The sequence below is a fragment of the Mus musculus genome, chromosome 16 (genome assembly GCF_000001635.26).
Source record: "Mus musculus strain C57BL/6J chromosome 16, GRCm38.p6 C57BL/6J".
Lineage (NCBI taxonomy): Eukaryota > Metazoa > Chordata > Mammalia > Rodentia > Muridae > Mus > Mus musculus.
Window position 1 is genome coordinate 19,024,255 of NC_000082.6, and position 251,139 is coordinate 19,275,393.

Sequence of the window (251,139 nt, forward strand, 5' to 3'; positions counted from 1 at the left end):
CTAGGCCTCTTCTGCCACAGCCACTGCCCCAGAATTGGTGGCAGACAGTGAGATGCAGCAGGCAGATAGGAGCCAAAGTCAAAGTCAGTGCCACTGAGCAGGAAGTGGCTGTAGTCAAGCACACACATTTGACTTATTGGGTGGGATCGAGGTCCAAAAGCTTCAGGAGAGAAAACTCTTCCATGGAGTGTTATAGCTGGTTAAAACAGGCAATATCTCATGACGTTGTTCCTTGAGGACAAGGAAATAATAAACACTTTGGGGTGGGTTGGGATCTAGGGTATATCCTTCCTATTGGATTGGTTAGGGATGCTCTGTCTGTATGGGGAAAGGACTTCATGTTGTCTCTATGTGACTGATTGTCATGCTCCTTCATGTGGTCACATGCCCCAGGACATTAATCTGGCCGAGAGCTAACTCCAACTCATGAAGTTCTCAGTTATGGGTTTTATTGGGGTTCTGAACTTTACTACAACCTTACCATTCTTCTCTTTGGTGGCATGGTCCACTGCCCCACAAGGTAGCAACAGCAAAGATATGGGGTACTGTGCATTATTTGGCCCTACCAAATTTAAACAACTTTTAATGTACTCTATATCTTAGTTAGGGTTCTATTACTGTGATAAAACACCCAGATCAAAATCAACAGGGGAGAAAAGGGTTTATTTCAGCTTACAACTCTCAGGTTATACTCCATCAGTGAGGCAAGTCAGGGCAGGAACTAAGGCAGAGAACATGGAGGAATACCACTTGCTGTCTTGCTACTCACGACTTGCTCAGCCTGCTTGCTCATATCACTGAGGACTACAGGCTCAAAAGTGGCATGAGCCATAATGATCTTGCCCCTCCCACCCCAAACACCAATCAAGATAATTCACCAAAAGCTCCCACAAAGGACAGTTTATTGGGGGCATTTTCTCAGTTAAAGTTCTCTCTTCCCAAATAACTCTAGTTACTATCAAGCTGACACAACACTAGCCAGCATTTGTGAGAACAACAGAGTTTTTTTTTTTTTTAAAACAAGAGAGAAAATTGTTAATCTCAACATACTGGTTTAAAGACACAACATGCCCAAGTTATTGATATGAGAGTAGGCTGTAGCCTTTTCAACTCTTTGAAATAAAGTATAATTGTTAATTTTGTGAGTTATTAGGACTGTGTGTAAATACATCAGAATGAAAGTATTTCACAATGTCAGAACTGGTCCCTCCTGTGATGTAAAAGTCAAGAACATTTAAAACATTCTTTGTGAAATATACCCAATCATTTTTACATCAGTTAAAACATGATGCTTCCCTGAAAGAACAAAGAGCAAATGAATACAAGCATCATTGTTGTGCTAAGTCAGTTATAAATCTCCTGTTTGTTTGGGTGTCCACTGATGCTGCAATTTTCTTTTGAATCCAGTACAGTGTGTCCAAGCCTTTACTCTTGAAAGATTTACTGCTGTTGGTTTCACAAGAAGCACTCCCTCTGGGCCAGTCATTTTCTCTGTCAGTTAATCTTCCAGGAATTGTGATTTTTTTTTGTGTTATCTGCAAAGCCCTACCACTAGATTTGAATAATTGCATAGGACTGTAAGGTGAACTATTTACTTTTTAACCATTTAGTTTCATTCAACTTCTCTTCCTGCTTTAATTAGTTCTTTGAAAATTCCATACAACATATTTTGATCATATCTGTTTCTAAACTCAGATCTAACATCCTTCCCTATCTACCTTGATTTGTGTCTTTTTTTTTGTTTTTCTAACCTATCAAAGACAGTTGGTACATTCTACATACTCTTGGATACGTAGCTTTCCACAAAATTCATACTTCATGAATTAAAAATGAATATTTGGTCAGAGTTAAAATAGAAAATTCAGATGACCAAATAAAATATTACTGCCCTTCCAGGTATTCATATTGAATATATGCATATAGACAGTAATCATAGATCCAGATACAGACATGAATGCACCCATAGTCACATTTTTATTCATGTGTTTACATATGTGTGTAAGATAAATCTTCTTATGCAGACAAAGCTAATCTTAGAACTTCCATCTCAGATTACCCTACTGCTCCATCCTCCAGTGGTTGTAATTATAATCATCTGCCATCATGCCCTGCTCAAATCTTTGGACCTCTTTGAAGAAATATTCTGTATACCATTTTACAAATGTATTTTAATTTCTTCTCAGAGAGTATTTGTAGAGAATCTTGTTTCTTACATCAGCCCATTCATTTCTTCCTTAGGTAGAAAGCCTGTAGTCATTCACTGACAAATCAGAAAACACGGGAAAGCTCAAAGGCTCATTTCTACTGGGAAGAACTTTGAGAGTACATTTTATGGATCTATTTAGACTATTATCTAGAGGAAATCGTGTCTTTAAACAAAAGTGAGATCTTTTCCTGGGTCTGTAGGACAGTGTTCCCTTCTGTTGATACCCGTCCAGGTCATTCTGCAAGCCACTGAAACCACATGTACCCTAGTCATCCATAACATGTCCCACCAAAACAATGAACTCTCGTCTATGTTTCCACATGCTGGTTCTGTGATTGCTTCATGATTGATTGCCAAAATAAATATTTTTGGATAATAGGAAGGGTGTTTACAACCTTCTAGACATAAGGAACAAAGTCAGTGTGCCTGAAAGGCTAGATAATATACCTCTGAACCACAGATTCTGAAGAAGTGAGACTGGTGCTTGCTTATTCAATCACCTGTTTCTGTTCAGGTGAGAACCTTGTGCTCTACCTAAGTTGCTTACTCCTTTGTGCTCTGATAACCCACATGACCACTACTGTCTGGTCACACAGATCTTTGGGACATGACCTTCCAGGATTCAAGTGTTTAATATTGAGCTTGGTATATGGAGGCAGCCAAGGGTTAGCATCACAAAGAATGTGAATGAAAGTACAGATGAGGTATAAAGGGGGCTCTGTTGTCCCTAACATTTAGATGCACAACCTACACTTTCAAAACTGGCCCCTGACCCTCCAATGACACACCTGCCCCTACTTGCCATGCCTTGCTGCTAATGGACTTGGTTTCAGTTCCTATTATTTCTCTTTTTCTGTGACCATGAGTTTTTGTTTCAGTTATCACAGATTTAATTTTAGCTTGTGGACTCTCAAGGGTGGCAGCTGCAGTCATAGCGAGCTCAGTAAAGCAACTAGGTTCATCTCTCTTTCCCAACCTCCTCCACAGAGCTTGTAATGTCTTCTTACTATTACTATATATCACACTTCAAGCATTGCTGCTTTACCAAGTGTAGAACCGATTTTCCTGGCCAATTCCATCATATAGTAAATCTATTGCTTCCCAATAGTGTACATTTATCGTGTAACTGCTCATTGGTCATAGGAATCTGAAGCTCCAGGGAAGGGAAGTTACCCTTCTATGGCAGGCCTATGTAACATCTCAGGAGATGATAGTGGAAACTAGAGATTAGCGAGGATCTCCACTGACCAGAGACACTCTAAGCATCTCCTCAATTAATCTATGACCCCACACTTTCCTGAACAGATTGATAATCACTCCCTAGTGAAGACAGGGAAACTGAAGTTCACAGAGGGGAAGTTAATTTCTCAGGGTGAAGTTCTGATAAAGAATGAGCAAGTAGCAGCTACCCCTGTATATCACCTTGAGTCTTCTATAAAACACGTATCTAGGCTCTGCTTGATTCTTTGTTGCTGTCTAGCCACACCCTTAGCTTCTTGTAGATGGTTGATCATAGTACCTGTATGTCAGCTTCTCCTCAATGTCAGCTGTCATTGCTGGTTGATTTTTGCTCTGCTCACTTTAGCATGATGAATAAAAATCTCTCTATGTGAGAGTGTCCATTGCCTGGAAGGAGGCAGCACTCCATACTGTGTGAGCACAGGCAGGTGTCTTACTCCAATGAATATGTTTCCTTGGTTCATAATGAAAGGTTCTGGAATAGAATTGAAGATAGATAGGAGTTGGGTGGTGCATCTGGTAGCAGGAGAAGATGACGGTCTCCACAGGAGTTCCTCATAATTTTCGCTTGTTGGAAGAACTTGAAGAAGGACAAAAAGGAGTAGGTGATAGTACTGTTAGCTGGGGCCTTGAAGATGATGGAGACATGACACCTACATGGTGGACAGGCATGATTATTGGGCCACCAAGGACAAACTATGAAAACAGAATATATAGCCTGAAAGTAGAATGTGGATCTAAATACCCAGAAGTTCCTCCATCAGTTAGATTTATAACAAAAATTAATATGAATGGGATCAATAATTCCAGTGGAATGGTGGATGCACAGAGCATACCAGTATTAGCAAAATGGCAAAATTTCTATAGAATTAAAGTCATACCTCAAGAGCTAAGATGTCTTATGAGGTCCAAAGAAAATATGAAGCCACCAGAAGGACAGATGTACAACAACTAATTTTAGTGGATCTCAAACTTGTCTTAAATCTGCAACCTTATACTCATGTTAATGTCTTGATTAAATATCACCATGCACAATAGTCACACAATAAGTAAAAGATTGCAGCTGGTAAACATGACCTGGACAGTTGCAAGAATATATTTAATATATGCACACCTATTATGTTTTCAGGTAACAAGAGACGTGCAGCACAATTTTTCTTTCTCTTCTTTTTTTTAGATTTATTTATTTATTTATTATATATAAGTACACTGTAGCTTTCTTCAGACACTCCAGAAGAGGTAGTCAGATCCCCTATAGATGGTTGTGAGCTACCATATGGTTGCTGGGATTTGAACTCAGGACCTTCAGAAGAAGCGGTCGGGTGCTCTTACCCATTGAGCCATCTCACCAGTCCCTTTCCTTTCTCTTCTTAAATCACTGTCATTTAAACATGAACCTGAAGTACTCAAAATGGAATTCAGGCTTTCAATACAAAAGCATGACAAAAGAGTGTCAGATGGCCATGGAAACATCTGTTTTTCTGGAAAGTAAAGTCTCAAGAAGAACAGAAATGGCATGCTTTATCATATTTAGAGCTGCAGTTGAAATTGTTTAAAATAGAAGATACAATGATTAGTCAACAATTGTGTTAATTCTTGAAGTGGTGTGGGTGCTGACTACTATTAGTCTTAAACATATGTTCAGGATTGTTTTGATACCTGTATTTATAATAAAAGATGTTTGGGGTTTTGAATTTCTGTTAAAAGCTGTTCCTATTTGTAACATTTGTAACAGACATGATAATTTTTTTACAGTCTTTGTTTAGTAAAACATGCTTAGATGTTTTAAGTGGAGTTAACAAAAAGGAAATCAGTGTATGGATATGTGATTTTAATATGAAAGTTAGTCTTAAAATTTAAATAAAATATGGAATGTGTCTTAAAAAAAGATGGATAGGAGCCCATTCTGCCTGATTCTGGAGATTTCACTGCAGTGGAATGAAGGTCCTAGGTATTGGCTTCATAGGATTACTAAATGCCTGTTCTGATTTTGAATGTTCCAAGTTTTGTAAATGGTATAGAAGACAGTAAAGCTCAAGACATTGACACCTTTCAAATTGGTAGATATGGCCAGAATGAAACTTTTATTGCCTCTATTTCAGGCCTTTTGATCTAGGCCCTGGTGTCACAAATATCCTGGGCTGTGAGATTTGTAAATCTCTGGTTCCTGTCCCAAACTAGAAATTACATTCAAGATTTAGTTCCTCATCAGTAGCCAAACCTCTTCCCTGGAGCTGCCTCAAATGAAGAGCTTTTGCTCAGTCTCCCTGTGCAGACTTTAACTGTGTTGAATTACTCTTTCTCCTTGCAATAGGGCTCACATCTCTGCTCTCCTCTCTTTCCTTTCCCACATGTGGCCTAGTTCTTAGCACCACCCAGCCATAGTACTCAGAGTTTAGGGACTTTCTGTGTGGAGAGTAGGGTGGTAGGTCAGGAACAGTGGGACATAAGATTGTGGGATAGAGGTAAAATGATGTTGAATTCACTGCTCAGGCTGCAGAGAGAAAGTCCATAGTACTCACCCTCTATTTCCGTGGCCAGGCCAGTCACCCAAGTTGCCCTTCATACATTTGCCTTGTAGTCTTGGGGTATAACTCCTGGGCTCTGCTCTAGGATCTTGTTATGACCACACATGACCTACAATATACCAATGTCATAGCAGATTTGTTCTGTAGTGTAAGCTCTTGCATCATAGGATCAGCTAGCTTCCAGAATGCAAATTGGAGGAAACACTTTTGAGCACACATTGGAAATATTAGGTGATGTTCATAGTTAAGTAGAGAGCCAAACTTTCGCAGACTCATGGGTGGCCATGTCTGGTGGAAGGTAAAGTGGAAGCACTTCTCATAAAACTAAAGTGATGTCAATGGACTTTCATTTCTTGGAGGAAAGGAAGGGTGGATATTGAAACATGGAGACTTTGCTGTTTACATGTTAGTTGTTAATCTCAGGCTGCCACAACCTCTGCTGCATATGGATCAATCCTTCTGTCCTAGCTTGAGTCCCTGAAGGCCTGATTTCTCATCTCGTGCAGTTGGACTGGTGGAGCTTAAGAATCTCAGAGGTCAAAATTAGTTGAGAAACTTCAGCCAGACCCAGGCCTGGCATCAGGTGCTTTTACCTCTGTGGGTAGATTTAGGGCAAATCCAGCTTGCAGTCTTAGCTTGGAAATGGTTTCAAGACCCTTCACTATGTTGCTATCTGCCCTCAGCACCATTTCTCATTTTGAAGGTAGTCAGAATATTTAGATAATGGTTGATTGATTTTAAGAAGCAGAGTCTCCTGTTTTTGCAGGTCTTGCTCCTTATTTAAGGATCCTGTTGTGAATACTGGGTAGCACAGACACAAAGCCAACATTGGTATCACCAAGATACATAAAACTCATAAAGTACCTGAGTGGTGAGGTTGGCAGAAACTAGATGAAGGGCTTGCTGGATCAAATGAAACACTGTCTGGTGGTTGGACCAACTTCAGGGAAGATGAGAACAATGTAAAACCTTGGAGCTTTGTGTTTTGGATAATGATGAGAATCTCATTGTTCATCTGATTTCCTTTCCTTTCTATGCATAGAACAAAGTGTCTATTATTATCATCCTGCTGCACAGAGAGAAAACTGAGGCTAAACATAGTCAAAAGTAAGTTTCTATTTACTTTTGGCTATTAGAACATTATCTTTGGGAAACCCTAGTTGGTGTTATTACAGCCCCTTCATACTATACATACTTTATTTCTCCACAAAATAATCCCCTCTGTCTTAGGTGATATTGTGCACTTATCTCTTAGACATATTTATCTTTTAGGTTTCTGTATTCTAAGCCTGATAACACTAGATTGTCCCACACTTGCTATACGCTTGTAACTTAACAGGTGCTCTTAATATCTGATTCTATTATGGGATTGCCTCATGTGAATATGTTGTCCACATGCGATTAGTTTCACCTGGCTGAGCCCTTCCACATAATAACTGCTCTTGGATGTCTCAGGGCACACAGGATTTCTGAGATTGTTGGGGATTGTCCTACAATTTTTTTGTTTTTGTTTGCTGCACAGATCAAATCAGGGCATAACTTTGGGGGTTGTGGACAATAGCCTTCCCTTAGTCACTGATCAGTCTTCTTGACCTTTATATTTTCTTCAGTCTTTTAAGGCCAGCACTAAATAGTTGAAAATAGGAGGATTGTCAATTTGAGACATGTCACAGATACATGAGTTCCAAGAACAGGAAGAAGGAGATGGAGCCAATATGGCAGGCATAAAACTGAGAATGTCCCAAAAATAAAGAGTTTTTTTTGGGGGTCATAATGCTTAAAGGACACTAGCCGAGGTTGTTCTTTAGAGGGATTATGTGGACTTCCTAGAAAAATCAATAGGTTTGTAGTCCTCATTGACCTTGTGACTTTTCAGAGAACTCAAACAAGTATGACCTTGATCAGGCTACTGTACACCGTGTTTCTGTACTTGTGTTTCCAAGCCTTGTCTGAAATTCCTCAAGATATCTTCACAGGAGTTTGGTTTCCGTATATCATCTCACTGAGGACCTCATGTGCAATCTTTGAAATATCTGATTCTTAGGGATTTTGTAGAAATGTTGTTGGGAATGATACAGATGCTACCCAGAGGTGCAGATATGGGTCCTTTTTCTCTGCTAATTAAAGAATTAGTTACCAGAAACTTTGTTACTAGAAATATTGAGGAATCCAAGTATGACACTGGGAAATTGAGGTTCCCCTCTTAGGGTCCTTAGTTGTATTACTTAAAAAATTTAAGAACAGGCACAAACAGAAACTTGACAATCTATTTAAGTTTAAAAGGAACCCTACTGTAGAGCATAGAGCCTAAGGTTTGGGTGAAATGTTAAGTACATGGACAACAGTTGGGATGACACTGGACATCAAAGATGCAGCTTTGTATTTCTGGTTGTACACAATGGGTTATTTCCAGAGACCCCTGGTCAGAAATAACTGGGCTCTTGATTCATCAAGCAGAAGAGAAATTAAGGATGAGGCAATATAAAGCCAAATTGTCATTTAGTAAGAAATGAACAGTAGCATATACTCATAGTGTGAGTGTGGAACTCTCAAGACAGACTTACAGCTGGGCATGTCAGTGCTTGTATACACCCCCAGGTACTTTGGAAGCCAAAGCTGAAGCAGAGGGAGTTCATGGCCAGCTTAAGCAATGTATCAAGCATACTGTCTCACAATAAAAGTAAAGCATAGGTCTTGAGATGAAAGTCAGAGATAAACTCTGGCTTACCATATTAAAGTCTCAGGGTCCAACCCCAAATAATGAGAGGGAGTTTGTTTAATGTCTTACTGGTATCTACAAATGTGATTTTTATAGCTTTTGAAATGTTTAAAGTGAAAAGTCTATTCCTACACTTATACAATTACGTTAAAATCTTTTCATATCTTTATTTTCATCCAAAGGGTTTTTGTTTTATAAAGCAGATTATGAGTTGGTTTATGTGATGCACTGTCCAGCTTCACACAGAGTAAAAAAGCAGAAGAAAAGTGTCACAGTAACATTTGTTGTGCTTAGTCACTAAGCAATCATGACATGATTTCATTATAAACATATTTCATAGTATTGTTTATAAGACTGTTTTCTTTCTAAATTATCAACAGCATTTTAATAAAAACTTTATTATAAAGAGCTTACAAATTAAAAACACATCCTGCAGCAAGAGTAGATAGACCAAAGGTGCTGATCCACACACTGGATTTTACACCTACACTATCAAATACATTTTACACACTTGCCAATCTCCAAAAAAATCTAAAAATCAGTTACCGAGCTAAAACCATGAAAAAAGTAGCTTTATATCGTTTCCTGATCATGTTCATAACCTATATTGAGTTCTTCCTCACTGCCTACTATTTAACCTTTCCTGTTCTCCTTTCTAGATATTATAATGTTCCCACATATATACTTGTTTACATATATAATACATAAGTTTTAATATTATAAAGCACTAAAATAATTTGGCATAATCTGGGATTCATATGTAAGAGAGAATGCGAATTCTTTCTTTCTGAGATTGTATAACCTCACTTAGAAAATTGTCCATTTTATGTCTATAAATTTACCTGAAAAGTTCTTATTACATTCCTTTTCAGAGCTGAACTGTATTCTATTTTACATATGTGCCAGGTTTTAATCATCTATTCATCTGTTGATACCCAACTATTTTGGTTTTGTCTTTTCACTATAGTGAATAAAGCATCAATATGTATGAGGGTATAAATTTCCTTACAGTAGGATATTTTCAGGAGTGAAATGATTACACATTATGCCACTTCTATTCTTAATTTTTAAAGATTTTTATAACATACTTTAATTGAAATAGAGTTACATCATCTTACTCCTTTCTTTCCTCACACTTGGTGAAGTGCTGTCTCAAAATAGTTTTTTATTTGTTTTTTTCCCCCAATGTCTAAGGGTATTGAACACTCTGAAAAATAGTTATTGGTGGTTGTGTTTCTCTCTTCAAAAAACATCAAATTCATGAGCTCATTTGCTGGCTGGCTGATTTATTTACTTGATATACAATTTCTGAAATTCTATTAAAATTCTGGATATTAGTTTTTTGTTTCAAAGATTTTTCTCCCTTTATGTAGATTGTTTGCTCTAATGATAGCTTCTCTTGCTTGTAGAAATGTTTTATTTTCTTGTAGTCCCATCTGAGCAGTCTTGAGATTAATGTCTGCCCAATTATTATTCTGTTCCAAAGTACTTGCCTACTCCAAATTTGAGGGGTACCCTCTATGTTTTCTTTTACAAACTTTACCACATTAGGTTTCAAATTAAGTTTATTGATACATTTTAAAATTGATTTTGGTATGAGGTGAAAGATATGAATCTACTTTCATTCTTCTGCAAGTAGATACAGTCTTGACAGCACAATTTGTTAAATTCAGAAACTATGAATAACTTAAATGGACCTTAATGATTCCTTAAATGGAATCAAATCTGTAATCAAAAGACCCCCCCCCCCCCAGAAACAGAGGTTAATGTGGATTCATTGTTAAAATATAACAGGCTATAAAATGATATAATACCAATTCTTTTTAACTTATTCTTTAAAATACAAAGTAACAAATTCTCTACATGTGGTTAATATTATTTTGATTGCCAAATTAGATAAAGATACAACAACAAATAAATAGATCAATTTCTTTGGTGAAGAGAGATTCAAAAATTCTCAACAAAGCATTTGAAAACACAATTAAGAAAAATATGTTAAAATTATACATTATAATCAGGAGTGTTTTTTCTCAGAAAGACAAGATTGATTCAACATATGTAAATCAATAAATGTAATATATCATATAAACAAAGTTAAGGACAGAAACCACATAATCATCTTGATTGATGCTAAAAAATCACTTGACATAGTACAATATGATTTCTTTTCTTTTTTTTGCCATTTTCTTTCTTTTTAAAATTTTTTTACTAGATATTTTTTAAATTTACATTTCAAATGTTATCCCCTTTGCTAGTTTCCTCTCAGAAATTCCTCTATTCCCTCACCCCTGCCCCTGTTTCCCAACCCAACAACTCCTGCTTCCTGGCCATGCATTCCCATATACTGGAGCATAGAACCTTCACAGGACCAGAAGCCTCTCCTCCCACCTTTGCTACATATGCAGCTAGAGACATGAGTGCCACCATGCATTTTCTTTGATTTGTGGTTTGATTTAGTCCAAGGGAGCTCTGGGGGTACTTGTTAGTTCATATTGTTGTTCCTCCTATAGGGCTACAGATCTCTTTAGCTCCTTGGGTACTTTCTCTAGCTCCTTCATTGGGGACCCTGTGTTCCATCCAATAGATGACTGTGAGCATCCACTTTTGTTTTTGCCAGGCACTGGCAGAGCCTCACAGGAGACAGCTATATCAGGCTCCTGTCAGCAAAAACTTTTTGGCATCTGCAATAATGTAGCCTCCCCCAGCCTTGAGGAGGCTGATTCAGACTTGACCTTGCTGCCACTAAGGAGATTACCTCGGGTGGAGCCTTCCAACCTAGATGGCTCTATTGTTCTGTCACCTGCCACTGCTCTCCTCCAAGACACTGCTACCTGCTGAGAGGCCCCTGAGATATTCCAGAGGAACATCCTATCCTGCACGTCGCCTGCAGACTGGCTCCAGACACCAAGAATGGACTGGTGGGAGATGGGCCTTCCCCCTTATAAGCACACTCTCTTAGTAAATTCTTGAGCCTTGAACAGAGAATCATCTTGGCTTCATTATCTCTCTCGCCATCTAAGTCTTTTTCAGCCCCAACCTGCCTCCCAGGTGTACCCAGTTCAAGTAGGCCGCGGGCTGACATACAACAGATTGCTGTCCGAGACAGGGATCTTGGGAACGGTGGGAAAACCCGGAGGGAATCGCATCTTGTATGGAGCTCCAAGGGAATGAAAGAATCAGAGAATCTTATTGGGCTCGGTGAGCAACAGGTATTTATGCGAGCGTTGGCTTTAAACTTCATTTTTTAAAAGTGTTGCTGGAGATGCGGAAGGATATGGGTTAAGTTTGGAACAGTGCTAACCCGGCGCTTTTTCCATTTAGGATTTGACAGCGAAATATGTGTGGGACTAGAAACTGTGAATCAGGCGGTTGTCTGCAGCTTTTAAAAGCTGTTTCAGGCCAGAGGAATAGGGTTTAAAATGATGAAAAAGGGGGTTGTCCACAGTCGAGAAGCGCATCAGGCTAGAGGAATAGGGCTTAAAATGATGGAGTAAAATAAAATAGAGGGAAATGGATTTTGAAACTCTTCCAGAGACAGAGAGAAAATCGGGGGATGCCCTGCCTTTTTCTCTCTGGCCCCTGCAGCAGAAGTTCTCTGCCCTCTTTGTGTTGTCTAATGTCTGTTGCACCAAATCCGTTTACATGTCAATCCATGTGTGTTTTGTCTCGTTGTCTGAATGACTGAATGTTCTGTGTTTCATGTTGGACAATAAAAATGGCTAAGACTTTATCTGCTGATTTAGCAGGGCCGAGAGTGGCCAAGCTTTAGCCAAGGATCAGGCACAGCAGGGTAGCCACTGCTGGATAAGCTTCTTTCAAAGAAAGGGAGTCTGCAGCCTCTTAGTTTTGGGGCAAAAAGCTGATAGATGTTTTTTATGCAATCGTGATTAATATGTTTGGCAAATGATAAAGTGCTTTTTTTATCTTATAATTATAGCTAGAAAAATTAAAATTCATTGATTGGTCTAAATTCATAAGACTCGTGTAGCCACTTTATTTGATTTTTTACTGGTCTTAGAGGTGTAATAGGCTCTGCGTGTCTTCATTGTAGAGTATTAGCTTATAAGTTATTGGGTATGATCAAAAATGTGAAACACTGGTTACTAGAAAGTTCGCTTTAAATCGGTAACTCAGGTTTGGAGTCTTTCCAACACTTGGCATAAAGCAGGCCAAAAAACTAGGCCTCTAAGGGATACTTCTAGTTGAGATAATATGTAATGTGATTCTTATCCTAAAAGGTAGACTTAAAGATAAGATTTAAAATAATGTCTCTTTAATAAAGCATTAAAATTTGCACTGTCATACATTCATAAGTATAAACTGGCAGCCAACTTTTGTAACATGATAGTGATGTTTCTAACATTGATTCTAAGGTGATAAATTGTTTTGAAATTGGGTTTTGCTTTTGCAAGATTGTAGATATTATTCTAATGTTGCAAAAGAAACTTAAAAATCATAGTTAAAACTGCCAGTGTTCCATTGACTGCAGCTTGCAGTTTGATCACAAATTTAAGATTTTCTACTCACTCATATATTGTTAATTAAGGTTATTACAAGAGTGATCATCTTATGAGAGCACTACAAAACTAAGACAGTGTTATCTGAGTTTGTTTTGTACATATATTAGACCCTTAGACAGTAGATTTTGGCTATGGTTGCTGCCTGGCAGGAGACTACAGTACAGGCATTTTTTTTTTTTTTTTACAGCACTAAAGTTATAAAGTAAGTTTTAACTATAAGTTATCTTAAGAAAGACTATCCAAAATTAGAGGAGTGGACAGTTGAATTGTTCCCCCAGAATCTGTCCTCATTGCAGGAGGGCCAAGATGCTCAGATTAAAAAAAAATTATGTTTGAGTCAATGCAAAGTTTGGAGCAGCCTCTGGGAAGCTTGTGCGATGTTTCTTTTGTTTCACAAACCTTGGCTAAGGAAGTTCTTGGGACCTCACCCCTCCCTGCCTCCAGGGAAAATTCCTTTTAGCTAAAAGAACACTATCCAGATGTTGCAGATCTATCCAGATGTTGTTCTAAATAAAGTTCTAATTCAAAGTTTATAAAAGGTCGATCAGACTGTAGAACTTATAAAGGCATTACAATCTGGCTTGCCTACTTCATGAAAAGTTATTATAGGTTTAAAGGTTCGATTTTTCCTTTTGCATGGTAAAGTGTTCGCTTCTAGTGAACTTGTAACCACTGGAAAATTTTGCCTCTAGGTATGGCTAATATAGCTTTATATTATGTAAGAAAAATTTTTATTGTCTCTGCTTCTATACAAGAAGCTAAGAGTTTGACTCTTTCAGTGTATATTATTTCCTAAGTGGAAAGTATTTTATTAGCTAATGTTTCTCAAGGGAAGTTTACTTCAAATCTTTGTTCTCACACAATGAGTTTTAAAGTTCTGGGGAGTAGTTGTTGCTCCAGAAAAGATTCAGAGGCAATATCTTTATAATATTTAGGGTTTTAGTTATGTTATAAAGTTGTGGTACAGAAAATCTAAGAACAAAAACTTGATTTGCTTCAAAAATTTATTTTCAAAAGCTTCCAGGAGAGGTTAATTGGCTAAGGCCTCACCTTAGGGTCTTAAAGTGACTTGAACCTTTGTTGGATGTTGTCTTGAGAGACACAAATTAACTGGCAAAGAACAAAAGGCTTTGCAGAAAATAAAGAAAGCTTTTATAATTGTTATCAATTATGATCAATGGTAATCAAATATTAGCTGCTTATTTTAGTTAGGGTTATTAAATGTGCCCACAGCAATTCTTTGGCAAAAGAAAACATTAATGTAAAATCATCTTTCTTCACCTCAAAGCAAAGTTTTAACATCCTATTAAGGCTGCTGTGGCACTAATAAAGAATTGTAAGATAAATTTGTATATTTTAGAAAACCTATAACAAAAAATTGTGCCTTAAGAACCTGACAAAGTGTCTGTTCCTTATTCCAAACAGCAATTAATTTGGTTATTACAGAATATTGATATTTGTCCTATTGCATACCATCATTTTAAATAAAGTTGATAATTACTATCCTAAAGATAAGTTGAAAATTGTTTTTATGCATGCTTTTGTACCTTCTATAAATTTATTCATGCATACATTCCAATTACTGTGTTTAAAAACAGCCCTTCAATGGGAGAACAGTATATGTGAATTGGATCACACGCTTATTCTTTTGAGTTTCCTCCTGCTTCAGCACAGATAATTAAATTGTGTGCTGTAGATGGTGTTTTAAAATGTTGAATAATCAAGCTTTAATTTGTATATTAATTATCAATATATATCTCAGAGCTTACAATTGCTTAAAATTGATTCATCCCTCAGATACTATAAATTCTCAAATTTGCAATTGTTTATGCATATACAACTCATAAAAAATAATGCTGCTCTTTTAGAGGCCCATTGGACTTGCAAACTTTATATGCCCCAGTACAGGGGAACACCAGGGCCAAAAAGGGGGAGTGGGTGGGCAGGGGAGTGGGGGTGGGTGGATATGGGGGACTTTTGGTATAGCATTGGAAATGTAAATGAGTTAAATACCTAATAAAAAATGGAAAAAAAAATAATGCTGCTCTTTTAAGAAAACTGTTTTTGGACATTTAAAATTTTGTTCTTGACTGCCTGGACAAGACCTCTTAAGGCAATGCCGTGCTAGATTTATATCTCAGGCAGATTACAGGCCTTACATAAGAATAATCTCCTTCTTTCTTTAATCAAAACAGTAATGGCTTACGATAATATTTTGGTATTTTTAGAGAATGTGTATGTCAAATTGAAAAAAAAATTGTTCTTGGTGTCCTCAGATTCTACCTGTTTCCACATAATGGTGTTAATTCTTGAGGGCATATACTTAATCAATTGCTGCAAATGAGTGCTCTTACTTCTGAATAATAAATAAATTATGCACATGTGACTATTAATAACTTTTCAAGCCTTTTAGTTACAACTGCTCTTCAAGAGAAATAACTGAAGGTGTAATTAGTCACTGCCCATGTTATATTAAAACTGACTATAACAGTCAAGTATTTGAGATGTTTTGTCAACAATTTTATAATTCTCAAAGACAAGGTATTAAACTATAGCTTAAAAAACAAAGAAGGGGAGGAATTATATCCCTGTGCATATTATTTAAATCATATTTTTATTTTAAGAATTTTGAAATTTGGATGTCAAAAACTTAATAAATGCCTTATAGTATCTTAAAACTAGACATAATCACATCTAGGTGAGATGAAAAGGATCTACTTATTGGCATATGTCTTGATCCTGAACAGCTACCCTATTGGGGAAAGTGGAAAGCTTAGGTTTCCTCCAGAGAATGCTGCAGAAGTATGACAACTGTCAGAAGGATTCGTGTGACAAGCTGACCTGTGAGTTTGCTGAGCACCCTGACAGTGGTGACAGGAAAGCTGTATTGAGCACTCAGAGGAGGAGGAAATCGGAGAGCAGCCACTTGCAAACAAGATGAAGAAACTTCCTATCTCTGCCATGGGCTTCGTCAAGGAGAGCTGACCTGGTGTCAACTTGGGGACAACTAAAAATGATGACTTGTGAGGCAAAGGGACTGCTACAGAGTTTTGGACAAGATTTCATTATAGAGACACTGTTTTTGGTCATTCAGGCCAACTCCCCTATAGCTGTAAAAAGTTGTGTACCTTACCTGTATGCTATATTGTTAGATAATTTTAAGAGTTAAGATCACAATCTTAGCAAGTCTTTTCATATTCATTGTAATTCTTGTCAAATAAATAATTGTGTAGATCCTAATTTAGATAAGGAATCTGCTGTTATGATTTTGTTAAAGAGATCTGCTTATGTTTTGTTGCCTACTAGAGTTAGGAAATGATCCTTGGTTTAAAATCTGGGAATGCAAACTTTGAAAATGTATCTACCACAGCTTTAGATCAACAGCTGCATACTGCTCATTTTGTTAATGATAAGCATAGGAATATTTCCATAGCCTTGTCAGAGCTGCATATTATAGATAAATATTGGAAGCAAAGGTTAATGTCTTAGAAGTAGTAGTCTTAGCAATAGGGCAGGACATAGCAAATATTAAGGCTAGAAAGGCAGAAAATTCAGATATGAACAGAAGTCACTTGGACACTTGGAACATTGATGAATTGGCCAGAAATTTAAAAAATAACCTAAGTGCATTGAATCCCCTGGATTGGGTTCAATATATAATCCTACTTGCTATTATTATTGGTACTATTTTATTAGTAATCGTGTTTCTACTCATCTTTAGAGCACTCCTGACATCTGTAGCTACGATGAAGCGGGGCATTCTGGCACTTTGGCAGAAATATAAAAAAGAAAGGGGGAGAATGCTACACACACTCTAGTGAAGTTTTCTTGGCAGGCCGAGAGGCCTGGGAGCACTCACGGGGCAAAGAAATTCACGGAAACTCACCTCCTGGAACATGATCATTGACAACGTTTTTCTATGTGGTCTCTGCATCAGTGAAAGTTCTCATCACTCTGACAATCTGCCTGACAAAGGGCAACTTTAAGAGGGGAGGACTTGCTTAGGCTGCAGGTTTGAGTGGAGACAGCCCTCCCTGGTGAAGACAGTGACATGGCAGAGTGTGCAGCGTCTGGCTACAGCACATTGGCAGCTAGGAAGCAGAGAGAGATGAACATTGGTGCCCACTTCCCTTTCTCCACTTTCCTGTTCATTCAGTGCGAGTCCACCTGATGGGATGGTTCCAAATATTCAAGGTGAATCTCCTCTGCTCAGTTAGACCTGCCTGGTCCTCACAAATACACCCAGAGGTGTGTTTCTATGGTGATTCCAAATCTGATCAAGCTGTCAATGAAAATCAATCATCACAGGCTATGTTCCAAAAGGGGCAGAGTGATTTCTGTATAAATTTCATCCTCTTTCCAGACAGAGAGTGCTGAACTCTAGAAAACACCTCCCTGCTTCCAGAACTATCCATTTGGATCCTTGAGCTGATGACCCTGGAATTCTAGACCAAGTTTCTGGTCCCTGAGAGCCATTCCCTAGGGATCAGGAGGACAAAGCTTCAAGGTCTACACATCCCCTCTTTCTGGAATTGTGGAGTCTAGTACTCTACATCTCGCAGAGAATCAGTTGACATTCACAACCACTGAGGGCCAGGGCTCTCAACCTGAGGGGTCTTTCCTGCTTGCAGCCACCTGGATAACAATAGTGCTAAAATCAGGGTGTCCTAAACCCCAGTTTTATCTCCTGGAATCGAGGTCCCTACAGGAGTTGTCCACAGCTACAAAAAGCTTTTACAGGCCCAGTGCACTCAAAGTTGATTCATAGGCACTTGGTGCCCTTATCAGTGAGAACACAGCTGCACTATTTTGTCCAAGAGTCTGGCTGGAAAGAGGCCTTGTACTCAATAATGCATTCCCTAAATAAAGACATTCATTAGGGGGTAGAGACAGTAGAGCCCCCTCCTGGGTCAGGACAGGATGCCACATCTGTTCCAGCCTGAGGCACGGGCTGCCTTTCTGAGCCTGTGGCTTCCCCAGCCCATGGGGCCATTTTGGGAGAGAACAGCTCGCCAGTGTTGACAGGCCTGTTCCTCTGCTTAGCAGACTGAATATTCTATGGGCTTGAATAATGCAGGTTTCTCATTCATCCAAACCAGCCGAGGCTGCGGAAGAATCACAGAGAAAGGGTGGCCAGATCGATGGCTTCACCCACTTTGAGAGAGGATCCGAGTCCATTCCAACTAAGCCAGGGAGATGGCTGGTGGTAGGAGTGGTACTCCATCTAACCTTGGTGACATTGATCCATCAGGTTAGAGAGACGGTGTACTTTTTAGTTTTCATCAACTTGACACAAGGTAGGGCCAGATGGGGGAGGCAAGCTCAGCTGAGAAAAGGCCTCCATCAGATTGGCATGTAGGCAAGTCTGCAGAAAAGGCCTCCATCGGATTGGCGTGTAGGCAATCTGATGTCACAAAGCCTTCAGTCCCAGGCCTGAGGAGCAAAAGGCACTTTCTGGTTTTGTTTTCTGTGCGATTCTCCTGACTGATTTCTTATCCCCACCATGAGGCACCAATGCCAATGGGAATCTGTGCTCCTGTGCTGTGCTGTCCAGCCTCTGACCTCAGCAGTGTCAGACTTGGGATGGGTTGAGGAATGGACCAATTTTGACTCTATCAAAGGATGCTGGGCAGCAAGGGGATGCAGAACTGACCATCCAAACAGCAGGCTCTGGACATCATTGCTCCTTACTTGAAGTTACAACTATTGTGAGGACCAGTTCAGAGGTTTAGTCCATTGTCATCATGGCAGGAAGTATGGTGGCAGGGAGGTAGGCAGACATGGTGCCTGAAGAGGAGCTGAGAGTTCTACATCTCAGCAGGCAGCAGGAAAAGCTATCTATCTTGTTGATTTTCTCAAAGAACCAGCTTCTGGTTTGGTTGATTCTTTGTATAGTCTTTTTTTTTTCTATTTGGTTGATTTCAGCCACGAGTTTAATTATTTCCTGCTGTCTACTCCTCTTGGGTGAATTTGCTTCCTTTTGTTCTAGAGCTTTTAGGTGTGCTGTCAAGCTGCTTGTGTATGCTTTCTTCAGTTTCTCTTTGGAGGCACTCAGAGCTATGAGTTTTCCTCTTAGTACTGCTTTCATTGTGTCCCATAAGTTTGGGTATGTTGTGTCTTCATTTTCATTAAACTCTAAAAATCTTCAATTTCTTTCTTTATTTCTTCCTTGACCAAGTTTTCATTGAGTAGAGTGTCGTTCAACTTCCACGTGAATGTTGGCTTTCTATTATTTATTTTGTTATTGAAGATCAGCCTTAGTCTGTGGTGATCTGAGAGGATGCACAGTATTATTTCTATATTTTTGTATCCGTTGAGGCCTTTTTTGTGACCGATTATATGGTCAGTTTTGGAGAAGGTACCATGAGGTGTTGAGAAGAAGGTATATCCTTTTGTTTTAGGATGAAATATTCTATAGATATCAGTTAAATCCATTTGTTTAATAACTTCTGTTAGTTTTACTGTTTCTCTGTTTAGTTTCTGTATCCAGGATCTGTCCATTGATGAGAGTGGTGTGTTGAAGTCTCCCACTCTTATTGTGTGCAGTCAAAGTATGCTTTGAGTTTGCTAAAGTTTCTTCAATGAATATGGATACTCTTGCATTTGGAGCATAAATGTTTAGAACTGAGAGTTCATTTTGGTAGATTTTACCTTTTATGAGTATGAAGTGCCCCTCGTCTTTTTTGATAACTTTAGGTTGAAAGTCAATTTTATTTGATATTAGAATGGCTACTCCAGCTTTTTTCTTGGCACAATTTGCTTGTAAAATTGTTTTCCAGCCTTTTACTCTGAGTTAGTGTCTGTCTTTGTTCCTGAGGTGGGTTTCCTTTATGCAGCAAAATGCTGGGTCCTGTTACATAGCCAGTCTATAAGTCTTTTTCTTTTTATTGGAGAATTGAGTCCATTAATATTAAGAGATATTAAGGAAAAGTCATTGTTGCTTCCTGTTATTTTTGTTGTTAGAGTTGGGATTCTGTTCTTGTGGCTGTCTTCTTTTAAGTTTGTTGAAGGATTACTTTGTTGCTTTTTCAAGGAGTTTCTCTCCTTGTGTTGGGGTTTTCCCTTTATTATCTTTTGAAGGGCTGGATTCATGGAAAGATATTATTTGAATTTGGTTTTGTCATGGAATACTTTGGTTCTTCATATATGATAATTGAGAGGTTTGCTAGATATAGTAGCCTGGGCTGGCATTTGTGTTCTCTTAGGGTCTCTATAACATCTGTCCAGGATCTTCTTGCTTTCATATTCTCTGGTGAGATGTCTGCTGTAGTTCTAATAGGTCTGCCTTTATATGTTACTTCACTTTTTTCCCTTACTGCTTTTAATAGTCTATGTTTATTTAGTGCATTTAGTGTTTTGATTATTATTTGATGGGAGGAATTTCTTTTCTGGTCCAGTCTATTTGGAGTCCTGTAGGCTTAATGTATGTTCATGGGCATCTCTTTCTTTAGGTTAGGAAAGTTTTCTTCTATAAATTTGTTGAAGATATTTATTGGCCCTTTAAGTTGAAAATCTTCATTCTCATCTATATCTGTTTTCCTCAGGTTTGGTCTTCTCATTGTGTCCTTGATTTCCTTGATGTTTTGAGTTAGGATCTCTTTGGATTTTGCATTTTCTTTGATTGTTGTTTCCATGTTTTCTATGAAATCTCCTGTGCCTGAGATTCTCTCTTCCATCTCTTCTTTTCTGTTGATGATGCTTGCATCTATGTCTCCTGATTTCTTTAATAGGATTTTTATCTCTAAAGTTGTCTGCCTTTTTCTTTTCTTTTTTGTTTCTACTTCCATGTTTAGATACTGGATAATTTTGTTCAATGCCTTCACCTGTTTCGTTGTGTTTTGCTGTAATTCTTTAAGGAATTTTTGTGTTTTCTCTTTAAGGACATCTACCTGTGTAGCTGTGTTGTTCTGTATTTCTTTAATGTAGTTACTAGTATTCTTCTTAAAATTGTCTACCAGAATCATGAGATATGATTTTAAATTTGGGTATCCAGGACTCGCTGTGGTGGGAGTACTGGGTTTTGATGATGCCAAGTAGTCTTGGTTTCTGTTGGTAAGATTATTATGTTTGCCTTTTGCCATCTGGTAATCTTTGATGTTAGATGTTTTACCTGTCTGCAGCTTGAGCTTGTTCCTCCCGTGAGTCTGTTAGCCTGTGTCAAAAGTCTTGGAAGACCAGCTCTCTACTGGCAAGACCAGTGCACAGACATCTGCAGAACAGCCCCAGTTTCTGGCTGCAGATGTAGGCCTGTAGGATCCTGTTGTAGAAGCTCTGTTGTCTGTAATCTCCTGAGTGGACCTGCCTTAGAGAGACACCAGAGAGAAAATTGTGATCTCACCTGAGTCCCACCATCAGCACTCCCTGGAGGCAAGCTCTCCCCTGGCAAGGAAGGTGCTCAGAGGACTGAGGATCAGCCCCACACTCTCGCTGAGGATGAAGGGTCATAGGGACCCTGTCCAAGAAGCTCTGTTGCTTCTGCAGTCTGCACTCTCTGTGGCAGACCTGAATCAGAGAGACATCGGAGAGAAAATGGCGATCTCACCTGAGTCCCAGTGTCAGAGCACTCCACCATGTGCTTTCACATAAACATCCCTGAGACTTTATGAGTAGGTGGTATATACTTTAAAACAATAGAAGTTACATGAACAAAGCTAAGCTAAAATTATATTAAATGGTAATAAACCGAGAGGACTTCTTCTAAATTAGGAAGTGACAGTATGTCTATTCCTGTCTTTTACTTGTGATTATGCAATAATAATTATGCAAGATAGAAACATGAAATGGATGAAGATGAGAAAGGAAGAAGTCAAACTATCTCTATTTGTAGATAATATCATACAAGAAAATTATTCGATTTAAGAAACAGAGGAAAATTGCAAGATTTTCTTGATTCTCTGTCTTAAACAAAACAGACAAAGATGATGGGCTCTTTGACTTTCTTGTGTCACTTTAATTTTCCTTGTCTTTCTAAGGAAAGTTACCTGAGATAGCATAATGAGGGTTGAACATGACTGACACTGATAGAAACCCTGGTGAGGAGGTAGACATGTAAATAACAAGCAGAGCATTTGACCAGCACTGTTTGGTGTCACTAAATCAGTGGGTGCTATAAGTGGTGATGATGTTACCTGTATTCTTGAATGTTTCAATTTATATTTACCTGGAAAACTGGTTCATTTTTGTTAAGGATTCTATGTTGCATTCCCTAAGTGTTGTGAGGTAAATGATGAAAGTTCTTTCAGGTCTGAATGAGGAAGATGTCTTGATGTCTTTTCAAGGCAAGCTCTATAGTGCAGGAGAGATGAGAGTTGTATATTCTCCAACACTATCCTCCATGTTCAGAAACAGCTATCACTTCAAGCCTGGGGTATGGAATTATATGACAGAAGGCCTCTGAAATAATTTCCCTGCTCTACCTTGCAAATTAACCCCATCTCTCTTATCTGTCACTCAATACCTGTATTCCTATCAATTCGTAACAAAACCAAACTGTTGTGTCTGATTTAAATAATATCTATGAAGTTGATATGAGCATGGCATGGCTTCTCTGTCTACTAGGGTATGAAGAAAAATCACCTTTCAAACAGAGAAAAAATACACCGAGTAGCAGCTGTCTGACTCTGGCATTAACTGGTAAATATTTGCAGCATATACTATGGAGCTGTTCAGATTTGATGAGTATGTTATTTGTTGACTCACTCATTCACTGAACAAATCTTCAGTGAGCACAGGTGTAGGCATGGGTTAGGAGCAAAGAGATGAGGCCTACCTACTCTGGAGAAACTTAGGAGTTAGAGATAAATACAATGTAGAATGAATCATTATTCTTATCCAGGAGATCCTCAGGTCATTGCTTGTCTCCGGCATTGGCTATTGTAGCCAAAAATCTCATCAAAAGCCCAGAATGGATCTGAACAACAGAAAATTCCATGAGATGATCTGACTGTATGACCAGAGCCATTGTGGACACAGCACAGTACATTGCTGATTTCTTTTCAACTCTGAGGTATCAGGATTGCTAATGTCCATCATTTATGGGGTATCTACCATTAGATGTACAAAGGACTGACCCTGTTCCACTTATCATATATGACCAATTTATGTCTAGAGAATGAAAGTCAGAAAAAAATTAAACAATACATAAACACAAACCCAACCACAAAACTTGTGATCTACAGACTGTTCTCAATGCAAAATATGCTAGGGCAATGGGGGCACAAATCTTAGAGAAATAATTAAACAACATTTGATTTGACTTAAATCTCATTCCATGACATGGAACTCATGAACACTGTTTGGCAGACCAAGATCTAGAGACTAAATAGACCAATGACCTATGATAAACCAAATACTACTGGCTTAAAACAAAAGTATCACTAACATGACTCCTGATGATATTCTGCTATCTCATAGATTGTGCTTTATTTAGCCATCATCAGGTAGGCTTCCTCATACATCACGGTTAGGGTTAGGCTTAGGGGTTAGGGTTAGCATTAGAGTTAGGTCCCAGAAATATTTGGAGATCTGCAGTCTTTTAAAATATCTTTCATGACAAAAAGGAGCAATCTCTGCCCCAAAGGGAAGGTTTGACTTTCCTGTTGCATGAGTTAACTGGAATATTTGCATCATAAATTTAGTTTGAAACTGTAATATATCTTGTAACATATAAAAATTTCAAGACTACATATGATGGCTTAAAGGCTGGCACTATGGCTTAGCCAGTAAAAGTACTTGGCACAAATTGTGATGACCTGAATTTGATCCCAGAACTTACATCTGACTATTTAACTTGCCTTCTGACAATGTTTCTCCCCCCTCTCTCTGCCATTATGTAACTCTCTCCATCTCTCAATAAATAACATTATTTTAAAATTATTTTTATTTTTAAACTTGAAGTTTAAGAATGAATAACATAATTAAGTCAAACAATGATCCTCAAATGGATAAGATCAAGGAAAGCTATGTCCCAAGACAGCCATGCATGATAGCTGGCTATGTGCATAGATGTCAACATGAGAGTTCATTCATCATGATAAAAAGACATTCAGTTCAAGGTGCCTTTCTGAGATGTAGCCACCTTTCCTGAAAACACCCTGTCCAAAAAGCCACTCTGTGTTTTTCATCTGTTCCACAGGAGAAACACTGTGTAAGAAATATAGAAAGAAAACTCCTCATTAACAGCTCAGGGAGACAGAGGCTGTAGGCTGCATTTTATGGGGGAAAGGTTCCAGCCTGGCAAAGAAAGAGAAGTTTAAAGTTAGGACCTCCAGAGCAATAGCAGGTTGTGAAAACATTCAGGAGTCTTGATTTCAAAGTTCCTTTTGTTTTCCTAGAATCAAGGAAAGCATATCAGTAGCACCACAAATAATCAAAGAACCTCATGCATGACATGTGGGCAGAGCAATTCGACAACAAAAGGAGATCAAGGGGATACAAATTTGAAAGTAAGAAGTCAAAATATCACTTTTTGCAGATAAAATGATAGTATATATAAGTGACCCTAAAAACTCCACAAGAAATCCTAAACCCGATAAATAGGTTCAATGAAGTACCTGGATATAAAATTAACTCAAAAAAGTCAATGGCCTTTCTCTACACAAAGGATAAACAGGCTGAGAAAGAAATTAGGGAAACAACACCCTTCTTAATAGTCACAAATAATATAAAATACCTTTATGTGACCTTAACTAAGGAAATGAAAGATCTGTATGATAAGAACTTCAAGTCTCTGAAAAAAGAATTTAAAGAAGATCTCAGAAGATGGAAAGATTTCCCATGCTCATGTATTGGCAGGATCATTATAGTAAAAATGGCTATCTTGCCAAAAGAAATCTACAGATTCAATGCAATCCCCATCAAAATTCCAACTCAATTCTTCAACGAATTAGAAAGGGCAATCTCCGAATTCATCTGGAATAACAAAAAACCTAGGATAGCAAAAACTCTTCTGAAGGATAAAAGCACCTCAGGTCGAATCACCATGCCTGACCTAAAGCTGTACTACAGAGCAATTGTGATCAAAACTTCATGGTACTGGTATAGCGACAGACAAGTAGATCAATGGAATAGAATTGAAGACCCAGAAATGAATCCACACACCTATGGTCACTTGATCTTTGACAAGGGAGCTAAAACCATCCAGTGGCAAAAAGACAGCATTTTCAACAATGGTGCTGGCACAACTGGCGGTTATCATGTAGAAGAATGCGAATTGATTGACTCCTATCTCCTTGTACTAAGGTCAAATCTAAGTGGATTAAGGAACTCCACATAAAACCAGAGACAGTGAAACTTATAGAGGAGAAAGTGGGGAAAAGCCTCGAAGATATGGGCACAGGGGAAAAATTCCTGAATAGGACAGCAATGGCTTGTGCTGTAAGATGGAGAATTAACAAATGGGACTTCACAAAATTGCAAAGCTTCTGTAAGGCAAAAGACACCGTCAATAAGACAAAAAGGCCATGAACAGATTGGGAAAGGATCTTTACCTAGCTTAAATCAGATAGGGGACTAATATCCAATATATATAAAGAACTCAAGAAGGTGGACTCTAGAAAATCAAATAACCCCATTAAAAAATGGGGCTCAGAGCTAAACAAAGAATTCTCACGTGAGGAATACCGAATGGCTGAGAAGCACCTGAAAAATGTTCAGCATCCTTAATCATCAGGGAAATGCAAATCAAAACAACACTGAGATTCTACCTCACACCAGTCAGAATGGCTAAGATAAAAAATTCAGGTGACAGCAGATGCTGGCGAGGATGTGGAGAAAGAGGAACACTCCTCCATTGTTGGTGGGATTGCAAGCTTGTACAACTACTCTGGAAATCAGACTGGCGGTTCCTCAGAAAATTGGACATAGTACTACCGGAGGATCCAGCAATACCCCTCCTGGGCATATATCCAGAAGATGTTGCAACTGGTAATAAGAACACATGCTCCACTATGTTCATAGCAGCCTTATTTATAATAGCCAGAAGCTGGAAAGAACCCAGATGTCCCTCAAAAGAGGAATGGATACAAAAAATGTGGTACATTTACACAATGGAGTACTACTCAGCTATTAAAAAGAATGAATTTATGAAATTCCTAGGCAAATGGATGGACCTGGAGGGCATCACCCTGAGTGAGGTAATCCAATCACAAAATAACTCACATGATATGTACTCACTGATAATTGGATATTAGCCCAGAAACTTAGAATACCCAAGATATAATATACAATTTGTGAAACACATGAAACTCAAGAGGAATGAAGACCAAAGTGTGGATAATTTGCCCCTTCTTAGAACTGGGAACAACACACCCATGGAAGGAGTTACAGAGACAAAGTTTGGAGCTGAGACAAAAGGATGAACCATCTAGAGACTGCCATATCCAGGGATCCATCCCATAATCAGCCTCCAAACCCTGACACCATTGCATACACTATGAAGATTTTGCTGAAAGGACCCTGATTTAGCTGTCTCTTGTGAGACTGTGCCGGGGCTTAGCAAACACAGAAGTGGATGCTCACAGTCAGCTATTGGATGGATCACAGGGCCCCCCAATGGAGGAGCTACAGAAAGTACCCAAGGATCTGGGGGGACATGCAACCCTATAGGTGGAACAACAATATGAACTAACCAGTACGCCTGGAGCTCGTGTCTCTAGCTGCATACGTATCAGAAGATAGCCTAGTCGCCCATCAGTGGAAAGAGAGGCCCATTTGTCGTGCAAACTTTATATGCCTCAGTACAGGGGAACGCCAGGGCCAAGAAGTGGGAGTGGGTTGGTGGGGGAGTCGGTGGCGGAGGGTGTGGGGGGACTTTTGGATTAGCATTGCAAATGTAAATGAAATAAATACCTAATTTAAAAAAGAAGAAGAAGAAAACACTGAGATAACCAACTATGATAAACTGCAGTTGGAATTTAACGACCCAGTGGATGGGAAACAAAGGGAAGAAATGAGACTTGAAAAAACAAACAAACAGGGAGATCAAGTGAAGGGTGGGCAGACCTCTATTTGACTGATGCTTGCTCCCTTTGAAGGTATGTAGGAAATTTTGTAGTACTGAGACCTGTGCCTCTGAGAATCCCTTGAAACCTGACAGACTCAAGGAAACTAAGAAATAAAATTACAGGTACTATTTTTTAATTCTTAAAAAAAAAGGACATACGTAGAAGAGATTAAGAAACAAAATCCATGTTTTTGATGTATACAGATAAAGAAGCAAGAAGGGATAATGCCAGGATGCAAAAACACTATGGGTTTCTGATATTTATGGATATTACATGTGAACAACATTATTCCTTTTTGATGTAAAAGGACTCCTGAGAAAGGATCCTACCTGGGTTGAACTTGTTCAGTCCCTGTGAATACTAACCCACTCTTCAGAGCTCAACTGTGTACCAGTTTTGTTGTATTTGGAAGACACTGTTTCCTTTGTGCCACCCATTCCCTATAGGTCTACAGTCCTTCTGCCTCCTCTTCTGTATAGTTCCTGGAGCACTGACCAAAGGAATTTGATAAAAGATGAATATTCCAAACTCTTTCACTCTCAGCAAATTGTTTAGTTGTGAGTCTCCATACTAGTTCCCGCCTACTGCAAGAGGAATCTTCTCTTAGGATGGTTGAGTAAGATACTGGCCTATGGGTATAGCAGAATGTCATTAGGAGTCATTTATTTCTGTATTCTTTTAGGAGAACAGTACTATCTAATTTTCCCCTAGGTCCATGGCTTATTTAGTCTCAGATTGTCTCTAATTTCTGTTCAGAGTTGATTTTTGTGGGCATTTTATTTATTATTGAAGTATAACCTTGGTGGAATATATAAAAAGGGACAACCTTTCAAGTTCTGCTTCAGAATATTGCCCAATGAGAGATTTATGCTGTCTAGGTAAGTTGTAATAATTTAATAAATTATGCCAGTGGCTAATTAATGTCAATATGATCATAGTTCTGTTCCTGATGTTAAGCATTCTCATTAATAAAAACATGCAAGAAAAGGATGGTTGTCTCTGGACTGAAGATGGGAATCAGTGGATACTACCCTTGCTGTAATCAGGACTATTGTTGTAATGGCCCTGTTCCAATAGCCTAGAACATGCTGGGATATGATTTGTAATTTCATTTCAATATTTTTCCTACCTGAGTCCATTCCCTCCAACTTTGGGTCACAGAAAGTACTTCTGTGAGCTAGAACTAGACAAATATCGTAAGATGCATGTTTCCAAAAGTTTATTTTATCTTAGAAGTTGATGTTTGGATTATTGTGGCCAGAATCAAGCATTATTTTTCCCTTTCTTGTCACTTGGTCTCATTGTTGAGGATGTATCTTGATTTTCAGACTATGTCATTGAGTTAACTGGTTTTTACCAGGAGCTCTGGTGCAGGCAGCTGCCATATCCCTTGTGAGCAAGAATGTTGTACACTTTGTAGACTAACTGAACTGGCTAAGTCCTGGGCAGATTTGTGATTTACATTAAGGGTCATGCTTAACATGAGTCTGATGTACAAAATGAATGACTTTACACATGAAAGGGCATGGCCAATGAAGAACATGTGGCCCAGCTGAGACTTCCTGAACACCTGGCCTTATTGACAGTTCTCAGACCACACTTAGCCTGCTTTAGCCTTGCATGAGTTGAGTCTAGTCCTGAGTTAAATTCTGAAGCAACTTCTATTAAGAAATCAGAGATCCTGAGTGCTAATCTTAGAGCCATTTCTAACTTGATGTTTTCATTTATATAGGATGAAAATGTACAGTTTGCAATCATTAACAGCTTACTCATGTTCTATTCCTAACCTGATTTAATTTATTTTTTTTTTAGAAAAAATTACAATATATGTTCTGATCATGGTTTCCCATCTTCCATCTCCTTATATATACACTCCCTATCTCCATGCCTATCTGTCTGCAAGCCTTGTCTTTTTGTTTTTGTCTCTCTCTTTCTAGAAAGTAAACAGACAAATAACTAAAAAAATAAGCTTAAAAATTCAATTAAAATACGACACACACTCACAAAATCATAAGAGCCCAAATCACAAACCATAATATATAAGCAAAAGACTTGCAATATAAGAGTTTCCAAAGAAATATGAGACAAAATATATACAAGATTACCACCAATGTGTGTGTGTGTGTGTGTGTGTGTGTGTGTGTGTGTGTGTGTGTGTATCATCCATTTACAGTGCATCATGGGGTCAAGCCTTTTTTTTTTTTTTGTATTCCCCTATTTATCTCTTTTTTTTTCCATTTTTTATTAGGTATTTAGCTCATTTACATTTCCAATGCTATACCAAAAGTCCCCCATATCCACCCACCCCCACTCCCCTGCCCACCCACTCCCCCTTTTTGGCCCTGGTGTTCCCCTGTACTGGGGCATATAAAGTTTGCAAGTCCAATGGGCCTCTCTTTCCAGTGATGGCCGACTAGGCCATCTTTTGATATATATGCAGCTAGAGTCAAGAGCTCCGGGGTACTGGTTAGTTCATAATGTTGTTCCACCTATAGGGTTGCAGATCCCTTTAGCTCCTTGGCTACTTTCTCTAGCTCCTCCATTGGGAGCCCTATGATCCATCCATTAGCTGACTGTGAGCATACACTTCTGTGTTTCCTAGGCCCCGGCATAGTCTCACAAGAGACAGCTACATCTGGGTCCTTTCAATAAAATCTTGCTAGTGTATGCAATGGTGTCAGCGTTTGGATGCTGATTATGGGGTGGATCCCTGGATATGGCAGTCTCTACATGGTCCATCCTTTCATCTCAGCTCCAAACTTTGTCTCTGTAACTCCTTCCATGGGTGTTTTGTTCCCAAATCTAAGGAGGGGCATAGTGTCCACACTTCAGTCTTCATTCTTCTTGAGTTTCATGTGTTTAGCAAATTATATCTTATATCTTGGGTATCCTAGGTTTTGGGCTAATATCCACTTATCAGTGAGTACATATTGTGTGAGTTCCTTTGTGAATGTGTTACCTCACTCAGGATGATGCCCTCCAGGTCCATCCATTTGGCTAGGAATTTCATAAATTCATTCTTTTTAATAGCTGAGTAGTACTCCATTGTGTAGATGTACCACATTTTCTGTATCCATTCCTCTGTTGAGGGGCATCTAGGTTCTTTCCAGTTTCTGGCTATTATAAATAAGGCTGCTATGAACATAGTGGAGCATGTGTCCTTCTTACCAGTTGGGGCATCTTCTGGATATATGCCCAGGAGAGGTATTGCTGGATCCTCCGGTAGTACTATGTCCAGTTTTCTGAGGAACCGCCAGACTGATTTCCAGAGTGGTTGTACAAGCCTGCAATCCCACCAAAAATGGAGGAGTGTTCCTCTTTCTCCACATCCACGCCAGCATCTGCTGTCACCTGAATTTTTGATCTTAGCCATTCTGACTGGTGTGAGGTGGAATCTCAGGGTTGTTTTGATTTGCATTTCCCTGATGATTAAGGATGTTGAACATTTTTTCAGGTGCTTCTCTGCCATTCGGTATTCCTCAGGTGAGAATTCTTTGTTCAGTTCTGAGCCCCATTTTTTAATGGGGTTATTTGATTTTCTGAAGTCCACCTTCTTGAGTTCTTTATATATGTTGGATATTAGTCCCCTATCTGATTTAGGATAGGTAAAGATCCTTTCCCAATCTGTTGGTGGTCTTTTTGTCTTATTGACGGTGTCTTTTGCCTTGCAGAAACTTTGGAGTTTCATTAGGTCCCATTTGTCAATTCTCGATCTTACAGCACAAGCCATTGCTGTTCTGTTCAGGAATTTTTCCCCTGTGCCCATATCTTCAAGGCTTTTCCCCACTTTCTCCTCTATAAGTTTCAGTGTCTCTGGTTTTATGTGAAGTTCCTTGATCCACTTAGATTTGACCTTAGTACAAGGAGATAAGTATGGATCAATTCGCATTCTTCTACACGATAACAACCAGTTGTGCCAGCACCAATTGTTGAAAATGCTGTCTTTCTTCCACTGGATGGTTTTAGCTCCCTTGTCGAAGATCAAGTGACCATAGGTGTGTGGGTTCATTTCTGGGTCTTAAATTCTATTCCATTGGTCTACTTGTCTGTCTCTATACCAGTACCATGCAGTTTTTATCACAATTGCTCTGTAGTAAAGCTTTAGGTCTGGCATGGTGATTCCGCCAGAAGTTCTTTTATCCTTGAGAAGACTTTTTGCTATCCTAGGTTTTTTGTTATTCCAGACAAATTTGCAAATTGCTCCTTCCAATTCGTTGAAGAATTGAGTTGGAATTTTGATGGGGATTGCATTGAATCTGTAGATTGCTTTTGGCAAGATAGCCATTTTTACAATGTTGATCCTGCCAATCCATGAGCATGGGAGATCTTTCTATCTTCTGAGATCTTCTTTAATTTCTTTCTTCAGAGACTTGAAGTTTTTATCATACAGATCTTTCACTTCCTTAGTTAGAGTCACGCCAAGATATTTTATATTATTTGTGACTATTGAGAAGGGTGTTGTTTCCCTAATTTCTTTCTGGGCCTGTTTATTCTTTGTATAGAGAAAGGCCATTGACTTGTTTGAGTTTATTTTATATCCAGCTACTTCACCGAAGCTGTTTATCAGGTTTAGGAGTTCTCTGGTAGAATTTTTAGGGTCACTTATATATACTATCATATCATCTGCAAAAAGTGATATTTTGACTTCCTCTTTTCCAATTTGTATCCCCTTGATCTCCTTTTGTTGTCGAATTGCTCTGGCTAATACTTCAAGTACTGTGTTGAAAAGGTAGGGAGAAAGTGGGCAGCCTTGTCTAGTCCCTGATTTTAGTGGGATTGCTTCCAGCTTCTCTCCATTTACTTTGATGTTGGCTACTGGTTTGCTATAGATTGCTTTTATCATGTTTAGGTATGGGCCTTGAATTCCTGATCTTTCCAAAACTTTTATCATGAATGGGTGTTGGATCTTGTCAAATGCTTTTTCTGCATCTAACGAGATGATCATGTGGTTTTTGTCTTTGAGTTTGTTTATATAATGGATTACATTGATGGATTTTCGTATATTAAACCATCCCTGCATCCCTGGAATAAAACCTACTTGGTCAGGATGGATGATTGCTTTAATGTGTTCTTGGATTCGGTTAGCGAGAATTAGGGGTCAAGCCTTAAATATGGTTTCAATACCCTCATCGAGACTCCATTTGAGAAAATTATATTTTCTTTTGCAAGCAGTTGTCAATTGGAGATAGTTTTTTAATTAGGTATGTTAGATTCCAATTACTTTTTCCTCTCTGTGCTAGGATCTTATCTGATTCAACCTGTTCAGTCATGTGTTCATGCTGCCACATTATGAACACCTCATTTGTGTACCATTCTTGTTGTCTTTGGAAGACCTTGTTTCCTTTGTGTCACCCATCCTTTGTAGCTTTCAATTCTTTTGCTTCCTTTTCTATTTAGCTCCATGAGCAATGAGGAGAGGGATTTGATAAAGATATCCTACTTAGAAAAGAGTATTCCAAAGTCTGTGTCCATTGTTTACCTGTAAATTTCCATACTAGCTCCCATCTACTTCAATAGGAAGCTTCTCTGATAATGGTTGAGTAAGATATTGATGTATGGGTGTAGCAGAATGTCATTAGGCGCCATCATACTGCTGTGTTCTTTTAGGATATCAATACTATTTGGCTTTCCCCTATGTACATGTCCTATTCAGTCTTAGGTTTTTGCCACACAGCAATGTCAGGCATGGGTTATATCTTGTGTGGTGGTCCTTAAACCTAAATAGAGAATGATTAGTTACTCTCACAATGAATGTGCCATTATTGCCCCAATATATCATACAGGCTCTTGTGGACCGCAGGTTTTATAACTGGGTTGGTATTTTCCTTTGTCCTCTAGTAGCATTCAGAGTACCTTCCTGTACTATGAACACTAACTAGTCAGTAGGGATGAAGTTTCTACTTAGCCACAAGCTTAACTTCTCCATGTTCAGTGAGATGTGCAAGCATTGTGTTCATCAATATTGTCTTACCATCCATTTGTGAAGAGCAACCAAAAGCCTTAGGAATAGCCTAAATTGTTTGCAGATTTCCATGGGTCTCCTTTGGCCAAAAATTTCATTATATGAAATCCATCCCTAGCACTGGAAATTTTACTTGTGGGCAAAATGTGTATGGTTGGAGCATTGTTTCTTCTACTATTTGATGACTCCATTTAAATTTCTTCTATGTATGTATATATTTTGAGAGGCTTCTGCAGTAATTGGTTTCTATATAACTTCTCAAATAGACTTTGGTGATAGTTTTCTTTCCCTATATTCTCTCTTTCATCCCCATCTTTACTCCCCATTCCCACTTAATTCTCCTGTTCCAGTCTCCCTGACACCCATTAACTATGAATTCTACTCACCTTTCCTTGAAGTATCATTTTCCCACTTATTTCTTTACTCTATAGCTAAAGCCTGCTATTAAATAGATTGAAGGATACCTATCAAAACCTTAAAAGCCAACATCCCTCAATATAGCAGCTAATACCATAAGACCTTCCAGAGTTTCCTCTAACTATACTGAGAAACCCAAAGAAATTGAAAATTAAATATTAAACAAACAGGCAAAATGGTAAGAGTGATTGATAATAGTATATTTTATTTATCACTGATTGAATCTGTGGAAGGCCATGCAAGAGTAACAACAAATCACTTTAGAACTCATGGAATGCATTCCAGTGGTTACCACAACCCCATAGGTGAGCCTCTGTGTGTCACAACTCTGAGGACCACTTGTCCTGAGGACTTCATGCTGTTATGGAGTTCTGCTTATCTTGCTGCTGTCACAACCCTCTTAATCTAAAAGTTATGTGAAAACTCTAATGAGACTTCCAGTCACTTCCTGGACAGTATTTTTGAGACTCACAACAATAATGCTTGATCTCTTTGAGGCACTGCTGTTGGAGCAGATTAATAATTTAGTTACTGCACTAAGGAAGAACTTAGAGATGTAGATAGTCAGCAATGACCACCACCCTTAGAAAATATTTAGAAAAATAAAGTTGTTAGTGACGCTAGGTTGAAACATATCTTCTACTGTCTCTGATATAGGAAATCTTAGGAAATAATTTGAAGTTCAGAAAAGCACACTCATTAGCTAAACTAGGCACATTTTATGGTCAGGGAGCAAGAACATTCGCAGCACTGGCTACCTTGACTCTCACTGAGGCTAGACTGGTGATGATTGATTTCTTATACCCATTTTTGCCCTCGGCTTCCTGATATAATTTATTAAGACTTACTGATGAATGTAATGCATTCTGAGGGTTTAAGGTAATGTGACTGATTTTTATATAAAAGTTTAGATTTGTGATTTTCTAAAAAGATTCTTACAAGATTAGTTTTAAAAATAAATAATAACATATAATACATAATTGTTGTAGTAAATATTTAAATTCTGACCCAGGGCTTCTACCCTGCTTTATGTTATTGAGTTCCTGGATAAAACACACACACACACACACACACACACACACACACACACACACACACACACACAGCCTTTATATTTATGTAAAGCACTAATCAGCAGAATAGCTGGGCAGTTACCTATCCTCCATTCAGTTAGAATCTACTTTCTTATCGGTAACCCTGAGTTATTACTTGTTATTCATCTGGGCTGCACTTAGCTCCAATTGGGAAGCCCTCAGGGCAATGCTCCCTTGACCCTTATCCCATGGCAGCTTATTTTCTCTCCTCTCCTGCATGTTCTTTTCCTCATTTAAGCCTGTGAGACTTAAATCCCACCCATGTCTTTTCTGCCCAGGTATTGGTTGTAGGCATATTTACTTATCAATTATAATTAACTGGGGGCAGGGATACTTAGCTAGTGTCTATGTGCAGACTCTCTTGCCTCTGGGGCAACCAGTTTTGGGGGCTCAAATTAGAACTAGAATACAAGCACCATCAGGCCAACACACTACATTTCTCCTTTTTGGTCCAATTTAAATGGCTCTTTCACTTATAGTAACAAACAATATAGTAGGAACTATTTTGAAACATTATGAAAATTATTAAGTATGAATTACATTTAAAAGTCCACTCTGTATTTTATTCCTTAAATGTACTTAGTCACCTATCCTTTTTAAATAGGTTTACAATTCTGTACCTAAATCATGTTTTATTTTAACTTGTATTACCATCTGAAAACCATCCCTTTAAATCTAGAACAAAACATAGCTTCCAAAATTTAAACAATTGGCAGAGACAACTGACTGCTGGGACAGTCCCCAGTATTCCTTAAAATGTTCCTTTCTTTGTAACCACAAATTGCTGCCTGACAGTAAGAGAAACTGGCTGAGAAAACCACCTTGCTTGCTTACACTTTGTTTATGTGTAACAAGTTGCTTAGTTACAAATGTAAGTATGTTTTGGGAATATTTTTTTTAACTTGTACTACATAATGTTATTTCTTGTAAAGTTACTGGGGAACACACTACACTGTTTTTTTTTTTTTTTAACAATCTTTCACTAGAAGAAAACAAAAACATAATCACATTGATGTGGTACGCACACCTAATGCTGAAACAGAGACTGTGTTATGGTTTCCTTCTGGGCTCAGATTATAAGTAACACCAGTGGAAACTACCTGAAGAATATTCTCCAATTATTGATTGTTCCTGGGTCATTTCCCACTTTGCAGTCAGACTCTGGCATAGATTCAGATGTTTTCATTACATGCCACTTTCTGCTCCTTCCTCTTATTAAATAGAAAAGTCTCAGGACTTCTTGTGCTATAGAAAACTCTTCCTGGTCTTGCATTCTGGTTCTTCATTTGGTGTATATGATTCCTGATTCCGGAATCTTTTTATTTAGGGAGTATAGCTTGTTCCTCATTCATTGGCCTGGTTCCCTCAGTGTTTGTCCATCAGAGAACCCTTTATTCTATTGTATAGAAGACTTCTCAGGACTTGGACCTCAATCTCAGAAGTTTTCATATAATCAGTTTTATATGCAGCTTGGACTGATCTTGCTTAAATGTCATCATGAAGTCTCTGGGGAGATCTGTCATAATTAGATAGCTTCCTCTCCCAACATTTTCCTGTCACAGTTCCTATCAGAATTTTCCCACATGAATCTTTGGTGGAGTTTCTTCTACAGTTGTTGGATATAGATATGCCTACTTTTTGACTTGTGAATTATGTGCAACATGGCAACCAATGCATCATGCTTGTTCTGAGAAAGACATGTTTATGTATTTTCTCATTGGAAATTTTTTTTGTGTCTTCTTCAGTACTGTTGCCCTATTTCTGGTCACACATTTGTTTTCAAAATCTCTGATCGTTCTGGCTCTACTATTTGCCTGATTCCTCAACAAGAAACATTTATAGACACTTGTTCTGTGTCCAAATACTAAAAACTATAGAGCAATGGTATTGAACAACATGTGTATTTTAAGTAGTTGACCTAGATGAGGCCTTGGATAACCTCAGGATACAGGTGCATATTGAACCATTATGCCTTGAGACAGGGAAGGAATGAGATCTATTGGGATGGAAATTCCATGAACAGTCTTGTTATCTCTAGGCCATGCCTGTAATCTTCAGCCATGACTTTATATGACAAATCCCAAAGTCTGGTTCTGAAGTAGAAACTGGTAATAGTCTATCACATCCAGCACTGAATGCCTATGTTACATTTGGGCTGGATATAATTTCTTCTTTATCTTAGTTCAACAAAGTTCTGTTCCCACCAATGCTAACCACTACCAATGCTACAGCCTTCACGAACTCCACATATTCTTTATTTTTAGCCTGTTTTTTCTTGTCTGGATATATTATAAACTTTCAATTCCTTGCTACTATTTATTTTGACTTGAGTGATAGAAATTGTGATTTCATACGGAATTGCCCTGTTTCTAAATTGCAATTTTAGGACAGGATGACTAGGCACGAATAGATGGTTAGAAATGGAATAGACACATGATTAGATGTGTGAAAGAATGTAATTCAGGTAGTCTATGGCAATTGTACTGTACAATACTATGGTGAGATCAGATGTCCAGATGAGAGTTTAGAAAACAGTGTGCATGTGAAGGTGGCAGTACCTGGGGCAATGATGCAGGTTATGACCCTGATTGCAAAGTCCAGGTTGCCAAGACATTCCACACACTACTCTAAATTCCAGTGACATATATATTAAAACAAATAAGCTATAGCAGAATAACAGGTTGTGAATGAACATTTTATTGTGCATTTTGAGGGTAGAGAGAAGGGCTATGGTAGGCAAAAGCACCAAGGATACACTTGGGCATGTTTCTGATCTCAGCCTCTGTGGGTAAAATGAAGGTTAGATGACCTAGGAACAGTCAGCACGGGACAAACTCTTCTCCACAGTGTGACCTTCATGAGTGACCTGGCAGCTGTAACTGCTATGCCTTTCCCATGCTCTTGCTGTCAGGGTCAGGTAGCTGCTAGCCATGTACTTGTTGTTGCTCTGTTTGGAAGGCTGGGTTGTCTCCATACCCTGAGTGACAGGGGTACCATCTACCTTCCAGTCCACTGTCACCACACCTGGGTAGAAATCAGTGATCGTACACACCAGTGTGGCCTTGTTAGTCTCGAGCTCTTCAGAGGAAGGTGGAAACAGGGTGACTGATGGCGAAGACTTGGGCTGGCCTGCAGGATGAAGTAAGAGAAGGTCAAAATCATCATCTTTCAGTAGCAATCCTGGAGGCAGTGTGTAAAGTGTCCTTGAGTTTAGACAGAAGATGGTGTATGAATTTCTTCTATCTATTCCCTGTGTGCCTAGGAATTATAAACCTATGTGTTTTTGCAATGCTTCACCTGACACACCCTTGCCATTGACCTCCAATACAGACACCTGACCCTCTCTTTCCAGCTCTTGAATCCTCTCTGCGTTTTAAGTATATCTGCAGTCTTCCTGCCCAACCTGAGGATAGTTCTTGTGTAAAAACACTACACTGAACCTAAACGTTAAACTGTTGAGTTTGTTTTCACCCAAATCTATGCCTTCTGGGTACAAGCATAGCATACACTCGCTTGAACTTTTTCTCATTCTGCAGAATGAAATAAGATTCACATCTCTGTATGAGCTGCATAATTTTCATGCATCACAACCATATCTATTAGAACTCAGTTGCTGTATCTTTAAGCAGTCTTTTAGAGAGAACTAGGAGCCCAGCTTCCAAACTGATATCTTTTCTATTGAATTTCTGTGGCCATAACTCCCCTCTGTTTTTACTCCTTATTAAAATTCCCGAGTTCTAGGTTGGATGCTGATCTGATCATGTCTTTCTATGGAGGCTCTGGGATCCATTCTATATCCTAACTGTCCTAGGAACTTAATCCTGAGTCCCACTGTCCAGGTTATCTGGCCTCTGACATGTACTTTCCCAGCCTCTGTGCTGAATGTTCTGTGCTCTCCAAGTTCAACATCTGTGTCTCTCTCTATGACTCTGGTTTTCCTTCTCCATGAGATAGCAATTCAATTTATTCCTCACAAAGTTCACCAGCAAAATAGACATTAAAAGGTAATAGCACAACGGAGTTCTTATTGAAGTGCTGCATTTCCTAACAGAATTATAGACAGACATTGATGGTTTATCTCTTTTAGCCCCCTGTGTTTGAGATTAGACATGAAAGGCTACAGGGAGCAGTCTGAAATGAGACAAAGCATCTAGAGAAGAAAGAAATTCTTTACCTAGTGTGAAGTATAGGTATGAAGCAGAATACAGAAAGGGAAAGTATACAACAAAAAGCACCTCAAGTCTTGGAGAGAACAATAACAAAGGAGGAAGGAGTCACTCACCTAGGACAGTCAGTTTGGTTCCTCCACCGAACACCCAGCACTGTGATATAGACTCATGCAAAAAACCTTGCATGCATTTTATTCTCAAGTTGCATCTGTGATGTATGCAGCTCCTGGTAATTCTTGGAAGGTGGTGACATCACTGAAAGATCCTTCTTCCCAGGATCCATATGTCCTCATAGGAAGTCTTTCCAGAAAATAATTCATGAATTTTCCATACTTGGTATGGAAGATCTTCACAGGATAAGAAGAAGGGACAGAGAAGAGCCCCCAGTGACAGCTTGAGGAGACCACCAGCTGTGTAAAGTCTATGCAAAGTGTTGAGACCACTAGCTCAATCTCTGCAGCTCATGCTGGAAAAAATCAGAGAGAAACATCTGAGGCACTTCAGGAGAGAGCAGTTGGAGAACACATACACAGTCATCAGTATCTATCCACATCTCATCTTCCTACACAAGGTAGAATCATTGCCAATAATATTATACTAAACACTGAAGGATCATGACATGTTTGCTGACTGTTTTATGAAGAAATAGAAGTGATCAATAACTTCTTTTGATGTTTACTATAATACCTAGGCATTCTTTAAAAAATGCAGAAGTATAATTTTAGCTAACAAGATATAAATTCTGGGATCAGCTTTCTTAACATGATATAGGGATGACATTTTTGTTAAAGTTATAGTTACAGGATAGTTATAATTAAATAGTTATAGTTTAATTAAATAGTTATAGTTGTGAATCAAAATCCAGGTAAAATGTGTGTTGGTGTTGCATAGATATGGGAACATTACTTTTTCATTGTTTCTTAATTTTTCTGTTCAAACTTGTCAGGGAAATTTTGACTGAAAACTTGAAACAAGACTATGAGTCTCTGAAAAAAAAATGGGTATGGATGAGTTTTGGCTGTCTCCAGAAGGAACATTGCTGTGATTTTCACTTCCAACTATTAGGGACAGATCTGCAGGGCACAGATCCCAAAAGTTCTTCCTAGCTCAGAAACTGGGAATTTAGATGTCTAAGATCATGGTCTATGTTGTCAACTGCTATTCTCCCTCATTGTTGAAGAATACTTTGGAAGACTATGCTGTATGGGACTGTATGATCTACCAAAGAATTATGAATGTACTCAATGTCCATGTTACTTATGAGTTAGAGAGGATGATGTCCCCAAACAATGAACACTAATTACATACTGACCTGGATAGAGGCAGGACCACAGAAAATTGAATGTCAATTTCAAAGACTGTTTGGCATCATTCTAAAATGCACACTGGGGTGCTACACATCAGAGGACATGGGTCAGTAAAATGGGGGTATATTACACCTAAGTTTACCCAAGCAAATGGCTTGAATTTAGCTCACAGGTCACACTCAGTCATCCTTGACCCCACCTGACATGACCTTGAGTAGTCTTGTTTTTGACTGTGAAACTACTTCCTATACACAATTATTTGATTTCCTTTCTGGTCTCAAGTTGGGTGTATTTCTCACTAGACATAATTATTATGCTTGAGTGTTTATCCTATCACATGTCTCAGTATAGATGATCAGGAGCACCAATGTTCTGAAGCATATAACAACATTCTCTAAGTTTATTGCAAGAACATTGGGTTTCTCTGTGTAGCCTTCACTGTCCTGGTACTTACTCACTCTATAGACCAGACTGGCTTTGAACTCAGAAATCCACCTGCCTCTGCCTCCAAGTGCAGGGATTAAAGGCACTCAACACCTCTGCCCAGCAGGAACTTTCTATATAACATCAAGTTAGTTGTTTAACTCAGAAACACAATATCTCACTTGACAAGCATTCTTAACGGGTGTACCTGCATGACAAGTCTCAGAGAACAGCACAGAACAGGGCAAAGGTCACTGTTGGGGTGGTACCCTCAGTATGTTTCAGATGTAAATTAATTTCTCATTGAGAACCATGATTCTCCCTCCCCACATTGTAGATTCAAAGGTTGAAAATTAAATATATGAGAACAAATGGAACAAAGCAGTACTTTTGATTAACTAATGATATTTTATTTAATATTCAGTGGGCAAGAGATAAGGGTTAAGATAGCTAGTATAGAGAAGAGACCCCACTCTGGGTCCTACAGCTGCAGGGTTCCTAGGCTAAGGAGAAACCTGGGCTCTTAGAGACATTCTGCAGGAGACAGACTCTTCTCCACAGTGTCCCCTTCATGTGTAACTTGGCAGGTAAAACTGTTGTGAGATCTCCACTGGTCCGATGTCAAATGTAAGAAGCTGCTGGCCATGTACTTGTTGTCCTCTTTGGTGGGATTTGAAGTGTCCACACCCTGGGTGATAGGTGTACCATTTGCCTTCCAGGCCACTGTCACACCACTTGGGGAAAAATTGGAAATCAGACACACGAGTGTGGCTTTGTTTTCCTGGAGCTCCTCAGGGGAAGGTGGAAACATGGTGAGTGTGGGAGTGGACTTGGGCTGACCTGTGTGAATGAAAGAAGGGATTGATTCAGGAGACAATATAAAAATATCAAAATCTCAGTGACTGCTCAATTTGGCCATGCTTTTTACCTGGCACTTTTTCTTTTTTTCTCACCTGCCCCATTGAGCCTAGTTGAGTACACACAGTTTTTTCACTAAATTTTTCAAAGCATACTCTCAAGTTACAAATACTTGACTCTTCAATTTCTGCCTCATTTCCACTATTAGCAGGTGTGGCTGTGCTCTATCCACCCTGTTGTTTTTAATCTAACTTCGGTTTGCACCACATCTGATCACCTTCCCCATAGTAGTTATTTTCCCTTTGTTCCTGTGGTGATCAGAGCTCTCTGGTAAACAAGGAGAAATTCCATCTTGCTTTTCAGACTGTATTTTGATTGAGGAAGTCCCTTTTTTCTCTCAGCACCTGGGGACACTGAGTCTCCTGTTACCCTATATCAATCCACTCAGCCTTTCCAATTTATCGTGGGTTCCATCCAGAAAAGATCTGAGGATACTCTGGGCATGGTGCCTACTGCACATTTTGATCTGATCACAATACTCTTCACTATGTTCTAGAGTTTTCCCCCCCCTCAGGAGGTAGAGCATAGCAGACACTTGCTCACTGCAAAAGCATTCTTTCCTATCAGTGAGATAGAATTCCAAAATCCCACATTTGTCCCTCATTCCTGACCTCCTGCATACAATAGGCCATTTGAGGAAAAAGAACCTGGCAACGGAAACACAAAACAGCAAAATCCAGGGTTATGGGGCTTTGTAGACACAATCCCTGATTATCTCTAGAGATAATCCTGAGATGAGCAGGATCTGATTACTCTACTAGTCAGTGCTGTCTCTGTGTTCATAGGACCTTAGCGGTCCAGTATAAGAACAGAGAACTCAACACTATTACAAGATTATTCTGTCACTATGCTTCTGTGGATCCAGTTTAGAAAACTTCAGTCTTTGGACTTACAGCTTTAGATCTAACTTTTGACAATCTATAAAGATATTGGGGGCCCCATGAAAATGCTAGTGCCCCCTTTTTTGACCTGGCCCAGGGTCCTAAATTATTAATCTTCTGGAGAACAAGGATGGAACCCTTGATTCTGGCCAGATCCTAACTAATGCCCCCGAGATCACAGTATATCATTGAGAATCTAAGGCCAGCTGATTCTACTCTTCTGGCTCTTCCTTCAGGTTACTTCAAAATGGTCCACCTCCCCTAGCCACTGTGGAGAAATCTAAGGATTCAGTTCTTAAGTCTGAGGAGAGCAGATGAGAAAAGCTTTCCAGAGAGATAAATGACCCTTGCAAGATAACAAGGCCTGGACTTATTAGGAAGAAGCATTAAAGCCACTTACCTAGGACAGTGACCTTGGTTCCACTGCCGAAAATAAACCACAGTGACTGAAACCCAACCCTAAACCTGTGGGGCAAGCACCTGGGCCTGTTCTCTCACAGCTGCACTGAATCAAACTACTAGCTAGCTACAATGGGTGGAGCTGTGACCTCACTTGAAGTGGGTGATAATCCTTTTATAGGCTTGTCTTCTTGTCAGGCAAGTACCCCACGGAGTTGATTCAATACCATGTACTCTCAGCCATTCTAATATCAAATAAAATTGACTTCCAACCCAAAGTTATCAAAAAAGACAAGGAGGGGCACTTCATACACATCAAAGGTAACATCTACCAAGATGAACTCTCAATTCTGAATATCTATGTTTCAAATACAAGGGCAGCCACATTCAATAAAGAAACTTTAGTAAAGCTCAAAGCACACATTGCACCTCACACAACAATAGTGGGAGACTTCAACACCCTACTCTCCCCAATGGATAGATTTTGGAAACAGAAACTAAACAGAGACACAATGACTCTAACAGAAGTTATGAAACAAATGGATTTAATTGATATCTAAAAAACATTTTATCCTAAAACAAAAGGATATATCTTCTTCTCAGAGCCACATGGTACATCCTCCAAAATTGACCATATAAATGGTCACAAAACAGGCCTCAACAGATACAAAAATATTGAAATCATCACATGCACCCTATCTGATCACCACGGATTAATGCTGATCTTCAATAACATCATAAATAATAGAAAGCTGAACAAAACTCTACTCAATGATTCCTTGGTCAAGGATGAAATAAAGAAAGAGATTAAATACTTTATAGAGTTTAATGAAAATGAAGCCACAACATACCCAAACTTATGGGACACAATGAAGGCAGTCCTAAGAGGAAAACTCATAGCTCTGAGTGCCTCCAAAAAGAAACTAGAGAGAGCATACACTAGCAGCCTGACAGCACACCTGGAAGCTCTAGAACTAAAGGAAGCAAATTCACCCAACAGGAGTAGATGGCACGAAATAATCAAACTCACAGCTGAAATCAACCAAGTGGAAACAAAAAGAACTATTCAAAGAATCAACCAAACCAGTATCTGGTTCTTTGAGGAAATGAACAAGATAGATTACTCAACTAACTAGAGAGCTCAGGAACAGTATCTTAATTAACAAAATAAAAAATGAAATGGGAGACATAACACCAGAACCTAAGGAAATCCAAAACATCATCAAATCCTACTACAAAAGGCTATACTCAACAAAACTAGAAAACCTGGATGAAATGGACAACTTCCTAGACAGATACCAGGTACCAAAGTTAAGTCAGGATCAGATTAACAATCTAAACAGTGCCATTTCCTCTAAAGAAATAGAAGGCCATCAATAGTCTCCCAGCCAAAAAAAGCCCAGAACCAGGTGGGTTTAGTGCAGAGTTCTATCAGACCTTCAAAGAAGACCTAATTTGAACTATTCTCAAACTGTTCCACACAATATAAACAGAAGGTACTCTACCCAATTCATTCCATGAAGCCACAATTACTCTGTTACCTAAACCACACAAAGATCCAACAAAGAAAGAGAACTTCAGACCAATTTCCCTTATGAATATCAATGAAAAAATACTCAATAAAACCCTCGTAAACTGAATCCAAGAGCACATCAAAATGATCATCCATCATGACCAAGTAGGCTTCATCCCAGGGATACAGGGATGGTTTAATATAAGGAAATCCATCAACATAATCCACTATATAAACAAACTCAAAGACATAAACCACATGATCATCTCGTTAGATTCGGAGAAAGCATTTCACAAAATCCAGCACCCCTTCATGATAAAAGTTTTGGAAAGATCAGCAATTAAAGGCTCATACCTAAACATAATAAAAGCAATCTACAGCAAACCAGTAGCCAACATCAAACTAAATGGAGAGAAACTTGAAGCAATCCCATTAAAATCAGGGAGTAGACAAGACTGCCCACTTATTCCCCACCTATTCAGTATACTATTTGAAGTTCTAGCCAGAGCAATTTGACAACAAAAGGAGATCAAGGGAATACAAATTGGAAAGGAAGAAGTCAAAATATCACTATTTGGAGATGATACGATAGTATATATAAGTGACCACAAAAATACCACCAGAGAACTCCTAAACCTGATAAACAGCTTCAGTGTAGTAGCCGGATATAAAATTAACCCAAGTGGTTCCTGGATTCCTCCGAGACTGGTCTGAGCAGGTGAGAGGGTGGACTGCAGAGACTAACAGCTTCTGGGACAGGCGGAAGCCACAGAGCTTCTGAGGCAGACCGAGTTTCCGACTCCAGACATCCGGGCACCTTCCCTGCCCAAGGAGAGGTATCCGCCCCGTCCTGGAGGGCTTTGCACGGCACCTGAGGTAGCCATCTTGGTTCCCAGATCCCATCTAGACTAGTCTGCCAAGGTGAGAGTGTGGACTACAGAAGATATACAGCTTCTGGGATAAGCCGTGTTTTGGGCCTTCATCTTCTGCCAGGAGGCAGGTCTGAATGCCAGATATCTGTCCACCTTCTCTGCAAGAGGAGAGCTTGCCGGCAGAGAGTGCTCTAACCACTGAAACTCAGGAGAGATCTAGTCTTCCAGGTCTGCGGATAGAGGCTAACAGAATCATGAGAGGAACAAGCTCTAACCAGAGACAACTAAATCAACTAACTCCAGAGATTACCAGATGACAAAAGACAAACCTAAGAATCGTACTAACAGAAACCAAGACCACTCACCATCATTAGAACGCAGCACTCCCACCTCAGCCAGTCCTGGGCACCCCAACACACCCGAAGAGCTAGACCCGGATTTAAAAGCATATCTCATGATGATGGTAGAGGACATCAAGAAGGACTTTAATAACTCACTTAAAGAAATACAGGAGAACACTGCTAAACAGGTAGAAGACATTAAAGAAGAAGCACAAAAATCCCTTAAAGAATTGCAGGAAAACACAACCAAACAGGTGATGGTATTGAATAAAACCATCCAAGACCTAAAAAGGGAAGTAGATACAATAAAGAAAACCCAAAGTGAGGCATCGCTGCAGATAGAAACCCCAGGAAAGAAATCTGGAACCATAGACGCGAGCATCAACAACAGAATACAAGAGATGGAAGAGAGAATCTCAGGTGCAGAAGATTCCATAGAGAACATTGGCACAACAATTAAAGAAAATGGAAAATGCAAAAAGATCCTAACTCAAAACATCCAGGAAATCCAGGACACAATGAGAAGACCAAACCTACGGATAATAGGAGTAGATGAGAATGAAGATTTTCAACTTAAAGGACTGGCAAATATCTTCAACAAATTATAGAAGAAAACTTCCCAAACCTAAAGAATGACATGCCCATGAACATACAAGAAGCCTACAGAACTCCAAATAGACTGGACCAGAAAAGAAATTCCTCCCGACACATAATAATCAGAACAACAAATGCACTAAATAAAGATAGAATATTAAAAGCAGTAAGGGAAAAAGGTCAAGTAACATATAAAGGCAGGTCTATCAGAATTACACTCTTGCACGCGCCCAACTGGCCAGGAAGAACGACGCTATGACAGGATCCTTCTGCACACGTTTATTCAGTCCTGTTTTTCTTGTTTATCTTGTATATCTCCCTTGTTTATATCTCCCCTGTTTATATCTCCGCGAACCCTGGGCCTCTCACTCTTTTATACTCAGTTCCCATCCACGCACAGCAGGCCATGCCACCTCACCAGGCACGCAGCTTCAGCTAATCAGGGCAGCAGGGGCATATCTCCATCAAAATGGATTCACCTGTATCCTGGTACACCTGTGCAGCTCTCAAGATGTTTGTGGCTTATATGAGGAAGTCAGGTGCAAGTCATACGACTTAGCCGCAGTCCCTGGTGCCTTTGGGACTGCCGCCACACCCGCTCCTCACATCTCCCCCTTTTTTCTTTTTTGGCAGAGAGAATGTCTGTAGATAGCCCCCCGCAGCCATGCCCCTTACCCGTCCTTGGGAGACAAACAGCATTGGTTTGATCCCTGTCTTAGGTTGGTGACATGCCCAGGGAGTCTTTTTTTTCTTCTTTTTTTTTATTACATATTTTCTTCAGTTACATTTCCAATGCTATCCCAAAAGTCCCCCCCCCCCCACTCCCCTACCCACCCATTCCCACTTTTTTGGCCCTGGCATTCCCCTGACTGGGGCATATAACGTTTGCCTGACCAATGGGCCTCTCTTTCCAGTGATGGCCGACTAGGTCATCTTTTGATACATATGCAGCTAGAGTCAAGAGCTCTGGGGTACTGGTTAGTTCATAATGTTGTTCCTCCGATAGGGTTGCAGATCTCTTTAGCTCCTTGGATACTTTCTCGAGCTCCTCCATTGGGGGCCCTGTGATCCATCCAATAGTTGACTGTGAGCATCCACTTCTGTGTTTGCTAGGCCCCGGCCTAGTCTCACAAGGGACAGCTATATCACTGTCCTTGCAACAAAGGGTTGCTAGTGTATGCAATGGTGTCATCGCTTGGAGGCTAATTATGGGATGGATCCCTGGATATGGCAGTCTCTAGATAGACCATCCTTTTGTCTCAGCTCCAAACTTTGTCTCTGTAACTCCTTCCATGGGTGATTTTTTCCAATTCTAAGAATGAGCAAAGTGTCCACACTTAGGTCTTCGTTCTTCTTCAGTTTCATATGTTTTACATAATGTACCTTATATCTCGCTATACTAAGTTTCTGGGTTAATATCCACTTATCAGTGAGTACATTTCATTTGATTTCTTTTGTGATTGGGTTACCTCACTCAGGATGATGGCCTCCAGGTCCAACCATTTGCCAAGGAATTTCGTGAATTCATTCTTTTTAATAGCTGAGTAGTACTCCATTGAGTAAATGTACCACATTTTTTGTATCCATTCCTCTGTTGAGGGACATCTGGGTTCTTTCCAGCTTCTGGCTATTATAAATAAGGCTGCTTGAACATAGTGGAGCATATGTCCTTCTTACCGGTTGGAACATCTTCTGGATATATGCCCAGGAGAGGTATTGCTGGATCCTCCGGTAGAACTATGTCCAATTTTCGGAGGAACCGCCAAACTGATTTCCGGAGTGGTTGTACAAGCTTGCAATCCCACCAACAATGGAGGAGTGTTCCTCTATCTCCACATCCTCGCCAGCATCTGCTGTCAGCTGAATTTTTGATCTTAGCCATTCTGACTGGTGTGAGATGGAATCTCAGGGTTGTTTTGATTTGCATTTCTCTGATGATTAAGGATGTTGAACATTTTTTTCAGGTGTTTCTCAGCCTTTCGGTATTCCTCGGGTGAGAATTCTTTGTTCAGCTCTGAGCCCCATCTTTTAAGGGGGCTATTTGATTTTCTGGAGTCCACCCTCTTGAGTTCTTTATATATATATTGGATATTAGTCCCCTATCTGATTTAAGATAGGTAAAGATCCTTTCCCAATCTGTTGGTGGTCTTTTTGTCTTATTGATGGTGTCTTTTGCCTTGCAGAAGCTTTGCAGTTACATGAGATCCCATTTGTCAATCCTCGATCTTAAAGCACAAGCCATTGCTGTTCTATTCAGGAATTTTTTCCCTGTGCCCATATCTTCGAGACTTTTCCCCACTTTCTCCTCTATAAGTTTCAGTGTCTCTGGTTTTATGTGGAGTTCCTTGATCCACTTAGATTTGACCTTAGTACAAGGAGAGAGGAATGGGTCTATTCGCATTCTTCTACATGATAACAACCAGTTGTGCCAGCACCAATTGTTGAAAATGCTGTCTTTTTTCCACTGGATGGTTTTAGCTCCCTTGTCGAAGATCAAGTGGCCATAGGTGTGTGGGTTCATTTCTGGGTCTTCAATTCTATTCCATTGGTCTACTTGTCTGTCACTATACCAGTACCATGCAGTTTTTATCACAATTGCTCTGTATTAAAGCTTTAGGTCAGGCATGGTGATTCCACCAGAGGTACTTTTATCCTTGAGAAGAGCTTTTGCTATCCTAGGTTTTTTGTTATTCCAGGTGAATTTTCAGATTGCTCTTTCTAATTCATTGAAGAATTGAGTTGGAATTTTGATGGGGATTGCATTGAACCTGTAGATTGCTTTTGGCAAGATAGCCATTTTTACAATGTTGATCCTGCCAATCCATGAGCATGGGAGTTCTTTCCATCTTCTGAGATCTTCTTTAAATTCTTTCTTCAGGGTCTTGAAGTTTTTATCATAGAGATCTTTCACTTCCTTAGAGTCACGCCAAGATATTTTACATTATTTGTGACTATTGAGGAGGGTGTTGTTTCCCTAATTTCTTTCTCAGCCTGTTTATTCTTTGTGTAAAGAAAGGCCATTGACTTGTTTGAGTTAATTTTATATCCAGCTACTTCACTGAAGCTGTTTATCAGGTTTAGGAGTTCTCTGGTGGGATTTTTAGGGTCACTTATATATACTATCATATCATCTGCAAAAAGTGATATTTTGACTTCCTCTTTTCCTATTTGTATCCCTTTGATCTCCTTTTGTTGTTGAATTGCTCTGGCTAGGACTTCAAGTACTATGTTGAAGAGGTAGGGAGAAAGTGGGCAGCCTTGTCTAGTCCCTGACTTTAGTGGGATTGCTTCCAGCTTCTCACAATTTACTTTGATGTTGGCTACTGGTTTGCTGTAGATTGCTTTTATCATGTTTAGGTATGGGCCTTGAATTCCTGATCTTTCCAAGACTTTTATCATGAATGGGTGTTGGATCTTGTCGAATGCTTTTTCCGCATCTAACGAGATGATCATGTGATTTTTGTCTTTGAGTTTGTTTATATAATGGATTACATTGATGGATTTTCGTATATTAAATCATCCCTGCATCCCTGGAATAAAACCTACTTGGTCAGGATGGATGATTGATTTAATGTGTTCTTGGATTCGGTTAGCAAGAATTTTATTGAGTATTTTTGCATCGATATTCATAAGGGAAATTGGTCTGAAGTTCTCTATCTTTGTTGGATCTTTCTGTGGTTTAGGTATCAGAGTAATTGTGGCTTCATAGAATGAGTTGGGTAGAGTTCCCTATACTTCTATTTTGTGGAATAGTTTGTGCAGAACTGGGATTAGATCTTCATTGAATTTCTGGTAGAACTCTGCACTAAACCCATCTGGTCCTGGGCTTTTTTTGGTTGGGAGACTATTAATGACTGCTTCTATTTCCTTAGGGGATATGGGACTGTTTAGATCGTTAACTTGATCCTGATTTAACTTTGGTATCTCGTATCTGTCTAGAAATTTGTTCATTTCATCCAGGTTTTCCAGTTTTGTTGAGTATAGCCTTTTGTAGAAGGATCTGATGGTGTTTTGGATTTCTTCAGGATCTGTTGTTATGTCTCCCTTTTCATTTCTGATTTTTGTTAATTAGGATGTTGTCCCTGTGCCCTCTAGTGAGTCTAGCTAAGGGTTTATCTATCTTGGTGATTTTCTCAAAGAACCAACTCCTGGTTTGGTTAATTCTTTGAACAGTTCTTCTTGTTTCCACTTGGTTGATTTTACCCCTGAGTTTGATTATTTCCTGCTGTCTACTCCTCTTGGGTGAATTTGCTTCCTTCTTTTCTAGAGCTTTTAGATGTGTTGTCAAGCTGCTAGTATGTGTTCTCTCCTGTTTCTTCTTGGAGGCACTCAGAGTTATGAGTTTCCCTCTTAGAAATGCTTTCATTGTGTCCCATAGGTTTGGGTACGTTGTGGCTTCATTTTCATTAAACTCTAAAAAGTCTTTAATTTCTTTCTATATTCCTTCCTTGACCAAGGTATCATTGAGAAGAGTGTTGTTCAGTTTCCATGTGAATGTTGGCTTTCCATTATTTATATTGTTATTGAAGATCAGCCTTAGGCCATGGTGGTCTGATAGGATACATGGGACAATTTCAATATTTTTGTATCTGTTGAGGCCTGTTTTGTTGCCAATTATATGGTCAGTTTTGGAGAAGGTCCTGTGAGGTGCTGAGAAGAAGGTATATCCTTTTGTTTTAGGATAAAATGTTCTGTAGATATCTGTCAGATCCATTTGTTTCATAACTTCTGTTAGTTTCACTGTGTCCCTGTTTAGTTTCTTTTTTTTTCTTAAATTTTTATTAGGTATTTAGCTCATTTACATTTCCAATGCTATACCAAAAGTCCCCCATACCCACCCACCCCCACTCCCCTACCCACCCAGTCCCCCTTTTTGGCCCTGGCGTTCCCCTGTACTGGGGCATATAAAGTTTGCGTGTCCAATGGGACTCTCTTTCCAGTGATGGCCGACTAGGCTATCTTTTGATACATATGCAGCTAGAGTCAAGAGCTCCGGAGTACTGGTTAGTTCATAATGTTGTTCCACCTATAGGGTTGCAGATCCCTTTAGCTCCTTGGGTACTTTCTCTAGCTCCTCCATTGGGGGGCCCTGTGATCCATCCATTAGCTGACTGTGAGCATCCACTTCTGTGTTTGCTAGGCCCCGGCATAGTCTCACAAGAGACAGCTACATCTGGGTCCTTTCGATAAAATCTTGCTAGTGTATGCAATGGTGTCAGCGTTTGGATGCTGATTATGGGGTGGATCCCTGGATATGGCAGTCTCTACATGGTCCATCCTTTCATCTCAGCTCCAAACTTTGTCTCTGTAACTCCTTCCAAGGGTATTTTGTTCCCACTTCTAAGGATGGGCATAGTGTCCACACTTCAGTCTTCATTTTTCTTGAGTTTCATGTGTTTAGGAAATTGTATCTTATATCTTGGGTATCCTAGGTTTTGGGCTAAATCCACTTATCAGTGAGTACATATTGTGTGAGTTCCTTTGTGAATGTGTTACCTCACTCAGGATGATGCCCTCCAGGTCCATCCATTTGGCTAGGAATTTCATAAATTCATTCTTTTTAATAGCTGAGTAGTACTCCATTGTGTAGATGTACCACATTTTCTGTATCCATTCCTCTGTTGAGGGGCATCTGGGTTCTTTCCAGCTTCTGGCTATTATAAATAAGGCTGCTATGAACATAGTGGAGCATGTGTCCTTCTTACCAGTTGGGGCATCTTCTGGATATATGCCCAGGAGAGGTATTGCTGGATCCTCCAGTAGTACTATGTCCAATTTTCTGAGGAACCGCCAGACTGATTTCCAGAGTGGTTGTACAAGCCTGCAATCCCACCAACAATGGAGGAGTGCTTCTCTTTCTCCACATCCACGCCAGCATCTGCTGTCACCTGAATTTTTGATCTTAGCCATTCTGACTGGTGTGAGGTGGAATCTCAGGGTTGTTTTGATTTGCATTTCCCTGATGATTAAGGATGTTGAACATTTTTTCAGGTGTTTCTCTGCCATTCGGTATTCCTCAGGTGAGAATTCTTTGTTCAGTTCTGAGCCCCATTTTTTAATGGGGTTATTTGATTTTCTGAAGTCCACCTTCTTGAGTTCTTTATATATGTTGGATATTAGTCCCCTATCTGATTTAGGATAGGTAAAGATCCTTTCCCAATCTGTTGGTGGTCTTTTTGTCTTATTGATGGTGTCTTTTGCCTTGCAGAAACTTTGGAGTTTCATTAGGTCCCATTTGTCAATTCTCGATCTTACAGCACAAGCCATTGCTGTTCTGTTCAGGAATTTTTCCCCTGTGCCCATATCTTCAAGGCTTTTCCCCACTTTCTCCTCTATAAGTTTTAGTGTCTCTGGTTTTAAGTGAAGTTCCTTGATCCACTTAGATTTGACCTTAGTACAAGGAGATAAGTATGGATCGATTCGCATTCTTCTACATGATAACAACCAGTTGTGCCAGCACCAATTGTTGAAAATGCTGTCTTTCTTCCACTGGATGGTTTTAGCTCCCTTGTCGAAGATCAAGTGACCATAGGTGTGTGGGTTCATTTCTGGGTCTTCAATTCTATTCCATTGGTCTACTTGTCTGTCTCTATACCAGTACCATGCAGTTTTTATCACAATTGCTCTGTAGTAAAGCTTTAGGTCAGGCATGGTGATTCCACCAGAGGTTCTTTTATCCTTGAGAAGACTTTTTGCTATCCTAGGTTTTTTGTTATTCCAGATGAATTTACAAATTGCTCCTTCTAATTCGTTGAAGAATTGAGTTGGAATTTTGATGGGGATTGCATTGAGTCTGTAGATTGCTTTTGGCAAGATAGCCATTTTTACAATGTTGATCTTGCCAATCCATGAGCATGGGAGGTCCTTCCATCTTCTGAGATCTTCTTTAATTTCTTTCTTCAGAGATTTGAATTTTTTTCATACAGATCTTTCACTTCCTTAGTTAGAGTCACGGCGAGATATTTTATATTATTTGTGACTATTGAGAAGGGTGTTGTTTCCCTAATTTCTTTCTCAGCCTGTTTATTCTTTGTGTAGAGAAAGGCCATTGACTTGTTTGAGTTAATTTTATATCCAGCTACTTCACCGAAGCTGTTTATCAGGTTTAGGAGTTCTCTGGTGGAATTTTTAGGGTCACTTATATATACTATCATATCATCTGCAAAAAGTGATATTTTGACTTCCTTTTTTCCAATTTGTATCCCCTTGATCTCCTTTTGTTGTCGAATTGCTCTGGCTAATACTTCAAGTAGTATGTTGAAAAGGTAGGGAGAAAGTGGGCAGCCTTGTCTAGTCCCTGATTTTAGTGGGATTGCTTCCAGCTTTTCTCCCTTTACTTTGATGTTGGCTACTGGTTTGCTGTAGATTGCTTTTATCATGTTTAGGTATGGGCCTTGAATTCCTGATCTTTCCAAAACTTTTATCATGAATGGGTGTTGGATCTTGTCAAATGCTTTTTCTGCATCTAACGAGATGATCATGTGGTTTTTGTCTTTGAGTTTGTTTATATAATGGATTACATTGATGGATTTTCGTATATTAAACCATCCCTGCATCCCTGGAATAAAACCTACTTGGTCAGGATGGATGATTGCTTTAATGTGTTCTTGGATTCGGTTAGCGAGAATTTTATTGAGGATTTTTGCATCGATATTCATAAGAGAAATTGGTCTGAAGTTCTCTATCTTTGTTGGACCTTTCTGTGGTTTAGGTATCAGAGTAATAGTGGCTTCATAAAATGAGTTGGGTAGAGTACCTTCTACTTCTATCTTGTGAAAAAGTTTGTGCAGAACTGGAATTAGATCTTCTTTGAAGGTCTAATAGAACTCTGCACTAAACCCATCTGGTCCTGGGCTTTTTTTGGCTGGGAGACTATTTATAACTGCTTCTATTTCTTTAGGGGATATGGGACTGTTTAGAAGGTCAACTTGATCCTGATTCAACTTTGGTACCTGGTATCTGTCCAGAAATTTGTCTATTTCGTCCAGGTTTTACAGTTTTGTTGAGTATAGCCTTTTGTAGAAGGATCTGATGGTGTTTTGGATTTCTTCAGGATCTGTTGTTATGCCTCCCTTTTCAGTTCTATTTTTGTTAATTAGGATTTTGTCCCTGTGCCCTCTAGTGAGTCTAGCTAAGGGTTTATCTATCTTGTTGATTTTCTCAAAGAACCAACTCCTCGTTTGGTTAATTCTTTGAATAGTTCTTCTTGTTTCCACTCGGTTGATTTCACCCCTGAGTTTGATTATTTCCTGCCGTCAACTCCTCTTGGGTGAATTTGCTTCCTTTTTTTCTAGAGCTTTTAGATGTGTTGTCAAGCTGCTAGTATGTGCTCTCTCCCGTTTCTTCTTGGAGGCACTCAGAGTTATGAGTTTCCCTCTTAGAAATGCTTTCATTGTGTCCCAAAGGTTTGGGTACGTTGTGGCTTCATTTTCATTAAACTCTAAAAAGTCTTTAATTTCTTTCTTTATTCCTTCCTTGACCAAGGTATCATTGAGAAGAGTGTTGTTCAGTTTCCACGTGAGTGTTGGCTTTTTATTATTTTTTGTTGTTGTTGAAGATCAGCCTTAGTGCATGGTGATCTGATAGGATACGTGGGACAATTTCAATATTTTTGAATCTGTTGAGGCCTGTTTTGTGCACCTATTATGTGGTCAATTTTGGAGAAGGTACCATGAGGTGCTGAGAAGAAGGTATATCCTCTTGTTTTAGGATAAAATGTTCTGTAGATATCTGTCAGATCCATTTGTTTCATCACTTCTGTTAGTTTCAGTGTGTCCCTGTTTAGTTTCTGTTTCCATGATCTGTCCATTGGTGAAAGTGGTGTGTTGAAGTCTCCCACTATTATTGTGTGAGGTGCAATGTGTGCTTTGAGCTTTACTAAAGTTTCTTTAATGAATGTGGCTGCTCTTGTATTTGGAGCATAGATATTCAGAATTGAGAGTTCCTCTTGGAGGATTTTACCTTTGATGACAAAGAAGTGCCCCTCCTTGTCTTTTTTGATGACTTTGGGTTGGAAGTCAATCTTATCAGATATTAGGATGGCTACTCCAGCTTGTTTCTTCAGACCATTTGCTTCGAAAATTGTTTTCCAGCCTTTCATTCTGAGGTAGTGTCTATCTTTTTCTCTGAGATGTGTTTCCTGTAAGCAGCAAAATGTTGGGTCTTGTTTGTATAGCCAGTTTGTTAGTCTATGTGTTTTTATTGGGGGAGTTGAGACCATTGATGTTAAGAGATATTAAGGAAAAGTAATTGTTGCTTCCTGTTATTTTTGTTGTTAAAGTTGGCATTCTGTTCTTGTGGCTGTCTTCTTTTAGGTTTGTTGAGGGATTACCTTCCTGTTTTTTCTAGGGCGTTGTTCACATTCTTGTATCGGTTTTTTCCTGTTGTTATCCTTTGAAGGGCTGGATTCGTGGAGAGATAATGTGTGAATTTGGTTTTGTCATGGAATACTTTGGTTTCTTCATCCATGGTAATTGAGAGTTTGGCTGGGTATAGTAGCCTGGGCTGGAATTTGTGTTCTCTTAGTGTCTGTATAACATCTGTCCAGGCTCTTCTGGCTTTCATAGTCTCTGGTGAAAAATCTGGTGTAATTCTGATAGGCTTGCCTTTATATGTTACTTGACCTTTTTCCCTTACTGCTTTTAGTATTCTATCTTTATTTAGTGCATTTGTTGTTCTGATTATTATGTGTCGGGAGGAATTTCTTTTCTGGTCCAGTCTATTTGGAGTTCTGTAGGCTTCTTGTATGTTCATAGGCATCTCTTTCTTTAGATTTGGGAAGTTTTCTTCAATAATTTTGTTGAAGATGTTTGCTGGTCCTTTGAGTTGAAAATCTTCATTCTCATCCACTCCTATTATCCGTAGGTTTGGTCTTCTCATTGTGTCCTGGATTTCCTGGATATTTTGAGTTAGGATCTTTTTGCATTTTCCATTTTCTTTGATTGTTGTGCCGATGTTCTCTATGGAATCTTCTGCACCTGAGATTCTCTCTTCCATCTCTTGTATTCTGTTGCTGATGCTCAAATCTATGGTTCCAGATTTCTTTCCTAGGGTTTCTATCTCCAGTGTTGCCTCACTTTGAATTTTCTTTATTGTGTCTACTTCCCTTTTTAGGTCTAGTATGGTTTTGTTCATTTCCATCACCTGTTTGTATGTTTTTTCCTCTTTTTCTGTAAGGACTTCTACCTGTTTGATTGTGTTTTCCTGTTTTTCTTTAAGGACTTGTAACTCTTTAGCAGTGTTCTCCTGTATTTCTTTAAGTAATTTATTAAAATCCTTCTTGATGTCCTCTACCATCATCATGAGATATGCTTTTAAATCTAGGTCTAGGTTTTCGGGTGTGTTGGGGTGTCCTGGACTGGACGAAGTGGGAGTGCTGGGTTCTGATGATGGTGAGTGGTCTTGGTTCCTGTTAGTAAGATTCCTACGTTTACCTTTCACCATCTGGTAATCTCTGGAGTTAGTAGTTATAGTTGACTCTGTTTAGAGATTGTTCTTCTGGTGATTCTGTTACCGTCTATCAGCAGACCTGGGAGACAGTTCTCTCCTCTGAGTTTCAGTGCTCAGAGCACTCTCTGCTGGCAAGCTCTCTTACAGGGAAGGTGTGCCGAAGAAGAAGGCCCAAAAAAGGGCCTTTCTCAGAAGCTGTGTTGCTTTGGCAGTTCCCAGAAGCTGTCAGCTTCTGTGGTGCAGACTCTCACCTGTGCAGACTAAATTCCTAAGTTCCAGGGAGTCCCGGAACCAAGATGGCGACCGCTGCTCCTGAGGCTGAGGCCGCCTCCCAAGCCAGGCGGACACCTGTCCTCTGGTCCGGACGGTGGCCGGCTGTCTGTGGCCCGCCAAGGATGCTGCCTCAGCGGCTTTGTGCTTCTGCCTGTCCCAGAAGCTGTCCGGTTCTCTGGCGCACCCTCTCACCTGTTCAGACTAATTTCCTAAGTTCTGCTGAGTCCCGGAACCAGGATGGCGACCGCTGCTCCCTGTTTAGTTTCTGTTTCCACGATCTGTCCATTGATGAAAGTGGTGTGTTGACGTCTCCCACTATTATTGTGTGATGTGCAATGTGTGCTTTGAGCTTTACTAAAGTGTCTTTAATGAATGTGGCTGCCCTTGCATTTGGAGCGTAGATATTCAGAATTGAGAGTTCCTCTTGGAGGATTTTACCTTTGATGAGTATGAAGTGTTCCTCCTTGTCTTTTTTGATAACTTTGGGTTGGAAGTCGATTTTATCCGATATTAGAATGGCTACTCCAGCTTGTTTCTTCAGACCATTTGCTTGGAAAATTGTTTTCCAGCCTTTCACTCTGAGGTAGTGTCTGTCTTTTTCCCTGAGATGGGTTTCCTGTAAGCAGCAGAATGTTGGGTCCTGTTTGTGTAGCCAGTCTGTTAGTCTATGTCTTTTTATTGGGGAATTGAGTCCATTGATATTAAGAGATATTAAGGAAAAGTAATTGTTGCTTCCTTTTATTTTTGTTGTTAGAGTTGGCATTCTGTTCTTGTGGCTGTCTTCTTTTTGGTTTGCTGAAGGATTACTTTCTTGCTTGTTCTAGGGCGTGATTTCCGTTCTTGTATTGCTTCTTTTCTGTTATTATCCTTTGAAGGGCTGGATTCGTGGAAAGATAATGTGTGAATTTGGTTTTGTCGTGGAATACTTTGGTTTTTCCATCTATGGTAATTGAGAGTTTGACCGGGTATAGTAGTCTGGGCTGGCATTTATGTTCTCTTAGTGTCTGTATAACATCTTTCCAGGCTCTTCTGGCTTTCATAGTCTCTGGTGAAAAGTCTGGTGTAATTCTGATAGGTCTGCCTTTATATGTTACTTGACCTTTCTCCCTTACTGCTTTTAATATTCTCTCTTTATTTAGTGCATTTGTTGTTCTGATTATTATGTGTCGGGAGGAATTTCTTTTCTGGTCCAGTCTATTTGGAGTTCTGTAGGCTTCTTGTATGTTCATGGGCATGTCATTCTTTAGGTTTGGGAAGTTTTCTTCTATAATTTTGTTGAATATATTTGCTGGCCCTTTAAGTTGAAAATCTTCATTCTCATCAACTCCTATTATCCGTAGGTTTGGTCTTTTCATTGTGTCCGGGATTTCCTGGATATTTTGAGTTATGATCTTTTTGCATTTTGTATTATCTTTGATTGTTGTGCCGATGTTCTCTATGGAATCTTCTGCACCCGAGATTCTCTCTTCCATCTCTTGTATTCTGTTGCTGATGCTCGCGTCTATGGTTCCAGATTTCTTTCCTAGGGTTTCTATCTCCAGCGTTGCCTCACTTTGGGTTTTCTTTATTGTGTCTACTTCCCTTTTTAGGTCTAGTATGGTTTTGTTCATTTCCATCACCTGTTTGGATGTGTTTTCCTGTTTTTCTATAAGGACTTCTACCTGTTTGGTTGTGTTTTCCTGCTTTTCTTTAAGGACTTGTAACTCTTTATCAGTGTTCTCCTGTATTTCTTTAAGTGAGTTATTAAAGTTCTTCTTGATGTCCTCTACCATCATCATGAGATATGCTTTTAAATCCAGGTCTAGCTTTTCGGTTGTGTTGGGGTGCCCAGGACTAGGTGGCGTGGGAGTGCTGCGTTCTGATGATGGTGAGTGGTCTTGATTTCTGTTAGTAGGATTCTTACGTTTGCCTTTTGCCATCTGGTATTCTCTGGAGCTGTGCAGGATACACTCGGTGGGGTCCCGGAACTAAGATATCTGTGCAGGGTACACTCGGCAGGGTCCCGGAACTAAGATGTCTGCTGCCAATGCTCAGGCAAAGCGTTCCTGCACTGGGCAGGTCCCTATCCTCTGGCCGGGAAAATGGTCACCTGCCTGTACAGGATACACTCGGCGGGATCCCGGAACCAAGATGTCTGCTGCTGATGCTCAGGCAAAATGCTCCCACGCCAGGCAGATCCCTATCCTCTGGCCAGGAAAATGCCCAGCTGTCTGTGCAGGATACACTCGGCGGGGTCCCGGAACAGAGATGTCTGCTGCTGATGCTCAGGCAAAGCGCTCCCGCGCTGGGCAGATCCCAATCCTCAGAATTCTTACAATCGCGTGGCTGGTGTTGTGGGTATCTGGCGGTAGTCAGCCGACTGTGCGCCCTAGCTACCCAGGTGCTGCTCAGACCGAAAGGGGCTTGTGCCCCTACTCAGACTGGGTTTTTGCTTCCCTGACTAATGCAGTCTCAAGTCCTGCGCGATTGGATTGGAGCAGATGCTGTGTTCCACTCACCAGAAGTCTTAAGATCGCTTGGCGGGTGTTGTGGGTAGCTGGTGGTAGTCAGCCGACTCTGCACCCTAGCTACCCGGTGCTGCTTGGACCGGAAGGGCCCTAAGGAGTTTCTATCCAGTTCGGGTGTTCAGGGTCTTTAACCCTTTCCCCAGCTCTTCCATAAGGGTCCTGTCCTATGTTTGGATGTGGGTATCTGCATTGTTTCAGTCCCCTGCTGGGGAGAACCTTTCAGAGTACAGTTATGCTAGGCTCATGTTTGCAAGCATAGCAGAGTATTGTTAATAATGTCATGGATTGGTGCTTTCCCATTAATTGGGTTTCAAGTTCTCCCAGTTATTGGTTGGCCTTTCCTTGCTCTCTGCTCTATCCCTGAATTTCTTTTAGGCAGGGTAAACTTTTGGGTGGAGAGTTTTGTAGGTGGATTGGTGTCTTTTTCTCTGCCATGATGTCTTATGGGAATGGTACTGAATATAACATATACCATGAAAATTGCCAGCAAGTAGATATGCACATGGTAAAGAAAATTACAGTGTTCTGCTCTCTGGAGTAAAGTTCCTGATAGGTCTGAGTAGGTGTAAGCCTCTGCAACTATATTCCTTCATTTGGTGGAGGAGTTCATAAGACCTAGGTTTCTGGTGAACCAAGATCTAGGGTAACATAGAAAGTTATTATCAGGGAAATCAAGGTTACAGTACATTAAACAGGAAGCGGTCATGGCTGGGCATATGCAGCAAATTAGAGGAAGCAGTAAGAAGGTATCCTGAAGAAACCATGTTGTATCAGCACTTGTAGAAAAGTTTGTGGCAGTCAAGTCTGACATATGCTACCTTAAGTAATTTTATGAACACATATATTTTAGTCTCATTTCTGTTGCTGTCTTAAAATATCAGAACATAAAGCATCTAGTGAAAGAAAGAGCTTGTTTTTATTCACAGGTCCATATTACCATCCATTATTGCAGGGAAGTCACAGCAAAGGGAAATTTAGGCATCCAGTCACATCACACTCCGAGTCCAACACCATGAAAATGAGTATATATTTGTTCTTTTCCTGGCTTGCTTGCTTGCACTCAGCTTGACTTCCTGCTCATATAGTTATGGGCAGTGTGCCTGAATAATGATGCCACCCACAATGATCTTTCCCCATCAATTAATTAAAGGTTCCTTAGGACACCCCAATGTAGATAAACTACATTGAGGTTCTCTTCTCAATGATTCTATGTTGTGCCAAGTTGGTAAACAAAGCTTGTCATCAAGGCATAATTATACAATTTGTTGAAATAAAACTTTTTATTGATTGAGACAACAGCTTTTATAAATTTCTCTATAGTAAAAGAGAACAGACTAGGGAGATGTAGCCACCTGTTAAGAAGATGGTAGTTATGAGACTGTACCAGAGTGTTCTTGTTCTACTTCCCCATCTACACATGTCATTGTGGAAATGGTTGCTGTACCATAGAGCACAGAAATATATTGCCTCATCCTCAGTCTGTGCCCCTGTGATGGTGAGGGCAGCCTTGTCTCCAATCAGGGAGCCTGAGAATCTGGCAGGAACACCTGGAGCTCGGTTGTTGGTACCACCTATTAGACCAGTGAATAAATGATCTGGTTTTTCTTGGACCCAGTTGGCATAGTTACTAGTTGTAACAGCCCCAGTACTTGAGCGACAAGTGAGTGTGACTGTTTCACCAGGTGATGTGGTGAGTGCAGATTCCTGAGTCACAACAGCCTGGGAAATGGCCCCTGCAAACAGATGAGAAATCCAGTCATCAGTAGCAAATCAGAGACAAGATGCGCATTGTTGCATACCCACTGCAGTGTAGAAAGGCTGCTGACCTGAGCTGAGAGCCAGGAGAGAGAGTATAAGTGAAATCCAGGCCATAATTCACAAACCAGGTCTATTCTTTTCAATATTGGTCAGCAGCAGGCTGTGAGACAGACATAATATAACTCTTAGTATGGGCTGGGCTGGGCTAGTAATGCAAATTACTTTCATTTACAGGTTTATTATAAGATGTCATGTGAAATCTACTACACTGACACAAGTAAATGTTCACATGTTACTAAGAACAGAGCTCAGGGGCATTAATCATCAATTGTTCAGGCTTATCCAGAGTCATAAACACCCACTATCCATATTCTAGAGTGACAATAGTAACGAAAATTATGTTTTACCACATGATAATGCCCTACTCACAGCATTACAAATATGTAGGTCAGTGTAAAGGAATAAATAAGGAGAAAAATGCAAAGTTTTTATAGATTTTCTAGTTAAGTATATTAATTATGGAAAAGTGACTTATACTGTGTTTGTTCATCCCAATGGTCAGTTCATGGAAGAAGATTAATGTGTGTAGTATAATGAGTCTAAATCTGGGAAATGATATAATTATAAATATGAATTGGGAAATGGTCTGAAAAGGGTAGAGAGTGCCTAGGTTTTAAAGACTCATGCATTTCAAAGCAGTCCATTTTAGAATTACCACAAATAATTCTAACAGAATATCATTCTGTTCTAGCTCAACAATGCATTAATACTTGGTAGAAATATTTACAGTTCAGAGAAGTTAATGTGTATATAGCAACAAAAACACCCCAGTATATCTACATAAAGATGCTCTGAAAAGTTTGGAAAGGCTCAACTGCATACAAAGACAAACTGATAACTGTGTTTTGAAATCACTATGACAATATTTAAAAAACATTATTTCTTTGTGTATGTGCATGTTTTGTAAAAATAGAATGCAGTTTCAAGCAACAAAGCAGATAGATGACTGGATTTATTTGTAAAATGGATGGATTTGGAAGGGAAAACATAGGGTGACAGAATCTAACTTTTCATTTTGTTAAATATGTATATCTACCTGTTCTAGCATTCTCAAAAACAGTTTTTAATATAAATTTTATGTGTATGTGTTCATTTTGTCTTCAACGTGGGCATATATTTGAGAACAAATCTTGCTTACAAACCTTGTTTAAAGTATATCATAATAATGTAATTCTGAAAATACTAATAACACTATGTCTATATTAGAATATTGGCACAGAAGATTAATAGAAATATGTTCATCAAACCTGAATTGTGATACATATTTCTCACATTTTCTTTTTGTATACATGTGATTCGTGAACATTTCTATGACAATGTTAATATTTGGTGTTAGGATCTTGAAACTGCCAGGAAAGTACTGTTTGAATATTGGGGAATCATAAGGAACAAAAGATTAAGAGCAAACCTTGTCAAGCAGAAATTATATTTAAATGTGGAATGGAAAATGAGATTTAAATCAAAAAGGAAAATGTTTACTGGTAAGATCAACAGGGGATTGGTGTGAACGATCATGGAAATAGCAGAGCTTCCAGAACTCAGTGAATAGGGGGCTGGGTTTGACTTGGGTATGGACACAGACAGGTGTTGACCTTGTTTCCAGCCTTCACAGGAAGGAGAATGTGTACTTCTATCCACATCTTGATGTTTGATATTGAATACTTCCACCAGTTTGGGATTGAGTGAATTCAGAAGTTTTGGGGAAATAAACTATACCTGAACAGTAGGGCAATGGGCAGAGCAGTGGCTGAATGCTGGCGTTCTCTATACCTCAACAAGATAGTGTAGGCAGCTGAGTACCCATAACCTGGCAAAGACCATGAGAGAATACTCAGTTGGGATCAAAATAGGTGTTCCTAGGTATTCCTGGCCTAGGTGTGCAATGTGCAGTAGGAATTGAGATCTGCAAATATACATATCTCCCTCTGACTTTTGGGAAGAGCAGAAGGAAAGGCAAACACAAGTCACAGACAGAGGGACACTGATCCTTACTTTACAGTGGGCTGACTCTGATTCTTGTCTCATTATATCCATACCTCTTGCCAGAACCTGAGTTTTCCCTACAAATATGTTTTCATCCATGATTACCTCATTCTGCTCTCAAAAGTATTGTTGATAGTTCTCTCTCTCTCTCTCTCTCTCTCTCTCTCTCTCTCTCTCTCTCTCAGACACACACAGACTTAGTAAGACGAAGTTTGATTTTTGTCTTGGGAACCAGTCAGGAACCAGTACCAGATGAGCAAGGTATAGGTCTGCTTAATATACTTACAGACTTGAGAAGATGCAGCTACTGATTCTCAATTAGTGAGCAAATAGCATCTCTTCTGTGCCAAGGTTTCTTTGGGGAAATGGTCCTTAGTAATTCATTTACTGCAAACCAGGACTGTGGCACAGGCACAAGGAGCACAGTCATCATGTCCAAGGAAATATTTTCACTTTGCAGCTCCCCTAATCTCTGACTGAATTAAAGCATTCATAGACTAATTTCTAACTTTTGTGGCTCTGATATTCTGTGTGTAATTCTGAAATCTCTCACAATCAAGAAGCTCTTCCCAGTGAACTATATGTACTGTGCATTATGTTTATGAGCTGTAAAACCCTTCTAGTACCTTGTTACACTGTGAGAGTCAGATCAAAGGAGGCCCTGTGTTTTTTGAGATGGATTTTCCCCCTGGGAAGAATCAGATCTTGTAACACTGTAAGGGGCCAATGAGCAACTGTATATGGTTCAGTGAATTTAAACACGTGGTCTCTGAAGACTTCTGAGAAGGGTCACACCACCCTCTAGTGGCTTTATTATTCTCATTTGTTCATTTAACCACTCTTATTGTTACTAGACAACCCTACATTTATTTGCCAAGCTGCCTAATAAGTATTACATTTTCCTCTTCAATTATTTCAGTTTATATTTTGTTTCAGAAATTAGTCTCAATTTTTTGTACATTGATTTCAATGTTTTGGGGATTTATCCTTATTTAAGTGCTTTGACAAAACACAAGTAATGATTTCCATGACTGAAAGAGGAAATCATTGATTTTGAGAATCATATGTACAGGTTATTTAGTAAGAATCATACTTAAGACATTAAAGAATGAGGGAAAAAATAGTCCAAGATTGGGTTAATGTATCAAAGATCATGGATCATGTATTAGATACTAGTGACAGAATTTCACATGTTGTGTCCAGAATTATTGCCAAAATTGAATATTATGTGACATTTTAGAATGACAACTAATGTCAGAGGACATGATCAGAAGTTCTCATATGTCTTGAACTTGATTGGTCTTGTTTTCTCTGCAAAATAACCCAATTCAATTTTGAGGAGGATTAAGTGTTTACAGTGGTATGAAAGTCTTAGAGGAGCCTAAATCTCCCAATTTTCTGGCATTTTCCAGGACTCTTAGTTGATTGCCTATGTTTTTTTTCTTTTTAAATATTTTTTATTAGGTATTTTCCTCATTTACATTTCCATTGCTATCCCAAAAGTCCCCCATACCATCCTCCCCCACTCCCCTACCCACCCACTCCAATTTTTGGCCCTGGCATTCCCCTGTACTGGGGCATATAAAGTTTGCAAGTCTAATGGGCCTCTCTTTCTAGTGATGGCCGACTAGGCCATCTTTTGATGCATATGCAGCTAGAGTCAATAGCTCCCGGGTACTGGTTAGTTCATATTGTTGTTCCACCTATAGAGTTGCAGTTCCCTTTAGCTCCTTGGGTACTTTCTCTAGCTCCTCCATTGGGGGCCCTGTGATCCATCCAATAGCTGACTGTAAGCATCCACTTCTGTGTTTGCTAGGCCCCAGCATAGTCTCACAAGAGACAGCTATATCAGTGTCCTTTCTGTAAAATCTTGCTAGTGTATGCAATGGTGTCAGCGTTTGCAGGCGGATTATGGGATGGACCCTGGATATGGCAGTCTCTAGATGGTCCATCCTTTTGTCTCAGCTCTAGACTTTGTCTCTGTAACTCCTTCCATGGGTGTTTTGTTCCCAATTCTAAGAAGGGGCAAAGTGTCTACACTTTCTTCTTGAGTTTCATGTGTTTCACAAATTGTATCTTATATCTTGGGTATTCTAAGTTTCTGGGCTAATATCCAATTATCAGTGAGAACATATCATTTGATTTTTGTGTTTGGGTTACCTCACTCAGGATAATGCCCTCCAAGTCCAACCATTTGCCTAGGAATTTCATAAATTCATTCTTTTTAATAGCTGAGTAGTACTCCATTGTGTAAATGTACCACATGTTTTTGTATCCATTCCTCTGTAGAGGGGCATCTGGGTTATTTCCAGCTTCTGGTTATTATAAATAAGGCTTCTATCAACATAGTGGAGCATGTGTCTTTCTTACCAGTTGGACCATCTTCTGGATATATGCCCAGGAGTGGTATTGTGGGATCCTCTGGTAGTACTATGTCCAATTTTCTGAGGAACCGCCAGACTGATTTCCAGAGTGGTTGTACAAGCTTGCAATCCCACCAAAAATGGAGGAGTGTTCCTCTTTCTCCCCATCCTCTCCAGCATCTGCTGTCACCTGAATTTTTGATCTTAGCCATTCTGACTGGTGTGAGATAAAATCTCAGGGTTGTTTTGATTTGCATTTCCCTGATGATTAAGGATGCTGAACGTTTTTTTTTTTTTTTTTTTTTCAGGTGCTTCCCAGCCATTCGGTATTCCTCAGGTGAGAATTCTTTGTTTAGCATAAGCTCCATTTTTAATGGGGTTATTTGATTTTCTGGAGACCACCTTCTTGAGTTCTGTATATATATATATTGGATATCATTCCCCTATCTGATTTAGAAAAGATAAAGATCCTTTTCCAATCTGTTGGTGGCCTTTTTGTCTTATTGACGGTGTCTTTTTGCCTTACAGAAGCTTTGCAGTTTTATGAGGTCCCATTTGTCAATTCTCAATCTTACAGAACAAGCCATTGCTGTTCTATTCAGGAATTTTTCCATAGTGCTCATATCTTCGAGGCTTTCCCCCACTTTCTCCTCTATAAGTTTCAGTGTCTCTGGTTTTATGTGGTGTTCCTTGATCCACTTAGATTTGATCTTAGTACAAGTAGATAGCAATAAATAAATTCACATTCTTCTACATGATAACTACCAGTTGTGCCAGCACCATTTGTTGAAAATGCTGTCTTTCTTCCACTGGATGGTTTTAGCTCCCTTGTTGAAGATTAAGTGACAATAGGTGTGTGGGTTCATTTCTGGGTCTTCATTTCTATTCCATTGGTCTACTTATCTGTCACTACCAACAGTACCATGCAGTTTTTATCACAATTGCAATGTAATACAACTTTAGGTCAGGCATGGTGATTCCACCAGAGGTTCTTTTATCCTTGAGAAGAGTTTTTGCTATCCTCGGTTTTTTGTTATTCCATATGAAATTGCAGATTGCTCTTTCTAATTCGTTGAAGAATTGAGTTGGAATTTTGATGGGGATTGCATTGAATCTGTAGATTGCTTTTGGCAAGGTAGCCATTTTTACAACGTTGATCCTGCCAATTCATGAGCATGGGAGATCTTTCCATCTTCTGAGATCTTCTTTAATTTCTTTCTTCAGAGACTTGAAGTTCTTATCATAGAAATCTTTCACTTCCATAGTTAGAGTTACGCCTAGGTATTTTATACTATTTGTGACTATTGAGAAGGGTGTTGTTTCCCTAATTTCTTTCTCAGCCTGTTTATTCTTTGTGTTGAGAAAGGCCATTGACTTGTTTGAGTTAATTTTATATCCATCTACTTCACCGAAGCTGTTTATCAGGTTTAGGAGTTCTCTGGTGGAATTTTTAGGGTCACTTATATATACTATTATATCATTTGCAAAAAGTGATATTTTGACTTCTTCTTTTCCAATTTGTATCCCCTTGATCTCGTTTTGTTGTCAAATCTATCTGGCTAGGACTTCAAGTACAATGTTAAATAGGTAGGGAGAAAGTGGGCAGCATTGTCTAGTCGCTGATTTTGGTGGGATTGCTTCCAGCTTCTCATCATTTACTTTGATGTTGGCTACAGGTTTGCTGTAGATTGCTTTTATCATGTTTAGGTATGGGCCTTGAATTCCTGATCTTTCCAAGACTTTTATCATGAATGGGTGTTGGATCTTGTCAAATGCTTTCTCCGCATCTAAGGAGATGATTATGAGGTTTTTGTCTTTGAGTTTGTTTATATAATGGGTTATGTTGATGGGTTTCCATATATTAAACCAACCCTGCATCTCTGGAATAAAACCTACTTGATCATGATGGATGATTGTTTTAATGTGTTCTTGGATTCAGTTAGTGAGAATTTTATTGAGTATTTTTGCATCGATATTCATAAGGGAATTTGGTCTGAAGTTCTCTATCTTTGTTGGATCTTTCTGTGGTTTAGGTATCAGAGTGATTGTAGCTTTATAGAATGAGTTGGGTAGATTACCTTCTACTTCTATTTTGTGGAATAGTTTGTGAAGAACTGGGATTAGATCTTCTTTGAAGGTCTGATAGAACTCTGCACTAAGCCCATCTGGTCCTGTGCTTTTTTTGGTTGGGAGACTATTAATGACTGCTTCTATTTCTTTAGGGGATATGGGACTGTTTACATCGTTAACTTGATCATGATTTAACTTTGGTACCTGGTATCTGTCTAGAAATTTGTCCATTTCATCCAGGTTTTCCAGTTTTGTTGAGTATATCCTGTTGTAGAAGGATCTGATGTTGTTTTGAATTTCATCAGGATCTGTTGTTATGTCTCCCTTTTCATTTCTTTCTTTTTTTTTAAAGATTTATTTATTTTTTATTATATGTAAGTACACTGTAGCTGTCTTCAGACACAATAGAAGAGGGAGTCAGATCTCGTTACAGATGATTGTGAGCCACCATGTGGTTGGCAGGATTTGAACTCAGGACCTTCAGAAGAGCAGTCGGGTGCTCTTACCTGTTGAGCCATCTCACCACCCCCTCCCTTTTCATTTCTGATTTTGTTAACTAGGATGCTGTCCCCATGGCCTCTAGTGAGTTTCGTTAAGCGTTTATCTATCTTGTTGAATTTCTCAAAGAACCAGCTCCTGGTTTGGTTGATTCTTTGAATACCTCTTCTTGTTTCCACTTGGTTGATTTCGCCTCTGAGTTTGATTATTTCCTACCTTTTACTCCTCTTGAGTGAATTTGCTTTCTTTTTTTTTCTAGAGCTTTTAGTTGTGTTGTCAAGTTGCTAGTGTGTGCTCTCTCTAGTTTCTTTCTGGAGGCACTCAGAGCTATGAGTTTCTCTCTTAGAAATGCTTTCATTGTGTCCCATAAGTTTAGGTATGTAATGGCTTCATTTTCATTAAACTCTAAAAAGTATTTAATTTTTTTCTTTATTCTTTCCTTGACCAAGGTATCATTGAGAAGAGTGTTGTTCAGTTTCCACGTGAATGTTGGCCTTCCATTATTTATGTTGTTATTGAATATCAGCCTTAGTCCGTGATGGTGTGATAGGATGCATGGGACAATTTCAATATTTTTGTATCTGTTGAGGCCTGTTTTGTGAGAAATTATGTGGTCAACTTTAGAGAAGGTACCATGAGGTGCTGAGAAGAAGGTATATCCTTTTGTTTTAGGATAGAATGTTCTGTAGATATCTGTTAAGCCAATTTGTTTCATAACTTCCGTTAGTTTCACTGTGTCCCTGTTTAGTTTCTGTTTCCATTATCTGTCCATTGATGAAAGTGGGGTGTTGAAGTCTCCCACTATTATTGTGTGAGGTGCAATGTGTGCTTTGAGCTTTACTAAAGTGTTTTTAATGAATGTGGCTGCCCTTTTATTTGGAGCATAGATATTCAGAATTGAGAGTTCCTCTTAGAGGATTTTACCTTTGATGTTTATGAAGTGTCCCTCCTTCTCTTTTTTGATAACTTTGGGTTGGAAGTCGATTTTATTCGATTTTAGAATGGATTGCCTATGTTTAGAATCAATTTTCGTGGATTCCTGCTTAGGGGAAGTAGGGATATTTACTGGGGAAATATTTTGGCACCCTTAACCAACTACTTTTTGACAAAATGTTTAAAGTCTCTGCTCTTCACAGCCTTAATTGTAAATAAAACTTGCAAATCAGTTTGTTAGTGGATAAATTATGACACTTAGAGAATTAAAGTCAACATGGTAGTGTCTTGATTCTAGAGCTTACACTCTGGACATAGTGTGTAGTTACTGCCAATGTACTTTTTTTTGTTTTTTTTTTCCAATTTTTATTAGTTATTTCTTCATTTTCATTTCAAACACTATCCCTAAAGTCCCTAATACCCCTCCCTGCTCTCCTACCCACCCACTCCCACTTCTTGGCCCTGGCATTCCCTTGTACTGGGGCATATAAAGTTTGTAAGACCAAGGGGCTTCTCTTCCCAATGATGGCCAACTAGGCCATCTTCTGCTACATATGCAGCTAGAGACATGAGCTCTGGGGGTACTGATTAGTTCATATTGTTGTTCCACCTGGGGTTACTGGTTAGTTCATATTGTTGTTCCACTTATGGGGTTGCAGACCCCTTCAGCTCCTTGGGTACTTTCTCTAGCTCCTCCAGTGGGGGCCCTGTGATCCATTCAATAGCTGACTGTTAGTATCCTCTTCTGCATTTGCCAGGCACTGGCATAGCCTCAGAAGAGACAGCTATATCAGGGTCCTTTAAGCAAAATCTTCTGGCATATGCAATAATGTCTTAGTTTGGTGGCTGATTATGGAATGGATCCTCTGGTGGGGTAGTCTCTGGATGGTCCATCCTTTCATCTCAGCTCCAAACTTTTTCTCTGTAACTCCTTTCAGGGGTGTTTTGTTCCCAATTCTAAGAAGGGACAAAGTATCCACATTTTGGTATTCCTTCTTCTTGAGTTTCATGTGTTTTGCAATTTGTATCTTGAGTATATTTTAAGTTTCTGGGCTAATATCCACTTATCAGTGAGTGCATATCATGTGAGTTTTTTTGTGATTGGGTTACCTCACTCAGGAAGATACCCTCCAGATCCATCCATTTGCCTAGAAATTTCATAAATTTATTGTTTTTAATTGCTGAGTAGTACTCTATTGTGTAAATGTACCACATTTTCTGTATCCATTCCTCTGTTGAGGGACATGGTGCTGGTACAACTGGCAGTTATCATGTAGAAGAATGCGAATTAATCCATTCTTTTAAAATTTTTTAAAATATTTTTTATTACGTATTTTCCTCAATTACATTTCCAATGCTATCCCAAAAGTTCCCCATACACCCCCCCTCACCTCCCTACCCACCCGTTCCCATTTTTTTTGGCCCTGGTGTTCCCCTGTACTGGGGCATATAAAGTTTGTGTGTCCAATGGTCCTCTCTTTCCAGTGATGGCCGACTAGGCCATCTTTTGATACATATGCAGCTAGAGTCAAGAGCTCTGGGGCACTGGTTAGTTCATAATGTTGTTCCACCTATAGAGTTGCAGATCCCTTTAGCTCCTTGGGTACTTTCTTTAGCTCCTCCATTGGGAGTCCTGTGATCCATCCAATAGCTGACTGTGAGCATCCACTTCTGTGTTTGTAAGGCCCTGGAATAGTCTCACAAGAGACAGCTATATCAGGGTCCTTTCAGCAAAATCTTGCTAGTGTATGCAATGGTGTCAGCATTTGGAAGCTGATTATGGGGTGAATCCCTGGATATGGCAGTCTCTAGATGGTCCATCCTTTCGTCACAGCTCCTAACTTTGTCTCTGTAACTCCTTCCATGGGTGTTTTGTTCCCACATCAAAGGAAATGGTGAGAAGCTTGAAGCAATCCCACTAAAATCAGGGACTAGACAAGGCTGTCCACTCTCTCTATACCTATTCAACATTGTACTTGAAGTCCTAGCCAGAACAGTTCGACAACAGAAGGAGATCAAGGGGATACAAATTGGAAAAGAGGAAGTCAAAATATCACTTTTTGCAGATGATATGATAGTATATATAAGTGACCCTAAAAATTCCACCAGAGAACTCCTAAACCTGATGAACAGCTTCAGTGAAATAGCTGGACATAAAATTAACTCAAACAAGTCAATGGCCTTTCTCTACACAAAGAATAAACAGGCTGAGAAAGAAATTAGGGAAACAACACCCTTCTCAATAGTCACAAATAATATAAAATATCTTGGCATGACTCTAACTAAGGAAGTGAAAGATCTGTATGATAAAAACTTCAAGTCTCTGAAGAAAGAAATTAAAGAAGATCTCAGAAGATAGAAAGATCTCCCATGCTCAGGGATTGGCAGGATCAACATTGTAAAAATGGCTATCTTGCCAAAAGCAATCTACAGATTCAATGCAATCCCCATCAAAATTCCAACTCAATTCTTCAACGAATTAGAAAGAGCAATCTGCAATTTCATATGGAATAACAAAAAACCGAGGATAGCAAAAACTCTTCTCAAGGATAAAAGAACCTCTGGTGGAATTACCATGCCTGACCTAAAGTTGTACTACAGAGCAATTGTGATAAAAACTGCATGGTACTGGTACAGTGACAGACAAGTAGACCAATGGAATAGAAATGAAGACCCAGAAATGAACCCACACACCTATGGTCACTTGATCTTCAACAAGGGAGCTAAAACCATCCAGTGGAAGAAAGACAGCATTTTCAACAAATGGTGCTGGCACAACTGGTTGTTATCATGTAGAAGAATGTGAATTGAACCATTCCTATCTCCTTGTACTAAGGTCAAATCTAAGTGGATCAAGGAATTTCACATAAAACCAGAGACACTGAAACTTATAGAGGAGAAAGTGGGGAAAAGCCTTGAAGATATGGGCACAGGGGAAAAATTCCTGAATAGAACAGCAATGGCTTGTGCTGTAAGATTGTGAATTGACAAATGGGACCTCATGAAACTGCAAAGCTTCTGCAAGACACCATCAATAAGACAAAAAGACCATAAACAGATTGGGAAAGGCTCTTTATCTATCCTAAATCAGATAGGGGACTAATATCCAATATATATAAAGAACTCAAGAAGGTGGACTCCAGAAAATCAAGTAACCCCACTAAAAATGGGGCTCAGTACTGAACAAAGAATTCTCACCTGAGGAATACCGAATGGCTGGGAAGCACCTGAAAAAATGTTCAACATCCTTAATCATCAGGGAAATGCAAATCAAAACAACCCTGAGATTCCCCCTCACACCAGTCAGAATGGCTAAGATCAAAAATTCAGGTGACAGCAGATGCTGGCGAGGATGTGGAGAAAGAGAAACACTCCTCCATTGTTGGTGGGATTGCAAGCTTGTACAACCACTCTGGAAATCAGTCTGGCGGTTCCTCAGAAAATTGGACATAGTACTACCAGAGGATCCAGCAATACCACTCCTGGGCATATATCCAGAAGATGCCCCAACTGGTAAGAAGGACATATGCTCCACTATGTTCATAGCAGCCTTATTTATAATAGCCAGAAGCTGGAAATAACCCAGATGCCCCTCAACAGAGGAATGGATACAGAAAATGTGGTACATTTACACAATGGAGCACTACTCAGCTATTTAAAAAAATGAATTTATGAAATTCCTAGGCAAATGGATGGACCTGGAGGGAGTGAGGTAACACAATCACAAAGGAACTCATTCAATGTTCACTCACTGATAAGTAAATATTAGCCCAAAACTTAGGATACCCAAGATATAAGATACAATTTGCTAAACGCATGAAACTCAAGAAGAATGAAGACCAAAGTGTGGACACTGTGCCAATGTACTTATAATCCTTCATTGATTGAAAGGATCAAATTTCAGCATATGAAATCACTCTATGAAGGAAGACAGAGAATGAGGGAGGAGACATCATGAGCACCGACTTTTTACTGTAATGTTCACAAGTAGCATGTGACATGTGTAATCCCACTTTGGGTTCAATTATTTACAGTGGGACAAAATATATTTCAAGCAGGTTCAGAATTTTTTCTAACTGTGAAGAAACCCAGAGGTAATGAATCCATTTTTATGTGTTGCTTTTACCAAAGCCTTTGTCAGTAAATATTTAAGGTGTTCATCACAATATTGTCTAGAACTAAAAACTAGAATCAATTTTGAAATGCAATCAAAATAATGACGGCAGTTGCTTCCCTTAGTCATACATTTTTTTCAATTATGTTTGTTGTAAGGTGGTGGTGTGTGTGTGTGTGTGTGTGTGTGTGTGTGCATGTGTCTATGTGTGTTTGTGTCTAATGTGAGGGGGACTATAGCCCAAATTTTCTGAATTTTCTGTATGTGTATCATTGGTATATGAAATAGATTTTGGTTTTTAGTTTATTTTGAATCATTCCATTATGCTGAAGTTATTTATTAGCTTCAAAACACTTGTGTAGTGTTCAGAGTATCTTGTAGAAAAAAAAATCATCATCTGAAAATAGAGTTACCTTAGTGTCTTTTGCCATTCATAACCCTTTTATTACCTTCCATTAACTTACTGCTTTAGAGAATATTATAAGTAATAAATTGAACAGTAGTGCCAGGTTTTGACATCCTCCTTTTTTCTCCCATCAGTGGAAATGCTTTACATTTTCCCCACATAATTTTTGTTATGTTGAAGTATACTCCTTTCATCCCTAGGCTCTCTATACATTTTGTAAAATGTAAAGTTGTTTCTGACTTATCACATAGGAGGTCTGAACCTCAATAGTATGAATGAATTACTTAATGCTGGGAAGGATATGATTACATTAGGGTAAATGTGTAGTTGCAAAAAAAAAATTGATTTCATGGTGCAATGAAATATGTAAGCAGGCAGCCCATCCAGAGCATTAGGCAAATTTTTGGGATCTATAGATTTGTCAGCATAATAATGTGCATTATGTTTAAAACCAGAAAACAAAATATCAAGAAAACAAGTTATCAAGTTGAAAATGTACTTAGCTTTATGGAGACTTGATGTGCCAATGTTGGGTGATACACAGAAGGGCCTCCATGTCTTAGAGGACATGGACAGGGGTATTGTGAGAGAGATTGTGTGAGGGATGGACCAGGAAAGGGGGGATAGCAACTAAGATTTGAAGTGAATAAATAAATGAATAAATAAATAAATAAATATAAAACAAAACAAAACTAAACAAACAAACAAACAAATAGTTCAGATAGCTATCTACACAATAATACCCTTATACGCATAAGTTGCTGTTTTGACATGTTCCAACCTCAGGTTGAGAGAAGATGTTGTAGAAGGGGTGAATGGAAATCGAGGAAGACAGATTCATAGTTAGTGATGGATGCAAGATGAAAATTCTGTAATCTCCTTGAAATAGTTCTTTCTTGCAGACCAAATCCCAGTCTTTTATATGCTAAGCTACTTCTTTAGAAATTGAATACCAGTTTAATCATGTACTCCAGGTTCACTTTTGATCATTCCTTGAATCAATATTTTATTACCTTAGCCCCTTGACTCTTAGAAATAGAATCTGAAATACAGAACACAATTGAGGCAAATAAACCAGACACCAAATACATTTTGTGACATAGCAAGTCCTATGTATTATTGGCTGTCAACTTGACTAATCTCGAATAAACTACAGTCCAGAATTGGAGGGCTCACCTGTGATCCAGGACTTGAAGTTGGAAGACAGATGTTTCTGACCTGAATCTTGTCATGGAGATCTTGAAGCATAGTGGCTTTGAAAAGCTTAGGCTCAGGCATGGTAGTACATGCCTTTAATCTCAGGCACTAAGGCAAGGAGATCTCTGAGTTCAAGGTCAGTTTGGGACAAAGCAAGTACTAGATCCAGGCCAGGTGGTGCACATCTTTAATCTGGCACACACCTTCTGCTGGAGAACTACAACAAGACATTGGAAGAAGGAAGATTCTCTCTTTTTCACCTGATTTCATTTACTTTCCAGAATATCTATTGGCACCTACTTCTACAAAAGACCAGCTGAAACATCTAACCTGGTGGGACTGAGCAACTACTAGATTCTTCGACTTCCCATTCACAGGTGAACATTATTGGGGTGGTTGGACTACAGACTTTAAGACATCACAATAAATTCCCTCAATATTAAGTGACCTTCCATAACTTCTGTGACTCTAGAGAAATCTGACTAATAAAAAAAATGTACTGTGAGTGGTTCTAGAAGAGCAGAAGTATAAGGATGGTTCTTTTTAAAGTCTGGAATTAGCTTAATAATTTGTCAGCACCTTCTAATTCACCAGCACCTTCTAATTCACTGAAACTTCTGCATATATTCTCTCTCCTGGGAGTTCAGAGAATATTGAAGGCCTGTGGTAGAAACTATATTTCAAATTAAAGAATCTAGTGCCTTTAATTTTCTTGATCCATCAATTATAACTGGCAACGTATAGGATGGCCCAGTGTACACAACTTTCTACAGTTTGTGGGGAAATATGAAAATGATTTTGCTTGTTTGTTGCTTTTAGTATCTCTGGAAAAATTGATGAAGGAAAATAATGAGCTATGTGATAGAATTGATTGGCTCCAGATGCAAATAAGCAATCTAAAGTTTTCTAAATGTGCCCTTGAAGAAAATATTCTCTACAGCAGAAAATCAAACTGAAGCTCATATTATAAGGTTGGCTGAATTACAGTGAAAATTCAAGTCTCAGCCTCAGAGCATGTCTTCAGTTAAGTAAGGGCAATATTTGGCAAAGAAGGGGATCCTATAACTTGGGATGGGGATGCATGGGAGGACCCTGTTGAAGCTGAGAATGTTGACTCTTCAGATTCTGAAGGGTCTAGCTCACCTGAGGAAGTAGTACCTTCAGATCCACCTCTTGAAGCCTTTTTCACATGAAGAAAATAATCCCTCAGAGTCTGATATATCAGCAGTGACTTTCTTTGAAGAAAGTGTGGGGCAAGACAATACTGATATTCCTCAAAGCCCACAATAGTTTCTTCTAGACCTATAATGAGACTCAAAGCCCCTAGAGAGGATATAGAATGTGTATTCCATGAGGAAATGAACTACACTACTAAGGAGCTTAATGAGTTTGCTAATTCATTCAAGCAGAAATCTGGGGAATATGTGTGAGAATGGTTTTAAAGGTGTGAGATAATGGTAGATGCCACACCATCTCCAGTAGAATCTGTGTGACAAGTTCCACAGACTGAGGTGATTGACCTCAGTAGGGGGAGGCCTCCTGGAACCAATTGCCGAACTCTTTGCTGGAGAAAAAATATTGAGCCATAATTCTTATGGCAATCTATCTGTTCTGTTTTCTCTTATTCCCTTTCTTATTTAACATGTTCCTGGCAGCCTAGGCCAAGAGCTTAAGTGAGAATAATGGGTAAGAAACTATTCCTAGAGATGGCACCACTAACATGACCTTATCCCCCGGTAAACCAATGCTTTACTTTCTAAATCATTTACAAAACTATTATGATAGATAAAATTTTCCCAAGAATAAAATTTCATATGGTTAGATGTGTGTCATCAAAGGTGGATTTTGGTGTATGGTAAAGGAAGCTTTAATTAGAAAGAATTAAAACAGTTTAAATTTATACATTGAAGATTTATAAAAAAAACAGGCACTAGATGATAAATAATAACTGACCATGGTGCTTGAAAGTTAGGTCAGTGGTTTAGAGCACTGACCGTTAAAGATTTATTGTCCTGCTCCTGGAAATATGCCACTAGCCTTGAATGACAGCCCCCACTGAATACATCCTTTTAGAGTTGTTATATTTTGATGATTTATAATGATGTTACCTGTTCTGTTTGTGAGTCACTGAATATATATTTTCAGAGTTGTAATGCTTGGACGATTTTTTGTGCTTTATTGTGCCAAATGATTTTTGTTGGTATCTGTTGTGGATAGCCCTGGGGCTAATTAAATTACAAAATAATAATAGTTATGTCCAATTATATCTGAGATAAAATAGTCTTTTAATTGGACAGAAAGTGGGAAATGTTGTGGATAGCCCTGGGGCTAATTATATTTGATTCCATTTTTCTGTGAGTGGCAGCGAACAAGGAATGAGTAAGCAATCAGGTGATTTCCTGTAAATCTGTTTCCCACCTTAATTTGTAAAATAAAGGAGAGCCGCTTATTGGGCAGATAAAAGGGAAAGTGGAGCAGAAGGGGGGGGGAGAGAAGAAGGAGAAAATGGAAGAGGGAGAGGACGCAGAGGAGGAGGAAGAAGGAGACAAGTTGAGCAGAAGCACATGGCCTGGAGAAACTGTAAGTTCTAAGGGGTCTCATAAGCTGTGGAAGATGGTAGTATAGTGGTACATCTGCCCAATCTAGGCTCACAGCATGTAATCATATTAACTGTGTTGTGTTTTCATTGCTGGGGCATATTTGGGATGGGAGATTTAACGCAACAAAATGGTGCCTAATGTATTGATTTGAATTCAACTAAACTGAGATAAAAATTCATTGCCCTCCAACCCTTGAATGAGGCTTGGGCAGTCACCTAGCCTATAGCAATATGGATTTGAAGCTGGCTAGATTTAAGGAACCTGTGGGAACTAAAAAGGGGAAAGAGGGGAAGGAGAGGGAAAGGAGGATAGCCCACGTCTGGCCAGAGTTCCACCTATGCTCTGGGCAGGCAGACATGGGTGGGCTCCCAGATGCTTTCCACTCGGTCCCGGGTGGGCATCTAAGCCACTGACCCCACTCAACAGGGTGTGGACAAGGGTCAGCCCCTGACCAGGGACCTGGGCCAACACCCTGTCCCCTGGGGTTATGGGAGAGAGCTTCCCACACAGGCGAGAGTCTGTGCAGTGGACCTTGATGAACAGAGACAGTCTATGATTTTAGAGCTTTATTATAGAAAGGCAAGGAAGGAGAAAGGACAGAAAGTAAGAGAGAGAGAGAGAGAGAGAGAGAGAGAGAGAGAGAGAGAGAGAGAGAGACTGGCCATGACCAAGAGGAGAGAAGGGGAAAAGAGAAAGAGAGAAGAAAGGCTAGAGAGTAAGAGGAAGAGAGAGGAGAGGAGAGTTGGAACAAGAGAGTGAGAGGAGTGAAAGAGTGAGGAGGGGCCAAATAGCCCCTCTTATAGTTGGGAGGAGTTTAGCCTGAAGGTCAGAAGCTTGGGACATTGTCTACGTGACTACTAACCATGCTTCTCTTGTGGGGGCTGAGGGGGCGGTAACAGGAGCCAGGGTTCCAGGAGACACGAGAGAACTCCTTCTGTCCCATGTAGGTAAATTATCAGCACCAGGTCCTGGGGTTTATACCTCAGCTCAACTGGAAACCAGGCTGTCTGTTCATAGCCCAGTGCCCCACAGGGGCCTACAGAGAACAGCAGAGGGGCATCTATGCCTGAGAGAGCCTTTCTGTGTTTGCTTCCCTATATCCTTCGTTCCCCACCCTGCCTACCCCATCTCCAAACAAGGACACAGACAACCTGGATCTTTTTACACTCAGCTTCTCCCTGTGAATAAATAATTGGGAGACTAAAGTACAAAGGACTATGTACCACGTAATTCATTTCTATAAAGAGAGAAATATAACCTTTTGATACTTGAAGAAGGTATAAAAATTTAGTGCTCTAATAAGGCGTATGTGATACTCATATTCTGTCTAACATGGGCTCCATGGACATTTGGGTTTAAATCCTGGTTTGACAAGCTGCCTCTTATAACTAGGTGTAGTACCTAAGATGGGAAATTTCACCTGTGGTTCAGAACCAGATAGAGATTATTAGTCACTGACTCCTAGAGAGAGCAGTGATAATCACCTGCTATGAAGAGGTATTAATTAATTGAAGTCTGTGGTTCAAGGTAGAGAGTGCCCTAACAAGTTTTACAGGGTACTCATATTCTGTCTAACGTGGGCTTTATGGGAATTTTAGCTTTAAATCCTTGTTTGACAAGCTGCTTCTTATAAGCAGGTATGGAAAGGGGAAAGGAAAGAACAAAGGAAAGGAAAGAGCAAAGGAAAGGAAAGAGCAAAGGAAAGGAAAGAGCAAAGGAAAGGAAAGAGCAAAGGAAAGGAAAGAGCAAAGAAAAGGAAAGGAAAACAGAAGTGTGAATTAATTGTTTTAAAGACTGTATAATAAAGTCTGTAGGAGACTCATATTCTGTCTAATGTAGGCTCCACAGAATTTTGGGTTTAAATCCTGACATGAGAAATTAGAAAGGCCTAAATAGGCTAAAATGCATGTGATTTTGAATATTGTGCTGGTTTTATTGTTCCTCTGGGACAGAGGGCTACAGGTTTTCTTGGTTACCAGCTGAAGGGTATGCTGATTTGGGGAAAAGGTTTTGTCTTTTTGTTTTTGGAAAAGGTGATTAAGGTATTTAATAACTTCCAGAGTTATATGGATCAGATTTGATAGGGGGAGACCCCCCTGAGAACTAGATTCCAGAGAATGAAACAAAAAGTTTATTTTGATGATACTAAAATTTTGATTTGAGATTTATATATTACAGAATACATAGCCTTGGTGAATTTCATCGTCAGACATGTTGAACTCCCGATGTCTTGGTTTTTCATCAGGATCCATCAGAGACTAATACAATTGTTGGTGTAGCCTTCTTAAGGCCAACTAATTCTCCCATTTCCTTACCCTTCCCTCTCCCATCAAAAATATCTCAACATCCATATTCAGCTTGAAGAAGTTATGAAGAGTCATCATCCCAGTTCCCTAGGTTTTGGGACTGGGGGTGGTTATTATAGGTTGTCTTTGATATTAAAAATTTTGAAGTACAAGGCTTGAACCCCGTCCTTATATTGCTGTTATTATAAACAGATCTGAGATGTTTAAGCCTGTGAGCTAAGGGCCAAATAGGAAATTCATGGCTCTGAGTTTATTGTTAGGATATCCTCAGTTATTTTAATTAGAAATGGCTGAGAGTAGTTAACAAAGAACACTCTAGATTACTGAACATAGTTGGCTTACAAAAACATCAGAAGTCCACAGAATGTAAATTTTAGTGTTATTTATTCACTAGTCTTTGAGATCAGTCTGCTCCTGAAAGCTTTCCCTGTCTTGGACTCAAAGAAGAAACTGAGCATCTTTGAGTTACTCCAGTTGTGGCAAAACAACCACTAGGCAAGAATTGCCTCATTCATCTACAGACATAATACTCTCCAAAGAAAGGACACAATTACAGCTTAGGATAGCTTGATTCTGTTGAGACAGAGTAGGCTAGTCTTTAAAATTCCTGTTTCTCTAAGTCTGTCAGATTACCCTGGCCAGTAGGCTGAAGACCGGTGCTCCAACATACTGAAGTAAGGGACTGTTCAGGTGACCAGCGGTCTCTATGGATTGGATAAGTTTTGGAAGCTGTTTTAGGCTTTCTGTATGTTTTCAGTTAATATCAGTCATCTTGGATTTCTGATGGGGTTGAAAAATTGCATAGTCTCCTAGTCAACCCAGGCTTTCTACTTTGAGAGGAACAGTTTTGAGAGGATGGTGTTCAGATGGCATTCAATCTAAAGCCAAGACATAGCCAGATGTAGAATTATAAGTCTTTTAAGTAAGGATAGATGACAGAGGTTCTGTTTAATTAACAAAATGATGGACTGGGTGTTAGGTCTCTTGTACTTTATAAAGTCTCTTTACTTTACAAAATAATAATAGCTATGTTCAATTATATCTGAGATTAAATATTGGCTAGGTAAAAAGTTCAGCAGGAGGAACAGAATAGAGTGGGTAGCCAGGTACCTGTCCACAAGATCTATAGCTATTTGTTCTTAACTAGGGGTAGGCTTCAATTTTTCCCACAGAAATCTCAACTAAACCAGTACTTTTCCACTAAGGCCAAGACTTTGTAAGTAAGCACTTAATGGTTGACAAGGCAGTTAACATTCAAACAGGGTCAGTCCAACAAAACACTGACAATCTTACCACTAAAGTGGTTAACTGACTATCCCATTGGGATTGAACAATGGTCTGTGATAAAAGGAAAATCACAGGAACTAGAACAATTAGTCCAAGAGCAGCTTGGGACTCAGTATATAGAAGAATCCACAAGCCCTTGGAATTCTCAGTACCTACTTTTAATAGAAAGCTGTCCAATAAAATACCATTGTAATGTCCTACCTCAAGGAATGTTAAACAGTACTACCTTGTGCCAATATTTTGTCAAACAACCATTAGAGATAATTTCCTCAATCTATAATTTACCAGTATATGGATGATATCTTATTGATTGGTTCAGATACAAATAACTTGGAAAGAATATTTGATGAAAAAAAGAAAACCTTGTCTCACTGGGTATTACAAATTGCTTCTGATAAAAAACAGAGAGGAGATTCTATTAATTACATAGGATATTAAATAAGTCTATGAAATATTAGAGAACAAATGCTACAAATTAGGAGAGCCCAATTAAGGACTCCTAATGGTTTCTGGAAATGATTGGGAGATATTAACTGATTTACGCTTACAATTGGCTTGACTACTCAAGAACTAAGTATTTTTTTTCAAACTTTGCACATGATAAAGACTTAAATAGCCAAACAAAATTATCAACTGAGGCTGAAAAGGAGTTGGCTCTGATAGAAAAGAAACTACAGGATACACATCTTTGTATATTAATCTAAAGATAGCCTTTGTCTTAGTTATCTTGTCTTCTAGTTGGTCTACCACAGGAATTCTTATACAGAGAGAAGATGATATCTTAGAACAGACATTTTTAGTACAAAGAGTAAAAAGATTAAAAATCTCTATAGGAAAGGTTTATGAATTGATACTAAAAGGAAAAATGAGACTTATCCAATTAATTAGAATGGATCCAACTGAGACTGCAATACTGTTTATTAATGTTGAGATTGCTCCATTATGGGCACAAGATGAACATTGCTAATGACCTTGCAGTGATTTTTTTCAGGAGAAAATTTTTTAAAAAGTACCCAAAACGCAAGTGACTTTGTTTTATAAAAAGAACTAATTAGATCCCCCTCATATAATAAAAAGAACTCCAATTACTAGAGCCCCGACATTTTACAATGATGCAAATAAATCAAGAAAGGTAGGGTATTGAATTGGAGATTTCTGATTTCTTTGGAGATTCAGTTGTGTCATATAATATTTTTCTGGAAACTGTCCTATGGGAGGATGCTTTGCTGAGGCAGACACAGGAGAGCATGTTTTACTGAGAACAGACACATGGTGTTTTTCTGGAAACTGCCTGGAAAGGGGGCATGTGATGTTTCTCTAGAGGGTACATTTTAGAGAACACATGGATAACCTAACAGACAGTGGATGATGCTGTGGTATTGGTTTGCCTTGCCAATCTTTGCTGGTCTTCATTAGGCTATGCTGACATTGGTCTTCTCTGACAGCACTGTGGTTTTGGTTCACTTTGCCTTCTTTGCTATTCATTACTTGTTATGATTTCATAGAGAGAAATGCACCAAAGAGCTTCTCATTATATTCCAGTGACTTCTGGCTGTTTCCACTGACTTGGGCTGATTGACAGAGACTCTTCTGTTTGTTCTGGATGAACTGCCATTGCTGATTCATAGAGAGAATCTACAAGTGACTTGAGGTACTGCTGCTGATCTGTGTGAACTGAACTGCAAATATTTTGACAAGATTGGAATTGCCCCAAATAAATGTTTCTAAATAGGTCCACATCTTCCTTTGTTCTGCTAACCTTTTCTTTCCACTACCTCTGGTGAGTGATGAGCTATAAGGAAGGTTAAAGTTATAAGTATAATACTTGTAAGTTCTTATAATTCAGTTTAAAAATCAGAATTATATGCAATACTTATGATGTTACTAGAATTTCAAGACTCTCTTAATATAGTAACTAACTCTCAATTTTCAGAAAGAGTTGGCTTGCATATAGAAACTGCTGAAATAATTCAGGATGATTCTTAATTGACTTCACTGTTTATTTAACTGCAAAAAGTTATTAGAATCGTCCATTATATATCCATTATATATCTCAGACCTCATACAGGTCTACCAGGCCCTATAGCACAAGGTAATGATCAAATTTATCAGCTATTGATAGGAAGTGTGCTGGCAGCCTCAGAGTTTCATAAAAAACACCATGTTAATAGTAAGGGTTAAAGAAAGAATTCTCTATCACTTGGCAACAAGGCAAAGAAATTATAAGGAACTGTCCTACTTATTCCTTATATAACCAGACTCCATTTCCTGTATTAGGAAACCCTAAAGGGGGCTGGGCAGTGGTGGCATACACCTTTAATCCCAGAACTTGTGAGGCAGAGGGAGGGGGATTTCTGAGTTCAAGGTCAGCCTGGTCTACAGAGTGAGTTCCAGGACGGCCAGGGCTACACAGAGAAACCCTGTTTCGAAATAAAAACAAAACAAAAGAAAACAATAACAACAACAACAACAACAAAAGAAACCCTAAATGTACTCAAAGAAATGAAATTTGGCCAATGGCTATGTTTCATTTTACAGAATTTGGTAAACTGAAATATGTGGATGATACTATAGACACATAATTAGGATTTTAATGAGCAACCTCTTTGAGCTCCAAAAGGTATGATTCTGTTATTACTCATTCATTAGAAGTTATGGAAATTATGGGTATACCTAGAAATTTAAGACTGACAATGCTCCACCATATGTTTCTTATAATATAAAAATTTATACATGTTATATAGAAAGCATATTACCATTATACTACCCAATCCTACAAGATAAGCAGTCATTGTAAAATCCAATTGGACGAATACTTTAAAAGAAATGCTTAATATACAAAGAGGAGTATCAATTCGCCCTAGAGATAGATTGCATAATGCTTTACTGACTTTAAATTTCTTAAATGCTAATGAACAAAAATTGCCCCAGACAGACATCAGACTATAGTAGAAAAACTTCTGAATTATATTAGCCTGTTTCATTAAAAAATACATTAACTTTTTTTTCTTTTCCATTTTTTATTAGGTATTTAGCTCATTTACATTTCCAATGCTATACCAAAAGTCCCCCATAGCCACCCACCCCCACTCCCCTACCCACCCAGTCCCCCTTTTTGGCCCTGGTGTTCCCCTGTACTGGGGCATATAAAGTTTGCGTGTCCAATGGGCCTCTCTTTCCAGTGATGGCCGACTAGGCCATCTTTTAATACATGTGCAGCTAGAGTCAAGAGCTCCGGGATACTGGTTAGTTCATAATGTTGTTCCACCTATAGGGTTGCAGATCCCTTTAGCTCCTTGGGTACTTTCTCTAGCTCCTCCATTGGGGGGCCCTGTGATTCATCCATTAGCTGACTGTGAGCATCCAGTTTGTGTTTGCTAGGCCCCGGCATAGTCTCACAAGAGACAGCTACATCTGGGTCCTTTCGATAAAATCTTGCTAGTGTATGCAATGGTGTCAGCATTTGGATGCTGATTATGGGGTGGATCCCTGGGTATGGCAGTCTCTACATGGTCCATCCTTTCATCTCAGCTCCAAACTTTGTCTCTGTAACTCCTTCCAAGGGTGTTTTGTTCCCACTTCTAAGGAGGGGCATAGTGTCCACACTTCAGTCTTCATTTTTCTTGAGTTTCATGTCTTTAGGAAATTGTATCTTATATCTTGGGTATCCTAGGTTTTCGGCTAATATCCACTTATCAGTGAGTACATATTGTGTGAGTTTCTTTGTGAATGTGTTACCTCACTCAGGATGATGCCCTCCAGGTCCATCCATTTGGCTAGGAATTTCATAAATTCATTCTTTTTAATAGCTGAGTAGTACTCCATTGTGTAGATGTATCACATTTTCTGTATCCATTCCTCTGTTGAGGGGCATCTGTGTTCTTTCCAGATTCTGGCTATTATAAATAAGGCTGCTATGAACATAGTGGAGCATGTGTCCTTCTTACCAGTTGGGGCATCTTCTGGATATATGCCCAGGAGAGGTATTGCTGGATCCTCCGGTAGTACTATGTCCAATTTTCTGAGGAACCGCCAGACTGATTTCCAGAGTGGTTGTACAAGCCTGCAATCCCACCAACAATGGAGGAGTGTTCCTCTTTCTCCACATCCACGCCAGCATCTGCTGTCACCTGAAATTTTGATCTTAGCCATTCTGACTGGTGTGAGGGGGAATCTCAGGGTTGTTTTGATTTGCATTTCCCTGATGATTAAGGATGTTGAACATTTTTTCAGGTGCTTCTCTGCCATTCGGTATTCCTCAGGTGAGAATTCTTTGTTCAGTTCTGAGCCCCATTTTTTAATGGGGTTATTTGATTTTCTGAAGTCCACCTTCTTGAGTTCTTTATATATGTTGGATATTAGTCCCCTATCTGATTTAGGATAGGTAAAGATCCTTTCCCAATCTGTTGGTGGTCTTTTTGTCTTATTGACGGTGTCTTTTGCCTTGCAGAAACTTTGGAGTTTCATTAGGTCCCATTTGTCAATCCTCGATCTTACAGCACAAGCCATTGCTGTTCTGTTCAGGAATTTTTCCCCTGTGCCCATATCTTCAAGGCTTTCCCCCACTTTCTTCTCTATAAGTTTCAGTGTCTCTGGTTTTATGTGAAGTTCCTTGATCCACTTAGATTTGACCTTAGTACAAGGAGATAAGTATGAATCGATTCGCATTCTTCTACATGATAACAACCAGTTGTGCCAGCACCAATTGTTGAAAATGCTGTCTTTCTTCCACTGGATGGTTTTAGCTCCCTTGTCGAAGATCAAGTGACCATAGGTGTGTGGGTTCATTTCTGGGTCTTCAATTCTATTCCATTGGTCTACTTGTCTGTCTCTATACCAGTACCATGCAGTTTTTATCACAATTGCTCTGTAGTAAAGCTTTAGGTCAGGCATGGTGATTCCAGCAGAGGTTCTTTTATCCTTGAGAAGAGTTTTTGCTATCCTTGGTTTTTTGTTATCCCAGATGAATTTGCAAATTGCTCCTTCTAATTCGTTGAAGAATTGAGTTGGAATTTTGATGGGATTGCATTGAATCTGTAGATTGCTTTTGGCAAGATAGCTATTTTTACAATGTTGATCCTGCCAATCCATGAGCATGGGAGATCTTTCCATCTTCTGAGATCTTTAATTTCTTTCTTCAGAGACTTGAAGTTTTTATCATACAGATCTTTCACTTCCTTAGTTAGAGTCACGGCGAGATATTTTATATTATTTGTGACTATTGAGAAGGGTGTTGTTTCCCTAATTTCTTTCTCAGCCTGTTTATTCTTTGTGTAGAGAAAGGCCATTGACTTGTTTGAGTTTATTTTATATCCAGCTACTTCACCGAAGCTGTTTATCAGGTTTAGGAGTTCTCTGGTGGAATTTTTAGGGTCACTTATATATATACTATCATATCATCTGCAAAAAGTGATATTTTGAATTCCTCTTTTCCAATTTGTATCCCCTGATCTCCTTTTGTTGTCTAATTGCTCTGGCTAATACTTCAAGTACTATGTTGAAAAGGTAGGGAGAAAGTGGGCAGCCTTGTCTAGTCCCTGATTTTAGTGGGATTGCTTCCAGCTTCTCTCCATTTACTTTGATGTTGGCAATTGGTTTGCTGTATATTGCTTTTATCATGTTTAGGTATGGGCCTTGAATTCCTGATCTTTCCAAAACTTTTATCATGAATGGGTGTTGGATCTTGTCAAATGCTTTTTCTGCATCTAACGAGATGATCATGTGGTTTTTGTCTTTGAGTTTGTTTATATAATGGATTCACATTGATGGATTTTCGTATATTAAACCATCCCCTGCATCCCTGGAATAAAACCTACTTGGTCAGGATGTATGATTGCTTTAATGTGTTCTTGGATTCGGTTAGCGAGAATTTTATTAAGGATTTTTGCATCGATATTCATAAGAGAAATTGGTCTGAAGTTCTCTATCTTTGTTGGATCTTTCTGTGGTTTAGGTATCAGAGTAATAGTGGCTTCATAAAATGAGTTGGGTAGAGTACCTTCCACTTCTATCTTGTGAAAAAGTTTGTGCAGAACTGGAATTAGATCTTCTTTTAAGGTCTAATAGAACTCTGCACTAAACCCGTCTGGTCCTGGGCTTTTTTTGGCTGGGAGACTATTAATAACTGCTTCTATTTCTTTAGGGGACATGGTACTGTTTAGATGGTCAACTTGATCCTGATTCAACTTTGGTACCTGGTTTCTGTCCAGAAATTTGTCCATTTCGTCCAGGTTTTCCAGTTTTGTTGAGTATAGCCTTTTGTAGAAGGATCTGATGGTGTTTTGGATTTCTTCAGGATCTGTTGTTATGTCTCCCTTTTCATTTCTGATTTTGTTAATTAGGTTTTTGTCCCTGTGTCCTCTAGTGAGTCTAGCTAAGGGTTTATCTATCTTGTTGATTTTCTCAAAGAACCAACTCCTCGTTTGGTTAATTCTTTGAACAGTTCTTGTTTCCACTTGGTTGATTTCACCCCTGAGTTTGATTATTTCCTGCCATCTACTCCTCTTGGGTGAATTTGCTTCCTTTTTTTCTAGAGCTTTTAGATGTGTTGTCAAGCTGCTAGTATGTGCTCTCTCCCGTTTCTTCTTGGAGGCACTCAGAGCTATGAGTTTCTCTCTTAGAAATGCTTTCATTGTGTCCCAAAGATTTGGGTACGTTGTGCCTTCATTTTCATTAAACTCTAAAAAGTCTTTAATGTCTTTCTTTATTCCTTCCTTGACCAAGGTATCATTGAGAAGAGTGTTGTTCAGTTTCCACGTGAATGTTGGGTTTCCATTATTTATGTTGTTATTAAAGATCAGTCTTAGGCCATGGTGGTCTGATAGGATACATAGGACAATTTCAATATTTTTGTATCTGTTGAGGCCTGTTTTGTGACCAATTATATGGTCAATTTTGGAGAAGGTCCCGTGAGGTGCTGAGAAGAAGGTATATCCTTTTGTTTTAGGATAAAATGTTCTGTAGATATCTGTAAGATCCATTTGTTTCATAACTTCTGTTAGTTTCACTGTGTCCCTGTTTAGTTTCTGTTTCCACGATCTGTCCATTGATGAAAGTGGTGTGTTGAAGTCTCCCACTATTATTGTGTGAGGTGCAATATGTGCTTTGAGCTTTACTAAAGTGTCTTTAATAAATGTGGCTGCCCTTGCATTTGGAGCGTAGATATTCAGAATTGAGAGTTCCTCTTGGAGGATTTTACCTTTGATGAGTATGTAGTGTCCCTCCTTGTCTTTTTTGATAACTTTGGGTTGGAAGTCGATTTTATCCGATATTAGAATGGCTACTCCAGCCTGTTTCTTCAGACCATTTGCTTGGAAAATTGTTTTCCAGCCTTTCACTCTGAGGTAGTGTCTGTCTTTTTCCCTGAGATGGGTTTCCTGTAAGCAGCAGAATGTTGGGTCCTGTTTGTGTAGCCAGTCTGTTAGTCTATGTCTTTTTATTGGGGAATTGAGTCCATTGATATTAAGAGATATTAAGGCAAAGTAATTGTTGTTTCCTATTATTTTTGTTGTTAGAGTTGGCATTCTGTTCTTGTGGCAGTCTTCTTTTTGTTTTGTTGAGGGATTACTTTCTTGTTTGTTCTAGAGTGTGATTTCCGTTCTTGTATTGCTTCTTTTCTGTTATTATCCTTTGAAGGGCTGGATTCGTGGAAAGATATTGTGTGAATTTGGTTTTGTCGTGGAATACTTTGGTTTCTCCATCTATGGTAATTGAGAGTTTGGCCGGGTATAGTAGCCTGGGCTGGCATTTGTGTTCTCTTAGTGTCTGTATAACATCTGTCCAGGCTCTTCTGGCTTTCATAGTCTCTGGTGAAAATCCTGGTGTAATTCTGATAGGCCTTCCTTTATATGTTACTTGACCTTTCTCCCTTACTGCTTTTAATATTCTATCTTTATTTAGTGCATTTGTAGTTCTGATTATTATGTGTCGGGAGGAATTTCTTTTCTGGTCCAGTCTATTTGGAGTTCTGTAGGCTTCTTGTATGTTCATGGGCATCTCTTTCTTTATGTTTGGGAAGTTTTCTTCAATTATTTTGTTGAAGATATTAGCTGGCCCTTTAAGTTGAAAATCTTCATTCACATCAATTCCTATTATCCGTAGGTTTGGTCTTCTCATTGTGTCCTGGATTTCCTAGATGTTTTGAGTTAGGATCCCTTTGCTTTTTGTATTTTCTTTGACTGTTGTGTCGATGTTCTCTATGGAATCTTCTGCACCTGAGATTCTCTCTTCCATTTCTTGTATTTGTTTGCTGATGCTCGCATCTATGGTTCCAGATCTCTTTCCTAGGGTTTCTATCTCCAGCGTTGCCTCACTTTGGGTTTTCTTTATTGTGTCTACTTCCCTTTTTAGTTCTAGTATGGTTTTGTTCATTTCCATCACCTGTTTGGATGTGTTTTCCTGTTTTTCTTAAAGGACTTCTACCTGTTTGGTTGTGTTTTCCTGCTTTTCTTTAAGGGCCTGTAACTCTTTAGCAGTGTTCTCCTGTAATTCTTTAAGTGACTTATGAAAGTCCTTCTTGATGTCCTCTATCATCATCATGAGAAATGTTTTTAAATCTGGGTGTAGCTTTCCAGCAGAGTCTTGCCCAACACCCCCAAGGGTGCACACAGGACTCCCCACGGGATCCTAAGACCTCTGGTGAGTGGAACACAGCGCCTGCCCCAATCCAATCGCACGGAACCTGAGACTGCGGTACATAGGGAAGCAGGCTACCCGGGCCTGATCTGGGGCACAAGCCCCTTCAGCTCCACTCGAGCCCCGGGCTACCTTGCCAGCAGAGTCTTGCCCAACACCCACAAGGGCGCATACAGGACTCCCCATGGGATCCTAAGTCCTCTGGTGAGTGGAACACAGCGCCTGCCCCAATCCAATTGCGCAGAACCTGAGACTGCGGTACATAGGGAAGCAGGCTACCCGGGCCTGATCTGGGGCACAAGCCCCTTCCGTTCCACTTGAGCCCCGGGCTTCCTTGCCAGCAGAGTCTCGCCCAACACCCGCAAGGGCCCACACAGGACTCCCCACGGGTTCCTAACTTCTCTGGTGAGTGGAACACAGCACCTGCCCCAATCCAATTGCGCAGAACCTGAGATTGCGGTACATAGGGAAGCAGGCTACCCGGGCCTGACCTGGGGCACAAGCCCCTTCCGCTCCACTTGAGCCCCGGGCTACCTTGCCAGCATGGTCGCCTGACACCCGCAAGGGCCCACACAGGATTCCACACGAAATCCTAAGACCTCTAGTGAGTGGAACACAACTTCTGCCAGGAATCTGGTTCGAACACCAGATATCTGGGTACCTGCCCTGCAAGAAGAGAGCTTGCCTGCAGAGAATACTCAGCCCACTGAAACTAAGGAGAGTGCTACCCTCCAGGTCTGCTTATAGAGGCTAACAGAGTCACCTGAAGAACAAGCTCTTAACAGTGACAACTAAAACAGCTAGCTTCAGAGATTACCAGATGGCGAAAGGCAAACGTAAGAATCCTACTAACAGAAATCAAGACCACTCACCATCATCAGAACGCAGCACTCCCACGCCACCTAGTCCTGGGCACCCCAACACAACTGAAAATCTAGACACAAATTTAAAAACATTTCTCATGATGATGATAGAGGACATCAAGAAGGACTTTCATAAGTCACTTAAAGAATTACAGGAGAGCACTGCTAAAGAGTTACAGGCCCTTAAAGAAAAGCAGGAAAACACAGCCAAACAGGTAGAAATCATTAAAAAAAACAGGAAAACACATCCAAACAGGTGATGGAAATGAACAAAACCATACTAGAACTAAAAGGGGAAGTAGACACAATAAAGAAAACCCAAAGTGAGGCAACGCTGGAGATAGAAACCCTAGGAAAGAGATCTGGAACCATAGATGCGAGCATCAGGAACAGAATACAAGAAATGGAAGAGAGAATCTCAGGTGCAGAAGATTCCATAGAGAACATCGACACAACAGTCAAAGAAAATACAAAATGCAAAAGGATCCTAACTCAAAACGTCCAGGTTATCCAGGACACAATGAGAAGACCAAACCTACGGATAATAGGAATTGATGTGAATGAAGATTTTCAACTTAAAGGGCCAGCTAATATCTTCAACAAAATAATAGAAGAAAACTTCCCAAACATAAAAAAAGAGATGCCCATGATCATACAAGAAGCCTACAGAACTCCAAATAGACTGGACCAGAAAAGAAATTCCTCCCGACACATAATAATCAGAACTACAAATGCACTAAATAAAGATAGAATATTAAAAGCAGTAAGGGAGAAAGGTCAAGTAACATATAAAGGAAGGCCTATCAGAATTACACCAGGATTTTCACCAGAGACTATGAAAGCCAGAAGAGCCTGGACAGATGTTATACAGACACTAAGAGAACACAAATGCCAGCCCAGGCTACTATACCCGGCCAAACTCTCAATTACCATAGATGGAGAAACCAAAGTATTCCACGACAAAACCAAATTCACACAATATCTTTCCACGAATCCAGTCCTTCAAAGGATAATAACAGAAAAGAAGCAATACAAGGACAGAAATCACGCTCTAGAACAACCAAGAAAGTAGTCATTCAACAAACCAAAAAGAAGACAGCCACAAGAACAGAATGCCAACTCTAACAACAAAAATAAAAGGAAGCAACAATTACTTTTCCTTAATATCTCTTAATATCAATGGACTCAATTCCCCAATAAAAAGACATAGACTAACAGACTGGCTACACAAACAGGACCCAACATTCTGCTGCTTACAGGAAACCCATCTCAGTGAAAAAGACCGACATTACCTCAGAGTGAAAGGCTGGAAAACAATTTTCCAAGCAAATGGACTGAAGAAACAAGCTGGAGTAGTCATTTTAATATCGGATAAAATTGACTTCCAACCCAAAGTTATCAAAAAAGACAAGGAGGGACACTACATACTCATCAAAGGTAAAATCCTCCAAGAGGAACTCTCAATTCTGAATATCTACGCACCAAATGCAAGGGCAGCCACATTCATTAGAGACACTTTAGTAAAGCTCAAAGCATACATTGCACCTCACACAATAATAGTGGGAGACGTCAACACACCACTTTCTTCAATGGACAGATCGTGGAAACAGAAACTAAACAGGGACACAGTGAAACTAACAGAAGTTATGAAACAAATGGACATGACAGATATCTACAGAACATTTTATCCTAAAACAAAAGGATATACCTTCTTCTCAGCACCTCACGGGACCTTCTCCAAAATTGACCATATAATTGGTCACAAAACAGGCCTCAACAGATACAAAAATATTGAAATTGTCCCATGTATCCTATCAGACCACCATGGCCTAAGACTGATCTTTAATAAAAACATAAATAATGGAAAGCCAACATTCACGTGGAAACTGAATAACACTCTTCTCAATCATACCTTGGTCAAGGAAGGAATAAAGAAAGAAATTAAAGACTTTGAGAGTTTAATGAAAATGAAGCCACAACGTACCCAAACCTATGGGAAACAATGAAAGCATTTCTAAGAGGGAAACTCATGGCTCTGAGGGCCTCCAAGTAGAAACGGGAGAGAGCACATACTAGCAGCTTGACAACACATCTAAAAGCCCTAGAAAAAAAGGAAGCAAATTCACCCAAGAGGAGTAGATGGCAGGAAATAATCAAACTCAGGGGTGAAATCAACCAAGTGGAAACAAGAAGAACTATTCAAAGAATTAACCAAACGAGGAGTTGGTTCTTTGAGAAAATCAACAAGATAGATAAACCCTTAGCTAGACTCACTAAAGGGCACAGGGACAAAATCCTAATTAACAAAATCATAAATGAAAAGGGAGACATAACAACAGATCCTGAAGAAATCCAAAACACCATCAGATCCTTCTACAAAAGGCTATACTCAACAAAACTGGAAAACCTGGACGAAATGGACAAATTTCTGGACAGATACCAGGTACCAAAGTTGAATCAGGATCAAGTTGACCATCTAAACAGTCCCATATCACCTAAAGAAATAGAAGCAGTTATTAATAGTCTCCCAACCAAAAAAAGCCCAGGACCAGATGGGGGTTAGTGCGGAGTTCTATCAGACCTTCAAAGAAGATCTAATTCCAGTTCTGCACAAACTATTTCACAAAATAGAAGTAGAAGGTGCTCTACCCAACTCATTTTATGAAGCCACTATTACTCTGATACCTAAACCACAGAAAGACCCAACAAAGATAGACAACTTCAGACCAACTTCTCTTATTAATATCGATGCAAAAATCCTCAATAAAATTCTTGCTAACCGAATCCAAGAACACATTAAAGCAATCATCCATCCTGACCAAGTAGGTTTTATTCCAGGGATGCAGGGATGGTTTAATATACGAAAATTCATCAATGTAATCTATTATATAAACAAACTCAAAGACAAAAACCACATGATCATCTCGTTAGATGCAGAAAAAGCATTTGACAAGATCCAACACCCATTCATGATAAAAGTTTTGGAAAGATCAGGAATTCAAGGCCCATACCTAAACATGATAAAAGCAATATACAGCAAATAAGTAGCCAACATCAAAGTAAATGGAGAGAAGCTGGAAGCAATCCCACTAAAATCAGGGACTAGACAAGGCTGCCCACTTTCTCCCTACCTTTTCAACATAGTACTTGAAGTATTAGCCAGAGCAATTCGACAACAAAAGGAGATCAAGGGGATACAAATTGGAAAAGAGGAAGTCAAAATATCACTTTTTGCAGATGATATGAGAGTATATATAAGTGACCCTAAAAATTCTACCAGAGAACTCCTAAACCTGATAAACAGCTTCGGTGAAGTAGCTGGATTATAAAATAAACTCAAGTCAATGGCCTTTCTCTACACAAAGAATAAACAGGCTGAGAAAGAAATTAGGGAAACAACACCCCTCTCAATAGTCACAAGTAATATAAAATATCTCGCCGTGACTCTAACTAAGGAAGTGAAAGATCTGTATGATAAAAACTTCAAGTCTCTGAAGAAAGAAATTAAAGAAGATCTCAGAAGATGGAAAGATCTCCCATGCTCATGGATTGGCAGGATCAACAGTGTAAAAATGGCTATCTTGTCAAAAGCAATCTACAGATTCAATGCAATCCCCATCAAAATTCCAACTCAATTCTTCAACGAATTAGAAGGAGCAATTTGCAAATTCGTGTGGAATAACAAAAAACCTAGGATAGCAAAAAGTCTTCTCAAGGATAAAAAACTTCTGGCAGAATCACCATGCCAGACCTAAAGCTTTACTACAGAGCAATTGTGATAAAAACTGCATGGTACTGGTATAGAGACAGACAAGTAGACCAATGGAATAGAATTGAAGACCCAGAAATGAACCCACACACCTATGGTCCCTTGATCTTTGACAAGGGAGCTAAAACCATCCAGTGGAAGAAAGACAGCATTTTCAACAATTGGTGCTGGCACAACTGGTTGTTATCATGTAGAAGAATGCGAATCGATTCATACTTATCTCCTTGTACTAAGGTCAAATCTAAGTGGATCAAGGAACTTCACATAAAACCAGAGACACTGAAACTTATAGAGAAGAAAGTGGGGAAAAGCCTTGAAGATATGGGCACAGGGGATAAATTCCTGAACAGAACAGCAATGGCTTGTGCTGTAAGATCGAGGATTGACAAATGGGACCTAATGAAACTCCAAAGTTTCTGCAAGGCAAAAGACACCGTCAATAAGACAAAAAGACCACCAACAGATTGGGAAAGGATCTTTACCTATCCTAAATCAGATAGGGGACTAATATCCAACATATATAAAGAACTCAAGAAGGTGGACTTCAGAAAATCAAATAACCCCATTAAAAAATGGGGCTCAGAACTGAACAAAGAATTCTCACCTGAGGAATACCGAATGGCAGAGAAGCACCTGAAAAAATGTTCAACATCCTTAATCATCAGGGAAATGCAAATCAAAACAACCCTGAGATTCCCCCTCACACCAGTCAGAATGGCTAAGATCAAAATTTCAGGTGACAGCAGATGCTGGCGTGGATGTGGAGAAAGAGGAACACTCCTCCATTGTTGGTGGGATTGCAGGCTTGTACAACCACTCTGGAAATCAGTCTGGCGGTTCCTCAGAAAATTGGACATAGTACTACCGGAGGATCCAGCAATACCTCTCCTGGGCATATATCCAGAAGATGCCCCAACTGGTAAGAAGGACACATGCTCCACTATGTTCATAGCAGCCTTATTTATAATAGCCAGAAGCTGGAAAGAACCCAGATGCCCCTCAACAGAGGAATGGATACAGAAAATGTGGTACATCTACACAATGGAGTACTACTCAGCTATTAAAAAGAATGAATTTATGAAATTCCTAGCCAAATGGATGGACCTGCAGGGCATCATACTGAGTGAGGTAACCCAATCACAAAAGAACTCACACAGTATGGACTCACTGATAAGTGGATATTAGCCCCAAACCTAGGATACCCAAGATACAAGATATAATTTGCTAAACACATGAAACTCAAGAAGAATGAAGACTGAAGTGTGGACACTATGCCCCTCCTTAGATTTGGGAACAAAACACCCATGGAAGGAGTTACAGAGACAAAGTTTGGAGCTGAGATGAAAGGATGGACCATGTAGAGACTGCCATATCCAGGGATCCACCCCCATAATAGGCATCCAAACGCTGACACCATTGCATACACTAGCAAGATTTTATCGAAAGGACCCAGATGTAGCTGTCTCTTGTGAGACTATGCCGGGGCCTAGCAAACACAGAAGTGGATGCTCACAGTCAGCTAATGGATGGCTCATAGGGCTCCCAATGGAGGAGCTAGAGAAAGTAGCCAAGGATCTAAAGGGATCTGCAACCCTATAGGTGGAACAACATTATGAACTAACCAGTACCCCGGAGCTCTTGACTCTAGCTGCATATATATCAAAAGATGGCCTAGTCGGCCATCACTGGAAAGAGAGGCCCATTGGACTTGCAAACTTTATATGCCCCAGTACAGTGGAACACCAGGGCCATAAAGGGGGAGTGGGTGGGCAGGGGAGTGGGGGTGGGTGGATATGGGGGACTTTTGGTATAGCATTGGAAATGTAAATGAGCTAAATACCTAATAAAAAATGGAAAAAAAATCTGGGTCTAGATTTTCGGTTGTGTTGGGGTGCCCAGGACTAGGTGGGGTGGGAGTGCTGCGTTCTGATGATGGTGAGTGGTCTTGATTTCTATTAGTAGGATTCTTACGTTTGCCTTTCGCCATCTGGTAATCTCTGAAGCTAGCTGTTATAGTTGTCTCTGTTAAGAGCTTGTTTTTCAGGTGACTCTGTTAGCCTCTATAAGCACACCTGGGAGGGTAGCTCTCTCCTTAGTTTGAGTGGGCAGAGTATTCTCTGCAGGCAAACTCTCTTCTTGCAGGGAAGGTACCCAGATATCTGGTGTTCGAACCGGACTCCTGGCAGGAGTTGTGTTCCACTCACTAGAGGTCTTTGGATCCCGTGGGGAATCCTGTGTGGGCCCTTGCGGGTGTCGGGCGCCTCTGCTGGCAAGGTACCTCGGGGCTCGATTGGATCTGAAGGGGCTTGTGCCCCAGGTCAGGCCCGGGTAGTCCGCTTCCCTATTTACCGCAGTCTCAGGTTCCGCGCGATTGGATTGGGGCAGGGGCTGTGTTCCACTCACCAGAGGTCTTAGCATCCCGTGGGGAATCCTGTGTGGGCCCTTGGCGGGTGTTGGGTGAGACTCCACTGGCAAGGTACCTCGGGGCTGGAGTGGAGCGGAAGGGGATTGTCTACATTAACTTTAGAAAGGAAGCAGAAAATGTGTTATGCTGGCAATGTGACTTTGCATATGTTTATGTGGGAGAAGAAAATTATGGATTCAGTATAAACTGATAAAAATCAGATTTGATAGTGAAAGACCCTCTGCAGATCTTGGCTGTAGATAGAAAGAAATCAAATAGACCAAACAGGTTAGTTACAATGATTTGATGATCCATCTACCTGGGAACAACCCTGCAACTGGCTCAGATATAAAATATCTCTAGCCAGAGCTTCATTTGTACGCAGCCAATGAATTCATCATGCCATCTTTCATATGGCATGAACGGAGACATATACTACTGTTTGGTTATATTATCAAACTAATTCCTAAGTAAAGACAGCCGTTTTTTTTACCTGACCAAATAAATAGAAAAGTTGATCCTTAACTGACTGTGCACATTACACATTTCATATATTATGTTAATATAGAAATATATATTATATGCTGTCAGCAAGTGCTTCTTGGCATCAGCAAAACTGACTGGGTTTGGTGGTTGCATAAGGGATGAATCCCCAGGTGGAGCAGTCTTTGGATGCCCTTTCCTTCAGTCTGTGCTCCAATCTTTGTCCCTATATTTCCTTTAGACAGCAGCAGTTCTGGGTTAAAATCTTTGAGAAGGGTGGGTGGCCCCATCCTTCAAGTGGGGAATGTGTCTATCCTCTTTATATGGTTTCTACAGGTTCTCTCTCCCCTTTGCAGGGTATTTCAGCTAATGTCATTCCCGTTGTGTACTGGGAGCATCTTGCTTTCCTGGAATCTAGGACTCTCTGATGGCTACTTTTGTTCCCCATCCCCTATTGCTACACACCTCTGTTCAATTTCCTGATCCTCTCTACATCTCCTCTATATCCTTTCACACCTAATCCTGACCCTTTTTACCTCTCCCCCTCCTCCCTTCCCCCAAAGCCCCCCCTCTAACTCCAGTGATTATTTTGTTCCCCTTTCTAAGTAGTACTGAAGAATCCAGACTTTGGTCTTGCTTCTTCTTGAGCTTCATATGGTTTGTAGGGTGTACTGTGGGTATTTTGAGCTTTTTTCCTAATAGACACTTATCAGTGAGTGCATAACATGTATGAGTTTTTGTTACTGGGTTACATCCAGACCTCACTGAGCATGATATTTTCTAGTTCCATCCATTTGCTTGTGAATTTCAGGAAGTTATTGTTTTTAATAGCTGAGTAGTACTCCATTTTGTAAATGTGTCACATTTTCTGTACCCATTCTCCTGTTGAGGGACATCTGGTTTCTTCTGAGCTTCTGGTTATTATAACTATGGCTGCTATTAACCTCATGGAGTATGTATCCTTGTTCTTTTGGGTATATGCTCATGAGTGGTATAACTGGGTCCTCAGGTAGTACTATGTCCAATTTTCTGAGGAACTGCGAGATTGATTTCTAGACTGTGGTTGTACCAGTTTGTAATCCCCCCAGAAGTGGAGGAGTGTTCCTTTTTCTCTACATCCTTATCAGCATATGCTGTCATCTGAGTTTTTGATCTTAGCCATTCTGACTGGTGTGAGGAGAAATCTCAGGGTTGTTTTGTCTGCATTTCCCTAATGATTAAGGATGTTGAACATTTCTTAAGGTCCTTCTTGGGCATCTGAGTTTCCCAGTTAAGAGTTTTTATTTAACTCTGTACCAAAAGTTTTAATAGGTTATTTGGTTCTCTGGAGTCTGACTTCTTGAATTCTTTGTCTATATTGGAAATTAACCTTGTATTGGATTTAGGATCGGTAAAGATCTTTTCCTAATCTGTAGGTTGCCATCTTGTCCTGATGATAGTGTTCTTTGCCTTTCAGAAGCTTTTCGGTTTTATGAGTTCCCATTTGTCTATAGTTGATCTTAGAGCCTGGGCCATTGGTGTTCTGTTCAGAAAATATTCCCCTGTGCTGATGTGTTTGAGGCTCTTTCCCAATTACTCTTCTAATAGGTTTAGTGTATCTGGTTTTATGTGGAGGTCTATGATCTACTTGGACCTGAACAGCGTTCTTCCTCATGCTGACTGCCACTTAAGCCAGCACCATTTGCTGAATATGCTGTCTTTTTTCCCACTGGATTGCTTTAGCTTCTTTGTTTCCATGGACCACCCCAGTCAGATATGGGTGTCCCTGGGACAAGGGTCATCAATGGCTAGGTGGGTAAGGATTTGGCGGTGACAACAGAAACAAACACAGAAGCAGTTAGAATCTGAGTGTATTTTGCAGCTCTCAAGCAAAGGTTTTTATACATAAAGAAACAAGTGTTGAATTGAAGACCCCGAAATAAACCCACACACCTATGGTCACTTGGTCTTTTACAAAGTGCCACAACAACCCCAGTAGAATCTATGTGACAAGTTCCACAGACTAAGCAAAACCTTCAATTTAACCCTTGAGGGTTAAATGAAATTTGTCAGGGGTCACATATTAGATATTTATATTACAGTTCCTAACAGTAGCAAAATTACAGTTATGAAGTAGCAATGGTAATTATTTATGTCTAAGAGTAACCATAACATGAGGAACTGCACTTAAAGGTCATATCATTAGGAATGTTGAGAACCACTGACCTAAGGGCTGTGATTCAGGCATGTTCCTCTATCCTGTCCCGTGGGACTCTGTTATTCGTGGGTATGAGGGGGACCACAAACCTGGGAGAAAATGGGAGGAAGAGAAAAAGGAGCTGGAGACCAAGTAGATTTTTCCTATCAAGGTCTCAGTTTACTAGGCTGAAATGCTGAGTTTTAAAGCATACATTTATGGGAATAGGGAGGGGTTGAGGGGGAATTAACAAAGAACAAAGAAGTGGGCATCTGCTGACATGAGGGCCGAAGTCAGGCTCCAGGCAGCAGGCACTCTGCATCTTATCTCTGGAACATAGATCCTCCTTAACAGCCTTGGGTGTCAGGCCGGGCTCAGTGCATAACTCATGTCCTTGGAAGTCATGGGAGCCAGAAAGAGATAGGGAAGAGGGGACTATAATTCAGTTTTTACAGCCTCAGGTGCCAGGAAGGGAACAGGGAGAAGGGAGTGACGACCGACTCCTAGCACAAGGCCATTTGGCTTGTCAGGGTGGGAGACTGTGAAAGGCTTTTTCTCAAGATATGGTCTCCAACATTCCTCCATCTTCTCAATTTAGTTTTTTAGATATTAGGTGCCATGTCATCCAGGCTGGTGATGAATGTGTCATGTAATCAAAGATGACCTTAAACTCCTCCTTCTATTTTAGTCTCCTTAATATTACAGGTGTGTGTCTCAATACCTGTTTTTGTTATATTTCTTTATGCTTGTTTGTTCTAAAACTGGGTCTCACTGTAAAGTCCAGGCTTAGAAATCCTGGCAACCTCCTACCTCCACTTCCCACAATCCAGAAATATATGTCTATGGCACCATGCCTGACTGGTTTTGCAATACTTTCTTACCTAGTAATTTTTTGCTGATATGATCTTCCCCTGGGAGTGAGGAAAGCTGCCTAATTTTACAAAGATGAGGTTTAGTATGGAATACAGCTACAATGCATAATGTATACATTGTTTATATGTTTCTGTAGCACTTTGGCAGAATTGACCAGTTGTGACAACATAACTGCCAAGGTTGGAATGTTTAGCACCTTACCCTTTGAGAACACATTTGCTAATAATCCCTGTTCCATTTGCCCCTATGTACTATTGCTGACACTTCTGAAATCCTGATTCTCAAACTCATAGTGCCTGTTCTCAACACAAAATAAAAATTTAGAGTCTGTCACTCTATACTTGCATATTAATACCATGAAATTTGGACCCATTCATGTATTTGTTTTGTTACTTGAAACTGCATCCCATCTTTACAGTAATGTGCACTTATACAGTTAAATAACGATCTTCAAATACCTGACAAGGTTATTTTAACATATAACCAAGTTATGTGTTTGTGTGTAAATCTGCTTGATTCTTCCTAGTTTCTGTGCATGGCATTTTTATATAGGTATTTTTGTTACTATATACACACTTGGGCTATCAGAGCCTTGAATATTTCTAGCATGTATACATATTTCCATGTGTTAGTGTATGGACAGACTGGAACAGGAATATAAACTGTTAGAAAAAGTTGTGCTAACTCTTAAAATGAACTATTTTAATATGCTTGCTTCTTCCAGCAATGCACCAGAGACCTGTTGACATTGCACTTTCTGTTCTTGTCACTCACTCCACTCACCAATTCATCTCTGTGCTCATGTAATTAGGCTTGGTGATGATTTGATTTTTGCTGATTTAGACTCATTACACTGCACATATTTATCTTCTTCTATTAAGTGACAAGTTCGATCGACAAAGTATAAGTCACAGCCCATCATTAGTCTTTTTATTGTGAGCTCTTTTCTTTTCATTGCTTCTTCCTCCTTATGAATTTCTTTACATTTTCCTGACTATTGAAATGCTGCTTCTCACTGTGAGTAGGGCAAGACTTGGTGGAACATGACTTGCATTGCTGATATCTTTCTAGGGCACTATGCAGCAAATTCTTGTGGCTCTGAAAAAGCAAGAGAACCTAAAGAATAGTGCTACTGACATCTGTTCTTATTGAAGTGTGTGACATCATGCTGGAAAAAACTATTTAAGCCACATAAAATCCCCAATGAAAATCCTTATCAATAAAGTGGATCATATAATAAATAGACTATTAAGGGAATGAAGAAAAGGTAGAGGAATTATTATTCAGAAGAGGCCATTCATGAATTAAAAATGTGAATATGACTCTGGGGAGTTCTGGGACACAAAATGTTTTAACTTTCAGATTATGGCATAGGAGAAAGAGAAAAAAAACATAAAAATACATGTGACATTTTTAATAAGATGTGAGAGAAAAAAATTCCAAGTATAGTCAAGAAATTGTCATCCATGTATAAGAAACATATGAAACACGAAATAGAACAATAAAGGAAACTCACTATGACATATCGTGAGGAGCAGAGGGAGCCCTGTGTGAGTGGATTCCTGAGAGAATTTGTGCTTGACATGAGCATGGCCTTTTTTTTTTTTTAACACTCTTTGACTAATTGGTCCATGGTAAATTGGCAAAGTTATTACCCATATGGTCCAGATTCAGTAGGAATCACAAAGGTTTTCTCAGGAGTGTAATTATGAGTCTTTACCAATGATTGGTTAGTATGTACACATACTTAACACCTGAAGCTTCTTCCTGCTGTTCACACCCCCAAGACCTTGCACTTAGACTAGCTAAATATCCTCCATATTGTACCAAACAAAACCAACGTGGCTCTATGTGTTATTATTAGAGAACTCCATCTGATTCCAGAATCATTGTTTGTGTGTCTCTGTTTGTTCTCTTATTACTTTGCCTTGCCTAGCTAAGGTTCCAGGACCCAAGCCACACAGGTTTCAGCATGTTTAAGTTAAAATAACAAAAAATGGAGTGTGGGGCAGTAGGCTGCTCACAGACAGCCTGGTCTCCAGTTGAGCATAGGTTTTGAATCCTGGGGGACCCTATGGTTGGTGATTTCCACCTACATGGGACGGAAGGTGTTCCATCATGTCTCCTGGACCCCTGGCTCCTGTTGAAGTTACCTCCCCCACAGGCCCCACACAAGAGGTGTGTGGCTATCAGTCATGTAGGAGCAGCACAAAGCCTTCCCACATGCAAATAAGGTTTCCTCCTAACTCTCAGTCCAAACCAATGAGAGGTACCTGATGTTGAACCCTGAATCACCCCCAAAACTGTATATAAATCTTATCCTGGGAATTAAAGTTGTTTGAGAACTACTCCATTTTCTGAGTCTTTTGTTCCAAGAGCTGTAACACTTGGGAAGAGATCTTCTTTCCCAGAGAGCCACCTTAGGTCCTGCTGCACTCCTCTCTAGATAGTTGGCTTCTCGTTGGCCCAGCCAGACCTGACTCAGTGCATAATGGCTTGCAGTTACTGAGGGACCTGGAAGGCATGGCAGAGACTTCCTCTCCCTGCCTGCACTCGTTTCCCTTTGCTGGAACCCTCACACCAGGCCTGGCCAGAGATCTCCATGGAAAACCTCTGGTCCCCAGGCTGACAATGGGGAAAAAGAAAGGCTACTGCAAGATGTAAGTGAGAAAAGACAAGTCACTTATAAAGCAAGCAAACCGGAATAACACCTGTTTGTTTCAAAAAAAAAAAAAAAAAAAAAAAAAAAAAAAAAAAAAAAGAAAAAGAAAAAGAAAAGGAAAGAAAAAGAAAAAAAAAAGAAAAATAAAGAAACAACATTTAAACCTTAAAATACCTGGAGAGGTATATTCCAGGTCTTAAAAGAATACACTGGAGGATCCCAGACACCAGGGAAATGTGAGGCTTCCAGGACCCAATGAAGATGAGTTTAGCCAAAATGCACAAATGGGGAGATAGAACCTGTTGAGACCACCTCCAATGGATAGGCACAGCCCCTGGTCGAGGGATGGGGCCACCCACCCATCTCAAAAATTTTAACCCAGAAATGTTCCTGTCCAAAGGAAGAACAGGGGAAAAAACAAAAACAAACAAACAAAAAACAGACTAAAGAAGGACCAACTGGGGACTGCCCTATCTGGGAATCCATCATGTCTTCAGATACCAAATCCAACACTATTGCTGTGGTCAAGAGGCACTTGCTGGCAGGGACCTATTGTGGCAGTTCCTTGGGAAGTTGGGCCAACAGCTGACAAATGCAGATGTGGAAACTTGGAGCCTACCATCAGACTGAGCTCAGGGACCCCACATAGGAGCTGACAAAAAAACAAAAACAAAAACTGGAGGTGCGAAGGGGGATTGTAATCCCACTAGAAGAACAACATAGCTTGACTTGACCACACAGTTCTCCCAGAGTCTAGACCACCAACCAAAGAGTATACCTGGAGGGATCCATGGCTCCAGATACATATGTAGCAGAGGAGGCCTTGCCTTACAGTAGTGGAAGGGAGGACCTTGGTCCTATGAAGGATTGATGCCCCAGAGTAGGGAAATGCTGGAGCAGTAAGACAGGAGAATGTGAGTAGGTGGGGAAATAGTCTCATACAAATAAAGGGGAGGAGGGGGTGGATGTGGAATGGGGGGTTGGTATTGGGATTACCAGGAATTGGGATATCATTTGAGATGTAAATGAATAAAATGATTAATAAAAAAGGAAAAAATGACAACTGTTAATCCATATTATTATATCAAAAAAGCTGCATAATAAAATAGAAGAAGAAATGCTTTGTATAATAAAAACATATTAAAATTATTTATGTCCTTCAATCAAGCTTTGCTGCAGTATGACTGGAGTCATAAACGCAGCTTATTAGAAGTCACTTAAGGTCACAGGAAACATCCAAATTGTGAAAGACACTCAAAAGATGTCTAAGAAAAACATAAAATAAGCAAAGTAAAAGAAATTGATATTCATCTGTCAATAACCCTGAATATTAATAATTCTAACTTCCCAATAAATTATACAGACTAACGGATTAGATTAGACAATATATTAAGTCTTTTTGCTGTCCCCAAGAAACATACAGCATCATTAATGATAGATATCATCTTAGGGTAAAAGGAAGGAATACATATTTCAAGGAAATGAAACTAAGAAATAACTATGCCAGAAGGCATTATATTCCTATGGGTGATAGAACTATTAGAAAAGATAATAATACTCATCAAATGATTCATACAGCCAAAGAATACAATTATTAGTCTAAACATATACAGCCACTGTCCTCCAGTTAATTTCATAAATGAAATTTTGCTAGGTGCAAATACACAGATTAGTCCCAACACATTAGTATTAGGTAATATCAGTAGTTTTCCCTTGACAATAATCAAGTCATCTGGAAAAACTAACATAGAGACATTAGAGTTAAATGACATCAAAAATCAAATGGACCCAACATGTACCTACAAAACATTCACTAGGAAATTAAAGAATCAACAGTCTTATCATTAACTCCTGGGCTTTCCCTCCAAAACTGTTACATTAGAAAACAAACCAAATTTCAGCCAATACAGGAAAACTAAATACCATCCTGAATTCTGTTTGACCTTAATGAAATAAAATTAGGTATCAAGAGCAGAAGAACTTTCAGAAAGTATACAAACTCATGAAGGCTAAAAAAATTACTGGATCCGGGCACCTTCCCTGCCAGAGGAGAGGTATCTGCCATGCCTAGATTGACTTTACTAGAGCACCTGGGGGAGTCATTGTGGTTTCCAGATCCCTCAAAAACTAGTCTGCACAAGTGAGAGTGTGGACTACAGAAGCTAACAGCTTATGGGAGAGGCAGAAGTGACACAACTTCTGGGACAGGCACAGTTTCAGGCCTTCATCTTCTGCCAGGAGGCAGGTCCAAATGCCAGATATCTCTGCACCTTCCCTGCAAGAGGAGAGCTTGCCTGCAGAGAGTGCTCTGACCACTGAAACTCAGGAGAGAGCTAGTCTCCCAGGTCTGCTGATAGAGAATAACAAAATCACAAGAGGAACAAGTTCTAACCAGAGACAACTATAACAACTAACTTCAAAGATTAACAGGAGACAAAAGGCAAATGTAACAACCTTACTAACAGAAACCAAGACCACTCACCATCATCAGAACACAGCACTCCCACCTCAGCCAGTCCAGGGCACCCCAACACACCTGAAAAGCTAGACCCGGATTTAAAAGCATATCTCATGATGATGATAGAGGACATCAAGAAGGACTTTAATAACTCACTTAAAGAAAAACAGGAGAACACTGCTAAACAGTTGCAAGTCCTTAAAGCAAAACACAAAAACACAACCAAACAGGTAGAAGTCCTTAAAGAAAAACAGGAAAACACATCCAAACAGGTGATGGAAATGAACAAAACCATACTAGACCTAAAAACGGAAGGAGACACAATAAAGAAAACCCAAACTGAGGCAACACTGGAGATAGAAACCCTAGGACAGAAATCTGGAACCATACATGCAAGCATCAGCAACAGAATACAAGAGATGGAAGAGAGAATATTAGGTGCAGAAGATTCCATAGAGAACATTGGCACAACAATCAAGGAAAATGGAAATTGCAAAAAGATCCTAACTCAAAACATCCAGGAAATCCAGGACACAATGAGAAGACCAAACCTATGGATAATAGGAGTAGATGAAAATGAAGATTTTCAACTTAAAGGGCCAGCAAATATTTTCAACAAAATAATAGAAGAAAACTTCCCAAACCTAAAGAAAGAGATGCCCATGAACATACAAGAAGCCTACAGAACTCCAAATAGACTGGACCAGAAAAGAAATTCCTCCTGACACATAATAATCAGAACAACAAATGCACTAAATAAAGATAGAATATTAAAAGCAGTAACGGAAAAAGGTCAAGTAACATATAAAGGCAGGCATATCAGAATTATCAGACTTTTCACCAGAGACTATGAAAGCCAGAAGATCCTGGAAAGATATTATACAGAAACTAAGAGAACGCAAATGCCAGTCGAGGCTACTATACCCAGCCAAACTTTCAATTATCATAGATGGAGAAACCAAAGTTTTCCACTACAAGACTAAATTCACACATTATCTTTCCACAAATCCAGCCTTCAAAGAATAATAACAGAAAAAAAACCAATACAAGGGCGGGAACCACGCCATAGAAAAAGCAAGAAAGTAATCCTTCAACAAACCTTAAAGAAGACAGCTACAAGAATAGAATGCCAACTCTAACAACAGAAATAATAGGAAGCAACAATTGCTTTTCCTTAATATCCTTTAATATTAATGGACTCAATTTCCCAATAAAAAGACATAGACTAACAGACTGGCTACACAAACAGGACCCAACATTTTGCTGCTTACTGGAAACCCATCTCAGGGAAAAAGACATACACTACATCAGAGTGAAAGGCTGGAACACAATTTTCCAAGCAAATGGTCTGAAGAAACAAGCTAGAGTAGCCATTCTAATATTGAATAAAATCGACTTCCAACCCAAAGTTATCAAAAAAGACAAGGAGGGGCACTTCATACTCATCAAAGGTAAAATCCTCCAAGAGGAACTCTCAATTCTGAATATCTATGCTCCAAATGCAAGGGCAGCCACATTCATTAAAGAAACTTTAGTAAAGCTCAAAGCACACATTGCACCTCACACAATAATAGTGGGAGACTTCAACACACCACTTTCATCAATGGACAGATCATGGAAACAGAAACTAAACAGGGACACAGTGAAACTAAAAGAAGTTATTAAACAAATGGATTTAACAGATATCTACAGAACATTTGATCCTAAAACAAAAGGATATACCTTCTTCTCAGCACCTCATCCTACCCTCTCCAAAACTGACCATATAATTGGCAACAAAACAGGCCTCAACAGATACAAAAATATTGAAATTGTCCCATGCATCCTATCAGATCACCATGGACTAAGGCTGATCTTCAATAACAAAATAAATAATAGAAAGCCAACATTCACGTGGAAACTGAACAACACTCTTCTCAATGATACCTTGTTCAAGGAAGGAATAAAGAAAGAAATTAAAGACTTTTTAGAGTTTAATGAAAATGAAGCCACAACATACCCAAACATATTGGACACAATGAAAGCATTTCTAAGAGGGAAACTCATACCTCTGAGTGTCTCCAAAAAGAAATGAGAGAGAGCACATACTAGCAGCTTGACAACACACCTAAAAGCTCTAGAAAAAAAGGAAGCAAATTCACCCAAGAGGAGTAGACAGCAGGAAATAATCAAACTCAGGGGTGAAATCAACCAAGTGGAAACAGGAAAGCATTTGACAAAATCCAACACTCATTCATGATAAAAGTCTTGGAAAGATCAGGAATTCTCGGCCCATACCTAAACATGATAAAACAATCTATAGCAAACCAGTAGCCAACATCAAAGTAAATGGTGAGAAGCTACAAGCAATCCCACTAAAATCAGGGACTAGACAAGGCTGCCCACTATCTCCTTACCTATTCAACATTGTACTTGAAGTCCTAGTCAGAGCAATTCGACAACAAAAGGAGATCAAGGGGGATACAAATAGGAAAGGAAGAAGTCAAAATATCACTTTTTTGCAGATGATATGATACTATATATAAGTGACCCTAAAAATTCCATTGATGAAAGTGGTGTGTTGAAGTCTCCCAATATTATTATGTGGGGTGCAATATGTGCTTTGAGCTTTACTTAAGTTTCTTTAATGAATGCGGCTGCCCTTTCATTTGGAGCATAGATATTCAGAATTGAGAGTTCCTTTTGGAGGATTTTACCTTTGATGAGTATGAAGTGTTCCTCCTTGTCTTTTTTGATAACTTTGGGTTGGAAGTCGATTTTATTCAATATTAGAATGGCTACTCCAGCTTGTTTCTTCAGACCATTTGCTTGGAAAATTGTTTTCCAGCCTTTCACTCTGAGGTAGTGTCTGTCTTTTTCCCTGAGATGGGTTTCCTGTAAGCAGCAGAATGTTGAGTCCTGTTTGTGTAGCCAGTCTGTTAGTCTATGTCTTTTTATTGGGGAACTGAGTCCATTGATATTAAGAGATATTAAGGAAAAGCAATTGTTGCTTCCTATTATTTCTGTTGTTAGAGTTGGCATTCTATTCTTGTAGCTGTCTTCTTTAAGGTTTGTTGAAGGATTACTTTCTTGCTTTTTCTATCGCGTGGTTTCCGTCCTTGTATTGGTTTTTTTCCTGTTATTATCCTTTGAAGGGCTGGATAGGTAGAAAGATAATGTGTGAATTTGTTTTTGTCTCGGAATAGTTTGGTTTCTCCATCTATGGTAATTGAGAGTTTGGCTGGGTATAGTAGCCTTGGCTGGCATTTGTGTTCTCTTAGTTTCTGTATAACATCTGTCCAGGATATTTTGGCTTTCATAGTCTTCTTGTGAAAAGTCTGGTAATTCTGATACACCTGCTTTTATATGTTACTTGACCTTTTTCCCTTACTGCTTTTAATATTCTATCTGTATTTAGTGCATTTGTTGTTCTGATTATTATGTGTCGGGAGGAATTTCTTTTTTGGTCCAGTCTATTTGGAGTTCTGTAGGCTTCTTTTATGTCCATGGGCATCTCTCTCTCTCTCTCTCTCTCTCTCTCTCTCTCTCTCTCTCTCTCTCTCTCTGTCTCTCTCTCTCTCTCTCTTTTTAGGTTTGGGAAGTTTTCTTCTATTATTTTGTTGAAAATATTTGCTGGCCCTTTAAGTTGAAAATCTTCATTTTCATCTACTCCTATTATCTGTAGATTTGGTCTTCTCATTGTGTCCTGGATTTCCTGGATGTTTTGAGTTAGGATCTTTTTGCATTTTCCATTTTCTTTGATTGTTGTGCCGATGTTCTCTATGGGATCTTCTGCACCTGAGATTCTCTCTTCCATCTCTTGTATTCTGTTGCTGATGCTTGCATGTATGGTTCCAGATTACTTTCCTTGGGTTTCTATCTCCAGTGTTGCCTCAGTTTGGGTTTTCTTTATTGTGTCTTCTTCCCTTTTTAGGTCTAGTATGGTTTTGTTCATTTCCATCACCTGTTTGGATGTGTTTTCCTGTTTTTCTTTAAGGACTTCTACCTGTTTGGTTGTGTTTTTGTGTTTTGCTTTAAGGACTTGCAACTGTTTAGCAGTGTTCTCCTGTTTTTCTTTAAGTGAGTTATTAAAGTCCTTCTTGATGTCCTCTATCATCATCATGAGATATGCTTTTAAATCCGGGTCTAGCTTTTCAAGTTTGTTGGGGCGCCTAGGACTGGCTTAGGTGGGAGTGCTGTGTTCTGATGATGGTGAGTGGTGTTTGTTTCTCTTAGTACGATTATTAAGTTTGCCTTTTGCCTTCTGGCAATCTCTGGAGTTAGTTGTTATATTTGTCTCTGGTTAGTGCTTGTTCCTCCGGTGATTGTGTTATTCTCTATCAGCAGACCTGGGAGACTAGCTCTCTCCTGAGTTTCAATGGTCAGAGCACTCTCTGCAGGCAAGCTCTCCTCTTGCATGAAAGCTGCCCAGGTATCTGGTGTTCAAACCTGCCTCCTGGGAGCAGTTGTGTTCCACTCAAAAGAGGTCCTAAGTCCTGTGGAGAGTCCTCTGGGGACCTTGAGGATGTCTGCCAACTCTGTTCCCAAGGTGACCCAGTGCTGGTGTTGACAGGAAGACACTTGTGACCGTCGTCAGGCCGGGTTTTTTGCTTCCCTAATTAATGCTGTCTCAGGTCCTGCATGACTGGATTGGAACAGAAGTAATGTTCCACTCACCAGAGGTCCTAAGATCCCATGGAGAGTCCTCTGGGGACCTTGGGGGTGTCCACCTACTCTGGGCCCAAGGTGTCCTGATGCTGGCGCTGACCTGAAGGGACTTGTGACCCTGGTCCGACCAGGTTTTCTGCTTCGCTAATTAATGCTGTCTCAGGTCCCGCACAATTGGATTGGAACAGAAGTTGTGTTCCACTCACCAGAGGTCCTAAGATCCCGTGGAGTGTCCTCTAGTGACCTTGGGGGTCATGAAAGCATTTCTAAGAGGAAAACTCATAGCTCTTAGTGCCTCCAAAAAGAAACTAGAGAGAGCACACACTAGCAACTTGACAACACACCTAAAAGCTCTAGAACAAAAGGAGGCAAATTCACCCTAAAGGAGTAGACAGCAGGAAATAATCAAACTCAGGGGCAAAATCAACCAAGTGGAAACAAGAAGAACTATTCAAAGAATCAACCAATCGAGGAGCTGGTTCTTTGAGAAAATCAACAAGATAGATAAACCCTTACCCAGATTCACTAGAGGGCACAGGGACAGCATTCTAATTAACAAATTCAGAAATGAAAAGGGAGACATAACAACAGATCCTGAAGAAATCCAAAACACCATCAGATTCTTCTACAAAAGGCTATACTCAACAGAACTGGAGAACCTGGATGAAATGTACAAGTTTCTAGACAGATAGTAGGTACCAAAGTTAAATCAGGATCAGGTTAATGATCTAAGCAGTCCTATATCCCTTAAAGAAATAGAAGCAGTCATTAATAGTCTCCCAACCAAAAAAAAAAAAAATCCCAGGACCCGATGGGTTTAGTGCAGAGTTCTATCAGACCTTCAAAGAAGATCTAATCCCATTTCTTCACAAACTATTCCACAAAATAGAAACAGAAGATACTCTACCCAATTCATTCTATGAGGCCACAATTACTCAGATACCTAAACTACATAAAGACCCAACAAAGATAGAGTACTCCAGAACAATTTCCTTTATGAATATCAATGAAAAAATACTCAATAAAATTCTTGCTAACCGAATCCAAGAACACATCAAAACAATCATCCATCCTAACCAAGTAGGTTTCATTCCAGGGATGCAGGGATGGTTTAATATATGAAAACCCATCAACATAATCCATTATATAAACAAACTGAAAGAAAAAAATCCACATGATCATCATGTTAGATGCGGAGAAAGCATTTGACAAAATCAAACACCCATTCATGAAAAAAGTCTTTGAAAGATCAGGAATTCAAGGTCCATACCTAAACATGATAAAAGCAATCTACAGCAAACCAGTAGCCAACATCAAAGTAAATGGTGAGAAGCTGGAAGCAATCCCACCAAAATCAGCGACTAGACAAGGCTGCCCACTTTCTCCTTACCTATTCAACATTGTACTTGAAGTCCTAGCCAGAGCAATTCGACAACAACAGGAGATCAAGTGGGTACATATTGGAAAGGACGAAGTCAAAATATCACTTTTTTTGCAGATGATATGATAGTATATATAAGTGGCTCTAAATATTCCACCAGAGAACTCCTAAACCTGATAAACAGCTTCAGTGAATTACCTGGATATAAAATTAACTCAAACAAATCAATGTCCTTTCTCTACACAAAGGATAAACTGGCTGAGAAAGAAATTAGGGAAACAACACCCTTCTCAATAGTCACAAATAATATAAAATATCTTGGCATGACTCTAACTAAGGAAATGAAAGATTTGTATGGTAAGAACTTCAATTCTCTGAAGAAAGACATTAAAGAAGGTCTCAAAAGATAGAAAAATCTTCTATGCTCACGGATGGGCAGGATCAATATAGTAAAAATGGCTATCGTGACAAACGCAATCTAGAGATACAATGCAATCCCCATCAAAATGCCAACTCAATTCTTCCAAGAAAAATTCATCTGGAATAACAAAAAACATAGGATATCAAAAACTGTTTTCAATGATAAGAGAACCTCTGGTGGAATCACCATGCCTGACCTAAAGCTGTACTACAGAGCAATTGTGATAAAAACTGCATGGTACTGGTATAGCTACTGATAAGTAGACCAATGGAATAGAATAAAAGACCCAGAAATGAACCCACACACCTATGGTCACTTGATCTTTGAAAAGGGAGCAAAAAACATCCAGTGGGAAAAAGACAGCATTTTCAACAAATGGTGCTGGCACAACTGGCGGTTATCATGTAGAAGAATGCGAATCGATCCATCCCTATCTCCTTGTACTTAGGTCAAATCTAAGTGTATCAAGGAACTCCACATAAAACCAGAGACAGTGAAACTTATAGAGGAGAAAGTGTGGAAAAGCCTTGAAGATATGGGCACAGGGGAAAAATTCCTGAATAGAACAGCAATGGCTTGTGCTGTAAGATTGAGAATAGACAAATGGGACCTCATAAAATTGCAAAGCTTCTGTTAGGCAAAAGACGCTGTCAATAAGACAAAAAAGCCACCAACAGATTGGGGATGTATCTTTACCTATCCTAAATCAGATAGGGGACTAATATACAATATATATAAAGAACTCAAGAAGGTGGACTCCAGAAAATCAAATAACTCCATTAAAAATGGGGCTCAGAGCTAAACAAAGAATTCTCACCTGAGGAATACCGAATGGCTGGGAAGCACCTGAAAAAATGTTCAACATCCTTAATCATCAGGGAAATGCAAATCAAAACAACCCATCTCACACCAGTCAGAATGGCTAAGATCAAAAATTCAGGTGACAGCAGATGCTGGTGAGGATGTGGAGAAAGAGGAACACTTCTCCATTGTTGGTGAGATTGCAAGCTTGTACAGTCACTCTAGAAATCAGTCTGGTGGTTCCTCAGAAAATTGGACATAGTACTACTGGAGGATCCTGCAATACCTTTCCTGGGCATATATCCAGAAGATTTTCCAACAGATAAGAAGAACACATGTTCCACTATGTTCATAGCAGCCTTATTTATAATAGCTAGAACCTGGGAAGAACCTAGATGTCCCTCATCAGAAGAATGGATACAGAAAATGTGGTACATTTACACAATGGAGTACTACTCAGCTACTAGAAAGAATGAATTTATGAAATTTCTAGGCAAATGGATGGACCTGGAGGGCATCATCCTGAGTGAGGTAACCCAATCACAAAAGAACTCACATGATATGTACTCACTGATAAGTGGATATTAATCCTGAAACTTAGAATACCTAAGATATAAGATACAATTTCTAAATACATGAAACTCAAGAAGAACTAAGACCAAAGTGTGGACACTTTGCTCTTCTTAGTATTGGGAACAAAACAACCATGGAAGGAATTACAGAGACAGAATTTGGAGCTGAGATGAAAGGATGGACCATCTAGCGACTGCCATACCCAGGGATCCATCCCTTAATCAGCCTTCAAATACTGACACCATTGCATACACTAGCAAGATTTTGCTGTAAGGACCCAGATATAGCTGTCTCTTGTGAGGTTATGCTGGGGCCTAGCAAACACAGAAGTGGATGCTCCTAGTCAGCTATTAGATGGATCACAGGGCTCTCAATGAAGGAGCTAGAGAAAGTACCCAAGGAGCTAACGGGTTCTGATATCCTATAGGTGTACAATATTAACTAACCAGTACCCCCTGTAGTTCCTGTCTCTAGCTGCATATGTATCAGAAGATGGCCTAGCTGGGCATCAGTGGAAAGAGAGCCCTATTGGTCTTGCCAACTTTATATGCCTCAGTACAGGGGAATGCCAGGGCCCAGAAGTGGGAGTGTGTTGGTAGGGGAGTGGAACGGTGGAGGGTATGGGGGACTTTTGCGATAGCATCTGAAATATAAATGAAGAAAATACCTAATTAAAATAAAATTTAAAAAAGGAAGAAAGAAAGAAAGAAAGAAACAAACACAACAACAACAACAAAAACCACACAAAAATACTGAATTATAGGCCAGTCAAGGAAGAAGTCAAAAAGGGAATTTAGGTTGAGAGACTCTCTGGTCTCAATACAGGTGACCTTAGTTGAAATGCTGAACAGTGGGGAGAGGGAACTCGAAGTTTCCACCTCCAGTAGATAGAGAGGGCCTCAAGGGGATGGACTGATTTACCAACCCACAGTCAAATTCTTGACCCAGGATTGTTCCTGTCCAAAATTACTGCAGGGGCAAAAATGGGGAAGAGACTGAAGGAAAGGCAGTCCAGTGACTGGCCCTATTTGGGATTTAGCTCATGGTGGGGCACCAAGGCCTGATTCTACTACTGATGCTATGATGTGCTTATGGACAGGGGTTTAGCATGGCTGTCCTTTGAGAGGCCCAACCTAATGCTGACTGAGATAGACACAGAAACTTATATCCAACCACTGGACTGAAGTCCAGTACCCCTATCTTTGAGTTAGAGGAAGGATTGAAGAAGCTGAAGAGGTGGATGACCCCATAGAAAGACCAGAAGTCTCAATTAATCTTGACCTCTGGGAGTTTCCAGAGACTGAGCCACCATCCAGGCAGCATACAAGAGGTGGTCTGGGGCTCCCAATATGTATACAACAGAGAACTGCCTGATCTGGCTTCAGTGGGAGAAAATATGCCTAATCCATAAGAGACTTGAGGCCCCAGGGATGGGGAAGGCCTGGTATGTGTGGGTATCCCATCAGAGACAGGGGGAGGAAGAATGGGATAAGAAACTATGGGAGGGAGGATAGGAAGGGGCACCAGTTAGAATGTAAATAAATAAAATAATAAATAAATACATAAATTCCATAGAATTGCATGGAGCCAGGCACAATGAAGCTCAGTGAGGGTTATTTATAGCATTAAGAAACTACATAAAGTTTTGAAATTATTTCTATTTTTTGAGATTATAAATGTCATTTTCCGTTCCCCTTTTTCCCTCTAAATCCTCCCTTATATGACTCTTTGTTCTCCTTCAAACTAATGATGTCTTTTTCATTCATTTTTTATATATATATATGTATATAAATATATATTTCTGAACACATAAATACAACTTATCCAGTCTGAATAATGTAGCGCGTAGTGTGTAAAATTTAAAAGGTATCTAAAAATGCTAAGAGATATCAAAAATTTTTAAAACATCCTAAACTAATATGTTAATGATGTAAGTTAATGTCTTCACAGGAAAGAATAGTATTTTTTTTTAAGAATAGTAGATGGGGTGAAATAATTGAAAACATAGATAAAATAATAAAATAGATATGAAAAAAAGTGTCACATAAACAAAGTTGACTTTTGAAAACATAAGCATTGTTGACAAACCCTTGGCCAACTTAGCAAAAGGAAGAAAGGAAACTTGAATTAATAAAATTGGATATTAAAATATAGGCCATAGAAGATGGATCATTCCATTCATGAAATCATAAGGATGTGGATTAAAAACCTATATTAGACAATATTAGAATTCCTAATATGTGTGGGAAAATTTCATGTTGCCTATAGTACATTAAATATAAAATAAATAATTTTAAACCAAAGGAAAGAGCTATGTGTCTCACACATTAAAAAAACCCCAGGACCAGAGGAATTCACCATAGAATTCTAACAGAATTTTTTTTTTTTTTTTTTTGGTATCATTTTTTTTTATTAGGTATTTAGCTCATTTACATTTCCAATGCTATACCAAAAGTCCCCCTTACCCACCCACCCCCACTCCCCTACCCACCCACTCCCCCCCCTTTGGCCCTGGCGTTCCCCTGTACCGGGGCACACAAAGTCTGCGTGTCCAATGGGCCTCTCTTTCCAGTGATGGCCGACTAGGCCATCTTTTGATACATATGCAGCTAGAGTCAAGAGCTCAGGGGTACTGGTTAGTTCATAATGTTGTTCCACCTATAGGGTTGAAGATCCCTTTAGCTCCTTGGGTACTTTCTCTAGCTCCTCCATTGGGAGCCCTGTGATCCATCCATTAGCTGACTGTGAGCATCCACTTCTGTGTTTGCTAGGCCCCGGCATAGTCTCACAAGAGACAGCTACATCTGGGTCCTTTCCGTAAAATCTTGCTAGTGTATGCAATGGTGTCAGCATTTGGAAGCTGATTATGGGGTGGATCCCTGGATATGGCAGTCTCTACATGGTCCATCCTTTCATCTCAGCTCCATACTTTGTTTCTGTAACTCCTTCCATGGGTGTTTTGTTCCCACTTCTAAGGAGGGGCATAGTGTCCACACTTCAGTCTTCATTTTTCTTGAGTTTCATGTGTTTAGGAAATTGTATCTTATATCGTGGGTATCCTAGGTTTTGGGCTAGTATCCACTTATCAGTGAGTACATATTGTGTGAGTTCCTTTGTGATTGTGTTACCTCACTCAGGATGATGCTCTCCAGGTCCATCCATTTGGCTAGGAATTTCATAAATTCATTCTTTTTAATAGCTGAGTAGTACTCCATTGTGTAGATGTACCACATTTTCTGTATCCATTCCTCTGTTGAGGGGCATCTGGGTTCTTTCCAGTTTCTGGCTATTATAAATAAGGCTGCTATGAACATAGTGGAGCATGTGTCCTTCTTACCAGTTGGGGCATCTTCTGGATATATGCCCAGGAGAGGTATTGCTGGATCCTCCGGTAGTACTATGTCCAATTTTCTGAGGAACCGCCAGACTGATTTCCAGAGTGGTTGTACAAGCCTGCAATCCCACCAACAATGGAGGAGTGTTCCTCTTTCTCCACATCCTCGCCAGCATCTGCTGTCACCTGAATTTTTGATCTTAGCCATTCTCACTGGTGTGAGGTGGAATCTCAGGGTTGTTTTGATTTGCATTTCCCTGATGATTAAGGATGTTGAACATTTTTTCAGGTGCTTCTCTGCCATTCGGTATTCCTCAGGTGAGAATTCTTTGTTCAGTTCTGAGCCCCATTTTTTAATGGGGTTATTTGATTTTCTGAGGTCCACCTTCTTGAGTTCTTTATATATGTTGGATATTAGTCCCCTATCTGATTTAGGATAGGTAAAGATCCTTTCCCAGTCTGTTGGTGGTCTTTTTGTCTTATAGACAGTGTCTTTTGCCTTGCAGAAACTTTGGAGTTTCATTAGGTCCCATTTGTCAATTCTCGATCTTACAGCACAAGCCATTGCTGTTCTGTTCAGGAATTTTTCCCCTGTGCCCATATCTTCAAGGCTTTTCCCCACTTTCTCCTCTATAAGTTTCAGTGTCTCTGGTTTTATGTGAAGTTCCTTGATCCACTTAGATTTGACCTTAGTACAAGGAGATAAGTATGGATCGATTCGCATTCTTCTACATGATAACAACCAGTTGTGCCAGCACCAATTGTTGAAAATGCTGTCTTTCTTCCACTGGATGGTTTTGGCTCCCTTGTCGAAGATCAAGTGACCATAGGTGTGTGGGTTCATTTCTGGGTCTTCAATTCTATTCCATTGGTCCACTTGTCTGTCTCTATACCAGTACCATGCAGTTTTTATCACAATTGCTCTGTAGTAAAGCTTTAGGTCAGGCATGGTGATTCCACCAGAGGTTCTTTTATCCTTGAGAAGAGTTTTTGCTATCCTCGGTTTTTTGTTATTCCAGATGAATTTGCAAATTGCTCCTTCTAATTCGTTGAAGAATTGAGTTGGAATTTTAATGGGGATTGCATTGAATCTGTAGATTGCTTTTGGCAAGATAGCCATTTTTACAATGTTGGTCCTGCCAATCCATGAGCATGGGAAATCTTTCCATCTTCTGAGATCTTCTTTAATTTCTTTCTTCAGGGACTTGAAGTTTTTATCATACAGATCTTTCACTTCCTTCGTTAGAGTCACGCCGAGATATTTTATATTATTTGTGGCTATTGAGAAGGGTGTTGTTTCCCTAATTTCTTTCTCAGCCTGTTTATTCTTTGTGTAGAGAAAGGCCATTGACTTGTTTGAGTTAATTTTATATCCAGCTACTTCACCGAAGCTGTTTATCAGGTTTAGGAGTTCTCTGTTGGAATTTTTAGGGTCACTTATATATACTATCATATCATCTGCAAAAAGTGATATTTTGACTTCCTCTTTTCCAATTTGTATCCCCTTGATCTCCTTTTGTTGTCGAATTGCTCTGGCTGATACTTCAAGTACTATGTTGAAAAGGTAAGGAGAAAGTGGGCAGCCTTGTCTAGTCCCTGATTTTAGTGGGATTGCTTCCAGCTTCTCTCCATTTACTTTGATGTTGGCTACTGGTTTGCTGTAGATTGCTTTTATCATGTTTAGGTATTGGCCTTGAATTCCTGATCTTTCCAGAACTTTTATCATGAATGGGTGTTGGATCTTGTCAAATGCTTTTTCTGCATCTAACGAGATGATCATGTGGTTTTTGTCTTTGAGTTTGTTTATATAATGGATTACATTGATGGATTTTCGTATATTAAACCATCCCTGCATCCCTGGAATAAAACCGACTTGGTCAGGATGGATGATTGCTTTAATGTGTTCTTGGATTCGGTTAGCGAGAATTTTATTAAGGATTTTTGCATCGATGTTCATAAGAGAAATTGGTCTGAAGTTCTCTATCTTTGTTGGATCTTTCTGTGGTTTAGGTATCAGAGTAATAGTGGCTTCATAAAATGAGTTGGGTAGAATACCTTCTACTTCTATCTTGTGAAAAAGTTTGTGCAGAACTGGAGTTAGATCTTCTTTGAAGGTCTGATAGAACTCTGCACTAAACCCGTCTGGTCCTGGGCTTTTTTTGGCTGGGAGACTATTAATAACTGCTTCTATTTCTTTAGGGGATATGGGACTGTTTAGAAGGTCAACTTGATCCTGATTCAACTTTGGTACCTGGTATCTGTCCAGAAATTTGTCCATTTCGTCCAGGTTTTCCAGTTTTGTTGAGTATAGCCTTTTGTAGAAGGATCTGATGGTGTTTTGGATTTCTTCAGGATCTGTTGTTATGTCTCCCTTTTCATTTCTGATTTTGTTAATTAGGATTTTGTCCCTGTGCCCTTTAGTGAGTCTAGCTAAGGGTTTATCTATCTTGTTGATTTTCTCAAAGAACCAACTCCTCGTTTGGTTAATTCTTTGAATAGTTCTTCTTGTTTCCACTTGGTTGATTTCACCCCTGAGTTTGATTATTTCCTGCTGTCTACTCCTCTTGGGTGAATTTGCTTCCTTTTTTTCTAGAGCTTTTAGATGTGTTGTCAAGCTGCTAGTATGTGCTCTCTCCCGTTTTTTCTTGAAGGCACTCATAGCTATGAGTTTCCCTCCTAGAAATGCTTTCATTGTGTCCCAAAGGTTTGGGTACGTTGTGGCTTCATTTTCATTAAACTCTAAAAAGTCTTTAATTTCTTTCTTTATTCCTTCCTTGACCAAGGTATCATTGAGAAGAGTGTTGTTCAGTTTCCATGTGAATGTTGGCTTTCTGTTATTTATTTTGTTATTGAAGATCAGCCTTAGTGCATGGTGATCTGATAGGATACATGGGACAATTTCAATATTTTTGAATCTGTTGAGGCCTGATTTGTGACCTATTATGTGGTCAATTTTGGAGAAGGTACCATGAGGTGCTGAGAAGAAGGTATATCCTTTTGTTTTAGGATAAAATGTTCTGTAGATATCTGTCAGATCCATTTGTTTCATCACTTCTGTTAGTTTCAGTGTGTCCCTGTTTAGTTTCTGTTTCCATGATCTGTCCATTGGTGAAAGTGGTGTGTTGAAGTCTCCCACTATTATTGTGTGAGGCGCAATGTGTGCTTTGAGCTTTACTAAAGTTTCTTTAGTGAATGTGGCTGCCCTTGTATTTGGAGCATAGATATTCAGAATTGAGAGTTCCTCTTGGAGGATTTTACCTTTGATGAGAATGAAGTGTCCCTCCTTGTCTTTTTTGATGACTTTGGGTTGGAAGTCAATCTTATCAGATATTAGGATGGCTACTCCTGCTTGTTTCTTCATACCATTTGCTTGGAAAATTGTTTTCCAGCCTTTCATTCTGAGGTAGTGTCTATCTTTTTCTCTGAGATGAGTTTCCTGTAAGCAGCAAAATGTTGGGTCTTGTTTGTGTAGCCAGTTTGTTAGTCTATGTCTTTTTATTGGGGAGTTGAGTCCATTGATGTTAAGAGATATTAAGGAAAAGTAATTGTTGCTTCCTGTTATTTTAGTTGTTAAAGTTGGCATTCTGTTCTTGTGGCTGTCTTCTTTTAGGTTTGTTGAGGGATTACCTTCTTGTTTTTTCTAGGGCGTTGTTCCTGTCCTTGTATTGGTTTTTTTCTGTTATTATCCTTTGAAGGGCTGGATTCGTGGAGAGATAATGCGTGAATTTGGTTTTGTCGTGGAATACTTTGGTTTCTCCCTCTATGATAATTGAGAGTTTGCCTGGGTATAGTAGCCTGGGCTGCAGTTTGTGTTCTCTTAGTGTCTGTATAACATCTGTCCAGGCTCTTCTGGCTTTCATAGTCTCTGGTGAAAAATCTGGTATAATTCTGATAGGCTTGCCTTTATATGTTACTTGACCTTTTTCCCTTACTGCTTTTAGTATTCTATCTTTATTTAGTGCATTTGATGTTCTGATTATTATGTGTCGGGAGGAATTTCTTTTCTGGTCCAGTCTATTTGGAGTTCTGTAGGCTTCTTGTATGTTCATATGCATCTCATTCTTTAGATTTGGGAAGTTTTCTTCAATAATTTTGTTGAAGATATTTGCTGGACCTTTGAGTTGAAAATCTTCATTCTCATCCACTCCTATTATCCGTACGTTTGGTCTTCTTATTGTGTCCTGGATTTCCTGGATATTTTGAGTTAGGATCTTTTTGCATTTTCCATTTTCTTTGATTGTTGTGCGATGTTCTCTATGGAATCTTCTGCACCTGAGATTCTCTCTTCCATCTCTTGTATTCTGTTGCTGATGCTCAAATCTATGGTTCCAGATTTCTTTCCTAGGGTTTCTATCTCTAGTGTTGCCTCGCTTTGAGTTTTCTTTATTGTGTCTACTTCCCTTTTTAGGTCTAGTATGGTTTTGTTCATTTCCATCACCTGTTTGTATGTTTTTTCCTCTTTTTCTGTAAGGACTTCTACCTGTTTGATTGTGTTTTCCTGTTTTTCTTTAAGGACTTGTAACTCTTTAGCAGTGTTCTCCTGTATTTCTTTAAGTGATTTATTAAAGTCCTTCTTGATGTCCTCTACCATCATCATGAGATATGCTTTTAAATCTAGGTCTAGGTTCTCAGGTGTGTTGGGGTTCCCTGGACTGGGCGAAGTGGGTGTGCTGGGTTCTGGTGATGGTGAGTGGTCTTGGTTCCTGTTAGTAAGATTCCTCCGTTTACCTTTCGCCATCTGGTAATCTCTGGAGTTAGTAGTTATAGTTGACTCTGTTTAGAGATTGTTCTTCTGGTGATTCTGTTACCGTCTATCAGCAGACCTGGGAGACAGATTCTCTCCTCTGAGTTTCAGTGCTCAGAGCACTCTCTGCTGGCAAGCTCTCTTACAGGGAAGGTGCGCAGATATCTTGTATTTGGACCTCCTCCTGGCCGAAGAAGAAGGCCCAAAACAGGACCTTTCTCAGACACTGTGTTGCTTTGGCAGTTCCCAGGTGGTACAGACTCTCACCTAAGCAGACTAAATTCCTAAGTTCCTTGGAGTCCCGGGACCAAGATGGCGACCGCTGCTGCTGTGGCTTAGGCCGCCTCCCCAGCCGGGTGGGCACCTGTCCTCCGGTCCGGAAGGTGGCCGGCTGTCCCCGGCCCACACAGGGTGCTGCCTCAGCGCCTCTGTGCTTCTGCCTGTTCCAGAAGCTGTCAGGTTCTCTGGCGCACCCTCTCACCTGTTCAGACTAATTTCCTAAGTTCGGCGGGTCTCGGACCAAGATCCTAACAGAATTTCAAAGAACTAATAACAGTACTTTTCTTATTTCATAAATTACACAAGAAAGGAGTGATTGCACTTTATTATAATGGATCCACCATTGCTTTCATATATACAACGAATAAAGACACCATTTAAAACGAAAATTACAGATAGATCTTCCTGATGTACAAAGATGCAAAAATCCTGAATAGACAACTGGTAACACAAATTCAAGATTACATCAATATGAGCATTCATTATGACCTAGCTGGCTCCACTTTTGAAATAAAGAGATCATCATAATATGCATACATATTTTATATGTACTATATGTTGTACATATATGTGTGTATGTATATATGTGTGTGTGTGTATATATATACATATATGTGATCACCAGTCATAAGTAGACAGTTAAATGAATGAAACACCGCAACCCTGAGAATAATTGAGCCACCAGAGGGTGCTGTGAACATTCTCAGAAGTCTTCAGAAACCTTACATGTTAAAATTCCTTGCACCATGTACAGCTGCTCACTGGACCTTTACAGTGCTACAGCAATTGCATCCTGCCAGGGGGCAAATGCACAGCACAGAGCCCAGGCTGTTCCTTAATCTACCTCTGACAGTGTAACTGCTCTGAGTGCTGAGCACCATGTGGTGGAAGGGATTCACAGCTCATGTTTGCCTATGGTGCACACATGAAATCCACTGCATTAAGATTTCACAGGGAAGAGCACTCTTGGTTGTGATATGTTAGAGAATTATACATAGCATATCAGTAAGTATCACACAACTTAGAAATTAGACTGTGGATGTTTTATTAGAGGCAGAGATCAGGTGAGTTGCACGCATAATGAACATAGCCTGTTGGCCATGTTGACTGAGTGCCTTGTAACCAGCAGGGGGCACTGTGAGGCAGTCTATGTTTACAGTAAACTAATCATCATTTACTGAAAGGAACCTGGCTATAGAAAAGATGCCATCTGTTCACTGATTAGGAATCAGCAGCTGAAACTTCCCTAGCCTGGAAGGGTCCTTGATGCACACCTTCTCTTTGCTCAGCAGGAACTATCTCTTGACAGGTCCCCAGGATATAAGTCAACCTCCATTGTCCTAAGTGTTTGTGAGTTGAGCATTAGCACTAAGGCTGGGGGAGGAGCAGAGGTAATCATGAATGGAATCACATTGCAGGAAAGCCTCTGGGTCTGGCATGAGGAAGGGATACAATGAGAACCTAGGCAGGACCTCCCCATTCTAAAGGTCAGGATCAGTGTCCCCCATGCTGTGGTGTATATTCTTCTTCCTGCTCTTCCCTCAAGTCACAGGTAGGGATGTACACCAACTCATCTCCATTCCTACTCCATGTTCCAGACCCTGACCAGCAATCCATGGGAACATCTACTGTGGTCTCCACTACACTTATTGTTTCCATGCTCCCTCTGCTAAGCTGTGCTGACTCAGCTGCCCTCATTGTTTATCTTCTGGAGCATTTGCCACACTCATTAGCAGCATGGGCAGTGGCTTCACTATGGGAACGCTGCTTCTTTGCCTTCAGTAGAACCCAGGGAGATTTCCCTAAAATCTCATGAACAGCTATACAAATTTCCCACGCTTCCTCAGGGGACTTCTGTCAATACTTGGATTCCAAGTGTCCTCAGAATATACAGGCATATTGTTTCTGGGATACAGCTGAGAATTGTTACTGTATTATGTGTCATGCAAATGGTGCAAGGCAGTTCACATCACAGTGTTTTAGTCAGTGCAAAAGATGAGAAGAAAAATTTTAGGTTTACATACCCTGTGTTTCTTGACCACCATGTACGAAAAAATTTCCAAATGGAAAATCTATAATAGTATAAAAAGTCTGGGAATAAGGAAAAAAAGATATGAAATTATTTTTCCTATAACAAAAGATATAATAGAGATATTCCCAGGAAGACATGGAGAGATGTCTTAATTGAGTCTAGGGGCATATGTCATTTTATATGAAGCCATTAGCTAGAGTGCCTATCATTATCGAAATCATGGTGAAGGCTGAAAGCAGGGTCAGATCATATCCGTGTGTTCACACCAAAGTCAAATTTAACTCCCCAAACCATAGCTATTCTGAAATTTGCCTTCTCCATCTCTTTTGTCTGGATCCAATGCATTTATTTTCATATTCCAAGTAAGCCATTTCCTTCTCATTTTAACTCTAAGTTTTTCTCATTGTGTTTGGATTTTAGTATTCCTCAATAAAGATAGTCTCTTCTTCATAGTAAAAGGCCCTCATGCATTTTCTTGGGATCCAGTCAGGGCTTTTCTGTGTCTACTTCCAGATCTGATTTCAAAACCCCTAATTCCAATTGTAGTCATTATTTTAGAAACAAACCATATGTCAAATGGAACCAGAAGCAGAAGCCAAGAAATGTGCATTATATTTTTGATTTGATAGCCATATTTCCCTTTGTGAAATATTTCTGTACTTTTAAGACACGGGACTGGTGTTAATATTATGAGAATTGCAATGTTCTCCACTGAAAGGAATCTATAACAAACTCTGGCCTCTCAAGTCTCAAGAAATATCATGAAAAAGAAGGCAGAAAAAAAAGTTAGAACCAGAGGTCATATTGCTGTGAAATGATGTCCTGTAGACATAACACAACTGTTCACATAGGAACTCACAGCAGCTGTGGTTGCCAAGACCTACACAGGTAATACTTGAAACATGGACTGGGGAAGGGATTCTGAGGCTCCTCCTCTAACAGAGAACCTATCTATAATTTATGGCCATTGTAGAGGAGTTGTTTTTTATCAGATGACTATGTCATAGTGGATGAATCTACACACAAAATATATGGTAAATAAAATATGACTTTAACTCATTAGGTAGTTTAAAAAATGAAAAGGACATTAAAGAGGTATGAAAATCTTTGTGACTACAATGGAGGTGTATGTACTGTATGGTGTGTGTGTTTCTATTTGCACATACATTTGTGGGTGGAGTTGCATAAGCCAATATATATGCCTGTGGGGGCCATAGCATGACAAAAATATCTTCCTCTATTATTCTCCACGTTATTTATTATTTAAAAATTTTTAATTTGAATATATTTTAATAACATTATTTCCCTTTCCAAAATCTTTCAAAATCCTTGCTCCATCCCCACCCAAGCAATATTGAGTTCTTTCTCAAAACCACAGAAACATATACAACAAGCCTATTCCACTGAGGCCAGACAAAGAAGCCCTCTGCTACATATGTGCTGGGGGCCACAGATTAGCCCATGTATGCTCTTTTGTTGGTGGCTTAGTCTCTTGGAGCTACCAGGGTCCAGGTTAGTTGATACTGTTGATCTTCCTATGTAGTTGCCATCTCTTTCAGCTCCTTTGATCCTTCCCCTAACTCTTACATGGGGTTCCTGACCTCAGTCCAATGGTTGGATCTAAGTATTTGCATTTGTCTCAGTCAGCTGATGGTAGAGTCTCTCAGAGGACAGCCATGCTAGCCTCCTGTCTACAAGCACAAATGACAGCAGTAATTGTGTCAGGGTTTGGTGCCTGTGCATGGAATGGATCCCAAGTAGGGCAGGTCACTGGATGGACTTTCCTTCAGTCTCTGCTCCAATTTCCCAGCCGTATTTCCTTCTTCAACTTGAAGAAGTTTTTGTCATATAAGTCTTTTATTTGCTTAATTAGAAATTCTCCAAAAATATTTTATATTGTTTGAGATTATCATGAAAGCTCTTGCTTCCCTTATTTTTTCTTAGACCAGTAGTCATTTGTATATAAAAAATGTCCCTGATTTTTGTGAGTTAATTTAGTGTCCAACTACCTTGCTGAAATTTTTTATCAACTGTAGGAGTGTCCTATTGGACTTTCCTGGTCACTATGTATATTATTATACCATCTGTAAATAATTATCCTTTGAATTCTTCTTTTCGACTTCCTATCCACTTGACTTCCTTCAGTCATATTATTGCTTTATCTAAAACTTCAAGTACTATATTTAGTAGGTATGGAGAAAGTGGGCAACCTTGCCTTGTTCTTGATTTTAGTGTATTTTGCATTGATTTTCTCTTCATTTAAGTTGATATTGGCTATAGGCTTGCTGTAAACTGCCTTTATTATGTTGAGGTGTATCCTTTGTATCCTTCATCTCTCCAGGACTGATATCATGAAGTGATGTTGGATTTTTGTCAAAGGCATTTTCTGTAACTAATGAGATATTCATGTGGTTTGAGTCATTCAATTTGTTTATATAATGGCTTGCATTTACCTATTTATATGTGTTGGATCATCCCTGCATCTCTGAAATGAAGTCTATTCGATCATGATGGATGATATTTTTCATGTGTTTTTGGATTTGTTTGTATTTTACTGAAAAAATTTGCGTCTATGTACATAATGGAAATTGGTCTGTAGTTCTTTGTTGGTTTGTTATATGGTTTGGGTATTAGGGTAACAGTAGTTTTTTTTTTTTAATGAATTTAGATTTGTTTCTTCGGGTTTTATTTTGTGTAATAATTTGAAGAGTATTAGTGTTAATTCTTTGAAAGTTGGTTTGAATTCTGGATTAAAATCCTCTGACCTTGATATTTATTGGGGTGTTGAGACATTTAATGCCTACTTGTATTTCAATAGGTATTACAGATATGTTTAAATTGCTTATTTGATCTTGATATAACTTTGACAATCTTAAGTGTTTGACAGTCTTATGGATTTTCTCATCATAGATGGAGAAAGAAACACATTCCAATGATAAAACTCCGATGAACTGTGCTCACCCCCCCCCAGCAGAGACAATTCATTTCCCTATGTGTGGCTTTTCTGTCTCATATACAGGAGGTGCTAGCCATAGTTCTGCTGGGGTTACCCCACACTCATGACTCAGAGAATCCCTAGTCACAGCCCAAGCGATCTGACCACTTAGAAGAGAAGCAATAGTGGTTTCTATCTAATCTGTACTCCTAAAAATCTGTAGGAATGTGGTCCTACATGTAGCCATGTTTATCTTCCAATGTCTTCAATATGTTTTCCAATATACTTAGCCCAGTTCATGTTGGAGTGTAGTTAGCAAATCCTAGTGTGCACTGCCAATGAGATCTCCTATATCCATAGTGTACTGGAGGTTCAAGGTTGTTGCTACCACTAAAGAAAGGGCCAGGGGTTGGAATCTTAAAAATCAAAAAGTGAAGAGAATCAGGGCATGCTGGATCCAGTGGTCATGACCAAAGGAATTAAGGTATAGCTACTATGTGAATCCTCTGTTTAGCCATAGATAGTGCATTCAGCACCACTTAAGCACCCTGGCTTCTCTACCTCCATCCCCTGGATTCTTGTCTCTCGTGCTACCAGGGATGCAATCTTATTCTCTGCTTAGGCTGTGATCTATGCCCTATGAGTGGGTGCTCGAGACCAATATATGGAACAGGAGAGTAAAAAGAGGTACTATCTGGTTTTTACCCTGAGGGAATGAGAAGAATATGATTTTGGGTAGACACAAGGCAGTATTTGGTATAGGAGACTTGGATGCTGATAGAACTTAAACTAAAAAGGGGAAAAAACAGTTTTAGTTCTTGTATGTGATTTTTAGCCCAGGGCAAGAACTGATGGGTCACAAAGCACACAACCCAGAAGGCTGCTGATAGCAGGGCTCAGGGGGCTCAAGGCCAGATGAACAAGTACAAAAGACTATTTCTGGCCAGATTTACAAATTTGAAAAGCCCCAGCATGAAACGAGATGCCACTAGCATCTTTTTTTGTCTTTTTAGTGTGTAAAATCACAGGGTCACTAATGACCAAAATGGACACTTAGAAATTTTCTAAGGCCAACATCAGGACCATCATCCCATTGCAGCAAAATCCCCAAAAGTAAGACAAAATTAACTCCCAAGTATTTTGACTTCTAAACCAGGCCCTTATATCTGATGAGTCAGGCAAACATCCAGGAACATAAGATATATGCCTGTGGTCACACAAGGTGTTTAGTGTAGAGTGTTACCCTCTTCTGGACAATGGACATACTTGCATGGAAGTTATTTCCATCTACCATGAAAATACCATGAAGAGCTTTACCTCATTTCAAGGGTGTAGAAATTAAATAGTTACAAGATCAGATGTTGATAGGGTCTAAGCTACAGGTAGTATGGCTTGTGGTAAACAAATAAATTGTTAAATGTGTGGAAGGTCAGCTGCAGAGAGTTCAGGATAGTCCAGAGGACTGTTATTTCTGTAGAAAATGTTGGTGGACATCCAGTAATATATACTGCTCCAAAGTTCATCAGCTCTTGACCCCAACTAAGCTACTCACTTTCCTTGGTAAATCTGTTGCCTTTTTGTACAATGTTTTCATTAAGAATAAGTCCCAGAGGATGGATTTGGAGGTTGAAAGAGATGTTACCTACATTGTTTTTGATATATGGGTCCTCTTACTAACCCTAGTCACTACTATCATCACTTAGGACCCTGACTAGACCTGTTCTCTAACTTTTTTAAATGATCTTCAAGTATTAACATTCCTTCTTTGAGGATCACCTTCAAGTTTTCCCAATGAGGATATCAGTAAATCCCCAGATCTCATATATCTTGGAAATCATAGAATTGTTCTAGGGTAGGGTGCATTGTGGATGTCGGATTCAGGCCTGGTAAGACAGAAATGCCTCAAATGTAGAGGACAAAATGAGAGATAGGACAAGGTGTGTGTGTGTGTGTGTGTGTGTGTGTGTGTGTGTGTGTGTGTGTAGGGGTGGACCTATTTGCTTTTTCCAGGTTTGCTCAACCTGATTTCTGTTGGCCACTTTGGAAATCCCCAAGCTAAAGTTAGTTCTGTGTTGACTTAAACAAAAACTCAAGGTCACAAAAAGAGAGAAATAAACAGAAGTGAAACCAAGCTGATGGTAAGCAAAGCATGACAAACAGAACCAGATGTGGGCCTTGAGAAGGAAAAGGCCATTTTGATTGTAGTTGAATGTGTCTCTCATAGGTAGGACTATCAAGTCAACATTACATCCCTTCAAAATCCAAGCAATAGTCCTAAGGCCTGATGCTGCCATCCACCTGCCTATGTCCTCACATTCCAAGCTCAGCCTTTAATATTAAAATCCTGGAAGTCTAGGGCAAATGAAGTTTTAGGACCAACCACTTTTCACTTTGCATGTTAGTAGGGTACCAGAGAGGAGTTGACTGGATCAGAACTATTGAGTTCTGTCTCAATTTCCTAACTTGGAAATAAATGGATAACTGAGTGAACAAGCACAAAAAAAATCCCTGTTTCTTGAAATTCTGTGAAAATGACACACGATTTCAGTCCTTCATAACTTTGTCTCCTGTGCCCACAGATTGGGACTTCCTCCTCATAACCCAGATATTCTGCTTTCATGACTTCATCACAGAGATATCACGTGGCCTAAGTGACATGGAGACTCAAAGCTAGAGTTTTATTATTTTCTTTGGTGTGTGTGAAAAAAATTGGGGGCCACTTGTTTGTCACAGTAATCATGTTTTGTTATTTTTTTTTGGTGTGTGTGTGTGTTTGTGAAAAATGGTAGGGGCCACTTGTATGTCACAGTAATCATGTGGGGGCCAAAGACCAACTTGTTAGAGTTTATTTCATCATTGAGTCTCAGAAAGTGGATTAAAAGGAATGTTTACTCTGCTGAGCCATCTCACTGGCCCCTTAGGGTACACTTTTAACAAGAAAATTATATACACTTTCACAGGGGCTAAGTTGCCTTGGAGAAGGGACTAGATGAATGTCTACAGCAGTGAAGAGGGTCCCATGGGCACATGAAAAGGATAATGTCTCATCTTTATTTAATGACATTATTTCTTACAGAGAATAATCTAGAAAGAGCCACACCAACACACTTTCAGGGTGCTTTATAGGAAAAACCAGATTTTTTTTATTAAAAAAATGAATTTTATGTATATGGATGTTTTGTTAACAAGTATGTCTCTATCATATGCATGTGTGTTGCCCAAAGAGTCCAGAAGAAGGCATTGGATCACCTGAACTGGAGCTATATTTGTGACTTATTACGTGGATAGTGTGAATTGAATCCAAGTCTCCTGAGAGAGCAGCCCATCCTCTTATCTACTGAGCCATCTCTCCAGCCCAGAAATTTGTTTCTACATGTTTTCTAGTTTTTCAAAGAACATGTTTTATAATTATAAAACAAAAGCATGGGGTGATTTAATAATCATTATTCTCTTTTTGAGAAAAGCTGCCAATGCATATGTAAAAGCATGGATACTGTGTTACTTTCAAGAGGTTAAAAGGTGAGCTGTGAGCTAGGTACATGGGTTTATTAATATAATTCCAGGACTTGAGAAGCTGAGACAGGAGGGTGATCCAAAAATACAGATTCAAGATGAACTATATTACAATATCTGTTACACACACACACACACACACACACACACACACACATATATATATATATATATATACATACATACATACATAATTACATGAATAAGGATATGAGATGTCTTTGTATGCCTTTGTCTGTGCCTATACTTATGGTTTGCATCTATGGCTAACTAATGTGGATGCCTGTGGGGCAGAAATTTAGGTGATATTGGTTTTCAATTTTTATCTACATAAAAAATATAAGATCATATTTTTGGCAAACTATGAAAAGGTAGTTTTATGCCTTTTAGTCTTTTTGCTCCAGATCAGTTAACATTAAACAAACAGTACTGTGATTTGGTTCTTTCTGTATTTTGTGTCCTTGACATTAATTTATATGGTTGTATTGCTCACTGTCAATGCCACAAGAAGTGCCAGCATACAGTTCTCCACTCTGTTGTCCATTAGATATGAGTTTTTGTGCTCAGGAACAGAACCCTAGGGATACCAGTCAGAGGCTTAGTGCAAGAGTTTCTCTGGGGACACCTGTCAAAACAAAACACTTTTTTTTTTTTTACTTTGGTTAAAAAGCAGAGATGGAATTAGAGAGACAGCTTAGCATTTATCACCTGCAATTGATTCCCAACATTCAAATAATGGCTCACAACTCTATACATCCCATTTCCAGGTAACTGATATCCCATTCTGCCATCTATTGGCAGTGCATGCACATAATACAGAAACATACATACAGGCAAATATTCACACACATAAAATATAAATACATAAAATATGCCTTTGATATTAGCTATCAATTGCAGATTACTTCTTGGTTAGCAGGATGCTTTCTTATCCACTTCTTTTTCTCAGTGTGGGAGACCTATCTGGCATGAATCTGTGCAGGTCCTATACATACAATCACAGTTTCTGTGAGTTAATATGTGAATCAGTCCTGTAGTATCTGGAAGACAGTTTCCTTCAATTCATCTGTCTCATACAATCTTTCTGACCCTTATTCCACATAGATTCCTGAGCCTTGAGGGAGGAGTTTGATGATAGCCTTTGGCAAAGAGAAAACCTATTTTCTACAATTGAGAGTCATTGCATATCAAACACACTCAAGGGTAGGCACCATGATTAGACCAACACAAAATGAACTCCATGATACTGCTTAAGTGTCTTTGGGAGCAATTTTTGTTTCATTTTTGGTACTTTTTGTTTTGCTGATTTTTCACTTGTTTTGATTTTGATTTTTATGTTTTTTTTTTTTTTGAGAGGGAAGAGATAGGAAAAAACAAAATTTGGGTGGGAGGTGGGAAAGTTCTGGGAGAAGTTGGAGTAGGAGAGAATATAATCAGAGATATTGTATAAAAAGTTAAATAAAATAAATAAAATCTCAAAAATTAAAAGATAAAATAGACATAGCTTAATGTATTTTTTATCATAAAAGGTGGTGAAAGGTTGTTTTTAAATAAAGCATAAAACATAGGAAGAAGAACACCTCCCACTCAGCTTCATGGTCTCACTCTTGTACATGTTTGAGTCTTTCTTGACTCAACCTTGCTTTAAAATCAGACTGCACAGATATCAATGTAATAATCTGTTACCTAGTGCTTAAGGTAGGCAGCAATTAAATGGTGTTTCCATGTGATGTGTTTCCAATTTTAATATTAGTTAGCATTGCTAAGAATACAACCAAGACCTCAGTAACCCTGAATTAAAATTCAAGAACAAATGGCATCAGCCTTAAATCCAGCTTTGCACAGGGAACTGCTGCTGTCTCCCTTTGCTCTCTGACTCCAAAATGTCACACAAATCTCTCCCAACCTTCCTCAAATTTACCTCATCCCATTATCTTGGCCCCCTAACACCAGCACACATTCATTGGGACCATACCAGCAGATTAAGACAAGGAAACAGAGCCCATCCATCCTTCCAGAGAGGGCCTTTAATATTTCAGCATAGCTGAAATACAAGAAAAATATCTTAAAACCATGTGTATGAAGATGATAGAGGTACTTGAAGAGGAAATTAATACATACCTTTAAGAAAGCCTAAAAACACAGCACCAGACCCCCCCCCCAAGCACACAACCTAGAATACAAAACATGGAAGAATCTCAGGCATTGAAGATACAACAGAAGAAACAGATACATCAGTCAAAGAAAATCATAAATCTAGAAGCTCCTAAAACCCAACATCTAAGAAGACTGGGACACTATAGAAAGACAAAATTTAAGAATAAAAGCAATAGTGGAAGAAGAATCTTAATTCAAAGGTCTAGTAAATATTTAAAAAAAACAGAAATAAAAATTTTCTGGTATAAAATAAAAGATGTCTATGGGGGGAGGTTCCCTAGTCATTTCTTGATTGGGTCAATGAGGACGGCAGAAGCCAATCGTTGGGTGAAGATATAGAGGTGAAATTTCTGAATCCCAGAAGGAAGAGGAGACAATATACAGAAAGGGGCTTTCTGGCCAGGCTTGGGAAAAAGGAACATGGATCCTGGGGCTTGTTAGAACCAGTGGTATTATTTGGGAGAGAGCATGAATACCATGTAGGCCCAGGAGCTATTAATGCCAGTTGTGGCCTCTGCTACCAGAAGTATTCTGATATAAGATAGCTGGTTAGTTTAGGACAATAGATTCGGCACCCAGTGGTTGTGTTATCTGGCTGGCTTAAAAATAATAAGGCTTTCTAATGTTTTCCATCTGCAGTTACTCAGAAGGGCAAGAGAAAGTGGGCTGTTGGGGTGGTTGGTCAGTGGAATGAGAGTGGTAGCTCCAGGCATTCTCAGGAGGGATAGTTGTTGGGCAGCCTAGTAGAACCAGCTTGAGGAATGGGCCGGGTGGAAGTGGAGCCAGTGGTGGTTTGATCTTGGAGCTAAGTTGTGAGGTGCTGTGGTACTGGGTAAGAAGACCAGGCTAGGAGGAAGTGTGCTTTTTAAAATCACATGGAATAGATGCCTATAAATGTACAAGAAGCATAAAGAACAGCAAGTAGATCAGGCCATAAAATAAAATTCTCCAACTAAATAATAATCAAAATTCTAAACATACAGAACAATGAATTTATTTATTTATTTATTTATTTATTTATTTATATCTCAAATGCTGTCCCCTCCCAGCCCTCCTTATGGTTTCTTCCCCATTCCCCATCTCCTTCTTCTCTGACATGGTGTGACCCACTGGGTATCCCTCTACCCTGGTACATCAAGTATCTGCAGGATTAGGTGCATCCTCTCCCACTGAAGCCAGACAAAGCAGTTCTGTTGGGAAATGGATTCCACAGTTAGGCTACAGCTTTAAGGACATCCCAGGATCCAGTAACTGGGAGATCCACATGAAGACTGAGCTGCACATTTGCTACAAATATGCCCGGGGCCTCAGTCCGACCTTTATTCTTTTTGCTTGGTGACTCCATATCTTCGAGAGTTCCCAGGGGTCCATGCTTTTTTTCTCTATTGGTCTTTCTGTGGGGTTCTAACTCTTTAAGAGCCTTCAATTCTTCCTTCAACTCTTCCATGAGAGTCCCTCAGTTCCATCCAATGTTGGCTGTGAGTATCTGTATCTGTTTCAGTCAGGTGTTGGTTAGAACCTAGCAGTGGATAGTTATGCTAATCTCCTGTCTACAAACATAACAGAATACTATTAACAGTGTCAGTGACTGGTGCTTGCCCATGAAATGGTTTCAACTTGGACCAGTTATTGGTTGGTCATTTCTTCAGTCTCTAATCCATCTTTGTCCTGGCATTTCTTTTAGAGGACAAATTTGGGTCAAAAGTTTCATGGGTGGTTTGGTGTCTTTATATCACCACTGCTGGTCCTGTCTGATGACAGGAGGTAGCCTGTTCATGTTCTATGTCTCCACTGTTAGGTATTTCAGCTAAGATCAAGGCACATTGACTCCTGGGAGCTTTCCACATCCCAGGTCTCTGGAACTTCCTAGATATGCCCTCCATTCCCTGACCCTTGGCAGTTGCAGATTTCCATTAATTATTCTTGCCCTCTGGCCTGGTCTCCTGTCTCTCCCCATACCTGATCCTGACACCCCAATTCTCCCCATCCCCTCTCCAACCCAGTTACCTCCCTCTTTCTACCTCCTATGACTATATTATTCCACCTTCTAAGTATCCTTGTATGAGCATTCCTTCATGTTTAACTTCTATGGGTGTGTGGAGTATAGTGTGAGTATTCTGTACTTTATGGCTAATATCCACTTACCAGTATATACATACCATGCATGCCCTTTGGGGTCTGGTTTTGGGTTACCTAACTCAGGATGATATTTTCTAGCTCCATCCACTTGCCTGTAAAATTTATGATGTTCTTGTTTTTAGTAGTTGAATAGTATTCCATTGTGTAAATGCACCACATTTTCTATATGCATTCTTCTGTTGAAGAACATCTGGGTAGTTTCCAGCTTCTGGATATTATGAATAAAGCTGCTATGAGCATACTGGAGCACATGTCTTTGTGGTATAGCTTAATGTAGAAGAATTCAAATAGAACCATATTTATCACCCTGTACAAACTGAAGTCCAAATGGATCAAGGATCTCAACATAATACTGGATACACTAAATCTAATAGAAGAGAAAGTGGGAAGTGGGAAGTATGCTCGAATGCATTGGTACAAGAGACAATGTTGAGTGTAGTATCATGCTAGCACCTTTTGCTCCTGGAGGTGGGCTGAGCTACCAAGCCCCACCTGGCTTCCCTTGAATTCTCAGACAAGACATACACACAGTTTGTTTCTTTACAGCTTGCCTTCTTGGCACAATGTGTGGGACTGATATCTCCTGCCTGTAAAAGTGTGCCATTACCAATTTATTATCTCCATATCTCCACTTGCACTAAACTTCACTGGCTAGTCCCACTTAGCCCAGTGAAAAATCCCTAGCCACCTGCCTTTAGACGTAGCCATAGACTCTTGCTCCCCCTGAGACCTCACATGGTTGCTGTGTTCATCTCTCCTTCCTTTCATCTCCCTTTTTCTCCTGTTACCCAGAATTCCTACCTGTACCTTCCACCCAGCAATTTGTCCACAGTTTTCTTTACTGACAAATTAAGAACCATTTGGAGAACAGGGCCATAGCATCAGAACCACCCTTCAGACAATTTCCTGGACAGAACACCAAATGGCTCAGGTTCTAAGATCAACAATTGATAAATGGGACCTCATGAAACTGAAAAGCTTCTGTAAGGCAAAGCACATTGTCAATAGGACAAAATGGCAGCCTACAGATAGGGAAATGATCTTCACTACCCCTACATTGACAGAGGGCTTATATCTGAAATATGTAAAAAACTCAAGAAGTTAAACTCCAACAAACTAAACAGCCCAATTAAAAATGGAGTAGAGAGATTAACAGAGAATTCATAACAGAGGAATCTTGAATGGCAAGTAGCATTTTAAGAAATGTTCACCATCCTTTGTCATCAGGGAAGTGCAAACAAAATGACCCTGAGATTCCACTTTACACCATTCAGAATGGTTAAAATATAAAACTTAAGCAACAGCACATGCTTATGAGGATGCAGAGAAATGGGGACACTCCTCCATTGCTGGTAGGATTGCAAACTTGTACAATCACTCTGGAAATCAATCTGGTGGGTTCTCAGAAAATTGGAAATAGTTTTTTTATATTAGATATTTTCTTTATAAACATTTCAAATGTTATCCCCTTTCCTAGTTTCCCCTCCGAAAATCCCCTATCCCCTCCCGCCACTCCCTGCTACCCAACCCACCCGCTCCCATTCCTGGTCCTGGCATTCCCCTATACTGGGGCATAAAGCCTTCACAGGACCAAGGGCCTCTCCTCTCATTTACATGGAGACCCAGCTATACCTCTTCTGGGCATATACCCAAAATGTGTTCTACTGCATCACAAAGAAATAATTTTAAAAGCTGAAAGGAAAAACGATTAAGGAACACACTAAAGCAGACCTATTAGAATTACACATGATTTCTCAACGGAGATTTTAAAAGCCAGAGGTCCTAGACAGATGTTCTGTATACTCTAAGAGACCACAGATGCCAGTTCACACTACTATATCCAGTAACAATTTCAGTCAGTGTAGAGATAATAAGATATTTCATGATAAAAACAAATTTAAAGAACATCTATCTACAAATTTAGCCCTATAGAAAATGTTACATGTGAAAGGCCAACCCATGAACATTAATTGCACTCATAAAAACACAGATATTAAATAATTTCATAGCAACAAAATCAGAAGGGAAACATGTATACACACACACACACTCTACTACTACTACTACTACTACTACTACTACTACTACTACTACTACGACTACTACTACTACCACCACTATTCCACCTGTACCATGACCAAAATAACAGGAATCCCTAATTATTGATCATTGATATATCTCAATATCAATAGTCTGGATTCCCCAGTCAAAACACACTGACTAACAAAATGCATGATTCCATCCTTCTGCTGCATCCAAAAATATACCAACAACATAAAGATTGAGTTTAGTGTAAAGTGTTGGGTAAAGATATTCCAAGAAATTGTATATAAGTGTTGCGGCCGCCAGCAGCTCGCAACATGAACGGTTCGACTGAGAAGGCTACTCGAGCTGTAAGAGAGGAATCTAGACGGGGCGAAAGAAGAAACGGAGCCAAGACAAATTCATTCTGATCAAAGCTCAAGTTTTATTGTTGGGACACTAGTTATAAAGGAAGGGGGAGGGGACCCGATTCCCGCCGAATAATCTCTGGTCCAGTAGAAAGGTGCACGTGTGTCGCTTCGCAGGTTCTAGCAGTGGGCGTGGCAGAGCAAATGAGCGGGAAGCTCCACCCCTGAGCAAGCAGGTTTCAGGCTGGGGGAGGGGAGACTACATATAAGAAGTAAACTGATATAGATATTTTATATATAACAATATTCAATTCAAAACCAAACAAACCAAAAGAGATAGTAAAGGACATTATGTACTAATTAAAGGAAAAATCTACCAACATGACATTTAAGTTCTTTTTTTTCAGATAAGTTTATTATACAATATTAAGGCTTCATATGTTATAGTTAGTCAAAAGTAAAAAAAAAAAAATTAGGTGACTGTCTACTGCAAACTTCACCTTCACTTTCAACCATTTAAAATGACTTGACTAAAATGTGATAAAAAGCCATATAAATAATACCAAGTCCTTTCAAACTGGCATTCCACATGCTATTTTTTGGAATAGGTAATCTTAAATCCTTGCAGAACATCTCTGGCGACTCCAGCCTGCCCATCATTTTCAAATTCTACAAATGCAGCATTATGCCTCCTCAGTACCAAGCTAACTTCCTTAAAACAAGGAAACTGGTTGAATGGCACAGATAACATTATCTCACTCATCTCTTCTGGTAAATTGTTAAGGAATAGGATTTAGTTTGGATGGTAATCAGGGACCAGAGGATTTGGTGGTGCATTTCCATGGTATTAGCTGAATTTGATTGTCTCCGAACAGCCTTTTTATTTGCAGCTGCTGCAGCCTGTTCCATGGTTTTGGCTTTCTTTTTTTTCTTGTTAGTAAAAATGCCACACATATCAGAATATGTTTTTGTATACTGAATTCTCATTGGTTTACTGTAAAATTGAAACACTTAGAACTATCTCAAAGGAGACATCTTGGTTCCTGGACTCCGCCAGAGTATTCTGCACAGGTGAGAGTGTGGACTACAGAACCTAACAGCATCTGTGACAGGCCAAAGCAACACAGCATTTGGGACAGGTCCTATTTTGGGCCTTCATCTTCAGCCAGGAGGGAGGTCTGAACGCCAGATATCTGTGCATCTTCCCTGTAAGAGGAGAGCTTGCCTGCAGAGAGTGCTCTGACCACTGAAACTCAGAGGAGAGAGCTAGTCTCTCAGGTCTGCTGGTAGAGGCTAACAGAATCACGAGAGGAAAAATCTCTAACCAGAGACAACTAAATCAACTAACTCCAGAGATTACCAGATGGCGAAAGGTAAACATAAGAATCTTACTAACAGAAATCAAGACCACTCACCATCAGAACCCAGCACTCCCACCTCACCCAGTCCAGGGCACCCCAACACACCCGAAAAGTTAGACCCAGATTTAAAAGCATATCTCATAAGGATGGTAGAGGACATCAAGAAGGACTTTAATAACTCAATTAAAGAAATACAGGAGAACACTGCTAAACAGGTAGAAGACCTTAAAGAGGCAGCACAAAAATTCCTTAAAGAATTTCAGGAAAACACAACCAAACAGGTGATGGAATTGAATAAAACCATCCAAGACCTAAAAAGGAAAGTAGACACAATACAGAAAACCCAAAGTGAGGCAACGGTGGAGATAGAAACCCTAGGAAAGAAATCTGGAACCATAGATGTGAGCATCAGCAACAGAATAGAAGAGATGGAAGAGAGAATCTCAGGTGCAGAAGATTCCATAGAGAACATCGGCACAACAATCATAGAAAATGGAAAATGCAAAAAGATCCTAACTCAAAACATCAAGGAAATCCAGGACACACGGAGAAGACCAAACCTATGGATAATAGGAGTAGATGAGAATGAAGATTTTCAACTCAAAAGGCCAGCAAATATCTTCAACAAAATTATAGAAGAAAACTTCCCAAATCTAAAGAAAGAGATTCCCATGAACATACAAGAATCCTACAGAACTCCAAATAGACTGGACCAGAAAAGAAATTCCTCCCGACACATAATAATCAGAACAACAAATGCACTAAATAAAGATAGAATATTAAAAGCAGTAAGGGAAAAAGGTCAAGTAACATATAAAGGCAAGCCTATTAGAATTACACCAGATTTTTCAACAGAGACTATATAAGCCAGAAGAGCCTGGACAGATGTTATACAGACACTAAGAGAACACAAATGCCAGCCCAGGCTACTATACCCAGCCAAACTTGCAATTACCATAGATGGAGAAACCAAAGTATTTCATGACAAAAGCAAATTCACACATTATCTTTCCACAAATCTAGCCCTTCAAAGAAAAATAACAGAAAAAAACTAATACAAGGACGGAAACCACGTCCTAGAAAAAGCAAGAAGGTAATCCCTCAACAAACCTAAAAGAAGACAGCCACAAGAACAGAATGCCAAATTTAACAACAAAAATAATAGGAAGCAACAATCACTTTTCCCTAATATCTCTTAATATCAATGGACTCAACTCCCCAATTAAAGACATAGACTAACAGATGGGCTACACAAACAGGACCCAACATTTTGCTGCTTCCAGGAAACCCATCTCAGGGAAAAAGACATATACTACATCAGAATGAAAGGCTGGAAAACAATTTTCCAAGCAAATGGTCTGAAGAAACAAGCTGGAGTAGCCATTCTAATATCTAAAAAAATCAACTTCCAACCTAAAGTCATCAGAAAAGACAAGGAGGGGCACTTCATATTCATCAAAGGTAAAATCTTCTAAGAGGAATTCTCAATTCCGAATATCTATGCTCCAAATGCAAGGGCAGCCACATTCATTAAAGAAACTTTAGTAAAGCTCAAAGCACACATTGCAGCTCACACAATAATAGTGGGAGACTTCACCATACCACTTTCACCAATGGACAGATCATGGAAACAGAAACTAAACAGGGACACAGTGAAACTAACAGAACTTATGAAACAAATGGATCTAACAGATATCTACAGAACATTTTATCCTAAAACAAAATGATATACCTTCTTCTCAGCATCTCATAGTACCTTCTCCAAAATTGACCACATAATTGGTCACAAAACAAGCCTTAACAGATACAAAAATATTGAAATTGCCCCATGCATCCTATCAGATCACCATGGACCAAGGCTGAACTTCAATAACAAAATAGATGATAGAAAGCCAACATTCACGTGGCAACTGAACAACACTCTTCTCAATGATACCTTGGTCAAGGAAGGAATAAAGAAAGAAATTAAGGACTTTCTGGAGTTTAATGAAAATGAAGCCACAACATACCCAATCATATGGGACACAATGAAAGCATTTCTAAGAGGAAAACTCATAGCTCTGAGTGCCTCCAAAAAGAAACTAGAGAGAGCACACATTAGCAGCTTAACAACACACCTAAAAGCTCTAGAACAAGAGGAAGCAAATTCACCCAAGAGGAGTAGTCAGGGGCAAAATAATAATAACTCAGGGGCAAAATCAACCAAGTGGAAACAAGAACTATTCAAATAATCAACGAAACAAGGAGCTGGTTCTTTGAGAAAATCAACAGATAGATAAACCCTTAGCTAGACCCAGTAGAGGGCACAGGAAAGCATCCTAATTAACAAAATCAGAAATGAAAAGTGAGACATAACAACAGATCCTGAAGAAATCCAAAACACCATCAGGTCCATCTTCAAAAGGCTATATTAAACAAAACTGGAGAAACTGGATGAAATGGACAAGTTTATAGACAGATACCAGGTACCAAAGTTAAATCAAGATTCGGTTAATGATATAAAAAGTCCTATATCTCCTAAAGTAATAGAAGCAGTCATTAATAGTCTCCCAATGAAAAAAAGCCCAGGACCAGATTGGTTTAATACAGAGTTCTATCAGACCTTCAAAGAAGATCTAATCCCAGTTCTTCACAAACTATTCCACAAAATAGAAGTAGAAGGTACTCTACCCATCTCATTCTATGAAGTGACAATTACTCTGATACTTAAACAACAAAAAGACGCAACAAAGGTAGATAACTTCAGACCAATTTTCCTTATTAATATCGATGCAAAAATACTCAGTAAAGTTCTTGCTAACCGAATCCAAGAACACATCAAAACAATCATTCATCCTGACCAAGTAGGTTTCATCCCAGGGATGCAGGGATGGCTCAATATACAGAAAATATACAGAAAATTATATAAACAAACTCAAAGACAAAAATCACATGATCATCTCGTTAGATGCTGAGAAAGCATTTGACAAAATCCAACAACCATTCATGATAAAAGTCTTGGAATGATCAGGAATTCAAGGCCCATACCTAAACATGATAAAAGCAATCTACAGCAAACCAGTAGTCAACATCAAAGTAAACGGTGAGAAGCCGGAAGCAAGCCCACTAAAATCAGGGACTAGACAAGGCTGCCCACTTTCTCCCTACTTATTAAACATTGTACTTGAAGTCCTAGCCAGAGCAATTCGACAACAAAAGGAGATCAAGGGGAAACCAACTGGAAAGGGAGAAGTCAAAATATCACTTTTTGCAGATGATATGATAGTATATATAAGTGACCCTAAAAATTCCAGCAGAGAACTCCTAAGCCTAATAAACAGCTTCAATGAAGTAATTTTATATAAAATAAACTCAAACAAGTCTATGGCCTTTCTGTACACAAAGGATAAACAGGCTGAGAAAGAAATTAGGGAAACAACACCCTTCTCAGTAGTCACAAATAATATAAAATACCTTGGCGTGACTCTAACTAAGGAAGTGAAAGATCTGTATGTTAAGAACTTTAAGTCTCTGAAGAAAGAAATTAAAGAAGATCTCAGAAGATGGAAAGATCTCCCATGCTCATGGATTGGCAGGATCAACATTGTAAAAATGGCTATCTTGCCAAAAGTAATCTACAGATTCAATGCAATCCCCATCAAAATTCCAACTCAATTCTTCAACGAATTAGAAAGGGCAATCTGCAAATTCATCTGGAATAACAAAAAACCTAGGATAGCAAAAACTCTTCTCAAGGATAAAAGAACCTCTGGTGGAATCACCATGCCTGACCTCAAGCTGTACTACAGAGCAATTGTGATAAAAACTGCATGGTACTGGTATAGCGACAGAGAAGTAGACCAATGGAATAGAATTAAAGACCCAGAAATGAACCCATACTCCTATAGTCACTTGTTATTTGACAAGGGAGCGAAACCATGCAGTGGAAAAAGGACAGTATTTTCAACAATTGGTCCTCGCATAACTGGCAGTTATCATGTAGAAGAATGTGAATTGATCCATTCATATCTCCTTGTACTATGGTCAAATCTAAGCGGATTAAGGAACTCCACATAAAACCAGAGACACTGAAACTTATAGAGGAGAAAATAGGGAAAACCCTCGAAGATATGGGTACAGGGGAAAAATTCCTGAATAGAACAGCAGTGGCTTGTGCTGTAAGATTGAGAATCGACAAATGGGACCTCTATAAAATTGCAAAGCTTCTGCAAGGCAAAAGACACCTTCAATAAGACAAAAAGGGCACCAACAGATTGGGAATGGATCTTTACCTATCCTAAATCAGATAGGGGACTAATATCCAATATATATAAAGAACTCAAGAAGGTGGACTCCAGAAAATCATATAACCCCATTAAAAAACGGGGCTAGAGCTAAACAATGAATTCTCACCTGAGGAATACCTAATGGCTAAGAAGCACCTGAAAAAATGTTCAACATCCTAATCATCAGGGAAATGCAAATCAAAACAACCCTGAGATTCCACTTCACACCAGTCAGAATGGCTAAGATGAAAAATTCAGGTGACAACAGATGCTGGCGAGGATGTGGAGAAAGAGCAACACTCCTCCATTGTTGGTGGGATTGCAAGCTTGTACAACCACTCTGGAAATTAGTCTGGTGTTTCCTCAGAAAAGTGGACATTGTACTCCTGGAGGATCCAGCAATACCTCTCCTGGGCATATATCCAGAAGATGTTCCAACCGGTAAGAAGAACACATGCTCCACTATGTTCATAGCAGCCTGATTTATAATAGCCAGAAGCTGGAAAGAATCCAGTTGCCCCTCAACAGAGGAATGGATACAAAAAATGTGGTGCATTTACACAATGGAGTCCTACTCAGCTATTAAAAAGAATGAACTTATAAAATTCCTAGGCAAATGGATGGACCTGGAGGGCATCATCCTGAGTGAGGTAACCCAATCACAAAATAACTCACACAATATGTACTCACTGATAAGTGGATAGTAGCCCAGAAATTTAGAATACCCAAGATATAAGATACCATTTGCTAAACTCATGATACTCAAGATGAAAGAAGACCAAATTGTGGACACTTTGCCCCTTCTTAGAATTGAGAACAAAACACCCATGGAAGGTGTTACAGAGACAAAGTTTGGAGCTGAGTCCAAAGAATTGACCATCTAGTGACTGCCATATCCGGGGAGCCATCCCTTAATCAGCTTCCAAATGCTGACACCATTGCATACACTAGCAAGATTTTGCAGAAAGGACACAGATATGGCTCTTTGAGACTATGCTGGGGCCTCGCAAACACAGAAGTGTTTGCTCACAGTCAGCTATTGGGTGGATCACAGGGCCCCCAATGGAGGAGCTAGAGAAAGTACCCAAGGAGCTGAAGGAATCTGCAATCCTATAGGTGGAACAACCATATGAACTAACCCATACACCCCCTCCCTGTCCCAGAGCTCATGTCTCTAGCTGCATATGAATCAGAAGATGGCCTAGTCTTCTTTCAGTGGAAAGAGAGGCCCTTTGGTCGTGCAAACTTTATATGCTTCAGTACATGGGAACACCAGGGCCAAGAAGTGCGAGTGGTTGGGTAGGGGAATCGGCGGGGGAGCATGTGGGGGACTTTTGGGATAGCATTGGAAATGTAAATGAAATAAATACCCAATTAAAAAAAAAGTACTGTCTCTAAGCATTTGTGGACATTTTCAGTCCCTTAATATAACAAACGCCTATTCCCTAATCTTCATGGTCTTTAAAGGTACAATATACCATGTGCCCAAGCTTAGAAAGCAGGGCATATAGGGGTCTCTTCAATTCGTATTTTGTAATTTTGTCATTCATGTTGTTGATCTAAATTGTGTGATTTTGTCTGATATCCATGTTTGAGTAAATCCCTTCAAATAGCCTAAAGCCTGTGCCAGTTGCTTGAGCCCTGACATTTTAATTGTTAACATTTATACCCCAAATAGAAGGGCACCTTCCTTTGTAAAAAATGACTACTATAGCTTAAGTTACATATTGACTTTCACATACTGACAGGGGGAGACTTCAGTACCACACTCTCAGAAATACTGGAGCTAACAGACACAATATACATATGGATCTAACAGATATTTACAGATTTAAGAACGTTTTCCCGTGCTCATGGATCAATAGGATTGACATTGTAAAAATGGCCATCTTACCAAAATCATTCTACAGATTCAATATCATCCCCACCAAATGGTAAGACTTCCAGTAATTCTTTCATTGTTCATCGTTTTAACTATTCTTTCTTTTTGTTTTTCTATATGTTGAAAACTGTCCTTTTAAGGTCTAGGAAGGATTGTGTTGGAATTTTGATGGGAGATAATATCAGGGCAATACAGCTGTGTTTGACGGGTCATTTTAGGAATGATATTGAAACCTAGTGTAGTGGAAACCTAAAATATATGAATGTGGTTGTACTAAGATCTTCTAATATTGGAGGATATGGAGTCACAACTGGCTAGTTCTTTTTACCAAATGAGGCTTCTAGTAGCTGGATTGAGTTATATTCAATTGTGTTGTTGACCAAGAAGGTCCAATGGTAATCACAAGTCCTCAAAAATAAACTAGGCTGTTGCTAAGAAAATGGGCTGATAGTGCCACCCCTTGCCAAAAGAAAATATCCACACAACTCAGTGAACATGGAAAAGTTGAGCTGATATCCACATGGAACCTTCATCCCTATGTTCTAGTCTTTATGCTGTGAGAAGGTACTCTGCAGGGCACCAAAAGAGAAAGATAAATGCCAAACCAGTCAAAAAACCCCTTTGACTTACAATGTATCCTGACTGTAAAATATGATAGAGCAGTGGTGGCCCAGAACTTGTAAGAGTAGCCAATCAATATCTGATTTGACTTGACTTAAGGATCACTCTGTGAGATAATACCCACACATAACATTGCTAGGGTAACCAAGAACCTAGACATCCCAGATATGTAGGGTAATATCAAACACTACTTATCTAAAAAATAAGTGTCAGTAAAATGACTCCTACTGATATTTGAATATATTCATGGGTCAGTGCCTTATTAAGTCTGCATCAGAGAGGTTTCCTCCATCAGCAGATGGGAACAGATGGAGAAACCCATAATCAGACTTTACAGGGAGAGAAAGTCTAAATGGGATGTCTCCATCAAGTAATTCCCCTCAGAATTCAGAGATTTCTTAACTATACTAAGTAGCAATTTTCTTATCCTTTCTCAATTCCTTTCTTTTTTTTCACATTTTCCCCTTTACACTTGCATGGGAGACAATGGCCATGTGCGACTTGTCTTGCTGGAATTTTTGAAGAATTTTTTTATGGAACACAGTGTTTGCAATAGGATTCTTTCAAAATTCTCTCACCAGATTAGGGAATTTCTTTTATATTCTTTGTAAAATATGAGTTATTTTTATTAGATACTGGGTCTTTAACAATAGTGTTCTGCCTTTTAGTACTGAAATTTGTGTAGACTTACATACTTGGGACCGAATTTGTTTTTATCTAAGCCTCAGTAGCTTGAGAAGTCATGTGTGCCACTATTCATTTAAGAATCTTTTTTTTTTCCATTTTTTATTAGGTATTTAGCTCATTTACATTTCCAATGCTATACCAAAAGTCCCCCATACCCACCCACCCCCACTCCCCTACCCACCCACTCCCCCTTTTTGGCCCTGGCGTTCCCCTGTACTGGGGCATATAAAGTTTGCGTGTCCAATGGGCCTCTCTTTCCAGTGATGGCCGACTAGCGCCATCTTTTGATACATATGCAGCTAGAGTCAAGAGCTCCGGGGTACTGGTTAGTTCATAATGTTGTTCCACCTATAGGGTTGCAGATCCCTTTAGCTCCTTGGGTTCTTTCTCTAGCTCCTCTATTGGGACCCCTGTGCTCCATCCATTAGCTGCCTGTGAGCATCCACTTCTGTGTTTGNTAGGCCCCGGCATAGTCTCACAAGAGACAGCTACATCTGGCTCCTCTCAATAAAATCTTGCTAGTGTACGCAATGCTGTCAGCGTTTGGATGCTGATTATGGGGTGGTTCCCTGGATATCGCAGTCTNCACATGGTCCATCCTTTCATCTCAGCTCCAAACTTTGTCTCTGTAACTCCTTCCATGGGTGTTTTGTTCCCACTTCTAAGGAGGGGCATAGTGTCCACACTTCAGTCTTCATTCTTCTTGAGTTTCATGTGTTTAGCAAATTGTATCTTATATCTTGGGTATCCTAGTTTTTGGGCTAATATCCACTTATCAGTGAGTACATATTGTGTGAGTTTCTTTGTGAATGTGTTACCTCACTCAGGATGATGCCCTCCAGGTCCATCCATTTGGCTAGGAATTTCATAAATTCATTCTTTTTAATAGCTGAGTAGTACTCCATTGTGTAGATGTACCACATTTTCTGTATCCATTCCTCTGTTGAGGGGCATCTGGGTTCTTTCCAGCTTCTGGCTATTATAAATAAGGCTGCTATGAACATAGTGGAGCATGTGTCCTTCTTACCAGTTGGGGCATCTTCTGGATAAATGCCCAGGAGAGGTATTGCTGGATCCTCCGGTAGTACTATGTCCAATTTTCTGAGGAACCGCCAGACTGATTTCCAGAGTGGTTGTACAAGCCTGCAATTCCACCAACAATGGAGGAGTGTTCCTCTTTCTCCACATCCACGCCAGCATCTGCTGTCACCTGAATTTTTGATCTTAGCCATTCTGACTGGTGTGAGGTGGAATCTCAGGGTTGTTTTGATTTGCATTTCCCTGATGATTAAGGATGTGGAACATTTTTTTAGGTGCTTCTCTGCCATTCGGTATTCCTCAGGTGAGAATTCTTTGTTCAGTTCTGAGCCCCATTTTTTAATGGGGTTATTTGATTTTCTGAAGTCCACCTTCTTGAGTTCTTTATATATGTTGGATATTAGCCCCCTATCTGATTTAGGATAGGTAAAGATCCTTTCCCAATCTGTTGGTGGTCTTTTTGTGTTGTTGACGGTGTCTTTTGCCTTGCAGAAACTTTGGAGTTTCATTAGGTCCCATTTTTCAATTCTCGATCTTACAGCACATGCCATTGCTGTTCTGTTCAGGAATTTTCCCCTGTGCCCATATCTTCAAGGCTTGGCCTGTAACTCTTTAGCAGTGCTCTCCTGTAATTCTTTAAGTGACTTATGAAAGTCCTTCTTGATGTCCTCTATCATCATCATGAGAAATGTTTTTAAATCTGGGTCTAGATTTTTGGTTGTGTTGGGGTGCCCAGGACTAGGTGGGGTGAGAGTGCTGCGTTCTGATGATGGTGAGTGGTCTTGATTTCTGTTAGTAGGATTCTTACGTTTGCCTTTCTCCATCTGGTAATCTCTGAAGCTATCTGTTATAGTTGTCTCTGTTAAGAGCTTGTTCTTCAGGTGACTCTGTTAGCCTCTATAAGCAGACCTGGGAGGGTAGCACTCTCCTTAGTTTCAGTGGGTAGAGTATTCTCTGCAGGAAAGCTCTCTTCTTGCAGGGAAGGTACCCAGATATCTGGTGTTCGAACCGGACTCCTGGCAGAAGTTGTGTTCCACTCACTAGAGGTCTTAGTATCCCTTGTGGAATCCTGTGTGGGCCCTTGCGGGTGTCAGGCGACTCCGCTGGCAAGGTAGCCCGGGGCTCGAGTGGAGCGGAAGGGGCTTGTGCCCCAGGTCAGGCCCGGGTAGTCTGCTTCCCTATGTACCGCAGTCTCAGGTTCCGTGCGATTGGATTGGGGCCGGCGCTGTGTTCCACTCACCAGAGGTCTTAGGATCCCGTGGGGAATCCTGTGTGGGCCCTTGCGGGTGTCAGGCGACTCCACTGGCAAGGTTCAGGCGACTCTGCTGGCAAGGTTTAAGAATCTTAATATAGGTGGAATTATTAAGTTGGTCATAAAGCTATATACAGATGTACCTTGTCATCAAATTTGTTATAAAGAATTTTTTTTTTTTTTTGCTGTTATCCAACAAGTCAGTGGGCCTTTTGAGACAGGTGTTATTATTAATCTTTCCAGGACAAAGGAGCTTCATCTTGTTTGTAAGCACAAAAGAGAAAGCCATTTTATAATACATCAGGAACTACCTCTACAGCAGTATTACGTGGTGCTGGTCTGCATATGGGGGCACAGTGGGAGAGAGAGGTCTCATGGGGCTCTGTCATGGCCAGAATGATCAAAGTGTTACAGTTCTCCAAGGGGAAGCCAGAGTAAGGCAGGCTGCCAGGCCTCTTCTGCCACAGCCACTGCCCCAGAATTGGTGGCAGGTAGCAAATGCAGCAGGCAACTAGAATCCAAAGTTGAAGTCAGTGCCACTGAGCAGGAATTGGCTGTTGTCAAGTACACAAATCTGGCTTGTTGTGTGGAATCTAGGTCCAGCTACAAAAGGTTCAGGAGAGAAAACTCTTCCATGGATTGTTATTGCTGCATAAGACAGGAAATAACTCGTGCATGTTGTTCTTTAAGGACAAGGACCTTATAAAAATTTTGGAGTGGGGTGGGATCTAGGGGTAGATGCTTCCTATTGGATCGGTTAGGGATGCTCTTTCTGTATGGGGGAAGGACTTTATGTGCTGTCTCTATGTGACTGATTGTCATGCTCCTCCATGTTGTCATGTGTCCCAGGACAGTAATCTGGTGAAAGCTAAGTCCAACTCATGAAGTTCTCAATTATGGGTTTTATTGGGGTTCTGAACTTTGCTACAACTTTACCATTCTTCTCTCTGGTGGCATGGTCCACTGTCCCACAAGGTAGAGACAGCAAAGATATGGGGTACTGTGCATTATTTGACCCTACCAAATTTAGAGAGCTTTTAATGTACCCTGTGTCTTAGTTAGGGCTCTATTTCTGTGATGAAACACCCAGATCAAAACCAACATGGGAAGAAAAGGGTTTATTTCATCCTACAATTCCCAGGTTATACTCAATCAGTGAGGCAAGTCAGGGCAGGAACTAATGTAGAGAACATGGAGGAAGACAACTTACTGTCTTGCTACCCATGGCTTGCTCAGACTCCTTGCTTATATCAATGAGGACTACAGGTCTGAAAGTGGCATGAGCCATAATGATCTTGACCCTCCCACTTCAACCACCAATTAAGACAATTCACCAAAATCTTTCACAAAGAACAGTTTATTGGGAGCATTTTCTCAGTTGAAGTTCTCTCTTCCCAAATAACTCTAGTTACTATTAAGCTGACACAACACTAGACAGCGTTTGTGAGAACAACAGTTTTTTTTTAACACAAGAGACAATTGTTAATCTCAACATAACTATTTTAAAGACACAACATGTCAAAGTTATTAATATGAGAGTAGGCTGTAGCCTTTTCACCTCTATGAAACAAAGTATAATTTTAATTTTGTGAGTTATCAGGAATATGTGTAAATACATCTATATGAAAGTATTTCAGAAAGTCAGAAGTGGTCCCTCCTGTGATAAAAAAAAGTCAGAGACATTTAAAACATTCTTTGTGAAATATACCCAATCATTTTTACATCACTTAAAACATAATGCTTCCCTGGAAGAACAAAGGGCAAATGACACATCCATCATTGTTTTGCTAAGTCAGTTATAAGTCTCCTGTTTGTTTGGGTGTCCACTGATCTTGAGGTATTCTTTTGAATCCAGTACAGTGTGTCCAAGTCTTTACTCCTTTTTATTTTTATTAGATAATTCTCCTGTTTTATTTTATTTTTATTTTTTAACATATAAATAGTTTCCTTTGTTATGGACTGCTCACTTCAAGTGAACTTATTCTAGGGTAAACTAAGTCAAGCCTGCCAATCCAAGGTAGGCTCCTATTTCTGGACGGGGACTTTCTTTGGATAACAGACACCTGTGCACTGCTATGCCACATCCCAAATGAATTTGAGTGGGCTTTAGTGGTCCATTTTCTATGTAAAATCTTAGTTTAGTGCACTGTGAATAATGACGTTTGAGAATTTCCTATATTATGTTTTGATACCATCTTCTCCTAGAGAATCCCTCATTCTTTATTTTTTTTTGTTTTTTTTTGTTTTGTTTTTTTAAATTTTCATTAGATATTTTCTTCATTTACATTTCCAATGCTATCCCAAAAGTCCCCCCTGCCCTCCCTTGCCTCACTCCCCTACCCACTCACTCCCACTTCTTGGCCCTGGCTTTCCCCTGTACTGAGGTATATAAAGTTTGCAAGACCAAGGGGCCTCTCTTTCCACTGATGGCCGACTAGGCCATCTTCTGATACATATGCAGCTAGAGACACAATCTCCGGCGGGGGTGGGGGGGTGGGGGTACTTGTTAGTTCATATTGTTGTTCCACCTATAGGGTTGCAGACCCCTTTAGTTCCTTGGGTACTTCCTCTAGCTCCTTCATTGGGGGCCCTGTGATCCATCCAATAGCTAACTGTGAGCATCCACTTCTGTGTTTGCTAGGCCTGGGCATAGCCTCACAAGAGACTGCTATATCAGGGTCCTTTCAGCAAAATCTTGCTAGTGTGTGCAATGGTGTCAGTGTTTGGAGCCTGATTATGGGATGGATCCCCGGGTATGGCAGGTTTTTTTAGGACAGGGGTTCTCTGCATAGCCCTGGCTGTCCTGGAACTCACTCTGTAGACCAGGCTGGCCTCGAAATCAGAAATCTGCCTGCCTCTGCCTCCCAAGTGCTGGGATTAAAGGCGTGTGCCACCACACCCGGCTAAAATCCCTCATTCTTGACTCACCAAATTTTAGTTTTATTTTTAATTCATTTTAACCCACTGAATCTCATTTTTGCTGTCCATATACTCTTGGGTGTGTGACCATCCTCTAGAACATAATCAACTTCCCGTGTTTGCATTCTTAAAGAAAACTCTCTCCCAGTAGGTATCAATTACAAATAATTTCTTAGCTAGAGGCAGGACTTTCTGACCATCTAATATAATCATGTTTTGTTTAGCTTGAGCTAGCACAGGCCTTCTGTATGCTGTAATAATTTTCTGCATCTGGACCAGTCGTGAGTCTCTGTGTTAATTGCCTTATCAAAAAAGAGAATCTCTGATGAAGACTAAGACATGCACTAACCTACAGATATAAGAATCAATCTTTTAAGAGTTGGTTTAATGCTAGGCACATTTAGCAGAGTAGTAATAGTAGTTTCTTTGCTAGGGATGATGATCTGCCTAACCACAGGTTCTAGTTCTGGATAAAGGAGGTAGGAATTGGTTATATCTTGTTGAGTCTAAATCCAAACAGGAAGTGATTTTCTACTCCCATGATATTTGTTCCACTTCTGCACCAGTAGACATACCTTGCCAGGATAGTCATTGTTATAGCTTGCTCATGGCATTTACAGATAGATAAAACTGATGATTATATTTGTCCTCTGGCACCATAAATAGCACAATGGAAGATAATCAGTAAGGGATAAAGTGTCCAGGTTAAGTACCAACATGATTTCTCCATGTTTTGAGATTCAAGTATGTAGTATCTTCAACAATAGGAGTTTATCATCAATTTTTGCATAGGCTGTAATGTTTCAGGGTATATGGGACCTCAATTACCAACAACTTCAGAGGAGGTTACCCCTTCTTGGAACTAGACATTTTAGCCTATAATACTAGTAGGGACGTTGATACTCAGTTGTAGTGTAATTTCATTTAAACTGTGGTGGTGGTGGTGGTGGTGATGGTGTCTTTAGTGTTATTTATCGCTCCCAGTATTTCTTCCTTTTCTTTGCATCCCAAACACCACCCTAATTTAAATCTTCTCATTTAATTATTCTACCTTAACCTGTTATAAAACTATATAGCTGCCTTCTATTTACCTACCATTAAAGACCCTTCTTGCAAAAAAAATGTTCCTTACTAATTTCTTGATCATTATGGGTCTTCTAAATGACACAGATATATCTGGGCATTCACAGATGACCTCTTCATATGAAAATAAAAATTAATACAGGTCTTTCTGGGTCTCAGAAAGGTTGTTTCTAGATCCACTCATATGAATTTCACCATTTTATCTTTCTAACTACTAAGTAATATCCTATGCCTAATTGTAGCACATTTTCATAATCCATTCATCAGTTGATAGACATCTAGGACATTTTCATTTCTTTTTTTTCCATTTTTTCCATTTTATTAGGTATTTAGCTCATTTACATTTCCAATGCTATACCAAAAGTCCCCCATACCCACCCACCCCCACTCCCCTACCCACCCACTCCCCCTTTTTGGCCCTGGCGTTCCCCTGTACTGGGGCATATAAAGTTTGCGTGTCCAATGGGCCTCTCTTTCCAGTGATGGCCGACTAGGCCATCTTTTGATACATATGCAGCTAGAGTCAAGAGCTCCGGGGTACTGGTTAGTTCATAATGTTGTTCCACCTATAGGGTTGCAGATCCCTTTAGCTCCTTGGGTACTTTCTCTAGCTCCTCCATTGGGAGCCCTGTGATCCATCCATTAGCTGACTGTGAGCATCCACTTCTGTGTTTGCTAGGCCCCGGCATAGTCTCACAAGAGACAGCTACATCTGGGTCCTTTCAATAAAATCTTGCTAGTGTATGCAATGCTGTCAGCGTTTGGATGCTGATTATGGGGTGGTTCCCTGGATATGGCAGTCTCTACATGGTCCATCCTTTCATCTCAGCTCCAAACTTTGTTTCTGTAACTCCTTCCATGGGTGTTTTGTTCCCACTTCTAAGGAGGGGCATAGTGTCCACACTTCAGTCTTCATTCTTCTTGAGTTTCATGTGTTTAGCAAATTGTATCTTATATCTTGGGTATCCTAGTTTTTGGGCTAATATCCACTTATCAGTGAGTACATATTGTGTGAGTTTCTTTGTGAATGTGTTACCTCACTCAGGATGATGCCCTCCAGGTCCATCCATTTGGCTAGGAATTTCATAAATTCATTCTTTTTAATAGCTGAGTAGTACTCCATTGTGTAGATGTACCACATTTTCTGTATCCATTCCTCTGTTGAGGGGCATCTGGGTTCTTTCCAGCTTCTGGCTATTATAAATAAGGCTGCTATGAACATAGTGGAGCATGTGTCCTTCTTACCAGTTGGGGCATCTTCTGGATAAATGCCCAGGAGAGGTATTGCTGGATCCTCCGGTAGTACTATGTCCAATTTTCTGAGGAACCGCCAGACTGATTTCCAGAGTGGTTGTACAAGCCTGCAATCCCACCAACAATGGAGGAGTGTTCCTCTTTGACATTTTCATTTCTTGACTACTGTTCATCAAGTAGCATTGAACACTGTTAACCAGGTGCAGTAGATTAAAGAGTCCTTTGGATATATACCCCATAATGGATTATATGGTACATTCATTTCTAACTTTTTGAGGAACATACACACTAATTTTTATAGTATGCACTCATGTACACTCTTGCCAGTAGTGAAAATGTTCCCCCCTTTCTATACATCCATGTCAGTTGCTTCAATGTTTATGAAGGATTTTAAATTTTCTTGTAGAAACTGTTGAAGCTGTCAACCTAGTGATACAAGCTAATAAGTTTAGCTGGTATGGAGGACACGTAGGAAATAGTGAGACATTGCCTCAAAATAAGTCACAGCAAGGGCTGGGGTTGTAGCTCTGTGGTAGAATATTCACCTATTAAGTGGAACACTCTAGGTTCTTTCATAGTGCTAACTAACTAAGGAAAGAGAAAGAGATTGCTGAAAATTTGATGTGAAATTGCTGCCTTTTTGATTTTGGCATTAACCTTTGTGTTTTTAATGTGATTTTTGACTGTTTAGCACTAATTGACTTTCTGCCAATGCCTACCTCAAGGTCATAACTCCTGCAATCCCTTTGCTCAGTTTTTATGGTCCAATAACATTCTCTCCAGTATGTGCTTTTATTTACTGGCTAAAGTTTTGTTTGAGTTTTATAGCTTATGGTATAAAGTAAGATTTAGCATTGTAAGAACTTCTTTCCATGTGTATGTTCAGAAATTATAACATTTACCAATAGAAATGGTTCTCTCTCTTCCTCAGCACAATCTCAAATCCTGTGCACTTGATTAACACACAGAAAATAAGTATTCATTAGAAACCACAAAATTCACATTTCATGAAGTAAAAAAATGAATTTTTGTTGGTAATTAAATAGAAAAGTCAGATCATCAAACAAAAATATTACTGCCCCTACATAGGCATATATACATATGCATATAGACAGTAATCGTAGATCCAGATCCAGATATGCTAGCACCAATTGTCACACTTTTATTCATGTGTTTATATATGTATGCAAGATGAATATTCTTATGTAGACAAAGCTAATCTTAGAATTTCCATCTCAGATTACCCTACTGTCCTATTCACCAATGGTTGTGATTATAATCATCTGCCATCATGTCCTGCCCAAATCTTTGGACCTCTTTGAAGAAATATTCTGTATATCATTTTACAAATGTATTTTGATTTCTTCTCAGAGAGTATTTGTAGAAAATATTGCTTCTTACATCAGTCCATTCATTTCTTCCTCAAGTATAAAGACTGTAGCCATTCAGTGACGAATGAGAAAACATGGGAAAGCATAAAAAGTCAAATTTCCACTGGAAACAAACTTGAGAGTATGTTGTGTGGATCTATTTAGACTTTTATCTAGAGGAAATCTTGTCTTTAAATAAAAGTGATATTTTTTCCTGGATCTGTAGGACAGTGTTTCCTTCTGTTGACACCTATTCAGGTAATGCTCCAAGCCACTGAAACCACATGTACACTAGTCATCCATACCATGTCCCACTAAAGCAATGAACTCTTGTCTATATGTTTCCACATGTTGGTTCCATGACTGATTGCCAAAAGAAATAGTATTGGATAATAGGAAGGCTGTTTACAACCTTCTAGACATAAGGAACAAAGTCAGTGTACCTTAAAGGCCAGATAATATCCCTCTGTATCACAGAGTCTGAAGAAGTGAGACTTTGGTGCTTGTTCAATCATTCATATCTGTTCACATGAGAGTTTTGTGCTCTACCCAAGTTGCTTACTCCTTTGTGCTCTGATAGCACACATGACCACCACTGTCTGGTCACAAAGATCTTTGGGCCATGAACTTCCAGGATTTGAGTATTCATTATTGAGCTTGGTATATGGAGACAGCCAAAGTGTAGCATCACAAAGAATGTGAATGAAAGTGGGGATGAGGTACAAAGGGGCTCTGTTGCCCCTAACATTGAGATGCACAACCTCTCATCTACACTTTCAAAACTGGTCCCTGCCCCTCCAATGACACACCTGCCCCTACTGGCCATGCCTTGCTGGTCATGGACTTGGTTTCACTTCCTTTTATTTCTCTTTTTCTGTGATCATGAGTTTTTGTTTCAGCTATCACAGATCTAATTTTAGCTTGTGGATTCTCAAGGGTGGCCAGCTGCAGTCATAGTGGGCTCAGTAAAGCAGCTAGGTTCATCTCTCTGCCCCAACCTACTCCACAGAGCTTGTAATGTCTTCTTACTATTACTATATGCCAAACTTCAAACATTGCTGCTTTACCAAGTGAAGAACCTATATTCCTGGCCAACTCTATCATATAGGAAATCAATTGTTTCCCAGTAGTGTACACTTATGACTCAACTGCTCATTGGTCAGATGGAATGTGAAGCTCTAGGGAAGGGTTGTTACCTTTATAGGGCAGGCCTATGCAATATCTCAGGAGATGATAGTGGTAGCTGAAGATTACTGAGTATCCCCACTGCCCAGGGATACTCTAGGCTCCTGTTCAATTAATCTATGACTCCACACTTTCCTGGACAGATTGATACTCACCCCCTAGTACAGACAGGGAAACCACAGAGGGGAAGTTAATTTCTCAGGGTGCAGTTCTGATAAAGATTGAGCAAGTAGCATCTATTCCTGTATAACAACTCGAGTATTCTTCAAAACAAGGAGATATCTAGGCTCTGTTAGACTCTTTAATGCTGTCTATCCACACTCTTAGTTTTTGGTAGATGGTTGATAATAGTACCTGTATGTCAGCTTATCCTCATTGTCAGCTCTCATTGCTGGTTGATTTTTTGCATTCCTCAAGATGAGACTGGCATGATGAATAGAAATCCCTCTATATGAGAGTGTCCATTGCCTGGAAGGAGGCAGCACTCCACACAGTGTGAGCACAGGCAGGTGCCTTACTGTGACGAACATGTTTCCCTGTTTCATGATGAAAGGCTCTGGACTAAGTTAAGTTAGATAGGAGCCCATTCTACCTGATTCTGGAGATTTCACTGCAGTGGAATGAAGGTCCTAGGTATTGGTTTCACAGGATTACTAAATGCCTGTTCTGATTTTGAATGTTACCAAGTTTTGTAAATGGCATAGAAGACAGTAAAGCTCAAGACATTGACACCTTTCAAATTGGTACATATGGCCAGAATGAGCTTTTTATTCCTTCTATTCCAGGCCTGGTGATCTAGGCCCTGGTGTCATAAATCTCCTGAGCTGTAAGATTTGTGAACCTCTAGTTAAAGTCCCAAATTAGAAGTTACATTCAAAGTTTATTCCTCATACAAACCTCTTACTTCAGACTCTGCTCTGGAACTGCCTCAAATTATCTGTTGTTATTGTAAAAATGGCTATATTGCCAAAAGCAATCTACAGATTCAATGCAATCCCCATCAAAATTCCAACTCAATTCTTCAATGAATTAGAAAGAGCAATCTGCAAATTCATCTGGAATAACAAAAAACCTAAGATAGCAAAAACTCTTCTCAAGGATAAAAGAACCTCTGGTGAAATCACGATGCCTGACCTAAAGGTTTACTACAGAGCAATTGTGATAAAAACTGCATGGAACTGGTATACTGACAGACAAGTAGACCAATGGAATAGAATTGAAGACCCAGAAATGAACCCACACACCTATGGTCACTTGATCTTTGAAAAGGGAGCTAAAACCATCCATTGGAAAAAAAGAGCATTTTCAACAAATGGTGCTGTCACAACTGGTGGTTATCATGTAGAAGAATGTGAATTGATCCATTCCTATCTCCTTGTACTAAGGTCAAATCTAAGTGGATCGAGGAGCTCCACATAAAACCAGAGACACTGAAACTTATAGAGGAGAAAGTGGGGAAAAGCCTCGAAGATATGGGCACAGGGGAAAAATTCCTGAATAGAACAGCAATGGCTTGTGCTGTAAGATCGAGAATTGACAAATGGGACCTCATGAAACTGCAAAGCTTCTGTAAGCCAAAAGACACCATCAATAAGACAAAAAGGCCTCCAACAGATTGGGAAAGGATCTTTACTTATCCTAAATCAGATAGAGGACTAATATCCAATATATATAAAGAACTCAAGAAGGTGGACTCCAGAAAATCAAATAACCCCATTAAAAAATGGGGCTCAGAGGTAAACAAAGATATCTCACTTAAGGAATACCAAATGGCTGAGAAACAACTGAAAAAATGTTCAGCATCCTTAATCATCAGGGAAATGCAAATCAAAACAACCCTGAGATTGCATCTCACACCAGTCAGAATGGCTAAGATCAAAAATTCAGGTGACAGCAGATGCTTGCGAGGATGTGGAGAAAGAGGAACACTCCTCCACTCTTGGTGGGATTGCAAGCTTTTACAACCACTCTGGAAATCAGTCTGGCGGTTTCTCAGAATTGGACATGGTACTACCAGAGGATCCCACAATACCTCTCCTGGGCATATATCCAGAAGATGTTCCAACTAATAAGAAAGAAACATGCTCCACTATGTGTATAGCAGCCTTATTTATAATAGCCAGAAGCTGGAAAGAACCCAGAAGCCCTTCAACAGTGGAATGGATACAAAAAAATGTGGTACATTTACACAATGGAGTACTACTCAGCTATTAAGAAGAATGAATTCATGAAATTCCTAGGCAAATGTCTGATCCCTTCCACATAAAGTCTGCTCTTGGATGCCTCAGGGCACACAGGATTTCTGAGTTTGTTGGGGATTTCTCTACAAATTTCCTTTGTTTGCTGCACAGATCAGGGCATAACTTTGGGGGATGTGGACAATAGCCTTCCCTTAGTCACTGACCAGCTTTTTTGACCCCTGTATCTTCTTTAGTCTTTTTTTTTTTACTTAGACTTTTTAATAAGTCTAAATGCAGATAATTATTTTATACTAAAATTTTTAGAAAATCTGGATAAAATTTTCATCTCTATATTGTATAATACTTCTGAAATTTGTAAATGGACAGAAAATACAATGTGATCTTATAATTAAAAATTTAAAATTTCAAAGTTATTGTGTTAGCTCAATGTTTTATATTTTTTCTTACTAGAATTCCTTTCATTTTTTTCTTTTTTAATATTTTTTATTAGGTATTTTCCTCATTTACATTTCCAATGCTATCCCAAAAGTCCCCCATACCCTCCCCCCGACTCCCCTACCCACCCACTCCCACTTTTTGGCCCTGGCGTTCCCCTGTACTGAGGCATATAAAGTTTTCATGATCAATGAGCCTCTCTTTCCACTGATGGCCGACTAGGCCATCTTCTGAAACATATGCAGCTAGAGACAAGAGCTCTGGGGTACTGGTTCGTTCATATTGTTCCACCTATAGGGTTGCAGATCCCTTTAGCTCCTTGGGTATTTTCTCTAGCTCCTCCATTGGGGGCCCTGAGATCCATCCAATAGCTGACTGTGAGCATCCACTTCTGTGTTTGCTAGGCCCCAGCATAATCTCACAAGAGACAGCTATATCAGAGGACAGCACTAGACAGGTGAAAATAGGAGGACTGCCAATTTGAAACATGTCAGGGATTCATGTGACTCCCAAGAACAGGAACAAAGAAATGGAGCCAGTACAGAAGGCATAAAACAGAATTTCAAAAAAAAAATCAAGTTTTTTTTTTTTTTTTTTTTTTGTCTATCCTTTTGTCTTAGATCCCAACTTTGTCTCTGTAACTCCTTCCATGAGTATTTTGTTCCCTATTCTAAGGAGGAATGAAGTATCCACACATTGGTCTTCCTTCTTGATTTTCTTGTGTTTTGCAAATTGTATCTTGGGTATTCTAAGTTTCTGGGCTAATGTTCACTTATCAGTGAGTGCATATCAAGTGACATCTTTTGTGATTGGGTTACCTCACTCAGGATGATATCCTCCAGGTACATCCATTTGTCCAAGAATTTCATAAATTCATTGTTTTTAATAGCTGAGTAGTACTCCATTGTGTAAATGTACCACATTTTCTGTATCCATTCCTCTGTTGATGGACATCTGGGTTCTTTTCAGCTTCGGGCTATTATAAATAAGGCTGCTATGAACATAGTGGAGCATGTGTCCTTATTACCAGTTAAAACATCTTTAGGGTATATGCCCAGGAGAGGAAGTACGGGACTACCCCACCCGGGGATCCATCCCATAATCAGCCACCAAACGCAGACACCATTGCACATGCCAGGTAGATTTTGCTGAAAGGACCCTGATATAGCTGTCTTGTGTGAGGCTATGCCAGTGACTGGCAAATACAGAAGTGAATGCTCACAGTCATCTATTGGTTGGAACACAGGGACCCTAGTGGAGGAGCTAGAGAAAGTATCCAACAAGCTGAAGGGGTCTGCAACCCTATAGGTGGAACAACACTATAAACTAACCAGTACCCCCAGAGCTCGTGTCTCTAGCTGCATATGTAGCAGAAGATGGACTAGTCGGCCATCACTGGGAGGAGAGGCCCCTTGATCTTGCAAAGTTTATATGCCCCAGTACAGGGGAACACCAGGGCCAAGAAGTGGGAGTGGGTGGGTAGGGTAGAAGAATGTGGGGAGAAGGTATAGGGGATCTTCAGGATAGCATTTAAAATGTAAATGAAGAAAATATCTAATAAAAATTGAAAAAAAAGAGGTTTGGTTTTTTTTGTTTTGTTTTGTTTTGTTTTGTTATAATGCTTAAAGGCCAGTAGGCCTCGGTGGTTCTATAAAAAGCTTATGTGGACTTGCTAGAAAAATTAATGTTTGTAGTCCTCATTGACAATGTGACTTTTCAGGAAAACTCAAACAAGTGTGAACCTGACCATGTTACTGTACATTGTGTTCCTGTACTTGTGTTTCCAAGCCTTGTCTGAAATTCCTCAACGTAGTTACACAGGAGTTTGATTTCCCTATATCACCTCACAGAGAACCTCATGTGCAATCTTTGAAATATCTGGTTCTTAGGGCTTTTGTACAAATGTTGGGAATGATATTGATGCTGTCCAGAGGTGCAGATATGGGTCCTTTTCCTCTGCTAATTAAAGAATTAATCACCAGAAATATTGTTACCAGGAATATTGAGTAATCCCAGGAGAGATATATGACACTGGGAAATTGGGGTCCCCTCTTTGGGTTCTTAGATGTATTACTTATAATATTTAATAATAGGCACAAACAGAAACTTGAGAGTATATTAGAATTTAAAAGGAACCCTACTGTAGAGAATATAGCCTAAGGTTTGGGTGAAACCTCAAGCACCTGGACAGCAGTCAGGATGACACTGGCCATCGAAGATATAGCTTGGTATTTCTGGCTGTGCACAATGTGAAGTTACTTTCAGAAGTAACTGGAAGCTTGATTCGTCAAAAATAAGAGAAATTAGGATGAGGCAATATGAAGCCAAGTTGGCATTTACTGATGATAATCATCTGTATATCTTGAAGGTGCCTGAAGGAAAATGGTGGTGGTAAGCTGGCATAGAGATTAGCTATATGATGGCAGAAAAAAGAAAGAAGAATTAGTCCAAAGCATTAGTTGAGGATATAAAAAAAGAACATACTTAGGCTCTACAAGTAAAAGATAGAAGATAAGAAAAGGGAAAATTATGTCTTTCTGACTCAAAAAGGCAGGCCAATGCAGCTGAACCCCAAATAGCATTTATGGACTACATTAGAGGGCAGGAAGACTGGGAAAGAAAAGTACTTTTTTTAAAAGGCAAACCAACCTTTATGGAGGTGGTCTACCTGTCAGGTTTTTAAAAGAGTAACAAATCACTTAAAGGTAAACTATATTCCTTAAAATACTGCATAAAGTTAGTTTGGGAAACATTGAACCTTCAGTACAGGGATAAGATAGATTTATAAGTAGTCTTATAAACATCTCACTTAGGAACAGCACAGGATAGTTGATGCTAAGTCAACATACACAATTTCTTCTAGGCCACAGAAACCCACTCTACTGTAGAGAATGGAGTCTAAGTTTTGGGTGAAACCTCAAGTACCTGGACAGCAGTTGGGATGCTACTGGCTGTCAAAGATGCATCTTGGAATTTCTGGCTGTGCACACTGGAGAGTTAATTTCGAGATTTGTTCAGAAGTAACTGAAATCTTGATTCATCAAGCAGAAGAGAAATTAAGGATGAGGCAATATAAAGCCAAATTGGCATTTACTAAGAAATGCCCCACCTGGGGATCTATTCCATATAAAACCACCAAACCCAGACACTATTTCATATGCCAGAAAGATTTTGCTGAAAAGACCCTGATATAGCTATCTCTTGTGAGTCTATGACAGGACCTGGCAAATACAGAAATGGATACTCACAGTCATCTATTAGATGGAACATAGGGCTCCTAATGAAGGAGCTAGAGAAAGTACCCAAGGAGCTAAAAGGGTCTGCAACCTTATAGGAGGAACAACAACATGAAGTAACAAGTACTCCCCCCACTATCCTGCCCAGAGCTGTGTCTCTAGTTGCATACTTAGCAAAGAATGGCCTTGTTGGTCATCAATGGGAGGAGAGGCCCTTGGTCTTGTGAAGTTCATATGCCCCAGTACAGGGGAATGCCAGGGCCAGGAAGCAGAAGTGGGTAGGTTGGGGAGCAGAGTAGGGGGAGGGTATAGGGGACTTTCAGGATCGCATTTGAAATGTAAATGAAGAAAATATCTTTTAAAAAATGAAAGGAGCAGAAGCGTATACTTAAGGTGTAAGTGTGGAATTCTCTAGACAGACTTACAGCTGGTCCTGTCAGTGCTTCTATACACCCCCAGGTACTTTGGTAGTCAAAGCTGAAGCAGAGGGAGTTCATGGCCAGCTTAAGCAATGTATCATACATACTGTCTCACAATAAAAGTAAAGAATAGGTCTTGGGATGGAAGTCAGAGATTAAACTCTGGCTTACCATATTAAAGTCTCAGGGTCCAACCCCAAATAATGAGAGGGAATTTGTTTAATGTCTTACTGGTATCTACAAATGTGATTTTTATACCTTTTGAAATATTTAAAGTGAACAATTTATTCCTACATTTATGCAATTACGTTAAAATCTTTTCATATCTTTGTTTTCACCAAAGGGTTTTTGTTTTACAAAGCATATTATGAGTTGGCTTATGTGATGCACTGTCCAAGCTTCACACAAAGTAAAAAAACAAAACAAAAAAAAACAAAAAAAAACAAACAAAACATAAAACAGAAGTAAAGTGTTACAGTAACCTTTGCTGTGTTTAGTTACCAAGCAATCATAACATATCATTATAAATATATTTCATAATATTGTTTATAAGACATTTTTTCCTCAATTATCAACAGCATTTTAATGAAAACTTTATTATAAAGAGCTTACAAATTAAAAGTACATCATGCAGCAAGAGTAGATAGACTGAAGGTGATTAGCCACACACTGGATTTTACACCTAAACTATCAAATACATTTTACACACTAACCAATCTCCAAAAATCTCTAAAAACCAATTACTGAGCTAAAACCATGGAAAAGTAGCTTTATATCCTTTCCTGATCGTGTTCATAACCTATATTGAGTTCTTCCTCACTGCCTACTATTTATCCTTTCCTGTTCTTTTTCCTAGATATTATAAATTACCACATGTATCCTAGTTTACATATATGATACATACATTTTAATATTATAAAGCAATAAAATAATTTGGCATAATTTGGGATTCACATGTAAGAGAGAATTCGAGTTCTTTCTTTCTGAGATTTTATAATCTCACTTAGAAAATTATACATTTTATGTCTATAAATTTACCTGAAAAGTTCTTATTACATTCTTTTTCAGAGCTGAACTGTATTCTATTTTACATATGTACCAGGTTTTCATCATCTATTCATTTTTAAAAATATTTTTAATTAGGTATTTTCCTCATTTACATTTCCAATGATATCCCAAAAGTCCCCCATACGCTTCCCCCAACACTCCCATACCCACCCACTCCCACTTTGTGGCCCTGGCTTTCCTCTGTCCTGGGGCATATAAAGTTTGTATGTCAAATGGGCCTCTCTTTCAAGTTAAGGCCAACTAGGCCATTTTTTTATACATATGCAGCTAGAGTCAAGAGCTCCGGGGTACTGGTTAGTTCATAATGTTGTTCCACCTATAGGGTTGCAGATCCCTTTAGCTCCTTGGTACTTTCTCTAGCTCCTCCATTGGGGGCCCTGTGATCCATCCAATAGCTGACTGTGAGCATCCACTTATGTGTTTGCTAGGCCTGGGCATAGTCTCACAAGAGACTGCCACATCAGGGTCCTTTCAGCAAAATCTTGCTAGTGTATGCAATGGTGTCAGCATTTGGAGGCTGATTATGGGATGGATCCCTGGATATTGCAGTCTCTAGATGGTCCATCCTTTTGTTTCAGCTCCAAACTTTGTCTCTGTAACTCCTTCCATGGGTGTTTTGTTCCCAATTCTAAGAAGGGGCAAAGTGTCCACACTTTGGTCTTCGTTCTTCTTGAGATTCATGTGTTTTGCAAATTGTATTTTATATCTTGGGTATTCTAAGTTTCTGGGCTAATATCCACTTATCAGTGAGTACATATCATTTGAGTTCTTCTGTGATTGGGTTACCTCACTCAGAATAATGCCCTCCAGGTCCAACCATTTGCCTAGGAATTTTATAAATTCATTCTTTTTAATAGCTGAGTAGTACTCCATGGTGTAAATGTACCACATGTTTTATATCCATTCTTTTGTTGAGAGGCATCTGGGTTCTTTCCAGCTTCTGGCTATTATAAATAAGGCTGCTATGAACATAGTGGAGCATGTGTCTCTCTTACTAGTTTGAACATCTTCTGGATATATGCCCAGGAGAGGTATTGCAGGATCCTCCAGTAGTACTATATCTAATTTCTGAGGAACAGCCAGACTGATTTCCAGAGTGGTTGTACAAGCTTGCAATCCCACCAACAATGGAGGAGTGTTCCCCTTTCTCCACATCCTTGCCAGCATCTGGTGTCATCTGAATGTTTGATCTTAGCCATTCTGACTGGTGTGAGATGGAATCTCAGGGTGTTTTGATTTCTATTTCCCTGATGATTAAGGATGCTGAACATTTTTTCAGTTGTTTCTCAGCCATTCGGTATTCTTCAGGTGAGAATTCTTTGTTTAGCTCTGAGCCCCATTTTTTAATGGGGTTATTTGATTTTCTGGAGTCTACCTTCTTAAGTTCTTTACATATATTGGATATATGTCCCCTCTCTGATTTAGAATAGGAAAAGATACTTTCCCAATCTGTTGGTGGCCTTTTTCTCTTATTGACAGTGTCTTTTGCCTTACAGAAGCTTTGCAGTTTCATGAAGTCCCATTTGTCAATTCTCCATCTTATATTACAAGCCATTGCTGTTCTATTCAGGAATTTTTCCCCTGTGCCCACATCTTCGAGGCTTTTCCCCACTTTCTCCTCTATAAGTTTCAGTGTCTCTGGTTTTATGTGGAGTTCCTTGATCCACTTAGATTTGACCTTAGTACAAGGAGATAGGAATGGATCAATTCACATTCTTCTACATGATGACCACCAGTTGTTCCAGCACCATTTGTTGAAAATGCTTTCTTTTTTTCTACTGGATGGTTTTAGCTCCGTTGTTGAATACCAAGTAACCATAGGTGTGTGGGTTCATTTCTGGGTCTTCAATTCTATTCCATTGGTCTACTTGTCTGTCAGTATACCAGTTCCATGCAGTTTTTATCACAATTGCTCTGTAGTAAACCTTTAGGTCAGGCATGGTGATTTCACCAGAGGTTCTTTTATCCTTGAGAAGAGTTGTTGCTATCTTAGGTTTTTTGTTATTCCAGATGAATTTGCAGATTGCTCTTTCTAATTCGTTGAAGAATTGAGTTGGAATTTTGATGGGCATTGCATTGAATCTGTAGATTGCCTTTGGCAAGATAGCCATTTTTTACTATATTAATCCAATCCATGAGCATGGGAGATCTTTCCATCTTCTGAGATCTTCTTTAATTTCTTTCTTCAGAGACTTGAAGATCTAATCATACAGATCTTCCACTTCCTTATTTAGAGTCACACCAAGGTATTTTATATTATTTGTGACTTTTGATATGGGTGTTGTTTCCCTAATTTCTTTCTCAGCCTGTTTATTCTTTGTGTAGAGAAAGGCCATTGACTTGTTTGAGTTGATTTTATATCCAGCTACTTCACCGAAGCTGTTTATCAGGTTTAGGAGTTCTCTGGTGGAATTTTTAGGGTCACTTATATATACTATCATATCATCTGCAAAAAGTGATATTTTGACTTCTTCTTTTCCAATTTGTATCCCGTTGATCTCCTTTTGTTGTCAAATTGCTCTGGCTAGGACTTCAAGTACAATGTTGAATAGGTAGGGAGAAAGTGGGCAGCCTTGTCTAGTCCCTGATTTTAGTGGGATTGCATCCAGCTTCTTGCCATTTACTTTGATGTTGGCTACTAGTTTGCTGTAGATTGCTTTTATCATGGTTATATATGGGCCTTGAGTTCCTGTCTTTCCAAGACTTTTATCATGAATGGGTGTTGGATCTTGTCAAATGCTTTTTCTGCATCTAACGAGATGATCATGTGTTTTTTGTCTTTGAATTTGTTTATATAATGGATTACGTTGATGGATTTTCGTATATTAAACCATCCCTGCATCCCTGGACTAAAATCTACTTGGTCAGGATGGATGATTGCTTTAATGTGTTCTTGGATTCCGTTAGGGAGAATTCTATTGAGAATTTTTGCATTTATATTCATAAGGTAAATTGGTCTGAAGTTCTCTATCTTTGTTGGATCTTTCTGTGGTTTAGGTATCAGAGGGTATCATCCTGAGTGAGGTATCCCAATCATAAAAAACTTACATGATATGTACTCACTGATAAGTGGATATTAGCCCAGAATCTTTGAATACCTAAGATACACGTTGCAAAACACTGAAACTCAAGAAGAACAAAGTCAAAAGTGCGCTCACTTTCCCTCTTCTTAGAATTGGGAACAAAATACCCATTGAATGAGTTACAGAGACAAAAGGATAGACCATCTAGAAACTGCCGCACCCAGGGATCCATCCCATAATCAGCCTCCAAATGCAGACACCATTGCATATGCCAGCAAGATTTTCAGCAAGATTTTGCTGAAAGGAACCTGATATAGCTGTCTCTTGTGAGGCTATGCCAGTGCCTGGCAAACACAGAAGTGGATGCTCACAGTCAGCTACTGAATGGAACATGGGGCCCCTAATGGAGGAGCTAGAGAAAGTTCCCAAGGAGCTAAAGGGGTCGTGTCTCTAGCTGCATATGTAACAGAAGATGGCCTAGTCGGCCATCACTGGGAGGAGAGGCCCCTTGATCTTAAAACTTTATATGCCTCAGTACAGGGGAACACCAGGGCCAAGAAGTGGGAGGGGGTTTGTAGGGGAGGGTATGGGGGATTTTTTGGATAGCATTTGAAATGTAAATGAAGAAAATACCTATTTAAAAATACATTAAAAGCAAACTACAATAAGACGACCCCCCCAAAAAAACCAAAAACCCCACCAAACAAACAAACAAACAAACAAAAAGGAAAGGAAAGGAAAGGAAAGGAAAGGAAAACTATGTCTCAAGACAGCCATGCATGATAGCTTGCTATGTGCATAGATATCAACATGAGAATTCATTAATTATTATAAAAAGACATTCAGTTCAAGATGCCTTTCTGAGATGTAGCCACCTCTACTGAAAACACCCTTTCCAAAAAGCCACTCTGTGGTTTTTATCTGTTCCTCATGAGAAATACTGTATAAGCAATTTAGAGACAAAACCCCTAATTGACATATCAGGGAGGCAGAGACTGTGGGCTGCATTTTATGTGGGAAGGTTCCAGCCTGGTAATGAAAGAGAAGATTAAAATTAGGACTTCCCAAGCAATAGTAGGTTGTGAACACATTCAGGAGTCTCTATTTCAAAGTTCCTTTTGTTTTCCTAGAATCAATGAAAATATGTCAGCAGCACCATAAATAATCAAAGAACCTCATGCATGACATTTGGGCAGGGTTTGAAAAAGACACTGCTAATTGTTTATCCATTGAAATATTTGTATTTCCTGTTTATGAATAGTAATCATATTTTTATTATGTTTGATTTTCAGAATAAAATGGATATATTTAAAGGGGGGATATGGAACACATGGAATTAACTTCAATATATCATCTGTGTTTGGTAAATCAAAGATACTTGAAAGTGAATTATTATTTTGCAAAAATATGTCATGCATTTCATAGGAGTTTCCCATGGTTTTTTGATAATGCCAACTTGTTTAGTTCTCACTTGTAAAATGTTTTTCTGACTGTGTGTCTCAGATGTATGTAAGTATTTCAACTTATACCCATGTGAAAAGTGTAGCTTTGGCTTTGGGTCAACTTACCTGTAAGTATCTGCCTTAGAAATGAAGCTGTACTTCCAATTATCTTTAGTTCTTCTCTATTCCCCACTGTGGCTAACTACTAGCTGTAGCTAACTACAAGCTGTATAATTATACCTATTTTCTCCTCAAGTAAGAAAGGTCTCCATCTCATGTTTGATTTTCAGAGACAATGAGTTCCTCTGGATTACAATTTCCAGCAGAAAAAGAAACGAACTCTGTCCTCAGTGGGTTGGGTGAATGGGCAGATGGAGAGGTGAAATCTCACAGTGCAATTTCCTTTTAACCTTGGGTATGAGCCTTTAGTTAAAGACATCACTGGGCCTCATGTTATCCTAAACATATAGGTGGATACATTACTAGCAATATGAATAGCACTGTGTATGATGCTTGCTTATAATAAGCTTGTTAGGAAAGACTTGGGTATAATAAAGGCTAAGAAAAGGAATGTGTGATTGAGGAAGGTCCCTTTCATGATGATCCCCTGAGGGATGCATGGCATTGAAGCCATTTCTCTATTATAAATCAAAATTCCATGATTTCTGCTCTGGGACCTTAAAGACAATTGAAACTAAGTATGAAATAAGAAATGAAAGAAAGAAAATATTTTTGGTTATAATAAGTATATTATTGGTCAATGATTGAGTTCAGAGTGAAGGGCTATTACAGTAGTTCTCAACCTTCCTAATGCTGTGATCCCTTATTTCACTTCCTAATATTGTGGTGACCCCGGCCATCATTTTTTTTTCATTTTTTACTTATTTACTTTACATTCTGCTCATTGCCCACCTACTGGTTGGCCCCACCCATAAAATTTCTCACATATTCCCTCTCCTCCTCTGAGCAGGTGTGGATGGACACCCTGGGATCACCCACCCCCTCAGAACTTCAAGTCTTTTCAAGCTTAGGCACTTTCTCTCCCACTGAGGCCAGATAAGGCAGTCTAGCTAGATGGACATATCCCACATACAGACAAAAGCTTTATGTATAGCTCTGCTCTAGTTGTTTGGGACCCACATGAAGACCAAGCTGCACATCTGCTACATATGTACAGGGAGGCCTAGAATCACCTTGTTCTTGGTTGGTGGTTAAGTGTCTGAGAGCTCCAAGGGTCCAGATTAGTTGATTCTGTTGATTTTTAGATTAGTTGATTAGTTGATTCTGTTGGAGTTCCTATCTTCTTAGGAGCTGCAATCCTTCCTTCTATTCTTCCATAAGAAGAATCCCAAGTTCCATTCACTGTTTGGATGTGGGTATCTGTATCAGTCTGAGTCAGAAAGTGGGTGACTTGTCTCAGAAAATCACCATGCTAGACTCCTGTCTTCAAGCATAGCAGAGTATCATTAACAGTGTCAGAGAGTAGTGCTTGCCCATGGGATGGGTTTCAAGTTGGGTTAGTTATTGGTCACACATTCCCTCAGTCTCTGCTCTATTCCCAATTCCTGCTATAAAAATTATTTTTGTTGCTACTTTGTAACTCTGAAGAATCATAATGTAAAATAACTGTGCTTTCTGAAGGTCTTGGGCAACCTTTGTAGAAGGGCCATTTGACTCTCCCAGTGAGTTGCAACCTACAGATTGAGAACCACTGGGATAATATAAATAAATGTAGGAGAGGAAAATCTTAGAGCTCATAACTCCAGCCCACAATTGTAATGTGAATACTAGAAAAGTAGAAAGACTCTACAGGGACACTCTCATTTCCCCTGTAATCCCTGAATCTAGAAGTGGTAGATCTTATGAGGTCACCACTCATCTGAAAGCAGAATGAAATAGCTTCTCATTATGTATTTGTTGTTTTTAGAGGGCAGTGATGAGTCCTCTTTCTTTGTTAAAAGGTACTCTCTGCCTTATAGGCCACAATCATAATGTCTATAAAAAACACTTAGGGACATCTTGGGCTGTGAGTGGAACAAAAACTGAATCCCAGCTCAAGCAACTCTGACGCTGTATCTTCTGACTGAATGTGAACCAGAGTGACCTGTGGACTCCACAGTTTCCAACACCCTAAGAAATATTATTATTATTATTATTATTATTATTATTATTATTATTATTATTTTAAGCTATCTTTCAACTTCTTTCAAATAGAAAGTAAAGCTATAATTACTGAAACATAGTAGAGAGATTGTTCAGTGATACAAAAATAAAGCCAAGAACACAAATAGGAAAAAATAGAATAATCAAGAAATACCTTTTGATATTAGCCTTAAATATTAATGATTTTAACTCTCTAACCAAAAGACACACATAAGTTGAATAGGCTAAGAAACAAAAGCCATCTTTCTAATGCTTAAATATAAAGAAGCAAGAAGTGATAGTGCCAGGATGCAAAACACTATGGATTTTTGATATGTATAGATATGTGTAAACAACATTATTCCTTTCTGATGTAAAAGGACTCCTGAGAAAGGATCCTACCTCAACAAGAATCACTTATGGACACTTTTCCTGTGTCCAAATACTAAAGAACTATAGAGCAATGGTGTTGAACAATGTCTGTATTTTAATGGGTTGACCTAGTTCATTTGTAGAGGCCTGGGAAAACCTTAGGAAACAGGTACACACTGAATTATTATGACTTGAGCCAGGGAAGTAATGAGATTTGGCGGGATGGAAATTCTAAGAACAACCTTGTTATCTGTAGGATACCCAGATATTTAGCAAACCCTGTAACCCTTAGCTATGACATTATATAAGAAATCCTAAAATCTAGTTCTAAAGTAGAAACCTTCATGAACCCTACATACACTATCTTTAGCCTGGTTTGCTTGACTGGATAGATTATGATAAACTTCCAATTTCCTGCTACTATATGTTTTGACTTGAATGATAGAAATTGTGATCTCATACAGAATTGTCCCTATTTCTAAGTTGCAATTTTAAGACATGATAATGAGGCACTAATAGATTGTTGGAAATGGAATTGACACATGATTAGGTCTGTGAAAGAATAGAATTTTGGAAGTCTATAATACTTGTATAATACTATGGTGTGATCAGATGTCCAGATGAGCATTTAGAAAACTGTGTGCGTGTGAAGGTGGCAGTACCTGGGATGATGATGCAGGTTATGACCTTGCTTGCAAAGTACAGGGTGCCAGGCATCCCACAAATTACTCTGAATTCCAGTGACATATACACTAAAACAAATAAACTAGAGGAGAATTACAGGTTGTGAACAGACATTTTATCGTGCGTTTTGAGGGTAGTGATAAGGGCTATGATAGGCAAAAATACTAAAGGCATACTTTGGCATGTTTCTGATCTCAGCCTCTGTGGGTAAGGTGAGGGTCAGATGACCTAGGAACACTCAGCACGGGACAAACTCTTCTCCACAGTGTTCCCTTCATGAGTGACATGGCAGCTGTAACTGCTATGAGATTCCCACGCTTCTGCTGTGAAGAGCAGGTAACTGCTAGCCATGTTGTCCCTCTGTTTGGGAGGCTGGGTAGTCTCTACACCCTGAGTGAAAGGGGTACCATCTGCCTTCCAGGCCACTCTCACAGCAGCTGCGTAGAACTCAGTGATCATACACACCAGTGTGGCCTTTTTAGTCTTGAGCTCTTCAGAGGAAGGTGGGAACAGATTAACTGAGGGTGTAGCCTTGGGTTGGCCTGCAAGATGGAAAAAGAGAAGGTCAGAATCTTGGTCTTTCAGTAGGGATCCTGGAGGCGATATGTAAAGTGTTTTTGGGTTTAGTGACCATGTTTGAACATAAAGAGTACAGAAGATGGTGTATGAATTTCTTCTACCTATACCCTATGTGCCTAGGAATTATAAACCCATGCATTTGTGTGACACATCACCTGACACACCCTTGCCATTGACCTCAAATACAGACACCTGGCCCTCTCTTTCCTGCTCTTATATCCTCTCTGGATTTTATGTATATCTGCAGTCTTCCTACCCCACCCTCAGGACAGTTCTGATGGAAAAACTCTACTATAAGCAACCTAAACTGTAAACCCCTGAGTTTGTTTTTACCCAAATCTGTGCCTCCTGGGTACAAGCATAGCATGTACTTGCTTGAACTATTTCTTATTCTGCAGAATGAAAGATGATTCACATCTCTGTTTGAGTTGCATAATTTTCATGCTCAGGACCATATCTATGTGAACTCAGTTGCTGTATCTTCTAAGCAGTCTTTTAGAGAGATCTAGGAGCCAAGATTCCCTGTGATAATTTCTCTCCTCTCTTGAATTTCTATGCCCAGTGCTCTTTTCCATTTCTACTCCTTATTAAAATTCCTGAGTTATAGGTTGGATGCTTCTCTGTCCATTGTCTTTCCATGGAGGTGCTGGGGTTCATTCTATATCCCAACTGTCCTAGGAACTTAATCTTGAGTTCCATTGTACAGGTTATCTGGCTTTTAACATGTTCTTCTCAAAGCTCTGATGCTGAGTGTTTTGTGCTCTACAAATTCAACAGCTATGTCTCCCTCTATGTCTCTGGTTTTCCTTCCCCATGAAATGGCAATTCAATTTATTCCTCATAAAGTTCACCAGAAAAATTAGACATTCAAAAGTTATAGTACAAAGGAGCATTTATCAAAGTCCTGCATATCCCAACAGAATTATAGACAGACATTGACAGTTTATCTGTTTCAGCCCCCTTTCTTTGAGATTAGACTTGAAAGGCTACAGGGAGCAGTCTGAAATGAGACAGCATGTAGAGAAGAAAGAGATTATTCACCTAGAGTGAAGTTTAGGCATGAAGTAGAATACATAATGAGAAATTATCCAACAAAAATCACCTCAAAGCTTGGAGACAATAATAACAAAGGAGGGAGGAGTCACTCATCTAGGACAGTCAATCTGGTTCCACCTCCGAACACCCAACACTGATATAGTCTAATGCAAAAAACTCTGCATGTACCTTATTTTCCAGTTGCATCTGTGTGTGTAGGTGGGGGTGATCCTAGGATGGTGGTGACATCACTGTAATATCCTTCTTCCCAGCTTCCATATGTCCTCTTAACAAGCCTTGCCAGAAAATCATCCATGAATTTTCCATACCCTGTATGGAAGAAGCTTTTCAGAGGATAAGAAGGAATAGAGAAGAGCCCTCAGTGACAGCTTGAGTAGACCACCAGATGCATTGAATCTATGCAAAGTCTGGAGTCTACTAACTCAATCTCTCCAGCTCATGTCTGGCAAAGAGCAAAGAGAGACATCTGAGGCACTTCAGGAGAGAACAGTTGGAGAACACACACAGCCATAAGTATTAATCCTCATTTCATCTTCTTTCACATGGTAGAATCATTGCCAATAATATTATTCTAAACAACGTAGGATCACGATGCATACCCATTTGTTGACCATTTTATGAAGAAATGGAAGTAATCAATAACTTCTTTTGAGATTATTTTTTAGACATTCTCTTTTTAAGCCCGGAGGTATAATTTTAGCTAACAGGATATAAGTTCTGGAGTGAGCTTTCTTAACATGATATAGAAAAGAATTTTCTGTTATGGTTAAAGTTATAGTTATATTATAGCTATAATTATATAATTATAGTTATAGTTGTGAATAAAAATCCAGGTAAAATGTATGTTAGAGTCTGCTTGGTTGGGATATGGGAACATTACTATTTCTGTGTTTCCTATTTTTTTTTCTGTTCAAACTTATCAGTGAAAACTTGAAACAAGACGATGAGTCTCTGAGAAATAGATGGGTATGGATGAGTGTTGCCATTGTCCCCAACAAGGAACATTACTGTGAGGGTACCCAGGATTTTCACTTTCAACTATTAGGCACAGATATTTTCATGGCCTAGCATTAGAAAGGGAATGTAGGGCCCAGATCCCAAAAGTTCCTCCTGGCTCAGAAACTTGGAATTCGGATGCCCCAGATCAAGGTCTATTTTGTCAACTGTTACTTTGACTCATTTTAGAAGAATGTTCCTGATTTTGAAGACTATGCTATGGGACTGTACAACCCACCAAAGAGTTCTGAATGTACTCAGTGTCTATATTGCTTATGAGCTGAAGAGGATGATGACTCCAAATCCTGCATACTAATTACATATTGACCTGGATATAGACTGGATTACAGAAGGTTGAATGTCAGTTTCAAAGACTGTGGTTGGCCAGTGCACACTGGCATGCTGATACACATGAGAGGACTTGGACAGTAAAATCATGTCTGTTACACCTAAGTTTACCCAAGAAAATGACTTGACTTTAGCTCCCAAGTCACATTTAGTCTTCCTTAACCTCACCTGACATCACCTTGAGTAGTCTTTGACTCTGAATCCACTGCCTATGCACAATTATTTGATTCCCCTTCTGGGATCAGGTTGAATGTATTTCTTACTAGACACAGTTATTATGCTTGAGTGTTTATCCCATCACATGTCCCAGTATTGATGGCCATGAACACCAATGTTCTGAAGCATATAATAAAATTCTGTAAGTTTATTGCAAGAACTCACACATTTGGGGGATTTCTATATATTAAATTAATTGTTTAACTCTAAAACCAATATCTTACCTGATATGCATTCTAAATGGGTGTCCTTACATTGCAAGACTCAGAGAACAGTGAAGAACAGGGGAAAGGTCACTGCTTGGGTGATACTCTCAGTATGTTTCAAATGTGAACTAATTTCTCACTGGTAACCATGATCCTCCCTCCCATATTGTAAATTCAAAGGGTTGAAAATTAAATATATAATGAGAACAAATGGGACAAAATAATACTTCTGATTAACTAATGATATTTTATTTAATATTCAGTGGGCAGGAAAGAAGGGTTAAGATAGCTAATATAAAGAAGAGACCCCACCCTGGGTCTCTAAAAGCTGCAGGGTTCCCAGGCTAAGGAGAAACCTGGGTTCTTAGAGACATTCTGCAGGAGACAGACTCTTCTCCACAGTGTCCCCTTCATGTGTAACTTGACAGGTAAAACTGTTGTGAGATCTCCACTGGTCCGATGTCAAATGTAGGAAGCTGCTGGCCATGAACTTGTTGCCCTCTTTGGTGGGATTTGAAGTGTCCACACCCTGGGTGATAGGTGTACCATTTGCCTTCCAGGCCACTGTCACACCACTCGGGGAAAAGTTGGAAATCAGACACACCAGTGTGGCTTTGTTTTCCTTGAGCTCCTCAGAGGAAGGTGGAAACACGGTGAGAGTGGGAGTGGACTTGGGCTGACCTGTGCGAATAAAAGAAGGGATTGGTTCAGGAGACAATATAAAAACATCAAAATCTCAGTGACTGCTCAATTTGGCCACGCTTTTTACCTGGCACTTTTTCCTTTTCCTCACCTGCCCCATTGAGCCTAGTTGAGTACACACAGTTTTCTCACTAACTTTTTCAAAACATACTCTCAAGTTACATATACCTGACTCTTCCTTTCTGCCTCATTTCCACTATCAGCAGATATGGCTCTGCTCTATCCACCCCATTGTTTTTAATATAACTGGGGATTTGGACCACATCTGATCACCTTCCCCAGAGCAGTTATTTCCTCTTTGCTCCTGTGGTGATCAGAGCTCTCTGGTAAACAGGGTAGATCCCACTCTTTTTTTTTTTTCAGACTGCATTTCGATTGAGTAGGTCCCTTCTTTATCCCCAGCACCTGGGGACACTGAGTCTCTAGTTATCTTGGACAGCAAATTCTCTATATAAATCCATTCAGCTTTTCCAATATGTAGTGGCTTCCATCCAGAAAAGATCTGAGGCTACTCTGGGGTTGGTGCCTACTGCACATTTTGATCTGATCACAATACTCTTCACTATGTTCTAGAGTTTTCTTTCCTCAGGAGGTAGAGCACAGCAGCCACTTGTTCACTGAAACAGCATCCTTCCATGACAGTAAGGTAGTATTCCAAAACCCCAAGTTTGTCCCTCATTCCTGATCTCCTGCATATACTAGGCCATTTGAGGAAAACGAGAAGCTGGCAATGGAAATGTGAAACAGCAAGATCCAGGATTACAGAGCTTTGTAGACAGAATCCCTGATTATCAAATGACCAGTATCTGGTTACTCTACTAGTCAGTGCTGTCTCTATGTTCATAGGACTTTAGCAGCCCAGTTTAAGAACAGAGATCTCAACATTATTACAAGACTACTCTGTCACTATGCTTCTGTGGATCTAATTTAGATAACCTCACTCTCTGTAACCTGTGCTTATACCTCTAGATCTAATCTTGGACAACTTATAAAGATATTGTGGACTCCATGAAGGTCCTAGTGCCCCCCCCCCCCTTTGACCTGGACCAGAGTCCCAAATTATCAATCCTCCAGAGAACAAGGACGGTGCCATTCACTTTGGCTATACAGTATCTAATGCCCCTGAGATCACAGTATATCTATAAGAATGTAAAGCCAGCTGATTCTACTCTTCTGGTTCTTCCTTCTGATTACTTTAAAATGGTCCACCCACCTCTCCTAGCCACAGTGGAGAGCAGATGAGAAATTTTTCCCAGAGAGAAAAAAGACCCTTGCAAGACAACAAGGGCTGGGCTTATTAGGAAGAAGCTTTGAAACTACTTACCTAGGACAGTGACCTTGGTTCCACCGCCGAAAACATAACACAATGACTAAAACCCAACCCAAAACCTATGGGGCCAGCACCTGGTCCTGTTCTCTCACAGCTGAGCTGAATCAAACTACTAGCTAGCTACAATGGGTGGAGCTATGACCTCACTTGAGAAGCAGTGGGTGGTAATCCTTTTATAGGCTTGTCTTCTTGTCAGGCAGGTACCCCATGGAGTTGATTCAACACCATGTACTCTCTGCACTATTTCTGATACTCTCTATGCTGACAGCTGTGTAGTAGATCCCAAACAAATGCAAAATGACATATTAATTCAGGTGTCTTTGTTGAATGACATAGATTCCCTTGATTTTGGCTTGATTTTACAGGCTGAGTGTTTTTTTTTTCCCCTCACAAACATATTGTTCTACTTGGTCAGCTTCTTTAGAACCAAGGACAAGGGGCACTTCTTGCCTTATGAAAGAATGCTCCACAGAGAATTCTCTTCAAATTTCAACCCACAGAGATATAACTCATTTCCACTTCATTCATATGTGTTTTCTTACAATATAGTATCTGTCCACTATTTTATTTATCTATCTGCACATACATACATACCTATTTTTATATATACATATACCCAAGAAGAGTCACAAATTATCCATCTCTTTGTTTTCCATGTTAGAATGTAGACTACTCAGGCTTTCACCTTCATAGTTTCCTGAAATTTATAATGCAAAAGACAAAATTATCCTTCTCTCCATTTTGTAGTTCACCAGCACTCCATGTGGTTCAAAATATGTATATTTCTTATTAATTTTCTCTCCTCTGTGTCTGAAACTGCCCGTATTCTATTCATTTTTGCCTACTCATTCTGACTATTCTGACCATTCATTCTTACTTTATTTTTCCTTTCATTTTGATCTGCAAATGTCTGTTCATTCTAACATTAACACCAGGGTTATGCCTTCCCTATCCTCTTCGTGCTATTACTGTAATTGACTCACATTGTGCACTCTGAAAACCCACAGCTACCCAGGAGTCATTTACAGAATGTTTTCCACTCATTGAATACTTTTCTTGACATTCTACAACATAGCATGCCATTAAAATGCTCAAATGATAAAGACTAACACTCAGCTCATACAAAAAGCTAATGATAAGAATCAATAAATAGGTTTTGTTGAAATTTGATTTCATCTCCCAAGATAATTTTTAAATAAAGAACTCTTCATGTGTATGTATGCATGTGAGTTTCTGTTTGTGAATTTAGTGCTCTTAGAGACCAGAAGAGGCTGCCACATATTCTGGAGCTAGAACATGTGTCCTGGGGACCAAATGGGTCTTCTGTGAAACAGAACATTCTTTAAACACCGAAAAAGCTCTCCAGCTCCCCATGATTACTAAGTTACAGTGGAAGATTACTTAGTGCATTGAGGCTGCCAGTTGATTTTTCCTTTCTTTTTCCTTACTTTATTTAAATTTCATCAGTGTGACAATTTTCTATTGGTTAAAGACTTGTAGAAAAGGTATTTATTAGTCTATTAGCAGCATAAACCCAGCTCTTGTTTGTTACTAAATAAAGAAAGCATTCTTCTTTTCATTTTAAATGGAAACTACTTCCTCAGTAGTTAATTTTTCTTAAATTACAGGATTCTTCCTACTTAAGGCAAAACATTTAAGTCAGAAACAAGGGCAATCTGTCACTTTTCCTTTCATCAGTTACAATATTCCACTCTTCTCGACACTAGAATAGGCCTGGGACACAAATGCCTGGTAACATGCCAGACAATCAACAGAGCAGCCTACAAGAGTCAGCTGAGGAGTCATGAAAACTAAGTGAGTCAATGCAGGACCAGCCTACATAATCTTCAAAATTCTCCTCTGTATGAAAAATCCATTGTGATTAAGTAACATTGTAGAAAATACTATAGAAATAAGCAACATAGAATGTAATATAAACATGATTTGGTTGGTAAATAAACTACTTGGCTATTTAACATAAAGGCAAGTTATCAGAGAACATCTGGGTAGTGGCCAGCTTGGTCGTGTCCCTAGGGACTGGTGAAGAAAAAAATAGATGAGCATAGTTTTCTAAGTGCCAAAGGAATAATATGGAGCTCTGAAACATCTTCCAAGTGTCCAGAGGTTTTCATGTGTTCACCCAAGTGGTCAGGAAGAAAAGAGCCACTGAAAGCATGAATTCAGGGTCTGTGTGTGTGTGTGTGTGTGTGTGTGTGTGTGTGTGTGTGTGTGTTTGTGTGAAATGGCTTTCTAATTCAGTTTTTAAGGTGGCCCATGAACTCTGCACTTAGGTCAAATAAGATCAACTGTTTCTTGGACAGAATAGCCCAGCCTATTCATCTCCTGTTTGGCCATTTCCTGAGTCATTGAAGAGCCTTGCAGGATGTGACTCTATATGGCTCACAGAAGTTGTAATGGTGAGATCATGTTGGATCTTTCAAGCATGGACTTCAACTTTCTTGTGTGAAATGGAATGGTGTTCTACACTAGGAGTGTTGGGACAATAAATAGCATTTATTATCTGCTGGCTCTGTGCTGCTGTCTAGTTAACAGTGCTCCCGTGTTGACTTTTCTTCTTCTTTTGGTTTCTGAGGAAATTGTCAGGAATCCTCTTATAAGTATTCCTATTCTGTTGGCATCAACAGGAATTTAAGGAAAAGGAAGGCAGAATATATATATATTAGTTGGGGTCTAAAGTGAGCTAGAATCCAAGAGGTGGGGTGCATATAAGCAGTGCTCCCTGGGTGCCCGGGGCCCCCCGTAGCAGAATCGAGGCGTTTCTGCATTAAAGGCTGTTAAGAAGAATCCGACCATGTTGTGTCTTCCTTGCCAGCTGAGGTGGGTGCAACAACTGGTGGCTCAATGGGGACCCGAGGACAACAACCTCGCGGATTCAGAACTTTTCAGCCAGGGAACTGTGGTACTGGTAAGTCTCCCAAATTGATCCCCGGTTAAAAGAGGGGATATGTTTTTCTCGCCCATGGACCCAGTGTGGGTAGCTCTTATCGTTGTTTCATTTTTTTGTAATTTATGGCCTCTGCTTTTGTTTGATAGAAGTAGTTAAGGTAGGTCAGAAAATTCTTACGGAACAACAAGAAAGCATGTCAGAGGAAGATAAGGAACATATGAGTAAAGGAAGGAAAAGGGGAGAAAAGGAAAAAGGAAAAGAAAGGGAGAAAAGACAAATACAAAAGGAAAAGGAAACAGTAATAAAGAAAAGGAATTAGCAAAAGTATATCCCTCTTTAAAAGACTTATCGCTAAGTCTATCAAGTTCTGACTCCAGTGGATCAGAGCTTAGTGAGGATGATGAAGCTGACCTAGAGGAAGAGGCAGCTCAGTATGAGAGGGATAGGTATGATCCGGATTGGCCATATAGAGCCAATCCATTGAAAAAGGGAGTATCAGCGAAAAAAAGAATAAAACCAAAAGTGCTGACATCTCTGCCTTTCAATCCTAATTACACAGAAAGAAAGGAGCCCACCATGGCTGCTAAACCAGGTACCTCATTCTGTCTGGAGGTTTGGAAAGAAGTTGGTCTAAGTTACCCTGTTTTTGCTGATGGCCAAGTGCAACGGTATCATGAGCCAGTGGATTTCAAAACTATTAAGCAACTGGCAGAGTCAGTCTGTACTTATGGGGTGGGTGCAGCTTTTGTGGTTGCACAAATTGAGGCGCTTGCCAAATATTGCCTCACCCCTGGGGACTGGAAAAATGTGGCTCGGGCTTGCTTGTCGTCCGGGCAATATTTAGACTGGAAGTCCTTGACTTATGAATATGCAAATAGTCAGGCAGCGGCCAATTTAGCTACAGGACAAGATCCTCAGAGACATTGGGATGCAGACATGCTGCTGGGTTTAGGACGTTTTGCTTTAGATCAAACAAATTATCCTAAAGCAGTCTATGCCCAAATAAATGAGGTAACTACCAAAGCCTGGAAGGCATTGCCAAACAAAGGCACAGTCTCAGGCAATCTTACAAAAATCTTGCAGGGTCCCACAGAACCATTTTCAGACTTTGTAGCATGCCTAGTTGAGGCAGCTACTAGAATCTTTGTTGACCCTGATACAGCTATGCCTTTAGTCAAACAGCTAGTATATAAGCAATGCACTAAGGAATGCAGAGCAGCCATTACACCCTATAAACATAAAGGTTTAGAAGTATGGATGAAGGTTTGCAGAGAACTAGGGGGCCCGTTAACCAATGCAGGCCTAGCGGCAGCTGTAGTGCAATTGGTTAGATCTAATAATGATACTTGTTATAAGTGTGGCCAAAGAGGACATTTTAGAAGAAACTGCCCTGAAAATGAAAAACGGGCTGCATTAGATAAACCTAGACAGTCGGGCTTATGCCACAAATGTAGGAAGGGAAAACATTGGGCTAATGAATGCAGATCTACAAAGGATATAGAAGGCCGACCATTATAAGCAGGATATGGTGGCACCAGGCCAAAAAATGGACAGCAGGGCCCACGTCCCCAGGGCCCTTAAATATATGGGGCTCTTCAGAATGACTAGAAGAAACCTTGGCCACCTCTCCATCATCCGAGAGACCACCGAGAGCCACTACTTGCTCTGCAGGATTGGACCTCCACTCCACCACCAGACTCGTATTAACCCCACAGATGGGGGTACAGCCCATAGATACAGATTTTAAAGGCCCCCTTTTCAAAGATACTGTAGGACTATTGCTTGGCCGCTCATCTTCTGCTTTAAAAGGATTACAGATAACCCCTGGACTATACTGGAATTGTAAAGGTTTTGGTAGCCTCCCCTGCTGGCATCTCAGCTATCTCCCCAGGAGATAGAATTGCTCAATTGTTGCTATTACCCAGTTTACATAAATATTTCCCAGCAAATAATAAAATAAGAGGAGAGAGCAGACTAGGTTCTACAGGTTCTCGGTTCACTTTCTTATCAATGGAATTAGGAGATCGCCTCATGTTAGCTTTAGAGATTGAAGGATGATCCTTTTAGGATTATTAGACACTGGTGCAGATCGCAGTATTATCTCCACTCATGATTGGCCGTCAAAGTGTCCCTTGCAGACATCATCTCAAAGCCTGCGTGGTCTGGGTTATGAGACTGCCCCTCTTATTAGTACTAAGGAATTGACATGGAAAAATGAGGAAGCTAAGTCAGGAAAATTCCTCCCCTACATTGTGGACATACCTGTGACCCTATGGGGCAGGGATGTCTTAACCAAGATGGATCTTAGATTAACTAATGAGTATTCCCCACAAGCTCGAGAAATTATGTCTAGGTAAAGGATTGGGAAAGTCATTACAAGGCAGTACTATGCCAGTACCAACCAAGTTTAAACTAGATAAAAAAAAACTGGGTTTTTCCTAGGGGCCGTTTAGGGCAGTATACCCATTACTTGGAAAACAGAGGAACCTGTATGGGTTCCTCAATGGCCTCTTTCCTCTGAAAAATTGGCAGCAGCCAGGGAATTAGTAAGGGAACAATTGGAATTAGGACATATTAAACCCTCCCAGTCACTATGGAATACCCCTATATTTGTAATCAAGAAAAAAATCAGGTAAATGGAGGCTTTTACATGATCTTAGAGCTATTAATAGTCAAATGCAAATTATGGGCCCAATACAAAGAGGCCTGCCCCTGCTCTCTAGCCTGCCTGCTGATTGGCCTATAATAATAATTGATATTAAGGATTTTTTTCTATTCCCCTTGCATTGTGTGATAGCGAGTGCTTTGCTTTTATTCTCCCCTCTGTAAATAATGAAGAGCCTGATAAACGGTATCAAGGGGTCATTTTACCTCAAGGCATGGCCAATAGTTCTATTATGTGTCAACTTTTTGTAGGAGAAGCCTTACAGCCTGCCCATGATGCATTTCCAAAAGTGAGGATAGTGCGTTATATGGATGATATCCTCCTTGCTTCTAATAATAAAGAAAGTTTAGATAAAGCTTATATAGAATTAGTAAAAGAATTAGAAAAGAAATGATTATTTGTAGCACCTGACAAAGTTCAGATGGGAAATTTAGGAGAGTTTTTAGGTACCCAAGTTACTTCGCATTATGTAGCACCTCAAAAGATTGAATTGCGCAAAGATCATTTAAAAACATTAAATGATTTCCAGAAATTGTTAGGTGATATAAATTGGATACGCCCATATGTGAGGCTACCCAATTCTGAATTAACTCCACTCTTTGATATGCTGAAAGGTGACCCTTAATTGTCATTCCCCCCGTGCCCTCACTCCTGAGGCCCGAGTTGCCTTAGGAAAGGTAGAGAGGTGCTTAGAAAAAGCTAAATTATGTAGATGGAAAGAAGGAGAGGACATACATTTGTGTGTCCTGAAGATGTTTCGCCAACCAACCGGAGTAGTGTGGAAATCAGGTCAACTATTGTGGATTTATCCTCATGTGTCTCCTAATAAAACTCTTGAATATTATCCCACCGCTGTAGCCCATTTAGCAATCTTGGGCATTAAGTCATGCATTCAACATTTTGGAGCCCCCCCCAAAAAAATTATTACACCATATGATGCTAACCAAATACAAACCCTGAGCTCTTTAGTTGATGAATGGGCTCTGTTACTTTGTAGTTATGATGGGGAATTAGATAATCATTATCATAAAGATCCCTTATTACAATTTTTTACTGAACATCCAGTGACTTTTCCAAAGGTTACAGCATCTAAACCCATACCAGGTGCATTGGATATTTATACAGATGGTTCTAAAACAGATGTTGGTGCTTATGTGATTAATTCTCAAAACCCTGTTTTATTTCAATATGATCCTGGTACCCCACAACTAGTTGAATGTAAAATCGTATTAGAAGTATTTAAGAGGCTTGAAATTTCCTTTAATTTAGTGTCTGATTCAGCATATGTAGTGAATGTAGTAAAAGCATTGGAAGTTGCAGGACCCATCAAATCTACCAGCCCTGTATGTGCCATTTTCTTAGAATTACAAAACTTGATTTGGAATAGGAAAAGTAAATTTTTTATTCAGCATATTCGGGCTCATTCTACTCTGCCAGGCCCTATGACTGAAAGGAATGCCCTGGTAGATGCAAGTACCCATATGGAATTCATTTTTCATGTTACTCCATTAGAGCTTGCAAAAGGTTTTCATCAATTGTATCATGTCCCTGCTGCCACATTACAGCAAAAATTTAATATTTTCCGTGCTTCAGCCCGAACTGTTGTATTGCAATGCCCACAATGCGTGCAGTTTCATCACCATCCCCATGTTGGGATTAACCCTCATGGATTGATCCCTCTAAAAATATGGCAAATGGATGTTACACAATTTCCAGCTTTTGGAAAACTAAAATATGTCCATGTTTCTATTGACACCTGTTCAGGTATCATGTGTGCCTCACCTATGTCTGGTGAAAAAACCCACAATGTTATTAGCCATTGCTTAGACACATGGGCAGCTTGGGGAAAACCAGCTAATTTAAAAACTGATAATGGACCTGCATATACATCAACATCCTTCCAAGTCTTCTGCGAAACTATGCAAGTTAGTCATACCCTGGCCTTCCCTATAACCCACAAGGCCAAGGTATTGCGGAAAGAGCACATCACACCTTGAAAGAACTGTTACAAAAACAAAAACAAAAAAAGGTATTGCCTACGGACGAGCACCCAAAGAACAATTATCTTTAGCTTTATTTAACCTTAAATTTTTAAATTTTGGGTGATCATGGTCGCTCGGCTGCAGACAGGCTTGCCATGACCTCACCTGTAATTCAACATGATGTAAAATGGAACGATGTCTTAACTGGTAAATGGTATGGCCCAGATCCCGTTATTTCGAGATCTAGGGGAGCTGTTTGTGTTTTTCCACAGGATAAAGAACATCCGATTTGGGTACCAGAAAGGCTGACATGAAAATTGCTTATCTTAAAGGAAATTGGTCAGCTAAGGTAGAGCAGCTGTCCAGAAAGTTGCTCCTCCAGATTGCCAAACTCAATGGCACTCAACTCTACCCTGTCACCCTGGGAGACTTCACCTCCTGGATCACCAATGCCTTCTCCTTTTTTAAGCAGTGGGAAGAAATGTTGGCCTGGGGAGCAGTGGTCCTCCTGGGGTGTGTCTTCTGCATCTGGCTATTGTGTCCACTAAAAAGAGAGCATGCTCAGCATAAAGCAGTGGTCTACCAAGCTTTGTTGGCAATTGAAGATGGCACATCTCCTAATATTTGGCTGGCCTCTTTTAAAAATTAAGAGTTTGCCCTAGGTCATTTGGCACTTGTAGTCACACAGATCCATGGTATTCAGAGGCGGGCAACTTTCCTCGTGCACAGACCAACCTAAGACAAGGGGCCTGGAGGCGATAGGGTAACCTTATGATGGGAAAGGCTGTGATGCTAGAGGATCGACCTAAGACAGGAGCTGTGGCCAATAGACAGATTTGCTCAGGCCTAGACCAGCCTCATTTTATTAAACAAAAAAGAGGGAGATGTAGGAAGCCAACTCTATGATGGCGCCGGTTTCCGGTGTGCCTTTGTGGTAAACAACACCACTGCACAGGTGCTAGCTTGAATCTGGCGCCAACCCCTCCCAAGCGGGTGCATACAAATTAGGTGCTGGCAAACTGACCAATCCCAGGGGGCCACGGAGCCTTCTCCTGTGCTGGGGTGCATATAAGCAGTGCTCCCTCGGTGTCCTGCTCCCTGGGGTGCATCCAGGCATTCCTGCCTTAAAGGCTGTTAAGAAGAATCCGACTGTGTTGTGACTTCCTTGCCGGCCAAGGTGGGCACAACAGGATCCCACTTTGGGCCTGTTGCTGGACCTTCTTTTCCTCAGGCTCCTCTCCATTTTCATTCTTGTAATTATTTCAGACAGGAACAATTATGGGTCAGAGATGTGACTTTGAAATAGCAACCCCATCCCTCACTTGATGTCCTGTCTTCCTGCTGTAGGTGGGCACTATATTTTCCCTCACCCTACTGTTGGGTATCTTGAGGCATAAGTGCAAGACTACTGAGTTATCTCAAAAGCTTTCACATAGACTTTTATGACATTAACGTCAAGTATACCTATTAATGGAGTGTATGTGATATGTCAGTGCTTGTCTACAATTTACAATTTGACCAAGGTTTTTGACAAATTCACCAACATTTACTATTTTTTTCTGTCTTGGGAAGACTCAAAATACTCTGTATAAAGCAAAAAAACATGGTGTGTGAATTAGCAGTAGACTACTGGAGACTGATGGAAGAGCATCACCTAATCCCAGGATTGCAAAACCAACTGAGCTTGGCACCAGAGGGCCACTCTATCTCTGAAGAAAGAAAAAAAATGTGATAGTCAGATGGCACAGCAGTTTAAAATGTATACTGCTATTGGAAAAGTCCTAGGTTTCTTACAGGAGGTGGCTCAAAACCACCAGTAACTCCAGTCCAGGGCATCGGACACCATAAGGCCTCACAAGCAACTGCAATAACATAGTGAACACACATAAGCTCAAGCTCTCATACACACACATTAAACTAATCTGCTTAAGTTCAGAGTTGCAGTTCTTTGTGATCTTTGATATGCTTCTGGTTTTGATATTTCATTTCAACAGTTATAGCAAGCACCACTCAGGACATAGCAAAATGAAATTCCTGGCCACTTGAGTATTTTGGCCCTCTTTTAGATCAGATACATGCTTACTTATTTTACTTTTTAATATGTTTGCTGCAAACCAGTGTATATATTTTCATGGAGTTCAGGGACTGAAAAATTGTCCAGCATTTCATTTCACTTATAACTATTGTGACTTCTAGGAAGAATCTGCTCAAGTGTCTTTAGCAAAGGCATGATTGCTTTTGTTCTGTATTTACCCTACTGAGGTTGTTTGAAATGTGACCGCACTTGGAATGTATAGACACCATAAAACTATGTCAAAAAGATGACATTTCCAATGTTGGCTGTGCAGAGACAATGTTCTCTTCGCATTGTCTTGTGGAATTTGTACTAAAATGCTGGTACATGTATTTCTGCAACTGATAAGCTGTTCTTGTTCTCTGATCCAAAATTCCATATCTTTTACCTGTAACTCCAGAACTGACATAGCTTGCTAGAACAGTAGAGAACAGTCCTACACCTTTTTCAGCTCCCAATAATGATGGTAATATTGGTGTACTGGTTGGTTTTGTGTGTCAACTTGACACAGGCTGGAGTTATCACAGAGAAAGGAGCTTCAGTTGGGGAAGTGCCTTCATGAGATCCAGCTGTGGGGCATTTTCTCAATTAGTGATCAAGGGGGAAGAGCCCCTTGTGTGTGTGTGTGGGGGGGGCACCATCTCTGGACTAGTAGTCTTGGGTTCTACAAGAGAGCAGGCTAGGCAAGCCAGGGAAAGCAAGCCAGTAAGAAACATCCCTCCATGGCCTCTGCATCAGCTCCTGCTTCCTGACCTGCTTGAGTTCCTGTCCTGACATCCTTTGGTGATCAACAGCAATTTAGAAAGTGTAAGCTGAATAAACCCTTTCCTTCCCAACTTGCTTCTTAGTCATGATGTTTTGTCCAGGAATAGAAACCCTGACTAAGACAATTGGAATAAGAAAATATGAATTTAAGGATAGTGATCAAGGATTAATCGGTTTTTATTTCTCCAAGATCAGCTTACCTGGCTCTTCAGGCTATATATTGTCACTGTACAAAACTGCTTAGGCAACTTCTGATGACCAGGTCTGGTGCTAAAGGTTAGGTTAAAAAAATCACTCCATATACCCCAATTTTCTAAATTCGCATGCTTCTAATCAAGTAGGGGTGTGGGCACCATTATTAGTGTGAGGGTGACCTATGAAGCCTCTGATCTATTCAAGTTTCTCTCCATTGTGTCTTGGGCACTGTCTTGCCTCTGACATTGGACTCCTTTGGTCCTTGGTGACTGAAGGTTCCCTAGCATCATCGTATGAACATGTGTGTTTCATGGTTCAGAGCCCAGAATATGAAGTCTCCTCAGGGACAGTCGATTGTCTTATGAAAAAGGGGACTGTTCCTAAATTTAGCAACATTAGTTGCTCTCCTCCAAGGCTCTGCATTTGTCATGTTTTCTGGGTATGCATTTCATCACAGACCACAAAACAAATCCTCAGAGTGTAGGTATGTATGTTCATATCTGGAAGGATACTAGGGATTTCCACATCATATAGTTTAAGGTTTGTCTGCCCAGACTGTGCTCCTCTGGACTAAAATGGGTTGAGTGCTGAATCAAGTCAAACTTGTGAAGATAGGTGCAATTGAGCTGACTCTGTGTTCAAGACCTTTGTCACCTAGACTTTTTCTTCCAGGTTAGGGAAGTCTCCTACCCAGAATCTTTTTATCAACTCTAGTGTGAGACAGGCTTCTCTGGGTTCCTCCTAAATAGCTCCTAACCACTCTCCATCACAACTGTTAGAGTCTTTTTCTGCAGCTAGAGTATACTTCTCTTTGTAGGTTCACTGTTTCTCTTTCCACTTCTCACATTCCCCAAAATAAATACAATTAATTTTAAATGTTACATTTAATTATTCAACCTATGTTTTGGTTAGTGGTGTGTATGTTTGTGTGTTTGTGTTTGTGTGTTTGTGTGTGTGTGTGTGTGTGTGTGTGTGTGTGTGTGTGTGATGCCCATGTGGATGTCAGAGGATATCTGGCAGCAGTTGGTTATCTCCTACTATGCAAGTTCCTGGGATGAAACTCAGATTATCAGGATTTCCACAAATACCTTGACTCACTGAGTCAGCTTGCCTGCACAAATCACCAAATATTTTCACCTCTTTTTATTTCCTCTTTTAGAAATCTTGGATAAAGATCAAAGGGTATTGAATCTCTCAGGGTACTTACCCAACGGTTGGCTCTGCATATTCCATAGCTAATCTTTGTTATTAAATTGACAGCATATAAAATCAACTAAAACACAAACTACTTGCCACACTTATGAAGAAGTTCCTTGATCATACTTTTTGAAACAGAACATACTTCATCTAAATATGGACCATGTTTATCTGTTCAAGGTTAAAAACCCAAAATAGCTTAGAAGAAGGAAACTTAGTATTTTGTCTGTTTATCTTCACTCCTGATGGTGTGTTTATCTATCCTATTGGGCACTGATTATACATTAAAGAAACCTCAGAGAGGGTAGCAAAATTCATCATGTCACATTAGAAAATGAAAAAAAAGAATAGATAAAATATCTTTCTAAGAATGAACTAAAATTTTAATTTTACACCCCTCTCCCTGTCTATCGGTCTTTACCTCTTTTCTATTTGTCATGTATGTTTGTGTGCCTGTATTTTGTACCTACGTGTTGTATGTTTCTTTTCTGTTGTGCCTATGTTGTCTACCAGTTGTTTATCTACTGTGCCTGTGTTGTGTATTGGCTGTGTGTATCTGTGTCAGCCCTATTTTTGTAATTGCAGTAATAACTGGGGCATCCCCTGAGAAGAACATAATACCTTGTGGGTCAGAAAAGGATATGGAGAAAAACTGCTCGAGAGGGTTTTACATAACTGTGTCTGTTTTACTTCTATAAGCAACTATTTTATTTATAGGGAACCTATCAATTGTGATAAGTTAGCACATTATCTCAGATTGGACAGTGAGCACTAATACCACATGTGTCTCTATGAAGAAGCACATAAAAGGAGATGTGGAGATTGTAGACATATCAGCAGGCTAGATCCAGGCTTCTCATGCTATCTCAGAATTCAGTATTCTGACTTCTGTGAATACTCAGGAGCATTGTATGCCATGCTTCTAATTTAAAATTGTATATTCCGTGTGCTAGGTAGGCTGAATGCCAGGTCAAGCCAGCGTTTTCTCATATAGATCTTGCCTCTATATAATTTTCTTTCTGGAGAGCAGAGTCTTCTGATCAATAAGTAGACTATGCCAACCAATATATTATAAGTGAAAAGATAGTAGAATAGGAAAGTAGATTGTAATGGTTATGAAAGCAAAGAGGGTATCTAGTCATGGGAATGGTGCTATTCCAAATTTTAGAAACTTCTCTTATGGGACCTATATCAGAAAATTGGTTGGAGTTTGTAAACAGCTGAGGACAAAGTCCTCTGTCCTTCTTCCCTAATATCAAGAGAGGGTTATGTACCAGTGCCTGATATTTTTCAGCACAGGAATTATTTGGAGTCAGGCTCTAAGCCAACAGAAGAAGGTCTTGCTATCTTCTCTGTCATCTGCTCAACTTTTTTGCTTCATTGCTGGTATTAGCTGTCCAGGGTATGGTGAGCCACATTAGGATCCAGATAGGCTGTGGTCCATGTCCTGGAAAGACACAAACAAAACCTTTTCCAATGTTAAGTAATAGGGCTGGTGATTGTCATTGTCATTTATCTTTTATTACAACTTTCCAGGCCACCAGAGGTGACTTCATAGTCCCTGACAAAGGTACCCAGTGTTAATGAACTGCAGTATTTCTCTTATCCGTTTTCAGGAAATTTAAAGTAAATGATGAATATTAGTAAGATGTTGAGGATGAGTCATATTCAGACCAATATTCCCTCCCCTGTATTTATCAATTTGTGCTTTAGGTTATATGTACACTATCTCCAATACAGCTTGACCTTGAGGATTATAACAGATTCCAGAAAAGTAAAAGGAAAGATTACTTGTATTTTTCAGGGGCAACTTTGAGCCCTATATTGTTCAAATTTTTCAAAGCCAGTTGAAAAACTTCTAATTTGCTAGAATCCTAATCAGCAAGGAAAATATTCATGTAATAAATAAATGTTATAGAGAGATTATTTTACAAAGGATTCAAGGCCTAAAATACATAATATTAATACATAGTAGGACTGTTTTTCACACCTTGACACAACACTTTCCATTGCTATCTTTGAGCAGAATATATATTGTTTGGCACAGGCATAAAAGAAGAAAAGCTTTCCCCATCTTCTTGGTATAATAGGATAGAATAAAAATAATCTTTAATATACATGAATATAATTTGTGTTTAATAACAATTACAGGGCCTTGTGGAGACCAGGTTATAAAGGCCTCTTGTTTATCTGCAAATTAATGACTCTTAAATTATGTTATAATCTCCATTTTTTTTACCTTTTTTCTGAATGACAAAGATAGGAGAGTTCCAATCACTGATGCTTGGTTCAACATGTTCTACTTGTTTTTGTTCTATTAATCCCTGAGAATGTTTTAGTTTCTCTTTACCAATTATAGGTTCATCTGTTTTCTATTGAAATTTTACAGGCTCAGGAAGTGAAACAATAGCCCCTAATATTGGAAGTGAAGATGTAATTTCTCTTTCATGAGCTCTAGACCATTTTGAAAGGCTTGATCACTAGTATTAAAAGTGCTTTCAGCCAGTTCTAATGTATCTTTTCCCCAGAGATTATTAGATAAGCCTTCAAGAATTAAGGGCTTAACTTTTCCAGTGTGTCCGTAAGAGTCCTTCCATATAAGAAAGGTCAAAGGTGTTTTAGAACAGCTTGGATTACCAATACCCTCCACAGTAAGATCTGCTGTTAGAACCCACACAGAGGGTGCCTCTTTTGCCCTAATAATGGAGACATCTGCCCCTGTAACTTTAATTGCCTTATATGGTTTTCCTTCCCAATATCTATTCATCTGAGGCTTTACTGACTCAGTTAGTACAGTCCAGTAAACTTTAGATTGTGACCTATTTCACAACCATTTAATTTGAAATGGTTTCTTTGGAGAAAGACCCTCTTGTAGGCAGGGCCAAAGGTTGTCCCTTAGGAGTTTAAAAGAAACAGGATAAGACCATCCCCATCACATTTCAATTTATAATTGATTGCCCTTGTGAAATTTGGGACACTTAGTAGATTGCTTTTTGGATTCACCTTTTTTCCCCCTGCATCAGGCACTCTCAAAATTCTCCCTTGTTTGACACAAACAATAGGAGGAATAAGTCTTTAAGACCGCTGTTAGAACTTCTGCAGTGACATCAGTGATATTCGTCTGAGCCTGTATTTCTAGACACATTAGGATTCAGTTATCCAGAGGGGAGTTCTTTAACAGACCTAGCACCCTTTGCATCTCTGCTGGAGCACCAGCATGGGAGATGCCTCAGAACACTGCACTTTCCGTTCAATGAAACTTTGTACTAAAGTCAGACATTTAATAAAAGGCTTAGTAGGTCCCAGCCTCAAGTCTTTGAAACGTGTGTGTCCCTTGAAGAGGGAAAAGCTTTCTAAGATCTTAGGGCACACAAGTGATAAGATCAGTCAAAGTACTGGGTGGGCCCAGGAGCCATTCAACAGGCAGTGAGAATGTTCCATCTCCTTGTAACATATCCACATTCAATGATACACCTGAGTTTCAATTTCTCTCAGTCCAAAGTTCACATTACTCATAATCATCTTCCTACCAAATCAAAACATTATTGAGGATTTATGCCTGTGCCTGTGGCTTATAATCCTCCACTGTGTTTAAATCAATGCTTATGAATTCTAATAATTGAATTATATGTGAAGAATGACATCCTTCAGCTTGACAAGTAGTCAGCGGCTGCTGAATAGTTTTGAGGTCATGTGGAGACCATGTTAAAAAATATGTGCAGGGCAGGATTTAAACTCACTGGAAAGTAGAGGCTCTGGGTTCTTTATTTGACAAGGACTCATCATGAGTAGCACAAAGTCATGAAAAAAGGATTTAAATATGGTAGTGGCCGAGATTCTTCACTTTGTGTCAGTGTTCAAGCATTGCATTCAAAGAGGAATATAAAGAACATAACAGTGAGAGCCCTTCACCTGGATCACCCTTCACATGAACTATTCTCCCCTTTCTGGTCTCTTAACTGTGACTCCCTCTTTCTTGATGAACAGGTCATCTGTTGTGGCACAACAAAAATTTCTATCAGTGTCTTTTTCTCCTTGTTCTTTTTCTCTGTCCTTATCTCTATCTGCTACAAGAAAGGCTTGCAGAAGCTGCTTTAACCATGCTCTCCCCTACTCCTATGGGCAAAAGATTAGAGCCATAATAATAGAGTAGAAAGATTCAGATAAGGATCATCCAGTCTTAAGTTCCTCTCTCCATGCATGATTCAAATCTCTCTGACCCAGCTTTAGATCAAAGGGCCCCTCTATAGAACACCAAGGGCTTACCTGGAGGTCTCAGACACACACTTTTCTAACTCAGGTGTTTGTACTTTATTTTCTTTCTGTTTTAGTGTACCACTTATTTCAGAGATGCTTTCTGCCCCAGCAGCCCGTTTTTCATTCTACCTGCTGTTTTTTGTTTTTGTTTTTTTGTTTTTTTTACAAGTGAGTCCCTTTCCTCCTTGTTACTCACATGGGCCACATTTGGATGCTAATCAACATTGCAGTCATTATCTGAATATGGGTTAGAGCATTGGACTATGAGTGTTCATACCACCTGGCTCTCTATGTAGAAGTACAAAAAAGAGGCTGGACTTCTGGTCTTCAACTTTAATCTGGGTCCCCATCTTCTTTCTGGTCTGCAAATCTGCCCTGGACAGATCAGGTGCTCCTGCCCCTCTCCCCCATCTCGTAGTGTGCCTGTCTCCCAGGAGGTCCACTGTAATGAGGGAAATGGGAGGCCTGTTCTAACTAGGGACATAGGAGGCCTCCTCTAACCAGAGACAGTACTCCCTGCCTCCAAGGAAGCCTGCTCTAACCTATGTCACAGAGGTCTACCAGCCTCCAAGGAGGGACAGGCTCCAGACAGAGACACTCAGGTCAATTAACACCAGATATAACCAAATGGCAAGAGGCAAGTGCAAGAACATAAACAACAGAAGCCAATGTAATTTGGCTTTCAAGGAGAATATAAATAGCTCCCTTTAAGAAATACAGGAAAAAGAGACTGGAGGTTTTAGAATCATCAGGAGGAAGCTCCTAGCTACCAGTTACTAGCTATTCATAATACTTCAGAATGAAGTGTTCTGACTTGTAGGAAAACTCAGGAGCACACAGTACTGTGCTTATTTAGAAACACTGTGTGCCAGGTAAGCTGTCTTCCATGTCATGCCTAAAATATTATCTGTCTCTAACAAAAAGGCTTTTTCTCTGTATTTATGGAACAGCATAGAAAACTTGGTATGGACAGGAATGAGGAATATATTTTTAAGGAAGTTAAACAGAGTTGAACAGAGTTTTACAGTGGTTACTTTGCTGACTCCCAACTGACTCAAAAATCACATCAGAACCCACTATCTGGTTTTATCCTGAATGCACATTGCTTCCAACATTCATGGGATATTCATTTATTTTTAGAATTATTTTCAATGTGTTTTCTCTTTTCAAAAAGTGATAACATACACTGAAGGGCTCTAGCAGTCCTAAGCATGGCAAACATGGTTGTAGGAGGCCTTACCCTTCCTCCACTCCATTTTGCTTTCTAAATTGTTAGATTACATTCCTAAAGCTAGCTGCCAAGATCTATTTCTTTATTTTGTCACTTTCTCCTTTTGAATCTGACTACCAAGGTCCAGCTACCAAAATATTGAAGTCCAGCAGTCAAAAAAAAATCCCCTTTTGGCTACCCTAAATAACATATTCAATCAAAACAAGTGGACTCATCTTAACAAACTATTTCCCCTGTGGGGCAAGTGGAACCTTGTCACCAGACAAAAACGAGTTTTTTTTTTTTTAAATTCACATAAGTGGATTCAGAAACTCCAGTACTCTCATGCCTGAGGATGGTAGGAGTTTTATTTACTCCTGACCATGTTCCTATCCTGAAACATGTGACCATGACACCCCATGAAGATGACTGTTGCAATTAGTCACATAGGGGCAGTGCGTGAAGCCCCCTTTCATGCAGATGAGGCATCCCTAACATCTCAGAACAAGCAATAGAAAGCATCTGCCTTTAGATTCCACCCCATCCCAAAATGCATACAAGACCTTGTCCACAATTGAAAAAAAAACACACACACAAGTTATTTCTTCAAAGACATTCTGATAGTGTCTATTGTATAGAACTGTAATACATTGGAGAAGAAAGTTCTTTCCCTCATTGCTGGAAGCTGCTACAGCCTACCACAGTCACTTTCCACTCAGTGGCACCCATCTTGGCTCCCAGCTGCCCGCTACACTGCATTGGCCAGCCAGCCCACTAAATAGTGTTCCACCATGCCACACTGAGCCTGGAACAGCTGCAGCCCTGGAAGATACCTGGCAGCTTGCCTGGGTTCTTTTTGTTTTGAGAGATTCTGACATGTATACAATATATGTTGACCATAACCATACCTTCTTCTGTCCAACTCTCCTTCAGGTCACCACCACAAAAGCAATGAACATGGCAGAGTAAGTATATGTGAAGTACGATGTTCATTTATGTGGGCATAATCAAAAGAGTGGTATAAGTGAGTCATATGGTTGACTTAGTTTTAGCTATTTGATAAACCTCCACACTGATTTGCATAGTGGCTTTACAAGTGTGTAAGCCTACCAACATCAAATGAGTGTTCCCTTTCTCTGCACTCTGACAGCATTGTTATCAGTTGATTTGTTGATCATTGCTGTTGTGACTGGGGTAAGATGTAATCGTTTTTTGCTTTGCTTTTCTCTAACTGTTAGCATACATTTTTTTTGAGATATTTCTACCCATTTTTTTCATACAGGTCATTTGATTTTTGATTGTTTCACTGAATTATTCATGCACTTCATGTCTTTATCTCCTGTGAAATATGTAGTTGGTAAGAATTCCCTCCAATTTTGTGGGCTTCTTCTTCACCAAGTTGCTTCTTTCTTTCTTTCTTTCTTTCTTTCTTTCTTTCTTTCTTTCTTTCTTTCTTTCTTTCTTTCTTTCTTTCTTTCTTTCTTTTTTCTGACTTGACCATTTCTTTATTGGGCTGTTAGTCTTTTCCCCTCCCAATTCTGCTCTGATTATTTAGCTGACTGAAGCAACTAAAGTAGGAGAAGTTGTGACACCTTTGCTTTTACAGTTGATTTAAAATAGCATACAGGCAGGAGACAGTTCTGCCATTATACAACACTTACAAAGGAATTATATGTGTCACTTGACATTGTCAAAAACATATACATATCAAAAATGCACCTCATCACTAATGCAGTGATTTAACCATACAAAACACTGTGAAAGCAGACTTGCATTAAAGCAAAAAGGATTACACTTGGTGAGAGGGAGCCAGATTATGAATTATGCCAGGCATTTCTATCCTTATGATTTTACTCAATTAACAAAACTCCACATTCTGGGTATTGAAGTAGCCCCACTCAGCAACAAGGGAATTGCTTCATTTAACATAAAGATTTAGGTTTTTCTTTCTGATTTTTTTTTATTTAAAAAAATTCATTTTTATTGATTTTTTAATTTTTTATAAATTAGATATTTTGAACATTTATATTTCAAAAGCTATCCCAAAAGTCCCCCAGACCCTCCCACCTCACTACCTTACACACCCACTCCCACTTTTGGGCCCTGGTGTTGCCCCGTATTGAGGCATATAAAGTTTGCAAGACCAAGGGGCTTCTCCTCCCAGTGATGGCCGACTAGGCCATTTTCTGATACATATGTAGCTAGAGACACTAGCTCCAGGGGTATTGGTTAGTTTATCTTGTTGTTCCACCTATAGGGTTGCAGACTCCTTTAGCTTCTTGGATACTTTCTCTAACTCCATTGGGGGCCCTGTGTTCTATCCAATAGCTGACTGTGAGCATCCACTTCTGTGTTTGCCAGGCACCGGCATAGCCTCACAAGAGACAGCTGTATCAGGGTCCTTTCAGCAAAATCTTGCTAGTGTATGCAAAGGTGTCAGCATTTGGAGGCTGATTATGGGATAGATCCCCTGGTATGGCAATCACTAGATGGTCCATCCTTTCCTCTCAGCTCCAAACTCTTGTCTGTGTAACTCTTCCATGGATGTTTTGTTCCCAATTCTAAGAAGGGCAAAGTGTCCACACTATGGTCTTCGTTCTTCTTGAGTTTCATGTGTTTTGCAAATTGTATCTTATATCTTGGATATTCTAAGTTTCTGGGCTAATATCCACTTATCAGTGAGTACATATAATGTGAGTTCTTTTGAGATTGGGTTACCTCACTCAGGATAATGCCCTCCAGGTCCATCCACTTGCCTAGGAATTTCATAAATTCATTCTTTTTAATAGCTGAGTAGTACTCCATTGTGTAAATGTACCGCATTTTTTGTATCAATTCCTCTGTTGAGGGACATCTGGGCTCTTTCCAGATTATGGCTATAATAAATAAGGCTTCTATGAACATAGTGGAGCATGTGTCCTTCTTACCAGTTGAAACATCTTCTGGATATATGCCCAGGAGAGGTAATGCGGGATCCTCTGATAGTATGTCCAATTTTCTGAGGTACCATCAGATTGATTTCCAGAGTGGTTGTACAAGCTTGCAATCCCACCAACAATGGAGGAGTGTTCCTCTTTCTCAACATCCTTGCCAGCATCTACTGTCACCTGAATTTTTGATCTTAGCCTTTCTGACTGGTGTGAGGTGGAATCTCAGGATTGTTTTGATTTGCATTTCCCTGATGATTAAGGATGCTAAAGATTTTTTCAGGTGCTTCGCAGCTATTCGGTATTCCTCAGGTGAGAATTCTTTGTTTAACTCTGAGCCCCATTTTTACTGGGATTATTTGATTTTCTGAGTCCACTTTCTTGAGTTCTTTATATATATATTGGATATTAGTCCCCTGTCTGATTTAGGATTAGGAAAGACCCATCCCAATCTGTTGGTGGCCTTTTTGTCTTATTGACAGTGTCTTTTGCCTTACAGAAGCTTTGCAGTTTCATGAGGTCCCATTTGTCGTTTCTTGATCTTAGAGCACTAGCCATTGCTGTTCTATTCAGAAATTTTTTCCCTATGCCCATATCTTTCAGGCTTTTGACCACTTCCTCCTCTATAAGTTTCACTCTCTCTGGTTTTATGTGGAATTCCTTAATCCACTTAGATTTGATCTTAGTACAAGGAGATAAGAATGGATCAATTCTCATTCTTCTACATGTTAACCACCAGTTGTGGCAGGACCATTTGTTGAAAATGCTGTCTTTTTTCCACTGGATGGTTTTAGCTCCCTTGTCAAAGATCAAGTGATAATAGGTGTGTGGGTTCATCTCTGGGTCTTCAATTCTGTTCCATTGGTCTACTTGTCTGTCTCTATACCAGTACCATGCAGTTTTTATCACAAATGCTCTGTAGTAAAGCTTTAGGTCAAGCACAGTGATTCCATCACAGGTTCTTTATCATTGAGAAGAGTTTTTGCTATCCTAGGTTTTTTGTTATTCCAGATGAATTTGCAAATTGCCCTTTCCAATTTGTTGAATAATTGAGTTGGAATTTTGATGGGGATTGCATTGAATCTGTAGATTGCTTTCAGCAGGATAGCCATTTTTACTATATTAATCCTGCCAATCCATGAGCATGAGAGATCTTTTCATCTTCTGAGATCTTCTTCAATTTCTTTTTTCAGAGACTTGAAGTTCTTATCATACAGATCTTTCACTTTCTTAGAGTCACGTCAAGGTATTTTATATTATTTGTGACTATTCAGAAGGGTATTGTTTCTCTAATTTCTTTCTCAGCGTGTTTATCCTTTGTGTAGAGAAAGGCCATTGACTTGTTTGAGTTACTTTTATATCCAGCTACTTTACTGAAGCTGTTTATCAGGTTTAGGAGTTCTCTGATAGAATTTTATGGTCACGTGTATATACTATCATATCATCTGCAAAAAGTGATATTTTGACTTCTTCCTTTCCAATTTGAATTCCCTTGATCTCCTTTTGTTGTAGAATTGCTCTGGCTAGGACTTCAAGTACTATGTTGAATAGGTAGTGAGAGAGAGGGAAGTCTTGTCTAGTCCCTGATTTTAGTGGGATTGCTTCCAGCTTCTCACCAGTTAGTTTGATGGTGGTTACTGATTTGCTGTAGATTGCTTTTTTTATTATGTATTTTCCTCAATTACATTTCCAATGCTATCCCAAAAGTCCCCCCTCCCCCCCACTCCCCTACCCACCCATTCCCATTTTTTGGCCCTGGCGTTCCCCTGTACTGGGGCATATAAAGTTTGCCTGTCCAATGGGCATCTCTTTCCAGTGATGTCCAACTAGGCCATCTTTTGATACATATGCAGCTAGAGACGAGAGCTCCGGGGTACTGGTTAGTTCATATTGTTGTTCCACCTATAGGGTTGCAGTTCTCTTTAGCTCCTTGGGTACTTTCTCTCGCTCCTCCATTGGGAGCCCTGTGATCCATCCAATAGTTGACTGTGAGCATCCACTTCTGTGTTTGCTAGGCCCTGGCCTAGTCTCACAAGAGACAGCTATATTAAGGTCCTTGCAACAAACGCTTGCTAGTTAATGCAACGGTGTCATCGTTTGGAGGCTAATTATGGGATGGATCCCTGGATATGGTAGTCTCTAGATGGTCCATCCTTTTGTCTCAGCTCCAAACTTTGTCTCTGTAACTCCTTCCATGGGTGATTGTTTCCAATTCTAAGAAGGAGCAAAGGGTCCACACTTTGGTTTTCGTTCTTCTTCAGTTTCATGTGTTTTGCAAATTGTACCTTATATCTCGCTATACTAAGTTTCTGGGCTAATATCCACTTATCAGTGAGTACATATCATTTGAGGTTTATTTTGTGATTGTGTTATCTCACTCAGGATGATGCCCCCCAGGTCCATCCATTTGCCTAGGAATTTCATAAATTCATTCTTTTTAATAGCTGAGTAGTACTCCATTGTGTAAATGTACCACATTTTCTGTATCAATTCCTCTGTTGAGGGGCATCTGGGTTCTTTCCAGCTTCTGGCTATTATAAATAAGGCTGCTATGAACATAGTGGAGCATCTGTCCTTCTTACTGGTTGGGACATCTTCTGGATATATGCCCAGGAGAGGTATTGCGGGATCCTCCGGTAGTACTATGTCCAATTTTCTGAGGAACGCCAGACTGATTTCCAGAGTGGTTGTACAAGCTTGCAATCCCACCAACAATGGAGGAGTGTTCCTCTTTCTCCACATCCTCGCCAGCATCTGCTGTCACCTAAATTTTTGATCTTAGCCATTCTGACTGGTGTGAGATGGAATCTCAGGGTTGTTTTGATTTGCATTTCTCTGATGATTAAGGATGTTGAACATTTTTTTCAGGTGCTTCTCAGCCATTCGGTATTCTTTGGGTGAGAATTCTTTGTTTAGCTCTGAGCCCCATCTTTTAAGGGGGTTATTTGATTTTCTGGGGTCCACCCTCTTGAGTTCGTTATATATATTAGATATTAGTCCCCTATCTGATTTAAGATAGGTAAAGATCCTTTCCCAATCTGTTGGTGGCCTTTTTGTCTTATTGACAGTCTCTTTTGCCTGCAGAAGCTTTGTAGTTTCATGAGGTCCCATTTGTCAATCCTCGATCTTACAGCACTAGCCATTGCTGTTCTATTCAGGATTTTTTCCCCTGTGCCCATATCTTCAAGGCTTTTCCCCACTTTCTCCTCTATAAGTTTCAGTGTCTCTGGTTTTATGTGAAGTTCCTTGATCCACTTAGATTTGACCTTAGTACAAGGAGATAGAAATGGATCGATTCACATTCTTCTACATGATAACAACCAGTTGTGCCAGCACCATTTGTTGAAAATGCTGTCTTTCTTCCACTGGATGGTTTTAGCTCCCTTGTCAAAGATCAAGTGACCTTAGGTGTGTGGGTTCATTTCTGGGTCTTCAATTCTATTCCATTGGTCTACTTGTCTGTCACTATACCAGTACCATGCAGTTTTTATCACAATTGCTCTGCAGTAAAGCTTTAGGTTAGGCATGGTGATTCCACCAGAGGTACTTTTATCCTTGAGAACAGTTTTTGCTATCCTAGGTTTTTTGTTATTCCAGATGAATTTGCAGATTGCTCTTTCTAATTGGTTGAAGAATTGAGTTGGAATTTTGATGGGGATTGCATTGAATCTGTAGATTGCTTTTGGCAAGATAGCCATTTTTACAATGTTGATCCTGCCAATCCATGAGCATGGGAGATCTTTCCATCTTCTGAGATCTTCTTTAATTTCTTTCTTCAGAGACTTGAAGTTTTTATCATACAGATCTTTCACTTCCTTAGTTAGAGTTACACCAAGATATTTTATGTTATTTGTGACTATTGAGAAGGGTGTTGTTTCCCTAATTTCTTTCTCAGCCTGTTTATTCTTTGTGTAGAGAAAGGCCATTGACTTGTTTGAGTTAATTTTATATCCAGCTCCTTCACCGAAGCTGTTTATCAGGTTTAGGAGTTCTCTGGTGGAATTTTTAGGGTCACTTATATATACTATCATATCATCTGCAAAAAGTGATATTTTGACTTCATCTTTTCCAATTTGTTTCCCCTTGATCTCCTTTTGTTGCCGAAATGATCTGGCTAGGACTTCAAGTACTATGTTGAATAGGTAGGGAGAAAGTGGGCAGCCTTGTCTAGTCCCTGATTTTAGTGGGATTGCTTCAAGCTTCTCACCATTTACTTTGATGTTGGCTACTGGTTTGTTGTAGATTGCTTTTATTACGTTTAGGTATGGGCCTTGAATTCCTGATCTTTCCAAGACTTTTATCATGAATGGATGTTGGATAGTGTCAAATGCTTTCTCTGTATCTAACAAAAAGATCATGTGGCTTTTGTCTTTGAGTTTGTTTATATAGTGGATTATGTTGATGTATTTCCATATATTGAACAATCCCTGCATCCTTGGTATGAAACCTACTTGGTCTGGATGGATGGTTGTTTTGATGTGTTCTTGGATTTGGTTAGCGAGAATTTTATTGATTATTTTTGCATCGTTATTCATAATGGAAATTGGTCTGAAGTAATCTATCTTTGTTGGGCCTTTTTTTTTTTTTTTTGGTTTAGGTATCAGAGTAATTTTGGCTTCATAGAATGAATTGGGTAGAGTACCTTCTGCTTCTATTTTGTGGAATAGTTTGTGAAGAACTGGAATTATATCTTCTTTGAAAGTCTGATAGGACTCTGCAGTAAACCCATGTACTTCGGCTTTATTTATTTATTTATTTTTGGTTGGGAGACTATTAATGACTGCTTCTATTTCTTTAGGGGATATAGGACTGTTTAGATCATTAATCTGATCCTGATTTAACTTTGATTCCTGGTATCTGTCTAGAACTTTGTCCCTTTCATCCAGGTTCTCCAGTTTTGTTGAGCATATCCTTTTTTAGAAGGATCTGATGCTGTTTTAGATTTCTTCAGGATCTGTTGTTATGTCTCCCTTTTCATTTCTGATTTTTGTTAATTAGGATGCTGTCTCTGTGCCCTCCTGTGTGTCTGGTTAAGGGTTTATCTACCTTGTTAATTTTGTCTAAGAACCAGCTACTCCTACTTTGGTTGATTCTTTGAGTATTTCTTGTTTCCACTTGGTTGATTTCGCCCCTAAGTTTATTTCCTGCCATCTACTCCTCTTGGGTTAATTTGCTTCCTTTTGTTCTAGAGCTTTTAGGTGTGTTGTCAAGCTGTTAGTGTGTGCTCTCTCTTATTTCTTTTTGGAGACACTCAGAACTATGAGTTTTCCTCTTAGAAATGCTTTCATTGTGTCCCATAAGTTTGGGTATGTTGTAGCTTCATTTTCATTAAACTCTAAAAAGTCTTTTATTTCTTTCTTTATTCTTTCTGTGATCACCATGTTTCTATTATTTATGTTGTTATTGAAGATTAGCCTTAGTCCATGGTAATCTGATAGGATACATGGGACTTTTTCCATATTTTTGTATCTTTTGAGACCTCTTCTTTGACCAATTATACGTTCAATTTTGGAGAATGTACCATGAGGTGCTGAGTAGAAGGTATATCCTTTTGTTTTAAGATAAAATGTTCTTTAGATATCTGTTAAATCCATTTGTTTCATAATTTCTGTTAGTTTTACTGTGTCCCTGTTTAGTTTCTGTTTCCAGGATCTGTCCATTGATGAAAGTGGTGTGTTGAAGTCTCCCACTATTATTGTGTGAGTTGCAATGTGTGCTTTGAGCTTTACTAAAGTTTCTTTAATTAATGTGGCTGCCCTTGCATATGGAGCAAGATATTCAGAATTGAGAGTTTTTCTTGAAAGAATTTACCTTTGATTTGTATGAAGTGCACCTCCTTTTCTTTTTTGATAACTTTGTGTTGGAAGTAGATTGTATTCGATATTAGAATGGCTACTTCAGCTTGTTTCTTCAGACCATTTTCTTGGAAAATTGTTTTCCAGCCTTTCACTCTGAGGTAGTGTCTGTCTTTTTCCCTGAGGTGGGTTTCCTGTAAGCAGCAAAATGTTGGGTTCTGTTTGTGTATCCAGTCTGATATTCTATGTCTTTTTATTGGGGAATCAACTCCACTGATATTAAGAGATATTAAGGAAAAGTAATTGTTGCTTCCTATTATTATTATTTTTTTTGTTAGAGTTGGCATTCTGTTCTTGTGGCTGTCTTCTTTTAGGTTTGTTGTAGGATTACCTTCTTGCTTTTTCAAGGGTGTAGTTTCCATCCTTGTAATGTGTTTTTTCTTTTCTGTTGTTATCCTTTGAAGGGCTGGATTCATGGAAAGATAATGTGTGAATTTTGTTTTGTCATGGAATACTTTGGTTTCTCCATCTATGGTAATTGAAAGTTTGGCTGGGTATAGTAGCCTGGGCTGGAATTTGTGTTCTCTTAGTGTCTGTGTTACATCTGTCCAGGATCTTCTGGCTTTCATAGTCTCTGTGAAAAGTCTGATGTAATTCTAATAGTCCTGCCTTTATGTTACTTGACCTCTTTCCTTTACTGCTTTTAATATTCTATGTTTATTTAGTGCATTTGTTGTTCCGATTATTATGTGTCAGGAGAAATTTCTTTTCTGGTCCAGTCTATTAGGAGTTCTGTAGGCTTCTTGTATATTCATGGGCATCTCTTTTTTTTTTTTTTAGGTTTGTGCGATTTCTTCTATAATTTTGTTGAAGATATTTGCTGGCCCTTTAAGTTGAAAATCTTCATTCTTATCTACTCCTATTATCCATAGGTTTGGTCTTCTCATTGTGTCCTGGATTCCCTGGATGTTTTGAGTTAGGATCTTTTAACATTTTGCATTTTCTTTGATTGTTGTTCCCATGTTCTCTATGGAATCTTATGCACCTGAGATTCTCTGTTCCATCTCTTTCATTCTATTGCTGATGCTCACATCTATCATTCCAGATTTCTTTACTAGGGTTTCTTTCTCCAGCATTGCCTCAATTTGGGTTTTCTTTATTGTGTCTATTTCCCTTTTTAGGTCTTGTATGATTTTGTCAATTCTATCACCTGTTTTGTTGTGTTTTCCTTTAAGGACTTTTTCCTCTTTAGCAGTGTTCTCCTGTATTTCTTTAAATGAGTTATTAAATTCCTTCTTGATGTCCTCTACCATCATCATGAGATATGCTCTTATTCCGGGTCTAGCTTTCCGAGTGTGTTGGTGTATCCAGGACTGGCTGAGGTGGGAGTGCTGGGTTCTGATGATTGTGAGTAGTCTTGATTTCTGTTATTAAGGTTCTTATGTTTGCCTTTAGCCATCTGGTAATCTCTGGAGTTATTTGTTTAGTTGTGCCTGGTTAGAGCTTGTTCCTCCCGTGATTCTGTTAGCCTCTATCAGCAGACCTGGGAGACTAGCTCTCTCCTGAATTTCAGAGTACTCTCTGCAGGCAAGCTTTCCTCTTGCAGGAAAGTTGCACAGATATCTGGTTTTCGGACCTGCCTCCTGGCAGAAGATGGAAGCCCCAAACAGGGCCTGTCCCAGAAGATGTGTAGCTTCTGTAGTCAGCCCTCTCACCTACACAGTCTAGTCTCTGAGAAATTCCGGACCAGAGATGGCTCCCCCAGGTGCTCTGGCAAAGTCCTCCCAGGTGGGACGAACACCTCTCCTCTGGCAGGGAAGGAGCCTGGATGTCTGGAGACTGAAACAGGATATGACCCAGAAGCTGTGTGACTTCCACCTGTCACAGAAGCTGTTAGCTTCTGTAGTCCACACTCTCACCTGTCCAGACTAGTCTCTGAGGGACCCGGATACCAAGTTGGCTCCCCCAGTTGCTCCAGCCTGGGTCAAATGTTTTATAAGTTGTGTTTTAGTTGGTGTTTCTATTGTTTCTCTGGGGTTATTGTCTGGCTTCAGGAGGTAGCCTCTTCAGGTTCCATATTCCCAATGTAGTGAGTCACAGCTAAGATCACCATCATTGATTCTTGGGCACCTCCCTTGTCCAAGGCCATGTCTCATCCTGGATATGTCCCCTACCTCCTTACTCTAGTGAGTTGCAGATTTTCATTAAGTTTCATGGTCATCTAGCCATCTCTCTTGGCTTTCCCCACACCTGATCATAAATCTCCCATTCACCTCATCATTGCCCCTCCTTCTCAGTTCTCTCTCTTCATTTGTCTCTTATGACTACTTTATACTCCCTACCAAGGGAGAGTCAAGCTCCCTGTATGGATCTTTCTTCTTGTTTTGCTTCTTTGGGTCTGTTTAGTATAAAATGGTACCTGTATTTTATGGTGATATCTACTTGTGAGTAAATACAATGCATATTCTTGTGGGACTGGTTACTTCACTCAGGATGATATTTTTAAGTTCCATGCATTTGCCTGTAAAATTCATGGTGTCTTGGTTTTTAATAGCTGAATAGTATTCCATTGTACATATGTATCAGAGGTTTTTTTTTTAATCCATTTTTAAATTGAGGGATATCTAGGTTGTTTCCAGTATCAATTAATAGTAAAGCTGCTATGAACATAGTTGAGCAAGTGTCTTTCTGAGATGTTGGACTATCTTTTGGGTATATGACCGGGAGAGGTAAAAATATTCCCAGTTTTCTGAGAAAATGCAAAATTGATTTCCAAAGTGTACATACAAAGGATTTACAAGTTTATACTCCTACTAGCAATGCAGGAGTGTTCCCTTTGCTCCACATTTCCACCAGCATGAGCAGCTGCTTGAGTATTTTGTTTGTTTGGTTGTTGTTGTTTTTTTTTTTTTAATCTTAACTACTCTGACAAAGATAGCAGGACTTTGATTGCTTTGGGGGCTCCTTTTTATTCCACCTTTCTCTATAATTTTTCTTCCCTTTCAATCCATTAGATAGGGAAGGAAAAAGAATAGAAGGGAAAGGGGGCAATGTTATCATTAGAACACTGATTGAACTTCCTGCTAATTAAGGGTGTCCAGTTCCTTGGGACAAGTTTCATCTTCACCATCAGAATATCTAAAATCTTCTTGTTATCATTTATTATTTGTTCACAACTACTTAACAATGACCAACAGCAACCAACCAACAACCCACCAATTCGGGCTTTACCATTTATATACCTTCTGAAGAGTCCACAGAATTCTAAACCTAACACAATGATAAAAACTATCGGCAGCTGGCAAAATCATATGCCTGCTAGAGCATGTGCTAAATTATAGTCAGCTGTTGAGGGCAAGCTGGAGCAGCCTCATATCCCATACCTGGGACTAAAATGAAAACATATTCTTATAATATTTCTGTGTTTTTTAAGAAATCAAAATTTCACTACAGATGTAAGATGTAATCTCAGTCAGAGTCGTTTTGATTTGCAATTTCCTGATCACTAAGGATGCTGAACATTTCATTAAGTGTTTTCTGATCATTATAGAGTCCTCTGTATTCCATTTTAAATTGGGTTACTAGGTTTGTTGATGTGAGTTTCTTGAGTTCTTTATATATTGTGTATATCACCCCCTGTCAAATGTAGTGTTGGTGAAAATCTTTTCACATTCTGTAGGATGCTGTTTTGTCCTAATGACATTGTCCTTTGTTTTACAAAAGCTTTTCAATTTCATGAAGCCTAATATATTAGTTGTTGATCTTAGTGCCTGAGTTGTTTGGGAAGTTTCCCCCTGTGGTAATGAGTTCAACATAACTCCTCACTTTCTTGTCTACTAGATTTAGTGTATATACTTTTATGTTGAGGTCTTTAATCCACTTGAACTTGAATTTTGTGTAGGGTGATAGATATGGGTCTATTCACAATCTTCTATGTGCAGACATTCAGTTAGACCAGCACTAATTTTTAAAGATGCTTTTTCTTCCCATTGTATAGTCTTGTCTTTCTTGTAAAAATCAAGTGTCTGTAAACTTATAGATTTATTTCTTGGTCTTTGAATTGATTCTATTGATGAACTTGTCTGGTTTTTTTTCCCCCAATACCATGGAGTTCTTATTACCATTGCTCTGTAGTAAAGCTTGAGGTCAGGGATGGTGATTAATCCTGAAGTTCTTTTATTCTACAGGATTGTTTTAGCTATACTGGATTTTTTGTTTTTCCACATAAAGTTGAGAATCATTATTTCAAGTCTGTAAAGAATTATGCTGGAATTTTGATGAGAACTACATTAACTCTATAGATTGCTTTAGGTTAAATGTGCATTTTTACTATGTTAATCCTACCTATCCATGAGCCTGGGCAATCTTTCCAATATTTGATACCTTCAATTTCTTTTTTCAAAGTCTTGAAGCATTTGTCATTCAGATCTTTCACTCTGTTACACCAGGATATTTTATACTATTTCTGGCTGTTATGAAAGGTTTCCCTAATTTATTTCTTAGCCCAAATATTGTATGTGTATAGGAATTATTTTTAGTTAATTTTGTATCTTTTCACTTTCCTGAAGGTGTTTATCAGGGAGTTCTCTTGTAGAATTTGTGTGTGTGTGTGTGTGGGGGGGGGGTCACATCTGGCCTCACCAGTTATTTCTCAATTCATTCTGTAGTCCATCCCCAATCCTTCTCCTCAGTCTTCTCAACCTTAGGTGGCACTTGGGACAGAGGTGCCTACTAAGTTCTTTAGGGACAAGGCCCTCTAAAACTTTCTTTGTGTGTGTGTGTGTTCACATATTCCTCAGATTTTCTGAGTCTTTCTGTGTCTCATGGTTTCCTGAGGATGATATTTTCAGACTGCTGGACACCTGAAGCTTGTGCATCTGAACTGAGATACAATCACTGGCCTCTGCTGTTTTATTAACCTGGAAATATTTTCTGCTGGTTTTAGTAGCATGATATCCCTTGGGGGGGGGGGTCTCCTTTTCATTTGCCACTCCTAGAAAATCTCTGTTTTGTTCCCAACAATCAAAACCCGTGTGTCCATGTGACCCAAAGTTATCAGCTTTTCTTTATCTCCTTCTTAATCTACTCATGTTAGCACAATCTAGAAGCCAATCCCCAAGTTCCAATGTCATATGACAACATGAGTGTCTCTTTAAAATTTTGATTTAATTTTAGGACCAGATGACTATTGATTTGTGCATCATTGGCAGAACAGAAAAGTTGCCTGGTGATATACTTCTGCTACTGAGGCCTCTAGCATCTTTGAATGCATGGAGTTGGCCCTGACTCAGCTAATTAAGCCACTGCAAAGGAGAAGCCCAGTGCATCAGCAGTTCAAGTCATCTCATAAAATAGAAGGAGAACTCATCTCGATGTACTGAAGGGGGGTATTTCCAATCCGAATTATATACTTTGCTGGTCCACTGTCCTGAAATTGTCAGTTTGTGTGCCAGGATCCTGATAACTGACCAGTTGTCTAGAGAGTTTGGGCTTGTTCAAAATAATGTTTGTGGTAAGACAGAGGGATTAGAAGATGTTTATCAAAGTGTTTCTAGATCACATCAGAAGAACATGAAGCTGAAAGCTTAATTTACTGGTATTACTAATGAAACCATGTCTGGAAAGGAATAGTAAGTAGATGCTCTTGTGAAGTTACAAAATGGGTGCAGCAGTTACTAGGACCTAGATAGAGGAAGGAAAGAACTAAACTGGCAGTCCTAACATCCAGGAAAGACATTGTTGTAAGAATCTCTCTCATTTACAGCCTTGGAAAGCAATCTGACTTTCCTGGGTCATCAAGAAAAAATGATGTGTGACAGGTTGTTGGATTCTAACACTGTAGTATGGTTGGAGAAAGCTCACAGGCAGTAAAGAATCTATCACCTTGGCCATTCTAGGTACACTTCATGCCAGGGCTTGGTATAAGACAAAGGTGCCTTGGCCAAGAAGTAGCTAGAGATGTTGATGCCAAAGCTCTGTGCTGGAGTAGCTCCAGAAAGTACATGCCTTGATGAAGAACACATGATTATGACCTTGATTAAAAAGGAAGTGACCCAATATTTCTATTCAGTTGTGCTGGGGGTGGGGGTGGGAGGTCAGAGGTTTCTTCCAAAAAGAAGTGATGAGTCAGGATGAAAATCAAGTGAGAAATACCCTGAGCTGTGTTTCCTGTACCACAATTCTGCCTGATTTCCTGGAGGTCTGCTGGTAGCAGGGACAACCAGGTAAGACCCTGCCCCAAGCCTTTACCTGCCATCTTCCCTTAAAATATGCCTAATAGTGCTACTCACTTCCTGGATACCATTTATTAATCTAAAACCCTGCCCACATTTCTGGATGCCTGCCATCATGAGGGACCCCAGGCCATGATGGTTCTAGGGACCCAGAAGGAATGTTAATACTCAAAACCCTAGAGGCCATGAAGGCCTTAAAACCACAATGAAGATAACTTACTAGAGCTGAAGACTTGCTAGTCACCAGAAACTCAGGTACTCAGGCCAGAAGACAGAGAGAAAACAGAGACCAAGGGAAGAAAAAACAAAATAAAAAAAAAAGCCTCAAACAACAACAGCAACAGCAACAGCAATGAAAACAAATAAAAAACTCCACCCATCCAACAAGATAAACTTAAAGTTAGCATCTAAACCTATAATAAAAACAAAGCACAGATAGGTTAAAAGTGAGCACAAATAACAATAGCCAGAGCAATTTGACACCACCAGCACCCTGGATATGTTAGCACAGGAGAAATACAACAAAATGACCTTTAATCAAGCCTTATGAAGATAATAGAGACTTCTAAAGAGGAAATAAATGAATTCCAAGTAGAAACACAGGAAAATAAATCAAACATGTGAAGGAAATGACTAACAGAGTTCAGAATCTGAAAAGGAAGATAGAAGCAATAAAAACCAACAATAAAAAGCAAAAGCACAACATAGCAAACAAACAGACAAATGAAAACCCACAAACTGAGGGAATCCTGGCAATAAAAACCTAAGTAAGAGAACAGAAACTACAGGCTCAAGTGAGATGGAAGAGAAAAGCATAGGAATAGAATATAAGATATCAATACATTTGTCACAGCAAGGGTTAAATCTAAAATATTCCTGACATAAAACATCAAGTAAATCTGGGACACAATGAAAAGACCAAATCAAAGATTAATAGTAATAAAGGAAGAGAATTCTGAGCTCAGAAGTCCAGAAAATATTTTCAGCACCATTATAGAAGAAATTTTCCATAATCCAAATAAAGAGATAACTATAAAAATACAGAAAATTTACAGAGCACCAAATAAGTAGAACCAGAAAAGAAAATCCTTCCACCACATAATAACCAAAACACTGAATGTACAGAACAAAGAAAGAATATTAAAAGCCACGGGGGAAGAGACTAAGTAACATATAAAGGCAGACCTATCAGAATTATACCTGACTTCTCAACAGAAACTTTAAAAGGAAGAAAGGCTTGGGTTAGATACCTTGTAGTCTCTAAAGGACCACAAATGACAGATTAGACTATTTTATCCTGCAAAAGTTTCAATCATTCTAGGGGGAGAAAACAAGACATACCTTGACAAAACCAAATTTAAAACATATCTATCCACCAATCCAACCAGACAGAAGACACTAAAAGGAACATTGCAAGAAAAGGAGGTTAACTACACTCCAAAACACAGAAAATAAATAATTCCACACTAGTGAAACCAAAAGAATAGAAACATGCACACACCCACATAATCACCCTTAGACACACACACACACACACACACACACACACACACACACACACACCACCATCAACATCAAAATATTAGGAAATAACAATTGTTGGTCTTTCTTTAGTATCTCACAATATCAATGGTCTCAAGTCCTCAATCAAAGACAATGGCTTTAAGGGTATAGTGATTCTCAGGGGTGTCTCCCACTCTCAGAGGATAAGAGGATGGGGGAGAGTCTGTTAAAAGGTGACTAGAGGACATCTATCAAGATCAGAATAAATACATTGATTAATGAAATATCACAGGCTAACAGAATGGATACATAATCACATTACTCATTCTACTGCATACAATAAACACACCTCAGCATCCAAGATAGGCATTACCTCAGAGTTAAGGTCTAAAACAGATTTTCAAGCAAACAGAGCCAAGAATCAAATTTGTATTCTATTCTAATATTTAATAAAATAGACTTTAAATGAAAAATAATCAAAAAAGATGGAGAATGACATTTCATACTCATCAAAGGAAAAATATGCTAAGATGATGTCTGAATCCTCAATATATATGCCCCAAATGCAAGGGCATACACACTTCATTTAGTAGTAAAAGAAATACTACTAAAGATCAAATTACACATCAAACCCCACACATTAACAGTGGGAAACTTAAACACCCCACTGTCACCAATGAACAAGTTGTCTAGACAGAAACTAACAGAAAAATAAGGAAGGTAGTGGATGTTATGAATCAAAAATACCTAAGAGATAACCATAGAAATTTAACTCAAATACAAGAGTATACCTTCTTCTCAGCATCTTAGGAAATCTTCTCTAAATTTGTCCATATAATTTGTTAAAGAGCAAGTCTCAACAGATAAAAGAAAGTTAAAATAACCTCCTGTATTTTACGAGACCAAGAACTATTAAAGCTGTTCTTCAACAACAGAAACAACAGAAAGCCTAGAGACTTATGTAAACTAAATAATTTCGTATTCAAAGACCACTGAGTCAAGGAAGAAATAAAGAAATTAAAGCCTTTCTAGAACTCAGTGTAAATAAGGGCACAATATGGCCAAACTTATGAGACACACTGAAAGAATTGCTGAGGAAAGTTCATATTACTAAGTGCCTTCATAAAGAAATAGATGATATCTCATAATGTCTAACACAGGGATGGAAATGGAGAAGAGCCTTAGGAAAAGAAGGTCCAGTGACTGGCCCAAAGACTGATCCAGCTCAAATAGATGTCCCAAGGCTTGACACTATCACTGAGGCTATGGAGCACTCACAAAAAGGGATCTAGCATGATCACACTCTGGAAGACCCAACAAGCAGCTGAAAGAGTCAGAGGCAGATACTTGCACCCAATGGACATAAGCAGCTAAACCCCTGTTGTTGATTTAGAGAAAGACTCAAAGAAGCTGAGGAGGAGGGTGACCCTGCAGGAGGACCAGCAGTCTCAATTAATCTGGAGGCCTGAGATCTCTCAAACACTGGAACACCAAACAGGCAGCATACACCAGCTGATGTGAGGCCACCAGCACACATACAGCAGAGGACTGATGGGTCTGGGTTCATTCAAAGATGATGCACCTAAACCTCAAGATACTGGAGACCCCAGACAGTTTAGAGGTCAGGTGGCATGGGGGTTGGGTACATCCACATGGAGACAGGGGATTGAGAGGAGATGTAGGGTATTGAGCAGTAGGAGGGTTGACGTGGCTGGGGGGAATAAAATATGGAGTGTAAAATTTAATTAATTAAATTAATAAAAAAGAGGCAAATATACCAAAGAAGAGTAGGCAAAAGGAAATAATCAAATTCATGCTGAAATCAATAAATTAAAAACAAAGAGAATAATACAGAAAAGCAACAGACTCTAGAGTTGAATCTATGAGGTAAAACAACAACACAGATAAAAACTCTTAACCAGAGAGAGAATATGCAAGTTAGAAAATCAGAATTGAAATGAGGAGCATAACAACAGACACTGAGGAAATCCAAAGAATCATTAAGTCTTTCTCTAAAAACCTGTACTCCATAAAATTGAAAAATCTAAATAAAATGGATACAACACTTACCGAAGTTAAATCAACTCCAAGAAAACAACTTAAATAGAGCTATACTCCTAAGCAACCAGGAGCAGACAGTAAAAGTCTCACCACCAAAAATAAGTCCAGGGACATAAGGTATTAAAGTTGAATTCAACCAGACTTTTAAAGAAGAAATAATATCAATCCTCCTCAAACTATTCCACAAAACTATTCCACAAAATAGAAACAGGAAGAATGTTGCCAAACTCATTCTCTGAGACAACAATCTCAGAGATGATACCTAAACCCCACAAAAGACTCAACAAAGAAAGAATTTTTAGACTAATTTCCCTTGTGAATATTGATGCAAATATTCTCTTCAAAATACTCACCAATCAAATCAAATAACATCAAAATCATCATCCACCTGATAAAGTAAGCTTCATCCAGGGATTCAGGCATGGTTCAACATAGGAAACAATCCATCAGTGGAATCCTGCAGGTCAAAAAAAAATGGGGGGGGGGTCCAACGTCTGCTCTGGGCTAGGGCCGCTGGGCAAGGTGGACATGGGGAGTCTGTCTCAGGAAGTCTGACTGTGCTCAGACCCTACGGAACTGCTGGGCAGCCATTGAACTGTGGGAAGCTGCGGGATCCCACTCCTTGGGTGAGGAAAGGGCACAGTCTGGAGTCCCTTCAGAACTGCCAGAGTCGGGCTCCAACTCTTGGGCACCATAGACCACTGGGCATTGTGGAAGAGCCAGTTCTGGGGTCCCTGGTTTGCACAGAGGCCAGGGATGACAGGTTCTCGCTCTCCGATATCCCAGACCCTGCTGTTTGTTGCAGAATTGCTGAGACCGGACCCTCAGGCAGACTCTGGCCTGGGAACTGAAGGGAAAAGGTAGGAGGAGAGCTGTGGCAGGTTACTGCAGGGTGGAGGAAGTCTGGCTAGCTCAGGCAGCTGGTTCTGGGGCTGGGTTGGCTGGCAGCCATGGTTGGAGAGAAGGGAGGCCTCCTGGCGGTAGGTTAGACACACAGCTCTTTAGAGGGAAACCTACTCCACTGTTCCAGCATGGCAGTTCCTGATAAGCAGAGATGGCCCATGGTTTTAAGGTGTTTATTTTAGAAAGGCAGAGAGAGGGAGAGAGTGGGGAAGGAGAGACTGACCATGGACACATGGAGAGAGGAGGAAAGGGAATGGGTAAAGGGGGAGCAAGAGGGCAAGAGAGAAGCAAGAGAGTAAGAGAGCAAGAAAGAGAGGAGGGGGCAAGCAGCTCCTTTTTTAGTTGTCTGTGCCATCCTGGCTTTTGCTAGGTAACTGTGTGGAGGAGCATACCTGGCTGTTGCCAGGTAACTGTGGGTATGGAGTCCAGGCAGAATACCAGGAGCTTAAGGCATTGCCTGTGTGACTGATGGCCACACACCTCTGTGAAGGGGGCTGTGGGAGTCTGTAGCTGCAACAAGAGCCAGAGGCATAGGAGGCCTGGTCAAACTCCTCTCATCCCATGAATGGGGAAGTCACAGCCCACCAGGTCTCTGGGGTTCCAGGCCTGTGCTCAACTGGGTAACCAGGATGTCTGGGCACAATTCACCACCCCACAACTCCCCCTTTTACTTTTTTCAAAGAGAGGGGTCACTGGAGTGACCTTGTCATTTGTGGTAAAAATTCTGGGTGGGGAGGCAGTATCAAAAGAAAACACTGTACAGCCCAAATGGGTAACACAACTAAGGCAATGTGGTAAGGAGTGTTAAGAATAGGGTTTGGGAAGGCAGGGGTCCACTGAATCAATTAATTGCTCCATGGGTAATACAGTTTGAGGGTAATAATGTCAGTTTTATACAGCACTTGATTAATCTAGATAAATCATGTTTTCCTTACTATCATGTAACTTCCCCCAAGTTCAGTAGCCATTTGACTTTGGCAAAGGAGTTCAACTGTAGCTGGAAGGTACCAAATCTGTCCTCTGTGAGGTTCAGCACCTGTCTCTGGATCTCAGCATCTGTCTTGGGAATCTTCAGTCAGATGAGGTGTCTGCAGGAAGGCAGCTTGGTTGTCTGCAGGTCTCAGCAGATGGTGTTGTCTCTGCTGGAACTCTGGCAGCAGGCACTGCTCTTCTTTTATGGATTTAAACCTGTAGAGAAATAACAATAGAGGAGCAGAACCACAGCAGTGGGGTGTCTGTATAGAGTGGAAAGCAAATGTTAGGCCTGCAATGGCTTGCTTGGGAGCACATCATGGTCTTTTACTTGCTGAAATAAGGAACAAAAATTCATCCTTAACTGACCTGTGACCTTGCACAATCCATACAAATATGTATATAAAACTAAATATTAGTCATAAGGTTCATATAGTACAGAATGAAACAGCAAAAGGCAACCTGGTGAAGATTCATCCATTCTTAAGACTAACAAATTTTTTCTAATTTTCTTGCCATCACCTAAAAGGGAATTCTTTATTCAAAACAGCAGGAAGAAATCATGGAAAATCATTGCTCTGGTCCTTTAATTGGGGTAAATAATTTTGATTATTTTATGAATTATAAATATGCTATCATTTTAAAGGATAATTTAAAATAATTATTGTCTTGGACAGGTAGTAAACTAAACAGAGAGCTTAGACTCAGTGATTTATATATTTCCTTTCCTCTTCTCTCTCTTTATTTCTTAGGTAAAGGGAAGGGGGTTGAAAAGAAAAAAAAAGGGATATAATAATATTACAAGACATTAGATAAATGGGGATTAATTCATAAATTTACTTTTTTATAATTTATAAACAAATCATTTATAGCCATAATGTTACATCAATAGAAATCTCTATATTTTCATGCAGAATTGAAGCTATATTTTCTTACATTAGTACAAGAATTATAGTGATACATACTTAAGGTTATCATTGGTATAAATCTTTGTAAATTAATATAAAATTTAAAATTATTATTTTTTTACTCTTAGATAGGCATTGAACCTATTCAACTCATATAAGAATACAAAGATTAGATCCAATTCTTTTATTGGCTGTTATTAAAAAGTATTTGGAATAATTAAGTTAATATTACCAGTTAATGGTCAGATATTCATTTTCATGTTCATATTAGATTCTTATTCAGTTAATTACAACCGAATGTTTTCAAGCTTATTCATAAAGTAAATAGCTAAAATCAATTGATGTTTGTTGATTCAATTAGGCTCTATATAGATAAAAAGCATCAGAGATCTACCGAATATGGCATTCAATGCGAATTCATTATTAAAAGATCTTTTGACTACAAGACATGTCTGCTTCTAATACTATGCCCATTCCACTTCAAAGAAGATATTGAGTATAAATAATTCCATATGGAGTTGCTTCAATTGGGGCAAACTATCCACTGCAGAAGATATGTCCTAATTTTATCTGCAGAAAGAATGCTATATAAAAAGGACAAATGGACATAGGGCAGTCAATTGCTAAGCTCTGCCAAAAGCAAGTTAGCTAGTCCTTCATAATTGCTATTTCAGTTAAGGTCTGTCTGATGTTTTAGGCTAGAAGGCAGAAGATAGATGAGATGTTCCAATGTTATATGGACCATTGGGGAGTTTCCAGGCAATCAGCTGTCTCCTCCAATTGTTTAAGTTTTGGAACCTGTGCCTTTGTGCTTTCTACATACTCAGGTAATATTTAATTCCTTTTCAAATCTCTGATTGGGGTGAAGATTAGATATTCATAGTCTCACAATTAAACCTTAGTTGTTCAGCATTAAAGAAGATGCTCTAGATTTGAAAGGATGGTTTCAGATGGTAATACATGTTGAAATCAAACATGATTTAGGTACAGAATTATAACTCATTAAATTATAGATAGATGATAGAATACTTATTCTAAAGTGTGAAATATGATTGCCTGGATATTATAAGTGTATATCACATCTTATAATTTGCATAATTGTTATAATTGTGTTTAATTTATATCTGAGAGAAAAGAGCCATTTATTGGACTAACTGGGGGAATTGTTGAATTGCTTTGTCTTTTACTGTATATTGCAAGGCTAAGTGTAGGCCTACAAGACCTAGAGTCTTCACATAGCCTCTGTGACCCTGCCACTAAATTAATTCTGATTGGGGAATAAAGATGCCCACAATGAATAGCTGGGCAAAAAGTATATAGGTGAGATTGAGGTTTTACAGGCTTGTAAAAGAGGACCATGAGGAGAATAAGAATGAAGAAGAAACTGCAATGAGATAGAAGAAGAGTATGCAGGAAGGAACAAGAAGTAGCCATGGGATAAGGGTCAATAGAGCATGGTCCAAAGGACTGCCAAATTGGAGTTAAGAGCAGTCCAGATGGACCATAGTTAATTATAAGTAATAACTCAATGTTATCAATAGGAAGTAGAAGGTAGGCATCTGCCCAGCATAGAAGGTAGGCATATGCCCAGGTATTGTGCTACATAAGGCTGTGAGTGTATATTTCATCTTAGAACCTAATAATCAAGGTGTGATATAAGCCACAGGATGGGAAGTTTAAATATCTACTACTACACTTTGGAGGTTTCATTTTGATTCCTGGTTTCTAGTGATTTCATTGGTTATTTTTAAACCTAAAATGAGATTCTAAAGATGACATTCATGTGGAGGAAGAGAGAATCTCAAGGAGAATATATCAATGTTTTATGTAAGCATATTGGCATGGACAAAAAGACAAGGCAATCCCTTTCTCCTTCCTTGAGTGTCACTGGGAAGTCTTACTAACAGGGAATGCAGGAGCAACATGGAGAGGATCATACATACTCAAGAACATTGTGGCTGTCTCAGTGGCTCAGACATTGTGGCTATCTTATATTATTCTATTCCTGGCAATAGAAAGTTCCAACCACACTGTCTCCTTAAATGTACTTATAGTGAACTTCTTGGCAAACTGCTAGAGTTATAAAACACTGAGATCATGGAACAAGAAGGCTATCTTAAAATGAACCGGCATTACTCTAAATTTTGTTGAGGTAACACTGAGAGCCTCAGACACAGTGCTGTAATCATATAGGGCAATAGTCTCACCCCTAAGTTGTATACATACCAGGTTTGACTTTTACATAGTCATAATTATTATACAGTAATGCACACTATACAATCCCTGTCATTTTGCTCCTTTCCCTACGAGTCCAAGAGGATTGCTAGACTATCTACTTTATTAATAAGCAAAAAAGAAAAAAAAAAACCAATGATTCTGGTAGAAAAGACCTTTGAAGAGAAAAAAAAAAGTTTCTGTCCTGCTTCCTCCTTTATCTGGCTTACTGTGGTTACACAAATTGTTCCTTAATTGTATCACCCACACCACAGATGTATATTGCTTCATCTTCAGGCTGGATGTTGGAAATGCTAAGGTAGCGATCAGCACCAGAGCTGGATCCAGAGAAGCGATCAGGAATCCCATCACCTGTGCTGTGGCTTCCATCTTTCTTAAGCTCCATCACATACTTAGGAGGCTTGAGTGGCTGTTGCTGATACCATTCAATGGTGTACGTACTGTGCTGACTACTCAAGGTGCACGTGAGTTTTGCTGAGGCTCCCAGGGAGAAAGAGGCTGAAGATGACTGAGTGAGCACAAGTTGGGAGAAAGAACCTGAAAATAGAGAAACTGTTTATTTCCTGACATTACAGACAGATATAGAATGTATCTGCCTCTCAGATGAACTGAGGTTCAGGGTACAAATGGTTCTCCTGACCTGAGCAATGAAGAACAAAGAAGAAGAAGAGAGGAGTCCAGGCCATAATGCAGGTACTACTGATCTCTGCTGAGACAGACAGGTTGTAGTTCTCTCTTATCCTTCAAAATTCTCAGAGAAATGAGAGGGCCCTTCATGCAAATTTTATTGGCCAAACAAATCTTGTTTCAGGTGTGTGTGCTATCAAATGTCTGGGTGTTATTTATGGCCTGAGGTTTCCCAAGGGACAAGAGTGTGCCCAGCTGCTGAACATGCTCAATCCTGAGCAGTCACAAAGAGATAGAGATATTTGTGTTCTAATCTGAGATTCTTCAGTGTTACCAATAGATCCCTTCTGGCAGGCTTAATTGTATTGTGTTTGTATTCACAAGACTTTCCTCAAGAAATTGGCCACTAAACACTTTCTCATAAAGGTCAGGACTGGCATCATCTGAGGATGACTTACATTATTGATTTTTTGATTGCTTGTCCTCAGTGGGAACACTATGTAGACCAATGGTTCCTAATCTATGTGTTCAAACTCTAATAGAAAGCACTTACCCAAAATCCTGCATATGACATACATTATGATTCATTATAGTAGTAAATTACAGGTATAAGATTGCAAGAAAATCATTGATGTTGTGGATCAATATGACATTTGTGAATGTATTAAAGAATCTCATCATTAGAAAGGCTAGGAACTACTGATGTAGAGTTTAATTTATGAAAACTTAATTATTAATGAATTTTTCTCACACAAACTGAAGTCAGAGAATATACCTTCATGAATTTCCCCTTCTTATAACTTTCAAGGATCCTAGACTCTCTCTATATGGTTCCTAATCATATTCATATATGGGGACACACCTGTGAATATTGGTATCTAGAAGGATACATATTATACTGCATGACTCCCTTGATGCGCTAGAAATAAAAGATTTTAGAAAACTACATGGCAAATCCAAACAGAAATTTTAAATAATGTAGTATTTTGGTTGAAAAAAATATAGCAGTGTTTCCATACTTGTCTTTAAATAAAGATTAAAGAAGACTGATAAAAATTAAATGTATGATATGGTTTCAATAGTAATTAATGGAAACATACTTACTATAAATTTTATATAAGAATATTATCTTTAACTTCCAGCTCTTTGGGAAGGTGATGTTCAGAAAGGAATGTTCCTAAAATTGAGATAAGAAGCTATGCATTATGCTAGAAGTTATTGGAAATATTGGGCAGGAATGAGAAGAATATCATGACCACTGGGGCTTGCTGAGGTATGCAATAACTTGAGAATATTTAAAGAAGCTGCCTTATATAGATTCTCTTAATAAAACACCTCTTCCCCAGGATCAGGGAATATGAACAAGAGCATGTAGAATCATTGTAGGAGGCAGATGTGCTAGATGATGCCAAGAAAATAGCATTTTCTAACCACAACAAAGCTGAATACACATGTGGATTCTCAGAGACCATGAGAGAATGCACAAGATGTTCAAAACAGACAAAATCCAAGTACTGAGAAGCAAATTGAACAAATAGATACACTCTTAGCCATGAATTTATTTGTAATAGATACTTTCTGTAAAAAGAAAAACCAGTCTTCTCCAATGGAATGTCACAAGAAATAACAGTCATAATCCATGCTCAGGTGTAGCTGGCCAACCGTAAACATACTACATGATGTGTTTGTCTTTGTGTGTGCATGTGTAAGTGTGTGAATGCATGCATGCATGCCTGTACTTTTTGATTCATTTTGGAATATTTTACCTTATTGGTTTTACTTTTTATGTTTTTCCTTGTTTATTTTGAATGTTTTTCTTATTTATTTATTTATTTATTTATTTGTTTGTTTGTTTGTTTATTTTTGAGAGAAAATGAAGCTGAAGTTGGGTAGTCAAATGTGGGTCAAAGAAGTGTTGGGGAATGAAAGAATATTATTAAATATTTTATATGGAAAAATTAAAAGGAACAAACCTCAAAACAAAAAGTTTATTGACAAAAACAGTAGAAAGACAAACATAGAAAGAAAGAAAGAAAGAAAGAAAGAAAGAAAGAGAGAAAGAGAGAGAGAGAGAGAGAAAGAAAAAAGAAAAAAAGAAAGAAAGGAACTAAGGAAGGAAGCTAGGCTTCTGTTATCCCTAGTTGAACAGAGGTGAAGAACTATACATTGTACCCTAATCAGAACCTTTTAACCATCAAGATGTCATTTCATCTTAGGTCATTCATATAGCTGTCAACACTGACAATATGAGTTCATTTCCCAAACAACCACGATGGAAGGAAAAGTCCAACCTGAAACAAGGTTTCCTTTAACAGTCGTAGTCATGTTGTGTCATTTACACACACACACACACACACACACACACACACACACACACACAGAGTCATTAAAATATGTAAATAAATAAATATTTTAAAATTTTGTGATATTTTGGTGAGTGTTTTGCCCTCTATGGATGTTTATTTATTTATTTAAACATTTTTATTTTAATTTTTTATTTAAATCCCCTTGTTATTATTCACATTCATATATTGATAGGAATTACTTTCAAAAGAGTTCTTTATACATGAGTGAAATTAGACCCCTCTTCTGATTCATAGATTCAGTACCTATGTGCATCTTGAATTTTAGCAAGTGTTTATGTATTACACAATTCAAACTATTTTAGCTTGGATTACAAAAATTTTCTGAACCCCTTATTATTCTTATTTATCCACCATGTGTGACAAAAGAACTTCCCAGAACTCCCATTCTGTGTATTATATCCCAGACTAACTTACTTAACCTTTTTGAGTAAAAATAATAAGCATGCCTCTTGGTGTCATATAATTTGCAAAATATTCAAAATGATTTTTTAATAACAGGTTAATACTTGCATGCTCATAAACTCATGGGTAGAAGCTCACTTTTGTGTTATTTCTAGAAGCTCACTTTTGTGTTATTTCTTACAGTATTAAAAGACTGGAAGAGGAGAAATATACTTTAATTTTGATTTAAGACCAGAAATTGTTTAAGTTTAGAGATTCATTGCAATCCTAAAACTAGAAATATGACTTAATGTCTCAATGTCCTTGGGGATAAGATATTGTGTCAAGATGAAAGAAATGTGTGACAATTCAGAAATACTTTACAAATGATTACTTGGTTTGTTTGTTTCATGGGATCACAGCAACATCATAAAAATAATAAAGCAATAAAAAAACCTGTATGAGTCAATAAGAGTGAACTGTGTTATCTCACAATGATTTCTGCTGGACAGATTTGCAAAATGTACATGCTGAATTAAGCGCCACACTGCACCTTTTCCTTCTCTTCTGTGACTCAATTATTTGTGGACAATCTTAGGCGATCGTTGGTCAGCAGTTTCAAAGTCAGTATCCAGACTGTTCTTCACATGGTAGTCTATTGTTACATCCATGTGTTCTCATAGGCATCTAGTAAAGGCATGGGGAACTCAGTGGTTCAGCATAACCTCATCTGACTCCTGGAAACTCTAGTGGTATTTACAATTCATAAAAGAGATTATATCCTGTGGTACTCAGACTTATCATTTCAGCATATCTTATTTAGGGGGAAATTTCTTACCTAATATCAAAGAAGAAATTATTTCATAGCCTTTTAAAACTATACAATGGATTTGCATTGCCATTAAATGAAGACTTGTAAAATAACAAATTAAGAATGAGTAGTTACTTCATTTTGATCTAGTTGTATAAAGAATATAACTGATAATGATTCTTTCTTGAGACCTTTTAACTCTAGTATTACAAACAAACATATCTAAGGGAAAATTAACATGTTTGAAATCTGTACTTTTAAAAACCTCTACCAAAATAGTTGACAAAATCTTTCCTTGTATTACTTTAACTAGAACACAAATGAAAACAAGTAGTTCCCTTCACCTTCTTTTCTCTGGAGTGTCAACAATACAATGGCTACAGAACCTGATAGTGGATCACACTATCAAAGAACAGTGATCATTCCAAGTTTCAAGTAAATGTTTATTTCTTGCTTGGGGAGGAGATTCTGAAGAGAAATAGCTGTTAAGAACGAGTCAAAGAATGAAACAGGTCATTCCAAAGGCATGCATCTTTATTTGCCATAAAACCTGACCGAGATAGAGGAAATCTGGGAAAATCAATCAGCATCCAGCCCATGCTGTAATGTTTCCAGAGATTTCCAGGACTCACAGATGCTGCAGCACTAGGGAGTTCTTAGGTTATTTGGCACATGGTGATTTGGTATATCATTAGCATTTTACTATCACCACTATTACTACATTAGATCTTTCCAGGCAAAGAGACAACCCTACTCTCAGGGAGGTTGCACAACTTTGAGGAAACACTTGCAGTTTTGTATTCTCTAATTCTGACCACTGAGCTTGATGCAGGATATTACATGTGAGTCAGGAGTCAACTTCATAACTTGCCAATTTCTGAGAAGTACACAGTGTCCCCTGCTGGATCATGAATACGTTCTTCATAATATGCATGAAATATCTTTTGCATATTTTCACTTCCCCTATTATAGGATCTTTAGTTTCTCTTAAAAATGCTAACTTATTTTTGTTATATGTTAAAATTCTACTCATTAATTTTCTTTGATTTATTGACTTTATGTATTTGTGATCCCAAGTAATTTTTCTCTGAATCAAAAATAACTGTAATTTTCATCTTTATAGGATTCTGTGATTTTTTTCAAGTTGAAAAACCTTTTTAAAAATTAATATTATTTAATTACATTCCAAAGTTGTCCCCTCCTGGTTTGCTTTTCCAGAGTTCTTCACCCCATCCTACCTCCCCCTCACCTCCGAGAAGGAGATCCACATTGCCACCAATACCCCCTTCACTGTGGCATCAAGTCTCTACATGATAAGACCCATCTTCTCACACTGAGACTAGACAAGGCAGTACTCTTCTACATATGTGCCTGGGGCATCAGAGCACCTCTGCTATAATCTTTGGTTTGTGATTACTCTTAGGAAGTTCCCAGGGCCCATGTTAGTTGACACTGTTAGTCTTCCTATGTATGGGATTTTCATTCCCTTCATTTCTTTCATTCCTTTCCTTAACTCTTCCAGAGTTCCCAAACTCAGGCAAATATTTGGCTGTAATTATCTGTATCTGCTTCAGTCAGTTTCCAGTAGAGCCTCTCAGAGGACAGCAGTGCTAGGCTCAAGTCTGCAAGCACAACATGGCATTCATAATAGTGTCAGGATTTTATGCCTGCCTATGGGATGGATCCTAAGTTGGGCAAGGCACTGGATAGCCTTTACTACAAACTCTGCTCCATTTGTATCCCGACATTTCTTTTAGATAGGAACAATTCTGCATCAAAAAAGTTGAAGGTGAGTTGTTGTCCCCATCCTTCCAGTGGGTGCCCTGTATAACTAATGGAAGTGGTATCTTCTCCCCACTGTTGGACATGTCAGGTAGGATCAATTCCTGTGAGCCTCTCACATCCCAGGTTTATAGGACTTCCTATAGGTTCTCCTGCAACCACCCTCCATGGCTCCATATTTTCATTCATTCTTCTGGTTTTTTTGGACTTCTCTCCTGTCTCCCCTATACCTGATAATTGCCCTTTTCCCCTCCCCCCATCTCACCCAGGTCCCTCCCTCCCTCTGTCTTTGATAATTATTTTGTTAATTATAGTTAATATTTACCTACAATTGGAGCATTTGACCCACTTCAATGTTTGTGTACATGTACTGTATTTTTCTTATTGACACTGTAACTTTCTATTATATAATAAAAACTATGTTTTTTTCATTTAAGTTTTGTGTCACAGAATATTCTAGTGCTGTACCATCAGACCTGAAATAATATCTACCTTTTTGTTAATTTATTTGCTTCACTTCCATTTTATTTGTCTGTTTGGGAAATATAAGATATTTAAATATAACATGCTTTAGAAGTTATAATTAAATATAATATCAGTTTCAGATTTTATAGTCAGTGAGAAATTAATACACATTCATAACTTCTTGGAGTGTTTTTCTAAAAAAATAATTCTATATCTGATACACTTTGAAAGTATTAAGTAATATTATCTAATGACAGAGAATCCTTAGCTGTGGAATGACCATGTCTTGGTCTGACACCCTTAGAGTATGTGTTATTTCTAATTATCATATTTCATGCTTTAAGAAATGTCAGACGATTAAAAGAAACAGGGTTTTTGGCCTCAAGGTGTGAATTAGTAATAGGGAAACTGACTAGCATATGTGGAGACCTCTGTTCCAGATGTAGAGCTGAAAAATAAAAGACTGTAGTGGAAAGTAGTGAAAAATAATTTTTGATGCCTTTTATTTTAAATTATCCATTTGGGCAAGCTCTCTCTCTTTCTCTTTCTCTTTCTCTTTCTCACTCCCACTCTCTTTCTAACACACACACAGAGAGAGAGAGAGAGAGACAGAGACAGAGACAGAGAGAGATAGACAGAGAGAGATAGACAGAGAGAGACAGAGAGAGAGACAGAGAGAGATTGAGATTGACAAGAGCTGTTAGATCCACCTGGAGCTGAAATTACAGTCAGTTTTGAGCTGGCCTATATGGGTTCTAGGAGTGAAGATAACTCTTTTGCAAGAACAGTATGTGCCATTAACCATTGAACTCTCCAGCCATCCTAAGTATTATAAAATCATCCAAATTTACTGAAATAATATAACTGAAAGGTATCTTGAAAGAATCAACTTTGGTATATCAAGAAATCTATTTTCAAGTTTAAATATTATGACATTATTAATCTTATAAAAATGATAGCTATGGTGTCTAAGATTATGAACAAACCTACACTGATTGGTCAAACATAAATTATTATTATTTTTTTATTTATTACGTATTTTCCTCAGTGACATTTCCAATGCTATCCCAAAAGTCCCCCATACCCTCCCCCCCACTTCCCTACCCACAGTCTCTTGATATATATTTTAGTGGTAGGTCCTATGTTGGAGTCTCAGCATCCATTCAAGACATCAGTGTGTTTTCCAAATGTGTGGAATTTTACAGCTCTCTCCTCTCTCTCTCTCTCTCTCTCTCTCTCTCTCTCTCTCCCTCTTCCTCTCTCTCCCTCTCACTCCCTCTCTCTCTCTCCCTCTCTCTCTCTCTCCCTACTTCATAGTAATTCATCTTCTCATTTAGTCTAGGGTATTAACTGATTAGTCAATTTATTTGGGTATATCTTTTATTAAGCTATCCCCAATTTTTTGTTCTGAAATAGTCCATTAAGAAAGTTACAAATTTTGCTCCCGCTCTACGTGGAATGGAAGAATCAATACTTGGGTTTTCCTTCTTGTTAAGCTTCCTATACCCTGTGAATTGTATCATGTGTATTCTGAACCTCTTGCCCTATATTCACTTGTAAGTTTGTACATACTATACATGACCTTTCATGGGAGGGAGAGGGAGGAAGGGATGGAATTATATGGGAGAGGGTAGGGGGAGAGTAACAGGGAGTGGGTCAGGATCAGGTATAGGAGAAACTCAGAGTGCCAGGAAAATAAATGGCAATATACAGCATTGTGGGTACAGGGTGATGGGAACCTCTAGAACGCCTCAGAGACCTGGGTTTTAAGAGGTTCCCAGAAATCAATAGCATGATCTTAGACAGAATTCCCCACACTGGGCTGATGAAACCTGAAAAGGCCACCTCCAGTAGATAGACATGTTGAAGCATGGGGTTACCCACCCATCTCCAATACTTTTGATCCAGAATTGTTCCTGTTTAAAGGAAAATTGGGGACATAAATAGAACAGAGACTAAAGGAAAGGCCCTCCAGTAACTGGCCCAACATGGGATCCTGAAGTGGCCTATTCATCCCATTGCGCCTCTACTCAGAAACTGTGCTATAAGCTATGTGTTCCAGAAGCAGAGCCCAAAGTCCAGGAACAAGATAATAAAATGCCCCACAAGAGGAATATCCAGAAGATAGCCACATGAATGAGAGATATCTTAACTCTAAATAGGCCATAAGTACTGGGCAGCCCATCTTGTGGTTAATCATTCATGATGTAGGAAGACAGTACATTTGGGGAATCCTTGCATCTATCAATGAGGTTTTAGATTACCTAACCCTAACTATATAATAAACTGTTTATGTATCTTAAGTCTAAGTGATTATGCTTCTGTAGCTGACTTGCCTCTCTGAGTTGTTCTGAGGCTTGAAGCTGCAGTCTCTGGTGTTTGGAACCTCATAGTAAAACAGTGGGGGATAAGAAAAGTAGCCTTTGTTCTATCTCTGTAGGGATTGTTGGACTCTAACTCCCAGTCTCCTAGTTAATGTCTCAGGATGAAAAGGGGGAGAGAGGCTTGTCTCTGGTCTTTGTCCTTTATTTGTAAATCTCTCACAGTGCATGATCACATGGTAAAATGTTCACTACAACTTTGCACATAAATTCAGGTCATAAATTGAAAAGAGTTTAGCAATAGAGAATATTTACATGTATAGACACTAAGAGTAATTATTTGGCTAAACATTTGATATCTGTCAGTAGCTCTATAGGTTTATGGAGACTTAAAGACCATAAAACAGTTATCCTTGAATTTTTGTATAGAAAAACCCAGTCAACAGTTTATCTTCTTTCCTTGCAGCCATAATGAATCCTTAATATCTGATCTTTATTTAACGGTTTTATAACCACTTGGAATGTGCTCTAAGTTGTGGTGCCTGCTTGTTGTCTCAGAAGAAATTAACTCATGGCACTTGAAGACTGTAAGAGATTTCATTACAGTTTTGACAACAGAAAGGGCTTGATGGCAGTACTATTATAAAAGAGACATGAGGGTCTTTGTCTAGTTCATTATTTTGCAGGGGTCATGAATGCTGCATGCTGGCTCTTTTTACAGAATAAACACTATTTGTTCTTGCATACTGTTTGAGGCTGGGATCTTCTTTCAGTAATTTTTTTTTTAAACAGGCTTAAGTTGATTTTTTTTATTAGAATTCTAAAGCACAGGAAATTAACAAGATTACCCAACACAGAGATTAACAAGTGGAGTTTTATGAAATTTAAAAGTTTCTGAACAGCAGGAAACTATTACCAGACTAAGTAGATAGCCTACAGATGGGAAAAAATTCTTTACCAGTTCTACTTTAGACAGGAGTTAATATCTATATAAAGAACTGAAAACATGAAACACCAAAACCCCCAAATGGCCAAACACTGGACAAATAGCCCTTGAAAGGAGAAATACAAAAAGATAATACATTCTTTTTTTAATTAGGTATTTTCTTCATTTACATTTCAAATGCTATCCCAAAAGTCCCCCATACCATCCCCCCACTACCCTACCCACCCACTCCCACTTCTTGGCCCTGGCATTCACATGTGCTGAGGCATATAAAGTTTGCAAGACCAAGGGGTCTCTCTTCCCAATGATGGCCAACTAGGCCATCTTCTGCTACATATGCAGCTAGAGACATGAGCTCCGGGGGTACTGGTTAGTTCACATTGTTGTTCCACCTATAGGGTTGCAGACCCCTTTAGCTCCTTGAGTACATTCTCTAGCTCCTCCATTGGGGGCCCAGTGTTTGATCCAATAGCTGACTATGAGCATCCACTTCTGTGTTTGCCAGGCCCCAGCATAGCCTCACAAGAGACAGCTATAGCAGGGTCCTTTCAGCAAAATCTTGTTGGTGTATGTAATGGTGTCTGCGTTGGGAGGCTGATTATGGAATGGATCCCCAAGTCTCTAGATGGTCCATCCTTTCATCTCAGCTCCAAACTTTGTTTCTGTAACTCCTTCCATGGGTGTTTTGTTCCCAAATCCAAGAAGGGGAAAAGTGCCCTCACTTTGGTCTTCGTTCTTCTTCAGTTTCATGTGTTTTTCAAATTGCATCTTGTATCTTGGTTATTCAAAGTTTCTGGGCTAATATCCACTTATCAGTGAGTACATATCATGTGAGTTCTTTTTTTTTTTTAAATATTTTTTTTTTACAATTAGGTATTTTCTTCATTTACATTTCAAATGCTATCCCAAAAGTCCCCCATACCCTTCCCCCCTCCCCCAAATCCCCTACTCACCCACTTCCACTTCTTGGCTCTGGTGTTCCCATGTACTGAGGCATATAAAGTTTGCAAGACCAAGGGGCCTCTCTTCCCAATGATGGCCAACTAGGCCATCTTCTGCTACATATGCAGCTAGAGACACGAGCTCCAGGGGTACTGGTTAGTTCATATTGGTGTTCCACCTATAGGGTTGCAGACCCCTTTAGCTCCTTGGGTACTTTCTCTAGCTGCTCCATTGTGGAACCTGGGTTCGATCCAATAGCTGACTGTGAGCATCCTCTTCTATGTTTGCCAGGCCCCAGCATAGCCTCACAAGAGACAGCTATATCAGGGTCCTTTCAGCAAAATCTTGCTAGTGTATGCAATGGTGTTAGCGTTTGGAAGCTGATTATGGGATGGATCCCCGGATATGGCAGTCTCTAGATGGTCCATTTTTTCGTCTCAGCTCCAAACTTTGTCTCTGTAATTCCTTCAATGGGTGTTTTGTTCCCTATTCTAAGAAGGGGCAAAGTGTCCACACTTGGTATTCATTCTTCTTGAGTTTCATGTGTTTTGCAAATTGTATCTTAGGTATGCAAAGTTTCTGGGCTAATTTCACTTATCAGTGAGTGAATATCATGTGAGTTCTTTTGTGATTGGGTTACTTCACTCAGGATTATACCCACCAGGTCCACCCATTTGCCTAGGAATTTCATAAATTCATTCTTTTTAATAGCTGAGTAGTACTCCATTGTGTAAATGTACCACATTTTCTGTATCCATTCCTCTGTTGAGAAACATCAGGGTTCTTTCCAGCTTCTGGCTATTATAAATAAGGCTGCTATGCACATAGTGAAGTATGTGTCCTTCTTACCAGTTGAAACAACTTATGTATATATTCCCAGAAGAGGTATTGTGGGATTCTCCAGTAGTACTATGGCCAATTTTCTGAGGAATCACCAGACTGATTTCCAGAGTGGTTGTACAAGCTTGCAATCCCACCAACAATGGAGAAGTGTTCTTCTTTCTCCACATCCTCCACAGCATCTGCTGTAACCAACATTTTTATCTTAGCCATTCTGACTGGTGTGAGGTGGAATATCAGGGTTGTTTTGATTTGCATTTCCCTGATGATTAAGGATGCTGATCATTTTTTCAGGTGCTTATCATCCATTTGCTATTCCTCAGTTGAGAATTCTTTGTTTATATCTGAGCCCATTTTTTAATGGGGTTATTTGATTTTCTGGAGTCCACCTTCTTGAGTTCTTTGTATATATTGGATATTAATCTCCTATCTGATATAGGATAGGCAAAGATCCTTTCCCAATCTGTTGGTGGCCTTTTTTGTCTTATTGACAGTGTCTTTTGCCTTATAGAAGCTTTGCAATTTTATGAGGTCCCATTTGTCGATTCTTAATCTTAAAACACAAGCCATTGCTCATCTATTCAGGAATTTTCCCCCTGTGCCCATATAGTAGAGGCTTTCCCCCACTTTCTCCTCTATAAGTTTCAGTGTCTCTGGCTTTATGTGGAGTTCCTTGATCCACTTAGATTTGACCTTAGTACAAGGAGATAAGAATGGATCAATTCACATTCTTCTACATGATAACCACCAGTTGTGACAGCACCATTTGTTGAAAATGCTGTCTTTTTTTCCACTGGATGGTTTTAGCTACCTTGTCAGAGATCAAGTGACCATAGGTGTGTTGGTTCATTTCTGGGTCTTCAATTCTACTCCATTGGTCTACTTGTCTGCCACTATACCAGTACCATGGAGTTTTTAATCACAATTGCTCTGTAGTACAGCTTTAGGTCAGGCATGGTGATTACACCAGAGATTCTTTTATCATTGAGAATAGTTTTTGCTATCCTAGGTTTTTTGTTAATCCCAATGAATTTGCAGATTGCCCTTTCCAATTTGTTGAAGAATTGAGTTGGAATTTTGATGGGGATTGCATTGAATATGTAGATCGCTTTTGGCAAGATAGCCATTTTTACTACATTGATCCTGCCAATCCATGAGCATGGGAGATCTTTCCATCTTCTGAGATCTTCTTTAATTTCTTTCTTTAGAGATTTGAAGAACTCATCATACAGATCTTTCACTTCCTTAGTTAAGATTCATGCCAAGGTATTTTATATTATTGTGAAGGGTGTTGTTTCCCTAATTTCTTCCTCAGTCTGTTTATCCTTTGTGTAGAGAAAGGCCATTGACTTGTTTGACTTAATCTTACATCCAGCTACTTCACTGAAGCTGTTTATCAGATTTAGGAGTTCTCTGGTGGAATTTTTAGGGTCACTTATATACACTATCATATCATCTGCAAATACTGATATTTTGACTTCTTCCTTTCCAATTTGTATCCCTTTGATTTTCTTTGGTTGTCGAATTGCTCTGGCTAGAACTTCAAGTGATATATTGAATAGGTAGGGAGAAAGTGGGCAGCCTTTTCTAGTCCCTGATTTTAGTGGGATTGCTTCCTGCTTATCACTATTTACTTTGATATTGGCTATTCGTTTGCTGCAGATTGCTATTATCATGTTTAGGTATGGGCCTTGAATTCCTGCTCTTTCCAAGACTTTTATCATGAATGGATGTTGGATTTTGTCAAATGCTTTCTCTGTATCTAACGAGATAATCATGTGGTTTTTGTCTTTGAGTTTGTTTATATAGTGGATTACGTTATGGATTTCTGTATGTTAAACCATTCCTGAATCACTGGAATGAAACCTATTTGGTTAGGATGGATGATTGTTTTGATGTGGTCTTGGATTCGATTAGTGAGAATTTTATTGAATATTTTTGCATTGATATTCATAAGGGAAATTGGTCTGAAGTTCTCTATCTTTGTTGGGTCTTTATGTGGTTTAGGTATCAGAGTAATTGTGGCTTCATAGAATTGGGTAGACTACCTTCTGTATCTATTTTGTGGAATTGTTTGAGAAGAACTGGAGTTATATCTTTGAAGGTCTGATAGAACTCTGCACTAAACCCATCTGGTCCTGCGCTTTTTTTGGTTGGGAGACTATTAATGACTGCTTCTATTTCTTTAGGGGATATAGGACTGTTTAGATCACTAATCTGGTTCTGATTTTACTTTGGTACCTAGTATCTGTCTAGAAATTTGTCCATTTCATCCAGGTTTTCCAGTTCTGTTGAGTATAGCCTTTTGTAGAAGGATCTGATGGTGTTTTGGATTTCTTCAGGATCTGTTGTTATGTCTCCCTTTTCATTTCTGATTTTGTTAATTAGTATGCTGTCCCTGTGCCCTCCTGCAATTCTGGCTAATGGTTTATCTATCTTGTTGATTTTCTCAAAGAACCAGCTCCTCGTTTGGTTGATTCTTTGAACAGTTCTTCTTGATTCCACTTGGTTGATTTTGCCTCTGAGTTTGGTTAGTTCCTGAAGTCGACTCCTCTTGGGTGAATTTGCTTCCTTTTGTTCTAGAGCTTTTGGGTGTGTTGTCAAGCTGCTAGTGTGTGCTCTCTTTAGTTTCTTTTTGGAGGCACTCAGAGCTATGAGTTTTCCTCTTAGAAATGCTTTCATTGTGTCCCATAAGTTTGGGTATGTTGTGGCTTCAATTTCATTAAACTCTAAAAAGTCCTTAATTTCTTTCTTTATTTCTTCCTTGACCTGGGTATCATTGAGGAGAGTATTGTTCAGTTTCCAAGTGAATGTTGGCTTTCTGTTATTTACGTTGTCTCACCTTTGCAGACTAGGCTCTGAGGGATACAGGAACCAAGATGGCTCCCCCAGGTGCTCTGGCCGAATTGCTAGGTTTTATTGTACAACTTTAGAAACAAGAAACTTGAATGAAAAGGAAGAGATTTTGATCATGCAAGTTAATTATAAGCTTTGATACCTTCCTAAAGGCAAAAGTAAGCAGTTTTAGAAATCCGGATGTTCTCCTATTCTTCACAGAATTGTAAGAAAGATAAGAATCGTACTGAAAAAAGGGTTCATGTGAGAGATGCATAAGAGTCATCTGTGCTCAGTGAAGTGCCTGCCATCCTGAATAGACTTGTCAGATCATAACTTTGCTGATAGACCACCCTTGCTTAAGCAAAGGGACTGAACAACGTTTTAAGATTGAAAGGAAAAGGACAGTGGTCTGATGCTCAATATAAAAGAAATATAGAGGAGGGAACAGAAGAATTAAATAAGGGTTAGAGAATAAACTTTTTAACAAAACCAAGTTTAATATAATAGGTAGTAGGAAATGACTTTTGAACTATTTATCTTTTGCCAAACTTCAACACAATCAAATTCAAAGAGAGTCAGCTGCTCTATCATTTCTGTAACTAAAAGGCTTTTCAAGACCAATCTTAAGGAAGATGATATTGAATTTAAAGAAAATTGTTTTTATCAAAATATTGTTTTAGTTCTTATAAAATTGCTGTTTGTTTGCTTTGTGCCTTTTTCAATATTCTTGTGTAACCAAGGAAGACTTTAGAAGAAAATATATTTTCAACAGCTGTGTAATCAAGGAATACAATTTTTTGAGGAAATGATTTTCTGTATAAATATAACCTTAAAAAGACAAAAGTTGTCAGAGTAGAAAAAAACCAAACCAAAAAATGCGTCCTCTCTGCCCTGTCTCTCAGGAAAGAAATGTAGCCCCAAGTCTGATCCTTCCTTCCCTTCATACTCTTGCATCCTCCCTTCTCCAGACCCTGCCCTCAGCAAATCCTGGTCCCCAGCAAATTTGAGATAATGTTTAAATTTTTATATAATATAGGAACATTACTCAGCCTAAACAGGTTATATTTATGTGATTAGAAATATCTGTGCCTGTACATTTTTGTGGGAATACTTGAAGCAATAAAGGGGAGACAGAATTGATATATTTATCATCTCAAAAATGAACTATTTTTTTAATTTAAGTTCTTAGCACAATAAAGGTCTATCTCAGAACTACCTTTAATGTGCCTTCCTTAATTACATTCCAGAGGTTACTTTAATTCATTTTTAAAAAGTCTTCCTTGACAGATTTTTTTTTTGTTTAGTCCCCATAACATTGTGCATATTTGTAAGTTCTGTTGCTGTTGAAACAAAATTTTATTCCACTGTACTCAGTCAGAATTCAGGATGGTATTTAGATTTTATATATTGGCACATATTTGATTTGTTTTCTAACATATCATCACTTGAATGAAAAATTCCATGAAGTGCTGACAAACTATTATTTCTTTAGTTTTCTAATGAAATCATCTGTATGTACCCATTGTTTCCATTTGGTTTGTAATATAACTTTATAATGATTTTATCTTTATGTTTATTTTGATGACCTGTCTATTGATAGGGGTGAGCTACTGAAGTTATCATACTAATATGTTCGGGATAACCGATGGACTTATGTCTAGAATATGAAATGGTGTATATTTACAATTGGAATATTCTTGTGTGGCATGATTCATTTGATGAGCAATATTATTTCTTATGACTAATACTATTTAGTGACATATAGGAATAATTGTGCCCACTGGTCTTTTAGCTCTGTTTGGAATATCTTTTACTTCCTTTGATCTTAAGGTGGTATCTATAATTAATGATAAATTATGTTTCTTGAAATCAGAAAAAAATAACATTGGGTTTTCAAATCAAATCTGCTATTATGTATCATTTATTGAAAAGCTGAAGCCATTAATCAGACGTATTGACAGATATTTATTAATTCCTTTTACATTGGTTATTTTATGATTTTTGGGGGGCATCTTTTGATTATCTATCCCAGCTTTGTATGTTTCCTATGAAATGTGGTGACTTCCTCTGATCTCATTTTTGTTCATGCTTCCAGTCAGAATAAAGTACAGTTGACTTAGTGGCCATAAGTACTTTTAATTTGTTTGGATTATAAAAGGCTTTTGGTTTCCCCTCTATTTACAATGTAAAAACTTTTGCTATAATAATATGATATGTTGGTATGAACAATTGGAGGAGGTAATGACACTATTAGGAGGTGTGGCCTTGTTGGAGAATGTGTGTCACTGAGGTGGTGGGCTTTATGAACATTCTCTTAGCTGCTTGGAAGCCAGTTTTCTCCTTTTCTCCTTCAGAAAAAGATGTAGAACTCTCAGCCACTCCAGTGCCTGGCCTACCTAGATACATCATGCTTCTTGCCTCAATAATAATTGAGTGGAACTCTGAGCCTGTAAGATAGCCCCAACAAAATGTTGTGCTTTATAAGAGTTGCTTTGTTTCTGGTGTCTCTTCACAGCAACAGAAACCGTAACACATGGGTTAACTTTATTATTATTATTATTATTATTATTATTATTATTATTATTATGGAATATATATTTCCAGGTCCTTTAGCATTTAAAATTTTCTATTAAATAATCCATTGTTCTTTCTGTTTGCCTGCTTTATAACTTACTTGGCCTTTCTTGCTTAGAAATTTCAGTAGCCTTTCTTTTTCTCTGGCTTTGTTATTTTAAGTTTAATATGTTGCTGTAACCTGTATAGTTTCTGCCTTGGAATCCTAGCTATGAATGGCTGGGTAATAAGGAAATAACCATCATGGAAAACCCATCATGATTCTGGAATGAGGAGGAGGTGTCAAGCATTAACACAACTAGAACCTTGGCATATTGATTAGGTACAGCATGGGGGAATACTCATCTGGTCTAAGTTGGACACCTTGGGATGGGAATATCCAGGAGGAAGAAGCTACAGGTTTTAAGTATTTGTACTCACTGACCAATCATCTGTAATACTTATACTTGTCCTCCTAAGGAAACCATTGCTATTCCTTTTGAACCTGGTCTTTATGGGCAATGACTTAATCAATTTACCATGGGCCAATTAGTGTCAGAGTCTTAAAGACCTCTTGCTCATTACAAACACACATTCAGTCAATATCCTACTCCTACAGGGATTCCTATGATTCCAGAAAATATGCCATGGTGGGTTACCGTTTTCATTCTATCTATTCAGTGTTCTCTGAATTTCTTGTACTTGGATGAGAACTCTTCATTCTGTATTTGAGACTGTTTCTTCTATGATTTTATTGAAAATATATTCTATGCATTCTTCTTCTTCTTCTTCTTCTTCTTCTTCTTCTCCTTCTTCTTCTTCTTCTTCTCCTTTCCTCCTCCTCCTCCTCCTCCTTCTTCTTTTTTCTTCTTCTTTTTCTCCTCCTCCAACTACTACTACTACTACTACTACTACTACTACTACTGCTATGGCATAATCTGGAGGTTGGTGCTTTTCCTGATGTCTCAAAAATTTCCTGTGTTCTATATATACTTTTCATTCATAATTGACCAATTCTGAGTAACCTAACTCTTCTACCTTGTCTTCATTCCCTTGGAAGTCTATTTACTATGTGGTCCACTCCACTGATAAGGGTCTACTGGGTTTTCTGTTTGGCCTAATTAGTTTTTTACAGCATTATTTCAGCTTGTATTTGTCAGTAATTCTATTTACTCAGTGAATTATATTTTTATATTTTTAATTGACATCCTTATAGCATTCAGCTATTTGTTTTTCTTCTGAAATGTATATTCATGTACTCTATGAATTATTTGAACATAATTTTAATATACTTTTGATTTCTTGTCATGTCTTTCTTCAGATAAATTTCATTTTGTGTCACTGGATAAATTTTCTCATTAGTGGAGGATACATGGTATCTTTGTCATTTTGTTTTGTTTTGTTTCAGTCCTGGGGTTGACAAATCTAGAAGAGTCTATTTATTGAATTCTGTCTTTGTAGCTCTGTCTTTCTTATTCAAGTTACTTTTCTACATTCAGTAAAGAAAACTACAATATTCAAGAGAAAATAAGATGTCATGATCTCTTATGGGGATGATACTGAATATAGCATATACCATGAAAATTGCCAGCAAGTAGATATGCACATAGTAAAGAAAATTATAGTGTTCTGATGTCTGGAGTAAAGTTCCTGATAGGTCTGAGTAGGTGTAAGTCTCTGTAACTATAGTCCTTCATGGTGGAGGCGTTCATAAGACCTAGGCTTCTGGTGAACTAGGATCCAGGGTAACATAAAAAGGCATTGTCAGGGAAATCAAGTTTACCATACGTTAAACAGGAATCAGTCATGGATGGGCATATGCAGCAAACTAAAGAAAGCAGTAAGAAGGTATCCTGAAGAAACCATGTTGTATCAGCACTTGTAGAAAAGTTTCTGCCAGTGAAGGGTGACATATGCTCCCTTAAGAAATTTTATGAACACATATATCTTAGTCTCATTTCAGTTGCTGACTTAAAATACCAGAATATAAAGCATCTAGTGAAAGAAAGAGCTTGTTTCTATTCACAGGTCCATATTACAGTCCATTATTGCAGGGAAGTCACAGCAAAGGGAACTTTAGGCATCTAGTCACATCACACTCCAAATCCAACACCACAAAAATGAGTATATATTTGATCTTTTCCTGACTTGCTTGCTTGCACTCAGCTTGACTTCCTGCTAATACAGTTCAGGACAGTGTGCCTGAATCATGATGCTACCCACAATGATCTTTCCCCATCAATTAATTAAAGGTTCCTTAGGACACCCCAATGTAGATAAACTGTACATTGACGTTCCCTTCTCAATGATTCTATGTTCTGCCAAGTTGATAAACAAAGCTTGTCATCAAGGCATAATTATTATACAATTTGTTGAAATAAAACTTTTTGTTGCTCGAGACAACAGCTTTTATAAATTTCTCTATAGTAAAAGAGAACAGACTAGGGACATGTAGCCACCTGTTAAGAAGATGGTAGTTATGAGACTGTACCAGAGTGTTCTTGTTCTACTTCCCCATCTACACATGTCATTGTGGAAATGGGTGCTGTACCATAGAGCACAGAAATACATTGCATCATCCTCAGTCTGTGCCCCTGTGATGGTGAGGGCAGCCTTGTCTCCAATCAGGGAGCCTGAGAATCTGACAGGAACACCTGGAGCTCGGTTGCTGGTACCACCTATTAGACCAGTGAATAAATGATCTGGTTTTTCTTGGACCCAGTTGGCATAGTTACTAGTTGTAACAGCCCCAGTACTTGAGCGACAAGTGAGTATGACTGTTCCACCAGGTGATGTGGTGAGTGCAGATTCCTGAGTCACAACAGCCTGGGAACTGGCTCCTGCAAACAGGTAAGAAATCCAGTCATCAGTAGCAAATCAGAGACAAGATGTGTATTGTTGCATACCCACTGCAGTGTAGAAAGGCTGCTGACCTGAGCAGAGAGCCAGGAGAGAGAGTATAAGTGAAGTCCAGGCCATAATTCACAAACCAAGTCTATTATTTTCAATATTGGTCAGCAGCAGGCAGTGAGACAGACATAATATAACTCTTAGTATGGGCTGGGCTGGGCTAGTAATGCAAATTACTTTCATTTACAGGTTTATTATAAGATGTCACGTGAGATCTACTACACTGACACAAATAAATGTTCACATGTTACTAAGAACAGAGCTCAGGGGCATTAATCATCAATTTTTCAGGCTTATCCAGAGTCATAAACACATCCTATCAATATTTTAGAGTGACAATAGTAATGAAAATCATGTGTCACCATGTGTTGCCCTACTCACAGCATTACAAATATGTAGACCAGTGTAAAGGAATGAATAAGGAGAAAAAAGCAAAGTTTTTATAGTTTCCAGTAACTACATTAATTATGGAAAAGTGACTTATACTGTGTTTGTTCATTCCAATGGTCAGTTCATGGAAGAAGATTAATGTGTGTAGTATAATGAGTCTAAATCTGGGAAATGATATAATTATAAAGATGAATTGAGAAATGGAATGAAAAGGGCAGAGAGTGCCTAGGTTTTAAAGACCCATGCATTTCAAAGCAGTCCATTGTAGAATTAACACAAACAATTCAAACAGAGTATCATTCTATTCTAGCTCAACAATACATTAATACTTGGTATGAATATTCACAGTTCAGAGACGTTAATGTGTATATAGCAACAAAAACACCCTAGTATACCTACATAAAGATGTCCCATAAAGATTGGAAAGGGTCAACTACATACAAAGACAAACTGATAACTGTGTTTTGAAATCACCATGACAATATTTAAAAAACATTATTTCTTTGTGTATGTGCATGTTTTGTAAAAATAGGATGCAGTTTCAAGCAACAAAGCAGATAGATAACTGGATCTATTTGTAAAATGGATGGATGTGGAAGGGAAAACGTAGGGTGACAGAATCTAACTTTTCATTTTGTTAAATATGTATGTCCACCTGTTCTAGCATTCTCAAAATCAGTTTTTAATATAAATTATATGTGTATGTGTACATCTTGTCTTCAACGTGGGCATATATTTGAGAACAAATCTTGCTTACAAAACTTCTTACATAATAACGTAATTCTGAAAATATTAATAACAACATATCTATATTGGAAACTCTTCACAGAAGATTAGTAGAAATATGGGCATCAAACCTGAATTGTGATGTCTATTTCTCACATTATCTTTTTGTATACATGTGATTCATGAACATTTCTATGACAATGTCAATATTTGGTGTTAGGATCTTGAAACTGTCAGGAAAGTACTGTTTGAGTATGAGGAAAACATAAGGAACTATTCCCAAGACAATCAGAGCTACCCTTGTCAAGCAGAAATTAAATTTATGTGTGGAGTGGAAAATGAGATTTAAATCAAAAAGGAAAATGGTTAATGGTAAGATCAACAGGGGTCAGTGTGAACGATCATGGAAATAGCAGAGCTTCCAGAACTCAGTGAATAGGGGGCTGGATTTGACTTGGGTATGGACACAGACAGGTGTTGACCTTGTTTCCAGCCTTCACAGGAAGGAGAATGTGTACTTCTATCCACATCTTGATATTTGATATTGAATAATTCCATCAGTTTGGGATTGAGTGAAATCAGAAGTTCTGGGGAAATAAACTATACCTGAACAGTGGAGCAATGGGCAGAGCAGTGGCTGAATGCTGGGGTTCTCTGCCCTTCCACAAGATAGACAGTGTAGGCAGCTGCGTATCCATATCTTGGCAAAGACCATGAGAAAATACCCAGTTGAGATCAAAATAAGCGTTCCTAGGTATTCCTGGTCCAGGTGTGCAATGTGCAGTAGGAATTGAGATCTGCAAATATACTTATCTCCCTGTGACTTGAGGGAAGAGCAGAAGGAAAGGCAAACACAAGTCACAGATGGAGGGACACTGATCCTTACATTCCAGAGGGCTGACTCTGATTCTTGTCTCATTGTACCCATACCTCTTGCCAGAACCAGTCTTCTCTACAAATATATTTTCATCAGTGATTACCTCACTCTTCTCTCAAAAGTATCGTTGATGGTTGTCTCACACACACACACACACACACACACACACACACTTAGTAAGATGGAGTTTGATTTTTGTCTTGGGAACCAGTCAGGAACTCATACCAGCTGAGCGATGCATAGGTCTGCTTAATAAACTTAAAGACTTGAGAAGATGCAGCTACTGATTCTTAATTTGTGAGCAAATGGCAACTCTGCTGTGCCAAGGTTTCTTTGGGTAAATGGTCCTTAGTAATTTATTTACTGCAAACCAGGACTGTGGCACAGGCACAAGGAGCACAGTCATCATGTCCAAGGAGATATTTTCACTTTGCAGCTCCCCTAATCTCTGACTGAATTAAAGCATTCATAGACTAATTTCTAACTTTTGTGGCTCTGATATGCTGTGTGTAATTCTGAAACCTCTCACTATCAAGAAGCTCTTCCCAGTGAACTATATGTACTGTGCATTATGTTGATGAGCTGTAAAACCCTTCTAGCACCTTGTTACTCTGTGAGAGTCAGATCAAAGGAGGCCCAGTGTTTTTTGCGATGGATTTTCCCCCTGGGAGGAATCAGATGTTATAACACTGTAAGGGGCCAATGAGCAACTGTACATGGTTCAGTGAATTTAAACATGTGGTCTCTGAAGACTTCTGAGAAGGGTCACACCACCCTCTAGTGGCTTTATTATTCTCATTTGTTCATTTAACCACTTATTGTACTAGGCAACCCTAAATTTATTTGCCAAGCTGCCTAATAAGTATTACATTTTTCTCTTCAATTATTTCAGTTTATATTTTGTTTCAGAAATTAGTCCCAATTTTTTATACATTGATTTCAACGTTTAGGGGATTTATCCTTATTTAAGTGCTTTGACAAAACACAAGTAATGATTTTCATGACTGAAAGAGGAAATCGTTGATTTTGAGCATCATATGTACAGGTTACTTTAGTGAGAATCATATTTAAGAAATTAAAGAATGTGGGAAAACAAATAGTCCAAGATTGGATTAATGTATCAAAGATCATGGATCATGTATTAGATACTAGTGACAGAATTTCACATTCTGTGTCCAGAAATATTGCCAAAATTCAACATTATGTGACATTTTATAATGTCAACTAACCTCAGAGGACATAATTGGAAGTTCTCATGTATCTTCAACTTGTGATAGGTCTTGTTTCCTCTGCAAAATAACCCAATTCAATTTAGAGGAGGATTACATATTTTCACTGGTATGGAAGTCTTAGAGGAGCCTAAATCCCCTAATTTTCTGGCATTTTCCAGGACTCTCAGTTGAATGCCTATGGTTAGAATCAATTTTCATGAATTCCTGCTTTGGGGAAGTAGGGACATTTACTGGGGAAATATTTTGGCACTCCTAACCGCTACACTTTGAAAAAAAGTATGAAGTCTCTGCTCTTCACAGCCTTAACTGTAAATAAGACTTGCTAATCACTTTGTTAGTGGATAATTTATGACACTTAGAGAATTAAAGTTAATGTGGTAGTGTCTTGATTCCAGAGCTTATACTCTGTACATGGTGCGAAGTTACTGTCAATGTGCTTATAATCTTTCCTTGGTTGAAGAGATCAAAGTTTCAGCATATGAAATCATTCTATGTAGGAAGACAGAGAATGAGGAAGGAGACATCGTGAGCACCAACTTTCTACTATAATGTCCACAAGTAGCATAGGGCATGTATGATCCCACTTTGGGTTCCATTATTTACAGGGGGACAAAATATATTTCAGGCAGGTACAAAAATTTTTCTACCTGTGAAGAAACCCAGAAGCAAACTATGTGTTGCTTTTGCCAAAGCCTTTGTCAGTAAATATTTAAGGCGTTCATCACAATACTGCTTAGTACCTAAAAACTGGAATAAATTTTGAAATGCAATCAAAATAATTATGGCAGGTACTTCCTGTAGTCATACGTTTTTCCAATTAGGTTTGTTATAAGGTGGTGGTAGTAGTGGTGGTGGTGGTAGTGGTGGTGTGTGTGTGTTTGTGTGAGTGTGCATGTGTATATGTGTGTTTGTGTCTAATGTGAGGAGGATTGTAGTCCAAATTTTCTGAAATTTCTGTATATGTATCATTGGTATATAAAATAGGTTTTGGTTTTGTGTTTATTTTCAATCATTACATTATGCTGAAATTATTTATCAGCTCCAAAACACTTGTGGAGTGTTTAGAGTATCTTATACAAAAATCATCTGAAAAAAGAGTTACCTTTATGTCTTTTGCCATTCATAACCCTCTTATTGCCTTCAATTAACTTATTGCTTTAGAGAATACTGTAAGTAATAAATTGAACAGTAGTGCTAGGTTTCGACATCCTTCTTTTTTCCCCATTGGTGGAAGTGGTTGGTATTTTCCTCACAAAATGTTTGTTATGTTGATATCTAGGCCCTCTATATATTTTATAAAATGTAAAATTGGTCCTTATTTATCCCATAGGAGGTCTGAACCTCAATAATGTGAATGAACACTTATTGGTGGGGAGGATATGACTACATTAGGGTAAATGTGTAGTTGCCAAAAAGAAAAAAAAAAGATTTCATGGTGCAATGAAATATGGAAGCAGGCAGCCCATCCAGAGCATTAGGCAAATTTTTTGGATCTGTTGATGTGTCAGAATAATAACGTGCATTATATTTAAAACCAGAAAACTAAATATCAAGAAAACAAGTAAGCAGGTTGAAAATGTGCTTAGATCTACAGAGACTTGATGTGCCAGTGTTGGGTGATACACAGAAGGGCCTCCATGTCTTACAGAACATGGACAGGGGAGTGGGGAGAGAGATTGTGTGAGGGATGGACCAGGAAAGGGGGAATAGCAACTAAGATTTTAAGTGAATAAAAATAAATAAATAAATAAATAAATAAATGGAAAAAGGAAAATGGCTATCTTGCCTACAGCAATCTACAGATTCAATGCAATCCCCATCAAAATTCCAACTCAATTCTTCACAGAGTTAGGGCAATTTGCAAATTCATCTGGAATAGCAAAAAACCTAGGATAGCAAAAATTATTCTCAATGATAAAAGATCCTCTGGTGGAATCACCATGCCTGACCTCAAGCTGTACTACAGAGCAATTGTGATGAAAACTGCATGGTACTGGTACAGTGACAGACAGGTAAAACAATGGAATAGAATTGAAGACCCAGAAATGAATCTACACACTTATGGTCACTTGATCTTTGACAAAGGAGCTAAAACCATCCAGTGAGGAAAAAAAAAAAAAAAACCCAGCATTTTCAACAAATGGCCCTGGCACAACTGGGGGTTATCAGGTAGAAGAATGTGAATTGATCCATTCTTATGTACTTGTACTAAGGTCAAGTCTAAGTGGATCAAGGAATTCCACATAAAACCAGAGACACTGAAACTTATGAAGGAGAAAGTGGGGAAAAGCCTTAAAGATATCGGCACAGGGGAAAAATTCCTGAATAGAACAGCAATGGCTTGTGCTGTAAGATCAAGAATCGACAAATGGGACCTCATAAAATTGCAAAGCTTCTGTAAGGCAAAAGACACTGTCAATAAGACATAAAGGCCACCAAAAGATTGGGAAAGGATCTTTATCAATCCTAAATAAGATAGGGAACTAATATCCAATATATACAAAGAACTCAAGAAGATAGACTCCAGAAAACCAAATAACCCTATTAAAAATGGGGTACAGAGTTAAACAAAGAATTATCAACTGAGGAATACCGAACGGCTGAGAAGCACCTGAAAAAATGTTCAACATCCTTAATCATCAGGGAAATGCAAATCAAAACAACCCTGAGATTCCACTTCACACCAGTCAGAATGGCTAAGATCAAAAATTCAGGTGACAGCAGATGCTGGCGAGAATATGGAGAAAGAGGAACAAGCTGGTACAACCACTCTGAAAATCAGTCTAGCGGTTCCTCAGAAAATTTGACATAGTACTACCAGAAGATCCAGCAATACCTCTCCTGGGCATATACCCAGAGGTTGTTCCAACTTGTAATAAGTACACATGCTCCACTATGTTCATAGCAGCCTTATTTATTATAGCCAGAATCTGGAAAGAATCCAGATGTTCCTCAACAGAGGAATGGATACAAAAAATGTGGTACATTTACATAATGGAGTACTACTCAGCTATTAAAAGCAATGAATTTATGAAATTCTCAGGGAAAGAGATGGATCTGGAGGATATCATCCTGAGTGAGGTAACCCAATCACAAAAGAAAACACATGGTATGCACTCACTGATAAGCATATATTAGCCCAGAAACTTAGAATACCCAAGATACAATTTACAAAACACATGAAACTCAAGAAGAAAAAAGACCAAAGTGGAGATACTTCATTCCTTTTTAGAATGGGGAACAAAATACCCATGGAAGGAGTTAAAGAGTCAAGGTTTGGAGCTGAGAAGGAAGGAAGGACAATCCAAAGACTGCCCCACCTGGGCATCCATCCCATATACAACCACCAAACTCAGACACTATTGCATATGCCAGAAAGATTTTGCTGACAGGACCCTGATATAGCTGTCTCTTGTGAGGCTATGCCATTGCCTGGAAAATACAGAAGTGGATGCTCACATTCATCTATTGGTTGGAACACAGGGTCCCTAATGAAGAAGGTAGAGAAAGTACCCAAGGAGTTAAAGGGTTATGCAACACTATAGGAGGAAAAACATGAACTAAGTAGTACCCCCTAGAGCTGTGTTTCTTCTTGCATATGTAGCAGAGGATGACTTAGTTGGCCATCAATGGGAGGAGAGGCCCTTGGTCTTGGGAAGGTCATATGCCCCAGTACAGGGGAATGCCAAGGCCAGGAAGCAGGAGTGGGTGGGTTGAGTGTTTAGGGGACTTTCAGGATAGCATTTGAAATGTAAATGAAGAAAATATCTACTAAAAACAAACAAACAAACAAACAAACAAAAACAAACTGCCAAAAAGAAAACGGGTTACTGTAGAGGCACAAATTTATTAAAGATATTATAAATAGATAGTGTACATTTCATAAAATGTATCCAACCTCTTTACCATCAAGAAAATAAAGAATAAATCCACCTTAAGATTTCATCTCACCCAAATCAGGATGCCAATAAAAAAGAACACAAATTATACCAAATGATGTTATGGAAATGGTCAAAGAAAACTCACATACACTGTTATAGAATGCAGTATACTTCAACTGAAAAAGAGCTTATAAAAATGAAGTACATGGTACATACATACAGTGGAATGTTATTAAGCTGCAAAGAAAAATGAAATCATGAACATTGATGATAAATTGATGGAACTAGGCAAGGTTTTACTAATTGAGGTAAATTAGACATAGAAAAAAGCTTCATATATTCTCTCTTATTAGAGGCTTCTAGCTCCAAATTTTCAGATGTGAAAACACATCCTAAAATAACTGCAAAATTTCCAGAAGGTAAAAAAACGGTGATGTGAGGCATCAATAGAGAGAGAAACAACAAGGTACCAGTGATCTGAAAGGCAAAATTATAAATGCGGGTTGGTTATATTTAAGGAAGTAGGGAGTTAAATACAGGAGGAGGAATAACAGATAAATCACCATAAAGATAACTGGAAAAGTTGTAAAAAATCAATACGGGTAGCTATCTACATAATAACACCCATATACACATAAGTTGCTGTATTGCCATGTTCCAGCCTCAGCTTGAGAGAAGATCTTGTAGAAGGGGTGAATGGGAATAGAGGAAGACAGATTCATAGTTAGTGATGGATACAAGATGAAAACTCTGTAATCTCAAAATAGTTCTCTCTTACAGACCAAATACCAGTCTTTTTATGCTAAGCTACTTCTTTAGAAATTGAATACCAGTTTAATCATGTATTCCAGGTTCTCTTTTGTTTTTGTTTGTTTGTTTTTTCAAGACAGGGTTTCTCTGTGTAGCCCTGGTTGTCCTGGAACTCACTCTGTAGATCAGGCTATCCTTGAACTCAGAAATTTGCCTGCCTTAGCCTCCCAAGTGCTGGGATTAAAGCTGTGCACCACCACACTTGGCCTCCAGGTTCACTTTTGATCATTCTGTGAATCAGTATTTTATGACCTTAGCCCCTTGACTCTTAGAAATAGAATCTGAAATACAGAACACATTTGAGGCAAATGAACCAGACACCAAATACATTTTTTGATATAACAAGTCCTATGATTTTCTCTGGGAACGTTGATGGTGGTTGCCAAATCTATATCTATATCTACATCTACATCTACATCTACATCTACATCTACATCTACATCTACATCTACATCTACATCTACATCTACATCTACATCTACATCTATCTATATCTACATCTACATCTACCTATACCTATACCTATACCTATACCTATATCTATATCATCTATATCATCTATCTATATCTATCTATATATGTATGTATATATGTGTGTATATATATGTATGTGTGTGTGTTTGTGTGTATATATATATATATATATTTATATATATACACATATGTATACATATATATATACACACACATATGTGTGTGTGTGTGTGTGTGTGTGTGTGTGTGCATGTGTGTGTGTGTGTGTAGTGGCTATTCCTGGTTATCAATTTGACTATATCTGGAATAAACTACAACCCAGAATTGGAGGGCTCACCTGTGATCCAGGTCTTGAGGGTGGAAGACAGAAGTTTCTGACCTGGATCTTGGCATGGAGATCTTGAAGCATAGTGGCCTTGAAAAGCTTAGGCTCAAGCAAGGTAGTACATGCCTTTAATAGCAGGCACTAAGGCAAGATTATTTCTGAGTTCAAGATCACCCTGGGACAAAGCAAGTACTAGATCCAGGTCTGGTGGTGCACATCTTTAATCTGGCCCACACCTTCTACTGGAGAACTACATAAGGACATTGGAAGAAGTAAGGTCCACTCTTTTTCTCTTGGCTTAATTTACTTGCCAGCATATCTGTTGGAACCTACTTCTACAGAAGACTAGCTGAAGCATCTAGTCTGGTGGGACTAAGCAACTACTAGATTCTTGGACTTCACATTCGCAGCTTAACATTGTTGGGGTAGTTGGACTACAAACTTTAAGACATCACAATTAATTCCCTCAATATTAAGAGACATTCCATAAGTTATTTGACTCTAGAGAACCCTCACTAATAAAGAAATTTGTACTGTGAGTGGTTCTAGAAGAGCAGAAGTATAAGGATGATTCTTTTTAAAATCTGGAATCAGCTTAATAATTTGTCAGCACCTTCTAATTCACTGAAACTTCTGAATATATTCTCTCTCCCAGGAGTTCAGAGAATATTGAAGGCCTGTGGTGAAAACCATATTTTAAATTAAAGAAGCTAATGCCTTTGATTTTCTTGATTCATCAGTTATAACTGGCAACATATAGCCCAGTGTACAAAACTTTCTAAAGTTTGTGGGGAAATGTAAAAATGATTTTGTTTGTTTGCTCCTCTTAGTATCTCTGGAAAACTTGATGAAAGAAATGAATGAGCTGTATGAATGATATGTATGATAGATGAATGGCCCCAGATGCAAATAAGCAATCTAAAGTTTTCTAAATGTGCCCTTGAAGAAAATCTTCTCTACAGCAGTCATAGAGCTTGAGTTGTAGAAAATCAAACTGAAGCTCATATTATAAGGTTGGCTGAATTACAGTGAGAATTCAAGTCTCAGGCTCAGAGCATGTCTTCAGTTAAATAAGGGCATATTTGGCAAAGAACGGGATCCTATAACATGGGATGGGTATGCATGGGAGGACAGTGTTGAAGCTGAGAATGTTGACTCTTCAGATTCTCAAGGGTCTAGCTCACCTGAGGAAGTAGTACCTTCAGCTCCACCTCTTGAAGTCTTTTTCACATGAAGAAAATAATCCCTCAGAGTCTGATAAATCAGCAGTGACTTTCTCTGAGGAAAATGTGGGGCAAGACAATACTGATATTCCTCAAAGCCCACAATAGACCTATAATGAGACTCAAAGCCCCTAGAGAGGACATAGAATGTGTAGTCCATGAGGAAATACACTACACTACTAAGGAGCTTAATGAGTTTGCTAATTCATTCAAGCATAAGTCTGAGGAATATGTGTGGGAATGGATTTTAAGGGTGAGATAATGGTAGAAGGAACATAAAAGTAGATGAGGCTGAGTTTATTGATATGGGCTGTATTAGAGGAGTTTCTCCATTTAATATGGAAACTTGCACAGTTAAAGATATCAGAAGTATGTTTGAATGCTTGGTTGAAAATTTTTCAAATGGATAAAGAAAATGTGGTTCATTTACAAAAGGGAATACTACTTAGCTGTTAAGAATGAGTTTTGCAGGCAAATTGTTGGAATTAGAAAATATCATCCTGGGTGAGGAAACTCATACAAAAATGAATGATACTATTTACCAATAAGTAGATATTAGCCAAAAAAAGTGCAGAATACCCAAGATACAGTCCATGGAACTCAAAAAGTTAAATAAGCTGAAGTTCCTAAGTGAGGATGCCTCAGTCCCATCTGGGAGAAGAAAGAAAGTATGTAGAGGGAACTTACAGAGCCCACATCCAGCAGGAAAATGGGGCATCACATGAGGGAGGGATGGCCATCCCACAGTCACATCAATGACCCACAATTGTTCCTGTCTGAAAGAATTATAGGGATAGAAATAAAGAGTAGCCTGAGAAAAATAAGGTCCACTGACAGGCCCAAAGTGGGCTCAAGAGGAGGTCCCAAGGCTTGACAATATTACTGGAGCACTCACTAAAAGGAATGTAGCATGACCACACTCCTGAAGACCCAACAAGCAGCTGAAAAGTCAGACCCAGACATTTGCACCCAACCAATGGACAGAAGCAGCTGACCCATGTTGTTGAATTAGAGAAAGAAGCTGAGGATAAGGGAGGTCTGGAAGGAGGACCAGAAGGCTCAATTAATCTGGAACCCTGAGACCTTTCAAACACTGGATCACCAAACAGGAAGCATATACGAGGCCCCCAACAAACATACAGCAGTGGACTTCTGGGTCTGTGTTCATTCAGAGATGAAGCAACTAAACCTCAAGATACTGGAGGTCCCAGAGAATTTAGAAGGTAGGTGGGGTAGGGCATTGGGGCATCCACATGGAGACTTTCTCCCTACCTATCCAATATAGCACTCAAAGTCTTAGCCAGAAAAATTAGACAACAAAAGGAGTTCAAAGAGATACAATTGAAAAGGAGAAGTCAAAATATCACTATTTGCAGATGATATGATAGTATAATTAAATGACCCCAAATCTTCCACCAGAGAACTCCTAAACCTGAAAACAATTTCAGCAAAGTGGTTGGATAAAAAAATTAATCCAAACAAATCACTGGCCTTCCTCTACTCAAAGGATAAACAGGATGGAAAAGAAATTATGGAAATAACATCTTTCAAAAAAGTCACAAATAATGTAAAATACCTTGATGTGACTCTTACTAAGCAAGTGAAATATCTGTATGACAAGACTAAGCAAGTGAAATATCTGTATGACAAGAACTTTTAGTCTCTGAAGAAAGAAGATCTCAAAATATGGAAAGATTCCCTAAGCTCATGGATTTTCAGGGTTAATATAGTAAAAATTGTCATCTTGCTGAAAGCAATCTACAGATTCAATGCAATCCCCATCAAAATTCCAACTCAATTCTTCATAGAGTTTGAAAAATCAATTTGCAAATTCACCTGGAATAACAAAAAAGCCAGGACAACAAAAACTATGCTCAACAATAAAAGAACTTTTGGGGAAATCACCATTCCTGACCTCAAGCTATATTACTGAGAAATTGTGATTAAAAATTCCATGGTATTGGTACAATCACAGACAATTAGATAAATGGAATAGAATGCAAGACCCATAAATGAACCCAAACACCTATGGTCACTTGATCTTTGTCAAAGGAGCTAAAACCAATCCGTGGAAAAAAGACAGCGTTCTCAACAAATGGTGCTGGTTGAACTGGCATTCAGCTTGGAGAAGAATGCAAATTGATCCATTCTTTTTTTTTTTAACATATTTTCCTCAATTACATTTCCAATGCTATCCCAAAAGTCCCCCATACCCTCCCTCCCACTTCCCTACCCACCCATTCCCATTTTTTTGATCCATTCTTATCTCTTTGTATAAAGCTCAAGTCCAAGTGGATAAAGGCTCTCACATAAAACCAGATCCATTGAAACTAATAGAAAAGAAAGTAGGGAAGCGCCTCAAGCCCATTGGTACAGGGGAAATTTTCCTGAACTGAACACCAATAGTTTATGCTCTAAGATGAAGAATTGACAAGTGGGACCTCATAAAATTGCAAAACTTCTGTAAGGCAAAGGACACTGTCAATAGGACAAAACGGCAACCAACAGATTGGGAAAAGATCTTTACCAACCCCACATATGATAGAGGGCTAATCTCCAATATATACAAAGAATTCAAGAAGTTAGACTCCAGAGATCCAAATACCCCTATTAAAAATGGAGTACAGAGCTAAAGAATTCTAAACTGAGAAATACCAAAATACCAAATGGCTGAGAAGCACTTAAAGAAATATTTAACATCCTTAGTCAGCAGCTAAATGCAAATCAAAGCAACTCTGAGATTCCACCTCACACCAGCCAGAAGGGCTAAGATCAAAAACCCAGGTGACAACAGATGCTGTCAAAGATGTGGAAAAAGAGGAAAACTCCTCCATTCAGGTATAATTGCAAGCAGGTACAACTTCTCTGGAAATCAGTTTGGCAGTTCCAAAGAAAATTGGACATAAATACTACACGAGGACCCAGCAATACCACTCCTGGGAATATACCCAGAAGATGCTCCAACATGTAATAAGGACACATGCTCCACTATGCTGATAGCAGCCTTATTTATAATAGCCAGAAGCTGGAAAGGACCCAGATGTCCCTCAACAGAGGAATGGATACAGAATGTGTGGCACATTTACACATGGAGTTCAACTATTAAAAATAATGAATTTATAAAATTTTTAGGCAAATGGATGGACCAGAAAATATCCTGATTTAGGTAACCCACTCACGAAAGAACACCACACATAGTATGCACTCACTGATAACTGGATATTAACCCAAAAGTTCCAAATACCCAAGATACATTTCACAGACCACATGAAGCTCAAGAAAAAGGAAGGCCAAATTATGGATACTTCTGTCCTTCTTAGAAGAACAAAATACCCATGGGAGGAGATACAGAGACAAAGTTCAGAGTAGAGACTGAAGGAAAGTCCATCCAGAGACTACTCCACCTGTTGATCCATCCCATATAAAATCACCAAATCCATACCCTATTTTGGATGCCAACAAGTGATTGCTGACAGGAGCCTGATATGGCTGTCTCCTGGGAGGCTCTGCCAATGCCTGACAAATATAGAGGTGGATGGTCTCAGCCAACCAATGGACTGAGCACAGGGTTCTCAATGGAGGAACTAGAGAAAGGACCTAACTAGCCTGAAAGGGTTTGCAGCCCCATAGGAGGAACAGCAATATGAATCAATCAATAACTCCTGAGCTCCCAGGGACTAAACTTACACCAACCAAAGAGTACACATGGAGGGACCCATGACTCCAGCCACAAATGTAGCTGAGAATGGCCTTGTCAGACATCAGTGGGAGGAGAGGCCCTTGATCTTGTGAAGGCTCAGTGCACCAGTGTAGGGGAATGCCAGATCAAGGAAGCTGGAGTGGGTGGGTGGGTGATCAGAGGGAGTGGGGACGGGATAGGTGGAAAGGTTTTTCGGAGTGGAAACCAGGAAAGGGGATAACTTTTGAAATGTAAACAAAAATATCTAATAAGAAAAGATTTTTTTAAAAAAGTAGGCTTAATGAGTAAATTATATGAGAAAATGGCAATTATGTTGAAACCGAATTAAAATATTAAAAATTGATTTCCAATTTCTGTTGCCATAAATCTCCAACCCAAATATGCCCCAGCAATGAAAACACAACTCAGTTAATATGATTATATGTTGTGCACCTAGATTGGGCAGATCTACCACATTAACATCTTCCACATCTATGAGACCCCTTAGAACTTATGGTTTTTCCAGGCCATGTTCTTCTGCTCCACTTTTCTTCTTCTTCTTCCTCCTCCTCTGCATCCTCTCCCTCTTCCATTTTCTCCTTCTTCTCTCTGTCTACCTCTGCTCCACATTCCCTTTATGTGCCCAACCTCATCACCTCTCCTTTATTTTACAAATTAAGGTGGGAAGCAGGTTTCACCTGAGTGCTGACTCATTCCTGATTCTCAGGCCCTCACAGGAGAATGGAATTAACATCAAATATAATTAGCCCCAGGGCTATCCACAACAAAGTTCTATTCTGTGTTCATATTCTTAAGTGAGAATGCAATAAAATTTGTCTCTGATAATTTCCACCAATTGATTGGAAGAAAAGTTCAGTGCTAAAATTTGAATTAAAGTCTTAAGAAAGAAAAAAAAGAGAAAAGAAAAGGAAAGAAAAGAGAAGAGAAGTGAAGAAGAGAAGGGAAGAGGAGAGGAGAGAAGAGAAGAGAAAAGAGAAGAG

General features: G+C 39.1%; 2 long non-coding RNA genes, 5 pseudogenes, 9 gene segments (V, D, J or C) and 1 further gene; 3 read left to right on the forward strand and 14 right to left on the reverse strand.

The window, feature by feature from the left end:
* Window positions 2,604-236,590, reverse strand: Igl (immunoglobulin lambda chain complex).
* Window positions 3,952-5,328, forward strand: Gm10088 (predicted gene 10088; annotated as a pseudogene).
* Window positions 37,498-37,817, reverse strand: Iglc1 (immunoglobulin lambda constant 1). The segment is given in 1 exon segment: window positions 37,498-37,817. A coding segment is annotated over 1 exon segment (320 nt).
* Iglj1 (immunoglobulin lambda joining 1) lies at window positions 38,971-39,008 on the reverse strand. The segment is given in 1 exon segment: window positions 38,971-39,008. A coding segment is annotated over 1 exon segment (38 nt).
* Window positions 41,111-41,427, reverse strand: Iglc3 (immunoglobulin lambda constant 3). The segment is given in 1 exon segment: window positions 41,111-41,427. A coding segment is annotated over 1 exon segment (317 nt).
* Window positions 42,117-42,154, reverse strand: Iglj3p (immunoglobulin lambda joining 3 pseudogene; annotated as a pseudogene). Its single transcript is given in 1 exon segment — window positions 42,117-42,154. A coding segment is annotated over 1 exon segment (38 nt).
* Iglj3 (immunoglobulin lambda joining 3) lies at window positions 42,787-42,824 on the reverse strand. The segment is given in 1 exon segment: window positions 42,787-42,824. A coding segment is annotated over 1 exon segment (38 nt).
* On the reverse strand, window positions 60,763-61,206 carry Iglv1 (immunoglobulin lambda variable 1). The segment is given in 2 exon segments: window positions 60,763-61,067; window positions 61,161-61,206. Coding segments are annotated over 2 exon segments (351 nt in total).
* Window positions 65,806-82,981, forward strand: LOC105246083. Its single transcript, XR_875947.2, has 3 exons — window positions 65,806-65,835; window positions 74,998-75,093; window positions 82,452-82,981. It is a non-coding gene; the product is annotated as an uncharacterized LOC105246083 (long non-coding RNA).
* On the reverse strand, window positions 136,987-143,825 carry Gm18748 (predicted gene, 18748; annotated as a pseudogene).
* Iglc4 (immunoglobulin lambda constant 4) lies at window positions 170,745-171,058 on the reverse strand (annotated as a pseudogene). The gene is given in 1 exon segment: window positions 170,745-171,058. A coding segment is annotated over 1 exon segment (314 nt).
* On the reverse strand, window positions 172,241-172,282 carry Iglj4 (immunoglobulin lambda joining 4; annotated as a pseudogene). The gene is given in 1 exon segment: window positions 172,241-172,282. A coding segment is annotated over 1 exon segment (42 nt).
* Iglc2 (immunoglobulin lambda constant 2) lies at window positions 174,282-174,598 on the reverse strand. The segment is given in 1 exon segment: window positions 174,282-174,598. A coding segment is annotated over 1 exon segment (317 nt).
* Window positions 175,944-175,981, reverse strand: Iglj2 (immunoglobulin lambda joining 2). The segment is given in 1 exon segment: window positions 175,944-175,981. A coding segment is annotated over 1 exon segment (38 nt).
* Window positions 194,248-220,924, forward strand: Gm35545. Of its 3 annotated transcripts, none has more exons than XR_384721.4 (6): window positions 194,248-194,396; window positions 194,485-194,559; window positions 207,100-208,148; window positions 214,147-214,191; window positions 215,202-215,331; window positions 216,994-220,924. It is a non-coding gene; the product is annotated as a predicted gene, 35545 (long non-coding RNA). The 3 variants fall into 3 exon arrangements; XR_875946.3 differs by having other exon boundaries at window positions 217,016-220,924; XR_875945.3 differs by lacking the exon at window positions 194,485-194,559.
* Window positions 216,954-217,425, reverse strand: Iglv3 (immunoglobulin lambda variable 3). The segment is given in 2 exon segments: window positions 216,954-217,276; window positions 217,380-217,425. Coding segments are annotated over 2 exon segments (369 nt in total).
* Iglv2 (immunoglobulin lambda variable 2) lies at window positions 236,149-236,590 on the reverse strand. The segment is given in 2 exon segments: window positions 236,149-236,451; window positions 236,545-236,590. Coding segments are annotated over 2 exon segments (349 nt in total).